This window comes from Meriones unguiculatus, chromosome 7 (assembly GCF_030254825.1).
Source record: "Meriones unguiculatus strain TT.TT164.6M chromosome 7, Bangor_MerUng_6.1, whole genome shotgun sequence".
NCBI lineage: Eukaryota > Metazoa > Chordata > Mammalia > Rodentia > Muridae > Meriones > Meriones unguiculatus.
In genome coordinates, this window is record NC_083355.1 from 44,196,510 (window position 1) to 44,472,518 (window position 276,009).

General features: G+C 50.2%; 3 protein-coding genes across 17 annotated transcripts; 2 read left to right on the plus strand and 1 right to left on the minus strand.

Moving 5' to 3' along the window:
* The first annotated feature begins 19,834 nt into the window (after positions 1-19,834).
* Rph3al (rabphilin 3A like (without C2 domains)) lies at positions 19,835-157,807 on the plus strand. Of its 14 annotated transcripts, none has more exons than XM_060387283.1 (10): positions 19,835-19,937; positions 80,561-80,669; positions 82,428-82,571; positions 84,586-84,715; positions 105,585-105,769; positions 110,468-110,554; positions 135,767-135,941; positions 153,601-153,708; positions 155,501-155,647; positions 156,836-157,807. In XM_060387283.1, the coding sequence occupies exons 2-10, from the start codon at positions 80,593-80,595 to the stop codon at positions 156,890-156,892; spliced, it is 1,110 nt and encodes a 369-aa protein (XP_060243266.1). In that variant the 5' UTR covers positions 19,835-19,937; positions 80,561-80,592; the 3' UTR covers positions 156,893-157,807. The 14 variants fall into 14 exon arrangements, with proteins under 14 accessions (XP_060243266.1, XP_060243268.1, XP_060243269.1 ...); XM_060387285.1 differs by lacking the exon at positions 19,835-19,937 and adding an exon at positions 29,801-29,926; XM_060387286.1 differs by lacking the exon at positions 19,835-19,937 and adding an exon at positions 52,853-52,990.
* A 34,040-nt stretch (positions 157,808-191,847) lies between these two features.
* Positions 191,848-218,316, plus strand: Doc2b (double C2 domain beta). Of its 2 annotated transcripts, none has more exons than XM_060387279.1 (9): positions 191,848-192,334; positions 199,921-200,000; positions 204,057-204,131; positions 205,174-205,283; positions 205,373-205,499; positions 209,343-209,545; positions 212,846-212,927; positions 213,832-213,928; positions 214,371-218,316. In XM_060387279.1, the coding sequence occupies exons 1-9, from the start codon at positions 191,983-191,985 to the stop codon at positions 214,505-214,507; spliced, it is 1,263 nt and encodes a 420-aa protein (XP_060243262.1). In that variant the 5' UTR covers positions 191,848-191,982; the 3' UTR covers positions 214,508-218,316. The 2 variants fall into 2 exon arrangements, with proteins under 2 accessions (XP_060243262.1, XP_021490911.2); XM_021635236.2 differs by having other exon boundaries at positions 191,854-192,334; positions 209,388-209,545.
* A 4,362-nt stretch (positions 218,317-222,678) lies between these two features.
* On the minus strand, positions 222,679-264,655 carry Ywhae (tyrosine 3-monooxygenase/tryptophan 5-monooxygenase activation protein epsilon). The gene is made up of 6 exons (XM_021635113.2): positions 264,450-264,655; positions 239,428-239,627; positions 235,392-235,498; positions 234,268-234,474; positions 230,593-230,729; positions 222,679-223,708 (listed from the first exon to the last, which is right to left on the minus strand). The coding sequence occupies exons 1-6, from the start codon at positions 264,511-264,513 to the stop codon at positions 223,656-223,658; spliced, it is 768 nt and encodes a 255-aa protein (XP_021490788.1). The 5' UTR covers positions 264,514-264,655; the 3' UTR covers positions 222,679-223,655.
* Positions 264,656-276,009: the final 11,354 nt, after the last annotated feature.

Consider the following 276,009-nt stretch of genomic DNA (forward strand, 5'->3'; position numbering starts at 1 on the left):
AGACCCAGTCAAACAATTGTCGCTTAGCTTCCATTGGCAGTGGGCAACGCTCAGAGAACCTTGTTTATTTGTCTCCTCTGCCTGGCCAAGTTCGTTGAGGTCAGAGCATGTGCTGTGTGTAACTGAAAGGCTGTAAGTGAATGAATGAATGAATGAATGATATAAGGAAATAGAACCCCTTGTCATCTCTCTACAAGGGACTATAACAGTATAACCCTGACTGATAGACAGAAACAAATTCAAAGTGACTTGCTCAGACTGTTAATGTTCATTAGCTATCAAGTGCTCGTTGAACCCACTGTCCCGGATCTTCATATCTGTATGCTTGTCTGTCTGTCTGTGTGCACGTGTGTGTGTGGGGGGGGTATTCAGGACCTCACACGCCCTCAGCATGCTCCCTGCCTCTGGTGCGCTCTGTGGCATCTTCCACGGGGGAGCCAGTGGATGGTGTTTTCACGATCTGTGCTGGCTTCCTTGTTTGCACTTTCTCCCTGTAGTTCCTGTTGCTGCTGTGGTCAAGAGTGAGGGCCGAGGAGGCTTTCTCTGTGAGGATCAGGTTTTGCCACTGTGGCTGGGTTGCTGCGGTAGGGTTTGGGGCTGTGTGGCTGCCTGCTGCCCACACAGCCTGAGCGCCACAGCAGGCTGCTGTTATGGGTGCCTCTCTTGGTGCCCCCGTTCCCAGGCTGCCTGTTTTCCCCAGGCTGCCTGTTTTCCCCAGGCTGTGCCCATGTTTCATCAGCACCAGCCTTAGATTTGGGGCCAAAGGAGTCCCTGATGTGAGTCTTGTGTTTCACAGGCTCCAGCTGAGCCTCTGCTGTTGGCCCCCCCCACCCGCCCCGAGACAGAGATGCTGTAGACAAGATTCATGTCCATCAGATGCTCCTCCCCCCTTGTTAGTACCCAGACCTTTCAATTCCTTAACCAAATGGCCGTGGCCTGCTTGGAGAAACCACGTGGGTTTCCCTCCTCTCTCAACCCTCCTGGGCACCTGCAGGCCAAGGGCAACATGGGTAGAACCTGGAAAAGCAGGTCAAAGGTTCCAGACTTGTGTCCTCAAGGGACCATTTCAGAGTAAGTTAGGAACAGGAAGAGGAGGGGCAGGCTGTGGGATGGCACAGAGGCCCCTCGGCTTGGAAATTTGAAACTGAAATCTGGCCTACCAGATTGGAGTGAACGTACATCTGTCAAGGTAGGCGAACGGCGCGCATTTTACTTAACACTCTGTCAATTTAATTTGTAACGTTTAGTATTCACACATACGGCGCGTGGGTCCCTATGTCTGTTCTTGCCCTGGGCTTTGCAACTGTTAGACAGGCCTGGGGCGGACGATACGTCTCTGTGGGATTGCACTTGCACAGCACACAGGGTTTCCTAAATTCAACCCCTAGCACAGAAGCGGGAGATAGAAGAGGGTAATGCTAGTGCTCATTTTGGGGGCTGGGCTGCCTGCTTGCCTATCCAGTGTGCAAAGCCCCAGTGCCCCAGTGCCCTGAAGCCCTGATGCCCTGAACATATAAACTGATCCCCAGCACTATATAAACTGGCTGGGGCAGAGCACACCGTAATTTTAGCACTTGGGAGGTAGAAGCAGGAGTTCAAAGTTGCCCTTGGCCAGCCTGGACTACAAAAGACCCTTTCTGAAAAGTAAAATAAAAAGGGAGGGACTTGAAGAGGTGGCTCAGAGGTTAAGGGTGTTAGTTCAATTCTTGGCACCTGCACCGGATGGCCAACAGCAGCCTGTAGCTCTATCTAAGGGACCCACCACCCTGTCCTGGCCACCGAGGGCAGCTGCACTGTCACGCCTTCCCACCCCCTCAACACACACACAGAGAAAAATAAAATCCTGAAGAGAAAAAATTAAACATAAGCATCAAAAGTGCCCACTCCTGTTAGAAGAGAGCGTCTGCTCGTTCTTATCTGTCCTTTTCAGCTGCACCGGCCTCTGCCAGGGCTTCCTTTCATACCTCACATACCCTTCAAAAGGAGAAAAGGTGAAGCCAAATCCTATGTCCAGATGGTGGCCACTGTCTGGAAACGTCTTATTTTTTTTCCCTCCTCCTCTTCTTCTCCTTGAGACAGGGTCTCTCTGTAGACCAGATCACAGAGATCTGCCTGCCTCTGTCTCCTGGAGATAAAACTATGCACCACTACACCAGTTTTGTAACAGTTAAGCTGCTGTGAGACAAAAAAACAACAGGGTAAACTGAGGAAAGGGGTGACAGGCAGGGCAGCATCAGGCTCACGGATACCTGCTACCTCTTCATACTCTCCCTGGTCCCTCTGGTGTCCCTACTGTTCCTGAGCACTTCTCTGTGGGGTGGGGGGTGTGCGGGCTTGAGCACGTTTCTGGGGATTGAACCCAGGGCCTCGTGCATGCTAGGCAAGCACTCTGCCAATCAGCCACATCCTGAGCCCTGCTGAGGCATCTTGCTGCAGCTTTTCCCCCTCATCCGAAGGCCTCGTTATCGGACAAGCTGTCCTTAACGGCATGTGTCTGTGTCCTTCCTGCCTGACGTCTCCCTATAGCCAGTTCCGCCACTGGACGTGTGCACGCAGGGGTTTTCCTCAGTGCTCTCTCTGTCCTCGCTAGAGCAAGGCTGCAAACCTTTAGTTCTGCCCATCTAAACCCCAAGCCCTCAAACAACAGCATACAAGTGTGCAACGAAGAGTGTGGTGGCTCACATTTGTGACCCCAGTATTTGGAAGGCTGAGTCAGGAGGATCGCTAAAAAACTGAGACTGTTTGAATTTCACCTCAATTTTTAAAAAATGGTACGACGTGCAGAGGCTTAGAGCATATAAAACCGGTATCACATCTTGTTTCAGGTATCAGGTATCACATCTGGTTTCAGGATGCAAAGAGGCAGTAAAAGTGCAAATGGCTGCAAGAAACTAGGAGCCCTCTGTTGCTTGGTTACAGTGAGACAGATGATCTTGCTCTGTAGCCCAGGCTGACCTTGAACTTTTGACCTCTCCACATTACACTCCTGGGGGCTAGCTATAGGCTTGTGTTCCTAGCAGTTCTTGCTGCTTTGTTTTGTTTTGTTTGCTTTGTTTTGAGATAGACTCTCTTGTAATTCAGGCTGACCTCGGACTTGTTTTGTAGCTGAAAACAACTCTGAACTTTTTTATCGTGTCATGTGTAGGGGTGGTTTCCTTGCATGCCTGTCTGTGCACCAGCAGGCCTAGTGCTGGTGGGGTGCTGGGGGAGGATGCCGGATCCCCTGGAACTGGAGTTACAGATCATTGTGAGCCACTGTGTGGGTGCTGGGAATGGAAGCCAGTGCTCAAGTACTGAGCCCCTCTCCAGCCTGACCATGACCTTTCGATTCTCCTGCTTTTACCTCCTGACTGCTGTCTGTAGCATCATGTTTTGCACAATTACTCCTTTTAAAAACTACATTCTTATTTATTTATGGTGTGTGTGTGAATGTGCGGACATGCGTCATGCCAGAGAACAGCTTGTGGACGTTGGTTCTCTCTCCACCGTGTGTGTCTTGGGGGACTGAATTTAGGTTGTGGGGTTTGGCAGGAAGCACTCTCACCTGCTGAGATGGCTCAGTGGCCCCCTGGCATACTCAGTTCTTGAGAAGATTTCCTCTAAGGTTTGGGAAGAAACCAAGAATGGGACAATTACAGGGAACTTTTGCCAGACTGGAAGCCTTTGTTTCTGAAGCAGGGTAATGGGTACCTTGCTAAGTTCTACCCTGTTCTTTAGACCTTTGGCAGGTCCAAAATTCATTGTGCCTTCCAACAGCAATTTGCAAGTCTAATAACAATTTGGATTTGGGTTTTTGAGACAGAATTATACTGCTTAGGTTGGGTTGAACTCACTGTGGAGCCCAGCTACATTTGAACTCATGATTTTCCTCTTGCCTCAGAGATGAGGTGTGCCACCATGCCTGGATTTTTTTTTAATTACTTCCTTGTTTATTTTTCTATGCTTAGGAGTGTTTTGCCTGCATGTGTGTCTGTAGTGCATGCCTGCCTGGTCCTGGCAGAGGCCAGAGGAGAATGTCAGGTCCCCTCCTGCATGGAGCTGCATACAGTTGTGTGATAGCCCTGCAGGTGCTGTAAGTCAAACCCAGGGCCTCTGCAAGAGCTGAGCCATCACTCCAGCCACTGGATTTTTTTTTTCAACCTATACTTCTCACTAATGTCCTCTTATGAGCCAAATTCTTCCTCTGCTCTAATCCGCATGCCCTGTTACCCAGCAACTTTGCTAAGCAACCATCTTTGGATGTAGGATCTGTGAAGGTTTATAAGAGCTAAATGCTTTAGGTGCGCCACTGATCCCGGCTGAGGCAGGAGGATTGCCAGATTCAAGGGTTTGAGATCAGTCTGAGCAATACAGCAAGAACCAGTTTCAAGGGAAATGGGGGCTGATGGTAAGGTTACTTTAAGGGCCTGAATCATACTAGGTGTCCTGTAAGAAAACCAGATTAGATACAGTCACACACAGAGGAGACAAAAGGGCAGGCAGCCATCAGCAAGCTAAGAGGAGATCTGGGAAGGAGCCAGCCTGTGCCCCTTCACCTCAGGCTTCCCGGCTAGAGAGCTCAATGCCCACACAGCTCCTGCTTAAGAAGCGCTGTCGCTCTGTCTGTTGCTCTGTCTGTGCCCTGTCTGTGGGGCTTCCCGGTGGAGGCCCCAGAAAATGAAACGGCTCCTTTGTCCTCCTCCTCCACCTTCCTTGGAACATCAGCTTTCCGTGCTGTTTCTCCACCTGAGAGCTGGCCTGCCCTGTGACCTCCTGGTGAGCAGAGAAGCTCAGCCTAGTTAATGCTGGGTATGGAACGACTCACCGTCACCTCACCTCTGCCCATTTCCAGATTTTGACATTTTCAGACCTCATCTTTGAGGATTTGGGCCTTGGCTATCCAGGAGCTGGGACTCCAGAAAGTAATGTGGATGATGAAATTTGGCAGGGCCAAGAAAGGTTCTGTTATGAAGGGCTGGGTGTGGGTTTGTGGGGAGGTGGACACAGCTCACAGGGAAAATCACCCAGCCGCCCACCCATCCCATCTAGAAGCTCTGTCTTGGTCCAGCAATGTGCAGACTGCTTAGGTCTGAGCTTGGTTTTGCTTCTTATTTGCTATGTTGTTATGAATTTAAGATTACTGGGAATTTTTATCCAGCTCAGTACCCCAACATTTTAATCTAAGGCACCCATTGCAATATGCAATTAAAGCAATAGCTAGTTGGGGCTGAGGATGGCTCAGGAAAGTGTCTGCCAACCAAGCTTCAGGATGGTCAGCACCCAATAAAAGCCTGGCTTGGAATGTCTCTGTAACCCAGGGCTGTGGGCGGGAGACAGGCAAATTCTCGGAGTTCACTGGCCAGCATGAGCTCCAGGTGGAAGAGATCAGGGAAGACACCTGGCATTGACCTCTGGCGTCACACACACATGTCCATGTACACACGTGTGTATTCACACTAACATGGACAGACACCCCACATGAACGACACACACATGTGTATGCACACACGAGCATTAATGGTAAAAGGAGCAGAAGCAGAGTTAACCAATGCTGCTTGTTGGGCAGAGACATAGACAGAAGGGTACAATCACCCCAAGTTCACATCCAGAGCCCTGGCACAAACTTTAGGTTTAGACTGAAGAAAAACCGGAGCAGAGGAAGAGAGGCTGCAAACTCTAGCAGCCCTGGCTACGGTGAGGACCGTGCTCCATCTTCTCACTTCTGCTTCTGCAAGTTTGGACATTGTAATCACTGTGGTCACCTACAGGGGCAAACTTGTCCCCAGGAGAGCACACCTGGGTGCCAGACAGCGTCATCACAGACAGCCCTCCATGGGTGGGAGGCTCCCTGCTACCGGGTAACAGGTAACTTCTGGTTTTAATGATAAAGATGTGCTTATCCGTCAGCCCTGATGCTCCTTCTAGCTAAAGTAACTGCAGGTTTAGGGCAATGACGGAATACCAGCCCTTTAGCCAACTTGTAGTTGCCTTATGGGCCAAGTGAAACACCAGTGATTTTTAGCAAAAGCAATTTCTAAGTGCCCATTCTAAAGTGAAAATGGGCAAATTATATAGCTTTTCTGTAGTTCAGTTTTCTCATCTGTGTATGTGTGTGTGTGTGTGTGTGTGAGAGAGAGAGAGAGAGAGAGAGAAAGAAAGAGAGAGAGAGAAAGAGAGAGAGAGGGAGGGAGGGAGAGGGAGAGGGAGAGGGAGGGAGAGAGAGGCCTATCAATCTCTACGTTGTTTTTTGGTTTGTTAAAAAGTTTTAAAAGCTGTATTTATTTTTATATGTATAAGTGTTTGCTTGTATGCATGTATGTACCCCACACACATACAGTGCCCTTGGAGGCCAGAAGCGTGTCAGATCCCCTGGAACTGGAGTTATAGACTATTGTAGCCATGTAAGTCCTGGGCACTAACCCAGGACCTGTGAGAGAGCAGCACCAAGTACTCTGAACCAGTGAGCCATCACCCAGCCTGTTTGTGTTTGTTTTCTTGAGCCAGAGTCTCAATTGTAGCCTTGGCTGTCCTGTCCCCCAGCTCCATCCTCCAAACCAAAGTCTTTATAACACCATCTGTCTGCCTGCAAAACATCATCACAACCGAGCTGTTTGACTGCGAGGCCTTCCTTCCAGCATCCGGCAGCTGGAAGCAATTTTGCCCTAAATCTATGTGGTGTGTGCGTGTGTGTTTTAGTGGTGGTGGTGAGGTTGGAGAAGGAGCCACTGACTATGCGGCTACAGGGAAGCCATCGCCCGTGCTTGGTGCACTTGGTGTTCCGGTGCACTGCTTGGAGCCCCTAAGCTCTGGTGGTAACTCCTTATCCATGCTCCGTAAGCAAATGCAGTAAACTCATTGGTTCCCTAAGGTGAACTATGGTGGAACTGTCCTTTAGTTTGTCCTTAGAAGGTGGAGATAGATATAGGTTTATGGCATCTGTAGAAAGAATTTTAGCAATGACTCTACCTTCTGGGCCAATTCCCAGTGACTATTTTTCACTCTTTAATTTTGTTCTCTTTCTTTCTTTTTCTTTCTTTCTTTCTTTCTTTCTTTCTTTCTTTCTTTCTTTCTTTCTTCCTTCCTTCCTTCCTTCCTTCCTTCCTTTCTTTCTTTCTTTCTTTCTTTCTTTCTTAACTTTTCTAAACGTTTTGTGAGACAAGGTGGCCCTGACTAGCCTGGACCTGTAGAGGCTGAAGACCAGACTGGCTTCGGACTCACAGAGACCTGCCTGCTTTGGCTTCCGGAGTGCTGGGACTAAAGGTTTGCTCCACCAAGCTTGGCAAAACCAACATTTTTTTTTTTAAGCAAACATTTTTGTGCCATCTGCCAAAGCTAACGCTAGTGACACTGGCCTCCAGGCCCCAGCACCATGGTGTTTTTGTGAGGACCTCACACATGCAATGACCCAGTGACGCTTTCAGTAGGGCCCGAGGTGGTAAAGTCTCTTTGTGTAACTGGGGACAATCTAAGATGATACCCGGCACCCTTTCAGTAGCCCCAGGCAAAGCCCTTGCCCTTGGGTGGGGCAGGGGTGCTGGGAGGCCTGGATGAATAGACTCTTGCCCATGCCAAACCAGCAGAGGAGGCAGGATCCGCACATTGCCCAGGTTTCCCTGGCACTGACTGGGCAGTTGTTGGAAAGTCAAGAGCCGGCCCCAGAGACTTCACACTTGGAACCCTGGTACTAGCATTTATCAGCTCTGTGACCTCAGGTAAGTGACCTCAGAAGACCCCAGCTTTGCAATGAGATGGGAGTGTAATGGCCACAGGTTCTGTGTGTAGAGTGCTCCTGAATGTCGCTGGCTGTTTCTCATGTTGCCATCTGAGCCATTTCCGGAGGCCTCCTCACACCGCAAGTCCCAGGAGGCCGGGACCTGGGCACCTGCAGTTCTGTTGGGTGTTTACATCGACTGCTCCGCCGTGTGTGGTTAAGAGGAAGCCGGGGCCTCTTTGAACTCAGCTTCCTTTAGCATGTTGCTTGCTGTACCCACTCCAGCACTACCCCCAAGGCTGCTTCCGGAACAGTAAGCTCTAACAGATTTATCTGAAATGGTTCTTATTGATTTATGCTTCTGTTCCCACAGGAAGCCTCCAAAGGAGGAAATAGAATCAGGCCCTGCTGGTGACATCTGCTATATGATGGGGTCCTGCAGGTTGTCGGTTCCCAGGCAGAGAGGGCACCCCAAGACTCCAGTTTCACAGGAAAATTCCTGGAAAGTGTTAAGAAAAGTGAAACTAAAGGCTGGGAGCTCCAAGCGCACACCCTTCATAATCTCAGCACCTGGAGGGGCAAGCAGGAGGATTGGGAGTTCAAAGTCATCTTTAGATACTTATAGAGAGTTGAATGCCAACCCAGGACACAAGAGATCCTGTTTGATAAAACCACAAACACACACACACACACACACACACACACACACACACACACACACACAGCAGACAGACACACACACAGAGAGACAGAGACAGACAGACACACACCCACACATACCAGAGATAGACAGAGACACACACACACACACACACAGACGTGGGGGTGGGAAGAATAATAGAAGAGCAGAGCCAGGCCAGACCTGGTAGCAATAGGCCTGTAATCCCAGCTATTTTAGAGGCTGAGGCAGGAGGATTACAAGATCTAGGAGCCTGCCTGGGTATTGATCCTATTTTAAGAGGCTCACAGTCATTTATTACGGGACCCGATGCCTTTGGCATATGATAAAGCACATAAAATACATAAATGGATTAACCTTGGGAGGCAGAGGCAAGTGGATCTCTGTGAGTTCAAGGCCAGCATGGCCTACATAGAGTTCTAGGCCAGCCAGGGCTACATAGAGAGATTCTGTCTCAAAACAAAACAAACAAACAAAAAAAGCAAAAAGACTATGTCTTTAAATTTTAAAAAGTTAAAAAAAAATAGTACTATTGGGGGCTAAGGCTCTGGCTCAGTGGCAGAACACCTATCTAATGTACCCAAGGCCACAGGTTCAATCTCCATGACTGAAAAAAGGAAACTAAGAAAGAACGGATACATAGCGTAAGCAGCCTCTCAAGTAGGGACTTGAGCAATCAATAGCCACTGCAGCCAAGCACTCTGGTCATCACATCACCCCCTAGAAACTTGCAGCACTATGCCTGTGGGCTGCTGTTTTCCTCCTGAGAGCACTTGTCTTCGGGCTGTCCCCTTTTGCCTTCCCTGACTGGACGATTCCTTGGCTGTCTCAGAAGCACCCAAACTTTCACCTTGGCCTGAAGATCACTCTAAAGCTTTCTCGGCGTGGTGGGAGATTGAGTCCATCTTCCTTTCCCCACTTCCCTTCAGCCTGGAGTCCATGGCTCTTTGGAACCTGCTTCCCAGCACTGATCCCCAAGAGATGAGGCTAAGATGGGGCTTTCTTTGGACCGCAAGCTCCCGAGTAATGACACAGATACTTATTACATTTATTATGAGCTTAGCCATGGTCGCTGAGCAGATTCTCAGCTCTTCTAACCTGATAATCCCGGCCTGGCCGACATCTCATCACACGCTGTGTCACCTCTTCTCAGCACCCTAGTCCTGGCACCTGTTTCTCCCTCCATGTCCGGCTGGAGACTCTTTCCCAGAGTTCCTGTCTCTGGCCAAAAGTCCTGCCTTCCTCTCCTGGTTTGGAATAGGCTGTTCAGCTCTTTATTGAACCAATCAGAAGGTGTTGAAGGGAATGTTTACAAAATATGATGCAGCCAAAGAATAATAGTACCAAAGTCCGGCCTGTCGTCAGCCCCTTGCTGGTACAGAAGTCAGCATCTGAACAATGCAAAGACAACCTTCACACGGCGCACAGAACAAGACCATGTGCTGAGCAGGTTAAACCCTGCCTTGCTCCGGTGTAGCTAGTGATGGAAAGCAGACAGGGCTAAGGGTGTAGCTCACCAGCAGAGGGTGTGCTAAGTGTGCATAAGGCCCTGGGCTTGGCTCCTAGCACTCAGGAATAAACAGAGGTCCACTAGCAAAGAGCATACCCACACTAGAGCCATTCTCCAATGAGGGAGTCCCAGCTCCCTGGACACAGGGCAGATTCTAGAATCAGGGAAAGAAAACATACAAAATGAGCCTTAAACATCCTGTAATGCAAGAAAGTAAAGATGTTTTTGAGATCCCCTCTCCAAATCCCAAACTCTCTCATTGATAAAGACGAGTCAAAGGCCCATGGGAACCAGCTAAGACTGCCTCATAATCAAAGCTGAGAGAATAGGAGCAAAAAGCAAAATGGACTTAGAGTATAACCCAAACTGCAAAATAAATGTCCATGAGACATATGTCAGTGACCAAGCGAACAAGTGGAAAGGAGACAAAGCCCCCAACAGTTTGCATGGATCCTTACCTCAAGAAGGGGGACACCCTTAATTCCAGCACAGGAACCAGAGGCAGGTAGATCTCTGAGTTTAAGGCCAGGTTGACCTAAAGGGCGAGCTCCAGGACAGCCAGGGCTACGTAAAGAAACCCCTTCTTGAAAAAGCAAATAAGTAAATAGATAAACAAACAAAAGAACAGGAAAGCACCTCTGAACTCTCACTGTGTAGGTTGGGTAGGGCTTCCTTCCAAAGAGTACTGTATAGAAAGGGTGACAGGGTGACCTTGTAGTGGAAAGCCTGACAGACATTTACTCAGCCAGCTGATCAAGGTCATCTACAGCAAAAAATCATGTCGATAATATGCACTCCTTTTTTTAAAAAAGTTTTTAAAAAGATTTTTTAAAAATTTAAAAGTTATTTGTGCATATTTGTGTGAATGTGGATTTACGCATGTGAGTGCAGTGCCCACGGAGACCAGAAGAGGGCATCAGACCTCCTGAAATTACAGGTTCCCCATGTGGAACCAAATACCCACTGTGTTAACCAGTGAGCCGCCTCTCCAGCCTGATAATGTGCACTTCTAGGGTGAAAAAGGCTCTTCTGAGTGTGTATGTCTAGTCTAATAGTGGGAAAACTATCAGGCAGATTCTAATAGAGAGACAGCCTCTGATACATCTCAACTGCTGCAGGTCATCAGAGACAATGAGTTTGAGAAATTGTCACAGCCGGGAGATGTGATGACTAAATTAACTGGTATCTTAGAAGAGATCCTGGGACAGAAAATGGACATTAGGCAGATTTCCATCAAAGGAAATCTGAATGAACTAGTTAGTTACTATATATCAGTCTATTATCACAAATGTGAACTGGGCACCATGGCCCAAGCCTGTCATCTCAGCACTCAAGGGGTGGAGGCGAAAGACCAGAAGTTCAAAGTCATCCTCAACTACATAATGAGTTCAAAGACAGCCTGAACCATATGAGACACTGTCTAAAACAAAACAATTACAGCAAAGTACCATAATGACAGGGAATTCTCAATAAGGATCTCTCCTTTCTCTCCGTCTCTGTCACTGTGTGTGTGTGTGTGTAGGCAATAGATACAGAAATTCAATGCTGTCTGATCATGTTTTTCTATACATCTAAAGCTGTTCTAAAAATAAAGGCAAGCTGGGGAGAAAAGCGCGGGACTCCAGCTGCACTGGGGTTCTTAGGTTCTCGAGGGAGGCAGGTGAGGGGTGCTCTCCTCCTCACACCTGCTCCACAGAGGGCTGGCTCCTTGCCCTGTGCCCTGTGTCAGCCTGCCGGGGGTTTCTGAGGCCAGTCGTGAGGCTCTGCGTCACCAGGGACACCTAGCGGCTCCTGCAGTCTTGGGCTACCCGGTGTGTTTCCGCCAACTTCCCTTTCTGACCGCTCCCACTTCTGGTCTACTAGACAGGGAGGTCTGAGCCCATCCCATGAGGGGATTAAAGGACTTAATCTCTCTGTGTCACCCCTCCAGTCAGGCTTGCACAGAGTAGAGACGGAAGGTCTTGCTGTGACTGTAGAAGGACGCCAGGGTGGGCGAGTCCTGTCTTCCAGCCAGGCGTCATGTGAATGAGAGCTGCAGGCCTATGTGGGAGTGCAAACTCTTCAGTTTTTAAAGACTGATTTGGTCTCATGTCATGTCTCTGTATGTTTGCATACATGTATGTCCTGTGTATACCTGGTGCCTGCAGGGGGCAGAAGAGGGCTTTTGACGCCCCAGAACTGGAGTTCCAGGAGGTTGTGAGCCTCCGTGTGGGTGCTGGGAACTCAGCTCTGGTTCCACAAATGTTCTCAGCTGCTGAGCCATCTCTCCAGTCCTTCAGTAACCTTGTGTGTTGTAGTGATTTCTGTCTCTTTTTCCTTCCTTCCTTCCTTCCTTCCTTCCTTCCTTTCCTTTCATGTTTTATAAGCAGAGCCTCATTTAGCTCAATCAGAATCTGAACTCACTATTTAACTGAGGATGGCCTTGAACCCCTCATCTTCATGTTAGGTCTCCAGATATGTGCCACCATGTCTGGCTCTGGCTCTTTCTATTTCTCCTCCTTTCGTGGAGCTACTAAGCCAGAGTCCTTGGCAACTAGCAAGGAAGGAGGCCCCTGAGCCTGGCATAGCAACTGCTCCATAGAGAATGTCCCAGGAATTGCAGAAGAATAAATCGGCAGTCACAGGCAGCGCTGTCAGGCCCAAACGAAGACACTTAGAGAGCGAGCCAGGGGGACTAGATGGATGGTTTCACCTGAGTTTTTTCAAATGTGAAAAATAGAGTTTTGTTTTACTGTCTCAGTGGTGTGTGTGTGTGTGTGTGTGTGTGTGTGTGTGTGTGTGTGTACGTGTCACAGGAAGCACATCGAAGGAGGACTATTGTTTATTGAGCCAAAAGGGTGCAGTGCCCCACGGCAAGAAGAGAATGGAGGCATAAGCACTGAATTCTGCCTGGGTGTCTCTGCTCATAGGCGCATGTCTACAACCTGACACCTGAGTATCTGTGCACAGATTGTGTATTACGTAAACCAAGGACGCAAGGAAATGCACGAAGCTCTGTAACGAGGCTGTGTTACACATACATACTCATGGCCGTCAGTTAGCAAGGGATCCCACCTGTGGGATCTGATCTGTAATTATCTGTAATCTGATATGTATCTACCCTTGTCTGTGGATTCAATAGGAAAGAGGCCCTGTCTCTGTCTCTATCTGTCTCTGTCTCTCTGTCTCTGTCTCTCTGCTGGTTCTTTCTTTTCTCTGAGCAACACTTCAAGTAGCCCAGGCTGGCCTTCAACTCTCTGTGTAGCTGAGGATGACCCTGTCCTGCTGAGCCTCCCTTGTCTGCTTCCTGAATGCTGAGATAGCAGGCGTGTGCTCCCATGCCTGATTTTGGGACTGGGGATAAACTCAGGGTCTTGTGCACTACAGGCACTGACTTACACCCTCAGCCCTGATATTTCCTGCTGGCACCTCAAGTCTCAGTGTCCAGACCAGTGGCCGCTGATTCTTATCCCCTCACATTAACGGTTGCTAGCTTTGTTCTCTACCCTGCCCGTTTTCCACGAGCCAGCACTCTCCTTGCTTTCTCTCTGTTACTCCCTCTAGCTCCTGTCTTTCCCAGTACGGGCCCATCTGCCGACTCCTTCTCATCCTTCCTGTCTCTGGCCCAGGGCTTCCTAAGAGAACTCTCCATGTCCTGCCATGCTGAGGCTTATACTTGTGTCTCTCTGTCCCTGTTCCCCCAGCACAGGGATTACAGCCATGCACCATCTCTCCCAGCTTTTATGTGGATGTTGGGATTGAACTCAGGTTCTCCTGATTATGTGGCAAGCCTTTACTGACTGAGCCATATCCCTCCCCCAATCACTTAAAAAAAACATGTGAAAATGTATGTGTGTGCATGCATGCGTGTGTCTGTGTGTGCGCGTGTTTGAGTGCTGATGCCTTCAGAGGCCAGAGGCATCAGGTCCCCTTGAAACAGGCATGACAGATGGTTATAAGCCACCTGATCTGAGTGTGGTTCCTCTGCAAGAGCAGTATGTGCACTTAATCACTGAGCCATCTCTTCAATCCCCACGGCTTCTTGTTTATTGAGAAGGGTTTTATTGTCACTCAGAACTCATGGCAGCCCTCCTCCATGCTGAGGTTACAGACATGAGCCGCCATCTTGGATCCTCGCAGCTCTTGGTGGCACCAGGGAGTCCCTTGTGTGTCTTCATCCCTATGTGCCTTCATCCCTCGTGTGTCTTCATCTTTTGTGTGTCTTCACCCGTTGTGTGTCTCCACTTTCTCATACATGGCCCTCACATGTGATCCTTCTCATGGGGTTTAGGACCTGTTAGATATTGGGGACATCTCACTGTGAAATTCTTAATTTAAGGTTTGCTAAGACATGGGCTGGAGAGAAGGCTTGGAGGTTAAGAGTACTGGCGGCTCTTTCAAAGGTCCTGAGTTCCCAGCAAAGACATGGTGGCTCACAACCATCTAAAATGAGATCTGGTGCCCTCTTCTGGCATGCAGATGTGTGTGCAGGCAGAACACCAGTCCATCTGTCTGTCTGTCTGTCTATCTGTCTATCTATCTTTTTAAGTCTGCTAAGGCTTCCTTTTTTGAGATAGGGTCTTTCTATGTGGCTCTGGCAGTGCTGGAACTCAATATGGGTACTTGCCCTGGGTACTTTGTTCTCACAGGAAGGAGGGGTGTTGATGTGGGAGGAAGGTGACCCCCCCGCCCCAGGACATATCAATGTCTGGAGGAACTTTTCATTGTCACGATTGAGTGACAAAAGTGGGTCTGTACTACCATTTAATAGGTAGTGCGTCTGAGGCAGGCTGGCCTTGAACTCACAGAGATCTGCCTCTGCTTCCCAAGACCTGGGACCAAAGGTGTGCGCCATCATCTCTGATTTCTTTTTCTTTTTCTGGTTCACTTATTTGTTTGTTTGTTTTTACAAAATAGGTCACAGTCACAGGTTCTGAATTTTATGTAAACATTTTTTTTCCAGGTCTTTTAACACAGCAGATCTGTAAATCTAAATTCCATTGTCTTTTCCAACTCTACTTGTCTCTTCCCACCAACACCTTCCCCCCCCTCCCCCACAGCAAAGGGAAGAAGGCTTTCCCCTTCTTCATCCTTTGTCTCCTCCAGACTTAAGATTTTGGAGGCATCTCCAGGAGCCCCTGTGAGATGGCCTGGCACAGCTGTTTGGTTCCTTCCGAGCACCTGCCTGTGGAGGTCACCGCTCAGATTCTACAGGCTGGAGATCCTGGCCCCAGGTGCCTCCTTGACCTGGGATCCTTCAGGGCCTAGCTGTTGTCTGCAGGTCACTCTTGGCCTTTGGGCATCTCTCATGGAGATGCAGGCCTGCCCTCTCCCACCCTGCTCTGTCCTGCCGCTTCAAACTGGCCAGCTCCTAACCTTCCCTTTCGATTATAATCTGCTGGGCTGAAAACTTGCGCTGGGGACTTGGTTCTCACTGGGAGGAAGGGTCTTGGTGTGGGAGGAAAGTGACTCTGAGGAGATTCAGCAATGTCTGGAGGCACTTTCCATTGTCACAACTGAGTGACAGAAGTGGGTGTGTACTACCATTTGAACAACCCATAATGAACCCTGAAACAAAGGAGCCCCTTGTTGAAAATGACAACATTGTGGTGGCCACATGACTCTGCTTTACCTCTATTCCTATCCTAAGCTTCAGGATGCAGGCCCATTCTCAAGAAACATTTTCTTGCTGAGCAGTGGTAGCACACATCTTCAATCCCAGCACTTGGGAGGCAAAAGCAGGCAGATCTTTGAGTTTGAGGCCAGTCTGCTCTACATTGTGAGCTCTAGGATAGCCAAGGCTAAAATGTTTTCTTCCCACGGGCTCTACTTCTCCAGGGGCATCAGTTCTGGTGATGTTCTGCCAGGGGGCACCCTGGATGGCCTGGCAGGGTCTTCTGTGTGGCCTGATGGTAAAGGGCTTGGTGCAGAGGAGCCTGCTTGCTCATACTCCTTCCCAGGGAACTCAGTCAGCAGCTCTCAGTGTCAGGAGAAACGGGGGTGGAGGTTAAAGTCCAAGGACCAGCTTGGTCTCTTAGGTTGTCTTGGCAAGAGTCCTTATTGTCTATCCATCTCATTAGGAGGTTCCTGTCAGAGCTGTGGGAGAAAGGGAGTGGAGCAGCCAGCTGACGCCAGCATCTCCTCACTTGTCTGAGTCCATTCTCATCTCTACTGTGAAAGCTCTAGGGAGGCAGAAGAGTCTCCAGTTTGTTCACCTGTGTCCCTGGTACCTCAACATAATTACTCTCTGTTGCAAAACAGTGGCATTCTGTTGACAGCCAATGAAGAGTGTGCCTTATTTAGAGCCCAGGTGGATTTGCAGCTGGCAAGGGTAAGGGCTGGGGTGTGACTCAGTTGGTAAGGTGCTTGCTTAACACAGATAGGCTCTGCATTTGACCCCGAGCACTACAGAAACTTGGTGTGGTGGCGCGGGCCTGAAATCTCAGCACTCAGAGGCAAGAGTTCAAGAAACCCACTGCTACAGATAGAGCTCGAGGCCAGCCAGGGATATAGGGTCTTTTTTGTTGTGTTCTGACAAGGTCTTTCCTGTATTGCTCATTTCATCCAGGATGACATTGGTGGCCTTGAACTTGATGATCCTTCTGCCTTGATCTGCTGAGTAGCTGGGGCTTTGGATGGACTCCAGCTAAGGATCAAAGGCAGGTGCACTCTGCTGCTGAGCTGCACTCTGACCCCATGTGCGATCCTTCCTAAGAGAAGAGTTTGCTTGGATCAAAGAGCAAAACAGGTGAGGCCATTGTGATGGCTTTGCCAAGTGGATGTGGATGAGGCGCCTCCCTTTAACACAAAGAGAAGAGCCGACAGGAATGGAAGCCAGAACCTGTGCAGCAGTGATTGGCATGTGTGGATATTCTTACATGAAGACAGGCACACAGACACACATGTAGAAGTCTGTCCTCCCTCCATCAGTGGTCACATGGGAGCCACCAGCGAGGATGAGGCCATCTCACACTGGGGCCAGACAGGACACCTGGGCTGTGACTCCTTCCTTTTCTATTTTTTTTTTTTTTTATTTTACCTCTCACGGATGCCCCCTCCTTCCTCTCCTCTGAGTTCTCCCCTTCCCTCTTCCCCTCTCCCTTTCCCCCCAGAAAAGGAGCGCTCCCCTCTCCCTATATATCAACCTTCCCCAGCACATCAAGTCACATCAGGACTGAGCACATCTTCATCCCCTGAGGCTAGGCGAGGCAGCCCTGCCAGGGGGAAGTGATCCAAAAGCAGGCAACAGAGTCCATGTTAGAAACAGTCTCCCCCTCCACTCACCAGGCACCCCATATGAAGACCAAGCCTCCCATCAGCCGCATGTGTGCAAGAGGCCTAGGTCCAGATCGTGCATGCTCCTCAGTTGATGTCTTAGTCTCTGAAAGCCCCCATGGGACTGGATTAGTTGTCTCTGTTGGTCTTCTTGTGAGGTTCCTGTCCCCTCCAGATCCTTCCATTTTCCCCCAACACTTCCACAGGACGCCCAGAGCTCTGCCCCATGCTTGGCTGGGTCCCAGCATCTGTCTTGATCTACTGCTGGCTGGAGCCTCTCAGACTACAGTCCAGTTAGGCTCCTGTCTGCAAGCATAGCAGAGTATCATTATTAGTGTCAGGGGCTGGCTCTCTACCATGGGGCGGGTCTCAGGTTGGGCCAATTATTGGTTGGACTTTCCTTCAGTATTTGTTCTCTTGATATCCCTGCACTCCTTGCAGGCAGGGCTAGTTTTGGATCACAGGTTTTGCTGGCAGGTTGTTTTCTCCTTCCTTCCACTGGTCCTGCCTGGCTAGGAGGTGGTCACTTCGGTCTTCATGTCCCCCCTGTTAGGAGTCTCAGCTAGAGTTACACCCATGTCCTCCCAGGAGCCTACCCTGTCTCAGGCCTCCAGCTTGACAAAAACATGCCTCCCTCAGTTTCCTTTTCCTAGCCCTCTCACTCACACACCCCACCCCATGTCTCCTTTCATATAAAGAGGCTCCCAGGTAATATCCAAGCAAGGACAGTTGATTGTGTAAATGTTGTTTGTATTTCTTCAGATGAGGGAATGAGATGAGAGCTGTACAAATACATGGCTTGGACTGAACCTAGAACATTTCCATCTAACTATCCCTAGGCCTAGGCCTGGAAGCTTTTAGCCTTTGTTCAATCTAATCTTCTGCAAGGCCAGACCTTGAAGGCTTCAGCTTCTAGCCTTAGGTCTGCTAACCTAGACCTAGAATGTTTTTAGCTTTTGAGACTTACTGCTGAATAAGCTCACCCTTTCTGGTTCTTTCTGAACTCTGGCTGACTGGGTTCGACTCAGCTGTTCTGAGTTGACAACTCCTCTCCAAGCTGACTGATTCAAACTGGCTTCTCTTCACTTCTCACTGAATTGCCCTGCTTGGAAAAACTGCCTCTGAACTGCACAAACTGGACTGAGCAGCACGGAACTGTACTATACTCCTGATTTCTACTCTCTTGTTACCACAAACTCGCTCTCTCTCCCTGCTGCTCCTACATAGCTTCTCTTTCCTGTCTGTTCTCGTGAGAGTTGGGTATACCCTATCTCTGACTCATTCTGTCAGTTCTTTCTCTGATTCTTTGTTTTTCTGCCCCTCAATTAGATGTCATTGAGATTAAAAGTGTGCCCTAAATCCAGCCAGGGGATTAAAAGTACTGAGGGCATGTCTGTATTCTAGCCTGATTGACCAGACCTAGGTCTTTGGATGTGATCCCTTTTGAGAACAGCCATGTTGCTGGATTAAAATTCCTTTACATGGTTATGTTACTTCTGGGGCCCCTGTGTGGGACACTTAAGAATTAAATCCTAATGAAACTGGCAAGCGTCCTCAGTCCAACCCAAGCATATGGCTGAGGTATCACGGTGCTCACTGGAAGCTTTGTGGGTTGGAGGAGGAAGCTCACTGCAGGCTGAAGCTCTGACTATAAAGCAAGGCACTGCACAATCCGATGTCAACCAGTTTCTCATGGCCCATCTTCCAAAGAAAGGCTGGTTCGCCTCAGAGACTGAGTGCTGTAGCAGGCTGTGCATGCTGCCCTGTGACTCCTGGAAGGGAGCTCGTGGGTAGGCAGGACAGCTTCCCTGAGACCTGGGGGCTGGGGAAGTGACCATGGTGGAGATGATAGTATTAACTCCCACTACTGTCCCTTCCAGCCAGCCAGCCTCGGGGCAGGAGCTTCCCGGGCATCTAATTCTCATTCTTCTCTCCCGTCTGCACGGAAAGACAAGCTCACATGTCACTGCCTGAGACAAAGTGACAATGTGCATTAAGTCAAATTAAATGAAGTAGTATGTCCAATAGCCTCCCTGCTAGTGGCTCTGGCAGCTATACCACACTTCTGTGCTACAGGAAGTTTCCCGGAAGGTCTCACAGATTCACACAAGATCACATTTCCCATAGGGAAGATCTAGAACCCAGATAAAGTCGATATGACCTGGGGACTAATCGGGGCTGCCGAGTTAATTCGGCAACCCGGAGCCCCAGGCTTTTTACTTAGCTACTGATTCCAAGGCCATCTCAGGAATTTTTTTTTTTTTTTTTTCATATAAAGGTTTAGTTTTGGGGGCTGGAGCAATGGCTCCACCCCGCTTGGATGCATAGGCACCATTCAGGCTCACAGCGACTAGAAATGAATACAGTTTGGTTCCTTTTGAACTGGGGGAGCCAAGACAAAGCGGACAAGAGCTTAGGCTCTGAGCGGCTGCTTGCTTTGCAGACTGTAGGTAGCACATCGCCTCCATCTGTGCCTCCCGGAGTCATTCATTCCACAAACACACATTGAGCTCCAGCTAGAGTTAGGCACCGCTGCAGTTTCCAGAAACCCTATCTTTTGCCTCTGGGGGTTGCTAGAAGAGGTTTGAAGCTCCTTAAAGACCTAGCTGTTCGTTATCTGGGACAAAAAAGGGCCGTCTGAAAGGGATGGAGCCTATCGGATGGCCTCAGGCCAGGGCTCTTCAGCTGGCAGGAACAGGTCCCAGGTCAGAGAGGGGCGGACCGGGGCGGGGCGCCCGCCGGGTACTTGAGGTGGCCGCCAGAGGGCAGCCAGGGAGCGCGCCCGGCCAGGGGCGAAACCCCAGGTAAGTGTGGCTCAAGTGGGGTCGCCGCCCCTCCCCCCTCGGGGCCCAGTCTCCCGGGGCCCGGCTGTGTGTGTTTGGCTCCAAGGTGGGGACCAGAGCGCGTGCCCGAGGTGGCCCGGGAGCTAGAGCGCAGATCCTGGAGATGTTGGAACCCGGGGTGGGAAGGTCCCTGAGCACGGCTGGGGCGCGGGCAGGGCCTGCCTCCGAGCTTCCCTCCCGAGCTTGCCCGCCCTCTCTCTCCGCGGCCCGAGACTCCGGGCTGCACGCGAGCTGTCCCGGGACAGCGCCGCGGTCCGCTCCGCCGCCGCGCTCTCACTCCCAGGGTTCGGCCCGCAGCCTGGGGCGCAGGGTGCACCTCGCGCGGCCCCGGGTCGGTTCCCGGCGCCCGGAGGCGCAGGGCCGGGGCGGCCGGTGGGGGAAGGGCGCGCGGGCGGCGCGGGCGGCAGGCGGCGCTGGGGCGAGCGCGCCCGCGAGCGAGTCAACAAGTGCGGAGCCCAGCGAGCGCGCACGTGCGGCGGGCGGGGCCTGCGGCGGTGGCCGGCCCCGCGGTCCCCGGCGCCCCGGCGGGTCGCGGTGGGGTGGGGTGGGCGGGATACAGGGTTTTCAGTGACTGGCGTTGGCGGGGGGGGGGGGGGCGTATCCTGGGCCCAGGACGCTCCACTCGAGCCGGCTGCCGCGTTCATGGGTGGGAATCCGAAAGCACGTGGAGCTCTGGGCGGCTGGAGGCTCTTCTCCTTGCGAGCCGGTTCTGCCTCGGAAGCCCCCTCCCCGCGGTCAGGCAGCTTTGGGGGGCGCCGTTGAGCGCTCCGGATGGCGACCCCTGCCCGCTCCCAGGAGCCTCGGGCCGTCTGTGCACCACGAGGTGGAGCAGGACGGAGCCACCCGATTGATTCCCTACTCCAGTGTCTGACACACCTTAGCGGGCGCCCTGAGTAGAGTGGGTTGCTGAAGGTGGAAATCCTGTCTCAAGTGAGATTTGAGCCGGTGGATGCAGGGGAAAAGTCGCCGTCAGTCGGTTTGTGAAGTGGGGAAGCTTTGATCCCGGCGGCAGCAGAAGGCAGGGGAGGGAAAGGGGCGTCCCTGAGGCCCCAAAGCGAGGCGAAAGCCTCTTGGAGAAGTCTGCCTTGTAGATCAGGCTCGGTCCCGCCCCCACCCGAACAGATTGCGCCCTCCATCACTGCCTCTGAGAGCCTCTTGGCTTCCATCTGAAACAAGCAGAACCGTGAGGTGAGCTGTAAGCTTTGCTCTTACTGTCACATTTTCTCCACAAGTGCCCTGCCAGCCCGTGCAGCAAGCCTTCTATCTGGCATGTCACCAGGGTGGCCCCTGACCCTGTCACTGACCCCTAAGAAATGCTTTTTCTTTCTAAGAAAGTTTCTGGATTTCTGCAGGCCTTTCGGGGCCCATCTTTCGGGGTCCCAGGCTTTCAGTCTTGGGCTTCATTCACACTGCTTTCCAATCCTGAATCTTCTCAATTCCCTACACGGGCATTCTTGTCCCTCCCTGTACTCCTTGATTCAGGTGCTGTTGCCTGAGAAAGCTTGATCCCCCTGCCTCTACTCCCACTGGTCCAGGACCCCCTTCCTGGCTATATCCTTATCCGCTCCTGCCATGGCCGTTCCCGGAGGGCAGCCTCTCTGTTCTGTCTCTGGATCCTCAGCACAGCTCACCCTGTAGGTTCAGCTTCCCCTAAATTTCTGAGAACTCTCTATGCCATGCTTGGAGCCCACTACAAACTAAATCTCCCTCTGAGAGCTGCTTATTCTTTCAGATTCCGGGCCTTCTGCTCCACTAGGCTCAGGGAGGGCTTGGTTACAGGGTGTTCCATGCAGTTTAATCCCGAGCATTCTAGGCTGTCAGCGTCTTGACCGCCTTATCTGTGCTCATTCTGTGTCCTGAGTTGGGCAGTGTATGAAGGGGTCCAGGCCGTCACTGGTTTTGTGTTCTTGAAGCGCCCACGGAGGTAGATATCAAGACTATTGTCTCCATTCTGCCCGTCAGGATGCAAAATCAGAGGGGGCAGGGACCTCTCTGAATCACACAGTTTGTGGTGGGCAGGGCTGAGGTGGAATTCAGCCAGCAGGCTCAAAGCTGTCTTTAGACACAAGGTTTGCTGGTGGTTCCGAGGTGTGTGTGGTCCACGACTCCAGCATCCCTTCAGTATCTGGGCCTGGTGTTCAGGGCATACGGGCAGCTCGGGACTCTCCTGGACCCTGGGAAAAGACCTGATAACAGGCAGATGGGTAATGGGGTCCCTGACTCCAGAGGCTGCCATCAGTCAGGGAGGCCCTGGAAACACGCTGTTTTCCCATCTGGCTTTAGAGTTGTGGAGTAGAGAGCGATGCCAGGGTGGAGCGGTGGGGTGGGGTCCTCAGCCTGCCCTTCCTGAGTTCCCTAAGTGCCCACCCCCTAAGGACGCTTTCAGTTGCCTTTTGAACCTTCAACTAAGTTTCTTTGGAAGGCTCCCTTTCCTTCTGCTGCAGGCCACTGTCATATGAAAATGAGCTCCTGCTGTGAAATCCCGTTACCATAGCAACCAGTAGTGTGAGGCCCAAGTCTCCCACTCCTAGGTCTCTGCACTGTGTGCTTGGAGGGGCCTTTTCTGTGTTTGCTGCCTGAAGAAATTAAATATTCCCCCTTCACTCTCCTTTTGTGTAGATACTAAATTCTTTTGTTTCTTCAAACCAGTGACTTGTGGTACTTGTTGGTGTCCCAGCAGGTTGTCGACAGGCAGTGGGCACACCATCACCTCAGGGGGATGACCCTGGCTTAGGTCACATTTGTGAGGGATGCCCAGGGCTCCACAGGTAAAAGCTGTGCTGCTGTCTTGGATGCTTGTCAGGAAGGAGATACAGCAGGCATTCCAGGGGTGAGCAAGCCAGCTTTCCTCAGCCGCTGTCTACAGGCCTTGTCTACAGACACCACCAAGAACAGGGCATCTCGGAGGTGTGAGGGAGACAAGGATGCTCTGGGCAGTGATCACAAGGCATTAACATAGACCAAGTGTGGGCTGGAGAGATGGCTCAGTGGTTCATATCACTGGCTGCTCTTCCAGAGGTCACCAGTTCAGTTCCCAGCACCCATATGGCAGCTCACAACTGTCTGTAAAACTCTAGCTCCAGGCTGTGGCATCCACACGCACACATGGATACAGGCAAAACATCAGTGCGCATAAAAATAAACACGTCTTTAAAAAAAAAACCTTAGAAAACAAACAAATCAAAAAAAGAAAGAGAAAAAGGAAAAAAGAAAGACCAAGTGCTCCCAGATACAGTTTTCTTAATTGATTCTGCGGTTTTAATTGATTCTGCGGTTTCCTCATTTCATTCTCTACCGAGAGAACTTAGAAGTGTTACATTTTATGTGTAAGAAACTTATGCTCCAGAGAAGTTAGATGTTTGTCAGATAGCACACAGCAAGTACATGATGGAAGTGGGCTTTAGTCCTGGAAAGTCTGTCCTCTGTGGCTAAAATCCTGTGTGCTGCTGTGTGGACAATGGAGGACTGTGATTTAAGGATGAAGGGGGGGTGGAACAGGCTGGCTTTTCTAAGATTCCGGGTGTAGAGCATTAGTTTTCAACACAGTGGACAAGAAGCTACAGTGAAAGGGAACGTTACCAGAGGTTTTAGACTGGCACTGTTAACTAACCAATCAAACCAGAAGGGACTGGAGTCCTTAGAAACTGGGGCGAATGTAGACACTAGAGCTCCGTAGCGGGTCAGCAGCCACACTCCGAGCTGTGCGTGAGTCACACAGGTGGAAATCTGAGGCGGCTACAAGTTGGTATAGTGCTACCCCAGAGGCGGAAGCTGCAGGGCCTGCTCTGCGCTGCCCGGGATGGGTTCAAGTGATCCCCCTGCCTCAGCTTCACCTGGCTTTTTTTTTTTTTTTTTAAATCTGATTGGTCACATGTTCTGTTCATGCTGTCAGAATTTATCAACCCTCCACCCCTATGACACCGAGGACCTTATGCCAATAAGTAAAGACTCAACAACTGAGCTGCGCTCTAAGCCCAGAATCCACTTGCCAGTTTTGGTGTGTCCTTCCCTGTGTCTGGTATATGTCAATAAAATGTACTAAAACAGAAAAGGGGCTGCAGTGAGGCCTACCCTAGTGTGAACAAGCTTCCACAGAAGGCCCACACCTTCGCCTCACGGACTTGACCTAGAACTTGGCTTGTGACAGTGTGAGGGTGGACTTCCGTGTGCTGGAAGGAGTTGCTTGGGGGTGAGGGGAGAGCCAGGGTTGTCTCTGCTTGTGGCTCCTGCACAGCCCTGACTCTCTGTGAGGAGCTTACTTAACTCCTTGCCTTGGGCACTGTCCCCATCCTGCTCCCAGGATGGGCCAGGGGTGAACGGGTGAGGGTACATGTGTGCACCCCGCCTAGTTACCAGGATCGGGTCTTCCTGGGTCTTACAGGAGCCCCAGCCCAGACCTCAGTCCTCAGAGCGAGCCACCAGCGAAAGAGCATTGCAAGGCCCGCACCAGCCTGCAGTGCTTCGAGAGCGCCCCTCTGTTCGCACGGCATTTCCATGCTGCTAAAAATACCCGAGTGCCTTATGTAAGACTGCAGGTACCGTGTAGACGCCTTATGTAAAAGCATTCCCAGACCCTGGACGGGCAGTCACACGTCCCCACGACCACCGTGGCACAGCTGTGAAGCTGCTGGTGGCTTTGCCTGCCCAGGAAGAGAGCTATCGTTGGCGCCCTGTCCCGTCAGCAGTGTTTATGCCTCACCCAAATGCTGGTGTGTTCTCGTCTTTGGGTGTGACTGAGCAATTGAGCTGATGCTAGGCTCTTTGAGAGTTTCCCTCCTGCTGGTGCCAAGTCACTGACTGCCAGGGCTGGTGGTTAGTGCCTTTACCCAGTAAGCCATCTTGCCAATGCTGGTTGGGTTTTTGAAGCAGGGTTTTGCTTATGTAGCCGATTTTGGCCTGGAAAGCACAATCCTGCAGCCTGGGGCTCCTAAGTGTTTCCATCACAGCCATACGTCTCTGAGGCATGCCAAGGCCCTGGGTTCAGTCCCCAGCACCTTCAGAAAAGGGGACTGAGCTGCATTTTGGAAAAGCGTATAGTTTACTGGAAGCAATAACCACGTAAGCTTGACTGCGCCCCTCCGAACAGTGGTAGTGAGCAGCCTGGGAGGACGTAGGTGTTCCCAGCACATGCCCGGGAATGCCTTGGGCTTGTCGGGGGAAGGGAGTGGACTGGTGATCAACGTAACGTGGCGCTTTTTCTAGAAATGTGCATATCGGGGCTGGAGAGATGGTTGAGCAGGGAAGAACACGTGGGGCTCTTGCAGAGGACCCAGGTACAGATCCCAGGGTCCACATGGCAGCTCGTCATCTGTAACCATATGAAGCTCCAATTTCAGAGGATCTGACGCCCTCTTCAGGCTCCCGTGGATACCAGGCACACGTACATGCAGACAAAACACTCATACGTGGAAAACAAAAATAAATAGTAAACACGGAAATGGTGTGTACCTTGACTGTAAAGCACTTGCCTAGCATAGTCAAGGTCCTGGGTTTCATCTCTAGCACACTTGTGCTGCCTGACACTGATATATGTGTACATAATAAACATGCATACAGGCATATAAATAGATATTATACATGTGAAAGAAAATAAGATCTAGTATAACAACTATCATCTGCAGGCAGTACACACGTGATTCAGATGAACATGTAGGCAAGACATATATGTGTGCACATATCTATATATGGAGAAGAATGAAAAAATGACGTGTGTGTCTGAGCCTGCAGGACTTTATGTGCAACACATATGTTCAGGAGCCCTAGGAGGCCAGAAAAGGGCCTTGGGAGCTTAGGACTGGAGTTACGGGTGCTTGTGAGCCACAAATGGGTGCTGAGACCTGATCTTTCTTCTTTCTTTCCTTCTTTCTTTCTTTCTTTCTTTCTTTCTTTCTTTCTTTCTTTCTTTCTTTCTTTGCTTTCTTTCTATCTTTGAGGCAGGTCTCATTTTTGAGACTGGCCTCAAAATTTCCATGTAGCAGAGGATCACCTTAATCTTCTACTCAGCCTTCCTCCATCCCACATACTGGAATTGTAGATTATGCAAGTGCACCACTCTGCTGGGTTTATTTGGTACTAGAGAGCGAAAGCACGGCTTCATGGATGTAGGCAAACAACTCAGCTGTGTCCAAGCTGTGTCCAGCCCCATGCTGCCCATCCCTGTATTTTTAATTAAAATAATGTAATTTTATTGAGGTTTTGTGTGTGTGTGTGTGTGTGTGTGTGTGTGATTAGAAGTCAAACCAAGCACTTTGGACACGCCAGGCCAGCATGCTACTGCTGTCTTTGAGGTATCTGTATTACAGAGTTCCTCCATTTTTAGAGCATGCCTTACCTAGGGTTTTCATTGCTGTGAAGAGACACCACGACCATGGCAGCTCTTATAAAGAAACACATTTAACTGGGGCTGCCTTTAGTTCAGAGGCTTAGTCTATTGTCATGGATGGGAGCATGGCAGCATGCAGGCAGACATGGTGCTGGGGAGATGTTCTACATCCGAATCCACAGGCAGCAGGAAGAAGGAGTGAGCCAGTAGGCCTGGCTTGAGCTTCTGAAACTTCAAATGCTACTCTTAGTGACACATTACCTCCAACAAGGACACACCTCCCCATGAGCCTAAAGGGGCCTTTTTCATTCAAACCACCACAGAGCTGAATATATTTTAATTTTTTTTTTGGTAGGGCTGGGGATTACATATGGGCTCCATGTGCTAGGCAAGTGCTATGCCACAGAGCTGGGATCCCAGCCCTGTATTCTGTTTTGTTTTGTTTTTTGTCTTTGAGACAGGGTCTCCCTATGTATGCCTGGAAGGCCCAGAACTCACTGTGTCGACCCTATCATAAGCCTTCCCTGTCCCCCATAGGAAAACCTCACTGGTTCAGGATCCTTGTCACACACTACCCTTGTGGGCATCCTTCAGTAATGCCTTCCAGCATCATCCTGGACTCCGCTGAGCCCAGCTCTGACCAGCTGCTCATCTGCCTCCCTACAGGCGTCAGCTCCACATGACGCTTGGCTATGAGTGACATGGTCCTTTCGAAAAGGATGCACACTTGTTTGAGTTATAAAAGCAATTCATGCCGGGCATGGTGGTGCACACCTCCCAGCACTCAGGAGGCAGAGGCAGGCGGAGCTCTGAGTTTGAGGCCAGCCTGGTCTACAGAGTGAGTCCAGGACAGCCAAGCCTACACAGAGAAACCCTGTCTCAAAAGAACCAAACCAAAGCAACTTATGTATACTGTGGAAAGTTTAGAAAATACAGAAAGCACAAAGAAAACAAAAGTCTGATTTGCAGCTGGCCTAGAACACCAATATTTCATGTTTAAGAATGGAGGTTTCACAAAAGCTGGGTATGATGGTATCTTAGGGTTTCTATTGCTATAAAGAGGCACCATGACTAAGGCAACTCTTACAAAGGAAAACATTTAGTGGGGGCTGGCTTACAGTTCAGAGGTTTAGTCATGGCAGGAAGCATGGCAGTGCAGAGGCAGACAGGCTGGAGAAGGAGCCAAGAGTTCTACATCTGGATCAACAGGAAGAGAGAGTGAGCTGCTGGGCCTGGTCTGCGCTTCTGAGGCCTCAAAGCCCACCCCCAGTGACACATTTCCTTCAACACCGCCACACCTACTCCAGCAAGGCCACACCTCCTAACTGTGCCACTCCCTATGGGCCAAGCGTTCAAACACAGGAGTCCGGGGAGGCCATTCCTATTCCAACCATCACATTCCACTCCCTGGCCCCCACAGGCTTGTAGCCATATCATAACGAAAAATTCATTTAGTCCAACTTCAGAAGTCCCCATAGTCTCTAACAGCCTCAAACTTGTTTGCAAGTCCAAAGTTCAAAGTCTCTTCTGAGACTCATGCAGTCTCTTAACGGTAATCCCCTGTAAAATCAAAATGAAAAGGCAGACCACATACTTCCAACACACAATAGCACAGGGTATACATTACCATTCCAAAAGGGAGGAAAGGGAACCTAGTGAGGAAATACTGGACCAAAGCAAAACTGAAAACCAGCTGGGCAAGTTCCAGACTCTGTAGCTTCATGTCTGATGTCCAATCCTTTCTGCTTTGTTGACTATAACACACTTGGGCTGGTTCCACTTCCTGTTAGCAGATTTCCTACGACTCTGGCATCTCCAACATCTTGGGGTCTCCAAGGCAATCCAGGCCTCACAGCTTCATGCAATGGCCTCTCTAGGCAGCCATGCAAAAACACAGGTGGCATGCCCAGCACTGTGGAGACTGAAGGAAAGTGGGGAGTTCAGTTCCAGCCTGTGCTTCTCAGTGAGCAGGCTGGCCTGAGATACAGCCAGAACTGTGTCAAAAACACAAAAGGGCAACAACAACAACAAATTTTAATATATTATTCATAGGAGTGTTGGCTGACATGCAACGACATTTTTCTTTTAGTTTGCTCTTTTCATTTATTATTATTTATATATTAAACAAAGACTTAAGTGGTTATGCACGAAATGTCTGTGTTCCCCAGAGTTCAGAGACCCTGTCTTAGTTAGGATTTCTATGGCTATAACAAAACACTGTGACCGAAAGCAACACGGGGAGGGAATGGATAACCTTGGCCTGCACTTCCTGGTGACAGTCCATCACTGAGGGAAGTCGAGGCAGGAGCCTGGAGGCAGGAGCTGATGCAGAGGCCATGGAGGAGTGCTGCTTACTGGCTTGCTCCATATGGCTTGCTCAGCCTGCTTTCTAAAGCACCCAGGACCACCAGCCGAGGTGGCACCACCATGGTTTGCTGGGCCCTCCCACATTCTTCATCAATCAAGAGCACGCGGTGCAAGCCGGTCTATTGGAGGTCATTTCCTCAGTGGTGGTCTTTCTTCTCAGGTGACACTAGCCAAAAACCTATCCAAGGCATGCATCTGAAATAAGGTGTGAGTGTGTTCAAAGAAGCCCCCGGAAGGATGGAGGTGCTTCGTGCGCTTACCCAGCGTTCCTGAAGCGCTGAGCCGTGGGTTCCAGCCCTTTGTAACAGAAAGAGAAAGGAAGCAGGAGGGAGGAGGGGAAATGAGGGTAGAGCTCCTCTCTGCTGGGATTAGAAGAGACAGCAGCTGGAAGCTGCATGCCTGCTGTTCCCTCACACCCTCACATACACACGGGAAGGCCCCGTGAAGACGGAGAATGTGGTCATCCACCATCCAGGAAGTGAGTCCTCACGGGAACCAGCCCCCAGAGAAACAATCGCCTGGTTTAAGCCACCCACCCGTACAGAATGTTATTACGGAAGCCCACACTCTTAGATCCATTACCCCCTTCCCAGTTTTAAAATCTCCTTAGCTTTTGGGTTTGAAAGGTCTTCCCTGACCCAAGGTCAGAAACGTATTCTCTGCTATTTTCTCCTGGTTCCTTTCAGAATCCAGCCTTCCCACTCAGTTCCGTGTTCCTCTCCAGTCTTGCCTGAATTTATTTTGCTTTAGCATGGGAGGTAAGAGGCTTCCTTGATTTTATGTCTGAAAACTTAGCTGGGCCTCCACTGTCCATGTCCACACACATTGTCTTCCAAACTCACAGGTTGCTTACAGTATTTGAGGGTTTTCGTAGCCCCAAGTTCCAGACTCTTTGCCTCATTCCTACAAACCCAGTTCCAAAGGCTTAAGAACCACACTTATCAGAGCAGCGGCCTAACTTCTGGTGCTGGTTTTCCGTTCTGGTAACTTTTCAGGCTGCTTCGACAAAATGCCAACAGAAGCATATTAAAGAAGGAAAGGCTTGTTTGGCTTATGGTTTGAGCTCACAGGAAGGGGGGCAGCAGGGGTGTGGCTGGAGGAGCGGGAAGCAGCTGGTCATGAAGCTTCTGCAGGCAGGAAACAGGAAACGGTGAATTCTGGTGCTCAGTGAGCTTTCTCTTACGCAGACCAGGACCCGAGCCTAGAGACTGATACTGCCCACAGCTAAGAAGGATCTTTCCACCTCAGTAGCCCAGTCAAGGTAATCTTTCACAGATGTGCCCAGAGGCCTGTCTTTATCATGATTCTAGAGCTACCAAGTTAACACAACTGTATAGCCTGTATAGACACACTGTTAAAAATTCAGGGTATAAAAGGCAGATGTTGAAGCTTCCTTCCACATTTTTCAGCCCCAGGTGCAGTAACCAGGGCTACTAGATCTGACGAGTCCTTTCCTCCTTCTGGCTGATGTGGAACATCAGTTTGGGGATAGTATACAGACACGCAAGTTTCCACGTTTTCTGTTTTTCCCTCAGTCTGTTCCTTTCTTTCTTCTGTCACTTTGTTTTTGGTTGTTGTTTTTGTTTTGATACAGAGTGTCCCTGTGTAGCCCAGGATGGCCTGGAACTCACTATGTAGCACAGGATGGCTCTCAGCTCTGTATCCTCCTGTGTCTCCCTACTCCTAAGTACTGGGATCATAGGCACATACTACCATGCCTTGCTTTACTGTCACATATTCTATTATGACTTTATATATGTTAATGCCTGGACATGCAAACTCTTGTTCCTAATTTCCTTGGTCATGCTTGCCTATTTATTCATTATTCTTTATGAAGTCTATAAAAATTTCATTGCATTTTCTACAAGTATCATTAAAATCCCATTTGGAAATGCATTTATGAAATAATAAATAGATAGAGCTTTCCAGTCCAAGAATAGAGTCTTTCCTTTAGTGACGTCCTCATTTCTGTCACCTCCTCTTAGAGCACCCAGGAAAGTTTCATGTTTGTTTTTTAATGGAGGTGGTGTGAATTTCTTCTTAGGTGTTCTGTGTTTTTAATAGAATTTTAAAATTATGTATTAATTTGATGTGTGAATGTGGAAATGGTTCCCTTCTTCAGTGTGGGTCCCAGGGAGGGAACTCAGGCATGGTGGCTTACTGAGCCATCTTGCCAGCCTCATGTTTGTAGGTTTCATTGCTTCTGGGCATAGAATGCTTCTTTTTCAGCTAGCCATTCAACCCTTCTTCCCTCCCTCCCTCTCTGTATCTTCTTCCCTTCCTCTCTCTCTCCCTCCTTCCCTCTCTCCCTGCCTCCCTCCTTCTCTCCCTTCCTCCCTCTCCCCCTGCCTTCTTCCCTCCCTCTCTCCCTTCCTTCTGCCCTTTCTTGTGGTGCTGGGGATGGAATGTATGGCCTCACTTTACTACTGAACCATACCCTGTCTCCTCATTTTCTTGGTGATTGAATATTATTGAAAAAATTTTAAAGTGCTTATTTCTCTTTTTCTTCTTTTCAGTTTTACTATGTCACTTAGGCTGGTCTTGAACTCAAGAACTCAAGCTATCTTTCTGCCTCAGCCTCTAAAGTTGCTGGTACCTCAGTACCCACATAGAAGTTATTAATTTTTAAATAATTGATACAAACACACACACACAAAGTGTATGGACACACATGAGCAGTTTGAACAGACTGATAAGGCAAATGTGAACATGCCTGACTTTACATTGATTTTAGACCTCTCCTTAAACAGATCTGTCCACCCTGTCCCCAGGGGACATGCTGACCGGAATGCTATTATAATCATTAACTGCTCTTTATAGCTTAACCACATAGGTTTATAGCTTTAATGCACTGTTTGATTTTGCATGCATTTGGGCTTTTGTAAGTGGAGCCGTGTGTATTCTATTTTCTTAGTAGCCGCATCGGTGTGTGTGTATACATTCTGGGACTTACTCTAGCCCTGCCTGTTGCTATAATCTCTTTTTTATGACTCCCAGTAAAATGCCCACCTTGTTCGTCCATTCCATTTGCAGGTGGTCACTGGGCTGTTCACCACTTCCTAGTCCATGGCCAGCATTCTTTCCAGGTGCATGTTGTCTCCAAGAGTGGGAGGGCAGGGTCACATACTCTTGTTCCTCAATGTCTGAAGCTCTGCGTGTTCCTCCCAGAATGCCCCCTGCCCCTCTCACGTCCTCCTGTACTCCCATCCTCCACACTTAGTTTATGCTGCTTGGCCTGAGAGCACTGATCTCTCATCATGGTTTATACTGGAAGTTCACTGCCATTATGGGGGAGGGAGGGTGCGTTGTTTATGGGTGATTTGTTTCCTTGTTTACCTTCCTGTACTTACCCCCACCCTGACCCTACCCCCTTTAGGTTCTTATTGACTCCTCAGAGATCTTCATGCATTCCCCGGGGTAGCACTGATCTGACGCCTAGTTCTGTGTTGCAAAGTCTTCTCTGGGATGTGGCTTACACCATCTTAATGGACCAGCTAAAATCCAGCGTTGGTTTCCGGCTGTGTTCTTCTGTGTGTTTGAGACCACACTGCTTCCTTCACAGGATGCCACACATACAATAATAGTGCACAAATACGTTTGTTCTGGTTTGATTTCCGTCCATCTGGTGAGCTCAGGTGGAGGGGCCTTTTAATGTATTTGTTTCTTTATTTCTGAGGAAGCTCAGGTTGGCCTTGAACTCGTGATCCTCCTTAATGCTGGGATTGCAAGTGTATGCCATCACACCTGGCTTCTTTTCCATGATTTGCCTGTTAGGAGTGGAATGGCTTGTTCTTAAGCTAGGTGCAGCTCTGTGCGTGTGCCTGTGTTTGTGTGCGCATGTGCGTGTGTGTTCGTATGTGCACAGGCACCAGAAGTTGATAGCAGACACCTTCCTTCTTTGATGTCCACCTTGGTTGTTGAGATGGGGTCTCACTGAATTTAGAACTTCCTGCTTGAGCTACGCGGGCGGCCAGCAGGCATCTGGCTTTGCCTGTTTCTGGCTCTAGGATTATGGCTGGTTGTTGGGGATGGAACTCATGTCCTCATTCCCGCACAGCCAGCTCTTTGCTCACTGAACCATCTTCCCAGCCTGCCTTGCTTTATTAGTTGAAGCATAGTCCACTCAGAAAGCCGCAGTAGCGCATTTACAAAGTGAGTCACCTATGAGGCCATCTCCCAGGTCACAGAGGGACCTTAGCCCACACGATGGTGCGTCCCTGGGCTGTCCCTGAGCTGAGTCCCAAGCTGGTGAGGTTGGCATGGAAAAGATGTTGGAGCTATGTTCTTAGAGTGGCAGCTGATGAGCCATTATGTATTTACTTATTTCTGAGATGAAGTTTTTCTTGGTAGCTCAGGTTGGCCTTGAACTGGTGATCCTCCTTAATACTGGGATTGCAAGTGTGTGCCATCACGCCTGGCTTCCTTTTCCACGATTTGCCTGCTAGGAGTGGAATTGCTGGTTCCTAGGCTAGGTGCCGCTCTGTGTAAATAATGGTCAGCCCAGAGCAGTCTCCAGGGCGCCTGTTGTAACATCAGGATCTTCTCTCTTCCCGTGGATCGTTGAGTCACAACACGTTTCTCTAGGAAGTTTGTTTCTGTACCGGTCAACCATGTCTGATTTCTGTTGTTCCCAACCAACGTTCCCTGTTGAACACAGTGTGGCCAGTTTTCAACCGGAATGGAAGACGGAGGAGTGGAACGGAAGACGGAGGAGTGGAACGGAAGACGGTGGAATGCGCCTCTCACATTGCTGAGCGCCAGCTATAAGTCAGTTGCCTAACAGCAACCCCCAGTCTTTATTCGATCCTGTTTGAGTCCCTCTGTGTGGCTTTTGTTTATTTTGTGTTTTGATGTTAGGGAGTGAACCTAGGGCCTTCTACATGCTAGGCGAGTGCTCTACCATTAAGTATATCCAGAGAGAGCTGTGTTGACTCTTTAGACAGTTGTATTCTTGGGCAATCACTTGCCAGTGAACTGGAAGGGCTGGAGAGATAGTTCAGTGGTTAGGGCACGTGTTACTCTTGCAGAGGGCCTGGGCTCCATTCCTAGCACATGGGGGCTCACAACTATCTGTAATTCCAGTCCCAGGCCACCTGACACCGTCTTCTGACCTCTGTGGATACTGTGTACACATGTGCTACACATACGTACACAGAGGAGAAACACGGAAACACACAGAATAACAGATCTAAAGAAGGGAAGTGTTAACCGGAGGCTTTGAATGGTGTGCACAGCTTAAATCCAGCCTGGAGAGGCAGAGGCGGGTGGATCTCCACACAGTGAGTTTTCAGCCAGCCAGGGCTACTAGGTGAGACTGTCCCCGATTCCAGGCCAGGTGAGTCACAACCGTCATAACTTCAATGGCAGAGAGCTATCACCCCCGTCCTTCCTCCGAGGGCACCTGCACACACGTACACACACAACTCGGACACTCAGGTAAAACAAGGTCTTTAAAAAAAAAAAGTGAACTGGAGACGTTTGCAGGCAGCCAGGAATGGCCTGGTGGAGCTGTCTTGTATGTTCGAGGCCCTGGGTTTGACCTCAGTCTCCCTCCAGCCTTCCCAAAAGTTAGCTGCAAACTGATTTAAACATCTGGTCTTGGTGTTTTGTTTTGTTTTTTTTCCTTCCTTACTTTAAATTCAGTTCCGAGTTTTAAAACAATTTTCTCCCAGTCCCCTGCGGCAAGCTAATGAAGAACACTGACTTAATTTAGAAGGAGACTTGTAGGAGTGTGTGTTATTTTCCAGACCTCATTTTTGGAACCTAGGCTCACCCATCTTTCTCCTTGATGGACAGCATATTAGGTGAGGGGGTGTTGGGGTCAGGGGTCAGAGCCAGCCGAAGCGGTTCTCCCTCACCATCGCAGGGACTGTGCGTTCAGAAGGTTCGCTGAGCTCCAAGCACCGTCTCATCTGAAAGTAAACGAGGAAATGAATTCTCTTCTAGCTTCTTTCTTTCTTTCTTTCTTTCTTTCTTTCTTTCTTTCTTTCTTTCATGTCATCAAATCACACAGATTAGTGACAGGGAACGACCCAATTTCCACAGGCTTCTGAATTGTCACAGCGCTCGCCCTTGTTAATGTCAAGGTCTGGGAGAGTATTTGATCAAGGGGAAGGGACCACGGGTGAGGCTGGGAAAGGAAAGGTCAGAAATGAATGTGAAATCATCTCCAGACCCCATGGTAAGCAGCCGGGGCTGTGTGGCAGCTCACACAGCTGGCCATGTTGTTCTGGGGTTCGTTTCCCAGTCCCTGATGACCCCTTTCAGAGCTGGTAGCTGTGGTGGCCTTTCTCCAGGCTTTCTCTTTCTGCTTCAGGGCTTCCTCATTTCTCAGAGTCCCTGACCCTCAGCTTAGGCACACAGACTTTTCTCCCCTTGTGGGGACCCTGCACGTTTGACCAGAGCCAAGCAGAAGCCAGGCCTGATGCTCAGGAAGTCTGTGCCTTCGTCCGTGTGGGTGACCATAACCACGTACCACACACCTGTGCTTCTCGTCACTCCGGAAGCTGAAGCTGCCTGGGCAGATTCCCTTCGCAGACGGTGCCTTCAAACTGTGTTCGCGAGGTGGGGAGGGCCATTGACTCCAGTGGACATCTTAGGCTTTGCTGTTGCTTGCTTGCTTGCAGTGCAGGAGGAAGGGGTGGAGGATGAAATCCAAGGCCTCACTGTGCTATGTCCAGCTTTGTTTCTTTTGTGTGTGTGTTATGTGTGTGTGTGCACGTGTGCATATAAGCTAGAATTTGACGTTAAGTCTCTTCATCAGTTGCTCTTCACCTTATTCTTTATTTTTTAAATGTTTCCTCTTATTTTTGAGATTATAGATGTAATTACATTATTTTCCCCTTCCCTTTCCTCCCTCCAGCCTCTCATAAACCCCTACTTGCTCTCTTTCAAATTCATAGCCTCCTCTTTGCAGTAATTGTTGTTACATGCATATATGTGTATGTATATGTATATGCATTTCCAAATACAACCTGCTTAGTCTGTGTGATGTTACTCCTACGTATGTTTTCCAGGCTGACCATTGGATAGTGGATAACCAGGTGGTGTGTTAGGCCCAGCAAGAGCCTAAATATACGAAGGTATAAAGAGAACCCAGGAAACTAACATCCATCGATGCAAAATTGCAAGAGGTTCATTCTGACCATTGCACAATGGGGTCACCCCTGCTGGTCAGCAAGGAGTGGCACCGGGAGACAAAGACCTTAGGTTTTTAAGACAAGGTGGGAGGAATTCTAGGGGTTGCCTTCTTGGCAGTTCATGATTGGATAAGGTATTTAACTTTTAAAATAATTGGTTGGTTCTGGGCACCCTTAGGTCTGAGCAGCCCTGTAATAAATATCTGATCTTCAAGTCAGTTTGGAATTTCCTGCCACATGAGATATAGCCACAGTTAAAGGTGGGAGAGTGATTAACTCATCCCGTGTCTGTTCTGAGGAGTCGGGGTTACAGGCTTTGGATCAAAGGTCAGGAGAAGGATTGGGGCCATTTGGCCCAGTTTCCAAACAAAGCTCATCTCACAGGCGCCAGCCACTGATTTTCTCTCCATTTAGTAGAGATCTCTGCTTGTTCTCTTCCTTATCTCTGCCCTCACAGATGGCTAATGTCAGGAACTTTTACATTCCTTGGCTCTCTGGAGAAGCACTAAGACGCTTTAATTAACATGGGCTTAAAACTTGAAAATATAAGTTATAAGGCAATTAAAGAAATATAGGTTACAAAGTTAGTCTAATTCTTTCAGGTATGCTCCTGGAAGACTGTTTCTCTCACCCTCAGCATTCCTTAGTTGCCTGAAGCTCTTTGTGGAGGGTTGAGGTCTCATGAGCTTTCCCCATCCATCCACTTTGGGTTGTCCTTGTTCAGCTCATGTTTAGGCAGTCATGTTGGTGAGACCTCCTTATGGATAAAGTTTCTAATGTTTCTAGAAGACACAGTCTCACAGCAAATTCCCTGATCCTCTACCCCCTTCTCCATACTGTTCCCTGAGCCTTAGGCGGGGGAGTGTTTTGTAGATGTAGCCACTGGTACTGGGCTCCACAACTCTGCATTTTGATTGGTTGTGGTTTTCTGTAATAGTTTCCATCTGTTGTAGAGAGAAGTTTCCTTGATAAGGGGTGAATACTACACTTATATGTGGACACTAGGATCAATGCTTAGAATGCTGTTAGGGATTATGCTGGTTTAGGAAAGTGTTGATTGTAGGTTCTTCTTCAAGATCCATGTCTTTATTAGCCCTTCATAGTTGGCTAGGTTTCCAGTACCAGGCATGATTTCTCTCTGTTGAGCAGGTCTGATATCCAATTATAGAACTGTTGCTTACCACCAAGATGTGTGTGCCACTACTGCAGCCTAAGACTTATCTTGGGTTGCTGTGGTTCATATGACTCATAACCGGGTAGGACTCTTGGTTGTTCCCTCCTTTGGAAGCTTGCACGACACCTACTTGTATTGTGAAGCTAGTTTTCAGGTACCTCTGAAACTTTTGTGTCTGAAGTCTATGGCGTCTTCAGCAATAGGGACTTACCATTCATTTCTGAGAGACAACCAACAACAGCAATAAGGAATAAGGAACATTCCTTTTTTTATAAATGTAAATAAAATAAGGTATAAGGAATCATACCATCAACAATTCATCTTTGAAAGAACTATAATACATGAAATTCTATGTATAAATGTACATATATAATTTAAATGAGATTTTCTCATCTGGGCTGACAATCTTCCCTTTAGGAGCCAAAGACCATCTAAGAAGACCGCCAGTACCAGGCATGAGAAACTGCCTTTTGAATTGTTGGTCCAAGAAACTCCGTAAATACCATATTTTTTGAGATGGAACTTGTTGGTTTTGCTGGGCTTGCTGGCCAACAACCCCCAGAAGTCCTCCTGTGTTTGCACTAACCCCAAATGGGATTACAGATTGGCTCCATCAATGGCCCCCATGGGTGCTGGGGACCCAAACCCAGGTTATCATGCTTCATGGCAAGCATTTTACAGCTGGGTTTCTTCCAGCTGCTGGGGCATCTTTTATAGGATCATTAATCTCCCTCATGAGGGTCCTGCCCTCATGGTCTGATCACTTCCTAATGCCTTAGGGGTTCCAATGCCAGTGTCATCTGATCCTAGCCTTCCCTCGGGTACCACTGAATAGGTTTCCGCTGTGAACATCTTGCTTGGCTAAAGCTGCTGCTAGTTGTGGACACGGTGGGTGAGCCAAAGTCACTTCTGTAGGCTGGGAGCCATCTGGGGAACCGTGTGAAGACAGCTTTGGGCTGAGCAGTTTATTGTGGTAGTTTGCTGACAAAGGATGTAAAGTACCTTGTTTTAACTAATGATAGCTGGTTTGCCTTTTGTTTGGGGGAGATAGGATCTTGCTGTCAGCCAGGCCGGCCTGGAATTTATAGTCCTGCTCAGCCTCCTTAGTGCTGGGATTATAGGGATATGCCACCGTGTCTGGTTAGTACTGTGATTTCTAAGTGGCTGAGACAGAGATGCCCCCAGAGAAACAGCTCTTACGATTGTGTACAGAAGTGTCTTGTAGCCTAGGCTGCCTTTAGACTCCCGCCTCGATCGTCAGGCTCTGGTGTCCAGGGGAAGTAAATCACGCTTGGTAGATCTGGAAACAATAATTTAGCAAAATGGAATAGTTGGGAATACAAAGGCTCCATATGAAATTGAAACTGCCATTGTGGACGTAAAAGTCTTCACCCAGCACACACAGTGAGGTCAAGTGGAAAGAATAGGCCGTAGGCGTCGAGGATGCAGCTGGGTGCTGATCCTGCGCTGTGCAGGCCTGATGTCCAGCGTCGAGGCCAGGGCGGTAGCCCAGTGCAAGGTCAGAGGCTTGCGCTCTGGAGTCCACGGCCTTTAGGAAGGATCACCGCGTGACACTCTCAGATGTGAGCTTTACTAACAGATGCAGAGCAGAGACCCTTAGGGTGGTGGCTTTGGCCTGGGGGACAGACGGCATGTGGAAACAAGTCAGAAGAGGCTACACAGCAGCAGAGGGCTCAGCTGGAAACAGAACCTGCCGGGTGTGGTCAAGAAAAGACATGTTTGTAAAACATGGTAGGTGGAAATCCCTGCAGGCTATTTGCAGGGGGCCGCCAGAAGGAACGGGATCCTAACCTACGTGCAAGGTCAGCAAGAGCCACCTTAGGACAGGAGTGAAGAGTCAGATGCCTCTGTGGGGGAAGGGCTGGACCCGGAGAGGGGCTAGGCCTCTGGTCTGAGGATATGGGCCAGTGGGAGCACAGCCGATGGGCTCACAGGAGGAGGGCTCTGGCTGGGGTTTTCATCCTGATTTCTGTATCCTCAGTGGCCCTCTATGAACCCCACCTTCCTCATCTGTAAACTGGGTATGGATGGTACTGACAGCAGGCATCAGAAGTGCTCTCTGTCCATGGGGATGGCTCGTGTTCATATTAGGTGTCCCCAGTTTGCCCCAGGGGTGTCCCTTTGCACCTGGAATCACTGTGAATGGGCTTCAGAACCACCATTGTCTGGTCACAACGGCGTTGCATGGCCCCAGTGCTCGCCTGGTTTCTGGGGCAGCTGAGCAAGCTGAGTCAGACTTGATGCTCAGCTTAATCATGGTGCTTCTGGAGATGGCTCTTTGGCATGGTACCTGTTTTCTTTGATCCTTGATTTTTGTTGTAGTTTGTTTGTTTGAATAACATTTAGCTCCCGATTTGCCTCCACATAAATACATCCCCCATCACACACTGACTTAGTATTAGGGAGAATGATGCCTGCCTATATCCTGAGTTTATAAGCAGAGGCAATCAGAGGTCTGCCCAAGAACAGCTGAGGGTGTGCAACCTTTCCCAGCTCCCCCGGGAGAAGAACTGCAGGGTGTGTGTGTGTGTGTGTGTGTGTTGTGTGTGTGTTGTGTGTGTGTTGTGTGTGTGTGCTGCGCGCGCACTCAAACTTTCTGCCCTGAGCTCTGTCCTCAGCCTCAGTCCTGCCATGTCCTCGTTGTATGGCTGGCACCATTCAAGACTGCTGCTGAGAATGTGTCTTTGTGTCTTGCAGTAGCAGGGTCATAGAATTCTGGGAAGCTGATCCTGTGAGCTCTGCTGGTGCGTTCTGGGAACATGGACCCTAGGCTGCTGCTTTGTGCTTCTGGGATGGTCCTGGGGGCAGTCAGCAGGGGAAGGAACTGGGCCCTCAGGTGGCAGAGGCAAACTGGGGGTGTATGTCTGTCCGGTGAATCCGTCTGTAACCCCGTGAGGCCACATAAGGGACACACAGAGGAGGTGTCCCAGGACACCCTCCTGGTCTGCAGGCTCCCCAGCACGTGCGGCCTACTCACCTCATGAAACAGCACAACAGCGCAACCACTCCAACCTGCTTGACTTCAAGCAACAGCGCGGATCTCTCAGTCCGTGAGTCAAATGAGGTTTCACTGATCGGGGCTGTTTACAGTGAGCTATGGTTGCTTTCACACTGTGAGTTGTTCTTAAAATCTAACCCATCTGTCTCTGAGCTCACTTGGAACAGGGGTCTGGAGGCAAGGAGCTAGCTCAGTTATACAGTGTACCAGGTCATTTCACCTGGGATGCTCGTATTCAGGAGCATCCCAGTGGCCAAAACAAGTCACATGGCCAAACCTGAAGTCAGGGGTCAGGGAAGAACATCTCCCACCAGACCAGCACATCGGGACATGGCTGTTTAGTATTTTTTCAGCGGTGAAAAGCTGAATGCAGTAGTCAGCCTTCTCTGGTGAGTGTCATTCATTCCCTGAGTAAATGTTTATTGGGTATCTGGAGTGTGCCAGGTTCTTTTGCTGCCAGTGAGAGAGCTGGGTCTTGGCTTCTGGAATTTAGATTTAAATAATGGGAGAACACTCTGACAGATAGGTTTGTTACCTAATGTGATAATCACTACAAAGGAAGATTACAGAGCACAGGGCTACAGGTGGCAAAGAGCCTGACCTTGTCTAGGGAAGGAGAGAGGGCTGAGCTCAACTGAGTTAAAGTTTCTTAACAAGTAGGCAGCAAAGTTGGACCTGCTGGTACACACTAGCAACTCCAAAGCTGAGGCAGGAGGATTACAAGTGCAGGGTTAGCCTGGGCTACATAGTGAGACCACAGTTCAAAATATATATATGTGATATAATAATCAATGAAAAAAATTAGTCAATAATCCTTAGGAAGTTTATGCTGGGCTGGCAAGGTGGCTCAGAGGGTAAAGTCACTTGTCACCAAGCCGGACAACCCAAGTTCAGCTCCCAGAATGCACATGGAGAAGGAGAGAACCAATTCCTGCACGTTGTCCTCTGACCTCCACATGTGTGCCGTGGTGTTCATGTGTGTATGCGCCCATGTAAATAAACAAATGTTAAGCAAAAACACAGGAAAAGTTTAACAAGCTTACTGCTAGGTATGGGGTGAAACAGAGGTGATGGAAACTGTCAATCAAGTCTTACATCCTAAAGAGCTGTCCTTCAAAAGGGGCTGGGGAGAAGGGGCTGGAGAGGTGGCTCCCTGGTCAGGGGCGCTTCCTCCTCTTCCAGGGAACCCTGGTTCTAGTCCCAGAACCCACATGGTGACTCACAACCCTGGGTAACTCTGGGTCCAGGGGCTCTGGTGCCCTCTCCTGGCCTCTGCAAGCACCAGGTCCACATGTGGTGCACAGATAGAGATGGAAGCCAAACACCCGCACACACTAAATAAATAAATAAACAAATAAAGGAGAAACGAAACATTTCAGATAAGTTATTTTTTTAAAAAATTAAAGAATTGGCCAGGCCAAGGTGGCATATGCTTTAATCTCAGCACTCACGAGGCAGAGGCAGATGCACCTCTGTGAGGTCAAAGCTATCCTGGTTGCCTGGTCTCCAGAGTGAGTTCCAGGACAGCCAGGGCTACACAGAGAAACCCTGTCTCAGAAAACAAACACAAAAACAAGAAAGAAAAGAAAAGAGAATTGAGAAAAATTGTCGTTAGATATTCTAAGAAAGTCTAAAATGAATCCTTGGGCTGTACTATAAAGGGTACTGTAGAGTGACTCAAATCCATGTGAGGAAATGAAGAGCACCTTGAAAGGCATAAATACATTTTGTTTGTAGTTCTTCTATCTGATTAATAAGACTACTGTATAAAGAAGCAATTATAAAACTGCTAATAGGCTTATGCCATAAAAAGATAATTTCTGTGACAGTAATAACTCAGAGGAGAGAGGAGGGAAGAAAATTAAGTCATGTTTCACTTAGCAAGTACAGGCTGGGAGAAGTCCAGAGCTAGGCAGCTGATCACTGTGTGGACAGCACAGAGTGTACACGAACCGAGAGGGCTCCAGCCCCTGGGTGATGCAGGTTAGGAGACCACTGTTGTGTATGTGCTCCATGAAGCAACACTGTGCAGCTCACGACCGTGTGGCACGGCAGAGCTGTTGTGTGTTATTGAGACTAAATCAGTGTTAATCCAAGCTAGGTGGTTTTAAATTAAAATGGTAATTGAACAGGATGGGGATGTCGCTCGGTGATAAAGAATTTGCCTAGCACGTGCACAGCCCTGGGTTTGATCCCTAACATATCACATCACACACACACAATCAAAACCAGTTAGGAATTAGCTTAAAATGTAATAAAAGATTAATGATTAATGGAAACTTATGCAAAAAATATCTAACACAAGGTCCAGTGGTGAAAGCACTTGCCTCCAAGCCTGACCACCTCAGTAGGAGGAGAGAAACAATTCCTGAAAGATGTCCTTGTCTGACCTCCACATGCATGCCATGGCACGCATGCTTGTCCGTGCACACATGTGCACACGTAGACAGTATACGTATACAGTACCTGTAAAGTGTCTATGAAACACCAGACGGAATAGACTCTAAGACAAAAGCTGGCTTGGGGGCGTCGGTCGGCGCTGGAGCGCTTGCCTGGGGCTCACGCTGCCAGCACCGTGGTAGGAGTGGGACGTGGGCCCCCACAGAGAGGTGTCTCAGTGGGTGGAAGTGCAGAGGCGAGGGCTTGAGTCCACTCCCCAGCACCCGTGTAAGAGCTGGGCGTAGCCACGCATGCCATGACCCCAGTGCTGGGTGGGTGGCACAGAAAGGAGGGTCTTGGGAGTCAAGGAAGAGCCTCACTTCCTTGCCCAATGGAGAGCTTGAGGCTCATCAAGAGAAGGTAAAGAACGTTAGGGAAAGATATCTGATGCCCTGCTCTTGGGCTCCCCATGTGTCTGTGTATGCACAGTGAGAGTGCACACGCACATTACACACACATTGTAACGGAAATGAATAACGACACTTAAGATGCTAAAAAGCCGATCTACTAGGAAATTATAACACTTGTAAGCATATACTTACCCATAACAACCCCAAACTTCAGAGAGTAAAATTAACAGCAATAATGGGGGAAACTAGGGGATTCAACAATGATAATTGTAGATTTCCAGATCTTTCTCTTTATTTATTTTTAATTTTTAAATTTTATTTTATCTTCGAGATAGGGTCTCACTAAGTAGGCTTCACTGGCTTGGAACTCTCTATATAGATCAGGCTGGACTCTAAATCACGGAGATCCACCTGCCTCCGCCTCCCGAGTGCTGGGATTAAAGGCCTGCACCACCACCACCTCCCAGCTCTGTTCTAATTTTTGGAACAAGGTCTTCTATGGCACAGGCCAGCCTTGAACTTGCAGTTCTCTTACCTCAACCTCCTAAATGCTGGGAAAACAGGCACGTGCTACCTAGACCCAAGTCCTTATTTGCAATGATGGATGCGTATGTAGGCTGAGGATCAGTAAGGAAATAAAAGACTTGGCATTATAAACCGATGAGGCTTAACAGGTAGAGTGCTCCGCCTGGCTCCTCACAGGTATACATGAAGCATTGTCCATGTGAGGCTGAAAAACACATCTCAGTGAATTTAAAGGAACTGAAGTCATACAGAGTATGTTCTCTAGCTATGTTGGGATGTAAGTTAGCGCACCAAATCTAAGGAAATTGGGGGATTCACAAGGATATAGAGAGTAATTTCCTCCAAATACTAAAAGAAGGACTCAAAGTGAAATTAGGAAGCGCTTGAAGGCAAAAAAGAAAAGAAAGAAGGAAGAAAGGAAGAAAATGTAACATTTTAACGCTTGCAGAGGCTGGAGAGCTGGCTCAGCAGCTGAGAGCACTGGCTGCTCTTCCAGAGGATGGGGTGCAGGTCCCAGAAGCCACTTCAGGCTCACAACTGCCCTGTAACTCCAGCTCCAGGGGACCAGATGCCTCTGGCCTCCTGGGCACCTGAACTCACAGACACATATACACATTCAAATAATTAAAAATGAAGAAATCTTTAAAGACTTACAGAATATATGGCTGTGGGTGTCTATATTTAAAAAGGCTGGGAAAAGGCCTTAGGTCAATAATCTTCGGCTATAAGAAACCAGCAAAGGAAAAGAAAACTAAACCCAAAGCAAGCAAAGGAGAGAAGTAATAAAGATTAGAACAGGAAAAAAAATGAAATAGTGAATAAAAAGGTCATGTATTGTATGACTCCATTTATATGCAGCACCCAGAATATGCAAATCCACAAGACAGAAAGTAGATCAGTCTTTTCCAGGGGCTGAGAAGAGGGATCGGAGTGACTGCTAATGCTTTCTTTCTGGGGCATTGAAAATGCTCAGAAATTCAACACTGGTGATGGCTGCACAGCCCTGTGACTGCAGAAACCCACTGAGCTGGAAGCTTTAGAAAGGGCAAGTTCTGTGGTTTTTGAATTGTATCTCAAATGGTGCTAAAAACAACAACAACAGAAATTTAACAGAGATAATTAGGTGAAAGGGATTGCATCAGGGCCCGGCAGGCCTGAGGGGAGAGCGTGCCAGTAAGGGACAGGCAGAGGCCCTGGTAGGTAGGAAAGCTTTGGTGTTATACAGCAGCAATAGGAAGCCACCCACTGGGGCGATTTCAAACCTTGGCTGCAGGCGAGGACTGGCCTTTTGAGCTCACTGTGATGGCAGCTGAGGATCTGGGGAGGCAGCAGCTGCCCAGACACAGGGAACTGCGTTTCAGAAGGTTCGGTGTTCAAGGTCACCCTGCTAGTTGGAGGCAGACCTGGCGCCCTGCCTGGTACACAGACCCCTGCTCCTCCAGGTGCCGGTCAGGATACCCCCAGGTCCTCCTCGCTCGGGGTGGCGGGAAATGCGTGCCATCTGAGGCAGGCTGCTGCGTAGCTGTGGCTGACCTGGGCCGGTAGCAAATGGTGGCGATCGAGCAGAGCCAGGGACTCACGGTCCAGGCACTGGAGCAGCCCACAAAAGCTGACGTCAGTCTGCCCATCCGGACCCTGAAGGACTGGTGGGGCATGGGTTCTGGAGGGAAGGCCGGCGCCTGCCTACTCTGTGTCTCCTGGCCGGACATACGGCTCGGTCTCCACCCGTCCTCCCAGTCCCCGCTTTTGCTGCTGGAGATCTAACCCACAGCTTCAGGCTCGCTGAGCTGTACCCTAGCCCTACTGTTCCCCTCCCCCAGTTTTCCAGGTTATTAAGGTAGAGACTTGGACTGAGGGGGCTGGGTGGTCACAGCATAAACTCAGAGCTTCTGGGGCCATCCGCCTGGATGCCAGGTTACCTTGTTTTAAAGCCCCCCCCCCCCCCGCCCTTACGTGGTAAACTCAGCATTCCCATTAGTCTGCTGTGAGGGACTAACTGCACAGGCTTCTGTCCCTTGAATTCATTTGCAGACACAGCTTTCCGTCTCTCCTCCTCCCCTTCTTAGCCCTTTACTGGGCGGGTAAGATTCTAGAATATCGAAAGTCTTACTACCTTTGCAAATTGTTAGTCACCCCCGGGAAAGAAAGGCCTGGCCTGTATCCTTCCGTAAAACTGACTGAAAAGGCCCCCAGTCAAGCCATGTCTCCTTTCTGCCTGCTGATTGAGATGCAGAGCCCTGGTGATCTCGGAATAAATAGGCTTATAACTGGGACTGAAGGGGACGGGACTGGCTGTGAAGCCCGCGTGAGGGGCACCTGCCCACACTGCCCTGCTGTGTCCTGGCTTGGCTCATCCTCCTCTTTCAGCTGGCCCACAGGCGCTGCATGCTGTGCCACCCTTTCTATGTGGGCACAGCGGTGTCAGGGGGCTGCCAGGACCAGGCCCTTCGTGCTGGGGGCCGCGTCTCTGGTCCTGAGCAGTATGATTGATCTTGGCTGGGTTTCCTCCCTTGCTGGGAGAAGCAAAGCATAGAAGTTCTCCAGTCTGCCGCCGCTCTCAGACATCAGAGGGGGACAGGGACAGTCTGAATGCAGATGTGGGCTGTGAGGGCTTTTTTCACTTAGAATCCCTGCGGCATTTATAAGGAGGCTGCGCGGCTTGCTGTATCATTATTCATGGCCTGGCGCTGTTGTCTTTCTAGAATGTTGCCTCCAATCCTAATTGCCAGCCGTGTGCACGGAGCTGGTGTCGGCCCACACAGCCACTAACCCCTGCATTTAGCTTGCTGCCGCTGAGTGGGGAGTGGGGGCAGGCTGGGTTAGAGGCACTTAATAGTTGATAAAACCTCAGCGTGGCTGGGCAGGGAGGGGCGGCTCTGAGGGCCGTTTCCCCCTTTCCAGGAGCGAGCACCTTGGTGGAGAGCCTGGCTTCGGTTCGTTGGCACCCCGTTCCTCCCAAGGCCCTACCTGTACTCTGACCCTTTCAGGCAGAGACTGTGCCTTCTGCTGTGTTGTTTTTCTCATTATCCCTCTATACCACTCTGTACTCTGTCATGGTGCATGTGGAAATTGAGGATGCCTAGAAAATGTTTCTCCACATGTCCTATATAAGAAATGTACAAATATGTGTTTATAATAAAAAGATAAAGTGGGTGCGATGTACCAGACCTATGTATGGATATAGTATGTGCGCAGACACACATTTATATCCTCTGTTTATATGAACATATGTAATTAAATAGAAGCCCATGAAAATAAGATCAGAAGGAACATAGATTAACCAAAATGTCAAAACCAGGGAGAGACTGAGACTATATATTCAGGCCCTAGAGTTTAACACATTATACTATATTTGAGTCAGACATCTAACTCTGATGGGTAATCAAGGCAGGAAGAAAATATCAGTGACGTGGCTCATGTGATCTCTAAGGAGAGAGACACCAGGCACGTTAGAGCTAAAGGGAATGTCTCACTTGGCGGTCACCCACTGGACTCTCAGTGAGGAGCAAAATGCGTATGGAAAGTGTGTGATATGCAGGTGCTGCTGTTCTCTGCCTGCACCTGCAGTGGACATCGCTAATCGATCGCTTCCGCTCTGAAACTCAGGGTGCCTTGCTTCTTTGAAGCATACTACTCCAGCAGACTTCACTACTTATTTAGAATCTACATGCTACAGGAAACCTACTTGCTCTCGCAGTGTGAGGGATGGTGGCAGTATCAGGGGACTGAGGGTGGGGAGGGTGTTCTGGGTGGAGAGCCTCCTGACCTGTATTGGGTGCTCTTTAGGATGTAGTGGGAAAGAGCTGGGAAACAAGCTTAGGGGTCACAGAGGCCTTGTCAGAATGCACAGCATCTTGATTCCCCTGCTCCCACTGGCTTGAGGAGCAACCCGCCTACATCAAGCTCTAGGCCCCCACGCTGACCATTCTTCCACTGACCCAGATTACCCCTTCAGGAGGACTTTGTACAGCTGATTCACCGAATAACTCCACCAAAACACGTTTTTGTTGTTTAAAACGTGTTTGTAGGCCTGCCTTCACCTGAGTTACGACTATTTTCCTCCTTTGAGCTTCTGTTTTCCTTTCTTTCTCCCTCTCTACTTTCCCCATCCCTTCTTTTCTTTAACAGTAAGGTCTCATGTAGCCCAGATTGGCTTTGAACTCACTCTGTAGCAAAAATGACCTTTGAACTCCTGATCCTCAAGCCTCTACTTCCCTAGTGCTGGGATCAAAGGTCTGCACCATCGCAACCATTCTCTTGAGCGTTTGTGTGCGTGCACACTCATTTATGTGTATGAATGTGGCACAGGCATGCCATGGCATGTGGAGCTCTGAGGACAGCCTGGGTCAGCCCCTGCTCTTCCACGTCATTAGAGACAGGGTCTCTGTCGTTTCCCGCTTGCTACCCCAGGGTGGTGTACCTTAGTCATCCAGTTAGTGACCTGTGAGCATCCTGGGTTCGATGTTGAGTACTGATTGCCAATATGGCAAGATTTGGGATGGCTGAGGTGGCATGCCTTCAGGCCCCTCCACCCCCACCCTGGGAGGGATTGTTTAGCGTAAGTTAGTCTCTGACCATGCTTATGAGAGATTATATACTGAAGAGCCTCATTCCCTGGGCTTGGGTCCTGGACTGCACAAAGAGAGCAAAGCTGACTGGGTATCAGCCCTCATCTTTCTCCACTTCCGGGCTGTAGATGCAATGTGACCAGCTGCCTCGAGCTCTCGCCATCTCTCCTCCACCATGATGGACTGTATCCTTTAAACTGTGAGCCAAAACAAGCCTCTCCTTTTAAAAGCTGTCTCTTGTCAGTGTCTTGCTCTTCTATTGTGATGGTAAGATACTGTGACCAAGGCAACTTAGTTGGGAGTTCACATCTGTACCTGCAAGTAGGAGGCAGGAAGAGAGCTAGTGTAGAATGGCACAGGTTTTTGAAGCCTTAAAACCCAGTGACACACCTCCTCCATTAAGGTCACACCTCCCAATCCTTCCCAACTAGTTCTACCAAAAGGGGGCAAAGGCTCCCATCTATGGGTCTCTGGGGCTGTTCTCATTCAAACCACCACAGCACTGAGATAAGTAACCAAGAAGTGGGGGCTCTTCTGTTCCTGCCTCCCACTTCCCCTTAGGAGCTCTGGAATTATAGATGATTGCACTGCTGTATCTGGCCTTTACGTGGCTTCTGGGGGAGACAAACTCAGGTCCCCAGGCTTGCGTGGTAAGTGATTTTACTTGCTGAGCCATCTTCCCGGCTTTCTCTGAAGCTTTTTAAAGTGTCACAGTCACTAAGTTAGCAACTTCCTATGTGTATTAATTATCAAATTACTTATTCTTCCCATGTGAACACTCTCTGTCATCTCTGTCTCCTTGCAAACTTTGCATGTTCATGGATGAAGCAATTTAGCATTTACTTTTTTCTTTAGAGAGTGTGGCAGCAGTGATGACAAAGCCCACGCTGGTGACTCCTGGACTGACTGTGTGAAGCCAGGAACTCTGAGGATCCTGCTGAGGGTTCTCATGTCTGCAAGGCTCCTTCTTTCTTGTGATCCTTCTGGGTGCACTTTCATAGAAGCTGAGGGATGGGCAGAGGTGGGTAACACAGTCGCAGTGTGCAGCCCAGGAGATGGGCCAGGGTCTGGGACGAGCTGCTGGAGACATAGACAGCAGGTGACAGACACCATCCAGGGACCACAGAAGCAGCACAGGGACTGGGGCTCCCTTTGGGCCCCATGGCTACAGCAGAGGAGTAAAGTTGGCCAGGGAATGGACGCTGGAGATAGGAAGGAAGGCAAGCTCTGCCGTGGTATCTCTGAGCCAGGCCTCAGAGGGATGGGCAGAGGTGGGTAACACAGTCGCAGTGTGCAGCCCAGGAGATGGGCCAGGGTCTGGGACGAGCTCACTGGAGACATAGACAGCAGGTGACAGACACCATCCAGGGACCACAGAAGCAGCACAGGGACTGGGGCTCCCTTTGGGCCCCATGGCTACAGCAGAGGAGTAAAGTTGGCCAGGGAATGGACGCTGGAGATAGGAAGGAAGGCAAGCTCTGCCGTGGTATCTCTGAGCCAGGCCTCAGAGGACAGTTAGCTTCAGGCAGACAGCTCTCCCCAGGGCTGAATCAATTTAGCATGTGTATGAGTCCTGCTGCCTTCTCAGATCTGCAGAGGTGATTTCTCTCAGAGTTCGTGATCACAAGTAAGAGCCCAGCAAAAACGGGACTGTGAGCCTGACAGCCAGGGCCCCGTAAACGAGGGTCAGGCTTGGCTGCATCCAGTGACTGACGGCGTCTTCAGGAGCATGTGCCTCCATCTGTTGACTGCTCTGAGCATCATTTCCAGACTGGCTGTTTCTGAGCGGCGGTAAGATGGCCACAGGATTTCTCATGCCAGCACCAGTGGCACCACTCTACCCACTGTTCACTTCCCGTGTCAATCTCTGCCACTCACCTCCCGTGCAGACACTATGCACACCACGATGCTCTCTGTGTTGCTCGATTCCTGACAATACTGTTACCACAGCTCACTGTCACAAAGCTGAACTTCTCAGTAACCCAGGGAAGACATACCTTGGCTTAGGCCTTTAGCCAATCACTCTCCAGGAAGTGGAGGAGGGTGGTGGATATCTTAATAGGTTCCCAGTCATGCTCACCCCTAAGGAGGAAGAAGCAGGGGCCAGTTTATCTTCTCCAGAAGGATGACGTGATTATTTAAACCTGAAGAAGGAAGCTGGACAGGCAAGATGGATATCCATCACACAGAGAAGAGATAACACACAGAGATGGCCTTTGCATTGCTAAAGGTAGAATTGTCTTCCCAGCTCAAGATGCACAGCTATCTGGACCTTTGTGCTTCAGGCTTAAGGCTCCCATGTGCTTAGCGGTGTGTGGCATTGCTGCTGTTCTGGGGTATCCAGAGTGTGGACACTAGGCCTCTTCACATCTTCCTATAAGGGGCATCCTAAGCCTTCTCATGAAGACTTCCCACCGCCCTGTACAGGAAATCCCTCACGTGGAACCTTCACATGCAGTAAGCTGCCATGTTCAGGGGAAAACAGCTTCTCTCTAATATGCTTGTGTCCCAGGATGCTGGTCCCTAGCACCACTTGGCTCTCCTTGAGTCTCTTTGGGATGCTCATCTTGGCTCAGACCTTGACCAGATGTTGGTATCATGTGCAGTCTGTGAAGAGGTCCATCTGGTGATGGTCCTGCAGGGAATGGTCAGGGCAGACAGCCTGGGTCCTGACAAAAGGAGGCACCCCTTAAAGCTTTGGAGCTCACGGCGTGTGCACAGCTGCTTCCTAGTACAGCTGCTCTGTGGCCGTTGTTTTCTGGTTGCTGGTGGTGGCCTGCCTTCTCGTACCCAGGTTGAAGAGTGTCAGGGAAACCCACAACCCCAAGGCCACAAATCCGAGACACAGCTCTGAGGGTTGGGAAGGTGGGTCAGTGTCCCAAGGGTATCCTGAGGCATGGAAACCCAGGAACCACACAGCTCTGAGAGGAGGCTTCCTCAACAGAGATGTTGCGGCTCCCAGGGGAGGGTTTCTCCAACCCCTGATGAGCTTAGGAGCCTGAGCTCAGCCCCTTCTCCAAGTGATGCAGCTCCCAAGGGAGCGGGGTGGCCCAATCCCGGATGAACTGAGCTTGGCAGCCTGGGAGCCGCTCCTTCTTCATTTCTTCTTCCTCTGATGAGTGAATCACAGCAGGCAGTAAATCTCTTAAGAGATTTCCTGAAGGGAAGAATCCAGTAGAGAAGGGACAAATCTAAGAGCAGCTGCCTCTGCTCCCAGACGGCAACAGGGAACTGGGGCAAACACAGCCTTTATATAGGAAATCTTAGGGGGCGGGGTTTTTGGGGGTGGGGGGGGAGAGATTTCCAGAGTGTGGATTGGTAGAATTTCAAGTCCTAAGCTTGGGGAGCTCAGGGATTGGTGGGCTTTCCTGTTCAGGGATTGGTGGGTTTTTGTCAGGCCTTTTCACTTCAAATTTGCATAATGTGGGATGAGTCCGCCTGAGGGGCTGGAGATGACAGTTACAGAGGTCTGGACAGAGGGGTGGTGGGCTGCCAGAGCCTCCTCAGGCAGAGGTCTGGCCACTTTTCCACCCTGAGGGGTTATAAAGTGTACAAAGTGTCCAAAATTTACAAGAGTTCACTGTGAAGGCAGCAGGCCGAAGCAGGGAAGGGCTTTCTCATGGGCAGCTCCTGCTCAGGCGTTGCTGAGGAGCTGGGGCTATTTTGTCTCCCGCCTCCACAGCCCCAGGGCGGGAAGGAGGGCCCACAGCCCTGAGGAGGGGAGCTGGCAGTGAGCCGCTTGCTACTGCGCACTGAGTTGGCCTCTAAACATGGCTCTTGGGCCTCTTAGATTCCCTGATGCTGCTGGGGGCATGGCAGTGGGGTCACGTCAGGGCCGCTTGGATTGCCCCCACCTGGGTGTCCACAGCTCGGTGGGCTTGGGGCGGCAGGTTGCCTCGGCTCCCGCCTTTCAGTGGACGAGCCTGGGGACTGGTCACCTTCCCCTTTCTGGTGCCGCACTGAGGTTTTGTTTTTCTCTTTTCATTAGTTGCTTCTCTGGTACTGCTATAACAAATACCCAAGAAGAACAACTTGGGGGGGGGCAGTATTTGAGCTCATGGTTTCAGGGAGTTTGGTGCAGCGTGATTTGGCCCAGGGATGGAGCGCCATGGCAGTGGAAGTACGTGGCAAAAGCTTGCTTGTTTGTTTTTTGTTGTTGTTGTTGTTTTGTGTTTAACCTCTTAGGCAGGGTACAGAGGAGAAAGTGACGCAGGAAAGGACGGGGCATCCCCTCTGTGCCCTGCTTCCTCTAGTGAGGCCCCTCCTCCCGCTTTGCCGCCTATAGTACCATCGTATTTCTAATCTATGGAGGGATTAATCCATCGGTAAATCAGAACCCTTGTGATCTAAGCTCTCTGAAGAAGCCTTCACAGGCACACCTGGAGGTGTGCCTTCCTAATCCTGCGTGATGGCTGGGAAGACTGTCCCGCTGTTTTCTGTGTGGGGGTGGACTCGGGCCTCTGCATACCAGGGAAAGGCTCTGCCGCGAGGCTGCATCTCAGCCCACTGCTGCGCGTTTTAACCTGCAGACTCTTCAAGTGAAGGCTTATCTGGAAGGCTGAGCTGAACCGGCTGGATTGGTTCTTTGGTTTTTACTTTTGTTTTTAAGACAAGGTCTCACTAGGCAGCCCACTCGGGGTGTGTATCGAGATGGCCTCACACTCACAGCAATCTGCCTGCTTCTGCCTCCCAGGTGCTGGGATGGAGGTGTATGCCCCACTCGTGGCCCTGTGGTCCGGTTGGAGAGCTGTCCACTCCCTTGCCAGCTTCCTCAGCATTGCTGAACCACATCACAGCCCTTGGGTTCTGTCTGACACCATGACCAAAGAGCAAGTTGGGGAGGAAAGGGTTTATTCAGCTTACATCCCACACTGGAGGAAGTCAGGGCAGGAACTCAAGCAGGGCGGGAACCTGGAGGCAGGAGCTGATGCAGAGGCCGTGGAGGGTGCTGCTTCCTGCCCCCACCTCCCCCACTGATCACTGAGAAAATGCCTTCAGCTGGATCTCGTGGCGGCATCTCCTCTGCTGAGGCTCCTTCCTCCCTGATGACTCTAGCCTGTGTCAAGTTGGCACAAGACCTGCTCCTTGAAACCCCATTTGGAAAGCTCTGGGTAACCATGTCCATTGGTCTCTCTTCTTAGCATTTGTTTTTATCTCTGTGGGGATAAGGCTGCTAAAAAACATTTTCTCCCTTTACTAGATTGTTTGTGCTATGAAAAGGTCAGTCTTGAGCTCCTTGTCATCCTCCTCCCTCAAATGCAGACACGCTGGACCACGTTCTGGCTGCAACAGGCTTGTCTCGTTGCCCTTCATGCTAAGCCAGCTGCCTTTGGGAGTCTGCCCTTCTGTAGCACTGGTCAAATTATCAGGGCCTCAGTTTTCCTTCTTACCAAGACACCACAGCCAGAGGCTCCACTCCTGGCTTTGGTGACTCTGGGAAACTCTGTGATGCTCATGGCTTGGGCCCCGCCATAACTGGTAACACTTCTGAGAAGTATCTAGAATCTAGGCCCTTTCTAACAGCAACAGACAGACAAACCCTTCATTACTGGCATGGTGACACACACTTATGATCCCCAGTACTTGGGAGGCAGAAGCAGTAGGACCCTAGGTTCCAGGCCAGCTTGGGCTATACAGAAAGATCCCATCTCAAGAAGGAAGGAGGGGGCTGGAGAGATGGCTCAGTGGTTAAGAGCACTGCCTGCTCTTCCAAAGGACCCAGGTTCAATTCCCAGCACCCACATGGCAGCTCACAACTGTCTGTAATGCCAGTTCCAAGGGATCTGACACCTTCACACAAATGGACATAAAATAAAGTTAAGTAAAAAATAAAAATATTTAAAAAAAAAAAAGAAGGGAGGAAGGGAGAAAAGAAGGAAGGGAGGAAGGAAGGAAGAAAGCGATTTGTATGTGCCCAGACTGAAAACACATCCCCTAGAGGATTTAAACCATCCCTCAAGGTCCTGCCTTGGATGGGAAACACCCTATATTTGTCCATGGGCTGCTGTCACCGTGGGACTTGGTTTCCAGTACAGTAGTGGTGTCGTGGCCTGGCCCAGCTTCCCTGCACTAGAAAGAATCCAGGCCTGGGTTTGGCTCCAGCTGGGCCTTGTAAAGCTGTTACTTATTGAGTTAAGTCAGAGTGGTTCAAATGTTGATGTGCAGCACCTGGGTCGCCCTTGACAACCACCACAGAAGGGAGGCCCTCCTTCTGCTGGGGCTCCCTGTAACCCTCTCTCCGCTGGACCCATGGCTTCCTGGTAGGTGCTGCTGGCTCTCTGTGCTCTAAGGAGCCAGGAAAGTATTGCAGTATTTTGCTGTACCTGGTTGGTGCCTGTCTGGTGCCTGCAGGGGCTTTTCCGGACTGTGCTGTGGGGAAGGGGCACCAGGCTGGGAAAGTGTTTGGTAAATGGTTCACAGAGTTGCCTGGCAGCAGAAAGGCCGTGGGTTGGAGGACAGCCAGGAGCCTCCGCCTTAGCCGCTACATTCCATCTGTACCATCCTTCCTACTCCAGGGGACACGACAGATGTGAGGGCCTGGGTGGATAGCTTCTGAGTTTTGGTGGAAAGTTGAACAGCAGGTGGCCCAAGGGCCAGGCAGAGGAGGGGGCTATGCAGCTAGCAAGTCGGACTCCTCTGTTGGATGGATGCTGTGACAAGCTGAGCTCTGTGTAGGAGAGATGGGTTACGATGTACAAGCCATCCCCAGATGTCCATGAGATGGGCCGGAACCCAAGGGTCACAGAGACAAAAATAAATATTCAAGGAAAAGCCATGTTTCTTATAATACATCTAGTGTTTGAAGTACCAGGTAGAGATGGGCTTTTTGTTTGTTTGGTTTTGTTTTTTGAGACAAGGTTTCTCTGTGTAGCCCTGGCTGTCCTAGAACTCACTATGTATTCCATGCTGGTCTCAAACGCAGAGATCCACCTGCCTCTGCCTGGCTAAGAGATGGGCTTTTAAAGCAACTTACTGATCATTAGCTACCATGGGTGTTTTGTTGTGCCTTGCTGAGATTTTAACCCAAGATCTTATATTTTAATGTGTATTAGAACCTTCCAATAGCCTGTGTATGTGGTTTTCTACTTATGCTAGAGATGGAAAGTTTCCTTTGGGAGAAAAAATATTGAATGAATACATGAGTTGATTTAAAGGAAAGTATGAAATGAAGAATAGTCTCTGAGACTCGGGAGCAGCCTTCCAGAATGCATCACAAGGACTGGGGTGGGTTGGGGAGGGGCAGGACCGGTGAGGTGGATCCAGGAGGGAAAGACAGACTGGATTCATAGGTCCAGAGATGTGGCCACAGATCTTGGTGTAGAGTCTTTTTGAATTGTGATGGATGAGACCTGTAGGGACTGGAGGGTGAATTGGACTGTATCATCAAGAGCCACCAGTCTCTGGGTGTAGACCCTTAATTCAGGAGGCACCAGGAACCATTGAAGGTGTTTAAAGAGAAGAGTGGTTCATGACTATCCTTCAAGAGTCTCATTTGTGATGGGTATCATGACTTGGAGTCAGGATGACAAGCTGGGGCTTAAGCAGAAGTATTATTATGAGGTCAAGCCAGGGCCATAGGCTCACAGCTCATCCCCCACTGACTCTGGAGAGAATCAGGTCTGAGGCAGATGAGGCCAGCCTTGGTCCATGGGTTACAAAGGATGCTAAGCATGGCTGCTGATCAGAAGCCTGTGGCTGGGGCTGTCTGGGATGCCTGTTCTGGATGTCCAGGGAGAAGGATGGGGAAGGAGGGGCCCAGTGGCAGCCCCTGGCGCCTCCAGGCCTAGCACAGAGTGTTCTGGAATGCTGTGAGGGGAGTGGGTGGAGTGAGCTGGAGGAAGCTTTTCTGTGGCTACACCAGGAAGTATGCAGTTTCCTGCCTGGGTTTGGTTGGGACAGCCCTGGCTGACAGCCCAGGTCAGGATTTCATTCAGCAGCAGGGGCCCTGCACCCTGGGTCATCTTTGTTTGTTTATCACTGTCCCATTTCTTCCTTCCATCAGTTCAGGCACCAACTCTGCTTAAAACCCCAGGCATTCAGCTTTTTCACTTGAGGGCCTTCTCCGTGCCAGGCAGCAAGGGTTGGGGCTGCCAGGGTCCAGTGATACAGTAAGTGGACCGTAGGGATCCATTGCAGACTGTCTGCCTGTGCTGGCCATTGTAGCCAGACCATGGCAAATTGTCTACCTGGGAACATAAATCATTCTGTTCCTTTGTGCAGGGCGCAGGGCTGTGAAATGCAGGTATGCTCAGTCCTGGGTGGCAACATTTTGGAGGGCTGATTTGACTGGTGCTGTAGGTAAGGTATAAGGGTGGTGTCAGCTTAAGATTGGGGCCTGCTCAGGGCTGACCGGATGGTATTTCTGGGAGTGGGTTCCTCAGGGTGGGAAAAGCTGCGATTGTTGTTGTTACTGTAGTGGTTTTTCGAAGACAGGGTTTCTCTGTGTAGCCCTGGCTGTCCTGGAACTCGCTCTATAGATCAGGTTGGCCTCAAACTCACAGATCCACCTCTGCCCAGATGGAATAATTTCAGCATCTAAAGGGACTGGCATAGATGTTTGCTCTCTGGGATGTCGCTTGGCTGCCCTCCTTGGCCTGGAGGTTGGATGAAGAGTGAGCAGAAGGTGGCATCCTCTCTTCTGTCCTCTCTTACTTCTGGGGAAGCTTGAGAATCAGGGTGACCTTGCTGTCTTCATAGCTCCCTGGAGCGCCTGCTCTGCCCAGAGTTGGTGCCAGGAGCCCTGTGACCTCAGGCTGGCACAGTCACTCTCCTGCCGACAGGATTCCTGCCTGCCCGACAGTCTAGTTCTCTGTGTCCCTTTCTGGCTCAGTGATCAGGAAGAGGCCACCAAAAGCTTCCTCCCTGGCGCCTCTGGGAGGATGGTTATCTCAGGAAAGCCAGACCACTGCCTGGTGTCTGTGAGGTTCCTCGCTTCAAGGGAGACCTCCTCCTCCTCTGCAGATCCTGGGCCTGCAGAGGGCGGGATCTCCTGGAACCCTTAGGAGCTGGCCTGGAAGTTGCTCGGTATCCCAGGCTGGCCCTGAATTTGTGATTCTCCTGTCTCTGCCTCCTGACTGCTGCGATTACAGTCTTAAGCCATCATTCCTGGCTGTCTGGTACAGTATGATTTGCACAACAACACGTGCTATATTGTTAAAACCGATTACTTTAAGAAAATACTTCCAGGGCTGGAGAGATGGCTCAGAGGTTAAGAACACTGGCTGCTCTTCCTGAGTTCAATTCCCAGCAACCACATGGTGGCTCACAAGCATCTATAGTGAGATCTGGTGTCCTCTTCTGGTGCACAGGCACACACGCAGGCAGAGCACTGTATAAATTATAAATAAATAAATAAATCTTTTTGAAAAAGAATAAAAAAGAAAAGAAAAGACTTCCAGAAATGGAGCAAGCTAAAGTGAAGTAAAACAAGTTTAAGGCGGCGATCATCTTACACTTTTCAAAGCTGGGCCAGAATCTGTGCCACCCAGCCTCTCCTCCTAAATATGTTTTGGGGAAAGGCTCATAAAGAGTTGCACAGCCTGTCATGGCACCAACATTTCGCAGAGTGGTGTTTTGCCAGTTCTGAGGCTTCTGTCCATCGGAGGACAAAAGGTGTGGGTGGACTTTGCAGACTGACAGGTAAGCTCAGTTGGGTCGTCACTAGGCATGCGCTGGCAGGGGCCTGCCCAGCAAAGGCATAGCATTCATCTCCTAGTGCCGTGGGACCGGTTTACTGACAAGCTTCCTAGGAAAGGCTTGTGCTAAAGACTGTAGGTTCTTATCCATAACGAAGGCCCCTGTCCTCATGCAAGGGCTGTAACTGTTTATGGAAAGAGGAGCCCATGACTTAGACAGGCTGAGGGCCCCCCAAAAGGAACCAGTCCCATAGAAAGGACCGCGTGTAGCATGAAGGAAAGTAGCCTACTGCTTCTCTCTAGGATGCTGACGCACAGAGACTAAAGAATAAGAAGCTGAAGACTTGGGAAAATGTTACTCTTCAGACTCTGAGAGGTGGATTCACTGCGGGCGGCCCTCCCAAACATGATGGGGCAGTGATTGGCATGTATGAGGGTGGAGGATGGCAGGGGTAGGCAGCGAGAACAGCAGTGACAGCTGCTGGACGTGGATGAGGCAGCTGGTCCTTAATCTTTTGGGGCTCAGACGGAACACATCTGGGAGTGTTTGATTGAAATGACATGTTGTTCATTTTCAAATGAAATCCTTGTTTATGCGTGCTGCTTAGAATTGATCTCCTGGCCCTGAAAACGCTAAGCAAATATGTAAGCATTGCCATGGTTTTGTTTGTTGGTTTGTTTGTTTTGTTTTGCTTTGGCAGGGGTGGGGGGCAAGCTTTCTATTGTTTGCAGGGCTGGGGCTTGAACCCTGGGTATTGTATATGCCAGGCAAGCCCGCTATTTCTGAGCTGCTTCCTTTACCCCCTTTTAGCTTTCACTTTGAGGCAGGGTATCTTGAAGCTGTCCAGGCTAGCCTTGAACTTAGTGCATAATTCATGCTGCCTTTGTCCACGAGCATTTTTTTTTTTTTTTAAGACAGGGTCTCCTTACATGGCCTTGGCTGCGCTAGAACTCACTACGTAGACCAGGCTGGCCTAGAACTCACAAAGATTGACTCACTCTGCCTCCCAAGTGCTGGGATCACAAGTGCGTGCCACCCTGCAGCTCTTACCTGCATGTGTTCTGTGCCGAATCTCTTCCTACACCCTAGTCTTCTCTCTCTTCAGTTGCTTCTGTTCTGTGTTGGCTGCTCTTGTGGTTTAGGGTGCTGTGTGCCTTTTCAGTGGGGCAGGCTTTCTATGACAGGGGCTCACGGATGCTAATCCCAACCTGAGCTGTGCGTACTGGGGCTTTGTTCACCCGGGGAGGCTGAGCCACTGCCTGCAGACCCTGGTTAAGCTGCTGCATTGGCAAGCATTTGGGGGAACACCAACCCCTGGGTCCAGTGCTGTGTCCAGCTGGGACACACAGCCATGGCTCCTCTGGAATGGTCCACGATGCCTCTGCGGAGTGACCTTTTTGCTTTGGCATTTTTCAGCCATGCATATTCCAGGTGGCCCAGGAAATTTCATAGGTGTTCTGATGAGCATGATTTTGTGGAGATTTCAGGGGGGAAAATAGGGGAACAATTTTCACAGGTGTCCTGGTTGACTCTTTGTCAAGTCAGCACAAATTAGAGTCATCTGAGAAGGGGAACCTCAGTTGAGAAATGCCACTATCTTGTTCCTGGAGGCAAGTCTGGGGCATTTCTTGGTTAATGACAGGTGTCGGAGAGCACAGGAGGCCACTATGGGTGGGACCACTTGGAGCTGGTGGTCCTGGGTGCTATAAGAAAGCAGGCTGAGCTTTCATGAGGAGAAAACCAGTCAGCAGTGTTCCTCCATGGCCTCTGTCAGTTTCTACCTCAGCCTCCCTCAATGGACCGTAGCCTGGACAGCTAAGCCAATTAGCCCTTTTATCCCCATGTGGTTTTCAGTCAGGGTCCTTATCACAGCAGTAGACACCAGTCTAAGGCAGTGGGTTATCTCAGGCTGCTTATGGGAGGCATCTGAGAGCTAAGTGTGCCACTTTGTTTTACATCAAGGTGATGAGCGGGGCCAGGGGGCTGGACTTATAGACAGCTAGAGTAATAATAAGTAGGAGAAACAGTTATATAGAGTGATGTGTGTACATTTGTGTAGCCGCATGTATGTCCGTGTGTCCACATGAATGTGATATATACATGGAGAGACAGAGCAGAGCTTGGTTGTCTGTTCCCTCGCCCCCTCTCTTCCCATTTCTCTTCTTCCCCCTCTTCCCTTCCTCTCCTCCTCCTCTCCAGGCTGGCCTCAACTCCTGCTCTGTGTGTGTGTGTGTGTGTGTGTGTGTGTGTACGCGCTTGAGTGCGGCTGTGTTCTGAAGTTGTCCAGTGAGGTTGAATCCAGGGCTCTACTCATACCAAAAAGTGCTCTGTTGCTGGGTCACATAGTTGTATTTTGAAAAATTATTTAATAAAACCCTTACAATAATTTTTAAAAAGCTGATTGCTACTGAAAGCTAATTTGTTGCTTGAGTTTAATGTTCCCCATTTGGGAAGAAGGGTTCTGCCTTAGGAGTTCACTTGCTCTTGCTTTATAAAGCACAGTTGGATGGCGGTTATTTACCAGTTGGTACAGCACAGGGTGTAGTGTTCCAAGTTGCCCTTGGCACCTTACCTCCAGGGTGGCCTGGTAGAGCTGATTTCCCCATCCCTGCACAGGAGAGGCAACTGCAGGCATGCCTCAGCCAGACACGGCAGTGTGCCTCAGCCAGACATGGCAGTGTGCCTCAGGAAGACACGGCAGTGTGGCCTCAGGAAGACACGACAGTGTGCCTCAGGAAGACACGGCAGTGTGGCCTCAGCCAGACATGGCAGTGTGGCCTCAGCCAGACACGGCAGTGTGCCTCAGCCAGACATGGCAGTGTGCCTCAGGAAGACATGGCAGTGTGCCTCAGGAAGACACGACAGTGTGCCTCAGGAAGACACGGCAGTGTGGCCTCAGCCAGACACGGCAGTGTGCCTCAGGAAGACACGGCAGTGTGCCTCAGGAAGACACGGCAGTGTGGCCTCAGGAAGACACGGCAGTGTGCCTCAGCCAGACACGACAGTGTGCCTCAGGAAGACACAGCAGTGTGGCCTCAGCCAGACATGGCAGTGTGCCTCAGGAAGACACGGCAGTGTGCCTCAGGAAGACACGGCATTGTGGCCTCAGCCAGACATGGCAGTGTGTCTCAGGAAGACACGGCAGTGTGGCCTCAGCCAGACACGGCAGTGTGCCTCAGGAAGACACGGCAGTGTGGCCTCAGCCAGACACGGCAGTGTGCCTCAGGAAGACACGGCAGTGTGCCTCAGGAAGACACGGCATTGTGGCCTCAGGAAGACACGGCAGTGTGTGGCCTCAGGAAGACACAGCAGTGTGCCTCAGCCACACACGGCAGTGTGGGCATCTCCTCCTACCTCTTCTGTCTCTCGCTGGAGGGCTGTGCCATGTCTTGTTTGTTTACCTACTGAAGGCTATCTTGGTTGTTTTCAAATTATGAGTAAAGTTTCTATATATAGGTAGATCAGTGTGGTGTGGGCGTAACTATTTATTTGTATAAACACAACAAAGTACAGTAAGACTGGGATCTTCCCGTGTTCTCCTGCCCACAGTCTCACTTTAACACTTTGAGTTGCCTGAACTGAAAGGAGTGGGAGAATAGTCACGCACACTCGATTACAGTACATTGTTATAACTGCATATTAAAACATTGTAAGATTTAGTTTTGTGTGTGTCACATTTGTGCCTATGAGGTCTAGAAGGGTGTCACATCTCCCTTCTAGAGGAGAGGGTGGTACAGGCAGTGTGAGTGCTGGGAGCTGAATTTGGGGCCTCTGGAGTCCTCTGGAAGAGCAGCACACAAACGCTCTTAACCACCGAGCTACCTCTAAAGCCTGCGGTGCGCACGTGGAGGCCGGAGGCTGACACCAGGTGTCTTCCTCAAATACGTCCCATTTCATTTACTGAGGCAGTTTCTCCATGAACTGAGGGTTCACCAGCTCTAGCTTGCCCCGGAGCTGACTCACCTCAGCCTTCTGAGAACTGGTTACCATGCCCAGTTAGCCCTTTCTGGGTTCCCAGAATCTGGGCTCCAGTCTTTACACTTGCAAGCACTCTATCTGCTCAGTCCCTTCCTCTGCCCCGAGCTGCTCTATGTGTTAGTCAGAGTTATTGTCACTCTTGCTGCCTCCCTCTGGGACTGGTGTCACTATGTGGTCCAGGCTGGCCTTGAACTCCCAAAGCTCTCCCACCTCAGCCTGCCAGGTGCTGGGAATATAGGTGCATGCTACCACACCTGGCTTGTCAGTCTCTTACTGAGCCTAATTTCTGAACTAAACTTTATTGTAGGTCGGTCTGTATAGGAGTGAGGACAGCAGGTAGAGAGTTGGACTGTGTGGATTTAGGCATCACTGGGGCTTTGTGCTGGGTTCAGCCGTCCACTTAAGGCCTGCAGACACGGTGATTACTGTTTAGTTCCATGAAAAACCGCTTTGCAGGGTGGTTGTCGCTGGGGAGCGGAGGACACCGTGAGGGAGTGGAGCCCTGAGAGGATGGGTGTTGTTAACAAGGGGACAGCCATGCCAAGGACCCATGAGAACTGCAAAGCCCTCCCTGGGCGAAGAGCAGAGGCATGGCAGACCCTTCCTTTGGGGACTGAGTGGGAGTGGGAACAGTGTTTGCAGAAAATCCCACCATGACTTTCTCCCCCAACCTCATGTTTACCACCTGAAGACTGCTCAATAGCGACTTCTACTGAGGTTAGCTAAACCTTCCTCCCGGGCCCAGCTATAGACCACAGACGCAGCCTCCTGCTCATCTGCATGCATCGGGCCTGCCTCCTCCATGCGTCTGTATGCAGTAAGCCCACCTCTCTGTTCAGCTCTCTCTATAAACCCGCTGGGCTTCCAGGGTGCAGAGTTTTCCATCAGAGGACCCAGGTCAGCCGATCCCAGCTACATGTCCAGATATGTCTGTCTGTATGTCTTCATTCCCTCACCACCCGAGTCAGGTTGGTCCCTGAAGCCATGCTAGATGGCACGTGAGAGTTCTGTTTGCTCCATCTCCTCACTTGATGTCACTTTGAGATTTGGGCTATTCAAATAGATGTGTAGTGTGATCATTGCTGCTGTGGTCCGTAACTCTAAGAAGATGTTATGATGCTCAATATCTTCCCAAGTGCTTGTTTGCTGCTCCTACAGCTTTTTATAATTAAAACATTAAATTATGGCTGGGCATGGTGGCCCATGCCTTTAATCCCTGCCCTCAGGAGGTAGAGGCAGGTCGATCTCTGAGTTCAAGGCCAGCCTGGCCTACAGAGTGAGTCCAGAACAACCAGAGTATACAGAGAAACCGTGTCTCAAAAAAAAAAAAAACAGAAGTTAAATTACTTTTATTTATTCTCGTAGAGTAAGGACTATGTGGAGGTTAGAGGACAAACTTAGGAGCTGGTTCTCACCTTTCACCATTAGGGGTCCAGAGATCCAACTCAAATTGTCAGGCTTGCCAGCCGGAACCTTTACTCACTGGGCCATCTAGCAGCCCTTCACCATTATTATTATGTGTGTGTGTGTGTGTGTGTGTGTGTGTGTGTGTGTGTGTAGTATGTATATATGTAGGTATGTATGCGCTTGTGTGTATATGTGTGCCAGGACCGGGGCAGGTGTGTCATGGTGTACAGTGTGTGGAGGTCAAAGGACAACTTTGTGGAGTCACTTCTCTCCTCCCTACATGCGTTCTGGGGAGTGAACTCAGTTCGCCAGCCTCTGTGCCATCTCAGTGCTCCTAGTCATGAAATTTCTTGGCGTTCAGATCTTTTCAGTGTTTTTACTTTGTTTTACCGGGGTGCCGAACCTCAGGGAAGCTAGCCCTGCTTGGATCTTAGGCCTGCTTTTAGCTGGGTTGTATGTTCTTACTTTAAAAAAAAAATGTATTCTGCATTTAACGTTTTAAGCATTGCTTCTAACTTAGCCAACAGTATAGAATAAAAAGATTGTGTACATGTGTGTGGTATGTGGGTTGAGAAAAGTCCCCGAAAGATACGTGATTTTTGGTTGCAAGCCTGCATTTATTTACTCTGTGGGTAATACATGTAGGTTTTTGTTTTGTGTATCTACATTTACTTACTGTGTGTGTTTGAGCATGTGTGCATGTGTGCACCCACAAGCCCTACAGCAGGTAATGTTGAGTTCAGATGCCCCCATGTTTAGGAATTTGACCTTGGAGTTCACGTTGCCACTTACCTGTGTGCCTTTGGTGAGCACCGGCCTCTCTGAGGTCAGCTCACTGCTCTGTCAAGAGAGATGCTAAGATCCCACCTCAGAGGCCGCTCTGAACTACGATGGCCATGCTTGGTTAACGTTCCTGTCTCTGAGCTCGGTAGAGAGCACTCCAGAATGGCAGGTCTTCTAGCCAATAGCAGGCTTGCCTTTGGCATCCTCTGTGATGTTCTGTGTGCCAGCTGTGTCCTCAGCTTGGAGCCCCAGCCTCTTCTGGGGCAAGTGGGTGTGTGTGCAGATGGGCTCAGCCGTGCTCCCGTGCACACCCCTCCTCAGCCTTGGGGCTCTGCTCCTGCCCTGTTGCCCTTGTCATGATCCCCCAGGGCTTGTCTGCTCACATCTGCTGGGCCGCTTCTCCCACAGGCCATGGCTTGTGGCTGCCACTTGTGTTCTTCCCAAGCTGACTGCCTGTGTGGACACCTCCTGTCCAGTATACCCAAGGCTGACCGCTCAGGGCCAAGGATTCATTGAGCAAGCTTCTGCCGGGAGTAGTGAGAAATTTAAGAGAGGCCAGATAGTGACCAGGTGGACAGAGTAGCTCTAGATGTTTCCAGCTCCTGGCACCTTTGGAGATGGGCCTGGTTTGTTGTTGTTGTTCTTTCCTGTTTTGTTTTGTTTTTTGTTTTGAGATAAGCTCCCACCGTGTGGCCTACGCTGGCTTAGAATTTGCAGCGCTGTTACCTCAGCCTCCTGAGTGCTTGAATTGTTCCTGTCTCACCATGCCCACCTGGGGATTGTTTTATTTTTTTAAACCATGTGTGTATATGTGTATGTGGGGGCAGGTGGGGCAGGTCCAAGTAAAGGCCAGAGGCATCTGATCCTCTGGAAACGGAGTTACAGGCAGTTGTGAGCCACAGGGGTGCTGGGGACTGAACTCAGGTCTTCCGAGTGGGACATGTGCTCAGCCACCGGACCAGCTCCCAGGAATTGGCTTTCCATGTGGCCTTACAGCCCTTGTCCCTTGTAGGAAGTTCACGTGGCCTGTCCCTTGGCTGGTTCCTCTTCCAGTATATCTAGAAATGAGCCTCTCTGGGAAGTTCCTAAAAGTGGAAAGGGGAGGCCTAGGAGCTGGCCACTGGGAGCTGAGTGCTCGCACGGTACTGTGGAGTCTGCAGTGGCCAGAGGGGCAGCAGGGCTGGCCTCACATCTCCAGTTTGCAAATATTTTCTCCCATTCTTGTCACCTTCTTCATACTATTGCACAAGCTTTTCACTCTGATAAAGTTCAGTCGTCTTTCTGTCATTGCTTGTGTTTTTGGTGTCACAGGTTAGGCTGTGAGTGAGGAGTAGTGGGAGGCACAGACTGGGGTGTAGGGTACACAGGCGGGGTAGGTAGGGCCAGGCACCAGGTGAGGGCGGGGTTTGATCCTAGACTGAGCAGTGTGGGCCCTCCCAAGGCTGGCTGCAGAGGCTGACAAACTGACGGAGGCCTGAAGAAGGCTTGCTTCTGGGCCTGAGGGGGACGACAGTAATGCCAACAGCAGCATTGCAGCAAGCCAGCAAAGATTCCCACTGCCTATCTGGCAGGCCTGGCGCTTTTCACCCCAGCCACGTACAAGTGGACACAGCCGACCTCTTCAGTAACACCCTTACCCTTCCATCCGCTCTGTCCTTTGGGCCACTTCCTGCCCCACTCAGGTTCTGAGAGCCCCTGGCAGAGTGTTTGAAAGGTGCTTGACAACTCCCCACCCCCGCCCCTCCAGTTTATTGCCTTTGTTAGGCACCACCTGCCGGCAGCCAAGGTCTTCCGGGGGCGGGGGCGGGGGTGGGGGTGGGGGAGGCGCCCAGCTCAAATTAAATTAGGTCATTTGTGGCAACTATGGGGCACCAAGCCATGGCTGCAGCTCACTGGGGTCTGCTCCTTTGCCTCTGTGAGAGAATAGTAGTCTTGTCATCCCCATGGGCATGTCATGAGTGCCAGCCTGTGGCAAATGCCCAGTGGGCAGGCAGCACCTGTGGCTAGCTGCTTTGCCTTCCCTCCTTGGTAGCTCAGGGTTTGTGTTGAATGTTGTACATGAGGTTGTCACATTGAGGGAGCTTCTTAAAAACCCAAGACTCCTGGCGAGGTGCCACTGGTTTTGTCTGGACCCTCCCTCGGCTCACCTCTGTACCCAGTCCTGTTCTGGGGTAGCCCCCACGGCTACGTGGGACAGTGGACACTCGGGGTGCTCACAGTGGGCATCTTTGTTTATTTGGGGTCCTAGAGAGCCCACAGAGAAGTGGACAGCTGGCTCCTCAGCAGCATGGCACTTAACCTTGGAGCTGGAACAGAGAAACGTCTGTTTGTGTTTCCAGGAACAAGAGGGGACAGCTGGCCCGCAGATAGCAGGCTAGGTCAGCTGAGGGTTGCCTTGGCGGCTGGCTTTAAGCAAACAGCCAGGGCCAGGAGCTCGGGCGGAAGAAGGATGGACAAGTACCTGGTGGGGCTGAGAACAGCAGCTTGAGAGTTAGTTTCTAGTCTGGGCTGCTCGGAGGCTGCTGGGAGAGGAGGAGGTAAGGAAGGCCACCCAGGGACCACCAAACAAGCAGCTGAAAACCAAGCCTCTACCTGGCAGGTAAGGAGAGGGGGCTTCCCTTCAGGGCCTTCTGTCTCCTGGTGAGTTTTGTCCGGTTCTTTCAATAAGCAGTACCCAGGTGGAAACTAAGATCAGATTTCCTTTGCAGAAATGAGGTTGGCCTGGGTGTTCCAGCTCCCCTCACAGTCACATACATGGAAGCAGGTTGTATTTCTGGTGACTCATGTCTGCAATCGCAGCATTCGGGAAGCTCAGGCAGGAGGATTGTACTGAGTTCCAGGCTCACACAGATTACATGGTAAGATTGGAGACAAAGAAAGACAAGGAGACAGAGAGAAAAGACAGACACAGAGACAGGCAGACACGCACACAGGGAAGATGGGGGGACAGAGAGAGGGGGAAAGAGGAGATGGATGGAGAGAGATGAGACAGGGAAGAGAGACGTAGAAACACAGGAGAGACAGTGAGAGGGGAAGGCAGAAGGGGGAGGCAGAGAGACGAGGAAGACAGAGGAGATGGAGAAAAGAGAGACAGAGACAGAGGGGGAGACACACAGAGGAGACATGAGGGGACAAAGAGGGGGAAGACAGGAGAGAGGAAGAGGGGAAGGAGAAGAGACGCACACAGGGACACACGGACGCACGGACAGGCAGCACCGATGTACCTCAGTGCTCAGTGCTCAGTCTCAAGCCAGGCTGTGGCAGCCCCCATGAGGACCTAGGCTTGCTTGTCCGGGCCGAGGCTTGCTTGCCATGACAGCTGGTTCTTATTCTGCTCACTGCTGAGCCAAATTCTAATCCCATTTCCATATTTATGTACCCTCCTTCTTGACAGTCTGGTTAAGCAAGGCTCTTATTCTGTTTACCAGGGGCTTTTAGAATCACATTTATTCACTGAGTGTGTGTGTATGTGCTTGGGCATGCCACAGTACCTGGGTCGGTGAGAGGACAAGTTGCCAAAGGCTGTCCTCTCTCTGCGTCATACGAATCCCAGTGATGAACACAGGCATCAGGTTTGGGCAGCAAGTACCCTAACTCCCAGCCCATCATGTAGGCTGTGTGTGTTATACAAAAACAGGCTCACTTGTCCTTTTATCATGAGAGAAAAAAATATAGAATTCTGGGGTTGAGAAGCATGTCACTGAACCCGACTAAAATAATGGCTTAAAAGCACAGACAGGATAAGAGAGGAAAAGTAGTTGTGTCACAGTGATCAGAATGGGTTTGAAGCTGTGTTACTGTGATCCATAAGCTGCTTTGCTGATTCATGAAGGAAAAGCTGTAGAGTGTGTGTGTGTGTGTGTGTGTGTGTGTGTGTGTGTGTATGCGCTTGTGTGTGTTTGTGTATGTTCATATAAGTGTATGCATACCCTTGGGTGTGTGTGCTTGCTGCAGAGCCCCAGAATTCATTGTCCTGTGTCTTCCTTGTTTTTCTTTTTATTTTTATTCTTCTGGTTTCTCAAGACAGGGTTTCTTTGTGTAGCCCTGGCTGTCCTGGACTCGCTTGTAGACCAGGCTGACCTTGAACTCACAGAGATCCGCCTGCCTCTGCCTCCCTGAGTGCTGGGATTTCAGGCGAGCCCCACCGCGCCCGGCTCATTTCTCTTTCTGAGGCTGGGTGTAGGCTGGCTAGCCTGTGCACCCTGGGGAGCTGCCCGTCTGCCTCCTGGCACGGCGGCTACAGCTCTCCGTGCTGCCCAGTGCCACACTCTGATTTTTATGTGTGTGCTGGAGATGTGAAGTTGGGGCCTCAAGCTCATGCAGCAGGCACCTGCGGCAGCCTCCCCACCCCCACTGCTGTCATGTAGAGGAGTGAGGAGTGAGCGCCAATTGAGATATTCTGTAGCTCTATACTGTGCTGGGAAAACCCTGATCTTATGGTTAAGACACAGCAAACGTGATGGTGACATGCCAGCCACGTGTGTGATGAGAGCTGATAGAAAATTCAGTTGTAGGTTAATGAAAAATATACTTTTCCGAATTCAGGTTCACAGATCCCTTTAGTGGCCAGGGGGTGCAATGACGAAAAGGGGGTGGTTTCATGCTCCCTCCCTCCCCCTCCCTGTCTTTTCCCACTTGTCCCCTTCTCTCCCTGAATCTGGCCTTCCTTTCCTTTAGAGATTGTGCTACTGTGTAGCCCAGGCTGGCTTCAGACTTGCCTTCTCCTGAGTGCTGGAGTGTGCATGTGTCAACTGTGTCCTCCTTGTCCCAGAAGTTGGAGCCCTTTGTTGGTCCTTGGTGCTCCAGGAAGCCAAGGGACACCGTCGAACATCTTATGCATTAGTTCACATACTCAGAGCTGCCCGCAGCACCCAGGGCCCCCACCTCCACAGCAAGATTGAGATCTGCTGTCCTACTGTATTGTTAGTTGGACTGTGTCCCTCAAAAGGATATATTGATGTCCTACCTCTCAGTGCCTCTGGATGTGGCTTTTACTTGGAAACAAGGTCATTCCAGTTGTAATTACTAGATTCAACCAGGCTGAGATCCTTCTGGAGTGAGAGCCTATCTGATTCCAACAGACTTGTAATCCCAGTACTCAGGAGGTGGAGGGAGCAGGAATGCAAGTTCTGGGCCAGCCTGAGTTACATGATAGCAAGCTCCTGCCTCAAAAAAACAAAACAAAGAGAACATGGGCTGGGAATATAGCTTAAAGGGCCCTGGGTTCAGCCCCAGAACAAATGAAAAAAATAAAATAAAATAAAAGCCAGATTGAGACCAGGCTTCTGGGGCCCAGCGCAGGCACCAGGTTCTAGCCTTAGCACTGGGGGAGGAAGAGGAGGGAGTAGAGAGAAAGAGGACCACTGTGTGAAGACAGGCAGACAGGCAGAGCCTCTTGCAGTGCGGACAGAACTCAGAGGGTTCCAACTTCAGGCTTGGGGATGCTGAGAGTTGCCAGCGGGCCCCAGGGGCCCGAGGGACTCCTGCTGCCCCCGAGGCTACACGCAGCGCTCAGCCCTACTCATAACCTGCTTTCAGACTTGCCAGGGCAGCGGCCCTGGGACACAGCTGCGGTGTGGTGCCAGCAGGAACAAGTGCCACTCTGGGGCTGAAAGGCGGCCTGCACTGGCCTGCGCCGGCCTGCACAGTTTCTCTCCTGTGCCTTCACAGGTGATTCTTGCCCAAGAGCTGTGGTTACCCTGTGATTGCCATGACTGGAGTGCTCCTACCTGGCCTGTGTCAGGCTTTTTAGAAATGACAAAAGCAAGCTGCGCCTCTGGGGACTTGTGGGCAGAGCTTGCGTCCTGAAAGGAGGGAGGAGGAGGAAAATGTCTTCACTTCTCATTTTGGGTGGAAGCTTTTCATATGGGGAAAAGAAAAGCCTTTGTTTCAAGTTAGACAAAGGCAGGTAGGAGTTTGGGGTCACTGCCCTGGGCTTCCCAGCTCCTTAAAGGAGCCAGGAATTAAATAAAAGAAGACGCCATCTATGAAGGTGTGTAATGAGGACAGGGTGGCAGGCCTGCAGGGGACCAAAAAGAGCCACCTCCACCAGGCCCCCAGCGACTGAGCTGCTCCTGGCCTGTGCACAGTCAGTAGCCACCGAGTCTGTCGGGCGGAGGGTGAGGCGGGGCTGCTTGCTGCTGCCTTGCTTGGGAGAGAGGACGATGATGGACCCTTTGCCTTATGTCTAAGTAGGGATGGCTACATCAGGTGTCCAGCATTCACTGCTCTCCGAAGGGCATAGGACGAAGGGCATGGAGCCCCACCATAGCTGCGGGGCGTAGGGAGTACGCCCGGAAGAGTCTGAGCAGTGTCCTTGAGGGCAGATGGGGAACTCTCCTCTGGTCACTGCCCTAAGTCTTCTTTGAAGGCGACTAGAGAACCAAGTTCCTGACTCTTGAAAAGCGCAAGCCCAGTCTCGGATGACTCTGCTGTTGTGACTTACCTGTCGTGTCTCCTCGTCTCTTCATATCTGTGCTTAAATGTATTCAAATCTCTACAGCCAAACAAACTGGCTGACCTGAAACTCACTATGTAGACCAGGCTGTCCATGAATCCATGGACATCTACCTGCCTCTGCTGGCCATAAAACCTTTAAGAGATCCTGTTGTTGTGTGTTCGTGTGACGGGGCACACATTCAGAAGCATTTACACGGAGGTCATAGTGTAACATTGAAGGAATCATTTCTCTCCTTTCTCCCTGTTGGGTTGGGGATTAAAATCTGGTCATCAGCCTTGGCAACAAGCACCTTAAACCACTGAGCCATTTTACCAGCCCATTAAAACCTTTCTTTAGAAGCTGGGAGCACTGGTTCACGCCTGTAATCCTGGCACTTGGGAGACCGAGCGAGGAGAATTGCCATGAGTTTGAGGCTGGCTTGTGAAGCAGCCTGGGTCACGGTGGGGGACCTTGTCTCGAGAAAGGGGGGCAGGGAAGGAAGAGAAGGCAATGTAAAGCAACAGCAACTGTCCTTCTCCATAAACTCCAAAAAGCTTACCAATTCCAAATGGCACCCTGCCGCTTTAACAGCGGCTGTTCCGTGTAGCATCATGCTTCCCTCTGCTTCTGTTTGGTTCCTCTTCTGCAGCCAACCTTGCTGTGTTGCCTTTTCCAGGTCATCTGTCATTTCTGACATTAACTGTGACCTTGTGCCTAGATGTATTATACTGATCATTCCTCAAGTGTCTGGGTCCTTTCTGGGTATCTAGTTGGTGTGAACCACCTTGCCACGAGGCCAGAGGCAGGGCAGGAGAGACCCGCTCAGAACTGGGTCCTGGCATGCCGTGAGGGTGGGCTGGGGAGCAAGTGCATGCGCGCGCGCGCACACACACACACACACACACACACACACACGGCTGGATCCACAGGAGGTGAGGTGGCTGGCTTTGTGGGCTGCCGTGTACTGGCTCTTTGAATGTGTGCCTGATGACATGGAGGACATCTCTGAAGTTGTCTTCATAGGTCCAGCAGAGACAAAGAACCCGAGGATACCAACATCACAGTAGGGTCAGTCCACATGTTGGAGAGAGAAAAGCTCCAGAATTCCCATAGAAGGGGAGGCTGCATATCTGTAGGGAGACAAGAGAAAGAAAGTGTCCCGGTGAGGGCTAATGAGATGGGTCAGTGGGTAAAGTGGATTACTGCACAAGCCAGGCAACCTTGAATCCACCCCCCGCCACACACACACACACACACACGTAATAACTTTAAAAACGTTTAAACCTGAGTCTCGGGAGATGGCTCAGTGGTTAAGTACTTGCTGTACAAGCGTGTGGACTTGAGTGCAGACTCCCCAGAATCTGCATAAATGGCAATGGGTGTGGACCCCTGTGTAATTCTAACCTCCAAAGATGCAGACGGATGATCCTCAGGACAAGTTTGGCCAGCGAGACCAGTCAGATTTGGGGACCTCTGGGTTTGAGAGATCCTGCCTCACTGAGTAAGGTTTCCTGTCCTAGGCAACAGAGGACGACTCCTGACGTCAGCCCTGGGCTTCCATGTGCACGCACAGTTCCATGCATGCCATGCACACCCACCACATACATGCATACTTCCCACACAGTGGGGTGAGGAGGGCTGGTAATGCGGCTTGGTGGGTGGAGGGGCTTGTTGCCAAGCCTGCTGACCTGAGTTCAGACACACAGGATGGAAGCCGAGAGCTGACCACCACAGGCGCTCCTCCGACCTCCGCAAGCATGACGCGGCATACATGTGCCCCCCTCAAGCACACGCGCGCACACACACACACACACACACACAATAAATAAAGGAAGAGACGTCAGCGTGGGGTGGGAGATGGGAGGCAGAGGCTGGCAGGTCTGAGTTTGAAGCCAGCCTGGTCTACAGAGTGAGTTCCAAATCAGCCAGAGCTGCATAGTGAGACCCTGTCCTAAACCAGTAGGAAATGTCCTAGGTTTTAAAGGGTGTGGGGGACGAGGCTGAGTGCTTGGAATGTGTCTGGATTCTAATGCCTAAAGCCTGATTTTTGGTTTTGTATTTTGTTTGTTTGGTTTTGGGTTTTTGTTTGTTTTATTTATTTTATTTATTTATTTATTTTTTTGGTTGGTTTGGTTTTATTTTTGGAGGTGAGGTTTCTCTGTTGACCAGGCTGGCCTCAAGCACGCAGAGATCCATTGAGGCTTCTCTGTTTAACAGCACTGGCTGTCCTGGAGCTCGTTCTGAAGACCAGGCTGCCCTCTGCCTGCCTCTGCATCCTGAGTGCTGGGCTCAAAGGCGTGCGCACCACCACCCAGCTTAAAACCTGATTTTTGAAAGGAGTGTGTTAATAGGTAAAACTCAGGAATGTTCAGGGCTAGATCATGTACACCTTTGAGCAGAACTTGGGTTGTTTGCCCTGTGGTAGTGTGGAGCCATGGAGGTTTCTGAGCACACCCTTACCTGTGCTACTGAGGAAGATCTGTCTAGTTCAACATGAAGGGTTTGAATGTGAGCCCCAGAGGCCCAGAGTCTGATTAGGAAGCATTGCTACAGTATTGTGGTGTGGGGGTGGGGGACACATCAGGAACTAGGAGGAAGAGGAAGCAGTCAGATCTGGTAGGAGACGTAATGGCAGGGCAACGTTTAGGGACATGTGTCAGACACAGGCCTTCCTGGGCTCTTACCTTGAATCCTTCAAGTCATTCCAAGATGCTTCTGAGGGAACAGTGCTTTTTGGGCTTGGGATGGGCCTTGGAGGCCACCTGTCTGAATCTCTCTTCCTCCAAGCACAGCCTGACAGGTGGGGATGTTGATGTCTGACTCACCTTATCTCACAGCTATCATGCTGTTTCCCGTATCATAGTAACAGAGGAGATGTCAAGGCCTGTTGCTAAGGATTCCTGGAATATTAATGCCTGCACGTAGCGTGAAGGGCTTTCTCACAATGCCCAAGGCTTCAACAAGCACCCAGCTCTCCCTCCCTCCCTGGCACGCCCCCTCCCCCGTCCCCTGCTCCATCATCCGCAGCCTGTGCACAGCTGTCTATCTTGGGGGTGACAGACTTGACAGCAGCAAATGTGCTCCCACTCTCCCTCCCACACCAGGGCAGACATGACTAATGGATCTCAGCACTCTTCCCATGGGGGCTGGCTGTGCTCTCTAACAACTGGTTCTCCACATGGCTCTCTGGATGCTGGCTCAGCTTTTGCACTCAGTCTCACAAAACCTACCTGCTTGGCCTCTAGCCCCCTACTCCTGCTTCTTAGGGCTCATCCTTGGGCATGTGATCAGGGAGAGGCCTCTGTCTCAGATTTTACTTCCTGCACCTAGACTTGATTTTTCCACAGGTGGAGGTGGAAAAATCAAACCTGACCTGGTAAGGGATTTGATTGGCGGTTAAGGTCAAGGTAAAAGGTTTTATTTGCCAAATGCTACTTGTAGGAGTTTCATGTTGCCACATTAATGTGCAAAGTATTCATCCCTAGGCTGTGGTTCAGCATAGTCATTTGCAGCCTTCCCTGAGCCATGAGCTGGGCAGTTCTGCTGTGTTTCGTTTAAGCATCATGAATCATTCAGTGACTCAAACTTCTCTCTTTGTGTGGCTGGTAGGAGCCCCGGCCTGCAGTGCTTGCTTTCAGCTGCCTTTCTGTTTGGGTGTCCAACCAGGGGCTGCGCTCTTCTTCCCCCCTGCCTGCCTCTTGCTTGTTTTCTTCTCACGTGTTTCTCCGGAGGTCCCTCACTTGTGATGTCATCAAGGTAGACCCTGGCCAAGCAGATCAGCTGGTCTTGGGCTCAGAGTCTGCCCGCTGCTTGCATTCTCCGAATGTGCTGGAAGGCATAGGCTTGATTGTGTCAGCTAAAAGGTCCCGAGAAGAAAGAAATCAAGGCACTGACACCCCAGGCAGAGTGAGCATGAAGAAGCTGTCTCTGCCTGGGCCCGTGCCCCCTACCAGCCCTGGTGGGGTGAGGGCTCTGTGAGTGAGTCATGCTTCTGGAAGGAAAGGTAGGATGTCACCTTTCCTTCCAGAAAGGGACACCTGGAGGTCAGTGCATTCTACCCTGGCATAGCTATGGTGGGGTAGGAGATTGGGGATCACGCAGCAGTGTTTCTGGGCTCAGAGGAACCCTGGGAACCCATGGTGGGAAAGGCTTTGCATGAGCCTTCCCTCTTGGTTTGCCTGCTTGTTTTTATGGTGCCAGAGGTAAAACAAAAGTCTTCTTCCTGTACTTCACCATTGAGCCACACCCCTGGCCGTCACTCCTTTTTATAGAACACCCTACTGGCTAGCTTTACAGTACCTGCCAAGGCCCATTCAACCTCCAAGGTGCTAACACCAGCACTGGTCCTTCCAACCCCGAGCTACGGAGACAGAAGCCTTTAAAGTAGATGCAAAGGTTTTACAGAGGGGACTTTGGGTGTGTGTGTGGTGAGTGACTGGAATTATATGCTCTTGAACCCAATTAATTGAAGATCTATAACTAATCCTTTCCCAAAAAGACCCACAGAATTGACAGTAAGCCGACAGGACCCGGCCGCCTTTAGCAGATTTTTCCCGAAGAACAGTTCTAGACACACTTTGGAGAGAGCAGGCAAGAGGCCCATGGCTCACAGCTTTGAGCGGCTGTGAATGCTACTGTAGCGAAGCTGACTCAAAACGTGTTTCCCCAAAATGCTCACTCACATCTCTTGAGAATTTATCCTAAGGAAGCCATCAGAGATGGCCATTTCTGGTGGGGTATATAAAGAAAATCAGAAGTCACCAGTGTGTCCGAAGATAATGAACTACACCTAGAATACTATATCTAGAATCATAATTTTAAGGAATTCTGGGAAGCACGGGATAATAGTAACAGGAATAAACACAGTAGACAATATGGAGCAAATTCTACTTAAAATTTGTGTAAATCCCTAGGAGAACTCGGAAGGTCCACACGCCGTTAAGACGCTGAGCACCGCCATGGTCATCAACGAGCGAGTTTGTGTGTGGTGATGGGAGGGAGCACGTCATGGCATGCACGTGGGATGGTCAGAGGACAACTTTTGGGAGTGAGTTCTCTCCATCGTGTGAATCCTAGGTATCAGACTCAGGTTGTCAGGCCTGGAGGCAGACGCCTTTACCCACTGAGCCAACCTTCTGGCTCTTGTTTTTCTGTATCAAACCATATCCATGGCGTCCGGGGCATGAAGTTCTCAATGGGCACAAGTCCCATGGGGACTTGGGCAGTCAACGGCTGGAATGGCCAGCTTTTGGCTTGGAGAGAACCTCATTTCTCAACAACCAAATAGTTGCTTTTATGGATCTTGCTCGGAGTAGGCTTGTGAGCCTTCTGTCCCCTGGGACTTTTCTCAAGAAGCTGGTGTAAACCATTTCTGTCCCTGCCTGCCTTGAGCATCCCATAGCCTCCACTGAGGTGCCCCTGAGCGTGTCTGCTCAACTTTCTTCATCCAGCACAGGATGAGAGACACCAGGAGGCAGCAGAGTCCCCACAAAGGACCCGTGGGTGCCTCAGCCCCCAGGGAGCTCCGCTGAGCTGTCAGAGCCATTCACTGCCACATGGCAGATGACCCATGGGGAATCTCAAGGAACAAACTGCCCATGGACCAGCCAGTCACAGAGCCTGCCTGTCGTGGCCCGTCTGCTCTCTGCACATCTGGTTTTCAGTTAAATGTATCTTATTTGGGAAGAGCCGTCTCTCCGTGAAACAGCTCAGTTTAGCAGATAATCCCTGCGACGGGTTCTGTGCTGAGCAACGAGAGATAGGAAGGAGAGACCACAGGGCCACAGAGCCACAGCGTGAGGGGAGAGGGGGTAGAAATGTCACTGCAAGGTCAGGCAAGGATCACTGAGCCAGTGTCCAGGGTTCAGGGGTCTGCCCCACCCCCAGCAGTCTTGACGTGGGTTCATCCAACATGCACAGCTACTGTGCACATTACATGAACTCAAACGTGCCTCTAAACTCTTGCCTGTCACAGCTCAGATGACCTTAGAGACCCTGTGTGCTCTCCTCTCCTCTCTCTGCTTAACAGAGGAAGTGACCATCTTTCTGTCCATTTGCCTGTGTTCTCTAGGCTAGTTCTACCCTTCCTCCTGAATAGGCAGGCTTACCTTCATGCTTCCTCATCGTCTATGAACTTCTGTTTTGTTCCCTCATAAATTATTAACAAACAGGCAAGGCGCACATTTAACACACTCAGTATTGTTGATGGAAGCTGTGAGGCCCCAGTTTTGTATGTGTGTGTGTGTATGTGTGCATGCTTGTACGTGTGTGTGTGTGTGTGTGTGTGTGTAGGCATCGAACCATGAGCCTGTGCATGCTAGGCAGGCTCACTACCACTGAGATACACTACTAGCCCTTGATATTTTTTCAGACAGGGTCTTTCTAATGTAGCTCAGGCTAGTCTTGAACCCTTAAGAATGCCTGAGTCATAGTCCTCCCTCAGGGAGGACCAGGCATTTTGGGTGGTGTGTATGCAGCTTGGCAGAGGAGCACTTGGGTAGAGGGGGATGGGGTGGCATGGTGAGGCTGTCATCAGCTGCCAAGTCAGGGAGCTGGCAGCCAGCGCAGCCCAGAGAGCTCTGGCACACCCAAGCTGACTCTGGCAGGCTCCTAAAATGGGCCTCCTCAGGTTGCCCTTCCTGTCCCCGATCTGTCCTGTGGCTGCTGTGTGTGAAGGATGGACAGCCGTGCTTCAGAGGTGCCAGCCACGGCCTAGGGTGGGAACGGCAGTCCCTGTTCTTGTCTCTGACCTTCATTCCGAGCCACCTCGGTGGATTTGCCATCCAGATGCCCCTGCCCAGTCAGTGCCATGACCCCACGCCTTGGAAGTGACATCCCTCCATCTCTCTTGATCTCCCCGCAGCATTTGGCTGTAGGTTTGTCTGTCTTGCAGTGATTGGCATCTTTTCACCCAGTAGACTGGGCTGGAGCTGGGGTTCAGATTGGAGAAGCCCACCCTCCATGCATTTTCCAGCAGTGACAATCAGGCACAGGGCATGCAGAGAGTCGTGTGGCCATCCATCCCCCAGGTACAAGTGAGGAAACAGGGCCGCAGGAAGATCATTGACGTGTCCTGGACGGTTGGTAAATTTGCATGAACACCGTGAACATGGCCCTTTCCCCCACCCCTTCTGCACTGCCATAAAGGCCACCCTCTGCGCTTAGGTAGGAAGTGACAGGGAAGCTGTGCTATGTGAGCGCTGGCACGGATGACAGTGTAAGGGTGCCCTGGTTTGTGGCACTAGGAAATGACTTGAAGCAAGGCTGTGCATTCATTCCCTAGAGATGCTTTGGGGGAGGGGTGCAGTTTGACGCTATGAGGAGCCTCCTCACCTTCTCCTGACTCCCTTTCATTCTCTGCCATCGTGGAGGTCAAGGTTTCAGTCCCAGGGTTCTTCCCCTTCCCCCAGCTTCTCCCGGCTCATCCTGTCACAGTTTGGAGGCTTCTGCAGGTCTTCCCAGTGCACAGCGTGCTCCTGTCTTCCAGGGTCACCCCCTTTCTCCTCTGCTTCTATAGAGTGGCCAGCAGACCATGGAGGCCACCTCGCTTCTGTGTCCAGCTATAGGGAAACTGGCTGTTGGGTTCAGGGGTTCCTGCTCTGAGCACAGCGCCCCCTGCAGGTTGGGGGCAGAGCTGGGTAGCCCGTGTAGAACCTGTCTACCTGGATCATAGCCCTTCCGTCTCTCGACACTCCCAGAAGGTTAGGAAAAACAGCGTATGAGTGGTGTGTGTTAAAATATTTACTTCGAGCAGAGTAAAGCCTTTCACACTCCGATAGCAGTGTGACCATGCTGTTCACAAGCTAACAGAAACGGAAACAAAAACAACCGCCCCACAGTACACTGGGGGCTGGGAATGGGGCACAGCTTTCAGTTTCTCAGTGGACATGGCGTTATTTTTATTCTTGATTGATTTATTTGGGGAAGCAGCACATGCTGTAGCACGCGTTCGTGTCCCGGTCAGAGGACAACCTGAAGGAGTGGATTCTCTCCTTCCACCGTGTGGGTCCTGGGGATCAAACTCAGACCATCAGGCCTGGGGATAGGCACCTTAATTCAAAGAGCCATCTCTTCAGCCTTGAACTAGTCATTTTCACACTTGCCTGTTTTTCTGGATTACGTCAGCGCCATTTGGGGGACGGTCTGGAGGTGCCTGGCTTGCCCACGGAGCCTGTGCATCTGGCTGGCTGGCAGTTCTTTCCTGAAGTGTGGACCAAGGTGGAATGTCAAGTGCAGCTGGGAAGCTTGGGTGCAGGGACGGACCTTTGGGATGGCAGTGGCTGAGGGCTGGGCTCTCCCCTGCCACTCGCTCGGCTGGAGTTAGCACTAGCTCCCACGCTGCCCCCTGGTGGCCATCATGACACGGGCCACATCGGTCTGGAGAGCAATTCTCTAAGCATGGTTCAGGGGTCCCTGAGGGTCCCCAGCACTTTTCAGAGATCCCTAAGACCAAAACTATTTTCTTTAACATAAGACTCTTTGCCTCCTTCACAACGTAGAAAATGGAAAGCATTCAGATGTGCCTTCAGAAGCTGCGCTGGAACTAGTTTTTTTTTTAAAGTGCCATCTGTTGAGTTTTGGTATGGAAAAACACACACCATTATCTGGGAAAGCTATTAGAATACTCCTCCGCTTTCCATCCATCCTACACATCCGTGAGAGCCTGGGCGCCTTCCATGTGCTGCACCGGAGCAACATTTCCAAAGGTCGAAAGGAAAAGTGAGACAAGAGCGCCCATCTGTCTTCAGTTAATCCCCAAATCAAAGCCAATTGTAAAAAGATAAAAGCAGTCCCGGTCTTCATATGAATGGCTTTGTTTTGAAAACACATGTTTTTTTCTTATAAAAATTATAAATTAGGTGAACACCTAATAGGCCTAATATCTGTGTTGGAAGTTATTAGACTTCTCAGTAAATTATCAATAGATAATAGCACATATATTTCGGAATGTTCAAGCTTGTCTTTTCATTGTATGCGTAAGGGCACATGTGGGCAAAGGGCAACTCTGGAGTTGTTTCTCTTCATCCACCTTTAGGTGGGTTCTGGGAACTGATGTTTTTATAATATCTAATGAGTTGGAATCCACATATTGTAAGCATCACCCCTATTAATTCCAGTCATCAGTGTACAAAGAAACCCTAAAGCCATTAGCTGTCACTGTCCTCTGTGCCAACTAATGAACACTAATCTCTCTATAATTCTGCTTGCTCTGCATACTTTTCTACACAGCATCATACAGTATGTGATCTATTATACAGGCCAGGCATTTTCACTTAGCATAACGTTTCCGGGGTTCAGCCATGTTAGAGCGGTCAAGAACCTCCTTTACACGGATGGTTGTTATACCTTCATCAGCCGATGGGTGTTTTAGTTGTTCCTGCTTTGGAGGCTTTTGGGAACAAGGTGGCTGAGAACATATGTCCTGTGAGGACATATGTTCTCAGTCCTCTTGTAGTTGATACCTACAACAATTGAGTTTTAATGTATTTTACCCATGTCTGTGTGTGTGCATGCAGTGCCTGTAGAGGCCAGAAGAGGGCACCAGGCCCCCATAGGCTGGAATTCAGTCTGCCATGTGGGTGCTAAGAATCAGACCTGGGTCCCCTGGAAGAGCAGGCAGTACTCTTGACTGCTGAACCCTCTCTCCAGCCTCCCCCCGCCCCCAGTATTCTTTTGTAGACTATAAAGGTGTTCTGAATTTGCAATCCAGTGGAACTGGGTGAAGTCCAAGGTCATTCTTGTACACACATCCTTGTGTCCAAGTTCATCTCTTTTTCTCTCCATCATATTCATCGCTCCCTTTAGAAGGCATAAGCAGCATCGCTGTAATCGGCAGCCTGAGTTAGCCCTCTGCCCGGAGCACACAGAAGCAGGCTAAGCTACACCACTGATGTTGAACCATCAGGCTCTAGAGAAGGTCCCTTTCTGCAGGATGACCTTTAAAACTGTGCCTGGTGGAGGTGCTGGCAGCCACCCTGTGCCTTGCCCTCTGGAGAGCTCTGTGGCTTTGGTGGGAATCCCTTAGGGAGCAGAGCCCAAGGCTGTAAGCTGCCATTCTGGTCCAGCGGAGGTAGGGAAAGTGGGGAGAATCTTGGTCATGCCTCCGTGCCATGCTATCTCTGATGTGCCTGGCCCTCAGGGGTGTCCTCAGGGCAGTGGGGCTGTGCAGATGCTCCTCAGGCCTTGCCAGCTGAGCTGAAAGTTGCTGAGGCCATGCCTTCTCCTCTCCCTTCTGATTCCCACCCTCTGATGGCATGTCTCTGGTCGTGTGACTCTGGTCACTTAGCCGTGTGATACACTCACCCCAAGAGTCTGAGCCTTTGTGAAGGAGCCTCCTCCTTGCTGGAGGAGTGCAGGTGCGGCCTCGGTGCTCAGCAGGGGCCCGGCTCCCATCAGCACCCCAGCCGTGACACACGCCTTCCTCTCCCTCTTGCCTCAGATGTGACTCCTGCCCTGGGCTGCCCTCCCAGCATGGCTGACACCATCTTCAGCAGTGGAAATGATCAGTGGGTTTGCCCCAATGACCGGCAGCTTGCTCTGCGAGCCAAGTAAGTACCTTTGTGGCCGGTGAGAGTGGCCCTTCCCTCTCCGCCTGCTGCCTTCTTCCGAGTCTTTTGCAAGGTTTGTTCCCAGGAAGAAGTTTGGAGAGAGGCAGCTGTCAGATACACACCACTCTTGGCCCGTATTTACTTATTACCCACTGTGTGGAACTAACGTATCCCCATTTCTCAGATAAGGAAAACAAGGCCCATGTCACTTGTGAATGGCTGGGTTGGGACCCTCATCTGAGTCCAGCTGGCTCCCATACCTGTGTTCTTCTACAACAATCCACAGGGACCAAGGTCTCCTCATTGGCTCTGCTCCCGTCACTGGGCCTGGCAGAGTGGGGCAGCATAGAGCATGGGCCTGTCCTCTGGATGAACAGCAGAGACCACAGCTAGCCCACAGCAGGGTTGCTGTTCTTCTGTGGCTCCCTTGTGTCCCTTTGGGGGTCTTGATTTTCCTATTAGCCCTCAGCCTAGTGGTCCTTCAGTTCTGGTTGGGCCTCCCCCACCCACACACACTGAGTGGCTGGGCCTCTAAAATTGCCCTTTTCCCAGTCTCTCAGCTCCCGGGTGGGTGCTGTCCACGGCTCTGATAGGTCGGGAATGTCCCTGCAGCTGTCAGACTGTGTTGGCGCGAGGAGCCAGCATTTCCCAACTGAGACCAAGTTTAAGAAATTGGCAGACATTATGAGCCTACGGGGGATGGAGCTGAGGCATCACAGGTGGAGAGAAGAATTAAGCTGGAACGCTTAGGAGGAGGAATGCTGTCACGGGTGACCTGTGAGCCTCTTTGCTCCACCACTGACTCGTCCACCCCATCTGGGTGCCTCAGCTGCCCTCCCCCCACCCCTGCAGGGAGAATGACTGGGGATGAGGCTGGCCCCTCTCACCATCTTCTCTGATAAAGGCCAATGAGATGCCCTCCCTATCAGGGCACATGGTGTACGAGAGCCTGCTGTCCTTTGACCCTCCAGTGCCCCCTCCAGTTCCAATCTCAGCTCTTCTCCAGCTGCTGAGAGCTAGCGCAGCCTTTCACAAGAGCCGGTGTGAGTGCCCTCCTATGTGCCTCTGAGGGACAGGGGGACAGATGCCCACCGCAGAGCTGGGAGCCAAGGCCAGGGGGCCCCCTAGGAAGCCTGAGGAGTTTTTCCAGCCCACACTCTTCTTCCCGGCACCCAGGTGCCTCTGGACGTGCCTGAACTCACTTGGTCCTTCACATTACGGCAGAGATGGGGAGAGATGAGGGATGTGAGTTACTTTAAGGACAGCGGCTGGCAGTGAGGATGGGAGCGGTGCACTAACTGAGTCCGGGACCAAGACTTCCCTTTGAGTATGACGCGACTGTTGACACAGGGAAGTAAGCGTTACGTAGGATACGGGGAAAGTTCTAAGCATAAGAAACAGCACACGCAAAGGCCCTGGCGTAGAAGGAACATTGGCCTGCAGAGAGCCTCTGACAAAAGACTAGTATGGCTTGAGTGCTCAGTGTGAGGGGTGCACAGCATAAAAGGCCGAGAGGGGGCCGGCACCACGCAGCATAGGGCCTGGCCCTCCAAGACTTGCCTGGATGGGGACCCACATTGCTTCCTAGCAGGGACAGCCAGTGAGGGATACGCAGCCGCACCTTACGGGAACTCTCCTCATGGACTCTGGACCAGGTGTCCAGGCTGTGCCTGCACTGTACTCATGGGCGCTTTGCGGGTTCTCTGCAGTACTGCTGCAGTGGGCAATCTCACCTCCATGGCACTGCTCTCTCCCAAGGCTGCAGACGGGCTGGTCTGTGCACACCTACCAGACGGAGAAGCAGAGGAGGAGCCAGTGCCTGAGCCCCGAAGAGCTGGAGGTCATCCTTCAGGTCATCCAGAGAGCAGAGCGGCTGGACATCCTGGAGCAGCAGCGGATTGGGTGAGCACAGTCGGCAGCTCCAGCAGGAAAGCAGGGCAGTGAGCAGGCAGCTGCAGGCTGCCAATCCCAGTCAGCAGGGGTTGGGAGGCCCAGCTTCTCACCCGGGCCCCCTGGAATGTAGACAGCTGTGAGCTGGGGGTTGTGTGGATTCAAGACCTCAGGCAGGAATGTGAGAAGGAGCCCAGGAGAATTTTGGATTTGGGCTCTGTGTACCTCCTGCCAGGTGCAGCTCAGCCACGGATGGACTCAAGTGGAGGCTGGCCATTGAATTATCCCATCCGAGGCCCCAGCAGGAGGCGCCCTCCAGGGTGTGCTCAGCCTGGCCTCTAATATCCGTTTTGGTGTGCCTATTGTTGTTGTTTGGTTTGGAAGAGCTGGGATAGGAGAGTGCAGCTCCACTGTGGCGCTTTGGGCAGGAACTCAGCTTGTTCTGATCTTGTTATTTTTTTCTGCTCATCTTTTTCCATTAGCTCCACGGTCATTTTTTAAAAATCAGACACAGTAGAAAGGCAGCTTTAGAAGGCGATGGTCCCATAGAAGGATGACCGCTGCGCCAGCGGCCTCTTGTATGAGTCTCAATCATGTGGACAGGTCATTATCGTGTCAGTGCAAAGAGGGCTGTCGGAAGAGCTGGGTTTTTCTTCCTTTCATCTAACCTCGCTTCTTACAGATCTCCTTCCCAAGGGCCCTAACCTTGAATGCTAATGATTGACACCCCCAACCCCTGCCACTTCCCGGGCTCCATGGCCCCCCTCCCAGCAACGGTGAGCAGGGAGTGAGTTTCAGGAGCCTCATGTAGGCTCCTCTGTGTGCTGGAAGCGCTTTTGGACGATCTTAGCCAGCAGGCTGCTGCCTCCGCCTTCCAGGGCTGCCTTAGGAAGTCTCCTCTGTGGTCTGTGCGGCCCTAACTGCTGAGCTTCGGGGTGTGGAAGGACCCAGTACTGCAGATGAATCCTTCACATGAAGGAGGCATGTCCTCTACATGAGGAAACCTGACACGGACTGACAGAGGGCTCCGGAGAGCAAATGGGTCAAGCCAGGCTAGAACTGTTTGTCCCTGAGCCCTCCAGGTCCCTAGACAGACATCAGTGTCACTGTATGGAAACCAGAGGTACTCACTGCAAGGCATGCAGACGGAAGTGGCCTCACTGGTAAGCTAACTAACCCTTGTCCCCGTTAGCATCAGCCTGTCACCTCAGGAAAGTGGGGGCCTGTGATAACGGGGACCCTGGCTCCACTTCTTGGGAGCTTCATGACTCAGCCCTCTCAAAAACAGGAAGTGTGGCTTCCTCCCCCTGGGGATGGGGGTGGCCATCGGAAGGGTTGGGGTGGCCCCACACTGTTCTTCACCCACTCACGGTTTTTGCTGAGTCATCCGATGGACACCGGAAACAGCGGCTGACAAACCAAACAGTTCCATGGAGGCTGTAGTCACACAAAATGCTGCCTCCTGCCTTTGCCTCCTGGCTTCCTCTCTTCCCGGTCCTCCTCATTATCCCAGCTTTCCACAGGAGCTTAGAAGTATGTCACTTAGATCAAATTACCTTCAAACTCTTCAGTGGCTTCAGGCTGAAACCATACTCCAGGCCATGACCCACAAATCTCCAGGCCTGCCTTAGCCCTGCCCTTCTCTGGCTTAAGGGACATTTCTTGGCACTCTGTTATCTCTCTAAGTGGCTTCCCAGGCCTCCACTGAAGTGTGCCTCTGACCCCTCACTTGTCTCTTCTTGCCCTCTCACTCTTGGCTTGTTTTCTTGTTCTGACTTTCCCCCTTTGTTGAACCTAAGTTCTAGGGGAGCCGGGACTATGTGTGTACCTGGCCTGTTTGCTACAATATTCCCAGTGCCCGGCACATCCTAGGTGCTCAGTTAGCGAGTGACAGAGAGTTGGGCAGGGGAAGGGGTGAGTTGAGGGAGCAGCAGGTAGGCCGAGCCCCCTATAGCAGCTGTGCCCAAGTGGCCTTCAGTGGAGGACAGGAAGCACGCCCCCTCTGACTGTGTGTCCCGTGCCGCAGGCGGCTGGTGGAGCGGCTGGAGACCATGCAGCGGAACGTGCTGGGCAACGGCCTCTCCCAGTGTCTGCTGTGCGGCGAGGTGCTGGGCTTCCTGGGCAGCTCCTCCGTGTTCTGCAAAGACTGCAGGAAGGTAAGCCCCGCTCTGACCTGCCATGCAGCGCCCCAGCACAGGTCAGCTTTGCCACCTGTGGCTTTGCACCCCAGTTTTCAGGACAGTGCGTCAGCATGTGTGAGTTTACGTGTAAGCTGATATAGTTTGGTTTTTTGGGGAAGAAGGGCCTGAAGGTTTTTTGGGGAAGAAGGGCCTGAAGATTGGATGGTATGGTTTCTGGAGCTAGCTCTGGCAAGGAGAGTGAGAGCCTGGGTGCGAATCCAGCTCTTCTGCCAACCATATGACCTCAGAAGAGTGGTGCAGTACCTCAGGCCTCATTCTCTCAATCTGGAAAACAGGGGCATCTATGACATATACTCCAGAGAGCTGGGACCAGATACACTGAATGCAGAGCTCAAAAGGCCTTGCCTCACACATATGCGCTCGTAAATGTTAAGCGAGCACCGTCTCCTCGGGACCACGTAGTGTGCTAAGCCCGTGCTATGCTTCCATTCTGGCAGTCCACTCTCGTGACGCCAGGGAGAATGGCCTTCACAAGACCAAATGGGCTTTCGCCTTTTCTTATACTCAACCGTGCCATATGTTAAATCATTTCACAGTGAGCCCAAGACTTTTCAATAGTCGACTTTAGTTCGTTATTTCCCAGAGAATGATGTCCCTTGCAATGCTCATTTATTTAGGACATCAGTTTTACTCATCATATGGAGCCTGTGCTATTTTTTTCTCTTCCTGGCAGAAACTCTTCTCATTATCCCCTTCTGGCCGTGACTCTGTGATGTGTAGTGACCAGCACGGGACTCCCCTCTGCTGCCTCCCTGGGTCAGGGACGCTGAGCTTTTTGGCTTCACCCTGGTTTTGCTGGAGCCCATCTTCACACAGCCTTGAGATACTTCCGCACCTCAGTCATTGTTTTAACCTTGGGGCGCTCTCTTTATATTGAATTTTATTTATTTTTAATTTTACGTGCATTGGTGTTTTCTCTGCATGTGTGTCTGTGTGAGGGCGTTGGAACCCTTGGGACTTCCAAAGAGTTGTGAGCTGCCACATGGGTGCTGGGAGTTGAACATGGGTCTCGTGGAAGAACAGATAGTGCTCTTAGCCACGGAGCCGTCTCCTCAGCTCCTAGCTTGGAGTTCATAAAGTGTAGAAGACACAGAGAAAAGAATCTTCACTCTTAAGACGGCAAAAAAATGACAAGCCATAATCAACTATAAGATGGTTTCAGAGATAACCAATATTCTGGGAAGAAATAACAGAGGATGTAAGCCTAGGGGCGGGGTGGGTGATGGTCCCTGAGAGGACTGTAGAGAGTACGTGCCGGAGCCCAAAACATGGACTTGAAACATTAAGGCTTTTACAGCCTTGCCAAGGGCATCGTCCTTGACACTCCAAAGCTAAAATGAGTAAGTGGGAAAGCCAGGATCTGGAGGCTCAGTCTTTGCCCCTTCTAGTACTCGGTGATACTAGTCTGAAGGGTATAACTGATCGTCCAAGCACAGCAGAGGTGTGCTGCTTCCTCTTTCAGCCCAAACTAGAAACTGCATAGGTGGTGGGTGTGGGAACCTGAGAATGCTTTGCTCCCAGGAATGGGGCAGGTGGGGGATGTTTGGGGACTTGTACTTTCTGCCCCTGCGGCCTTAGCCTACTTCCTCCTCCTGTCTCTGCCACACAACTCCAGGTTTGTGGGACCGTGGAAGGCAGTCCATGGCTCTACCCGACAGGGAACTTCCTGGCCTCTGCCACAGAGCAAGCTGCTGCCCCTGGTTAGCAAAGAGTTAATGCCAGATGCTCCTCAGAGAGCCATTGCCTAGGCAGAGGGGATCCCAGGGAGGCCTCAGCTGGGTGAGGGCTAGGGTGAAGACGCGGGACTTTCTTCCAGACTTACCTCCCCCACTGCCCAGTACCCTGAGATTGGGCTGGTCACCGCTAGAGGATGATCCCATGATTGTTCTTACTCTGCCAGTGGGAAGGAGACTGGGTGCTGTCCTGGCAAAGACTTGTGAGGACAAAGGGGAGAGGGGAGGTGAATATTGGCTAGATGAGGGCATGGGGAGGCTTGGGAGGGTTTTCTTCGTCTGTCCTTAGGAAACTTCAGAGGTAACCGTTCTTTATTTTATTTTAATTTTTTTGGTTTTTCAAGACAGGGTTTCTCTGTATAGGCTGTTCTGAAACTCTTGGCTTCCAACTCACAGAGATTCACCCGCCTCTGCCTTCCAAGGGCTGGGACAAAGGTGTGCACTACCACACCCATTGGCCATTCTTTAACTAGTAGAGAGGGTCCGTGTGTGCAGGCTGGCTCTAGGGGACAGACAAAAACCCTTGCTCTCATTCAGGCTGTTTTCCAGGGAGGGCAGAAAAGGGACAACAAACAAATTTTAAACAAGCAAACGTAAAATGATACCGGGAAGACTGAGGGCTTTGTACCGAGTGGAGAGAGAGGTATGTCTTTGTCTGTGAAGGGAGGCTTCTCTGAACTGAGGGGATCTGGATGGAAATATGTTCCAGGCAGTTCTGCAGGCACAAAGCCTCTGAGGAAGAACCACAGGGCTTCAGGAACTAATGAAACTCTCTGGAACAGGGGGAGCTAGGGATGAGCTTGGGCCAGGCTCCACAGAGTCTTGTAAATCCAGGTGAGGAACTAGAATTCTATTATGTGTTTAAGAGGATGACATGGAGCACTGAGCATGGCACGGAATACTGAGAAGAGGCAGCTGTGTATTTTGTGGTTGTGTATTGGGTGTTTTGCCTTTTATGTGTATGTCTGTGCACTCTGTGGGTGCAGTGCCTGCATGGGCCAGAAGAGGGCAGCAGATCCTCTGGAGCTGGAGTTACAGTTGGGAGCCACCCTGTAGATGCCCGCACTTGAACCCCGGTCCTGTGGGAAAACAGCCAGTGCTCTTAACCACTGAACCACTCCAGCTTGGTGGTGATGGCTGCCATTGGAGGAGTGAAGGGCTTAGGGACAAGGCATCATGGGGACAGAGACCCTGTACTAGCAGGGCATTGGTGTCTTCGTGTATTCTAAACAGATCCTGGATGAAGAGGCCTAGCCTGCAGGGGCCAGAGTGAGAGGCCACTTGGCCTGCCCCATTGTCAGTGTGCTGTTCCCACACCAGCCCTGGGCAGTTCCTGGGGCAACTAGCTGCCTGGGTGTGGCCACGGGGAGGGGTGCTTCTCTCTCCCTCAAAGCAGAAACAGGTGCCAGAGCTGTAGGACAGCTTGGGTTGTGTTCCCAGCGTGGCCGTCATGGAGAGGATTTGGTAAAACGTGCTTCACCTCCCTGGGCCTTCATTTCTGTAAGACAGGGTCACAAGCAGCCATCAGCACCAGGTGGGTATGGATTAGCTGGCGCAGGGACTCCCTTCAAGTCTGGCCAGTCGCCAGCACCCAGCAAAGGCAGGGGGCCCTGTCACTGACTGGGCCACCCCGGAGCTCCCTGCTCGGACTGCACACTTGCCACAGAGCCTGGCCTGACCTTCATGGAGACAGAGAGATGCCACAGAGCAGCCAGCTGGGACCAGGTGCCTGAACAACACACCTGTATCTCCCCATGGTTTGGGAACTGGCCAATCCTGGCCTGCCAGATGGGTGGCTTCCCCTGTGTCCAGGTCCTCACATGGCGCAGGCAGGAGCCCTGATGTCTCTTTCTCTACAGATATTAATCATGTCAGATATAGCCTCACACTTAGGATACATATAGTCACAAATATAGGCATAATGGGATTTGGAGTTGAGCGCTGCGATTTGGAGGGGCCCAATTCAGTCTAATTAGAGTTCATGCTATGGTTTCTGGCTTATTTAGTCTTCCTGCTTGTTGGTTTTTTTTTTTCTCTCTCTTTTTAAGGTGGAGTCTCAATAGGTAGCCCATATTCAATACATTGGCCTCAAAGTCAACCTTTCTTGCCTCTGCTTTTGGAATGCTTACCACCATGCCTAGAAGAACTGGTGCTTGCTTAAGCCTTACGTTGAGGCTGCCATCATTTGTCTTTTGTTTTCCCAAATTTATGTAACTAAATTGAGGGCTTGGATACCTCTGCAGCTCTCAGTATCAGTGTCGAGCTGGCAGGGACACCAGTTAACGTGCAGGTGGCAGTGGTTCATACATGCAGCACCCAGACACAGTCCATGCGTCACTGGGGGGGGAGGGGAAGCTAGGAGAAGGGGAGTTCTTCCCCTAGGACCTGGCTGTCAAGGCGGATGGGCAGTGCCCTCCGAGTGACACCCACTGTGTAGGGATCTGGCTTCCCAGGGCTTAGCAACCAGGAGAGCTGTCCGGAGGAGCAAGTCTCCCAAGACCGGAAGGGGTGTGCTTGGGAAGGCTGAAGAGAAAAGGTGTGGGGAGACCCCTGTCATTGGAAGTATCCAAGCCAGACCTGTGAGGGTGGGGGGAGGGGACAGATCCTCAGGCGCTCCTGGGGACACTGATGCCTCTCCGGCAAGATCCCTGACAGTGTCCAGCAGCCACAAGCTAATCCCTGACAGTGTCCAGCAGCCACAAGCTAACGAGCATGCGGGCGGGAGGCACAGCAGCCCTGGGGCTGTGGCCTTCTGTAATTGGGCCTGCACACACACTCACACATCGGCTGCCTGGCCTCATTTCCCGGGCTGTAGTAGAACCGGAGAGGGGCTGGCTGGTTAATTAAAGAGGCCTGGTGCTCCTAATTGCCTGAGACCTGAGTCAGCCAGCCTTTAGCCTAATTGAGAGGCCAGCTTCCCAGCCATGGGAGGCCGTGCCTGGCTGCAGGAAGACCATCCAAGCCCAGGACAGTCCTGTCACCGGTCTAAGGAAGCACTTGGAGCTTTTCCTGGTGTCAGCCAAATGGCTCTCACAGTGTGGGCCCAGGAGAGCCAGCCTGACACCTCGATCATGTGCACCAGTTCTGGTAGCAGGGGTTCCGAGGTCAGCCTGCATTTCTCTCCAGTCCCTTAGCAAATACTGTGGGGGCGTCACGGTTCCAGCCCATTGTGGGAGAATACTGGAGGGCAGGGCGTGGGCCACACCTGATCCCTCCTGCCACAGGCTCAGACCATTTCACTCCAGGCGGGTGTGTGTCCTGCCAGTCCGGAGAGAGCCCTAGACAGACGCCATTCCGTTCAGGGTGGGGGACTGTGGCTGCTGAGCCACAAATGGCCCCCTTCTCAGCATTCCCTCTCCCATAGGAGACCGGGGGGGGGGGGGCTGGCATCTCCGTCTCTCCCCTGGGAGTCAGCTGGGCACAATGTCCAGAGTTGCAGAGCGGACATTTGGGTAGGGATGGAGACTCAGTCCATTGAGCCATGGGTGTCACTGGCCAAGTTCCATCCAGATGACCCAAGAAGAAGGAATTGACTTGGCTCCTGTTGTCAGGATCAGAGGATTGGGCCTGACACAAGGGAGGAGCCGATGGTCCTTCCTTGTCACCCTCCTGCCTGCTGCTAGCCTGGGCAATCTGAGGACCCATAGTCCCTCCCCACACTCCCCATCACCATTTCATACCCATCCCCCAGCCCTCCTCTCTTAGTTGGCAGTTTCAGATCTGCTAGCACTTCTTTCACACTGTGCTGATTCTGAGCAGGGATCTGGTGTGCTCCCGTGAAGATTTGGAAGTCCTCCCCAGCTAGTCCTCAGAGAGCACCTCTTGCAGGTAAAGACGCCAGAGGCGGCAAAGAGTTCAGGTGCTGGCTACTCAGTCTGCTAGATTGAGCCCCAGAGGCCCAGACATCCTCAGTGCTGGCTAGAAATGCAAATTCTCAGGTTCCTTGTACCAGCTGAGCCAGAATGTGCATTCTGCCAGGTTCATTTAGCAGGATGTCTTCAAGTGTGCCTGTCGCCTTCCTCTCCTTTGTGAGGAGACTAACATTCCAAGGCGTCTGTGCGACCACACTTTGCGTCGTGGTGGGCACCTGGGGTGCTCCCACATTTCAGCTCTCGGGAACAATGTGACTGGGTAGGGGCTGTGCAGATCTCTCTCTCTCTCTCTCTCTCTCTCTCTCTCTCTCTCTCTCTCTCTCCCTGGGAGTATACAGCCAGCAGTAACACCATTCTGTGCGGTGGCCGAATGATCTACATTCCCGCTGCCAGTGTTCAAGAGTCAGGAGGTGGCCATCTTTTGCAGGGAATTGGGATAGGCTGAAAGTCCCTAATAGCTCCCATCCAGAACTCCCTTTCCAGGCCTGATCTTAAGCACCTCGGCCCCTGCTGGGGAAGGGAGAGAAAGCATGGAAACAGCCGCCAGCCACCTTGAGTGATAGCATATTCATCCTAGTTGCCTCCAAATTGGCCTCGCTGTGTCCTTTCTCCTCCTCAGCCTAATTCAATGTGGAAGACGTGTGTTTATGCCTTATTACGAAGATGGATTTTTTTTCGTTCAGCTACTGATGTTTCCTAAATTCCCAGAAAAAGTCACTTAATTCCTCTGCCCTGAGGGGCTGCTCCGGCTGCTCGCCTGTCGCCAAGGCTGTTTGGCAGGAATTGACTTGGCTCCTGATGTCAGGATCAGAGGATTGGACCAGACACCAAGCTGCATCTGGGAACATCCACCTCGCCTGGGGTTGGCAAGCCGAACATCTCCATTAAGGCGCACTTGTCTTGCTGCCTAGTGCCTGCAGCCGGGCCTTTCTTCCCCGAAATAAAAGAACTGCCACTCAGTGCAGTTCAGTCTGTTCTGGTCACACTGTCACGCCACCAGCACACCCCTGACCATATTGTGTCTCAAAAGAGGAAACAATAGTCAGGGCCTAGGTTAGGCAGGAGCACCAGGGTAAGAGACTCAGAAACAAGAGAAATTAGGAAACAAGTTCAAGTTATCTGGGGCTGGGGAGGTGGCTTGACTGGCATGTCCCAAGCTCTGGGTTCTATTCCCAGCACAGCAGAAAATTTGGCACTCATCCCAAGGTCATCTTCAGCTATATGGCAAGTTCAAGGCTAACCTGGGCTACATAAGATCCTGTCCTTAAAAAAAAAGTTCCCATAATGCCCTGGCTTCTCTTCAGATCATATATAAATCTTTCTCCTTTTACTAAAAAAAGGTTTCTAGGAATTGAGAGCTGCCTCCATGCCCCTTTGCCTGCTTTATCACCAGAGCCACCCTGGGAGCTGGCTAGCCATACTTTGCAGGCAGGGAAGCGGACACGGAGGGGAGTGGGGGATGAAGTCCTTCAGGTAGGGTCTTACTGGCCGAGCCCAGCAGGTTGTGTCTGCTCACAGGTACCTGCCATGAAAAGGCCAGGGCAAAAGGAGTAGGTGAGGGCATGTGGCCTGTCAGGTGACATCTTCACGGCCTAATATCCCAAGGTATCCTGCCGTCGCACTGTCAGCTCCTTGGCACAGCAAGTGAGCCAGGACCAGTGGCTGGACACCCGTTGTGTGGCCAGATCATCTAGGTTGGGGTTGGGGCAAAACTGAGAAGGGAAAACCTTGTGACCCCACAAAGCTGACCAGTGGGGCATGAGGAACAGGGACAGGAGGAGCATGGGCTGAGCCTTTTTCAGAGCAGAGCCTGCACCAGGCTCAGCCACCAAGGCCTAAGGGCAGGATATTTACCCATCATGAGCTTTTAACCTGAGCTCTTACACTGCCTCCCCCCCCACAGTCCAGCTTTAACCCTGTTTCTAAAACCTGAGAAGCCTACCACCGCCCTGGCCATATGCCAGTTTCTCTGGAGTCTCTTGTGAGCAGACCTGGTTTCCTGGCTTTGGATAGTCAATGAGCTAGAGGATTGTACAAGGATTGTGAGCAGACCTGGTTTCCTGGCTTTGGATAGTCAATGAGCTAGAGGATTGTACAAGGATTGGAAACCAGTACAAAGAGAAGCTTCTGATGGGTGAAAATGGTAGGAATTTCAAACTGAATACCCATAAGGCCTTATCAGGGCACAGTCATGCCATGCCCTCAGTCTGAATATTGTCCTTGGCTGCTTGACATCGAAATGGCAGAGCTGAGTAGTGACACAGCTTGCTTCCTGGCCCTCCCATTCCTAGCCCAGGGCACCTGATGGCTCCAGAGGGGAGAGAGGGGGCTAGAGATGGGAGGCTTGCCCAGCATGCCGTCCTGGCTTCATCCTCAGTACTGTAGATGTGAGAAGGGAAGAGCCAGCAGGGCGTGGCTGCGAATGTCTGTAGTTCCAGCACTTGGGAGGCAGAGGCAGGTGGATCTTTGTGAGTTCAAGGCCAGCCTCTACAGCCAAGGCTACACAGAGAAACCCTGTCTCAAAACACCAAAAAAAGAAAGGGAGGGAACTTTCTTCTCTCCTGATTATGTCATTGGTGGGATTGGGCAAGTGTTCCAGGGCTGGGTGGCTGGGGCCCAGCAGCTTACAGACTCAGTGGGGTAATCTCACTTAGCCTGAGAAACTCTTTTCCTGGATTGATTTATTGTGCAGAGTAGGGGGTGCAGGATGGAGAGCATGCTGGCTGAGTGCTGTCTGAGGTGCACTCCTGGCCATCTCTTCCTGGATTCTTAGTGCCTAGCGGCTTAGAGCAGTGCATTCTGTTTCCTATATTCTCCTGCCTCGTTTTTTCTCAGCTAGGAATGGGAAGAATCAGAGTTCCTGCCTTGGAGTGTGGCTGTGAGGGTCAGCATGGGCTAGGCATGTGATAGGCTCTTAGAGATGGCGTCTCGTGCACAGCAACTGCTGGGGAATTACAGAGAGCTTATACAGACGTAGGTAAAATCCTGCCACAGCCCTGACCCTGGCAGCCTGGGCCCAATTCCTTCCATACTCTTCTCTCACATCCAGGCGTGTATAGGTGTATGTCTACTCTGTGTGTACTAAGAGGGGAGGGAGTTCTTAAGACAAGGTCTTGCAGAGCAACCCTGGCTAGCCTGAAACCTTCTGAGTAGCTGAGGACGACCTTGAGTTTCTAATCTTCCTGCCTCCGCCTGCCCAGCAATGGCATTAACAGCCTCCACCTACCTCCACCCCAGTGCCTGGCGATATGTGTATTTTCTTGATGAGACTAAATATATTTCTCATTCTGTAATCTCCTTTGTTTATATTTTCACTTCATATCACATCAAAATCAACACCCCCACACCCAACACACATGCAAAAAAATATATACAATTCTGTTTTTAGGAACTATGTAATAATATCAACTTCATTTCACACCCTTTTCTGTAGCCCTCCCTTCCCAGGCCACTCCCAGCCTGCTGGGGCCAGGGCTCGAGTGGGGTGCACAGATGTTCGCCCCCTTGGGTGCAGACATCCCCCATCTTGTTGCCGTCATCCGCCCTTCTCCCGGGACACACAGCCCCCTGCAGCTCACTGCCCATCCATGTCTGAAATCCAGATAGCACAGTTCAGGTTTCTTTCCAGAAGGCTCCTTGGTCTTTCCATGAGGTGGGTGGGAACCCCGCTGTCCATCTGCATCTGCCCTCCTGTACCCACAACTGCTAGGCACACCTGATCACAGCCCTCTCCTCCTAGGTGACCTTGGATGAAAAGAATCACACGTTATCCTTCCCGCTCGCTCAAGGCCAGCTGTGAGAGGAAAGGTCTGGGCCAGACTGTATCATAGGCCCAGCAGTTTCCGCCTAGCTACAGCCAAGCTAGCTGGGAATCGCCTGGGATGGTGCAGCTGGGAGCTGAATGTACACCCATACCTCTGCCCCTGCCTGAGTGTTTGCTCTCCTGGGCTTTTGTTTTTCAGGACAGGGTTCCCTGTGCAGCTCTGGCTGTCCTGGACTTTGATCTATAGACCAGGCTGTCCCTGAGCTCAGAGATCCGCCTGCCTCTGCTTCCCTAGAGCTGGAATTAAAGGCATGCACCACCACTGCCCGGCTCTTCTGGACTGTCTCTTGACGTTGCTGAGAAGTCCTGAGTCCTCACAGCCCACCACTGTCCCAGGATAGGCAAAAGGCAGTGTTTAGACCATTTCCCAGATGGAGAAATGAAGGCTTGGATGTATGGCTGAGCTCAGTTCAGACTTTGGCTCCATACCTGTGATAAGAGAAGAGAGCTGAAAACATCTGGGAGACCCCTAAAAGAAGATGTATGTGCCACCTTGTAGTTGGGGTACCCCAATGGCAGAAGCAACCGCCACCGCAATGCCCCTGGCAGACTGCGGCTCCCAGCATTAGCTCCCTAAGGCTGGGGTCTGGTTTGAGTCTCCCCGAGGCCTCGCCCCTCACCGAGTGACTAAGAGCTCCTGTAGCCCATGGATGGGAAGCACACCGGCCTGCTCTGTGGTCACAGTAACCCCACTACCACCACCAGCTCCCTGAAGGCTCCTGGCTGCAGTTGCAGCTCCAGGTCTGGTGGGTAGAGCTGAGCGGGGCTCCAGCAGCAGGAAGCGCTGCTGGCCAATCTGTTTAGCGGCTCTTGCAGAGGTAATTCTGTGCATTCGCTTGTCCTCTGTTGTGGTAAATGGCAGATAATGACATTTCCAGTCCACGGTGTGGCTCCGTGCCACGCACTGCACCTCTCCGGGTGCCCTGCCAGCTGTCACACTCCGGCAGGCCTGCAATTCTTTCTCCTCTCACACCGCCCCTTCGTTTCTGAAGACTTTTCCCTATGGCTGTCAGCTGCTCACTAACCACAGCTCGGGCTGTGTGTACCCAGTCCTCCTGCACCCCGGGGGTGCCTGGGCAGCTCTGCCGATGGGAAGGGGATGGAGAGGGGAGAACTGCTTCTCCTCCTCTCCCTGTGCCCCCGGCCTCAGAGCCAGACAAGGTAGGGTACATTCAGAATGGTCTAGCTGGAGAGCCCAGACTCAATGAAAAACCAAGAAATGGGCTAACTAACTCAGTGCTAGCTTGCTTCCCTAGCATGCCAGGGGCCCTTTCTTCTGCCCCTGACTTCCTAAGAGCAAAGAACTATGGCTTTCTTAGATGCCTTGGGAGGTTGTCTAGCCCCACTCCTTTGAACTCTGTTCTCCCTTTTACCCATCTCCAACGAGAGGGACATTTCTCCCTGTGGAATCACATGGATGAACGGAGGCTGAGCAGGGTGATAAGCTGGACTTTCCAGAGACGACCTGAGGAACCACATCCAGATGCACAGAAGAGCTGGGCAGAAGTGCACACCTGTAGTCCCAGCATCGGAGGCAGAGGTAGGAGGATCTCTGTGAGTTCAAGGCCAGCCTGGTCTACAAAGCAAGTCCAAGGCTACACAGAGAAACCCTGTCTCAAACCTTTCGCCACCCCAAATGCAGACAGGAGCATAGTTGGTCCTATAGGGTATGATTGCCCAGTGCGTGGCTGTGGTAGGTTCTCCCTACCAGTCTCCAGTCACTGGCTCTTCTCGCTTCCCTGATCATTCTCTGCTCCTGCCTGCTTACATCTTACTCAGCTTGTGTTATTCTCCCTGTCTCCCTGAAGTCTTCAGTGGCTCCCTACTGCTTGTAGGATAAAGCCTGAATGCCTCCATGTGGTGTCAGGGCTTCCAGTTCCTTCCCTGGGCTGTAGCTTGTTGACTTTCCTGTCATAATTGGCACCAGCTCCACCCAGCGGGCCTGTCTCCACCTGACCCTGACTTGTCATTGTTTTCCATGGAGCTCTGGGCCTGCCATCACCAGGGTCTCTAATTAGCCATTAGTGCCTTGCCCAAAGACGGTTAGAAACTCTGGGGTGTTTGTCTAGTCTGCTAGCTTTTTCAAATGAAAACAAAACAGTTCCAAAAGGTACTTTACTGGTCTCATCCGCAGAGCTGGAGAGAGGGGGAGGGTTAATGTGATCCTTGGAGGCCAGAGGGCCCCTTGCTGTTCTAGTAGGATAAAGTAGAGCTGACAACGTGTGGGCGCCATGCTGGGGGCTGGGAGCAACCTACTGACTTTGGCCAGGGGGCTGTGGACTGGCCATTTTGACCCATAGCCACAGCAAAGCTTTGGACTCCTCACTGTGCTCTCTGTGGCCCAGCCTCTCAGTTCCAGCAGGCCTAGGCAGCTGCCTGCCTGCGCTCTGAGTCCCACCTGCCTCCTCTGGGCCCTGGGCTCAGCAATAGTGGCCCCTCCCCTGTTTACATCCTGTCTGTTTCCTCCAGACTACTACCTCCCCACTCAAGGCCCCTTCCTAACCAGCTGTCCGCTAGTGCCCAGTGAGCCTCTGGACACACGGCAGAGCTGTGTCCTATCCTGTCTGCACCTGGCTGTGCCACCCAGGCCTTTCTGCTTTCTCTTCCTGATCCTCGAGGTGCTGCTTCCCCAGGGTCTGCCGTTAGCTGGGGCTTACTGTTTTCTTTCCCTCACATAAGTGTTTATTGAACACCTAAGGCACAGGCTGGACTCTGGGAATAAGGAAGACAAAGCCTGGCCCCTCACCTCAAGTCTGTTCTGGGGATGTAGAATTGACAGTGCAGTGCACTCCCCAGTGTTGGGAGGGTGTCTAGCCTGAGGCCTCCCTGCCTCCCCTGATACGTCTGCAATGCTGTGCGTCATCCCTTGCCCTGAAGCTGTGATGGACAGCCCTTCCAAGGGATTCTAGGGACAAAGACCTCAGTACCAAAGCCGGCCGCCCATCTCCTCCTCCCTCCACCCGCCCTCATCCTGCTGCCCAGGTCTCTGAATAAACCTTGCTTGCCTTCCAACCTCCTAAACCCACGGGGATCCAGGAATCCTGCAAGGATCTGGAAATGTTCTGGAAGACAGCTGCATTCACTACTAGACCCTGAGAATGGTCTGGAAAAACAGCTTCTAAGAATGCAGAGGACAGGTTAGCTCGAAGAGTGATTGGGTCTCTGAAATCACATCTCTCCCTCCTTAAGCGCTCCATAGGCCACCTGAAGCCCCATGCATAGAGGGATTCCCACCCTGTAGGATTTTGTGTTTGGCATTTAGCTGCCCCTCCCTTGCCAGACAACTCTGTTCCAGGCTCCTGCTGAGCATCAGGCCTTAGATAGAAGTGTGGGCCGGGAGCATGGTTCAGGAAGAGCATGCTCACCTAGCATATGCAAGGCCTTGGGTTTGATTACTCAGTACTTATGTGGTCTCGGGGGAGCTGGTCACAGAGGAGACATTCCAGTAAGACATGATCAGCACTGCTCTGGAGATGGCCTCACACCTGAAAGGGGACTGGGGAAGACATCAGTGCCTCTTGCAGGAGCTCAAGGGAGGAGTCATGGAGGAGGAGACTTCTGGATATGTCTTAAGGATATGAAGATGTTTCCAGGCATGAGGCTCAACCCAAACAAAAGCCTTGGGGACAGGAGAGTAGCCACGGTAACATGAGGCTGGTGTGACAGGCTGGTGAGCTGAGAGATAGACAGGGTTAGATAAAGCAGAAGCAAACGGGGGAACCTCTCTGCCCTTCCCTCACTCTCCTCCAGCCAGGTACATCTCCCTGTGTTCATAAGTCTACTGTCTCTCTCCCCTGTGGACCTAACTGTCCCTCTGTTTAATCCAGAGCCTCAATGTCATTGTCCCTGATCTCAGGTGACATTGTTCCCCAAGTTCTAGGAATGAGGTGCTCCACCTCACATGAAGACTGTGTGAACCCTCCAAAAATAAGACTAGATGTCTCTGCTTGGGGGACCAGGCCCTAAAATATGAGGGGGGAAAAAAAAGCAACAGCAGTCCCTAAAATGAGTGGGGATCAGCTGGGCAGCAGAGTCACTGTTTGGGAGGTCCCCAGTCCAGTCAGGTCCCACAAGTTAGGGCTCCGTTCCACAAGGCTGTCCCCCCGACAGGGAGACGCTGCTCAGAAGTTCACCTCTCCTGACCAGGCCTCCAGCCACATTCCTCTCCTGGACTAGACCGACATCTCCCTGAGACTCAGAGCTCTCAGAGCTCAGGAGATGTGCTGCTTGGTTTGTTAGAGAGGACTTTACAACCCATTCAGATGAAAAGGTACGTGGGTCGAGGTGTGGAGAGGGCGAAAAGCCTCTTTTTTTTTTTTTATATCGTTATTGAACACTTTTATTACACAGTTAAAGTTATATAGCACAGTAGCTGTATCTTATGTTACTATTTCGGAATGGTCTCTGTAGGGGACCTCCCTTAGGTTCTACTGTCCTGGAACCCATCCTTCTGATTTAAATGGATGGAGACACCTGACTCAATTCTCATCTCTCTCCCCTCTGAGCTAAAGGGGCGGGGAGACAGTCCCAACCTTCTAAGCACACTTCGCTCTTTTTGGTGACCAGTCCGTTCCTGAGCCACGTCTTTTAGCATAAGAAAAGCCTTTTTCTCTCATTTCCTTTTTATCTTATTACATAGTCCAGACTGTATGCTTGCTTCAACCTCCCAGTGCTGGGATGAAGTGTGGGTGTGCCACCATGCCTAGCTTCAAAAGCTGTTCTTGAGCTGCAGCGGTGGCTCAGGGGTAGAGACCTTTGCCGTGCAAACCTGATAACCTGAGTTCCCAGAACCCACGCTAAAAGCCAGATGCAGTAGTCCACCTCTGTAATCTCGGAGCACCTTCCGTGAGATCGAGGAGCCTGTTGGTGAGAGGTGGTCTATGGCAGGCCTAGGTAACCAGGACCTGAGGCGGGGTTCGCCTCATCAGGGATCACCCTCTTGTCGTGGCCAGTGTCTGTCTGGGAAGCTTATCATCAAGGAACAATAGCTCTATCCACTTATGTTCCCTGACCCCCTAAGAACCAGTGACATTGCTTCTGAGCCTGGAAACATCCTTTTTAATGTGCAGGTGCTGGAGCTCAGGTGAGAGTCAAGATTGGGAAGGAGGCTTTACCCTTCACCTCCTAACCCCTGTGACCCTGACAAATATCCCCGCGGCTCTCTGTCAATCCCATAATCATGTTGAGCAAGCTTATGTAAGCACCCCACCCCCACTCCCTACGCACTTGCACGCGTTTTCCAGTGCTGAATCAGATCAGGGCTCTACCACTGAGCTGTACCCCCAACCCAAGCTTTAACTTTGGTATTTAGCCACCAGGGTCTCAGGGTCCCAAGCTAGTTCTGCCCTCTCCTCCGTGTGTGAACTTGGCTGAGCAGCCCAACGTCTCCTCATTCAGACCACTAAGCCTCCCTTGCAGGGTTGTTGTGAAAGTCGCTAAGATTAAATGTGATAATGATAATGTATGCTGAGCGCTGAGCACAGCGCCAGGCATGGAATACGTGCTCAATAAATCGTGGCTATTATCATGGTTAGGCAGTGTAACTCTAAGTGACCGCACGCACAGCGGGGAACAAGACTGATGTGATTCTTTTCCTCCACCACCTGGGCCTTCCCTCCGCTCACTGCTTCCAGCCGTGGAAGAGATTTGATTTGCAAAGGTAAAACTGGGTTGAAGAGCGGCTTGCCACTGCTGGTCCCCAGAAGTATCTGGGCTGAGCCTTGGTCCTCTGGTGATCAGACATGGTAGGTGTGGCTCAGTCGTAGCGGTTTCAGGTGCCTTGGTGGCAAGTCAGGTGTTGAAGAAGTGGCCTCATCAGCTCCTTCCAGCTCCAAAAGGCTTCCGGGAAGGATTTGCTGTAGCCAGGCTGTTTGGTTTAGATACAGGGCGGAGCCCTGTGGTATACATCAGGCCCAAGGAACTCTGGGAAGATCGCGTTCAGGAATCCAGGATGGCATGGTCCCATGCATATATGTTAGTTTTCTTTGGCACCCTGGGGAGAGTCGGTGTCATTATTTGTCTCACCCTCTGCTGTGAGACTCAGGCTTATCCCCTTTGATGGCTAAGTCCTCCCAGTCTCCTCACTGGGAACCATTGGGCCTCTTTTCCTTCTTGGAGGCTATGGAGCAGTGTTGTTTAAGTGTTCAGACCCCACATGGGGTCCCTGTTAGTGGATACAGGAACCTTCCATCCATATTCTTTCTCCAAGCTCTTTGACAGCTTAAAATATTATTGTTTGAAAAAGATATCCACTGTTAACTGTGCTTTTCCCAACGCACATGCCGTATCCTCTGGGCACAAGGTCCTGTAAGCCCTCTGGTAGGCGGAGCCCACGTGGTGTGGCAGACTGGTAGCCACGGTAGGGCCATGGTGGAACAGGCACACAGGGACTTAGCAGCCTCTATCCCGGGTGACTAGTTCAGGAAGCCGCCCCTCCTCCCCCAGCTGTCTCCAGCCTCCTGGAGCGGGTTCCCTGGGCCCTCTGTGACTACATGCACAAGTCTTCTCTGCCATGTGTTTCTGTGCATCTCCCTCTAGGCATGTCACACTGGCAGCTGGGTTCACACTCAAGCCAGGGTTTGTGTGTCTGTGCCCTGGGGGCTGCGCCAGGTACCACACTTCCCTGGGATCTCAGGGCTGTGCCAGGCACATTGTCCCCATCTTCGTTAGGGCTATGGTCATCCTCTCCCTGCCCCTGCCCTCCTTCCCCTGCTGCACCCTTCCCCTCCTCCCTTTGCTTTTGGGTTTTCTTTAAGACAGAGTCGCCCTGTGTAGCTCAGACTGGCCTGGAAGCCACAATCCACCTGCCTCTGTCTTCTGAGTCTTGGGATTACACACCTACATCATGGCTACTTTGGTGTTTAATTTTCATTATTTATTTAGTTATTATTTGTGTGTGGCCACACGCATGCCACAGCATGGTGTGTAAAGGTCAGAGGACAACTTTAGGAAGCCAGTTCTCTCCTTCCACTACGTTGGTCTCAGGGACTGAACCAAGGTTGTCAGGCTTGGTAGCAAGCACCTTTCCCAGCTGAGCCATTTCACTGACCCGCATAGCACTTTGTCGCGCCTCATGCTGCACATGCCTGACGCCCTCCACCAACACCTGTCATGTCGCGCTCATTTCCTGGGACCGAAAGCCGCGTGCCCTGCATCCTGTTGGGACTGCGCAGTATCAGGTCTCCTGTTGTTTGGCCCTTCCTCCCCCCGCCTAACTGGATGGCACTCCCCTCTCTGCCCAGTTCTTGTTTAAACCACTTCTGCTCTCACCGTGCTCCTCTGTCTACACCGCACACCCCTGTCCCTGCCCTCACTGTGCTCCTGCCCCCCACACTGCACACCCCGTGTTTCTCTGGCCCACTGGAAAGAAGACAGAAACTCCAGATTCAGTCTCTCCATCTGGAGGGGCACGAGGAGGGTCACTGGGACCCGAGAAGGTTAAACGGAGGGAATGCTGGGGCCCTGTCCGTGGTGCCTACCCTGCCCAAATCAGCCAGGGCCTCATCTCGGTGTCCTGGTCAGATGCGCAACCGAGTGCCACACCGGCACAGAAACCATGCATTTCCTACATGGGCCATGTGAGGGCTAATAACCGAGAGCGTCTACTGTTGCCTTTTTTAACCCTCCCCTCTGCTGGGGACACCATGGTGACTGTGAGTGGCAGGCTAAGGGAGGTGGGTTTTGAAAGCCTAGTCCTGAAAGGAGCAGGATATGATGGTGTCTTTTCATCGGGAGAGGTGGCCGGGGTTGGGGGTGGAGGGCTGGCATGGGTCTGGGGCTTGCACGTGGTCTCTGCAGTACCAATGGCTCAGATGACGGGAGCCTGCCTGGTGGATTCTTCCGGCTGAGAGGGGATGGGACTGCAAGTTCCTGAGCAGGACGTCAGGGTAGGAGGCCCTTCTACAGGCTGCTCCGCTGCCCCCTGGCTCTTTCTGTTGTAGGCCAGGCAGTGATGGCTGTGTCCTTTGGGCCCTGCTTGTGACAATATTTGAGAACGGTCAGGATAAAGGCGGGGACCTAGGTTCCTTTAGCCTTGCTGGCTACCTGGGCTATGTCCTAATGAGTGGGAAGGTGAGGCTAGGCTGTGCCCTCTCCCCTGTGAGGCTTGACCTTGTCTGTACCTCTGGATGAGGTATGGGGTTCAAGGAACCATCCCTGCCTTAACGCTGGGTAGAGAGGGTGAAGTTGGGCCCTGTCCAAATAGGCCTGTCAGCTGCAGTAGAAACCAGCGTCTGTGCCTCAGGACAAGGTTCACACTCTAGCTCGCCACGGCCAAGGTGTCCAGATCCCTTGTTCATAAGACAGGACCCTACATCCCCACTTCACAGAGACGCTCTGAGAGTCTACATAAAGCAATGGCGGGCACAGCATTGGCACCACGTCAAGTGTTTAAATGTTTATAACACACATCAGTATCTGAACTGTACGTTTTAAGTTGCTTGGCGGTGGAGCCCGGGGTCTCAGTACTGAATCTATGGCAACAAAGCTGTTCTCAGTCCCTCTGCATAACAGGGCTGGTGGCGCAGCTGTGGCCCAGCTGGTAATGTCTCAGGGATCAAGCGAGGCTGAGCCGGCAATCAGTGTCTGGCCCGACTCTTCATTTGACCTAGTTGACAAGTACGCCAGTGTCCCGCTGCCACGTCCTGTCAGCGTCACCCTGGCCCGCAGAAGTCCAGAGCTAATGAGGCAGAGAGCGAGTTTTCCCCAAAGAGTTCTGCATAGACTTCCTTTAGAGAGGGGTTCCAGGGTCGGAGGTGTCACTCGGTGCTAGAGCACTTACCACTGCAGCGTGCATAGGGTCCCGGGCTCTATCTCCAGCACAGAATGAAGGGAGTGAGGGAGGAGACAGAGTAAAGGAGAGGAATTTCTGCTCATCTTGGTGCTGGAGACTGCCACTCAGCTGTAGCCCCAGCCCTGCTGCTTATATATTTAAAATAGATTTTAAGGGCCAGCAAAATGGCTCAATGGATAAAGGCACTTGCCCTCATGTCTGATGATCCGCATTTGATTCTGAGAACCCACACAGTCGAAGGAAAGACCTGATCCCCAAAAGTTGTCCTCTGGCCTCCTCTACACTCGTGCTGGGTGGTTCTCTCTCTCTTTCTCTCTTTCTCTCTCTCTCCCTCCCCCTCTCTTCTCTCCCTCTCCCTACCTCTTCCTCTCTCTCTCTCTCGCTTGTAGAATAAAGTAGATTTTGACTTAGCATGACTTAGTTTACATTGTGCCTGATCTCTTCCCAGAAGCCCTCTGTGTAGATAGACTTCTGATGCGTTACGTACACACATACGTGTTTATGGTAGCTTGCTGACATCACTGTGCTGACTCTTTATAAGCTTTTTTTAAGCTATGTCTATCATCCTTTTTATTACCTATACAGCTTTGTCAGTGTTTTTTGCCCACTTTTTAATCTATATCATCATCATTTTTATTGTTGGCGTAGCTTTTCACAAAGCACGCTATGCTTTAGCCTTCTTTTGTGGCTTTGCTTTCAAGCACCAGGCGCAGTGTGGGTTAAGTGTATACTCGGAGGCTCACGCTCCGTATGGCCTGTGTGTGTGCTGGGACCATGTTGTGTGACTGCTTCTTGTCCCTGCTTCACTGGGGTGTGGGTGGTCCCCCATCGGTGTCCCCTGCGCTGCAGCTCCTTCGGAGAAAGTCTTCTCTGTCACCTTCAGTCCTTTGGATCTTTGGGGAGATGACTGTGACCCTTTTTGTGACATCAGAAGTGTGTGTGCTTGTGTGTGAGGACATACTTGTACCGCAGTATGTGTGTGGAGATCAGAAAACAACTTTGAGGAATTGGTTCTCTCTCCGCCATGTAGGTTTGGGGAGTAGAGCACTCAGGTCATCAGGTTCAGTGGCAAGGGCCTTTACCCTCCTAGCCACCATCATCAACCGTTCAAAAACAATTTTCTCACTTACGAACACCTCCACTTGAAAGGGTATTGACATGTCTTTTTATCCTCAGACTGCCTAAAACAACACCTGTATGTGATAGTAATCGTATAGGACGCATCAGATACGTTTCCGTAACTGTTCTAAGTGGTTTGTACCTGTAGTCCCAGCTGCTCTTGAAGCTGACATAGGAGGGATTTGGGTAAAGCCTGGGCAACCGAGCAAGATCTTATCTCCAAGAACTAAAAAGCAAACACATAGATATGTAAACGCTAGCTGTTGTTACCATCTTTAACGCAACACAGTGCGGGGGTGCTCCGGCCTCCTGCTGTAGGGTCTCAGAAGGTGATCTCACCCCTTGGGTTGATGGAAGTGCCATGAGCAAGAACCCTCAGGCAGTGAATGACAGTCCTGAGGAGCCAGGCCCCTCTCCGCCGTGTGCAGCCATTTGCTCCAGCCATGCTTCCAGATGGCTGCCCTGAGAGACGGCAGGCCTGCTCTGGAGACAGCTTCCTTTCCTTCCTGCACCCTCTAACTCCTCACTCCAAGCAGCTTCACGGTGCAGCTAGCTACACCGTGTGGAGTGGAATGGGACTGGAGCATCGGGGTGCCTAGGCTAAGGCGCCTGGGTTTTTATCTTCCCGGCGTTGAGGGCCTTTTTATTTACATATGTATTTTATTTTGTGATAGGGTCTCATGTAGCCTGAGTGGTCTTACCATGTAGTTGGAGATGGTCCTCCACTCACAATTCTCCCGCCTCGGCTTGCGAAGCGCTGGAATTACAGAAGTGTTCCGCCACCCAATTGTGCAGTGCTGGGGTGGAGCCCAAGGCTCTTGGCCCGTGGAGAAACATTGCCAGCTGAGCTCCACGCCTGCCCCTCGAAGGCCTTTCTCAGGCGCTCTGGCTCTGGGCTGTGGTCTGGAAAGGGCAGATGTGGCATTGGCTTCATGGGCATACATAAAGGGAGTGTTAAGAGGGCATCGGGGGGCACCAGATAAGCCTCAGGACAGGGATTGCTGTAGCTACAGGGTGCCCCTGAGGGTGCTCATGTGAGGGTAATATGGGCATCTCTGCTGCCCACCTTTGGCAGAGGATGTTCTATGTCATCTCTTCTGAGGCCTGCCCCGTTGGATCCGTGCTTCATCCTTTAGGAATAAGCCCCTCCCCCAGCCAGAAGTGCCCCACCCTGTCTAACCTCCCAGCATCCCCCTCATCGGCACCACTTGGCATGAGCCTCACGCATGGACCTGGCTCATGCTGCCAAGTGCGTGCGTCTCTGTATCTTGCCTCCCAGCACTTTGGCATAGTCCAAGGGAGACCCCATCTCACCTTGTTGGTTATAGAGCTAACAGGGGTTCCCGTTTGTTCCTTTGTGTATTCTGCTGATAGTCGTAACAGGCGCTGGCATGCACATACAGGTAGGGAACTGGGAATGATAGACATGGCCTCTGCCTTGTCACACAGTGTGGTGGGGGCGGTGACAGTGGCCCTTCAACCACAGCAGAGGACAGAAACAGAACCTTGGCGCAGGAGAGGAAGAGACGCGCCTGCAATGGAAGTTCCTGCTGGGCAGGCCACGGAGAAGCCTGCCTCAAACAAGTGGTGCTTCTGCTCGGGGCTGAAGGACACACAGGCCAGGGAGGAAGACTGTGAGGTCAGGTGCGTCGCGGTCAAGGCTGCAGCACGGTAAGATCCTGGGGCAGAGGCAGAGCAAGGACTGGGCTCTGGAGGAAGGCGGCCAGCGTGGCTGAAGTGCAGAGAGCAAGGCTGTAGAGCAGGAGGCAGGTAGGAACAGAGGCGGGGGGGCATCCTGAACACCCTTCCCCATGCAAAAGGGGGCGATCCTCGCCCAAATGCACAAGGAAGCCCCTTACGCTGGCAGAAGTAGGAGCAATGACATCTGCAGAGATCACTCGGCTGCATGTCATGAACTAATTGCGGCCCGGCTGCTACAGGGGGATGCTTAGCGCTGGTGTAGGCTAAGCATGGTGGTAACTGGATCACGCAGAGATAACGGAGGGGAGTTTACAGGTTCAAAAGCCATCTGGAGTTCCTGGGGAGGGATTATTGCGTGGGGGTGAGTGAGAGAGAATCAGGGAGCCTGCTGGGTTGGAGCTCTGCTAAGTGAAGTTGGGTCGTTCATTGAGAAAGGCGTGCCTGCCAAAGGACATCATCATGTCCCGGGCGAATAACCTTCCTTGGTGATCCTCGGGCACAGGTTGTCTGTTGCTGACAGGAAGGAGGTAGAGATGAGAGGAGGCGCGAAGCCCAAGGCTGCCTCCCCAAGGCACAATCTGCCGCTGGCCTGCCTGAAGCCTGTGCACTTGACTGGCCCCTTCCCTGTGTTCTCAGGGCTGAGCCACCCATCTGCAAAGGGGCCAACGGACAAGAGTGACCCAGAGCGCACAGCCCGGTGGCTCAGTGTGGTGTCGCTTCTCACCTGAGTGAGGTGTGATTTTGTTAGTGCTCAGATGTGGTTCCAGGCAGCCAGGACCCCAGAAGCTAGCGTCCCATTGTAGAAGGCAATTCTGCTCCTGGGAAGCCCATCTGGGCAGGAAGCCAATGGCTTCCCCCAGGCCCAGGCTCCCCTTGCCAGTTGGAGGGGCTGGCTTGCTCTCTTTTGCACAACCTTTCTTTCACTCATTGTTTTTAAATACTGGCTGCTTAATTTTCTGTACTGGGATCTGAAAACAAAGACAAACCTAATAAAGGGAAGTGGAAATGGCTCATTATTTTGCTGTCGATCTGCGATTTAATAGAGCAGCAATTCTGCATTCTTTGAAGTTGGGCATGTTATCTTTTGGTAGCCCTGGTCTCCAGGGAATACTTGGCTCCCCCTGCCAGCCAGGCATGCTTCAAGCCTGTTGAATGTGGCCCGGTGATGCCTGGGACTCACTGTGGCTCCCATCAGTGGGAGCTGTAGCTTGGCAGTGGGTCTGTGCACACGTGGGCGGGCGTGTTACCACCTTTCGGATTCCTACGGAAAACTCTAAAAGGCTAAGGATGGAAGGCAAACTGCAGGGAAGCCCTCACAGCCACCCTTTCTGCCTGAGGTAGGATGGGGGTGTCTTTCTCTCCACCTGGTTACCCACAGCCCTGGCTGGAACCCAGGGAGCAGGCGGCGCTGAGTTCTCCACTGTGGGGAGTGGGGAGTCCGAACCCCACTGTGTAAAGGCTGTTTTGCCCCTCTTTTCCTCCTCCTGCACCTGACTGGACCTACTGTCTTCAGCCTCACCTGTGGAGGGTGACTGCATGCCACTTCTGTCTGTGGGTGGAGGACAGACAGTTCTTATGAGCCCTTTTCCTGCTTTTTGCCCTGGACCCACAACGTGGATGCCCCGTCCATCAGATGGTTTAACAAGACCCCACTTAGGTGCCAGGGACCCCACTTAGGTGCCAGGGAGATGAGAGATGACTCAGCCAGTAAAGACCCTTGCTTCCGAGCCTGCTGACTTTGAGTTGAAGCCTCCACATGGAGGGAGGAAAGAGCTCACTACCCCTAGGACTTGCCTCTGACCTCCACACACGGTGTTAAAAATATAAAAACAAAAAGCCCACTTTCTTGACTCCCCTGCCCCCTCGTGGCTCAGCACTTCGTCAGGCCCACAGCAGTACCTGGCGCTGCCTGTCCACGTGTCCACCCACCTACGCCGTGCCTCACGTGGCATCCCACACTCGGTGGGCACGGGGCTGGGCTAAGCAAAAGTTCTGTCACTGAACGACTTCCCTGGTCTCTAATTTCACTTTACTTGATCATCCGTGGCTGCCGGCCACTATACCACGTGACACATAGCCTGCAGAGACGCTTCCAGAGCAGGCTGCGACAGGCGCCGCTAGTAAGCGCCGGGCACTGGCCGAGTGCTCATTGCATACTGCTGGTTTTTCACACGAATCTCAGCCCTCCGAGTGGTGAACAGCGAGCTTACTGTAGACATGAGAACATCTGAGGTTTGCATCAGCGTGGGCAGCCCACCCAAGGGCTACCCCGGCTTGTCCCAGCACCATGACCCAGTGACTCTGCAGGGTTCCGAGGACATCAAGTTGGTGGTTGAGTGCTGGGTGGTGTAGGAAGGAACATAGGTGACTCCAAGTAATACCAAGAGCTCCCAGCATGCAGGAGCAGAGAAAGACCCAGTCCTGGTATGGGGCACTTTGGACTGAGTATTGGTGTTACCTAAACCTATATCCTGATGCCTTCACCCAGTGGGGTACTTGGAGGTGAGGTCTTTGGAAAGTAACTAGAGTTAGAGGCAGGTGCAGGGTTGGGCCCATGTGGTGGAGCTGGGAACTTTGTCCCCTGTCTTGTGGGAATGCTCTAGGAAGCACCCATCCATTGTCCTGTCAGGCCTCCAGTACTATAGAAAGAAGCTTCTGTAGCTTCATCCAGGCTCCATGATGTTTCCATCACAGTAAACTGAGCTGACCTAGACAGGGCCTGACGCTGCACTATCCTCTCCCTCCAGGGACAGTGACCATTAGGCTACAGGAAGGCTTGCAGGGTCCCAGTGGAGGCTGCTGGGCCGAGAGAACTAAGAGCAGAACCAGACATGTCGGGATGTGTGAGTGTCCCAGCTACACCTTCATCCCCGTGGAGCCAGGTCTCTGACCAGCTACTTAGAGCTCTGGAAGGTGACCCTGTGTGGAGGTTCAGAAGCCGAGCAGTCTGCAGCACCTGAGAGCCTCTGTTGCTCCGCTTCACAGGAAACACACACACACACACACACACACACACACACACGCACCACCTCCTCCACACTTTGTGGCTGGGATCAGTGCACCTGGCAGACATAATCGCTCTATCAACAGTAGCCGTTGGTATTTCAAGAGCGTGGTCTCATCCAACAGCCTTGGGAGAGTAGAGCACTCCGCATTACAGTGTGAAGTGTGAGGACAGCAGCAGCACCTCCTGGCCTCTCTGAGGCTTACACCAGAGGTGGTGGCCGAAGGTCTGGGAGATGAGCTGCCGGTCCCTGGAGAGGCTTACTATCCCTAGCCTGCACACATCCCAAAGCCAAGGCTGGCACTTAAATAACTGCCTCTCCCTCCAAAAGGCCTGGAGAGCTGGGAGCGCCTTCAGGGAATAATGAGCTGCTCTGAGAGGACCCTCCCTTACAGCACGAACGCTGCAAAGTCAGCGCCTCCCGGGAGCCGGTAAGGAACCCCTGTGCTTCCTGGGGACCTGAGAGGGGACCTTAGAGCAGATTCCATTTTGTTTAGAAAACCAGAGAAGTGAGTTTGGATGGTGGCCAATCCGTGCCCCCAAATGAGTGTGTCACGGCGTCCCTTCTGAGTGTGCCAGCTCCCACCACTCCTGCAGAGCACAGGCTCAGCCTCCTGATCAGGCTGGTGACGCACGCTTGGGGAAGCCAAGTTGGTGACATTTCCCTCTCCGTGGAGGGATGTGTCTCTTGCTCAGTTGGCAGCCTGCAGAAAAGGCCAAACAACAGATCTGTCCTTCCCTCAGTGGAAACCCCCACCTGTAGAGACAGGAGCCTCTGTAACCCCCCAGGAAAAAGCGCCATTGTTGAATCACACACCTCTGGTAGGCTGGGAACCAACCTCAGCCCCAACAAATCCACCTCTGCCTCCCAGTGTTTATCCTGGCCTGCCCTGCCATTGCTTGTTGCTGTGTCTCTCAGGAAAGCAAAGTGTGTGTTTGGATGTTAAGATCTTAAACAACTCAGTGGAAGGAAAAACACTGGGCTCTGGGCTCTGGCTATTTATGTCTGGAAAGGAACAGCAGGAGAGCTCCAGAGTCATTGCTAACCAGTTTTCCCTTGCCACAGACCTCAGACAAGGTCTCGGGTCTTTCCATATCCTCTGAAGAGAAGGCTTCCCACCTTCTGGGGGTCCTGGAATCCTTACATGAGAAAGTGGCACCAGGCCACTGCTTAAGCTGCTGCTCTCACCGTGGCCCCTGACCTGTCAGGCACACATGGGAGTTTCCGACCTACGAGGGTGTACTTTCTTTGGGAGCGGACCATATTTCCCGCCCACGTCTGCAGGTAGCCGCAGTCTGGTGTAGGAAGGCAGTGTCTGCCCCTGCTGCTTGCCTGGATCCTCCCCAGGGATTAGGCGTTTGGGTAATTTCCAGTTCTTTGCTGCTGAACTCACTGGCACCTCGGAGATCTACTAGCTGATTTTGATGTGGTCCTCACAGAAGGGAATTATGGGATACCCAATCTGTAACATGAAGAGCCATAGATGAGGCAACTAGATAGCAAAGGCATCCAAGGATATGCTCTGGGAAGCCTTGTCCTTAGCTCAAAGCAGGAACTATCCTCTTAGAAGACGCCAGAGTATCCCTTGGGGATCACTGCTCTGGTCCTACAGCTCAGGAGAAGCAGCCAGAATACTGACACATATGTGTCCTCTCTCTTGTAGAAAGTCTGCACCAAATGCGGAATCGAGGCCTCCCCTGGCCAGAAGCGGCCCCTGTGGCTGTGTAAGATCTGCAGTGAGCAAAGAGAGGTAGGGTCCTGGAGTGGGTTGGGCTTGGGTGGGCCAGGGTGGGTGGACCAGGATGAAGCCAGCGGTGCTGAATAGGTGCTTCTCCAGAGGGCAGGTGCAGAGGGCAGGTGCTGTGGAGGACTTTCCAGGATGTCCAGGGAAGAAGGGCAGGAAAGAAAAACTTCTGGCCTGCCCATCTCTCCTGTAGAAGTGAGAGGAAACCCTGGTTTTGCGCTTTGGGGGTCCTTGGATTCCATGGGTAGCCTCCCTGGGCATGTGTACATGTGGCGTTGGGGGGCAGGGCTGCGACTGGAGCAATAGTAATTGCCCAAGTTAAATGTCTTCTGAGCATGTGCCACCACACTCAACTAGTTACATCTGTCATTCTGTCCCCCGTCACACCTGCCTGATGGGTGACACGGCCGCCCCTTGCCTGGTGGAAAAGCACTCGAGGCCAGAGAACCTGCGTTTACTGAGCTGGTGGTGAGCCGGGTGGGCTGGCGATTGAGCACAGCCATGATGCCACCACCCAACCTTTTCTGGTGCCAGTGTTCTATGGTCCAGTGTGACCCCTTTGGGGGGGAAATAAATCATTCTTGGGTGTTGAAAAGGCCCTGAGATGGTAGCAGATAGGTGGACAGAGCCTAGAATTGCCTCTCCTTACCCAAGCCTGACTTTTCCTCTCTGGCAAGATGGGAATGGAAGCAGGGCAGGCGGAGGCAGGCGCCTCATGGGGAGTGGCCAACAGGAGCAGCAGGGCAGAGGGACCCTTAGCTTTCTGAGCATGGCCTTGCTCTTTAGCAATCTTGCTTGGCACTTTATGTGTGCTTTTCCTCTGAGGGTCCATATAATGCTTTCAGTTCGGACCTCCCGTCCTTGGACATCATCGCCCAGTCCTGCCTCCGTCTGTCCATCCTCTGCACACCTAGATCCTTTGGCAGTGCCTTTCACTGGGTCCTGGGTTCCTTAGGGCAGAGCCAGGCATCCTGGATGAGTGGGGGTCATGGGAGAGCACCCCAGCCCCACCGTGTGCACGGATGCCCACTCTCCTCCAAGCATGCTCTCTCTCACAGCCTTGGGGCTGGGTCTTGCTGTTTGCACTCTCTCTCCCAAGTGAGAAACCCTCTCTCCAGCCTCACTTTTAGCAACGGGGCTGTGGCCCCCCTCACCCACTGTGGGATGCTTTAAGTTCTCACATATAGGAAAACCAGTCTCCAGCTGCCTCCACCTACTGCTGGGCGCAGAGCTCTATAGGCAGCCCATTTGGACGCTCAAAATAGTAAGTAGCTGGGCGCAGTGGCGCACACCTGTAATCCTGCACTCAGGAGGGGGCAGGAGCAGCACAGTCAGAGGCTAGCCTAGACTACCTGGCAAGATCCTGTGTGTGTGTGTGTGTGTGTGTGTGTGTGTGTGTGTGTGTGTAAAGAGTAAGTAGCTTGATCCTCTGATCTACTGAGTTATATACCTTGGTTTTGAGCACAGACAAGCTTACATGTTACTTTTAAAATATGTCCACCTGCTGTGTGTCTGGAAGGCAGGGCCTTGAAGTGTGAGCTGGCCTTTAGACCTGCCTGAAGGGCCCTTGTCCCCAAATGGTGGTGATGATGGCCCTTCAGGTTTGGGGGATGGGGGGCAGCAAGCTTATGACTGCCCCTCCATAACTGTTAGAGCTTCCCCTTCCTCGTGATCCCCTCTGTGAGCTGAGTCTCTCTAGTCTTCAAGGGACGTCTTTTAAAGATACAGGTAAGTAGCTGGGCAGTGGCGGCTCACACTTTTAATCCCAGCACTCCAGAGGCAGAGGCAGGCTGATCTCTATCAGTTGGAGGCCAGCCTGGTCTAAAGAGTGAGTTCTAGGACAGCCAGAGCAAAGTGAAACCCTTTCTCAGAGAGTGGGGAAGGGAGGGAGGGAAAGAGAGAGCATGTGCTCAGATAAGCAGGGAGAGAATCTCTCTAAATGGTGCCTGGTGAAGAACTTCCTCAGGGTGAAGTGATGATCGCAGGTAACTGGGATACTGGAGGGAAAAAAGTGGATGGAAAGAGAAGATTCCACCCTCTGGAACAGCATCACCAGTTACCCGCACATGCCTCAATAGTCCTGAGCTCTCGGACGCAGAGAGGGCCTCTGCCAGCCCCTCCTAATCTCCAGAGTGCCCCATTTCCAGAAAAGTCTGAAATAGCTTCAGATGAATTTTCTTATCTTTCCTAAGGCAAAGAATACAAGGCTGTGCATTGCCCTTGAATCTTTAGGAGCCGATAAAGCTTAGCAAGATCAAAAAGGTCCCCCTCTGTGGCTCCAGGCAGCACAGCATGGATGCTTGCTCCTTGCAGACAGGGTCATGAACAGCACATGGTTCATCGACTGTCTGTGGGTACAATGCCCACAGCCTGGAGTCTGCAGTCTGCCATGGTGGGGAGGGGGACAGGGCAACGGGTTTCCCAATGCCTTTCTTCTCTTCAAGAAATGTCTAATCATAACAAAGAGGTAGCAGCGAGAAAAGACATTTGAAGTGTCAGGATTTAGGCACCGAGCGTAGCTGATGTGGAGATTGTGATGGGAATTTGGAGCTGTGTCCTGTGCCGGAGAGCAGGTCGTGACAGGAGAACTTGGGTTGCTGATGGGCGCTCTTGTGCCGCTCTGCCCCAGCACTCTTATCTCCCTCTCCTCCTGGCTAGCTTCCATCAGCCCTGGCTGTAATTGCCAGTCATGAGTGGGTCGGATGCCGGCTGCATGTTCCAGGGTGGGCAGCTTGGTGTTGCTGTCTGCTAAGGCCTGTGAGCGGCAACGTGAATCTCGGGCCGTCGTGTTTAGAGTTTACAACCTAATGCGTCTATCCACTCGGGCATTTGGTGCATATTTATTAAGCATCCTCTGTATGCCAGGTAAGACAGCTCTTGCAGAGAGAGAGAGAGAAAAAAAAACCACAAAGGAAGGTGCACAGATGGTAATAATGTGATCCAAGGAAATGGGGAAAGAGGTGGGGGCTGTGACCCCTGCTTTTACAGGGGTCAGGGAGGGGATCACTGACAAAATATTGGAACAAAGATCTGAGGTACACTCTGTGGGTATGGAGGGGAAGCGCTGCAGAGGGTCAGGGAGATGAGTGTGCAAAGGCCCTGAGGTGGGTGTGTGCTGAGCCGGGAGACCAAGGAGACAGAAGCAGGGTCAAGGTTGAGGAGAGGAGGTCAGAGGTCAGAGGGAGGTCAAACTAGGGCAGTTTCATATGCTGTTGTAGAGACTCTGGCTGCTCTAGTCAGGAAAATTACGGGTCCTGGAGGACCTTGGTTATATCAGTGACATGTTCTGACCTTCTCCTTTAAGGGACATTCTGGCCATTGTGTTATATGAATCGTCAGCTGTGGAAGCACGGTGCTTTGTTCTCCGTTTTTAATATCACTCAGGGTACTCAAGTTATCTCCTAGTAGCTTTACAAGTTTTCATATGTGTATACACAAACCACACCCCTCTCTGTGTGTGTGTGTGTGTGTGTCTCTCTCTCTCTGTCACACACACACAGGAACTTAGAGAGAGAGATGGGGCCAGGCACTAGCTATGGTGGCAGCATAAACCTTTGATCCCAGCACTTGAGAAATAGAGGCAGGGGGATCAGAATTCAAGGCCAGACTAGGTTTAATGAATCCCTGTCTCAAAAAAATAAATAAATAAATAAATAAATAAATAAATAAATGAAGTACACTTTACTGTTTTTACTAGCAAGTAATTGGATAATTGAGGAATGCTGACACTGCATAGTAGCGTATAAAGAAGTACACACAAAATCTTACCCCGACTCTGTAGAAACAACCACTATTAACATTTTGCCATGTTACTTCCAGCCTCTTTGCTGTTTGTTTGTTTGTTTTCCCCTCTAGTCTGTTGAAACTGTGTTTTAAGTTAATTTTCTATTCTAAGTTATTGCACGATATAATCAGAAACTCTGTGGAGCTTCCCGATGGTGTGCTATCAGACAGCCCTCGATTACATGTGAGCTTGGTTTTGTCTTGTCTTTTAGTTTCAGTTTTTTTGAGACAGTATCTCAACATAGCCTTATCTTGAAACTTCCTATGTGGCTGGGCTCAAGGATGACCTGGAACCCCAATCCCTGCTGCCTCCCTCATTTAAATGGTTTCCATTTTTTCTCTAGCTAGTAACGATGTATCTCTGTCTGCATGCCTTGCAGGCTGGGATAGAACTCCCACCTGGTACATCAAAGCTAACAAGCTCAGCCATCCCAGGCCCTGCCTGCAGTGTGGATCACAGCTCACAGTGTAGATGATCACAGCTCACAGTGGCTTCCTAGGCTGAGAGATGGCTCAGGGGGCAAGAGGGGTCTACACAGCTGGGACATGGCTGTCTAGACGAGACGACTGGTAGAGAGAAGATAGAAGCCATGCTGAATATGCAGGAAAAAGTACAGGCAGAGCAGAAAGGGAGCTAAATGAAAAGCATTGTTAATGATCTATAAAGTCAACTGAACCCTAGTCATTCCTAGTCAGTGAACCTGATGGTCTCCAGAGGCAGCCACAGGGTTTGTATATAGATTTTTTTTTTTTTTTAATTTCCAAGCCAAATCTCCTGTTTGAACAGTCACTTGAGACTCTCCTGCCTCACCCTCGGAAGCACTGGGGTGGCATGTGTAACTGACTGGCTGTGTACCCCAGGCATCCTTCATGGGTCTCTGGTCCCACTGTGCCCGACAAGCAGACACACTCTGACACGTGTGCAAGATTTAAATAAACAAAGAAGAGCACAAACCGGGCCCCAGTGCACTTAACGGCACATTGGACACACTCAGGAAGGAGACAGAGGCATGCCGTCCAAGGACGTGACACAGAGTGGCAAGCTGAGGAGAACTGGCCTGTGCCATGCCAGGAATGGGATGAGACAGCGGAGGGCCTCAGCAGGCCGTGCTTTCACTCCGTGTTAGTGACCAGTTGAAGCTTTACTGTACTTGGCACTTAACATTTTTATCTGGCAGGACTGGGGAGATAGCTCAGGCGGCTGCAGACACCTGAGGACCTGAGGTCAGACCCCCAGCATGCACATACCAGCCTCAGGACCAGTGTTGGGATAAGAGGATTTCTAGAGCTCACTGGTCAGTTGGCCTGGCCGGTCAGTGAGCTCTGGGTTCAGGAAAGAAATCCCGTTTCAAAAAAATAGCTGGAGAATGATAGAGAAAGACTTGATGTCTGACCTCTTTGTACATGCATAGTCTCTCTCTCTTTCTCTTTTGTACTTGGGTATTTGGCTCACGAAAGCTTTTCAGTTATATTTTTTATTATCGCTTTATGCCCACCACTTCTTCCAACTCATCTTCAGCTCCCTTCATGTTTTCCCCTCTGTCCTTAAAAATCTTAAAGCTTTTCACTCGTGACACTGATTTTTCTTTTTAATATCTGATTTAAGCACTTTGTCAGTTTTTATACTGATACCTGTGTGTGAACAGCCAAAACGGAAAAGAGCCTTGAGGGCTAGGGGTGTAGCTCAGGTGGCCCGTAAATGCACTAGGGCTGGACAGATGGCCCATCGGTTAGGAGTATGCAGACGCTGCTCTTGCAGAGGACCCAGTTCAGCTGCCAGAACCCAGGGCGGGCATTTCACCCACCCTGTTAGTCAGCGTTCATTCATTCCAAAGGGCTTTCCTCTGAGCCAGCTAGTTCCATAGTAACTGAGACAGAGACTTAGAGATTTATTAAATAAGCACAATAACCGGGCAGTACAATTTAAACTCATTTTCCAAGCTAGTCTGGCTACTTCCCAGCCGCACTCCCCAGGTTACCTGCCAAATATTCGGCCTGTCTGGGTTGCATCTGCTCCATCAGGCCACATCTTCTCCCTTTCTCCTTCCTCCTCTTCTGCGGCCTCCTCCTCCCGGCCTAGTGGCCTCTACCTCAGACCCCAAGCCCAGGAGGAGAAGTTCCGCCTACTTCTATTCTATCCAGCAATTGGCTGTCAGCAACTTTATTAACCAATCAGAGATAATTGGGGAGCAAGGTTTACAGAACAAAGACTGGTGTGAGTGCTGGGCAGGGGGGCACACGCCTGTAATCCCAGCACTCAGGAGGTAGAGGCAGGCAGATCTCTGTGAGTTCAAGGCCAGCCTGGTCTACAAAGTGAGTCCAGGACAGCCAAGGCTACACAGAGAAACCCTGTCTCAGAAAAACAAACAAAACAAAAGACCAGTGTGAGAATGCACTCTGGACTGCAGCCAGATCTCGGGGGCCAGAATTTAGCCGGAATTTACCATGTGTGTACATAGCCTCAGAGCAGCCCCCAACCCAGCACTTTCTGTAACCCCAGCTCCTGGGGGTTCTGGCATCTCTAGCATTTGCAGGCACATGTGCCCATGTGTACCTACCTACACTCAGCACGTAGTTCAAGACAAAAGAAATCATAAGAACCTTGACATCGACTTACGGAGGGGGGGCCACAGTGGTGGGCGCCCACACTTCCAGCCACTCCAGAGGCTGAAGCAGGAGGATTGCTTAAGTCCAGAAGTGAAAGCCTTTCCTGAACGACATACCAAGACTCCACCCCAAAAACAATTTTTAAAGACATGTGTTGCTTAAGAAGCATCGTAAAACTGTTGGGACTAGCCACTACCCAAGTCAAGCCCTAGGGCGTGGCCGCACGGGCCTTTCAGTGCAGCATCCTGTGTTCATTTGCTGTGCCTGGCTGCTTTTACTCAGTCAGGATTCTGAATTGACCATGTCCATGTGCGCAGACACATGCCTACCTGTTTCTATTGCCCTGCCCTGGACCCTCCCCCTCACAGTCTCCCTTTTGTCCTCCCCCACCACCACATTGGTGGCTTCAGGTCTCTGTTCCTTTGCTGTTGGGAACTCTTGTCCCCTGACCATTCGCTTACCCTGAGAATAGAGCGGAGAGTCTCTCTTGGGCCATGATACATGCCATGTTTGACTTCTTCGTGTGATCCCCAGTTATTTTCCAGAGAAGCCAGCTGATGCTCTCGTGAGCCCTGGGCACAGGTCCCTCAGTCCTCAGCTGTCACTCTCCTCACTCCAGCCTCCAATGCAGCTACTCTTTTCCTCCAATGCAGCTGAGCTACTCTTTCCTCCCATTGCCAGTCTTCCCCTTGCCCTACAGTTTACATCATTTTCCTCATGTTACCTATTTGTTTGTTTGCCTCCAACTTTTTTTAAGGTTTTTTTATCTACTCCATAAACAATGTTCTGTCTGCATGTAGACTTGCACTCCAGAGGAGGGCACCAGGTCTCATTACAGATAGTTGTGAGCCACCATGTGGGTGTTGGGAATTGAACTCAGGACCTCTGGAGGAACAGACAGTGCTCTTAACCTCTGAGCCATCTCTCCAGCCCCGCCTCTAACTTTCAATCCTCCTGCCTCAGCCTTCTGAGTGTTGGGTTCTAAGGAGGTACCACTGCTCCCAGCCCAACTGCTATATTCCCTAGGCTCTGTTTCCCAGACCAGTCTTCATCTTTTCAAGACACTAAGTGCCTATCCTTCTCTGAAACCTGGCATGCACACCCGTGTAGTTTCCAGGTTTTCCATCCGTGACTTTAGAACAGTCCTCACCTTGCCCACTTCTGTGGTTGTTTTCCCTGACTCAAGCTCCCCCCTGCTCATTAGTCTTCAGATGCAGTGAACCCAGTAGACCATAAGTGACCTGAAAACACTAAGAAAACCTCTCGAAGTCTCCTCTGTGCTGGGAACTCCTGCCTGTGAGACTCTGCATTTCAGAGGTGGCACCTGTGACTCCTCTCTGTGGCCGTTGGAAAGGGGCCAGAACCTAACAGACAGCAGCCCCACCCTAATCATCTCCTTGGCACCCCCTGGCTCCGCTCCCCCTGTGGGAAGCTGACTGAAGGAAACCCACTCCCCAAGTGCAGTGACATTGCCAGCCTGGCTGTGTTTGGCAGGAATGGAAGATGAAGGGTGGCTCTGTGAGCCCTAGCAGCCAGGCCTGGCCTGGGTGTGACATCACACACTTAATCCCCCATCACCTGAGGTTCAGGCAGGCCTGGCTACGGCCCAAGTCCCTCTAGTGGTCCTCAGTTTCACCTCTCTCCTGCCTCCTTGGCTGTGTCATGGGGTTGGAAGAGACTGTTGAAAACTTCAAACCACGGGACTAAAGGTAGCAAACTGAAAATTCATTTGTTGTTTAGCCTTTCTTCCCCATCCATTAAAAACAAAACCCATGACTCACCCAAAGTTGTCCTGCAATCAGTGGAAAGGTTAATTAGAATCTAGAGTCCCCTGCATTCTCGAAACCATTCCCCCAGCCCCTAACAGGCAGAGGCTGAAGCCGAAGCCTTTTCATCCAAGGGGATGAGCTAAGAAGGGGTGAACACCAATTTGTAAGTCATTGAACGCTGATTAATCCAATTAGAGCACTCTTCTTTCCCCTGGCCTTTCTCTCCTGTGCTTTCACACACAAGCCTGATTAAACCCGGGAAGAGCCTGCAGCAGCCCACAACACACCGAGGCTCCCACAGTGCTTTGCATAGAAAGGTGTCTTGCACAGAAAGGTGCTTAGGAAATGCTTGGTGATCCAAGCAAGGGAAATTTGCCAAGAAAAGCCCTGGTCTAACCACTTCACAGCCCCGTCCCCAGCAATTCGCCTTTGTTCGGCTTCCCTTGTATTGTCACTTCCCTCGTATTGTCACTGGTGACCCTAAGGGGGTGACCACAGGCCCACTGAAGCTGAGGTACATCCCCTTCCCCTCACTCCCCTGTTTGTTGACTGACCAAAAAAGAAATCTGTGGATGGGGAAAGTGCCTTTTGCTTCAGCCCGCCCAGCCTGGAGGTAAGCGGTATTCCAGTGGGGTCATTTACCCTCGTCCGTCAGTCCGGGCCTCACAGCCTGAGGTGGGAGAATTGGGGGCATTCCCTCTTCCCCATCAGATTGCCTGGGGCTGGTGAGCCCAGCACCTCCGCACCTGCCTCCCTGGCTGGCAGCCTGTGTCACTGCAAGCTGCCATCTGCCTCGCCATGCTGGATGTCTCCATTGCTTGCAGTTTGGATTTTTGCTGCAAACAGCTTTGCCTGAGGGCCCCTTTCACAGGCCTGAGAGCGCAGTGAGGAGTGGGTGGCTGGTGCCGGGACAGGTGGCTGCCTGAGTACCCTACCATCTGGGCCTGGCTCGCTCTCGGCTGCTGTAGGGACATTCCTGGGGGACCTGGATGGCCACACTTCCTCGGTGTGTTGTGGTCACCTCCCACACTGCTGTCACTGCTATCTCCCGGCCTCCCACATAGGCACCAGAGGCAGCAGGAGGAGGCTCCCAACACCCACCAGGTCCCAGAGCAGTTTGCCCATCTGGACGCCCCCACCAGGAGCATCCTCGAAGCCAGGCTGAACCACTCCCACCCTCCTGTCACTTGGCTGAAGTGTCAGTCTGAGCCCCTGCGCAGGAAGTTTTACCCTGAGATGCCAACAGACCCCAAAAGGAAAGGGCTTCATTACAGCCCTCTGAGCTGACTGTACACACACATTCACAAAGCGCACAAGCAAACACACACACACACACACCAGAAAGACCAATATCAGCAATGGGTGTTGGTCACATCTAAGGAGCGAATATTTGCCTCTCACAGGAGCCCAGCAAGGGACTTAGAGGATCTTGGGTCCCCCATGACAGATGGGATAACTGAGGCTCAGAGAAAGGAGGTCACTTGCCCAAAGACCCCCAATGAGTGAGTAATGGAGGCAGGAGTTGAAGCTAGACATGCCTTCTTCCAAAATGCATTCCGACAAGACTTCTAGCCAATCACTCATTTAGTCACGTGACACCCTGGTGGTTTATTGTGTGCCTGGCGATATTTCTGGCCCTTAGAAAACGGTAACCAGCAAAGCATCCGCACGTCCCTTTCCTGTACTCTCATTCTAGCGGGACAGCGCAGGTGAGAAGCTGCATGAGCAAGCATGAGCAAGCCAGGAAACAGGAAGGCTGTCTTAGTCAGGGTTGCTATTGCTGTGCTGAAACACCATGAGCAAAGCGAGTTGGGGAAGAATGGCTTATTTGGCTAATCCTTCCACATCACCGTACAAAGAAAGTCAAAACAGGAACTGAGACAGGCCAGGACCCTGGAGGCAGGAGTTGATGCAGAGACCACGAGGGAGCACTGCTTCCCGGCTTGCTCCCCATGGCTTGCTCAGCCTGCTCTCTTACAGATCTCAGGGGGATGGCACCACCCACAGTGGGCTGGGCCCTCCCCCATCAGTCACTGAGAGAGTGCCCTACAGGCTTGCCTATGGTCCAATCTGATGGAGGCATTTTCTCCGTTGAGATTCCCTTCCCTCTGATGACTCCAGCTTGTGTCAAGTTGACATAAAAACCAGCTGGCACAAATGACATAATCTCGTGGGTACCGGAATAGAAAGATAAAAGAAGGTGGAGGGGCCAGGACAAAGCAGGAAGGAGGTTGCATCGATAAAGAGGATGGCACTATGTCATGCCCGTTAGAAATCCCCAGTGTTGGCAAGAATGTGGGGAACCTGGACTAGACCACTGGGCACTGCTGGCAAAGTACAAAACAGTGGGTGCTGGAGAGGAGAGTGTGGTAGACTCTCAAGATGTTTATGGAGAATTACCCCATCATCTAGCATTTCTAGAGGGTGGATGTTGATATCCAGTTATCTAGGTGCTGATATATCTCGGTATTTCACCTAAAGAGTTAAAAGCTAGGCCTCCAGAGCTAACACACACACACACACACACACACACACACACGGCAGCAGGGTTCACGGTGTCTGAAGGTGGACACCAGCCAAGTGCCCACCAGCCAAGTGGCTAAGTGAAATGGATCACATCACTTGTTTTATGTGGCCTCCAAAAGGAATGAAATTGTGGCACAGCCTACAGCATGGATGAACCTTGAGGTTATGATGCCGGGTGACAGAAACCCAGTCACACCAGGACAGACACTGTGGGCCGCTACCTAAGAAGGGGAGCCAGAGCTGGCAATTCCAGGGAGGCAGAAATGGCAGTGGTGGTTGCCGGTGTGCCATGGGTGCAAAGCTTCCGTTTGGGGGGGTGAGAAGGAGTTGTGTGGGTGGAGGGCAGACACACAGCAGTGTGTGTGCATTTAATGATGCTGAGCTGTAAGCCTAAAAATGGTTACAGATGTATTTTGTTTTGTTTTGTTCTTTTTGCTTTGTTTTGTTTTTGTTTTTGAGACAGGGTTTCTCTGTGTAGCCTTGTCTGTCCTGGACTCCCTTTGTAGACCAGGCTGGCCTCGAACTCACGGAGCTCTGCCTGCCTCTGCCTCCCCAAGCACTGGGGAGGCTAAGTATAGAGCTATACAACTATAACTGAATACAACTATAGCTGTGACTGAATGACCTGCAATGGCAACTTACAAGAGGGAACAGGTTTATTTTGTCTCACAGTTTTCAGGTGCGCAGTCTGTCGTGGCGGGGAAGGCATGGCGCTAGACTGTGAGGAGGTGGGTCACATGGTGTCAGGAAGCAGAGAGAAGAAACTGGTGGTGCCCAGTATTTGTATCACTTTCATCCCTGGACTGTGGGGTGGAACCATCTACAGTCAGGGCTGGTCTCCCCAACATGGACACATCCGGATCTGTGTCTCCTAGGTGACTCCAAATCCAGGCAAGGTGACAGTGAAGGCGAACTCTATTGGGTCCTTTGCAGAAGGCTGGATTCCAGCATAGAGGCAGCTGTGATGGGGAGGCTGGTGGCCATCAGAACAACAAAGCAGAAACCCTCTAATGTCCATTATGTCCATAGAACTACAGCTCCCTACCATGTGGTGCTAGGCTCCCTGAGGCAAGTACAGGTACATGGTCCCCAAAGTCTCAGGAAGTCGGCATGAACCTGTCTGGAGGTGGGTCGCCAGCCCACGAGTCAGAGTTTAGTCGTGTCATTTACTGGATGCTTCAAGTTACTAGCCACCCTTAGGAATGTGCTTAGGAGTTGGCAGTATCTATGTGGACTACAGCCAGGTCCAGGGTACCTGTGTCCCCAAATGCCAGCTGCTGTGGCTCCATCCTGATGCTGCTTTCCATCTGGCCCCTCCCACCCTGCCTGTCAGGCCTGTGTGCTCATGCTTTGGCTCTGTCCTACATGTCCCTCTAGGGAGTGTCTGGATTTGGTCTCTCTCTCGCACTAATTTGAATAAAATTTGATCCAAGCTTCTAGCTTGTTTTTCTGATGCCAAACGACACTGGCTGGCACATTTGTGCCTCTCCCCCTGGCTAGCCGTCTCACAGACGGGGACTAAGGAACCAAGGATAGACCCCTGCTTTAGGGAGTGTTTACTGAGCGCCTAGGCGGTGCCCAGCCCTAGGGTGGCATGCCATTTCCTTTCCTAAAGAAACAGCTTAAGATATACATGCCACAGGGCTGCCAGAGAATCCTGCTGGCACGGGGAAGCAGACAGGACAGCCTTTGCTGGAACCTTCCTGCAGAGTTGACACAAGGCTCAGAGGAGGCATTACTGTCCCCATTTTACAGCTAAGTGGAGGGTCTGGCCCTTTGGTGACAGTCTGTGGTGGCACCACCAGAACCAGAGAACTGTGTGGTCCTGGGACGCCCAGGGATGCTTTCCCGTCCAGGGGCTGCTTCCATCCAGTGATACTTGGTCTTCTGATGAGCTTCTAAGCGCTTATTTGAAGATGATCCATGGAAGATGCTGTATGTGGAATAAGCTTTGCACGCATGTTTGATGTCACCGGTGCACACCTAAGGATAACATAAAATCCCCCAAACCCAACAAAATGAGAAGCTTGAATTAGTGATTCAGAGAAATAGCTCTGAGACCTCCCAGAAAACGGGATTTTTAGAAGAAGAAGAAATAACCAAACAGAATGAGGGAACAATGAGTCAGAAAGGTAGAGGGGCCCCGGGGCCTAAGAATGAAAGGTTTTCCCAAGAGAAACAAAGCAGATTGAAAATGAAGCAGTCGCAAAACACGCCACTGAGAATACGTCCTGCACTGAAGACCCCCGCAGCCCCCACCTGAGAGCTCTGCCATTCAGGGGCCGGTGGTATCACTGTGGCTGGGGCTGTGTTTAAACACTGGCATATTTGTTGTTCTGGGAATTGAATCAAAATTGAGACGCTCCTCCGAGAAGACCTGGCTTGCTATAATTGGCCTGTGCAATTTTCTGCTCACAGCCTCTATTCATTTCCTGTGTGCAGCCCACTCCATCTGAGGCCAGAGCTCCGCTTCCCCGCCAAACACCACCTGAGCATGCTCCCCCGAGAGCTGTGGCAGAAATGGGAGGGGAGGCCACTGTGGGGTCTCAGAGGGATTTCGTGCTGCTTATGAATTCAGGGGAAGGGGACGTGTTTGCAAAGTGCTGACAATCCAGTGGTATAGAAGGCGCAGAGAGCCTTTTCTCCCTGTGGATTTGCTGAGCTAGCAGAACAGCCAGGTTGGAGGGTGGGGGCAGCGCTCCGGACCAGAGGGTCCTTGTGTGTGTGTTGCAGGGTGCTTATGAGGACCTTTCCACACCCCAGATAGCATGGGACATACAGGGTTGGAGGGATAATCCTGAGGGTGGGCTTCAAGGCTGCAGAAAGGAGTTGGGGCTAGATCAGGGCCAGCAAGCCTACCCCTGATGCAGGAGCATAGCCTGTCCATCAGAACCCTCTGGTTCCACTGGCTGTGACACTGGCAAGCTTCCCTTGTTTATTATGGTGGGGTAATTGTTACAGAGCTGCTTCATGGAAGTCAGAGCATTCCCTCTAGTTCTGAAATAATCCAGCCATGCTGTTTGAATTACCAAAAAAAAAAAAACTTCACAGTATTTCTCTCTCTCTCTCTCTCTCTCTCTCTCTCTCTCTCTCTCTCTCTCTCTCTCCAGTTTCCCAAGCTGGCCTGGTTGCTCAAAGCCCACTTGAGTTGAAGAGGAGGCTTGCTCGGCCCCTGGGAATTCAGGGCTCCACTGTGCTGAGCTCAGCTTCCTGCCCTCAGGGCTCAGAGGACAGGGCATCTTGAGGGTGCTCTCTGCCTTAGTTTCCAGTGTCCTGGTGAGGTCAGGGCTCTGCATGGCAGGCATGGAGTGTAGGGAGCCCCCAGTGGGGAGAGCCACCTACCCGGGAGACCCAGGGGCAGGAGAGCCTGCATTCCAGATGGCTGCAGGCTCCCCTGGGGTTCAGGGTAGGCAGAAGCATATTCTTCCTGACTAGCCAACACACATACATGCACACACATGCAAACACAGTGCATTTTAAACTATTATCCTGACACTGATGGTATTGCTGAATGGAAGGGATGGCTCAGTGGTCCAGCCCTTGCCTGACAGGCCTCAGACACAGGACTTCATCCCCAGCACCACCGAAGAAAAGAAAAAAAAAAAGTGTTATTCTTCAAAATGCAAATGTGCTAATTGCCCCGGGAGGGGTCTCAGCCTCTCCTTAACACCTCAGGCGGATGAGAGCTGAGAGCTGTCTGGGTAGGGAGGGAAGCAGCTAGGGAGAGGTAGCTCTGCCTGTGGCCCTGGTTCTCCCACACCCCACCTCGGATAGACTCCAGCGGGTGCCTAACACGGAGGGCCCTGTGCAGCGAGGAAGGCTCACTGTGGGGTGGGAGGGCAGCCTGTCCCCAAAAACACTGGTGTTTGTCCCCCGAGCTCAGTCTGAACCCACAAGAGGTGGCTGATAAAGGCCATCTGAAGAATACCCACTGCTCCCCCTCTAGAGGCGAGGAGGCGAGCGGCAAGGCACAGTGGCTAACTCCACTCTGCCAACAAACCAACAAAAAGGCTGCAGCACAGAGCAGCTTAGAGGAGGAGGGCGGGTGACTGCCTCCTGGCAAGCATGAGGACCCGTGTGAAACAACAGGCGCGATGGCCTGTAAGGAGAGACAGAGAGACAGGCGGCCCCCAGGGGCTCACTGGCCAGCCAGGGAGGGACTGTCTCCAGAAAGAGGGTGGCCAGGGCCGGAAAGATGGCGCAGCAGGGGCAGGCACTCACTGCCAAATCTCACCATTCAAATTCGAGTCCTGACACCCACGTGGTATAGGGAGAGAACTGACTCCTCAAATTGTCGTCTGACCTCTGTACGTGTGCTGGAGGTAGGAGAGAAAGAGACAGGTACAGAAAGGATAAGAAAATTGTGGGCACACGCCCTTAATCCCAGCATTAGGGAGATCAGCCAGGGCTATATCTGACACCTTGTCTTTTTGTGTGTGTGAGAATTTTTTTTTTTTTTTTTTTTAGACAGGGTCTCACTCACTGTGTAGTTCTGGCTGTTCTAGAACTTACTATGTAGACCAGGCTGGTCCCGAACTCATGAGATCAGCCTGCCTCTGCTTCCCCAGTGCTGAGATTAAAGGCATGCACCTTTATGCCCAGTGAGACCTTGTCTTAAAGAAAAAAAGCTAAGAAAATTAAGTATGCTAAAATGACAAACATGCCTAGTTTTAATTTTGTTGATTGTCATAGATAAAAAGATTGATTGACTTACTGATTGACTTAAATTATATATGTATAACTTTTTGAATATTCAAAGTAATCCTGTTTCATCACTTACATTATAATAGGAAAAAAACTCCTTCATCGTCATGAAAAATGGGCTTTTATTTGTAGCCTTTTGGTTTTCACTGCTAGAGCTTTGGATCCTATTATTACCCAATTCTTTTACAGCTACTGTTTAAACATAATTTCTTTTATATTATTATATTTTGTAGCTCTGTTTCTGTCAGCAGTTTAAACTCAATCTGGCCTTTACCCCCTTGGGCGCTGAATTTTCTATTACCACAGTCCCTCGCCTGCCTCTGGCTCTTAAACCTTTTATTTTAATCCCTCTGGGTCAGCTGAGCTACCACACCTTTGAGCAGTGTTTTTCTCTTGCTGGTTGGTCCACAGCTCCTGCTATGATCAGAATCGCAGCCCTGCTGAATGAGCAAATAGAGAGGGCTCCATCTTGACCCTAAGAAGGGCAGATGCCAGCCTCTTCCACACTCTGGTTTCTTGGTTACAAATGTGGCCGCCAGGCCATGTGACCTGCTTTACACTCTTGCTCAGAGCAGGAAAAGCCCCAAGCAAGATCTGGCAAGACGGCTAGGCCAGTAAAGGTGCTTGCCGCTAAATCTGATGGCCTGAGTTCAACCCCTGGAACCCAGAGCATAGGAGGAAGGACTGACTCCTGCCCGCTGTCCTCTGAGCTCCAGAGTGCTGTGGCTCATTCCCAAACATACAAGATAAATAATAAAAGGTGTGGCTTTAGTTTAATTAAAAAAAAGAAAAAGAAAAACCTGAGGGGCTGGAAAAATAGTTCAGTGCTTAAAAGCACTTGGGTACTTTTATGGAGGACCTGAGTTCAGTTCCCAGCACCTACATCAGGCTGGAGCAAGCCTAAAGGCTTATGGGACAGCTGTTGGAACTGTGGAGCTGAGTGGACTTGACCTGGTTTGAGCAACAGAGCATTTCTCACAAAACTGCTCACATCGTGGCTGGGACAGGAAGGGGCTGCAGACCCACAAGGCCCCACTCTTAAAGATCTCCCACCTCCCAATGGCACCATGGACGGGGGACTAAGCCCTGAGTACACGTGTCTTTAAGATGACAAATCCAAATGAGAGCATGCCCGGCCTGACACTCTGGTCTGTCATGGCACCTTTATTGTTTCTTTTCTCTTTTTTGTTTGTTTGTTGCTGTTGTTTTGATACTCAGCAGTTAGGTCTCATCCACACTGATGCCCGAGGATGTTTACACGTGCTTGCAAGGACGTGGGTGCCCTGTAGAGCGTGCTCAGCGTGTCCTGGACTCAGTGAGTTTCTTGGAGAGATGCACACAGGAACAGCATGGGCCATGCCTTGGTCTGTCAGCGTGTGGAGCTTCCATTTTTGTGGCAAATCTCTCTGGGCCTGGGTTGCTTCCAGAGGCCTGATCCTTGGGTTCACTTGTGAATGGTCATGGCACGTTCTGGCACAACATTTTGTTGATGGCACAGTGTCCCTTCATTTTCTTGCCATGTTCTTTGCAGAAACCAGTCTGCAAGGCCCACCCAACTGAAAAAAAAAAAAAAAAAGGGAAAGTGCTAGGGATTGTGGGAGAGAATACTACTTTGCCAGTACAACTTCTGGGCCACTGAGTTGGGGGAAGGGGCCAGGTTCACCATGGCTTTGCTTTTTAAAGATTCATTTATTTTTATTTGTGTGTCTGTTGTGTGTGCCTGTGTGAGTTTATGTAAGCCATGTGTGTGCAGGAGCCCAAGGGAGCCAGAGCGTGTCGGATCCCCTGGAACTGGAGTTACAGGCAGTTGTGAACCACCTGAGAATCAAACTTGGGTCCCCTGCAAGAGCAGCACTTGCTCCTAACTTCTGAGCCGTCTCTCCAGCCTCTCCCCATGGCTTTTCGTAGCCAGCTTGTCCCCACAGAAACGTAGCCACGGGATACTGTCCAGCGGCCTCCCAGAAGAGCATGGCTTCACCAGCCGTGGGGTGCCTGGGCCTTGTTCCTTCCTGCCCCCTGCCTCAGCTTTGCTCACCTTCATCTCTGTGCTTCCCACCATCAAAATCCCGGCTCTGGCAGCTGGATGGGAGCAATGAGCCGGGGGGGGGGGCATGTCTTCTCCTGTCTTGCTCCACTTACAGAAACATTTCAGTTTCTGCATTCCTCCCCTCTCCTGTGCTCTTCGCTTCTCTCCCTGAAGCCACATCGAGATTCGGTATTCCAGCCAGACACTCCAGCTCCGCACATGCGGACCCGCCATGCAACCCAGGGATTAAATAGCGCCAACATTCAATTACAGACCGGCTCTGTTTTCACTTTAATCAGAGGAATGCATGTGGTTTAGAAGAAAAAAGAATCAAATTGTTTGGCCAAGTGTCAGCCAGCAGAGGCAGCCGCAGGCCAGGCCTCCCTCAGCCCACGGCGTTCGCGCGCTGGGCCTCATCATGCTCCTTGTGACTCATCAACACAAGATGCCCGCTATTGACTCATGCTGTTGGAGGTGAGGAGCTGCCGGCCTTGTCTGCTCTGCTTCCTCTCTCCCCTCCTAATTTATGATCATTTTAATATCTGATAGCCCTGTAATTACATCTGTAACTCTGTGTGATATCGCTGCCCCCATTTCCATAGCATTGCACCCCAGCCCCAGAGCTGTGGAGGCTTCTATCCCTCCTCCCCAGTGCTCACACCCCCCTGCTTTTCCAGATCTTACCTTTACTGGCAGGTTGAGATTTTATTATTTAACTGTCATTAATTCTTCCAAGCTCAATGATTTGTACCCAGGTCCTAATTTACAGAGGTAGCTGAGTGATACCGTGCAAAGATGGGTTTATTACTCACAGATTGTGAAAGATGGGACCACCATGTTGCATAGGCCACAGGAGCCGAGGGAAGACACGGGCCACCATGGTTTGGCTAGTTGGAGTATTTCCAGCAGACTTTGGGCCTTTTCATGGGGTTCTTGTCCAGCACTGGGGTGGAGGAGATAGAGCAGTGGAAATGTAGATTGGTGCGATAGACCTCTTCTCGTCCTGAAGGGGGCTCTGGGTGGTTCCTGCTGCCTCAGAGACAGGCAGGTACAGAGGTGGTCCTAGTATAACAAGTTCTGTGACCTGACTGGAGAGAGGGAAGGCTTTCTGTCTCTGAAAAGTTCTAGATAAACGTGATTTCCCACTAGTGAAATAAGAGCTCATCTGCAGAAGGGAAGAGAAACATCTACAAAGATTTGCAGGCAAAAAAAGAGAGAGAGAGAGAGAGCTTAGTATGTTCAAAGGAGAGAAAACAGCTGGGTTTAGCTGCAAGGCATGGGGCGTGGCAGGAGGCAGGGCTGTGGGCTTCTGGTGGCCATGTTGTCTGGTAACTCCTGGGGAACCAGAACTCACTCACTCTCTCACTGTCTGTCTCTGTGGTGTCTCTCTCTGTGCATGTATGTATGTATGTATGTACATACATATATGTATGCATGCATGTGTATGCTCAAGATGCATTAGGGAAGGCTGTCTCTTCTCTACCATAGCAGGTAGACCTTACATGACCACAGTGTAAAAAGGACCATATTGTCACAGGCCAGTTCCTGTTGCTTTCGGGGCTGGGTCAGCCTACAGCTTGTAGAGCAGCAGAACATTCTCCTTGAGGACAAGAGTCTATGCTTTGTTTGTTGTGCTTTATCTGTTTGTTCTGTTGGCCACTCAAATAGTTGATTCCTCACTAGGGTTAGGGATGGCTCCGACACAGCCCTGCCCCTAGTCAAAAGAACAGAGCTACGCATGAAGGTGCACACCTTTAATCCCCACCCCACACTCAGGAGGAGAGGCAGGCTTATATCTCTTGAGTTTGAGGCCAGCCTAGTCTCCATAGCAAGTTCCTGGCCAGCCAAAGCCACACAGTGAAATCCTCTCTCAAGAGAGACAGGCAGACAGACAGACACAGACACTTGGCAGGGGGAACAGGCAGGCAAACAGTAGACAAGCAGGAACTCCAGCCCAATGATGGCTTGTCCCAGTGGTACTCGATGACCTTGGAAGCATGGCAAAAGGGCCGTGACTCTGCAAGTTCTGGCATGGAAGAATTCCCAGGGGGATATGGATGCCCTATGGGAGACCCGGCTGCAGGGACTGCCAGGAAGAGCATGTGGAAACAGCCCTTCCCCTCTGTGCGGTGAGGGGCAGAGAGAATGGGCAAGCCAGTGAAGTCAGTGAAGATTCGAACAGACAGTGAGATACACCAGGAACACTGGAGTCATAACCGAGGTCAGACCGGCAAAGGGCTGGGCAGTGGGCAGACTGGGGTCTTCAGCCTCCCTTTCTCCATCCTTGTCCACTGTCCCCTTCCTTCTGCCAGAGCCTGGGCAATTACCACCTGCTCCTGCCACAGCCATTTAGGAACCTCCAGTGATTAGCGGTTGTTATTGTGGTAATTAAAACTCCCCGGGAACAGCTTGGCTAATATCCATCAGTATCTGCGGGCAGGTTGGCCCCTGTGAGCTGAAATGGTAATGAAACCCTCGAAACCCAGCACAGAGCAGTGCTGCCGGGGAGCGTTAAATGCGGCCAGACGTGCGGCCAGACGTGCCCGAGCACCATGGCAGCCGTGTGGGTCTTTTCTCATTAAATGGCACTTTCAAGGCTGGCTGCTCTGCTGGTCTTATCACAGCAAACCACACATGGGGAGCAGAGTGGAGCCGCACATCAACACTTAGCTTCTCCAGCGCAGAGTGCTCTCCCGTCTGTGGGCCTAGCGCGGCGTGGGGGTGAGACTCCGAGGAGGGCTTGTCCCCTCCCTTGGGGAGGGGCCTGGGCAATGATGGGCCTGGATGTGCTGGGCAGACGTCATACGATTGGAAGCCATTGTTGTGCAGGTTGTAGAGGGGGGAGGACAGTGAGGCCGGAGAAGGCCAGGCTGTGTATGGACAGGCATGGATGGGATTGCCGATCAGAGCTTGGCCCAGCGGCATCTCCACCGCTTGCCTCACCAGGCCTGCTCAGCCACGTAGAAGGTGATTTTCAAAACATGTGCACAGGCACACTTCTGTGCTGAGCGACACACCCGTGCTCCGGGGGAGGGGCCTCAGGAAGTGCCTCTCCCCAGCCATTCTGTGTGGCAGGGTATGCTATGGGACCATCCACCTGGGTGACAGTGACAACATGGTTGGGAATCGGCCCAGAATCCTTCAGAAATGACATTCCATTGGCTAGCCTCAAACCTGAGCCCTGGGGAGACACGAGCCTGGCTGGCTGGAGGGTTGTGTACGTGGAGTGTAAATGCTGAGGTAAAGTTGATAAGGTTTGGTAAAAGTTTAGGCGATTGAATACCCCCCCCCAAAAAAAAAGGTAGACTCCTGACAGCTGTGCACTGCTCAGCCTGGTACTTTAGATCCTGTGTCCTTCGCCGTCTTCATGAAGCGATGGGCTGAGAGTAATTTGACAAGGAGGAGGGGTGGGGACAGGTAGTTGCCGTAGATGGCAGGGCTGAAGTATGGGTTCTGCAGCTGTGCCACGCCTGGGGGCAGCAGGAAGGGCACCTTCAGGGAGGTGCCTGGGGCTTGCTCTCCACTAACATTGTTAGGTGTTTCCTCTAACCCCTCTTTGAATCCAAAACAGTAAGTCCATTTGGTCAACAATAAGAAGCCAAGGCTACACCAAGAAGCCCTGTCTCGAAAAACCAAAAAAAAAAAAAAAAAAAGGAAGGAAAGAGAGAGAGAGAGAGGAAAGAGAGGAAGGAAGGAAGAAAGGAAGGAAGGAAGGAAGGAAGGAAGGAAGGAAGGAAGGAAGGAAGGAAGGAAGGAAGGAAGGAAGGAAGGGAAAGAAAGAGAAAGAAAGAGAAAGAAAGAAAAAGAAACCACCAGGCCAGTTCCTAGACTGGGGACATGGTACAGTGACAAAGCACTTTCCTGCCATGCCAGAACCCTTCCTCAGGAAGGGGACTGCCCGGCCCTGTGAGTTGGGCTATGTTCCGGAAGAGTACTCACAGTCATCAATTCCATCGTTTAACCATTGTTTGCTGAGCGTCTATCTACTCAGTATGGAGATGTGTAGATGTGTGTCAGGAGCTTGAAGGAACAGTGGTGAGCAGACAGCCATGGCTCTCCTTCCCGGATGAGAGAGCCTGGTGAGGGAGACTGTTGCAAATTAAGGGGTGCGGGTGACCCAAGTGTCTATGGACAGATAAGCATTTGCTGTACGGAATGCCATGGAACACACCCAGTAGGACCATCTCCAGCCTCGGGCAGGCGCTGCAGCATGTGTGAACCCTGACAACTGCGCTACGTGAAGTGAGCCAGGGCCGAAAGCTAGCTTCTAGACGCTACCACTGACACGCGGTGGCTGAACCGAGCAAACTCGGGGAGAGAAAGTAAAGGGCGGCTGCCAGGCCTGAAAGACAGAGAGGAACAGGAGGGCGACTGTGTCGTCCACCCTGCAGCACCTCCATTGGGTGACTTCGGGACCCGGCCATGCCTCTCCCACGGAAACTGATTCAGGGGCCTGACCTGAGGTCCTGGCCCTGTATGTTTCTGTGCCATCTCATCTCAATGTGTGTGCGCAGCCGTAGCCAACAACTCTGTGAGGAGTGTGTTGTAAAGAGACCTAGCCTGCTCCCAAGAGTAAAAGAGTGGGACAGTTCCAGTGTCTTCCGCAGGGGCTGGATTCATTAGGCTGAACCTGAACACGGCTGACTTGATTCGGGAGTGCGGGGCAGGGGGTGGGGGGAACGCTGCATGTTGGCGGAAACCATTTCTTAACATAGAGCAGTTGTCATGACGCATGGTGGGGAAAGGGCCAGCCTGGATGCGTGAGCCCTGTCTGTGCTGACTTTGGGCAAGTAGCCGAACTTGTTGAGGTCTCGATTTTTCCATCTGGAAAACGGGGCATCAACCCCAAAGCTTCCTCAAGGAACTGTTGGCACCGTATGTTCTGGGAAGTGGGAAGGAGACTTCTCACTCTTACGCTTTGTAGATTTTAGACCAGTGTGTCTGCTATTATCTTAGTCTGTTGTCTGTTATGATAACAAAATGCCTGAGATAATTGATGAAGGATAGAGGTTTCTTTGGTTCCTTCCCAGGCACTGGAAATTCCTGGAGCACCGTGCCCATGTCTGGGGTGGGCCTCCATGCTGTGTCATGCGGCCAGACTTGTTTTTACATTTTTATTTAGTGTGGATATAGAGGAACGAGGACAGCCTGTATGAGTCTGTTCTCTCCTTCCTCTGCGGGACAGGTCCTCAGGCCATCCCACCCAGCCCCTCCCTCCTTCTACAAAGATTTATTTGTTTGAATTTGATGTGCATGAATGCTTGCCAGTATGTGTGTATGCATAGCACGTACAGACAGGACCCCGCGAAGTTCAGAAGGGAGCACCACACGCCCTGGAACTGGAGTTACCGCGTGGGTGCTGTGCCTGACCCGGGTCCTCTGGAAGAGAAGCCAGTGCTCCTAACTGTGTGGAGAGCGGTGGCGGATTCTAAGCAGGGAGCGTGCACGTTGAGGGCTCAGAGGCATCCCACCACGACATCTTGGTTATCCTCGCAAATGTACATGATCTGGGTTAGTTGCTCCCTCAAGCTCTGCCTCTCCCTTTCCCTGCCCTCTCCCAGCTTTCATTATAATAGGCCACAGTTTAAACATGGCACCATGGACATTTAGGGAGCCGGAAGCCACACACTGTCTTCACAGTCAGCCAGTGCTGGGATTAGGTTCTTCATTTTAAATAAAAATCTGGCCCATAGAGGATAATGCTGTCCATGCTTGTCACGGAGGGTGACAATGTTGATGGCAACCATGGCATCTATGGGGCGGCTGCCCCGAACCTAGAGCAAGGATTTGAGGTTTTAAGTCCACTCGTGGGTCTGATCCTCCTGGCCACGCCATGAGACAGCACCATCCCAGATCTGCCTGGTGGTGGGGAAATGAGGGTCCAGGAGATCTGTGTGTCCTCATCACACATCTGGGTGATGTCCTTAGGACTGACTGTGTCTGCATGGAATCCACCAAGCCTGGCTTTTCTCTGGGAAGGTGACCCCAGCCCTCCCTCACCCCCGCGCTCCTTACTGAATACCCAGAGCACATTCCCTTCATAAAAAGGAGATCATGCAGCGATTGGCTGACTCTGAAGTAGGCATCAAGGCTTTGGGGCTTATCTCAGTTGCTGCTCTGAATTCTAATCTGAGGCTCTTGGAGATTCCAGTTTTTTCCTCGTCTGTGCAGAAGCCCTCAAGGGAAAGCTTCCAGATACCGTGATATGGCCTAGCCTGGCTGTCCTGTAAGCCCTGTGCAACCCTTCCCGGAGCTCTAGGAGGAAGGCACCTGCTGGGCATAGTGCTGGCCACTCCCAGCCTGGGAGGAATTAACTTGCTGCACCAATGGAAGGAGCAAAGCTCAGAGGCTTATACTCACCAAAGCTACGTGGCCAGTGCACACGGAAGCTGCGGTTGATGCTGCCTTGATCAAGCAGCAACTTGATTCGTTTGAATCCTCCTGCCGTGGATTCCTCCCACGGAGAGCAAGAAAGGGGGCCAGGGTGTCCGTCCTGGAGATGACAGGGCTCAGAGGGATTCCTAGAGGGTTTCGTGGCTGCCATTCCTATTCTGGACAAGAGCGGATACCCTCAACTTCTAGGGATCCACCCAGCTTTTTTGGGTACCCTTCCCAGCCAGCGCTGGGGTGACCTCTTTGCTCCTTCCCACAATCAGATCTACTCCAAGGGGAAGAGATGGAATCCATCTCTTTCCCCCTCCCCACCTACCAGTTCTGAGAGACCCTGATGGCTGTGTGGGATAGAGGGGTCCCGTGGGAGGCAAGGAAGCAGGAGAAGACATGGGGGGCAGCCACACCAAGCTGAGACACTGGCACACTGGGCCTCCCTGCTGAAGGACACTGATGTGAGCCAGAGGGGTACTGTGTAGGAACTGGATGGGAGTAATGAGGTGCCAGGGACATTCTCCCTGAGAAGCCTGGGCCTGTGCATAGGATCATGGGAAGCTTCAAGACTGGCAGGCACTGGATAAGAGCTATTAGCAGCTGCCTGAGACTGCCTGACTCCATCTTGTTCAGCCCCACCCTCAGACCCCATAGATAGAGGTGAGGCGGCTGGCAGCGGCAGCCCAGCCTGGCGAATGGGGCAGGAACTGTAGCATTTCCTGCTCACGCACATCTGTGTGCTAGAGGTAAGGAAGGAGACTTGAGCTGGGCAAGAGGTAGCTAGGCAGGCTCTTGGATTCTGGTGAGTGTTAGGACAGACCTGGTATCGGTGGGTGGGTGGGTGGGTGAGTGATGTTCATAGCGTTCCTTACATGCTCTTAGGTGTTACCTTGCTGTGATCACACTGTGCAAAGAGAAGCAAGAGAATGTGGGGTCGATTTTAAAATAGGTGTGGGATGAGCTGGGCATGGCAGTTCACACAAGCCCTATGGAGCTTGTGAAGTGGAAGCAAGAGAATGGGTTGCTCCAGACCATGGATGGACCAACAGGACGATGGATGGATGGATGGATGGATGGATCGATGGATGGATGGATGGGTGGGTGGGTGAGTGGATGGGTGAGTGGATGGATGAATGGATGGGTGAGTGGATGGGTGGATGCGTGGATGGATGGGTGGGTGGGTAGATGGATGGATGGATGGTCCATAGGACTTAATGCAATGTGTCCATTCTGTGTCCACCCTAACCCATTGGCTCAAGAGACTGAGAGGAATTCTCGTCTGTACTCTTTCCTGGATCTCACTTTCTTGTCCCATCCCATCACTGGCAGGCAGGATCAGTAGGCCTGTGTGGAGAGTGCCACCAGGGAGGGAAGGCCGTTCAACGTCCTGTCCTCTAAGCACACGTCTCTCCTTCACAGGTCTGGAAGAGGTCAGGGGCCTGGTTCTACAAAGGGCTCCCCAAGTACATCTTGCCCCTCAAGACTCCTGGCCGGGCTGATGACCCTCACTTCCGACCTCTGCCTGTGGAGCCCACAGAACCACGGCCTCAGAGTGCTGAAGCCAGCCGCGTCTACACATGGGCCCGAGGGAGAGGTAAGAACCCGGTGCCCTCCGTGGGGCTCCAGCAGTCCTCATCCCCAACCTGTTCCTAAATAGAGCATCCCTGGCCTCAGAGTGCCTAACCACTCAGTCTGCAGAGACACAGCCAGGGGGTCTTTTGGGAATGGCTTTCCCAGTGGGGCAAGAAAACCACAAGTGAGCTGGCAGGGGTATTGGGGTCATCTCTCTCAAGCAGGCCTGTGGCACCTCTTTACCTGACCTCCTTTATTTCTTGGGGAAGGGAGCCCCAAGGTGACTCTTGGTATCTGTGGTGACTATCCAGAGGTGGTTGAGTCCTGCTGTGCTGGTGCCATAGAGGGCTCTATGCAGTCCTGGTGTTTCCGGTTTTCTTTGCAGAGTTCCTTGTCTCACAGAAGCAGCGGGAGGTTCTCATGGGATGCTCAGTAGCAGCATCTTAGAGCCACATCGTCTGAGGCCCAGGGTGCAGCACTAGAGCTGGGCAGGCCCTTCCCTCTTGGGTCTGGCTTCTGCCCTGCAGTGGCCACACTTCACGGGGCCAGAGGGGTGAGGGGTCACCTGCTGGTGGCTTGTCTCAGAAGTGGCCTCAAGATCACAGGCTGGCAGTGGCTTTGGGAGATGAACCTACGATCTTCGTGTCATGTGGACTGGTTTTTCCTTATCAAAAGGGCAACATGTGTTTGTGACAGAAAAGTAAAGGTCACCAAGTGGCGGGCCCCAGGAGGTGAACTCCTGTGAGTCACCCTTGCAAACAGCCGTGTTAGGTGCACATCCTTCTTGGGTAATTTTCATCCTTGTGTCATTTGGCACTTTCACAGCTGTCCCTCCTCACAGCTGTCCCTCCCTCCATCCTGATGCCTGCAGCTCTCCCTGGCATGACTCAGACCCATGTCTAGCTCCCCTGACATTAAAGAAAAGTGTGTGAGGGTGCAGGGCTGAATGCAGGTGAAGACCAGGAGTGTGGAGTCCATGTATGTAGGGGGACCGAGGGGAGCAGTCCGGTTGAGCACTGCCTCACCAGGATGTCATAGCTACCGGGGCCTGAGGAAGTGGCCATCTTCTATCCTGTCCCTCTCCCTGTGTACAGTCTTGTCCCATTGTCTAAAGATAAAGATGTGACCTCAGAAACGGAAGCAAATGGACAAGCAGGTTCAGACTGTTGCTCTGAGTGGCTGTGAAGAGGCCTGAGGCCTGTGTGAGTAGCTGGGACCCAAGAGCCCACTGTAGGGGTCCTCACTACCCACCTGCTCTCAATCAGTGCATACATGTGTGTACACATACATACACACATCATTCAGTGCACACATACACACACACATCATTCATACACATTCACAGGCACACATGCTCACACATATTCACATGCATGTAGATTGGCATGTATGCTCACACATGCTCACCAGCAGACACACCTGTACCCTGGGCACAGCAGCACTCGAGGCACCTCCTCAGCTGTGGAGACACAGGTGGGCTTTTGCTCATACAGGCGAGGCAGTCAGAACCCCCACACACTTGGAACCAGTCAACAGGCAGCCTAGAGACTCTTCAGGAGCTGGCTCACCCTCTGAGGTGGTGAGGTGCAGAGCCCTCAGGCTGCTATGCCAGGCCTGTTGAAGCCCTGTGGTCCCCGAGTGACCTGATGCATGAGGCTCGTGGGCAGCGGGGCAGGGAGAGATAGCTGCTGGTGATCGCATCGATTTCCACACTGAGAGGCCACTGGTGTGTGTGCTGCTGGGGTGGACAGGGCTGAGGCAGAGGAGGACCTAGGAAGGAGGGACAGCAGAGTCACATCAGGGCAGAAACCATGCTACAGGGCTGGCTGGGAAAGCTCAGAGAACCCAGTAGTGTGTGCTCGTCAGCTGCTGTGGCTGGTTGCTGGGCAGCTCCATGCCTTCTCACGTCAGTCCCTGCTTTCTGCCCGAGAGCAGTCCCCTGGCCATGTCCTCACAGGCCACAGCCCTGACCACTTTACCTGTGTGAGACTAGACCAGCTGGTGTGTGGGAGCCGTCTTGGGCTATGGACTGAGATGAGGGACTTCCAATCCCCTCTGTATCTTCATGATTAGCTCACGTAGCCTCAAGGTGAGGTCCTGGCAGCCTATGGACAGGCCTCTGTCACACCTGCCTCAAGGAATCCTGATTGCTGGCAGAGGCGGCTGTTCTGGCTCCTGTGTTCTGGCTGCTGGACTCTCAGCAGGGAGCAGATGGCCCATACCAGGTGGCCATGAGAGTGTAGTCTCCATCTGTCCAGTCCTCTGATGACTGGATCCCCATGGTGCTTTCCAGATCCCTCACCCTAGCCCACCATCAGTTGCCCAGGGTCTTGGCAGCTAGCTGGCTGTGTTCACAGCTGTGGCCATGGCCAAGGGCAAGCGAGTGCCCATAGCTCTCCCAGCACCACAACTGGGCTGAGCTCAGGAGTCAGAGTAGCCATCATTGTGAGTACTATTCCTACAACCCTGAAGAGTCCTTCGTCAGGGCCACATCTGTCATCAGCAGACCAGTGCCTTGGCACATAGCACTAGGCATTTCCTGGAAGAGATGCTCCATTGACATGGGAGCAAGGGAGTGAGCCCTGCCCCTGCTTCTGACACTGCGGAGGAGGCTGTGGCAAGGGGCTCCATGACATCACAGGTGCCTGTGGTCCATGGGCTGCTAGGTAGACCCAAGAGATGCTGGGAGGCTGCTAAAACCATGCCCTCGCAAGGCAGCTGGCTTTCTGGCTCCAGGCCTTCAGGGACTCCAGGCCTCCTGCCCACAGCTCCTCCTACAGGCATGGAGCTGAGGCTAACACCATCTCTCAACCTCTATCTGTGACCCTCTTCCCCACCCTTGTTCCATCCCCCCACCCCAAGCCTTGGGCTCCAGCACCCACGCTTTCCACCCTCTCCTGCTCACATGCCAGCCCTCCCTCGTTTCCTTTCTGTGCCCTGTAAGCAATAGGTATAGATTCTGAATGAATTCTTTTGTTTATGACTGTGCACATGTCTACATGTATGCTGTGTGTGTGTGCACACACCACAAAGGCTCTGGGTCCCTTGGTGAGGTGCTTCTCTCCTTCCATCTTTATGTGGCTCCAGAGACTCAACCGCAGCCAGCAGGCGTGTGCAGCAAGCACACTGAGGCATCTCACTGGCCCCAAGCTATGAACTTTTCAATGTGTCCACAGGGATCTAGGAGTTAATTGATGTTTTCCAGATAGACGCCTTCCCATCCTCCTCCACGTTTTCCTTTATTAATTTTTAATACTATAAGAATACAAGTTAAATAATTCAGCAAGGAATGAAAACCAGTAACCTCTTCTATTGGCCCTTACACCGTAGCCCTTGACCAAACACCCACTGAATTTAGGCATTTAAACTTGCTATGCAACAGATAAACAAAACAGGCTGTTGCCGGTAGATCTGTTGCTGTTTGAATCTCATGGGTTTGTTTGTATGTTTGTTTGTTTTGAGACAGTCTCTCTATGTAGCCCTGGTTGGCCTGGAACGCTTCGTTAGACCAGGTTAGCCTTGAGGTCACAGAGATTTGACTGCCTGTGTCGAATGACAGGATCAAAGGTGTATGCCATCATGCCAGGCCTGTTAGGAGAGTGTCACAGGCTCCTTCCAGGCCATTGGGCCTAGACTGCATTTAATGGCCGAATAAAATCCCATAAACACTGTGTCAGGTTTTCACTGTTCTCTGTTGATGGACTTTGATGTTGTTTCTACATTTTTGCCTTGAAAGAGCTTTAAACCTGAACCCTGTGAACTGAAGCTTTCTTGTCTCGGTTGGGCCATATAACGACCTAGTCATATCTAGTCGCGTACGCTGCGGCTGTCAGGCCGTACATCTTTGCTGCCTGTGATACTGTTGGGGGCTGTAACTGCGGCCAGTCTACAGGGAGGAGAAACAGCATTCATCATTCCTATGTCCACATCTGCGGAGGTTTTCTTAGGTCTATTATTTATTGATTTTAATTCAGATGTCCTGTTTTCCAAGTTGTTGAAGCCGGGCACTGTGCTGCATGCTTTCCTTACGCCACAGGCGCCTCTGCGCCAGCAGCTGCTAGGCAGTGGTTCTCAATCTGTGGCTTGGGACCACTGAGGGGCTAAATGACCTTTCTACAAGGGTCGCCTAAGACCATTGGAAAACACAGACGCTTACATTATGATTCATAACAGTAGCAAAAATACAGTTATGAAGTAGCAATGAAAATGATTTTATGGTGGGGGTCCCCGCAACATGAGGAACTGTATGTATTAAGGGGCCAAAGCTGGGAACCGCTGTGCTGGGAGGACCGGACAAGGCTGGTCTCGGCTTCATCTGCACTCCTTGTGTGTTCCAGACTAGCCTGGGCTACAGAGTGAGCCCCTGTCTCAAAGGGGTAGCCAAAGGAAATCTTCTTAACTGAATCTCTGTCATCCAGTCTTATCTGATTGTTTGGCTTGGCCTTGCTGCCCGCTGCATTTTGTTTTTCAGGGGCACGGAAAAAGCCAGGCCCTTGAGTGAACCAGGCAAGTGTTCTGCCGCTCACTGTGCTCCCGCCATCATTAGGTGGTTTTGTTTTAGGTTTATTTTATGTACCTGTTTCTCTTGCCTGCATGTGTATTTGTGTACCATGAGTGTGCCTGGCGCCTACAGAGGTAAGAGCAGATGTCGGATCTCCTGGAACTGGAGTTACCAACAGTTGTGAGTCGCCTTGTAGGTGCTGGAAACTGAACCCAAGTCCTTGACAAGAGCAGCCAGTGCTCTCAACCACTGAACCACCTCTCTGGCCCCTTAATAGTTTTTAATTAACACAGTAAAGCAAGAAATCAAAAGCATGTCTTAATATTAGAAAAGAACAAAAGGCATCTATCTCTTTACCGTTGATGTGTTCACCAAGAACTCAGCCAAATCTAACCTAAACACACGAGCATGAATAAGGACATCTAGAAACTGACAAAACTTAAGCGAACTCAATTCAGGTGGGCGGTGTTGGCACACACCTTTAATCCTAGCACTCAGGATGCAAAGACAAGCAGATCCCTGAGTTCAAGGCCAGCCTGATCTACAGAGCAAGTTCCAGGACAGTCAGGGCTTTTGAAATCCTGTCTGGAAAAACTAAAAAGAAAAGTCAATTTAAAAAATCAATAGCTTTAATCTGTACTGACTAATTAGAGGCGGAAGTGAGAAAACCTATTTGTAATTGCAACAACAAAAAAAATTATTTCATGCCTGGAAGGAAACTTTAAATGGAAATTATAGGGACCAGCATGAAGGTAATGAAAGTCTTATTGTATTGGTATGCTTGGGCTGCTGCAACAAGATACCAAGACAGGCGGCTTAAGCTACAGAAATTGATTTCTTCCGGGTCTGGCTGGCAGAGAAAGATCAAGGTGCTGACAAGACTCTCCCCTGCGGTGCTGTGGGTAGCCTCCTGGTCCAGGGTGTGCGTGTGAGGACAGCGAGGTGGAAAGCGCTCTGCTCAGGAGGTCACTGAATCAGGGCCCCAGCTCGGGCTTCATTTAACTCTTCCAGATTCCTGCAGTCTAGAGCTGCAACGTGCCTTAAGGTCGGGGGTACAAGCATTTGACCCACAACACTTTATCAAAGGATGAAAGAGAAGTCCTGAGCAGAAAAGCAGGTAAAAACCTCAGTCCTGCTGGGGGTGGTGTCACTTTTAATTCTAGTGTTTGGGAGGCGGAGGAAGCCGCTGTGAGCTCAAGGCCAGCATAGTCTACATAGCAGGTTCCAAACCAGCCAGGGCTACATAGTGAGACCCTGTCTCAAAATAAACAAAAACAAAAACAAAACAAAACAAACAAAAAAAACCCTCAATACTTTCATTTTTGTAGTTATATATTGGAGGATCTGCCTGATTTCCTGTGTGAGTATGTGTGTGTGTGTAGGCAGACAGACAGAATGAAAGAATGAATATGAATGTGTATGTGTGTACACATGTGTACATGGATGTATGAATGTGTACATGGATGGACCTGGAAGACTTCTGAATGAAGAAAGCCAGGGTCAAAGGCTATATACTGTATGATCTCCTTCATGGGAAATATCTAGGCTAGGCAAATCCACAGACAGAGGCTGTACGTGCCCGGGGGTGGGAAGAACAGGGGGTGGGGGGGCTGCCGGTGAGGACCGTGTATGGGGACACTCTGAGGCTGAGTAGCGGTTGCGGTTGCCCGGTGTTATGACTGTACTGAAAACCACTGCATTGTGCTCCTTCTAGAGCGTGAACTTTACAGGATGTGAATTATGTCTCAATCGTAAAGCTTGTGAGGAACTGAGAGTGGCTATTACAGAATACGCAAATAGATGGATGGACGGGAATTGGAGCAGAGTAGGTCCAAGAATGTACGGAAGCCTAACAGAGATCTTTCAACTCAGTGGGAAATGGTTTAATAACCTGAGCCAGTGTGACTCCACCTTCCTGTGCTCCCAGGAGCACATCACAGAGTAAAGCAACTGGCCAGAGTGGGTGACCTGTGCCTCTACTCCTAGCTACTCAGGAAGCTGGGGCCGGAGGACCATTTGACCAACGTGGGCACCACAGTGAGACCCTGTCTCCAAACCAGTCAGTCAGTGGAAGTATTAGCGATGGAGTTGCTGTGGCCCTGCTCCATGTGTGACAGCTGGAGGACAGGTGGGCTGAACTCCCCAGTTTGCTCCATTCTTCCCTCGGGGGCTTGGGGACTGATCTGAGGCCAGGATGCCAGTTAGTGACCCCAGGGAGGCTCATCCACAGTGAGACACGGGTGCCCACCCCAGGAGGCTGCAAGGAACAGCATGGCCTAGGGCAGCCCGGAGTTGGGTGAGGCCAGCCTCGTGTGGCACCTGGTTTCGAGCGTGAAGCCAGTGCTGGGGGCTCAGGGTTCATTGTCCTTTAGCAGGGCCACCCCTCTTCCCACCCACCTCTCTGTCCCCTTCGAGATGGCAGACATCAGAAAGGCCAGGGCTGGCACACCTGCGCCTGCCTCAGGCTCCCTGAAGCCCAGAGGCTGGTGTGTGCCCTCTCGAGGGAGGGCAGCGCCCATCCCCGGAGTGCTCTGCCACCTCCTCCCCCTACCCTGGTCCCCCTAAGCTGGGCATCTCTTCCTGGGTGATACACCAGCTGCCTTCGAGATCTGCCCCGGAAAGCACTTCAGGGTCTTGGATTTGTTTCATTTGGGTAATTTCAAGAAAAAAATTAGGGTTTGACACCACTTCACCGGCTACTAGGGTTTAAGCAGTGTTTTCAAGATCCTGAACTGAAGCCGGAGGGCTCTGCCGACCTGTGGAAGCAAGCACTGGGGTTCCATTTGGGGTGGGTGCTTGGGCTCAGCTGCTCTGCAGAGGTTCACCAGAGTGGCCCTTACTGAGTTACCCTCCCGGCTGACCTAGCCTCCCCAACAGGCCAGCACCTCCTACAGAAGCTGAGCCTCTGGGGCTGCACTGGCCTGGACCAAAGCACCCCGTGATTCATGGTCATTATCTCATTTGGAGCTCAGGGCAGCTGCAGATGGGGAAATTGACTGCTCATGATGGATGAGGAGGGAAAGCTGCACAAGGTCACGTAGGCTGCCGTAGGATGCCGGCTGCTCTGAGGGCCACGGACCCAGGCGCTTCCCCATGAGCGTGGCCCATAGTGAACACATGTGGGGGCTTTGCCTTGTCTGATGGTTCAGAGGAGTTTTCAAGTCAGAGAGTTGCTGTCAAGCTGCTGAAGGGGGCGGGGGGGGGGGGAGTCCTGTGGCAAAGGAGGGGTGGGTGGAGCTACTCTGCCTGTCCGTACCCTTGGCCACTCCCTCTGCCTGCTGGGCAGCTTGCATCAGGCTGAGTCTGCATGCCCTGAGCTTCTGCACCTGCTTCTACCTCGTCCACACTCTTAGGACCTGCACCCGCCATCAGGAAGGAAGCAACTGGTCCCTTACTTCCGCCCAGAGCATCTTTTTAGCATCCAGCCACGGTCAGACATAATGGATGTGGCCTAGTCAGTGTCTTCCAATTAATTACCATCCATCCACAGTAGTGAGGATTTTCTATCTGACAGGGTAGGGAGTTCCTTGTCAGTAAGGTCATTCACATGGAGGCTGGGCCTTACAGTGGGGCATCTTCCTCGTCAGAGCCTGGGGGAAAGCTAACTGTGGGCGACAGGTGTGGTTTTGTTACGCCCCCATGTTTGCACCATTCTTGGGGTGGGAGGTGACTGTGGCCTGAGGCTGGGAAAGCCACACGTCCCGTGCAGACATTGAACCCGCGACCCCTGTCTCGTTAGCTCGGAGCGGCAGCCGACTGAGCTAATAAGCGGGTTCTGTAGCCACTGGTTTCCCGTCGCATATGCTGCTTCCTGACTTCTTAACGCAGCAAGCTATTTATACCAGCCGATCCATTCATTCTTAATGAGCCTCGGTTGTGGATTGTAAAATGTTTTATTTTCAGACAGGATTGCTCACTGCCCAGAGCCAGCTGTTGCTATGCCTCCTTCCTTCCCTTCTCTGTTCTTGAGAAATTAGATTTTGGAAGCTCCTTAAGACTCAAACCTCATCTCAAGCTCGAACACACACATGGACAAGCGCGCACACACACGTGCACACAAGTACATACTTCCTCTGTTGACTCTGAACTGTGCATTTTTGCCATATTAGCTGGCCCCGGTACCTGAGCCCCTACAGCATTCAGAGTATCTAGGAGGGTATGCTGGGTGCTGGAGCTCCGGCTGGCTATCAGATAAAAGCAGAACAGGAGGGTATCCATGTTAGGGGCTAGGGTGCCCCCGTCCTTGGGGGCTGAGACTCTGCCTGTATTATAGGTCACAACCTAGTGAAGCAGGTGACCCTGGCTGGCTGGCTGGCTGGCTGGCTGGCTGCTTAAAATTCACTGTCAATTTTTTTTAACTGGAGAGAATTCTGACTTTAAAAAAAAAATGGAGTTCTGGCTTCTCTTTTAAAAATCAGAAGGGCTGCCAATCCCGCCCTCTCAGACACGGCAACAGCTTCCCCTCCCACTGATGGAGCACGCATTGTGGGCCACGGTCCTCAGCCTTCTGTGTTGTCTCTGACCGTCTTTCAGGGTTGCTGAACATGATCACTGGGTGCAGCTCAACGACTGAATGCTTACCTCGCATGCACCAGGCCCTGGCTTCCATGCCACCCCACAAAAGAAAAGAAAAATAGACCCTTCTTCTGGGGTCCATGTCCATGTGCAAAGAAAGGAAGTAGAGGCACAACTGTGAGAGGCACTTGTTGCAAGAGATTTGCACAGATTTCCTGGGCCTTCTCGCGCCGGCCTCCTAGCGCGCTGAGGTGGAAGGCAGGAGCCTGGCTGTGTCACGTACGTGAGTGCCCACGCCTAATTCTGACACATGGCCTTTGCCCACAGTGGCTCTGTGCCTGCTGTAGAGGAGACCGCAGAGCCACCTCCCTGGCCTCCCAGCAGCCTGAAGACACAGCTCCTGGGGCCTGTGCGCTCCTGGGAAAGAAAGCCTCGGTTGTGCAATGCTGCTTTCCCATGAGGATGATGGGAGAGGGGCTGGAACAGTGTCTCTTTTCTCCCAGTCTTCTTGGGGTTCAAGGAGCCTTCCAAGAGATCCTGACAGCCTAACAGAGGAATTTGAGCAGGCAGTAGAGCACTGTGCACATTGTTCTGGGAGGCCACTACACAGCCAAGAGCAGTCTCTTCCTGTCATTCCACACTATTGCCACGCCCCTGTCTCTATCTCTCTCCCTGCCCATACTGCCTCCAAAGCCTGTCAGATTGCCCAGCGCCACCTTGCACAGTGTTAAGAGCTGGCTGGCAGGTCCCACTACCAGTATCACCTTCTGTCCTTCTTTGCCATGCCCCATCTTTGTTAATTTTTTTCCTTGCAGGGGCTTCATGCCCCTAGGGTGCTGCAGAAGATACCTGGGATTTTTTTTTTTTTAATATGAAGATAGTAGAAGCTACCAACCATACATACAAGGACACAGAGACTAAGAACCAAGTAGAAAGAGGATGGAGAGCCGGTGTGAGCTCTCTGACAAGGCCCTCTTGGTCCCACAAGGCACCTCCAAGTTGCTGAGTCTGGTCTTCATAGTATGGTGCTGCCACTTGGCTTAGGAAAATACGTGAAAGAAAGTCATAGTTTGTCTCAGCTGGGGGAGGACTTGGGCCTCGGAGGCTCAGGAAGACCCTTTGGGCTTAGGACCATTAGGCTTTGCCCTGTACAGACAGGAGGGGCAGGGGTCAGCTGTGGAATTCAGCGGCTCCAGTTGCAGCTGCTATGGGGTCAGGGTTCACTTATGGTGTGAGTCTGGGAGGGAGTCTGTCCATCTGGAATGTCATGAGCTGATTCCCCACTCTTTCCAGGGGCACCACAGAGAAGAGAGCCCACAAGGGCAGAGGCAGCCTGTCCTGCCCTCGTCGCCCCCAGAATAGGGCCAGGCCCTTTCCTGCTTACAAAAGGGGACACGGGATACCGAGTCCTAATAGCCTGTGGGGTAGTCTCGGCGTAGAGGGGGAGAAAAATGCCTGAGGTGGTCTAGAAACTGCACCTCCTAGAGCTCTGAGATCCAGAGGCTGCCATTCTTGAGTGGCCATGGCTGTGGCCCTGCTTTAAAAGGAAAGCCCATGTAAATGGCCTCATCTTGCCTCTTAGCCCTCAGTTACAGCACTCTCACACAGGAGCCCTAAGCAGGGAAGAGTCCGCACTCTGGACCTCCTGCTTCCGGCAGCAGCCCCCTGCCTGTCCCAGTGTCTGTGGCTGGCTTAGAAATTGATTTCCTAGAGCAGAAGGCCTCATTAGCCACACCACGAAGGTTAGGGGCATGGCTGTCGCCTCTAATTTGCCCAAACCCAATGACAGACTCAGCAGATTAGCCAATTCCAGATGCAAGGTGAGGTCTTGAGGTGCTTTGCCCTTGTGGAAGCTGTGTCTGGCAAGCGCAGCCCCGGGGCACAGAGCTTCCCCTGGGGCCCGCTGGGCTGAGCTCTGTGCACACAGTGAGTGCAGCGTGGCCATCTGCAGCCCCCCACCTGCCTGGCTGGCTAAGCCTACAACTTAATTCCGCCTTTGGGAAACCCCGCCTGGGGCGACAGTGCTGACTTGCTGTCCAAGGCCCCCCTCCTGCATTGCCTGTCCATGCCAGGGCAAGGCGGGCATTGCAGACGGCCCCCAGCTGACTCCCCCCTCCTCTCAGGAGCATGGCAGAGAAGCGAGCCCACAAGAGAACTGATTGTCCCTGGAGCAGCCATGAGAATCAGGCAGGGCAGGCAGCGCATCCTCTTGACAGTCTCTGAACACAGACACCCTGGGTCTGCGGCTCCTCTAGAAGAAACTATGGCAGAGAAACATGGAGGGATTATAGACAGAAACAGAGGCCCAAGGGAGCTTCCAACATGGAGACCAGAAGAAGGAGAGAGAGACAATACACAAAGACAAGGGCCAGAGGCTTTAACAGGTGCACCCCTGCGATCCCAGCTCTTAGGAAACTGAGGCAGGAAGGTTTTGGATAGCCTGGGTCACATCCCAATGCAGATTTCTTATCCTTATTATATTTATTGGGGGTGGGGGTCAGAACAACCTGTAGGAGTGGGTCCTCTTCTTCCATCGTGTACCTCCTGAGGCTCAAAGGCAGTCCATCAGGTCGGTAACAAATGCCTTTAAGCTACTGAGCCATCCTACCAGCCCCGACAAGACCATTTTCAAAACAAAACACCCACGAAAAAGGCACAAGTCAGGAGGAAACAACAGCCCAGGCCACCTGCCAGCCAAGGAGGCAGGAGAGATGTGGTTCCTGGGTTTGTGTTTGCCAGAAACCAGAGTAGTCACTAGAGCCCCAACAGTACAGAACATACCCAAACCAGCTCATTCCCTTGTCCTCAGAGCCCTCAGACAGCGCTCCCTGATCCCCCAACAAGCCCATTGCCTAGCTTGGCTTTTCCTAGATTCTGTCTGGAGTGCCTGACACACCCCAGGATGAGTTTCGTATCTGCATAGGAACTTTGTAAATCCCTCTTCTTCCACGAAGCCTTCTCTGACTTCTCTCTCAGAACACTGTCTCTCCCACACTGTCATACCCTACCCTGTTCTGTATATCACATTCTCTCTTTCTCTCTCAGAGAGCAGTCCTTGACAACCGTCCTTCTCCTATCCAGAGCTCCTCATTCCAAGCCAGGGACCGCAGAGCTTTCACCCCGGCGACCCCATCTCTCTTCATCTGTGGATTCGTCTTCATTAGCTGGTGCCTCCTATCTGTCTGTGAGCCCGAAGGAGAAAGAGAATTAAAATAGATGTGAATGGCTAAGCCTGCACTGGGACCCCTCCTAGCCCTAGATCTGCCTTACCATCAGCCCTGTGCTTCCCTGGTGCCTCTTCCTGCCCGGGCTTATCCTCGGAGCATCTAGGGGCAACCTTGAAGGGGTGCCAGGGAAGGAAAGCACCCCAGCACCTCACCTCGATCTCCATGGGGGCCTGTGGCTGTCCCTGGCTACACAATAGGTCAGGTTGGAAGCATACCATGACTCCTGGTTCCTGGGGAGGAAGGACAGGCAGACACCAAGCCTTTTCCTGGCTGCTGGTGGGCCACCCCTGGGAGGACAGGTTCCCCAGCCTGGGGCCATCTTTCTTCCTGGCTGGAGCCCTGGGGACAAACTAGAGGAAGAGCCCACTGCTCCCCCACCCCAAGAGCAGCATGGCACCAGAACAGGGACCGCCCCGCCCCACCTATTCCCGAGTGTACGGCCACCCTGGCAAGGCCAACTGCAGCTGTGCTATGCCAGCCTGGTGGCCCAGCAAGGCTCACTGGGGGTTCCTATGCCCTCCCCAAGGCCTGATTATCCTTCCTTTACGTTAAAAATATTTTTTGTTGTTTTTAGTATGCAAAAATTTCCACCATCTGCCGCTTCTTGGCAGGATGTTGGAAATATCTCCCTATTTCCCTAACTCTCACAGCTTCTGGAGGCTTTGGACTCCTCGGAACAGAGCAGCAAGGTCTCCAAAGCTCACAGCCTGCTGCCATCTTTGCTCTGGGCAGGTGGAAGTGGTGTGGCCCAGGATGGGGAAGATGGTTTTCCCAACCTTTTAATCAGGGCGGGACATCAGCAACTTGTCCACTATTGGACCGACCTCACACTGGGTCTAAGACTTAGACCCAGGGAGCTGCTGCGCAGTCTCTCGGTTTTTGCCAGGAATCTTGAAGAGGTGCTGGGGTCGCTGGGGAGAGGTGATGGCTGAGCAGAGCCTGGAGACAGATCCCTGTCCCCTGAGCTGTCCCAGCCAGGTGTCTCGACAGGATGGCAGCTGCCACATGTGTCCTATGAGGCATCCAAGGGAGATTTTCCAAAAAGCGAGAGTTCCCCCTCACACCCCACCCCACCTCATGTACCAAAACTCAAGAGTTTCCATGGTGACAGGCAAATTGCAGATCCATCCAAGACTGAGCTAGAGGGGAAAAAAATAATAAAACTGCCCATCCCCAGAGAAGCAGGCCTGGCTAGCTCTAAGCTGCCCTATCCACTGGTGAGGATGAGGGCCCAGCATGATGGGAAAATCTCCAGCAAGTGGACTGGCAAAGCAGGTGGCCGTGAAGGAACCAAAAGGGAGGCTCCCCTTCCTACCTTGTGGTGGAGCCCTGTGAGTGTGGGCAAGGGTACCTCTTCTCCCACAGGCTCTCAGGGCAGGGCTTCCCAGGGTTTTCCTACCTCCTGTCTGAAAGCCAAAGCATGGGCAGAATACAAGCACACACACACACACACACACACACACACACACACACACACACCGCCGACCTATCCTAGATGTGGCCCTCAGATACTCCTAGAATCGTGTGGAGGATAGAAGAGCTGAGGTATGAGCTGACAGCTTTCTGTAGACCCAGAGGGAAAGCAGCATTGGTGCCCTGGTAGCAAATTACCCCAGGTTTAGGGCTTACAGGGACAGGAGAAAGAAAAGGCTGCTTCCCTGACCACTGGAGAAGCTGTGGCTACTGGAGTGAAGTGCTTGTGAGGCTTGGGTAATGTGCAGCATCCTCCCCGTGTCTTTCCCCAGTGAGCCTAAGTGACCACCCACTGGCCAGCACTGCCATCTTTTGTTTTGTGAGAGCAGATTGAAAATGGGATTTGAGTCTTGAGCACAAAGATATGATGATGGCTGTGGCCTCACTTAAAACCCTTAGGCATGGGGCTGGGAAGATGGCTCAGACAGCAAAGTGCTTGCTGCACAAGCCTGAGGACCCGAGTTCTCCGGGCACCATGTGAGAAGCTGACGCCCTGGTGCACACCTGCAAACCTGGCCCTGGGAAGGTGGAGACCGGCTGGGGCTTGCTGGCCCGGGAGTCTTGCTGAATTGATAAGCCGATGAGTCTCAGAAGAGCTGAGAGATGAAGACACCCAATACCAACCACGTGCTTCTGTGTATGTGCATGCATGCTTGATGTCCAAGCCTGGCCCAGCTTAAAACCCTGGGTGAGACCAGACAAAGGCCAGTGTCTGAAGGAAATGAGTAGTTGGTGGCTGGTCCCTGCTCTATGATCCCATTGTGAAATCAGTTGTCACCGGAGCCTGTTACCCCTTTTCCATGGCTCCCTTTGGGCTCTGCCACAGGAGGCAAAGAACAAGTCAGATGAGAGTAACTAGGGGAAGCCTCCAGGATTTGTGCTGTTCCTGTGATTTCCTTTAACCCTTATACAGCGCAGGCGCCCTCCCCAGTCAAGGGCTGCGCTGTTTTGAAGAGACTCTAACAGCTTGAGCCTGCTCCCCATCCCCCTCTTGGAGCACCTACAATAGATGACAGAGTGCAAAGGATGACAGCATAACCAACTCCTGGGACAGCCAACCCCGCCGGGCCCGCCCTCGGCACTAAGCGTCAGGCGGGTCACTGCATTTCAGAGCCATGCACCAAGCCTGGTCCCTAGATCAGCCAGAGGAAGATGGAATAGCCCAGGTCAGAAAGCACTGGAAGATTATGCACGAAAGTCTCTGCCAGAGAGATGGAGAGTCCAAGGTGGAGGTTGGTCACCAACTCCTCACAGGGACTGTCCTACCCCCGTTAGCATTAGCTAACTGCCGTCCTGTGTTCCTTTATTTCTCCAAAGTGTGTGTGGGGGGGGGAGCATGGGAAGCTACTTGCTCCAAGCAGCCCTACTTCCTCCCCATCAACTTGAACTTCCTGGGGACCCATGGGGTTAGTGTTTCGTCAGCCTGGCAATGAGTCAAAACAACATAAGTGTTTGTAGCGCTGATGCCCGTGGGGTCCGGTCTCTGTGGATTGTATTCAGTCTAGACCTGACAAGGAGCTAAAAAATATCAGGTTCTTACCTACAATTCTCATGAGCCGTGAAGGGCACATGAACCCACCCCCATCCCTCTTCATCCCCTTCTTGGTTCTGTGTCATAGGGGACCAAATCAGAAGTCTTAGCAGTGGGCATTTGAGAGAAAGCGAGAGAGAAAAGGGTAAGGGACTGAAGCAGGGGAAGAGAAGCCAGGGACAGTCACATTTCATCACTCAGTGACGGGACATCACACCAGCCTACTCTTGGGGGCGGGAGGTGGGCTCCCGGCCGTGCCGAGGGAGAACAACAGAAACTTCCACCGGAGGAGACTGTCACAGTCATCCTCATGGGATGCAGAAAGGTCTTGGGTGAAGGAAGTGCAGTGAGGATGGTGAGGAGACAACAAATTCAGCATCTACCGAAGGGGGCTGACGAGGTAACTCAGTTGCTGGGTGCTTACCTGACACACACCAAGACCTGGGTATGGGCCCCAGCATCATAACGCTAGGCATGGTGCAGGCTGGAGAGATGGCTCATGTTAAGTGCTCTTGGTGGTCACAACCTCCTCTAACTCCAGCCTCAGGGAGCTGCAATGCCTCTGACTTGCATTCACATGCATATACCTGCGCTAATGTATACTCATTCATTCATACACACACGCACACACCAAGAAATAAAAATAAATCTTCAAACAAAAATCTAGGCATGATGGTACATACTCAGATTCCCAGCATGCAAGTGGAGGAGGCAGGTGAATCAAAAATTCAAAGTCATCCTTGGCTACATAGCAATTGAAGGCCATCCTGTCAAAAAAAAAAAAAAAAATCCATTTTGGTGGTAAAACTGGCAGGACATGAAGACCAAAGCAAGGCCAGCACTACGCGATTATCAGACCTTCATGAAGCATCTCCTGTGTGCCGGCTGCTTGGCTTTGAGCAGCCAAGAGCTGAGACCTTTATAAGGGTGAGGTGTTCCGCCGGCTTCACCTGTGGCTACCCATTTGTGTGACCTGAGTCCCCCAGCCGGGAGGCAGCATAACTGAGACACAAAGACTTTTCGAAAGGTTCTGGATCTGACCTTCCCCTAACGGACCAGCCCTTCCTCTGGTGTGGCTCACTGCAATCTCAGGAGACGGAGCACAGCTCCAGAAAGAGTTCAGAGGCGCAGGTGGACCCTCACAGACATGGGGGGGGGGGGTGGCTCTGACCTCACCTCCTCACAGCTGCAAAGCTCCAGAAAGAGTTCAGAGGCGCAGGTGGACCCTCACAGACATTGGGGGGGGGTTACCTCACCTCCTCACAGCTGCAGAGTTGGGAAGATGCCACACTGAGCCCAGTGCAGAGCTCAGCCCACCCCCTCCCTAACCCACACTCTGCACTTCAAAGGGAAGCACACAGGCTGAAGCTCTGACCCTGTGACCTGCCCCGAGTCAGTCACCTGTGAGAGCGCTGTTACCTTTGATCCCACACCTACTTATCGTCTTTATCATCACTTAGTTACACGCTGTGGAAATTAATGAAGAGAGTCAGAAAAGAGGCCAGAGCTGTTTCATTAAAACCAAGATATAAAAGTCTTGAAGAAGCAAGTTGCCTTTTTTTTTAATCTATTGAATTAGGCGTGGGCAGGACAACTGCAAAAAGCAGAAGGAAGATACGGAAAAATCGAGGAAGATTCTGTTCTCAGCTCAGCTTGCCAGGGTCTCTAAGCTGCAGTGAGAAGAACTTGAGCCAGAGTCACAGGCCAGGTACAGATTGGGCCACACGGCCGTTCTCAGAAACACACCCTGCTTCAGAAGGTTGGCACGCGGATGTGCGTCCCTGCTTAAAATTAAAATAGAATGTCTGAAGGATGAATATATCCTGTATTATGACACCCACGGCTGATGAACGAGCCAAATATGGTGTTGAGTGCAGAAAAGAGGGTGTTCGCCGAGCCCTCGCTCCTCGTGGTTCATGACACCCCACTGTGCCTGGCTGATGAGGACCCAGGCTGGCTCCCTGCTGGCTTCCTGATGAGAGCTAAGTGTTAGGAACAGCCAGCCCTCCAGGGCTGGAGCCCATCTTCACCAACATGAGCACACGCCCCAGTCTCCTGCCTTACGCCTGCGGTTGCTGCCTGAGGGTCAGATGTGCTAAGTTTCTTTACAAAACCATGGCCTTGGTGTTCAGTGTGGCCAGGCGGAGGCCTCAGAGTCCCTGTGCCTACATCAAAGGTGGTCCTCTACTCCTACCAAACAAAGGGATCCAGCCCACAGGGAGGCCATGATGCGTGAAGATGGCTGGCGGAGGGGCGAGCCTTCCCTGACAGTGCTGGGGGGGGGGGTGTACATCCTCCTTAGCTGCTGGGAAGGAGCTCCTGCTCTGGAGAACACCATCATTATTCTAGGCCCCTTTATGGTGGCAGGGGTGCCCTTGCCCACTCTGTCCAAGCAGTAGAAAATAATCATGACTTCTGTTCTTGTCTGTTCCAGTGGTTTCTAGTGACAGTGACTCGGATCTCAGCTCCTCCAGCCAGGAGGACAGACCCATGCCCACTGGGGTCAAGGGCACAAAAGGTGACAAGCCTAAAGGGGACTCAGGTAAGTGTAGAGAGCCAGCAGTTGGTTTCCAGAGCCTGAGGTGCTGGGTGGCTTTTTTGTTTCTTTGGTGGCAGGTTCCCAACTGGTATCTGGAAAGTGTTCCTAGGAACCAAAGAGGCCAGGCTCATCTATATATAAGGGATAAGGAAGAAGGGCAAGACAGATGAGAGGCGGGGCCAGCAGGGCTGCGCCCTCTGCACTCTTCCTAGGAAGCGCCCTGGGCAGCATTGCTCATTGTGAACCACAAGGGGATATGGCAGTTAGGTACAGCTCCCTGAACCACTGGCCTTCTGTCGTGCAACTGCAGTGGGGTCCCAGGATGTGCCATCGCCTCCTGACTGGCACTGCCTTCTCTTTACCACAAACGAGGTGGCTCAGGCCATCTCCAAAGTCTCTTCTCACGTTGAGCCCGTTTTGTGCCTCCTGACACTTGGGTTACCTGGGCAATGAGGTAGGAGCAGAGAGGGGAATGAAAACAGAAGGCCTTTCGTCTCTTGAAGCACAAGAATGGCCTTCTGAAAAGAGCACTAGCCTCCTTCCTCTGTGTCCTCCTGGGTCAGTACTAGGACCTTCAAAGGAACTTTCAGGGAGGCTGATCTTAGAGCGTAAAGAGTGAGCCCTGTAATATCTGCCCCAGACTAGAATGAAATGCCTTAAGGAGCTGTCCTGGAGCTGAGACCATGACCTCAGACCCAAGCTGACATGGCAGGAATCCTTGTTGGGAATGAAAGTCTGGGCAAAGCCAGAAGTGGCAAATGCCTAGCACACGTACTACCACCTCTCCATCCAGTGCCATGGCAGACATTACTAGTTGATTATGGTGCTCTTCCCCACAGAGCCCTGATGTGCCTTCAGAATCTTCCTTAATAGTTTCCCAAATGGTCAGTCTGGGAGATGAGGCAAGGAAACTAGTCCTGGACTTGGCACCAGCATCCCCAGAGGCTCCATTAGGAAAATGTACAAATTGCCTGCCAGCCTTGGTCTCAGGACAGGCTTCCCACTCCCCACTACATGACGGCTCCCGTCCCTCCCCTCCACGCCAACTCTCAGCTGTGAGCAGGACTTGGAAGAAATACCACAGGCGCCCTTGGCTGGGCAGGGCCATCGTGAATAAGGAGTAGGTTTACACGCATCTCATCTGTTCTTCCCGACAGTTAGTCCTTTGGAGGCCACAGTACATGTGTGAAGGGATAGGATAACTTACAGGAGTCGGTTTTCTCCTTCTGCCATGTGGGTCTAGGGATCAAACCCCAAGTGTCAGGCCTGTAAGCAAGCACCTTTTTTTTTGTTTGTTTGTTTGTTTTTGTTTTTAATCCATGGAGCCATTTCTCCAGCCCCCTTACGCTTTCTCGGAAGCTACAGCGCATTACCCTCTCTGTTTCCCATCTCCCTCAAGTCTCTCCATTCCAGCTTCATCACTCACACCCAAAACCACAAATATACACACGTATGATTTAAAAGTCTTTGCTAGTAAAGGCAGCAAGCACTTCGTGCTACCCCCTCCCTCCAGCTGCGTTATCAGACAGAGACTTGCCTTTTCCCATCCCTCACTCTGTGAAGGGGGGCAAACCTAGTCATTGCCAACTTTCCTGTCAGTAATCTGTTACTTAGGGAAAGAGCCCATTCTCTTGCTCTCATGTGTCTTGTAGAGGTCTGGCTAGAACAGGCAGACATGTGGGTGAGGATCCCTGGGCATATTTACTACCCATAATTCCAGATAAGGTTGGGCCGGCTCCTTGCTAGGCCGAGCTCAGTACGTGTCCATTCCCGTCCACGCCTGGTGTCGTTGCAGGGGGCAGCATGGAGTCACCCGGGTTGGGGCCTGCCTGCCCACCCAGCCATCTTTCGGGCAGCCAGAGCAGCCTGGCCAGCGAGAGTGGGGCAGGTGCTGCCGACCCGCCGGGAGGCACCCCACCACGGCTTGAGCCCAGGGTCCCCGGTGAGTACTGCTTCCAGCAGCATCTTCATGCCCACCTCCCGTCCCTAGTGGCTGGTGACATTTTAAATTCTTCATGTTTGCTGAGCTCTGTGCCAGGCAGTGGGGGACAAAGGTCGGCCAGACCCGTCTCTGCCAGGCTTGACCAGAGGGACTCAGAGTGGTACCACCTTCTGCTCCTGGGTCACTTGTCTGTCCTCTCCTGCTCCTAACAGCTGCAAGGAGTCCTCATTGGGCCCAGCCTGAGTGGGGTCTGTTTCATCCTCCAGAAATCTACTCCATGACTAAGCAAGCCAATGCCAGTCTGAATCCTGGGAGGGAGATTTGAGGCTCTGTGGAGCACATCATTTCCAAGGTGGATTTCCGGGATCCTTGATGGACCAATGTAATAGATATAGAAAATGCTCACCCTGCCTTGTGCTCACTAGCTCAGCATGAGAGCATCATGGCATGGGGGAGGGGGGCCAGGGGGGGAGGAAGTTCTCATTCTCAAACCAGAGAAGATACAATATCCTTCAAAGACCAGCCCCAGCTAGGCTCCAGAATCCTGTCTGGAAGCCCGCAGGCACATCTATGAGACAGCATCTGCTGTGCCCCTCAGTCTCCCTCAAATAGCCTGTGTACACCCCAACCACCCCATTCCCTGTTCCATGGTTCCCCCCAAACCACATGTCTCTGGGAAGGACACAGCAGTAGGCAGGTCTTGGGAGTGGACCCGACTCTCTCTCTCCAGCCTCAGGATGCATTCTAGTCCCAGCACTGACAAGCTCAGCCATGTGAGCTTGGGAATACAGCTAGACATAGGCCATGAGGCCTCTGCAGTCGGCCCCACTGAAGCATCCCTCACAGGGAGCCATCTGCCCTGCCCAATGACCAGAGTGTAGGCAGGGAGTGTCTCCTCATGGGTCCAAGGCACCCTGAGGTCACTGTGTTGAAGACAGCCTGCATTTGGACAGACAAACTGAAGCCCAGGGGACAGAGCAGAGGCTTGTGAGCACAAGGCACAGTGGAACAGTGCTGGCTGCTATCTGGGTGTCCTCAGCCCCAGGCCAACCCTAGACCCTCCAGATGCTCAGGCAGCCAAGGGTGCAGTATCACCTCTCAGTCCATTTCATCCGAAAGCTGGACTGTCACTGGGAAGGAAACCACGTCCACTCACTATTCTGTGGTCTTTTTCTCTTACTTCCAAAGGAAAAAGACATACACGCGCAACTCCCCGCTACTGACGTGGATGTCTGGCATCCCTAGGCTGAGGCAGAGTCTCCAGAAGAAGATTAAGAGCAAAGATGGACAGGGTGCCCGGCTCCTCTCTGAAGGCTCTTGAGGCCTCACAAGCACCCTGCTGGCCTTGACCAACTCAACAAACCAGTATTTGGGGACCAAGTATGCTTGCCCCCACCCAGTAGTGCCTTGCTTCCCCTGGGCAGAAAGTCTCTTATCTGCCACTTCACTCAGCCCCCCCCTTATTTATTGCCCCCCACCTGTCCCATTCATTCCCATGTTTTGATTTGCTTGGGTCTTGGGCTGGGCTGGAAGGGCCTTCCTGTATGCACTGAAGTTTTGGTGGGGCCACACGGGGCTTTCTTTGTACCAATGGTGGGAACTCTAACCCTGAGTATGACCCTGAAGAGCTGAACACCTCCTAGCTTGAGCCTGAAGCACCCACGCCTTTCCCCTCCTTCACTGATGGAGGCCTAAGCATGGCCCTGTCTACCCCAGGCTAGCCTGGGAGCTGGGTTTAACCAGCCCTGACAATTCCCTGAAGCCCCTGTTGGCCTACAGGTTTTTGCTCCACCCAGGCTCCCAGCTCCCCTAAGACATTTGAAACACTTTTCGCTCTTCAGTGGAAAACGAGGCTCCCACCCTCCCTCATGCTCACTGGCCCAGCCTGGGAGCTTCGAATTCTCAAACCAGAGAAGGCATGAAAAATACTCAAAATACAGATGCTTTGGGAAACCCTCTCCCTTGGTGAGGTGCTATGGGTCCATGCCCTTCCTCCCTCTTAGTCTAGTTCATCCTCCCCCACCACCATCCCTTCATCCATGGAGGGCTTTCTCCCCAAGGCCATTAGCCTTTGCCATTGCTGCTGGCAGAGGACAAACTCACCATTTCCCTGTGATATGTAATACTTCAGCATTAAAATAATAAACGTGAAAACGTTCACGGAGCCACTCTTGATCCAAAGACCACAACCGCCACATCCAACTTGTGTTAGGATAGCAGTGGATGGATTAAAACAAGTAGTGCCGATTCACTGAAACCCTTCTACAGCCTGGACCCTCTAGATCAGTGTCTCAGTGCCGCGCCTAACACTAACGCAAGCCCATTTATGCAAAAACTAATCGAAGTGGGTTCAACGGGGCCGTACAGAACTGTTTCCTAAAGAGACATTGACTCTGGCCACATGCTCATGGCCTGGGAACATGCATCATTTCTCTGTCCCACTCGACACAGAATTTAAAAAGTGGATTAGCAGGGTGCGGTGGTGCATGCCTTCTCTGGTGAACCGAAGATGGATGCTGGCATCGGGGAACCCCCAGATAACAACTCTATACTCACTCTCCACAGTCCGTAAACCCCATCCTTGCACACAGAGCAGCCAGCCAGCCTTTTCCCACACCGTAGGAACAGGGAAAGGCACCCAGAGCCTAGCTGAACACCTCAGAGCGTCCAGCTCAGGGGAGGAGGAACTTAGATCCTCTGAAGACACTAGAAACAAGAAAATGCGGGTTCTAGGACCCAGAGGCAGGACACTACTTCAGTATTAGCCCTAGTGCTGCCAAAAATGAAAAATTAATGATAATTCTACCTTTTAGAAAAGATGTTAATTTTCTTCTAAATTAAAAAAATAATAGCACGGGGCTGGGAAAAGGATTTGCTCAGTGCTCCAGAAGCATGGGAACCCCAGTTTGATCCCCAGAACCTGTGTGGCATAGCTGGGCATGATGGCATGCCTGCCTTTGTAAACCCAGTGCAGGGGAGGCAGAGGCAGGCAGAGCCCTAGGGCTTGCTAGCACCTGCCAGCCTAGCCTGCTTATCAAATTCCAAGCCAAATAAGAGACCCTGCCTCAAAAAGGAATGGAAGAAGAGAAGGAGATACCCTCCCAGGAAGCAAAACACAGAAAAGCAGAGGTACAAGAGCGCAGGGGCCGGAGCCCAGCTAGCTGGCGGGAGCCTAGGTCTGTCCCCAGCTCAGCAGCAACCTGGGCACGGTGGTGCACGCCTATAATCCCGCCACTCAGGAAGCAGAGGCGGGAGGAGACAGCCACGCCCATCCTTAGCTACAGGGCGAGACCAGCCTGGGCTACCTGAGACTTTTTCTCACAGGGGTACACGGTAGGGATAAAATGGACTAACAGAAATCTCCAGCAATGTAGAACTTCCAAACCAAAAAACAGGGAGGAGCGTGGGCATTGAAGCTGGAGGGCCAGCTCATCGGTTCGGAGCACTTGCAGCTTAAACAAGACCCGAAGACCCAAGTTTGGTTCCCAGCACCCTTGTCCAGCAGCTCCATGGGATCCAATGCCCTCTTCTGGCCTCTGTGAACCCCCTCATGTAACATGGCATGCACACATAAAAATAAATCAGAAAAAGGAAAATCGCATAGGAGAGATGTGATGAGAGGGGGTGTGAGCAGTCCCTAATCAGGCACAGGGTTGGGGGAATGGGGCAGGGAGCCTTGGCCGCCGCTGCCCGGCACGGTGACTGCAGAAGAGTCCACACGCTTCAGTGGGCCAGAAGCAGTGTTTTCATCACTGGGAAATGGTGAGGGGGCTGAAGAGATGGCTCAGCACCCTCTTGCTCTTCCAGAAAACCTGGTGCCATTCCCAGTACCCATGTTGGAGGGTTCACAACTGTTTGTAACTCCAGCTCCAGGGGATCCAATTCCACAGTGCCTGCATTCGAGCATGTGCACACGCACACACACACACAAACTCCCCCATCTCAAGAAAAATAAGGGCTGGAGAGATGGCTCGGCCAGTTAAAAGCACTTGCTGAAGACTTGGGCTCAATCCCTAGCACCCACATGGTGACTCTCTGTTACTTTACATCTTTATCATGATTCTCAAGTTCCAGGAGATCGGATGTCCTCTCCTGACTTCCGTGGGCACTTTGTGTGCATGGGGCACAGGCACACAGGCAAAACACCGTATGTCTAAAAAAAATTATTTTTCAGACAAGGCCTCACTATGTAGCCCTGGCTGTCCTGGAACTCTCTTATTGTAGACCAGGCTGACCTCAAACTCACAGAGATTCTCCTGCCTGAGCCTCCCCAGCACTGGGATTAAAAGTGTATGCCACCACATCTAGCCTAAAAAAAAAAAATTAAAGAAAAATGGATAAAGGGTAAAAGGCAGACATATTAAATCTAGTTTAAACATTGCACGTTATAAACCAGTGTTGAAATATCACAGTATGCCACAAATACATACAATTCTCATGTTTTCATGTATCTGTTAAAAAATAAATTTTAAAACTCAAATGGGAAGCTGAGGCTTTAGCTCAGCGATAGAGCACCTGCATATCATGCATGGTGCCCCAGCTTTCAGCCTCAGCACTGTACAATTACCTGATTTATTGATGTAATCATCATTTCTCTTACTGCTGTGACGAAAAAGACCACAGATGCTAACTTACGAGAGCAAAGATGGTTTCCAGGGGTTTCAGTCCATGATAGCAGGAAGGCATGCAAGCAGCCTAGAAGCAGGGACCCAGCTGTAAAACTCAGGGACACAGACAGACACACGCCGCATGCACACACAGAAGGCAGAAGGAGCACAAAGGGGGAGAGATGAGGGAAAATAATGGAGAGTATTATCAAAGTAACCCTGTGCATATATGAAACCATGAAAGGATAACTTTTTAAAATGTAAAGCCTTGTGAATGCTGAGAGGAAGTGGTTTCTGGTCTCCACATACCCAGCCTGATGTCTTCCAGGTGCGGAGGGGAAGGTGTTTTCAGGCATGAGTGTTCTCAAGTGTTTTCACCTCTCATGCACTCTTCGCCACTACAGGATGCTTTCCAACCAGACCAGAGAGAAAACCAGAAAAGAGCATACAGAGGATGCGGGGAGAGGCAGGGGATCCCTGGAGGACACAGGAGAGAGGCAGGATACAGGGGGCACAGGACAGGGGACACAGGAGAGAGGCAGGGAATCCCTGGAGGACACAGGGGACACAGGGGAGAGGCAGGACACAGGGGAGAGGCAGAACACAGGGGGCACAGGACAGGGGACACAGGACAGAGGCAGGGAATCCCTGGAGGACACAGGGGACACAGGGGAGAGGCAGGACACAGGGGAGAGGCAGAACACAGGGGGCACAGGACAGGGGACACAGGACAGAGGCAGGGAATCCCTGGAGGACAGGGGACACAGGAGCAAGGCGGGAATCCCCAGGTCATTGTGGAGTCATGCAATTCTACTGGATTGGAACATGAGGACAGAGGAGAAAGGCAGGAATAAAAAGAGTATGCAAGTAGGGGGGGGTTCTATGCTAAAGTATGACATACATACATAAGCTGGAAAACCAAAAATTAAAACTAGTAGACACAAAGACGAAGACGCAAGGGAGCTAAAGTCCCCAAGGTCGCCCTAAGAGGACTTGGGATGGACAGGGGTGGCCGTCCATTCACCAAGCATCAAAGGACACCGGAAGCACTGGAGTCGCCTTTATGCCGAGCGTGTATGGGGGGATGTATGCTGGGGTGTGTGATGGGATGGGGCCTACGCCATAGCACACCTGTGGGGGTCAGAGGACACTGCATCTGCATGGCCAGGCTCACACACAATGCCATCTTGCTGACCCCTGGAGTCTTTCGGTGGAAATCGTTCACACAGAACACCTAATAAGCCCGGGGAGGGTGGCTGGCGGCAGAGAGAGCTCTCCATCCATAGCAGGGCTGAGGAGCTGAGGAGCTGCCGCACAGAGAGAACCAGGCACCAGCTGCACTGCAGCCTCCTCTGCGGACCTCCTAGACTTAGTCAGGACTGCTCAGCGATGGTGCAGAAGCCGCCCGCATTCAGAGAGACCGTCATGCTAATTCTGCCAGTCTCACAAAGACAGACGCCCTAAAGCCCCATAAAAACATGCATAATACCAGGAAAAGCCAATCGTCTAAGGCAGTGGTTCTGGGTCGCAACCCCTTTGGAGGGCGGGGGTTGCCTACGGCCATCTGCATGGCGGATCTTTCCACTATGACTCATAACAGCAGCACCATTGGAGGAGTTAAGAAGTAGCGACAGAAATGACTTTATGATTGGAGGTCACCACAGCAGGGGCTGTGTCAAAGGATCCCAGCGTTAGGAAGGTCGAGAGCTGCTGGTCTAAGTGAACAGAAGAGACGGATGGGAAGAAGGAAGAAAGGGGTAGATAAGTTCAGCATGCAGCATGCATGTGTGGGCCCAGGGGGCTAACAGCCAGCGCGGCGGGGCAAGAGGACCCAAGTTCAATTTCCAGCACCTACGTCAGGAAGCTTACAACCGCCTACAACTCCACCTCCAGGAGGGCCTGACCACCTACAGCACTGGATTCACATTCTGTAAATTAAAACTAAAACAACATGTACAGCCAGGCACGGTGGCACACACCTGGAATCCCAGCACTCAGGAGGCAGAGGCAGGCTGTCTGCCTCTGTGAGTTCAAGGCCAGCCTGGTCTATAAAGCCAGTCCAGGACAGCCAAGGCTACACAGAGAAACCCAGTCTCCAAAACAAAAAGAAAAAATCATATACTTGTAGCAACATTTTTAGAAAAATATTTTAAAGCACTCCATCTTCAGTAGAAACACAGGAGGGGGCTGTTTTCATTGATTTTTACACGCATGAGTGTCCGGCCCCACATGTATCTGTGCCCCGCATGCATGAAGTACCTATGGCTGCTAGAAGGCGGCATCAGGTCTGGGACCGGAAGCCGTGAGTCACACGTGGGTGCTAGACTCAAGCCCAGGTCCTCAAAAACTTTGAGGGTGTGGCTGCTGCTGTTGCTTTGTTTTGTTTTAGTTTTCCACACTAGTTAACTCCACATGGTCCAATTCCCCTGTAATGATGGTGGTGGCAGTAAGCGGCAGCAGCTGGCCATGAGGGGACACCCAGGCCCACGGCCTGTCCTGTAGCAGGTTGTGGTGTTCAGAAGAATGGGCGGGCCACACACACTTCCCCCTAGGAGACGTTCAGCTTAGGACAGGCTTGTCGGAACAGAACCGTCCTAGACCTGGGAGCCCCTGCATCTACTCCCCAGCCTGTAGGTGGCTGTCCCCCACGCCCACCTTAAGCTACAGGGCCCTTTCCCATGCCTCTAAGGAGGAAAGCCCTCCCCAGCCTAGCACACACTCCCCACCCAGGCCCACCTCCCCAGAGCCCCCCGACCCCTGCAGCAATTAAGGCAAACTGCAAACGTGTTCTTGCAGAGAGCTCATCTCCAGTCAATCCTGAACAGTTTGGCTTTGAGGCTGAGAGTGCAGACCCCTCTACAAGGTCAGGGCTGCTCCTGAGGCCAGGGTCCTCTAAGCTGCCACGGAACCAATAAATCATTTCTTTGCAGAATGCATGCAGGGTCTCATTCAGATGCCATTCAAGTTCAATGCATGGTGCTACCACACAAGGGATGTCCCTGCTCTGCCCTTTGGAGCTTTGGAACAGCGAGGCTCACCACACTGGTCTGGCCATCGGCTCACCCAGCAGACTGTTCAGGCTGGGAGCCCTTCCTGGCATCTCGGCCTTAGAGGCTGTCAGCAGACCTCTTTCCCCGGGTAGGCACCAACAAATGGCTACCCCCTCCTCATAGGGCACCGACAACTTGGGGAACCCATGAGTTTACTGGGCTTCCTTACTAGGCACAGGTGATCCCGGAGCACTTGCCCAGAACTACAGAAATGGAGTCCCCAACTTCAGTTACCTCTACCTGCTCCCTTGAGCCTCCTGAGATCAGGAGGTCACAGGCATTAGGGCAGAACCACATACAGCTGGCTAGGAAACCTCAGATGAAGATCCAATGACCCTTCCTCCTCCCTCCCAGTAGGGAGCATCAAGAGTCAACAGGCCCCATCTGCAGGGGGTAGTCACAGCTGCCCTGATGGAGATGGTGGCTGGTGCGCTCACTCTCCCACAGAGGCTGGGGGAGGGGAAATGAAGAGGTGATTTTCACTCTCCCAGGGCGGGAGACCACCCTGTTGGGACCTCACTTTGAAGCCCACTGAACCCCTGAAGCAGTCTACCTGCCTTTTCAGTCCCACCCTCCCTAGGGAGTGTGGCACAGACCATGTGGAGATGAGCCGGGCCAGCCAAGAAAGCATACCTTCCTCACAGGCCCAGGAGAGCGCCTGGCTTGGCCAGCTCCTTAGCATCCTTCCAAGGCGGTACAGCCCTAGCACAAAGAACACCTACAGCAGCATTCCCAGCTGGCTCAGCACATTTGAGACATTTCCATCCCCCCAAAATGGGGGCTGGTGTCCTCCCCTAATGTGAACACATACAGTTTCTGACATTGTATCTGCAGGTTCTCAGGAGCCTGCACTGTCTTGGGTCAGCCCCTCACGTGAATGTGAGGGCAAGGTGCAGCCAGCTGAGGCTGCAGGGCTTGGAGCAGTGGAGACCGGCACCAAGGACTCCAGGCAGTGCCCTCCCTCCCCACCTCCTCTCACCCGGCCTCCTCCCAGACTGGCTTTGTTTGCTGACAACAAACAGCTCTCAATTCCACGGAGCCAAGGCCACAGAGACATGAATCATTTTGCTTCGAGGGGAAGGCAGTGACCATCGTGGCCACCATTTGTTGAGTTGGACAGCCGCTACCAGCTTTAGGGAGTCATCAGCCAGCCAGGAGTCACTGTGCCCATTGCACAGTGAAGGAAAGTAAGAGACCTCAAGACAGCCTGCAGATGCGCCAACATGAACCGATGCCCAGGACAGGGCTCTGTGGATGAGGCTGCAGTGGGGACCCGGGATCAGGGAAAACAACCAGGATGCTGGGAGCAGAAAAACAGCGTGGCTGTGTACACAGCACCTGTGGGGACTTTCAGGTGGAAGGGGAGGAGGCCAACCCTTTGTTCCATTGGAGAATTTTCTACTGCTGATGTGACAAATGCAAGGAAAGCCCAGTCCCTGCACAGACTTCACCCACCTGCTGCCCATGGCGCGGTATGGATGAGTGTGCCCCGTGCTAACATCTGTCTTTGTTCATTCGGTTGAACCTAATGAAGCAGCCATTTCTCCCCTTCATATCTGGGCTCAGAGAAACAGCGGGTTTGGCTTAGACAGCTTCCAGGAGCTTCTGTCAATCAAGCATCCCCTCCAGGCTTTAGCGGTCTCAAATATGTGCACTTAACAACAGTCCAAAGGTGTGACCAGGACACGGGGGTGACCCTTGAACTCCAGGATGGCCCCACAGACCCTAGCTCACCTCATAAGCCCCCACAGGCACTTCATTCTCCCATGGGCACTCACTTACTTGCTGTGTGTGTGTGTGTGTGTGTGTGTGTGTGTGTGTGTGTTAAAATTTACATATTCTTTGCCATTTTAACACTCTCAGGAATTCATTCACAGCACTACACAACCCTCACCAGCAGTCAGTGTTAAACCTTTGTCGTCCCCCAAAACTGGAGCTCTGTGCCCATTAGGCAGTAGCTCCCCACGCTTCCGCACTGCCCGCAGTGCCAACCGCCATCTCTCCTCTCTGATTTCTGACTATGCTGGGTGCCCCAGTATAGGGAACCACTCGATGCAAGGTCCTTCCCTGTTGTGGCGCGTGTCATTTCAGAGCTCAGACAGCGGTGAGTGATACCCACCGCATGATCCACCATGAGGCACCGACCCACTCAGCTCCCTATGGCCATTTGACTCACTTCCATCTTTCGGCTTTTGGGAATAAGCTCCTGGGAACTCAGGGCTCCGGGTGTGTTCAAGCCCCACCCCCACCTGCTCCAGAGCTCCTGTAATGGTGGTGCTGGCGGTTGTCACGGAGACAATTAGAAGGAGCAAGTCACATACACAGCCGTTAGGAGAGTGTTTCCCCCGAAACTTCACAAGCCAGGCCTCTCAGCCCATTCCCTACAGCCGGCTGGGGGAGGGGATGGGGGCGCAGGTTTGCCTCGGGTGCCCCTCACTTGCTTGCCTGGCTCAAAGATAAACAGGCTGAAGAGTCTCTCTTTCGGGAGACTCTGTCACCCACCAGGTTACACGCAGCTCACGGGTCCTTTCAGACTCAGCCAAGAAGTTCCAGACAGGTGCGCTCAGGCTGGTGCTACTCTGCCCATTGTCCAACAGGATCTGGCTGTTCCTGTTCTACTTCCACATCACATCTCGATACACAAACGTGAGGCCAAGGGTTCGAGGCCACAGCAAGTAGCACTTGTAACAGAGAAGGGAGAAGAAATGTGCCTCCTCATTGGGAAGAAGTCTAAAGCCTGGTGGAGCAAGGGAGGTTGCCTCTGAAGAATTTACTGACACGGGCACCTGTAGCCTCTCCTTCCTCGTTAGTGACGATGAAGGAAGGAGGAACCTATTCTCTTCACCAGTTAGACTCTTGACTATCCATGACCTTAACAAGTACCCAACCTTATCCATGTAAAAACCACCATTCAAAAAAAATAAATAAATAAACCTGACACAAACATTCCTTTGACCTATTTTTTTTTAATACACTCAAAGTAATTTACCCAAAATCTAGAGAATATGGAATGCTTTTTCCTTAGCCCATTGATTTCACCACAACTGGAAAGTGAAAACAAAGCAGGTTCCCAGAGCATAAGGAGGCAGAAATAAAAGCAGGCAGCAAGGAGGGAAGGAATCTAGAAAAATCAAAATTGGAGAGACCGTGCAGAAATAGCAGGCATTAAGACTCAGCAGAGCCCTCATCTCCAGGCTGATCCCCGTCCCTGCCTCCAGCCTGTGTCTCCTGGAAAACTCTGATGCCAAGGCAAAGGGCCCTGCCTGACTTCTCCTGACTGTTGCAGTGCAGGACTGGAACCCATGGCCTCAGGTACATTCAGGCAAGCCCCACCCACAACCCCCACAGCCAGCACTCCTGCCCCCTCTTTCCTGGCTCCTCCATCAGCCTGGGATCCTCCAGAGCCCGGCGTCTCCCCCAAGACCAGCAAAGAGCCCTGCACATGCCTTGGGAACTTGTGAGAGCCTGGCTAGGGAAGGGGTGTCTGTGGAGGGGGGTTACAGGGTCAGAGCTGTGTTGTCTACCCACAGCCCAGCTAAGGGAGACCCTAGTCCTGAGAGTTCGTTCGCATCTGAGTCAGGACATGCATATCTCAGCTCTTGAGAGCTGTAAGAGGGAGCCTCCAGAGCCATGCCAGTTCCAGACAAACAGCCAAAGCCCCTCAGGGATGCCTGCACCTGAGGAGGCTTTCCTCCACAAAAACAGAACTTCGCCTCCCTAGCTCACCAACAGCCTTCATGTGGAGTTCAGACACTCCCTTCCTTGAACTCAGGGCAAGCCCGTAACTCTTTACAACAGCTCAAGAAACAGGAAGCTGAGCCAGCCTTTCGTTCCCCACAGAACATGCAGGTGCCTGCCCTCAACTGTTCCATCCAGCGGGAGTACCCTCGCCTGTGACCTTTCCAGGTGCACTGCACTGGGCGTCTGCCTCTCCACTCTTTCTCCCTGGGAAATGACCAGTTCCTTCTCTTCGGTTTGTCCTGCTCTTGGCGTACGAGCGGCAGCATCAGCCTCCACCTTGGTTCTCAAGGGAGCATTCTCCTTTGTGCTGTAGAAGACGCAGGCCCACGCCTCTGCTCTCCCTATTCCCAGCAGAGGTGGGGCTGGCTGGGGGCTCCCAGAGTGCTAGTCACGGTGGAAGAGGGCCGCTCGCTAGGAAGCGGCCCTCAGAGGGCCACCATCGGTCTCTGCTATTTGCAGTTAGGTAAACAGTCTTAAGTAGCTTCTCCAGTCAGGGAGGAGAGACCCCAAAAACTGCCACAGGAATGCCTGCAGTCAGCTGGAGGGTTGCTGAGTTCCTGACGTAAACAGAGAACTGAACATCCAGGAAAGACAGATTCCAAGCAGCAGAGAAAGGGAAGGTTAGCAGCTTCAGCCAAGGGGATGGGAGGAGCCTAAGGCTGAGACCCTGTGAAAGACAGGCTGGCTTGGATATTTTATAAAAGCCCTGGGCCCTCCCCTTCCCTTTATTGGTCCTGTTGAGAAACCTACCCACCCCCATGCCTTTTCTAAAATTCTTCTGGGAACAAAAGGGAGCCTCGTTTTCTTTCCTGGTTTATGTCCCTGTAAGTCTCCATGATTTTTGGATATAAATTCAGGAGTAAAATTAGTACATCAAAGCTGGGTGTGGTGGCGCACGCCTTTGATCCCAGCACTTGGGAGGCAGAGGCACTCGGATCTCTCAGAGTTCCAGACCACCGTGGTCTACTTAGTGAATTCAAGGACAACAAGGACTATATCGAGAAACCCTGTCTCGATAAACAAGCAAAACAAACAAATTTAGTATGTAATATCAGTCTATGGTTTTTTAAAATTATTATTTACTTAGATACACGGTCTCAATTTGTAACCCAAGCTGTCCTGGGGCTTGCAATACTTCTGCCTCTGCTTCTTCAGTGCTGGGATTCCAGCTGGCTTTCTTGGGGTTACCATCATGGGGTCACTCCATGCGCCACTTTGCATGACTCCAGCACAGGCTCAAGGTCCACTTTTCCTCTAACACAGGGAGGGTGCTGTCCTCCTAGTCTCCTCACTAGACCCTAGCGCCAGCCCACAGCACCAGGAACAGGTAACCACCAGGAAGTCTAGGCAGATGGCTGGCATCCTGCTGGCCCCGTGCTGGCTACACAGGCACACTGCTGCCTGGGCCATCCCTCAGGACCCTGCACTGCTACCCTGCTACCATCTAGAAGTGCTAAATAATTTTGAAGAAGGGACCCTGGGCTCTGCCAATGATACAGTGGGTCCTGGCAGGCACAGTAAAATTGCAAATCTATGAAGAAGGCACCAGCAATGGCCACAGCCCACGGGGCCCCTGACGGCGCATCTGCCTTTTCCAAATCTCACCTGTGAGATGAGAGTGAGGAAGCCGACAGTTTGGGGTTGTGCTCTCCAGAGCCCCTGAGGTGAGGAGGGATCGTGGGAAGCTCAGAAGGTGTGTTGGGGTGTGTTCCAGCCCTGTTGCCAACACTGGCTCCCCCTTAATTCATCCTCTGTGCATGATGGGCTTTGGCCTGTGCCACCTAACGTGGTGGCACCTCAGGATAGCGGATGCTCAGCCCACACAGAAAGTCCTTTCTGACCCTGCCCCGCCCTCCGACTCACCTTGAAGCAGGTCAGGAGATCTCATTGAGAGGGCCATCCAGATCCCTGCAGGAAAGAAGCGAAGGATTCTGAGGAGAGGTGCCCCCTGGGCCCCCACAGTGCACGCAGCATCTGTACCCTGACACTTTTATTTACTGTCCCCCCTTGGGAGTGTGTCCTCATGTCCTTAGGCAGGCTCCTGAGTCACGTGAAACGTACATGTATGAGCTATGCTTTTCTCTTGTTGAGCTGTTTTTCGGTGGGGGGCACAGCCAATGAACTAAGGCAGACAGGAGAAGGAAATATTCTGCCCATAAAAAACAAGCATCAAGCAGGCAGGAAGCTGAGCCCAGGCTGGAAAGCGACCTGGCTGGCTCCTGTATCCCACAATGCCTCAGCTCTCCCCAGCATCAGGTGACTAGACAGAAGGCCCACCTGTTGGAGAGGTGCCCCAGCTGGAAATACAGTGGAAAGGGCCTTCAATGGAGGACAGCACACATGAAAAGCTGCATACATACACACACACATGCTCATACATACAGCATACACATATGTGTATACAAACATGTATACATGTTAGGACATATTAACCCAGGAAAATTCAACTGTTTGCAAAACTGTTTGCAAAAACCAGCAGTCAAATTGCTCCTCTGAGTGCTAGCCAGAGCACCATCCATAGGGATGGAGACAGAGGGCAAGCAGCTTTGCAAAAAGAAGGACCCATCAGGTCTAAGGCAGAGACCCCTGCAATACTGAATCCTGGACACTGCTGCACGGAGAGGCAGGGAGGTTCCATTTCCTCTTCTGCAGCTGGCAGAGCTTTGCCAATGGTCAGGCCCCAAGGTGCATACACCAGCCCCACCCAAGGGCTGCCTTCTGCAGATAGCAAAGCCTTGTCTCCGTCTCAGACACACACATTCTCTCTTTCTCTCTCTCTCTCTTTCTCTCTCTCTCTCTCACACACACACTTGTGAGCACCTAAGGAGAGGAGAGTGGCAGGTAGAGACATAGGTGTAGGCGGAAGTTCTGGGAGCCCTGGAGCCCTGCAGCCCCATGTGCACACCCAAGCGGCCACATCTTCAGGAAGCAGGTGAAGCAGGTGGGCTCTGGGCCTTTGATGCAGTCCCCGGGATGGCTGCAGCTTCTTCTGCCAATTACTGGGGAAATTCGGTATGTTCACCCCTGCCTCTGGGCAGAGGCTCTTGGGGGACATTTGAAGCCTGACCGTACCTGCTGAGCAGCTGACACAGGAAGGCTCCATCTCTCCCTCCCTCCCTCCCCTCCAGCTGCTCCACCGTTCTTCTCTGTTCACTTTCTAAGGCTGAGGATGGGAAGGGCTGAAAGTGAAAGCTGTTGGCCTGTCCCAGGACGAAAGCCTGGCAAATCAGTCCCTTATATCCGCTGCCTGGACTACACTTTTAGTCTACGCTGGAGCAGTCCTGTGCTCCTTAGGGATCACATCTTTCTCTTCCTCCTTAAAGGTATAAGGCAGGTCTTAAGCCCCTGGTTAGGGGTCAAGAAGTAGGGATTGAAGCCAGGCATGGTGGCACACACCTTTGATCCCGGCACTTAGGGAGGCAGAGGCAGGCAGATCGCTATGAGTTTGAGGCCAGCCTGGTCTAGAGAGTGAGCCCAGGACAGCCAAGGCTACACAGAAACCCTGTCTCAATAAACCAAAAGGAAAAGAAAAGAAAAAAGAAGTAGGGATTGAAGGGTAGAGGTCAGGAAGAGATGGGTTAAGATTTAAGAGCACTGGCTGCTCTTCCAGAGAACCCAGGTTCAATTCCCCGCACCCACGTGATGCGTCACAACCATCTGTAACTCAAATTCCAAACGGATCCAGTGCCTTCTTCTGGCCTCTGTGGACACACACACACACACACACACACACACAGGCAAAATGCCCATACACGTAAGACAGACAGACAGATCTTTTTTAAAAGAAAGATGGGTGGATGGATGGCTAGGTGGATGAATGTGGATGGACGGATGGAGTACAAGTGACCAAGAGAGTGGACAGATGAAGGGATGGACTGATGAAGCTTTGAGAAGAGGAATGAAGAAAGCCTGGTGGATATTTTATGCAAACCACTGCACTGATAGACACCTGAGAGAATGGACAGGAGCGGTGCTGTCCCGTTGGAAGGATGGGTGGATGCATGGACAGATGGGTAGACCAGTAGGAATACGCTCACATTCAGGCTGAGCTGCCTAGCTGCTCTCGGAGAGCCACTGGCTGCCTACACTTCCCACAAACTCTGGGTCCCTCGGCTCACCCAATTCAAAACAGCCAAAAGTCCCCCAAGAAAGAGCTGACCTTGAGCTCCACACAGCACTGAAGACTTGGTTGCTTGGGCCAGGCCTCCCCAAAGCAGCCCTGACCACAGCAGGGTTAACAGACCTGTCCTGAAACTGCCCACACACTCCCCCACAAGAGCCAACCCAGCCTGGTTTCTCTCTGACCTGGGAGGAAGCCGAGAGGCCTCCACAGTGCTGTGGAAGGTGTGAGGGGCCAGGACAGTGTGCTCTAGCTTCAAGCCCATCTATCCCTCCCATCATTCCTCTTGATAATGAGTAGCCCTGACTGATTTCACAGGTGAGAATTAATTTGTTTACTTCACATATGAGCCAGCCAACCCTAGACATAATTACAGATCTAGACACAAATTCATTCAACAGACACATATTCAAATCAGTTACCCAAACAAGCCCCGGCTGCTCCCTCCTCCCTGAGTGCTCTTCAGGCAAGCGCTCTGTGGCCTCCAGTTTCCTGTTAAACAAAGGGAGAAGCCACAGGGTCTCCTGGCCCTGCATGTCAGGGGCTTCGGAGTATCTCAGCCCAGGCTTGGGGTGAAAGCTGTCTGATCCCCCAGGGGTGAGAACAGAGGAAAACCACTTCTCCCAGCCTTGCTCCCAGATTGCCGTGGATCTGAGTGCTGGGACCCAACCTGGAGGGAAATCAACCAGACTTTGTGTGTTCGTGTATGTGTGTTCGTGCACACAGTGTGCCACATGCTATATCTGCATGCATGTGTGAAGGCCATTGCTGTTCACTTTTTGTTTGTTTGTTATAGGGTTTCTCTGTGTAGCCCTTGGCTGTCCTGGAACTCACTTTGTAGACCAGGCTCGAACTCACATTGATCTGCCTGCCTCTGCCTCTTGAGTGCTGGGATTACAGGCGTGCGCCACTTTATTTTTTGAGACGGGGTCTCTCACTAAGCCTGGAACTCACCAGCTGGCTGGCCTGCTGGCTAGCTGGCGAACCCCAAGCATCCTCCTGTCTCTGCCCTTTAGCGCTGGGATTACAAGCATGTGCCACTACACCCAACTATTAAATGTGTTCTAGTGTTCAGCCCAAGTCCCCATACTTGCACGGCAGCACACTGCCAAATAAATGAGCCTTCTCTCCAGTCCTAGCAGCTAGACTTGTTTTTTAAGATTTATGATTTATTGACACGTGTGTGCACACACACATACATACACACACACACACACACATGCCCACATGTGAAAGCCACCTATTCTTTCGAGGCAGAGTCTCACTGTAAAGCTGGGCCTCTCATTTCTTGAGTAGGCTGGAAGCCAGGAAGTCCCAGTGATCCTCCGGTCTCCACCCTGCTCAGAGATGCCTGCCTGTTTACGTGGGTCCTCACAAGTACACAGCACCACACTGGCTAGCCTCCCCAGCCTCCACCCGAGTGGCTCCTTAGCATGCCTAGCTTATGCCAGAGGAGCGTGGGTTTCCAAGGAGGCTGGAAGAAGGCGTGAGAGCCCCTGGGCCTGGAGTTAAAGGCAGTCGTGAGCCACCCAATGTGGGTGCTAGGAACAGAAGTCTGCTCTTCTAGAAGAGCAGTAGGTGCTGGAGGGCCTTCCTCCAGCCCCTAGGAAAACACTGTGAAAAGCTAAATGTAAAAGAGCCTGAGAGCACATTTCCATGTGGCCACAAAAGACAGCAGAAGGAACAGCCTTTAAGGAAAATGCAGAGATGAGGTGGAGCGGAACCCCCAAGTGAAGCCACACTAGGAGGCTGAAGGGTAAATGTGTCATGGGCACACGTTTGCCTGTCCTCACCTCACACTAACCATGCTTCTACAGGACCCAGTGACTTTTGGACATGGATGTGAGGAAGAGGAGGCTGAGTCTCTGTGACTCAGAAGTGTGTATCTCACTGGACCTGTGTCCTCCCTAACAGATTTCACTCAGCGAGGCCTCAGAGCCACGAGTGGTGCAAGGAGCCCCAACAGTGTGAAGAAACCTTAATGCCATCTGCGAGTGTTAGCGATGAGAACTTTGGTGACATCTGCACGAACTGAGACCGTGGGCAGCGACCTACCATCCTCCTGCTCCCGCTCAGGAGTTGCCATGGAGGCTGGGTTTTCCACGTTAAACCAGGAAAGCTCCAAGGCAAACTGAGGAGAGTCAATGGCCATAACGAACTGGCGTGCGCGTCTCACAAATCTGGGAGGCCGGCCCTGGGCTGGAGCTCATCCAGTAGCACTGGAAGGCAAACCTTACCCATCCTACACAGATGAGGAAACTGAGGCTTGGGGGAGTTAGGCAACGGAACAGCACAGACAATGGAAGGTAGAATGAGGATCTGAGGCCAGAGCCTAAACTCTGAAGCTTCATGACGTCTGCCACTGAGATAAAACACCTGAGCTTAACAACGTAAAAGGAAAAAAGGCAGGGTGGGGAGATGGTTTAGCTGGCTTGCACGCATGGGGGCCTGAGTTTCATCCCCCAAACCCACATAGTTTAAAAAAAGTTAGCTGGACAGTACTTGAGGATTGACACCCTAGTGATATCCTCTGCCTTTCACAGGCAGACAGACAGACACACAGACACACAAACACACATACACGTAGGAAAGGTTTATTCTGCCTCACAATTTCAGAGCTTTCAGGCAATGGTGGTTTGGCCCCATCATTCTGGGCCCACGGTGGAGTGCGTTAGTCAGGGTTCTCTGGAAGAACAGAACCTGTGGAATGAGTGTGTGTGTGTGTGTGTTCACATATAAACACACAGAAGGGGATTTATTGAATGGCTTACAGGCTGTTGCCAGGTTATCCAGCAACGGCTGTCTACCAACGGAAGGTGCAGGAATCCGTGAGGCTGGGCATCTCAGCTGGTCTTCAGTAGATGCCTGAATCCAGAGCAATAGGCTGTGATGCCAGGGAAGGAGTGGGCTATTGAGAGCAAGAGCAAGCAGGCAGAGAGAGAGCAGCTTCCCTCTTCCCCTTCCTCCACATAGACTGTCAGCAGGTATGGGCCCTGATCAAAAGTGGCTCTTCCCACCTCAGAGATCCAGGTTGGGAGTGGGGCTTCAAACGTCATACTATTTAAGTAAGAAAACCCCCTCACAGGCTGCCCAGCCATTTGAGTTTTAGTTCATTCCAGATGCAGTCCAGTTGACAACCGGGACTGACCATCACGTGGTGGTGCAGCTGCTCAGGTCACAGTGACTGGGGAGTGAAAAGCAGGGAGGTGCCAGGATCGCAGCGTCCCTTCAGGAAACCTGGTAGCAATGCTGTTACCTAGGAACCAAAGCTTCAACACCCGAGCCTTTGGGGGGACACTTAACAGCCAAACCATGATCCCATCTCCTAATGATTCTAAACTTGTCAAACCTGAGGTCAGCCTCCTCAGCCTTCTCAGTTCACTGTTCCGATGTCTTCGCTAGAGTCCTCTGGCATTCTGGAGCCTTCTCCCCACTCCTGCCAGGGGCTTTGCTTTCCTTGGATCAATCTCCCCCACATCCAGCTGTAGCTCCCAGCAGCCCATTGCTGCCCCTGCCTCCAACAAGTCCATCAGAGAGTGCCGTAGACCTCCGCAGCACACCTGCCTCTGGACTAAACAGAAACAAAAACGCACACTGGCCTCTGTCCTCCGCCCCTTCTCACGTGTCCTCTCCTCCCTCCACGCACCTGCCTGCAGCATCGACTATTTCCCCACGCCGCCTAAAGATTTCAAAAAGCTAAGGGTGGCCCGGCAACAGTGTCCGAGAAGGGAAGTAACAGGTTGATAAATGAGTCCGGGGGAAAGGGATTTTCCTTACACCCCGCTTGACTCAGGAAGTAGGCCCTGTAGAGGCAGAGCTGAAACCCAGAAAAAGAGAACCGCAGGCCTTGAGCCCGCCGGTGCGCAGTCTCCAGGCAGGAACGGCGGTGTGAGGTGAGGCCAGGCTGGATGCGCAGCTGGCCCCCAAAAGACACGTTCTCCCCAGAAGTCCCAGGCCACCAGCTAAGGGACGAGGCTGGGAGGCAGGGACAAGAAGGTGCGGCCTAGTCAGGGCGGCTTCCCAGGAAGTAACTTAACCTCCCGGAGCTCAGGTTTCCAGAAAGAAAAAGGTGGGGGCGACATAAAGTAACCCGTGGACACGCGCTCAGGGTGGAGACTCACACTCACGCGCTCAGCGTGGCGGCCCGTGGACGCCGGTGGACAGGCACTAAGGATGGAGATCCGCAGACACGCGCTCAGGGTGGCGGCCCGCGCACACGCGCTCAGCGTGGCACGCAGGAACGGCGGCCGCTCCTGGCCTGCCCAGCCTCGTCACCCTCTCGTCTGGGCCTGCTCCCATAAGCAGAGGGACGCAGAGCCGCTGGGACGTGGCGAGGCTGCAGCAGGGAGTGAGGGGCAGGAGAGCGAGAACAGGAATGGGAACAGGGATGGGATCATCTGGGACACTACGCCTGGCTGGAAGGGCCAGCTCTCAGTCATGGGAAACACCCCTCCCTTTGGGGGAGCTCCCTTTGGGGAGCCTCTCCCCAGCCACTGCACCTAAGCATGCTCTATCTGCTAAGGCTTTCAAGTAGCTGAAAGTAATTATTCCCCTCGCCTGTCTGGGTTTTGTTTGGTTTTATGATTCCTTTCTAAAAAACTATTTATGTGGCACATGCTTTTAGTCCCAGCTCTCAGGGAGGCAGAGGCAGGTGGATTTCTGTGAGTGAGGCCAGCCTAGTCTACAAAGTGAGTCCAGCATAGCCAAGGCTACACAGAGAAACCCTCAAAAAACAAACAAACAAAAACGACAGAACTATCTATTTGTACGTGTGCACCTGTGTGTGTGTGTGTGTGTGTGTGTTCACATACCATGATGGGAGTCAGAGGACAACTTGCAGGAGCCTGTTCCCTCCTCGCACCACATGGGATCTGAGGAGCAAACTGAGATCAGGTTTGGCAGCAATACCCTTTGCCTGCTGAGCCATCTCATGGGCCCCTATGATTGCTTTTTAGTTAGTTTTATAAAACTCTTCTTTCTTTCTGTGCTGGGATTGAGCTCAAGGCCTCGAATGCATTTGGCTCTGAGCGGCACCCCAAGCCTTCACAGAAGCTTTCAAGGATGAGCAAGGAGCATTGTTTTCCCAGTTAATGTGTGGCTTGTAAATTTTATGTTTTTTTTTTTCCCATGGTGCTTTGGAAAGGGGACTTCTTTGCACACAGACACACACACACACACACACACACACATTAAATAGCCCCAGAGAGCTGGAGCCCCAGCAAGCTCCTAAATGGATCTACCAAGAGGCCAGGCCCAGGGGGCCTGCCTCCCCGGCAGAAGCCAGCACCCCTGGGGAGGCCGGGACACAGGCCCCACCAGGTCATTGCTCTGTGCTTGCAGCAAGGCGGCAAGCTGCAAGCTGCACCCAGCTCTGGTCTTAGCTCTTGCTGCTTAGAGGCCTTTGATTCTTTCACTTCCCAGCAGTTGGCTGGCTTCCCAGAGCTGGAGTGGCCTTGAAGTTGACTGCTGGGTAAGAAAAAGAGCTTTGCTCACTTTTGTCATTGACTCAGTCCACAGTCGGAGCCAGCAGCATGGAGACGTCAAACATCCAAGGAAGGCTTCCTCAACTGGATTGTGTAGGCAAATGCAGGCATGAAAATGAGGGTCCAAACAGAAAGGAGAAGGAAAACAAATCCCGAGGTACCCCAACGAGGCTCAAACTTGAGGATTCCACAGGACAGCAAACTGCAGAGGTGAGGTCCCAGCCATGCTCAGCTTACCTTGGCAACTAAGGGCTGGCGACATGGCACAGTGGGTAAAGGCTCTTGCCACCGAGTCTAATGAGCTGAATTTGGTCCCCAAACCCAGAACCCACATGGTTGAAAAGATTCCTAAAAGTTGTCCTCTGACTTTCACATGTTCCCAGCCACATGCGTGCACACACAAACACACACCATAAATAAATTTTTAAAAACTATCCTGCCAACCAAGGATATAAAAATAGCCACTGGGTGTGGTAGTACAGACCTATAATCTCAGCATTTGAGAAGTCAGACAGGAAGATCCTGAGTTCAAAGCCAGCCTGGGCTGTATAGTGAGAGTTTGTCTTAACATATATATTGTTAAGATATATATTGTCTTAACATATATATTGTTAAGACAAACTCTCACTATACAGTCATAACCGTGTATAAAATCAACCTCATTTCAGGAAAAAAGGATCAATTTGGGAAAACAGCTGTCTTTGTCTCTAATCTGCTCCACTTTCTCTGCTTCTCCTGGTGTACCTAGGTTGGGTAAGAAGGCACTTCATCAAAGCCTGTCATTGTGGCCCATGACCCCTGGGTAGGGCATGCCTTGGGAACCAGACACCAGAATTCATGTTCCAGGTCTAGTGTATCCCACTGCCCAGTCTGGGCAAGGTCCTTGTCCACACACGGCCTGTCTTTGAACCTACTCTTGCTGGAACGGAACGCTGCAGTTGTCTCTGTGCCTCAGTTTCCCCATCCCGGCAGCGGCAGTAGTCCCTATACCCAGCTCTTGGAGTCTAGAGCGGACTGTGTGTGCTCACTCCATGCCTGCGGTTGTGCGTTAGCTGGGCCCTGCAGCCTTCTGCAGCTCTGTGGAGCTCAGAGTCCGCCGGCAGGGGTGATCCTGGGATGAAAGCCTGCGGGCCAGCTGAAGAGCTTCTGGATCCCATTTCTGAGAGTGTGGAACCAGCCAGTAACAAAATCATGCCACGCTCTGTTTCTGAAGGCCCGAAGCATGCACCTGAGCGGAAGACCGAACCCTGAGGCCCAGCCCGGCAGGTGGAAGGCACCCTTCATGGAGAGACTGTCAGAGCGTCACCAGTGACCCCCACCGCCTACTTAACACCAGCTCACACATACATCAAAGAACACACAAACCTAAGCATGCACATGCACGCGTGTGCATGCACACCCCTACACACCTCACTCTGCAGAACAAAGAACCTCTCAACAGCAACTCTGACTACTTGAGTGTTTATAGAACAACGTGTGTATGGCTGAGTGTGTGCCTGTGCGGGCACACCTGTGCGGATGGACATCTATATGTCCATGTGCACCTATGTTACATGTGTGCCCATGATGTTGCGTACAGGCATGTGTGTTTGTATGCATTCACATGGATGAGAGCATTTGCAGGTGTATTTGCGACTATGAGAATCTAGTCTGGTATGTCTCTCACCCGATCACACTTTCTTTGCTTATTTCCTTCTCTGCTACGGAGAAAGGCGAGTGAGCTGAGCGTGGCGGCACATATGTGAGGCTGAGCAGAGAGGATCAGAAGTTCAAAGCCAGACTAGGCCACATGTAAAACTCCATGCCAGCTTGGGCTATAATGATAGGTCTCAGAAATAAAATGAAAGGGCCAAGCAGAGTGGCACACACACTTAGAAGGCCAAGGCAAGAGGGCAGCTGTGAGTTCAAAGCCAGTCTGAGCTGCATAGCAAGTACCAGGCTAATCAGGGACACAGAACAAGGCCCTGGGGGCAGAATGGAGAGAAAAAAACTCAGATGAAGAAGAAGAAGAAGAAGAAGAAGAAGAAGAAGAAGAAGAAGAAGAAGAAGAAGAAGAAGAAGAAGAAGAAGCAAAGGAGATGAGCCTGGGTCAGCCAAGCTTGTGTGTCATGCAGGTTTGGTCCATGTTCCAACCCTGCCACTTCCTGTTCCTGGGTCTGGAGCAGGCCACACATCTATTTGAGCCCATTTGTCATGTGTGTGGGATCACAGCTTTGGCAGGGCCCCCACTCCAGCAGTGAACTAACTCCCTGTCTGGGGCTGGCCTGGGGCTCAGCCTGTGTCTCTGGGAAGGTGCCTTCAGCAGCTTTCCCTCCTCTGTGCCTCATCTTGGTCTCCAAAGTGCACTTTCTCCAAGTTGTCACGAGGACTAACTGAGGTAACAGATTGTCCCCCCGGAGCACGGGTTGGTACCTACCAGGCCTTCCTGAGGGACAGGAATCAGATCTGTCCAAACAGCACTTGAAACAAAAGGGAGAAAATGAAATGCATCTGGCCGCCGTGGGAGAGAGATGGAGGTTCTAAAACTGGATTGTGCTGATGGGTGCACAGCCACTTCCCCGACATCGTCCAGTTGCGAGCTTGGTTCCTGGTGCATAAATTATAGCTCAGTCGGGCAGCCTTTAAAGGACCGTTTAGAGATGGCTGAAGACACAATGTGCAGAGGAATACGCACAGAATCAATGCCACTTATGCAAAGTTTTAAACTCTGCAAAACAGATTTACATGTTAAAAATACACAACTCAGCCTGGCAAAGTGGTGCATGCCTGTAATCCCAGCACTCACGGAGGTGGAGGGAGGTGGATCTCTGTGAGTCCAAGACAGCCAAGGTTATAAAAAAAAACACAAACAAACAACAACAACAACAAAACCACAACTCGGCCTGGCATGGTCTGTGTGAGCTCCATTATTGGGCCTGTCTCCTGGAGTGGAGCTCCAAGAACTGAAAAGTTTTCATCTGTAATACTTTATTGTATTTATATTTGTATTTATTTATGTTTAAGCCAACATTCACTTTCTCTCTCTCCACTACCCCTCGCCAATCCACGAACCGTGTGTGTGTGTGTGTGTGTGTGTGTGTGTGTGTGTGTGTGTGCGTGTGATGTGTACACTTGTGTGGGTGGATGTCTACAGAGGCCAGAAGAGGGCATCAGACCTCCCGAGGCTGAGGTCCAGGTCATTGTGAGCCACCTGGAGTGGATGCTGTGACCTGAACCTCGGTCCCAACTGCTCTTCATCTCCATCTTGTTTTTTTTTTTTTTTTTTCAGGCAGAAGGAGAGATGGTTCTGGAGATGACTGAGGCTCAGCCACTGAAAGGACACGCTGCTCTTGTAGAAGGCTTGAGTTTGGTTCCCAGCGCCCACGTCAGGTGGCTCACAACTGTCTGTCACTCACTCCAGCTCCAGGAGATCCGATGCCCTTCTGACCTCCGAGGGCACCTGCACGCACTGCGCATATCGCCAGCATAGCCATGTAATTAAAAATAAAATCAATCTAACCTTAAAAAAACACTAGGGATGCTAGGCAGAGCTATCACACAGGTCAGAGTATGATGTGAGGGACTCGTCCGGGGGTCTCCTCTCATGCCTCGGGGGGCTCGTGCCACTGATGTGTGCTGTGCTGGGGGGACACAGGGCGGTATGTACGCTAAGCATACATTCTACACTGAGCTAGGCCCTCAGCGCCACACCCACAAGCTTTTTATGTTTAAAGGACAACAGCAGCTCTCTAAGAAGGATGAAAATCCTGATTTTGGTGGGTAGGATTTTTAGTTTATTATGCTACTCTATGTACTCCTGTGGGTCAAAATTCAAAATAATTCAAACAAGATAATTGCTTTCTGAGATAGGATTAAGGTTCCAGATGGAATCTGCCACCTTTGGGAGATTTATATGTTTTTAAACGTTTTATTGTGAAGTAAATGTCTGGGTTGAAAAGGAAGGTAACGGGCAAGGCGCCCTGGCTAGGCCTTCCCTCCTCTACCATTGTGGTCCTGGAGCTACCCTGGCTCTCCAGTGCCTGGGACAGCCTGCCCCTCAGGCTCTCAGGTGACGGGGAGCTCCAGGCAGATGCTGCAAAGGGGCCTCAGACAGCCTCCCTGATTTCCCAGGCTGTCCACGTCTCTCCTGATGGATGACCCTTCCTTCTGCCTCCTCCTCCTCCCTCTAAATGCTGCTGTCTCCAAGGCCACCCGCTAGAGCGGGAGCAAGCTGGTGCGGGCAGGGAGGAGCAGGGCTAGGCAGAGGCTGGTGGGCCTCTGCAGGCCTCTCGTCCCAGACGCCCAGCCTGGATTGGCTGCTTCCTATCACTGTGAGTTCAGAGCCCATCAGCTGGGAGACAGCCAGCACCAAGTCCCTGTCCCCAAGAAGCTTGCCAACATCAAGCAATAAGCAGGAGGGCACACAGCTGCTTCCTATGGCTGTTGCAGGCATCTCTGGGAGCTGGTCTTGAGCTGAGACCTACAAAATGAGAATGGCCACCTTGAGGTGACTTGCTGGATGGAAGTCACAGGGATGGGGAATCTGGTGATACAAAGGCCTGGGCTTCAGTTTATGGGCTGAGTCAGGCAGGAGATGGGGGTTAGGAAAAACTAAACAGTATTAGATTCTTTCCAAGGACTAAATGTTCTCTGGTTCTGTCAGAGGTGGCTAGCAGAACCAGGGGACCAAGGGAACAACCCCCAAAAGGCCCCTCTGTGGCCTCAGTGGGACGGACTTCAAGCCCCAGCCAGATGTAGCCAGAAGCAGCATTGCGGTAGGGTCTGGCGGCCGCTGGTGCAGCAGTGAGAGAAGAGGCTGAAATGAAGACATCCTGAGGCCGGGTCTGCAGCGTCATGCTGACCATCAAAAGCGCCCAGGCGCTGCATAGAGCGCCAGTGGCAGCTGAGCTGCAGGGAGCAGCATCGGAGCAAAGCCTCCAAGAGAAGTGGGGACAGAGGACAGCGCAGGTCTGGGTTGGGTGAAAAGAAGAAGGTGATGAAGCCCAGTTCATCTCGGATCTGTATGCAGAGGGGAGGGCAGGCCTAAGGGCGGCCCTTGGCGGATCCCAGCCTCGCCTTGGACAGCCCCTAGGAGCCTAGGAGGGGAGCTGGATCTGTACCTTGTGGGAGGACCCTGGGTGACACAGCATGAGGCAGCCTTCTGTGGCCAGCATCCTCTCCATCAGCTGCCTGCAAGACTCCCTGCCTCAGAGGATACAGACTAAGGGAGTGACATATTGAATCATTGTTTTTCAGATGGTACAATTTTTTTTTTCATTGTGGGATCTTTCCTATCAATGTAGCTTCTATATCAGCCTACAGAGAGCTACTTCTTTATTTTTTTTTCTTTTTATTTATTTGTTGAGGGGGTCCATTTGAGCTGCAGCAAGCATGCAATGGTTAGAGGACAACCTGGGTAAGCCAGTTCTTTCCTTCTGCTTCCCCGTTTTAAAGGGTGTGTGATGTTCCGTTCACACGGGTGAATGATGCTGTTTCAGTCAGCCCATGCTGACTTTCAACTTGTGACAGTCGTCTATCGATGCCGCATACCCACTGTCAGCAGCAGGAATGAACTAACTCTAGTTAGAAGGACAAATCAAACATGTGGGAAACCCGTCAGCGTCGCTCAGACAAGCTAAAATTTAAGTCTGAAGCTACAAGTGTTTAGGACGACCTGGCATGCCAGGAAGTGAAAGGCTGGTGGGAATGGGAGTGGTTGTAACCGATTTGGAAAGCAATTTGACAACATGTGGTCAAACTAAAGACGCACCACCCTGAGCTGGCAAGATGGTGCAGTGGGTAGAGGTGGTTGGCAAGCAAGCCTGATGACCCGAGTTCAATTCCTGAAACCTACATGGTGGATGAACCAGATCCACATGCCATGGTGTACATACTCGCTCTCTTTCTCTCTCTCTCTCCTGTCTCTCACAAACACACACCATGCTATATGCACTCTAAATAAATACACAAATAATTTATTACAAAGCCACACAACAATTGAGCTTAATAATCCTCTATTTGGAAAAATTCTAAAGAAATATTCTTTTTTTTTTAAGATTTATTTATTATGTATACATTGTTCTGTCTGCATGTACACCTGCAGGCCAGAAGAGGGCACCAGATCTCATTATAGATGGTTGTGAAACACCATGTGGTTGCTGGGAATTGAACTCAGGACCTCTGAGCCATCTCTCCAGCCCAGAAATATGGAACTAAGAAACAGAGCTGGAGGTGTTCGGCATGCTCCCGGGCCTGCGTTGGTTCCCCAGAACCACAGGAAGGAAAGGAAAGGAAACAAACAGGAAGCAGCATTACAGTGTTTTGATGACAGGGAAGCATAGTGAGCAGCCTGACTGTTCAAAAACACAAGAAAGAAGAATATTTACCTCGTGGAATGTTATGCAGTGGCGAAAGCACTGTAGCTATATACATCAGCTGGAATGAGTCTTAGGAAAAAGGATAAAATAGTAAAGTAATTTGAGGCTGGGTGTGGTAGCACAGGCCTTCAGTCCCAGCACTCAGCAGGCAGGAGCGGTGGACCTCTGTGGGCGAAAGGCCATCCTGGTCTACATAAAAGTTCTTGCTAAATAACCAGGGCTATACAGTGAAATCATGTCAACAAATAGAAAGAAAGACGAAAGGAGCAGGGAAGGAAGAAAGGGAGGGAGGGAGGGAGGGAGGGAGGGAGGGAGGGAAGGAGGGAGGAAGGAAGGAAGGAAGGAAGGAAGGAAGGAAGGAAGGAAGGAAGGAAGGAGGGAAGGAAGGAAGGAAAGGTGCCAGTGAGATGGCGCAGTGGATAAAGGCGCTTGCTGCCGAGCCTGACAGCTCAGTCCCTAGAACCCACATGGCAGAGGGAGAGAACCAACCCCTGCATGTAGTCTCTCACTTCCGCATATGTGCCTAGGTACACGTGCCCACACACACACATCAATAACTAAATGTGAAACTAAGTAAACTGGAGGCCAGGCATGGCAGCGCGTGGCTGTCGTAATGTGCATCACACTGGTAAATCGCCAGGTTTCTGAGCTCACTGAGAGGTGGGCTCTGGAAACAGGGTTGCCCAACTCCACTTCAGGATGTGTCAAAGCATCCTTCGGTGTCTGGATGTGGGCTGCCCCTATCCCGGTGATAGAGATAGAGGGGGCAGGAAAAGCAGCCCAGCAGGGAGCACCTGTCCTTACAGCCGAAGGGATGCCATTTCCAACCCTGTTCTGTCGGCTGTGCACATGCCTGGGAGAGAAGCCAAAAACCTTCAGCTGCCTCAACTTCCAGGCTGGTTTCTGCCGGATGCCAGGAGCGCCAGGTGTGATGATGTCATCTCCGTGGCTGAGACAGATATTTTACTTGGCTACCTCACCTGCGTCACTGTCCTCTGCCTGGGGTGGGTGTTGGTGAGGGCTCCAGGGAGGGCCTTAACGGGTCATCGGAAATTGGTCTCTGCTGGATGTTTGAGTGCTCAATCAGATGTTTTCTGAACTACACACTGCATATTGTTTATTCTTTTATTTTGGCTGTATACTTAGTATTACTCATTTTTCAAAACCAAAAATACGGCTATTATAGATTATTCTGCAAACTGTGAGACATATCTGTAGTGCCAAAACTCAGAGGCCAATGCAAGAGGATCAGTAAGCGCCAGCCAGGGTCCTAGCTGCTTTCTGTTTCCGTGATAAATGCCATAACCAAAAGCAACCTGAGGGGAAAAGGCTTTTTCTAGCACAATGGCCCAGTCACTGTCCATCACTGAGAAAAGCCAAGGCACCAACCCAAGCAGGAGCAGAGGCAGAAGCCACGGAGGGGCACTGCCTACGGGCTTGCTCAGCTTGATTTCTTATACAGCCCAGGACCACCTGTCCAGGAATGGCACCACCTACAGGAGGCGTGGCTCCCACATCAATCATCAACCAAGAAAATGCCCCCACCGACTCGCCTATGGGTCCAGCCTCTGTCGAAATTTCTCAGTTGAGATTCCCTCTTCCCTGATATGTCTGGGTTTGTGTCAAGCGGACAAAACAACCAACAGAGCCAGCCTGTTTTTTCCTCAGAAAACAAAAAAGAGACCAGCCTGGCCTACAGAGTGAGTTCCAGGTTAGCCAAGGCTACACAGAGAAACCCAGTCTTGAAAACAAACAACAAAGCTGCTGTAGTGTTAGGCAGTTGTAATGCCAGCGATAGAGAGGTAGAAACAGGCCCCGGGGCTCACTGGCCAATCAGCCCAGCCTAATTGGCAAGCCCTGCATGCCAGGGAGAAACTGTCTCAAATAAAACAGGCAGACGATTCCTGCAGAGGAGCACCAAAGGTTGACTACTAGTCTCTCCACACTCATGCATGCACACACATATATGCACACACCGGAAATGTGGCATGAGGACATGCACGGTGAGATAGCATTTATAGAAAGTTCTGAAACACACAGACGATAACAAATATTTATTTATTTATATAATAAACATACAAAGTAAATGTGTAAAGGGATAGAATCAAATTCAAGACAGTCCTTGCCTTGGGAGAAAGTGATGAAATGAGGAAGAATATTATACCCAGATTCCAAATACATTTATAATTTTTTTTAAGTATTAAGATAGAGCTAAGAAAGCTTATCATTTTAATCACCTCAGTGGGTTGCTGGGGGTGAAACCCAGGGCCTTCTGAATAGCAGGCCCACCCTCTGACACGGCCCTTGCCCCACCTTCCATTTTGATATAAGTGTGCCTTTTAGCAGCATTAACCAGGTTCGCAGGTTGGGGGGCTGTCATTGCTGTTTCTGAAACTGTTTTCTTCTGCACGTTAGAGCTGCATACCACCTAACAATAACTCCGTGTGGTGGCTGGGACGAAATGGCCCCCACAGACTCAGGCAGTGGCATTGTTGGAGTTGTGGCCTTTGGGGAGTAGGTGTGGCCTTTGGGGAGTCGGTTGTTGGAGGAAGTGTCTCAGGGGGTGGCCTTCGAGCTTTCAGAAGCTCAGGCCAAGCCCACTGTCACGCTCCCTGCTGCCTTTGGATCCAGACGTAGAACTCTCTCCCAGCACCATGTCTGCCTGCCTGCCTGCTGCCATGCTTCCCGCCATGACGGTAATGGACTAAACCTCTGAGTGCTAAGTCAGCCCCAATTAAATGTTGTCCTTGTAAGAGTTATCATGGGGCTGGAGAGATGGCTCAGGGGTTAAGAGTATTGTCTGCTCTTCCAGAGGTCCTGAGTTCAATTCCCAGCACCCACATGGTGGCTCACAACCACCTACACTGGGATCTGATGCCCTCTTCTGGCCTGCAGGTGTACATGCAGATAGAGCACTCACATATGTCAAGTAAATCTTTAAAAATAAATAAATAAAAGAGCTGCCATGGTCATGGCATCTACTCACAGCAATAAAACCCCAGCTAAGACATTTCCCATTCTGTTTCTATAAGCTTTTTTTTTTTTTTTAAGAAATGCTCTCATAGCTCAGGCTGGCCTCCAGCTCTATATGTAGCCAAAGACGGCCTTGAACTTCCTGGTCCCCCTACCCCACTTCTCTAAGTGCTGGGATTACTGGCATGAGCCAGCACACCCAGTACAGTTGTAGCTGTTAAAGACAGGGTCTTTCTGTGAACCCCTGGGCTCAAGCAATTCCCCAGCCTCAGCCTCCAGGGTACCTGAGACAACAGAAATGTGCCAGCACACTAGGCCCCTATGTTTAGTTTTCCAGGGAACTGGGATGATTCATTTTAAAGGTGGCTGATGGGTGCAAACATTATTTACTTTAGATTCCAGGCATTTTTGTATGAGGGAAACATTCTCTAAATTTAAGAAGTGAAGCGAGCTATAATTGAAAGTTACTGCTTGCATTGTTAATACTTTTGAATTGCATCATTAATCTGAAGCCATTTGCCTCGGGTTTTGAAATTATTAGTTTGAGTTTCTTCTGGCCCTCCCCCACCTAGTGCTGGAGACGCAAAGGAAAGCCTCACACGTTGTAGGCAAGCACTGCCCTCGGCCCGTGTGCCTGTCTTCTAGCCCACTTACAACGCTGCAGTGGTCACTCCCCTGTGGCACACCCCTTGAACCAAAGCCCTGAACCGTAGAAGCCTCTAACCTGGAAGTGAGGACTCATGGGTCCTGTGCCAGCTGAAGCCTCAGGCCACACCTTCCTATCCCCCCATGGGTCATTTCTGGGGTTACCAAGGACATAACACTGTGCCTTGTGGGACAGCTGGTCTCCTGTAAAGATGGTCTGACTTCAGACCCTCTCTCCTGCAGGTGAGCCTGCCTCTGTCCAGCCTGGCAGCCTAGAGTCTGGCCAGTGCAGAACGCAGTTCTGAGAAATACAGAGGGACAGGGCCTAGTCCTTCCCCACCTCCAATGTGCAGGGTCAGGTATCAAGAGTTTGTGAGTCCCAGGTTTGCCTTGTTGAACACGGAGCCTGGCCCTCCATCTCTCCAGGCCCCAAGTCCTGAGAAGTGAGGTGAGGGGCTTCAGGACTCATACCTACAGGTGTTGTAGGAGGCAGTGCAGACAAAGCCCCTCTTTGGGCTATTTAGCCCATTACCAAAGAACCAGGGCCTTTGACATCTGCAAAACCTCATTAGGTAAGTGCTAACTGGTCCCTTCTGCTAAGCCTAGCCCTCGCAAATGTACTGTGACGAGGGTGATGTGCTTCTGAGAATGCACATGATAAATTATCAGGAAGCTGCATTTTAATATCACTTAGCACCTCGTTTGCCCTGCAGCAGACTGTGTGGCAAACACTGAAGATAACTGGTTTGGGCTGGCACTCAGGCCACAATGTATGCAGAGGTACAAAGAAGGCAGGTGTTCCCCGAGTGCCTGGCTCCCATGCCTCCTGACTTACCCAGCATCGTCCAGAAGCTAAAGAAAATTGGGGCTTCTTTTCATAGTCAGCCCCCTGCAGACCCCCTGCACAGGACTATTGTGGGGAGGCACTGGGTAAACATTTGTTGAAATGTGGAGTCATGAATAAATGAATGGACAAGAAACCCTGGAAGGTGCCTTTCCACCAGCCAGCAACAGTGTTGGGGGTGGCTCTACCAGCTTCTCCTTAAAATCTCCCAATAATACAAAGAAGGCTCTATCAGCAAAACCTAGTAAGTGCTCTTCAAAAACCAGAGAAAGAAGGACAAGCTGGGGTGGGGCTGTGGGGCAGGTATGCAGAACCAAAAATGGCCTTTCCTCCACCAGATACATGTATACTGGCTAGGGATGCCAATCAAGGATGTCCAGCCAACAGTTGAGTAGAGGCCATTTCCTCGAAAATGCATCCCAGCACCAGAGAGGCAGAAAGGCAGGCAGATCTCTGAGTTCAAGGCCAGCCAGGTCTACAGAGCAAGTTCCAGGACAACCAGGGTTACCCAGAGAAGCCCTGTCTCAAAAAGCCAATAGAGAAAGAGAGGGGCAGGGGAGAAAGAAAAGGAAACAAATGAAAAAAAAAAAAAAAAGCATATCGCCTACTAAAAGAAAAGGGTTTTACTGTTCATTCTAGACCAAGAACAAGACCCCACACACCATCCCCACAACCCCTGTTAGGCACTCATTTCCTCAGGGGAGAGCTGCTGAGCACTGGGAGGTGCTGTAGATGGTGTATGTGACTGGTGTGAACCTTGTCAGGGCTCAGCGACCTGCAGCTTGAGCATCGAAGTATCAATCCATTAGCACCTCCTAAGCCAGCGATTCTCAGCCTTTGCTGTTTGTAAAAATAATCTAGAGGTGCTTTTTAGACACATCTGGAACTGCACACACCTATTCTGGGTCAGTGGGTGTGAGGTGGGGCCCTGGAACCTGCATTATTCACAGACCTTTATCAAGGTGGGACAGACAGCCTGGCCATTCTTTGTGAGGTCTATTTTATTTGTAGAGGGCCTTTAAGAGGGTGGGGGGGCAGGCTGTGCTCACTAAATGTTGCGAGAGGGGGCGAGGGCAGTTCTGCTGCGGAGCTGCCCACCCCAGCAACATGACTGATTAGGCTTGATGGGTCCAGCTGCTTAGAGATCCCTATCCCCTGCCAAGACCATTGATTCCTCGACAGGTTTCCTGTCCTCACCTGGTCCTGGCCACAGACAGAGCAGCTGACTTCATTCACTAACAGGGAAACTGAGGCTGGCACGTAGCATAAGGTGATGTTTGCACGGAGACACAGCAGGAGCACCGACTGCCTGCTAGGCAGTGCGCTGGGCATTTTCTGTCTAGATTGTCTTTATTGCTCAGACTGAAGCTACTTGCGCAACGTCAGACCTAGCCACAGGGAGGAAGACTGGAGCTTTTAACTCCAAGTCTGTCTCAGTCCTAACTGAGGCCTTTCCAGAAACTGGACCTCTCTCCAGATGACAGCACTTCCACGCCTCCCCCTTCCTGGGTCCCATCCCATGTCAGCAGGGCTCACGGATGCTCAAATTCACTCAGAATGGGCCTCCATCCTGCCAGCGGCAGGAGCCTGGCCCACACACCGCTTCTCTGGGGGTATGGTAGGGTTCCCTAGTTCCGTGCTCTTTCCCCCTTCTTCTAGCTGTTTCTTAAGAGCTAGCTCCTACGGCACCAAAACTGTGGGCTGCTCTCCCAGAAAGCCACTTTACAAAAGGTCAAGAAGCCAGGAAGAACTGGTGGCCCCTCTTCCATCCCATGCTCCTCCAGGAGCCCTCGGGTCAGACTGAAAGAACACAAGGTCAGGATTCTGCATATCCAGGCTCCTGTGTCCAGTCCTACTTGCTGGATGCCTGACCATCTGAAGCCTGTGTGCTTCAGACGGATGACCTCTTCTCCTCCCTCACTGAAGGGCTTGTGGAGACTGTCTGCTGCTGTCTTCTGATACCCACATCACCCATAATCAGTTTATGATGCAGCAGCCACCTCTGGCACGGGAAAAGTCACAATGTGTGTGTAAGGACTAAGCCCTTCCGTCAGCTTAGAGAGAGAGCCTGCTGAGTCCAGGTGCCTCTACCCCTCCTTAGACTTTGCTCTCAAGAAAGCTGAGCAGGCTCTCTGAGCACCCAGGCTGCCAGGCCAGTCCATCCCCTGTAATCCCTGAGGCTTGGCCCTCTGCCCCACCCCCTCTCCATCTGGCTGCCCCCATCCTAGAAGCCTCCTGAGGATTCTGAAGAACAAGGCTACCTGTGCAGACAGCTCTACTCTGAGCTGCTCCAGCTCTGTAAGGGGGAGAAAGGAGAATGGAAACGGGGGGGGGGGTATCATTTGAGAAGGAGTCTTTCTGTACAACCCTGGCTGGTCTAGAACCCCTGCATGAAACAGGCTGCCCTCAAATGTGCTAATCCTCCTGCCTGTTTCCTGAGTGCTGGAGTTAGCCTTTGCCACCATACCCAGCCTTCTGTTAGGTCTTAATTGCAGTTCTCCAAAACCAGCATTCTCTCTGGACTCCTCTCTGTGCCTGGGCCTGGGCCTGGACTGTAGAAAGGGAGCAAGAATCCCTGGCTCCGTGCTGGGCAGTAAAAGAATCAGCGGCATGATGGCAGAGTAGGACATGGTTTCCAAAGACAGGTGGTGATCACTCAAGCACAAAAGCCAGGCTCATGGGAGCAGGCTGTAATCCAGGACTCAAGAGCAGAAGCAGGAGGATCAGAAGTTAAAGGTCAGCCTGGGCCAGGGCGAGGCCAAGAGCAACATGAGCAAATTGGTGAGACCTTGCCTCCAAATAAGAAATACAAAGAGGTCTAGATGCAGATTCAAGACCAACCTCAGACAGAACGAGTTCAAGGCCTACTGGGCAACTCGGCAAAACCCTTTCTCAAAAAAAAAAAAAAATCTTCCGAGGGCTGAGGGTATGGCTCAGTACAGTGTGCCTAGCATGTGTACGGACAGGAAGAAAAGAAAAATGAAAAGAGGGGAAGAAACCGCATAATCATCTCCATTCTTAACAACGAAGGAAGACGACAAAGCCAGCCTTGCGAAGCCCCTCAGGCCTGTCACCTTCAAGGCTAATGAGGTCTCACGACACTGCCGGGAAACTGGAATTATTCCCATTTCACAAATAAGGAAGCTGATGATCCCACCAGAACGACACTACCAAGAGCAGCGGTTCTCAGCCTTCCTAATGCTGTGACCTCAAGGTATTGTGACCCCAACCAGAAAATCACTGCCATTGCTTCTTCATAAACGTAACTGTGTACTGTTATAAATTGTAATGTCGGTGTCTGTGTTTTCCCACGGTCTTAGGCGACCCTGTGAAAGCTGGACACACACACACACACACACACACACCATAGGTCACGACCCACGGGTTGAGAATCTTTGCCATGGACGGATCCAGCCAAAAAAACGACAAGCTTCTCCCACAGGTCAGTGAGAACCAGAGTAAACAGGATTCCATGCGCGCCAGGCTTAGCGGAGACACCTGCGCCAGCAGCAGCCTGTCCCCAGCACAGCTGTTCCCAGGAAGCCAGCAGTTCAGTTGCCTAGCCACGGGAGGAGCCGTGGGCAGGGGGTGTGAGCCAGGCGGCACCTTGCCCTCACACCCAGACTCAGCCATCACCCCAGGAGGCCTCCTCTGCCCTGGCCTGCTTCCCCCTTCCCATCCTGACGGTGCCCTGGCCCCAGTCCTCACCCAGCATGACCCTGCGGGTCTTTCACACCAAAATGCGGACCCGGGTCAGGCAGGTCATAGAAGCTCCTGCTTGCATGTGACCTGGGAGGAAGTGAGCAGACTGTCCCCGCGTTGTCCCGGGACAGCACAGAGTGCGCGAGTGGTGCCAAGATGTCAACAGCCTGTTCCTGATTTCCTGGGGGGATAATCTTGCGGCCTGCCCACCTGCGCCTGCACAGGTTTTTGAGGAGTTCACGTCCATATCCCCCAACGGCCTCTGTGGCTGTGGGTTCCGTTAGTGGATCTCGGGCCCCAGAGCCTGTGCCCCGCGCACCCTTGAGAACATGTGTTTCTGGCGTGCATGTGGCGGCTAGGGAGGTGCGGCCGCTGCGTGCCTGTAGCCTGTGGCCGGGAACCGCTCTCACCTGAGCATCTCCACACTCATCTGTGTGGTGTGTTTGCGGGGCACCTGCGCATGTCCCTCACGGGCCGGCACGGGGGGGAGGGGGCACGAGCGACACGCGGGGCCCTGCGCGCCTCCCGCGTGTGTGCGCGCCGCGCCGTGTGAGCGCGGGTGAGCGGTCGCCTCCCGCCCGCCCGCCGCCCGCGCGCGCAGCCCGCACACTCACCACCCGGCCGCCGCCGGGTGACGCGGGCTGGGCCCGCCCCCCGCTGCCGGCCCCGCGCTCGCTCGCTCGCTCGCGCCGGCCGCCGCCGAGCAGGCAGCCGCCGCGCCGGGGCCGTCCGGGGGGCCGCGCCGGCGACGCCCCGCGGGAGCCGCGGAGCCGCCCCGGGCCGGGGTCGCGCCGCGGGCGGCGGCGCCGCCTGCATGACCCTCCGGCGGCGAGGGGAGAAGGCGACCATCAGCATCCAGGAGCATATGGCGATCGACGTGTGCCCCGGGCCCATCCGGCCCATCAAGCGGATCTCCGACTACTTCCCCCGCTTCCCGCGCGGCCTGCCCCCCGGCGCCGCGCCCCGCGCCCCCGCCGCGCCCGCGCCCCCGCCCGCCGCCGCCGCCGCCGCGCGCCCCCGCAGCCCCTCCGACGGCGCCCGCGACGAGGACGTGGACCAGCTCTTCGGAGCCCACGGCTCCAGCCCCGGCCCCGGCCCCGCGCGGCCGCCCGCCAAGCCCCCCGAGGACGAGCCGGACGCCGACGGCTACGAGTCGGACGACTGCAGTAAGTTTCCCGGCCGCCGAGCGCCCCCTCCCCGCGCCCGGGCCCCCGCGGGGCGAGCGCCGCCGCGCGCGAGGGCCGCGAAGTTTGGGGGCGTCCTCCGGGGGCGCCCCGCACCCCTCCCCGGCCCGGGGGACCCCAGCGCGGGCGGCGGTTCCCGGCAAGGGCGGAGCTGCGCCCCGGAGAGACACCAGTTGCTGCGGGCCGCGCGGTGGCTCCGGCCCCAGAGCCCTCCGCGGGCGCTCAGGGGCGGCCACCGGGAGAGCTGGGGACCCCGCGGCGGCCCTCGCGGCGCCGCAGCTTTGCTGTACACGGGCCGAGGAGCAGGACCGCGGAGCCGCTTGTCCTTTGGAAAAACCTTGGCGGTTCCTCCTCCCGCGTCCGCGGACCCAGCCTCGGCGCTGCCCTGGCTGTGGACCTTCGCCCACCTGTTACCCGGCTTCCTCCGGACAGGAGGGTCCCCAGCCTGCCCCCCACCCCGTACTCAACCCCAGGGAGACAGCAGACACAGGGTCTCCAGAGCCAGACCAGGTACTCCTGGTGTCCTGTGTGGTCCCCGAGGGTGCCTGACCCAGCCCACCAGGGACTATCCGGGAAGCCAAGGAGGGAGGAGGTCACAGCTCCTATCCCAAGGGTTTACTGGGGGCTCTGGCTGGGGGTCACTGCATGGAAGGGCCCGGCCCAGTTGGGACTCTAGTTCACTAAGAAATAAAGAGCCAGCCTTAAAACCTAGTCTTGGGTGTCATGGGACCCTGCAGTGTCAGAAGCCCCATGCCAGCTCCCCCAAGGCAAAAGCAGCATTGGTGGCTGTGTCTTGTCCGGTCGTTCCCCAGGGCCTCTGGGCTGGGCCTGGCTTTTCCCCAGCATAGCATGTGCCTCTGGAAGCTGAGGATGGGAGTTCACAGTGCCACCCTGGGAACAGACTCCTCATTTCACTTCTGGGGCCCCTCAGTATAGGTGGATCAGGCCTGGGCAGGGAACACTGCCTTCTGCTGTGCATTCCAGGCCTGGACCCTCTCACGCAGGGCATGAAGGCTGGGGAGCAGGCCTATCTCTGTGCTGTCCTACAGGCTGGGGGAAACTAGGTGGGCAGAATTTATTAAAGTCTGAGAGCTGTGCCCTGGATTTACTCCCTGCCAGTTCCTGGCACTCTGTGCAAGGATCCAGGCTGGCTGGCCCCTAGGGAGGCCCTAAGTAGGACCCAGTTGGCCCCCTGGGCAATCCAGAGCCAGCCTGGGAAGGATGGGAAGCAGCTTCGTTCTCAGCATTCTGCCTGCAGCCAAGGGAGTAAGCAGGTGGACAGAGCTTGTGCCTGAGCTGCAGGACACCCCCAGGTGCCATGGCAGCCCAGGGGGACAACATATGGCCAAGAGGGAAGAAACGTAGTCATCATGCCTCTCCCGAGACCCACCAGAAAGAATAAAACAGGCCTGAAGCCTCACCTCCGACAGCCAGCTCTTGGGGGTTTTCAGAACACTGTTTCCGCAGCTGGAAGTGAGGCAAAGGGAACTGTGCCGAGTCCCTGGGCTCAGGCCACAGGTGTCCTAGCTGGAGACAGGCTCATGTGAGTTAGGTCCTAGACAGAACATTCTCAGCTGAAACTGGGCGCTGGCCACACCCAGATCACTGGGACACACTAACCAGCTGTGAAAAAGAGGTCTGGAGGTTGCAGAGCTGCGGAAGTGGGTGTGAGGCTGAGCCAGGCATCTCGCTGGGGCTCTCATGGGTGAGAAAACCCAGGCAGGACCACCCTGTACCTGGTAGCCGAGGCCATGCACCCCCTGAGCTCTGACAACCAGATCCCTTGGAATAAGCTTAAGTGATTCAAGCCAGATGGTTCGTTATGGCTTTAGCCAGGGTTATGCTATTTGCTGCTCTAATTATTGGATTATCTACTCGGACAAAAAGAAATGAGGGCGGTTGCTCTGTTGTCCAAGCAGAAGGTAAAAACAGCCTGTTTGCTTAGCCCTGTTCTCCTCTTTAAAGCCCCTCCCTTGCTGGTTAGCTCAAACTGTGCAAGTCTGGGCACCTGAACACACACACACACACCCCTCATTCCCTGCTGAGCTTACAAGGACACTGAAGAAGACACAGCATCACCATAGGCCCCTATTCCCAGGTGTCCCAAGCTCCCTGCTCCCCAGCTGCAGAGGAAACCCAGACCCCAAAGCTGCAATGACTAAGAGGCTTTGGGCTGCGAGTACCATGAAATCAATTCCAAGTAGCTCACACCAGCAGAGCAGCAAAGGCCGTGCTGCAGACGCCAGGGCAACCTGGAGCAGCATCCCCGGTTCTCTGTCAGTCCTTCCACTCAGCCAGCCCTTTCCCTCTTGGGCCAAAAACCAGGGCAGATTTTTCTGTTTCCAAGGGCATATGGATGAGGACCATCAGATGAGAGCCTAGTCACAGTGATGCCCGTCCCCATCGGTCCCCATCGGCTAAGCGGGACCCTCATGATCCAGGGTGGCTGCTCTGGGTCCAGGCCTTGCATGTAACAATAAGGTCCTAGATTTGATTTTTTTTAAATTATTATTTTTTTCTATTCTCATGTCTAGGATCCAGAAAATCTCTTCTAGAAGTTCCCAGGAGGCTTGTCCTTTTGTCTCATTGGCTAGAATCATATCACGTGTCCATGTTCCCGAATGACTCACTCGATTAGGTTAGGACAGGAACCCACGGAGGTCTGGAGCAAGGGTGAAGTGGGGAAGAGTTGTTGGTTCTTCCTAGAAGGTTCTTCTGGGCATGGGCAGATCCCAGTTACTGATGTATGTGGCCTCTTCACCCAGAACTTCTTTGGACCTCAGCCATGTCCTGCCCAGACACATCCAGCAGTACAATGCCAGCTGTGTGCCAGCTGTGTGTCAGGCACTGTACAGGGGGCCAAGTGCAACCCCTGGGCCACAACCTCTGGTCTTGGGATGCCAGAAACCCAGCAAGAGTACCAGCAGTGAGGGACAGGGGAGCAGACATACATAGAGGCCTCTGCTGTGGGGATGGGGATGGGGAAAGAAAGCTAGCAGAGTGAAAGGGGGCATGGAGGGCATCCAAGGAACCAAAACATCAGAAACAGACAGTGGGGGCATGATGGGACCAGGAGTCTGAGACAAAGGGAAGAGACTGGTCAGGTCATCATGATCACACAGAAAGGTTAACATGCCAAACCAAAGAGGTCAAATCTTGTCTTGGATGCGATGAACTTTTGAACAGCTTGAAGGGAGAGAATAAAGGAGATGTGGATTGTCTTAGCTCTAGGTTCTATGGAGTAGAGATAGACCATTTATTCCTCTGCATCCTCCCTGGCAGTGCCTACCTAGTTCAGCGCCTCAGTTTCTCCACCTATGAAAACCAGGCTATAAACCAGAGCAGATTCCTCATTCCCAGGGGCATATGGGTAAAGGAACATCAGATGTAAAAGCTTTCAAGTCAGGCTTGATAATTTTCTAGGGTTTCTTGGTAATCAAAAATATTTATTGTGTTTTTAATTGTGTCTGTGTGATTGGGGGGTGCCCGTGTGTCACAGCACACATTAGAGGTCAGAAGACAGCTTTGTGGAGTTGGTTCTATCTTCCACTTTTACGTGTACCCTAGGGATTGAACTCAGGTCATTAGGCTCGCAAAGCAAGTGCTTCCACCCACCGCGCTGTCTCCTCAGCCCCGGTGAAACTATTTTAGATGCTGACATATTTCTTCCAAATACAAAACAAAAAGGACTGATTTCTGATTCTTGGGGGTGAGCATGTCAAGCGAGTTCAAGTGCTGACCAAGGTCATGGCCAGCTGCCTGTCTGCACTGGCCCTGTCGGGGAACGCTCGGCCTTGGGGGAAGCAACAGGGCCCTGTGCTTGTTTCCCTGTGAATTAGCCCCATTAAAGCGCTATAATTATCAGCAAGCCGGTGACAACTCTCAGAGGCCCATTAGTGACCAACCTTCATCATTTTTCCAAAGATGTAAACTTTCATCAGGGCACGAGAGCTGAGTGGCTCTGAGGGCAGGGCCCTCAAGATCCCAGGGCTCACAGAGAAGCACTCTCTCGTCTTTTGGGCCCTGCTGCCGCCACCGCTGCCCCCCTGCTCAGGGCCTTCGGATTAGCAATGAGGCCCCATCCTTGTCCCTGCCCCAGTGCTGAGGCTGGGACCCGGGGCACTGGTCATGTGAGGTAAAGGCTCTACCGCTGAGCCATGGCCCCAGACCACCCTGCCTTTTCCTTTTCTTTTTCTATCTTTCTAGCTGCATCCTTGGGACTTGAGTTACACAAAATGGGGAAGAAAAACTCTCAGGAAGTGGTTAGGCTTTAAGGCAGGAGCTCCAGCTCTGTGCTCCCACCCCCCTCTGAGCCTCATTTCTATGACTGGAAAAGGCAAATTTGGGATCGTGTGTTTCCTAAGACAACTCTTCTACAAATGTGACTGAGCTCCTAGTGACAAGATAAAATTTCTTCTAGGACTTCAGTGGCCACCGAACACTCACCAGTCCTTTCTGGACACACGCTGGGCACACTGTTGCTTCCCAGGTGGTGGTGACAGGCGTTAGCATCCCAAGAGGTGGCTTTCCAAGTCCCCTGCCTTATCTTCTGGGGTGGGAACACCAGCAGATGTCACACAGTGTGTGCTCTTACCTGTGGCATCACACCAAACCCCTCCTCCCAGGAAGTAACTGGGCAGCGAAGCTGCTGAGCGGCTCTGCCGTGAGCACGGACCATCAGTTGCTTGCTGGTCCCCCGGGTGCCCGAGGCAGTGGCCTGCCCTCCCAGGGCAAGGTCTTCAGGGAGCAGGGAGCCTTAACTTGGCATCGTGCAAACTGACCATCATGCAAAGCCATCATCTCTGCACAGTGATGTTGCAGAAGCCAAGCTGATGGCTGCAGTAAAGGAGATGGTGATTTGAGTATCCTCTCCTGCAGCATCCTCATCTGCAGCATCCTCTCCCGAAGCATCCTCACCTGCTCACCTGTTGGAAGGGAGAGAGGATGCTGCAGGCACAGGGCCCAGTGTGGTCATCACTAAAGCACATATTTTCTGCTAGGGGAAGGAAGATACTTGCAGCTCACCCCAGACCTAGCAACTCAGTCTGAACACAGTTCTAACAAGTACTACCTGGTTTGTGGGAGAAAAAGCTGTCTGTGCTCCCAGAGGCAGGAGTGAAGGAAGGAGGCAGGAGTGAAGGGAGGAGGCAAGAAAGTGAGGTACCATCCAGGAACCCCAGTGTAGCAATCACTTCACACTTTTCTGTCTGACTGTGACCATGACCCACAGCAGAATCATTGTGGTCATAACAGAAGAGCCTAAGTGACCACTTATAAATCATGTTTCCAAAGTCAGGGAGAAGGCGATCCAATTTAGGGCAGTTCCTTCTAGGAAGCCCTTAGAGGGGCAAACCCATCAAAGCATGTCTGCTGGTCCCAAACTCCCCTGATAATGCCCACATGCCAGGAGGTGGTTACAGTTGTCTCCAGGCAGGTGAGGAAACGGAGGTGTCTGAAGTCACACAAAGATGTGCTGAACTGGGATTTGAACCTGTGGAGTACCACAGCAGATGTTATCCTCCACACAAAAAACTGCTGTGTAGAAAGACAAAAACGTCACCCTGTTGGGATGTTGGGTACCCAACACGTTTCCACATGTCTCTCAGAACAAAGAGCGCAGCCCGGCTGTCATGATGTGGCCTTGCCTTTGTTAGTAAAGGCAGGCACAACCCGAATACATGTTCACTTAGAATCCAGCCAGGAGTCCAGGGCAGAACCCTGATGAGGACTGAGTCCCAGATGCCTTTGGTTGTGATGTGTCCTCCAAGCTCCTCGCACCACTGGCCACACATCATCTGTCAATTCCTCCTGTCTCAGGTGAGGCACTGCTTCCTCCAGGACCCCTCCCCTGATGACCCAGTTCATACCGAGGCCCAAAGTCCCCCCTGAAGCTCTCAGGGCTCTCGGCTCAGCAGACAAATGTGTGACCTAACCAGCAGCTGGGAGCAGCAGCACAGGGCTTTGGCGATATCAAAGAATGTGTGTCTTGCTGCGTGGGGACTTCAGAGGTCTCCCTGGCTCAGACCCTGGCTCTCTTGCTGGGAACCCTCGGGACATGGCAGGCCACAGCTGTAGCAAGTGACTTCTCCTAGGGCGGCAGCAGCGTGAGGACCCAGCTGGCCTGTCACTGCCCACTTGAGCTCTCCGAGGGCCAGGGAGACTATGGAGCTGCCATGTCACTTGTCACCTGGGGGCTCAATCTGCAGTCAGCCACTTAGGCTGGTCAGGTCCCGCAGCCTCTTGGAGCCCGTCCTCTGCCTTCTCACACCACTGTGTGCTGTTGTCTGTGGCGAGGGAACTGAGGCAGAGGCACCCACGCTGTATGGTCCACAAAAGCACTGAGACAGAACAGACAGTGCTTAGCACGGCTTGAGAGCTCCTTCCTGGGCCACCTCCCTGGTTGTGGTCATGTTGTGGACCTTAGGTATTCCAGCCAGAATCTCTGAGCCTCCTCATCTCACAGGGACAGGACATTGTCCCTCCCAGGGCTGAGTGTTTTCAGTAGGAGAAATGGGTAAAGAGGTTGCCATATCATAGCTGCTCAGCTGTCACAGTACTAGCCACTGAGCTGGATACAGTAGCATTCTTCATTGGTAACTTTTCTTTCTGGGAATTGAACCCAAGGCCTCTACTACTAGGCTAGATCCCCAGTCCAGAAGTTAGTGAATGGCACATGTGAGGACATACTTGCCCTGTGGTCCCTTTTAACTCTTAAACCTTCCCGTTGCCTGGAAGGAGCGGCTGTGCTATTAACACATGTAGACTTTCGGTCTGTCTTTGGGAAACTCGACATGCTTGCTTTATTCTGCAGTGCTGTGGGTAAAACTGAAGGTCCAGCCGGGGCTAGGCCTTCTGACTGCCCCTTTGCTTTATTCTCGGGATTTGTGGATTGGCCTGGAGATGGTGAATTTGAACCTGTGCCTCCACCCTAAGCCAGCCACCAGTGTGCCTCAGCACTGCATCTGCCACTTCCTTTTTTTTTTTTTCCAGACATAATTTCTGTGTGTAGCTCTGTCTATCCTAGAACTTGTTTTATAGACCAGGCTGGCTTTGAACTCTCAGAGATCCACCTGCCTTTGCGTCCCAAGTGCTGGGATTAAAAGCAGGCACCACCAAATAAATCTGTTCATATTGAAAACAATGTGATACACCAGAGCCATGGTGGCGCACACCTTTGATCCCAGCACTCAAGAGGCAGCAGCAGGCAGACCTCTGTGAGTTCAAGGCCAGCCTGGTCTGCAGAGTGAGTTCCAGGAAGCCAGGGCTACAAAAAGAAATCCTGTCTCAAAAAGGAAAGAAAGAAGAAAACAATGTGACTGTTGGGCCAGTGAGGTAATTCAGCAGCCAAGTCTGAAGACCTGACTTAAAGCTCCTTAACCCACGTGGTAGCAGGAGAAAACTGACCCCTCAAGTCCTCCAGCCCCGGTGCGTCACATGGTTTTCAGTCTTAACAGATCTGTTTATATCCTGCACATGCATGCACATGTCCAAATAAATGCGTGGAACAGGGATAATAACATGGCCATTGAAGCCACGCAGCCTGTGTGACCGCCCTCCTCCTCCCGCAGCCGCCCTGGGAACGCTGGACTTCAGTCTGCTCTATGACCAGGAGAACAACGCGCTGCACTGTACCATCAGTAAGGCCAAGGTAGGCCCTGCGCCAGCCGCAGCCCGGGGTTCAGGACGGACCCCGGTGCTGCCTGTCCTTCCTGTGCAGACTTCCCTGGTCCCCGCTATGTGGAGTGCAGCTGTCCACTCCCTGTGCAGTAAGGCTGTGTAGTTTGAGAATGGGAAAGGGTGGGATTGCAGAAAGCCAGGCAGCTCTAGGAGTCTGGAAGGGATCCCTGAGTAAGGGGGAAAGTAGGGAGCCTATCTTGCAGTGGGGGGAGGGAAGGGGATTAGATGTCACTGTTTCTGGGTCTCCCCGTGCCAAAGCTTCAGCCCCAAGGTTCCCTGGAGCCCCTAAGCAGCTCCTGTGCTGAAAGCCACAGGAGCCACTGAAGGAAGCCAGGCTCCAGACAGGGTGACGGCCATTGGGTCTGAGCCCCAGAGCCCTCTGGGCTTTGCTGTGGGGAGTCTCGGACACCTGTAGACCCATCAGGCCCTATCTCCTGTGCTCCTCTGTGGCTCTGCTTTTGAACCTGTGCCTGTTCTGTGAGCTCAACCATACTGTTCTCTTCATACTGCTCCCTCTGGGAGGAAGGTGCCAAAGTTGATGTTTTCCCGAAAGGTAAGAGCCACGTGGCCAGTAGAGACCCTTGTAGGGCTGTGGAAGGGCCTGGGCCAGCCCAGCACATGTGGAGTGACTTCCAGTGTTGCAGGCCTCGCCCTCGCTCAGCATTCTTCACCTGCAGCATCTCCTCTCCAGCACACCCTGCCGAGGGGCTGACCTTGGCTCTGTGCCTAGGGGGACACCCATGCCATCCGTCTACCCAGCCTGGTTGTAGGCTGCCATGGGCAGTGTGAGAGCCTTCTACATTGGGCTCAGGGTCTAGGCTCGGTACTTGAAGGTCTAGCCAATCCATCCTGCATCCCTGCTCACTCCTCTGACATGTTTAAGCCCGTGATTTCCTAGGGAACAGAGCTACGCACCTGGTGACCCCAGCCTGGCAAGGTAGACACAGGCTGCAGGGCCAGGCACAGCCCATCCTTGCCCTCCTCCTGGCTTAGCAGAGCTTGTCCTTGCTTGGGAACCAGCTGTCGGGCCACTGTGGTTGAGCCCAGCTTTTCCTCCCCATCTCAGAGCCTGGGGTTCCTGCTGCCTTCTCCCTGCTCCAGGTGTGTGTGTGTGTGTGTGTGTGTGTGTGTGTGTGTGTGTGTGTGTATACGTGTATATGTATGTGTATGTGTGTATCTCTGTGACTATGTACACAGAGAAGGGGACCAGAGGCCCTTGAACCATGGTGGCCCTGGTCTCTGTAAATGGCTACACAAAGGAGAACACACTCCTGGAAATACTGAGTCCCCAGAGGGAAGCCACGGAGTGTAAACTGAAGCCGGGTTCACACTCAGAGCCTCTTAGAGATTCATGGTCTCTGGATTCCCAGACTGCACTCTCGCTTGGTGTCTTAGTTAATTTTCTGTTGCTGCTATAAAACCCTGACCAAAAGCCCTTGAGAAAGGGCTTGATTTATCTTCCAGCTTGTAGTTCATCATCCAGGGAGGTCAGGGCAAGTACCTGGAGGCAGGAGCTGATGGAGAGGCCATTAAGGAGAACTGCTTGCTGGCTGGCTCTCCATGGCCTGCTCAGCCTGCTCTCTTTACATGCCCAGGACCATCAGCCCAGGGTGAGTGAGTGAGTGAGTGAGTTAGGCCCTCCCACATCGAACAGCAGTCAAGAAAATGCATCACCATCTTGCCCACAGGCCAATTTAGTTGGGGGGCAGTTTCTCAAATAATGGTACTCTTTTCTCAGATGACTCTAGCTTGCATCAGGTAGGATGTGTCTCAGTTCGGTATCTGTAAACAGGGCTCCCCACGCTGTGTGGCCGCTGAACTACGTAGGAGTAAAACGCTTGGCCCTGGCATTTTATCTAACACTGACCTGCAGGATAGTGCCCAGTGGGACACATTACACACAGGTGGATTTAGGGCATCCATCTCCAAGCAGTGCCCAGGAAAACCCCAGCAGAGCCACCATGCTGGGAGACCAACATCACTTCTTAACTGTGCTAAAATATACAGGTGGGTCCTGGCATGATGGTTCAGTGGTTGAGAGCATGTCTGCTCTTCCAAAGGACCCAAGTTCAATTCCAGGGGATAAGACACCCTCACCAGACATACGTGCAGGGCAAACACCAATACACATTAAATAAAAATAAGTAATTTTAAAAAAAAATCACATACACGAAACTCGGCCGCAAAATACTGAGCCTACTCCATCCATCCCAGAGCTTTTTCAGCTTGCCAGCTGAAACTTCTTGCTCCTGAAACAGCTGTCTGTCTGTCTCCCCTTGCCTTTCCTTGTAGCGGCAAAGTCATGCAGTTTCTGTTCATCTCACCAGCTTCAGCTTTCACTACCCAAAAGGCTCCAGTCCCCAGTGTCTAGCGAACAGTAGCCTCTGGGGCAGCAGGGGTTGGTGTGGGGAGTCTATTCTCTATAGGCCAGGCCCTTCCTGTCCCCTCAGTGCTGGCACCACTGCCCCATGCAGCATCCCCTGCCCATCTCTGAGACTGTGGCATCTGCTTTTTATCTCCGGGAAACACGATAGGCTGATGGGATCTGTCTGAGACGAGCCCTGGCCTCCCTCTGGCTGAGCACAGCCTCCTGCCCCCCTCTCTTTCAGTCGGCTCCTGGGGGCCGTAACGCCGGTCTGCAGCCATGCTGCAGGGCAGACTCCAGATCGGGCAGGGAGGCTGCTGAGCTAGAGACTCACCATATGAACCCAGCCTCTGACTGAGCACACCAGATCTTAGACCAGTGTGTGCAGAGGCAGAAGGGTGTGAAAGTAACACGACTAGGGATCCAAAGGGCAGAGCAGGCCTGATTCCCATCCTCGTGTGGCAGCTGCCTTCTACCCCAGCCAGCCTTTATGGTTGCCCCGAGCCTCAGAAGTAGGACTTGAGTCTCTCTAGTTAAATCTCCCACCTCAAAGATAAACTGTGGAAAAGAGAAACCAGTGAACACATTGTAAACTTGACACACAAATGTGCAGGAATCATAGAAATAGAACAGGGCCCTCGGCTGCCCCCTGTTCAGGCTAGGCCACCAGATTCCCCCAGGACAGCTGCCATTTTACTCCCGGGGCTGAGGAGCTGGCAGGGGATGCTGGGCATGAACAGCCGCCATTACCAAGGCACACGCACTGCCTTTCGGTCAAGTCCCAGCAGCTCTGGGCCTAGGTTAAATCCCTACTCCAGCTACTTCTCTGATATCTTCTGAGGGGTGGGCAGGGGAGGGAAGTCCCACCCACCAGCCCTGTGTCTTCATTCCTCCTTGCTGGCTCAGACTGAGGGAACAGTTAACTCTATATGTGGTAAAGCGCCCCCTCCGCTAACTAGGAAGTTCCCAGGCTGAGCTCTGACTCCCAAACCTGGGGCTGTGTGGGTGCCCACCTGAACGCTCCTCCAAGCCCGTAAAGCTGGACCTGGAATAAAGGTCTGGGGCCCCTGGGCAAGAGCCACGCCTCACCCGTCTAGAATGTAGGCCAGTGCACCTCTGCTGCCTCTCCAGCTCCTCGTGGGCCTTCAACACCGAAAGGAGTGTACACAACCCCCAGGTTAGCTGAGGCTCTGAGGGCTCCGCTCCTGAGCTGTACAGTCCTGGGCTGGCAAGAACTGAAATCAGAGTTAGCGAGGGGTGCCCTCTTGTGGAAGGCTCCTCCATGGCAGGCAGCCTGTGACTCCTGGGGACACCGGCAGTCTCAGCTGGCCTCCCAGACTTGAAACAAAGCACTTTCCCAGCCACCACCAGGAATGTAGGGTGAGCATAAAGCCAGTCTTGGGGGTCAGAGACGGAAGACCCAGCAAGGTGTGGTGTCTGGAAAGTGAGAAGAGGCCTCCCCAAGTGCAGAATGAGGTGTGCCTTCTGGATTCAGCTGTCAAGAAGGTGGACCGTGAAAGGACCTCACAGCCAGAGTGCAGGGGGAGGAAGCTTGCCCCAGCACTGATTGGCCCTCGAGACTCCCATCTTCAGGGAAATTGGAAGTGTCGGGGCTCTGTGTGTCCTCACTCTCATTTCACACCCTCTCTGATCTCTGTTCAGGGCCTGAAGCCGATGGACCACAACGGACTGGCTGATCCCTACGTCAAACTACACCTGCTGCCTGGAGCCAGCAAGGTGAGGGTTACTGGTCCAGGGATGGCACTGGCTTGGCACTCTGGAACCATGAGCCCATTACTGATCTGCTAAGCGGGCCCCAGGAAGTGCCCGGGTTACATTTCCTACAAAGCCATTTAGCCTGAGGCTCGTGTTATACAGGGGAAGAAGACTCCAGGTTCAGATGTGATAGCGCACTCCTCTAACAGCAGCGCCCGGGACACAGAGGCAGGCAGATCCCTGGGTTAAGCACAGGCTGGCCACAGATGCGCCTGCCTGCCTGCAGGGCCTGTCAGAGCCCTCAGTGCGTTGATGGGTCATTCTGTGGCTTCAGGAAGGGGACTGAAAGTAAATGCATTAGCCTGGTTTACTTGACCACAGAACCCCCGTTTCCCATTCCCCTGCTGGGTGACCCAGCAGGCAGATAAAAGCACAGAGGCACTGTTCACCCACAAGGAAGCACGGATTCCAGGCAGAATGAAGACCTGAGTGAGGGCCCCCGAGGTGACCCAGGAAGGAGGTCCATTTCCACAGCTGGCTTTGGGCACACGGCCAGTCTCGATAAGAGTCTCCTGAAAGAGTGGGGAGGGGACACAGGGCAGCAGGCTTTGTTTAGGCCGATGCCTGCTAAGTTCCCAGCGGGACTGAGCCACACAGCAGCTTCCCACCCCCTGCAGGGCCCATAGCCATCCCCTCTATCCTGCTGCTGTCACCAGGGCCTGGTCGTCAGCTAGAGGGTTGCATGGACTGGACCAGCAGTCAAGACCAGCAGGGCTGCGTCCATCCTGGAGACAGTCCTTCCCTCTCCTTTCCCAGCTGAGCTCCCAGCTAGGCTAGCCCTGTCTTTCCTGGCTCCTTTTTTTTTTTTTTGCTGTGACCAGAGGCCCCTCACATGCCTCCAATCAACTTGCTGCTTTTCAGTCAGCTAACAGTGTCAGTTTCGCCTTCTGCCTCAGGTCCCCTCCACTGGGTCAAGTGCCTCCATGAATGGAGGGGTCAGGCTGGCCAGCCTTGAGGCCACACTTTCTCAGGACCAAAATGACAGCACTCTGTCTTCCTCCAGGCAAATAAGCTCAGAACAAAAACCCTTCGGAACACTCTGAACCCCACGTGGAACGAGACCCTCACTTATTACGGGATCACGGATGAGGACATGATCCGAAAGACTCTGAGGTGGGTGAGGGCTCCTGTGCCTACACCCCAGCTGGGGGCACCCTACCACTTGTGAATGCCCATTGACTGTGGAAGCCAATCGCCCCCAGGATCTCCGTGTGTGACGAGGACAAATTCCGCCACAATGAGTTCATCGGGGAGACTCGTGTGCCCCTGAAGAAGCTCAAACCTAACCACACCAAGACCTTCAGCATCTGCCTGGAGAAGCAGCTGCCGGTGAGTGGAGGAAGGCTCAGTACCCCGGCCAAGCCGGAGTTTACTGAGCGTCTACTACGTGCCAATACTATGTTCCAGGCTCAGTTGCAGGGAGATGGAGGGACTCGCTGCCTGTTGATGGCATAGGAATGGGGCTCTTCACGGAGCAGAGAGCACAGTGGAGGGGGCAGGTCTGGAAGGGGACATCACAGAAGTGGCAGAGGATGAGTTCACCTTTCACAGGTGCCGAGGTACCAATTCCAGCAGTGCTGGGGCCTACGTCTAAGACCTTGTGTGGATAAGCAAGCGCTTTCCCACTAACCCTCTCCCCAGCCCATTTAAAATTTTACTTTCTCAACTTTCAAAATTTTCCTGTGTACGTGAGGTAGTATGTATGTGTGTGTGCTGTGTGCGTGTATAATCCATGTGAGGTACGCGTGTGTGTATGTGTGTGTATATGTGTCCGTGTGTAGTCTGTGTATGTATGTGTTTATGTATGTATGTATGCATGTGTATGTGTGCACGTGCATGTGTATAGTCTGTCTGTGTTTGTACATGTATGTATTGTGTATGTATATGTACATATATATGTGTCTGTGTGTGTGTGTGTGTCCGTGTGTGTGTGTGTAGTCTGTGAGTGTGTGTAGTCTGTGAGTGTGTGTGTAGTCTGTGTGTGTGTGTAGTCTGTGTGTGTGTGTAGTCTGTGAGTGTGTGTAGTCTGTGAGTGTGTGTGCAGTGGAAAAGATATGTGAATGTCATCAACATGGAATATCTTCCTCAATTGCTCTCGGCCTCATATTTTGAGACAGGGTTTCCCACTGAACCCAGTGCTCACTAACTAACTAGTCTGGCGGGCTAGGGAGCTGAAGTTCTCCTGTCTCCCTCCCCTCGTGCTAGGGTTACAGATTTGTGTCCCTATGCCTGGCTTTCCCTTGGGGCTGGGATCCAAACTCAAACCAGCCACAGCAGGTACTTGACTGACTGAACCATCCCCCCCCCACTTTAATTTTCATATGAAACAGTCTTGCTAAGTTCCCCAGACCGGCCTTGAACTTACTCTGTAGCCCAGATTGACAGTAAACTCTTTTTTGTTTTTGGGGTTGTCTTTTATATTTGAGACAGGGTTTCTCTGTGTAGCCCTGGCTGTCCTGGAACTCACTCTGTAGGCCAGGCTGGCCTTGAACTCGGAGATCTATCTGCTTCTGAGGTAAAAGGCACACACTGCCAATGCCTGGCTGACAGTGAACTCTTGATCCTCCTGTCTCAGCGTCCTCAGTAGCTAAGAGTACATGTCTGTGCCACAGGGCAGGGCATGGTGATGGTTTAACAGGCCAGAAGGACCAGAAGCAGAAAGAGGAGGGAGGTGAGGGCTGGCGCCAAGGACCAGATAGATGGGGGCTGGTGGAGGCCAGAGGCCTGCTGCCAGGGCAGGTCCAGGTCTGGCCTGGGTGCATGGAGGGAGTACGCAGTCATTCACTAAGGGTAACTCAATTGGAACGGGTTAGGCCAGAAGTGCTGTGAGATGCCCAGAGGAGACAGCACATAATTCTTTCCTAGACATCGTAACAAATCTGGCCCCCGGTCGCCTTCAGCAGCCAGCCCTCCCAGAGTCCTGGTGTCTGCTGCTTAGGATCACTGTCCTGCTTGCCTCATCTCTGCCGTGCCTGCTCATAGGGGCATCGCTCCTTTGGCAGTTTATAGGGGCAGAGGGTCAGGGAGCCCAGTGCGCGGGCCGAGAGAGAAAAGCTGAGCTCTCGAGCTCACAATGTTGAGGGCATGGCTCTCTCCCCAAAGCCCAAGCCAAGGGGAGGAAGCTCAGCATTTAATTCGTGTATGCCAGGCCTGGCAGGGTCTGCAGCACCCAGTGGCTGAGACACTGCTCTTGTGCATGGCTTTCTCAGACTGTGTTGTCACGTCATACTCTCTCCACTCAGGTGCATGTGTCGTGGGTGAAACCTTTGCTGCTGTGGTATTAGTCACTTGCCAGAGGTGAGCCAAATTTCTCCAAATGGCCTACACCTCTCAGGAAGGCACTGCCCGCTCCCACGGTGCTGTGCCCGTGCGTTCTGGCCTCAGATATAACAAGACTCCATGTGCACATGGATGCATAAATGCGTATGGGGTGTTCGTCACACATGCACTGTGTGTGTACATGTGTACATGAATGTGGAAGCGTGAGTATGTGTTGTGAATGTTCCAGAGCCATTTCTTTGGCATTGCTGAGTGCCCCCCAACTTGAATTGGCTCTGTTGCTCATTGGCTAGCCTCATAGTGACCACAGGGGTGACATTTGGTTTAAGGATGTATTACGGTTTGGTGGTTTTAGAGTGTATACTCTATATTACCTGTTCTAAGTAAATACCTGGCTCAATGTTTGTCATATGAAATAGTCCACAGCATGGCAGTGTCGTCTGCAGACATCTCTGCTCACGCAGGGCCTAGAGTCACACAGCTGCAGTGTTGGTCATAGCTGCCTGAACGTTGGGTTGAGAAGGATGCCAAGGCTGCATCTGAGTTCAGGGTGAATGCTGGGACCGATTAGCCGTGTCTGCTCTGGGCACGGAGTTTGGAGGAGGCCTGGGGGCACAGGCCTCCCTTCACCTCACAGCATTCTCATCTTCAGGAAGGCCTCCACATGGCCACATGGGGACTCAGGTCAGGCCTAAGCAGGCACAGCTTCGAGCAAAGGCTGAGCCTATGAAAGGGGAGCCTGGCAGATCCTGAGGGGACCCTCAGGGGACATGGGCTTCCCACGGGCGCCTCCGGATGACTTTATGGAGGATGGGAAATGGAGAAGACTCCAGCTGTCGGACATGGAGGGAAGGGATGTGGAGGCCTAGAGTTAAAGTCTCACCCCGAGCTTGGGGGTGGGGAGGCTAGGCATCTTCCCACCAGGCTCCTGGCTGCCTTGGGACTCAAAAGGTAGCAAAGCTCTGTCGTTTAGGGTCTTGTGGATCATGGCAGGAGGAGCCTGAAAACTATCTGGGAGAGGGTGGAGCTGAGAAAGACCTGGGGGAGGGCAGGGGGCCGCAGACCTCCTACCTGGGTGTCAGGCTCTGTAGACCAGGCCATCTCTGTCACTGCCACTCACTTCTTTTCTTCTTCTTCTTCTTCTTTTATTTTTATGTTTCATGAGTGCTCTGTCTGCATGAGATCTCACTATAGATGGTTGTGAGCCACCGTATGGTTGCTGGGACTTCAACTCAGGACCTCTGGAAGAGGTCTTAACCTCTGAGCCATCTCTCCAGCCCCAACTGCCACTCGCTGCTGAAGGCAAAAGCAGCTTTGGGAGAGATGACCATGGAGGGGCCAGGCTGTGTTCCAGAAAAAATTATACTTAAGGACACAGAAGTTGCCCGTCTGCCTTCCCTTACTCCCCCTCCCTCCCTTCCATCCTTCCTTTCCTTCTTTCTTTCCTTCCTTCCTTCCTTTCTTCTCCCCTTCCCTCCTTCCCTACCTCCCTCCCACTCCCTCTCTCTCTTCCTTCCTTCTTTCTTTCCTTCCTTTGCTCCTTCTCGCCTTCCTTTTTTCTCCCTCCCTCCCTCCCTCCTTCCCTCCTTTTCTTCTCTTTCCCTCCTTTTTTCTGTCCCTTCCTCCCTACTTCCTCCTTCCTTCTTTTTCTCCTTCTCTCTTTCCCTCCTTTCTTTTTTCCTCCCTCCCTTCCTCCCTCCCTCACTCCCTCCCTCCCTCCTTCCTTCCTTTCCAAGCTAGAGACAGACACAAGGACCTGACTTGTGTCCCACCAAGCCGCACCCCAGCCTGCTGGGTTCCGTAGACCTTTGTATGTCCAAGCCTAGCTGAGCAGGGCAGGTGGACACCAGGGGAGTGGGATTACGGATGGTCTCACCCTCACCGTCTGCTTAGCCGAGAAGGTGGAAGCAGACAAGGACGGCAGCCCCTCTCCTGCAGGTGGACAAGGCGGAGGACAAGTCCCTGGAGGAACGAGGCCGCATCCTCATCTCGCTCAAGTACAGCTCGCAGAGGCAGGGCCTGCTGGTGGGCATCGTGCGCTGTGCACACCTGGCTGCCATGGATGCCAACGGCTACTCAGACCCCTACGTGAAAACGTGAGTGTGTGGCCAGGCCTGTGCCTGACACCCCTGCTCACCTGGAAGAGCCAGGCTCCTACGTGGCTGGAGCTGGAGCCCAGTGTGACGGGCGCTGAGGGGTCTTTGTGCACCAGGGTGTTTTCTTCTGTGACTCTGGGGTGAAGTGCAGCCATCCCATTTCATAGATGGGGAAACTGAAGCCTGCAGAAGGGTCACCCACTGGGAGAGAGAATAGCTATCTTTTTTTGGTGATGGGAGACATGGACACGGGTACTCCAGGCTGCTTTTGCATAGCCAAGAGCAAGTTACTTGAATTTCAGACCCTGCTGCCTCTGCCTCCTGATCGCTGAAGCCAAAAGTATGAACCATCACACATGTGATGCTGGAGGACCCTGGGGTCCGGCGATGCAACGTCTAGTGACCAGGCTCACAAGCAAGTTGGAGGAGGAGGCAGGGTCGGTTGCCCAGGGCCAGAGGGCTGGCAAGGACCTCTGCCAAGTCTTCCTTGTGTGTGTGCCCACCCCTGTATCTCCCCTCCCTACCAATGACAGTGCAGCAATGGACAGACATTGGCTCGGGGTTGTGCCGGTGGCCTGTGTCCCAAAAGAGTATCCCTGGCTGGGTTAGGCTGCTGGCAGAGTTCCAGGAGGCAGGGAGAAGCGGGCAGCCTTTTGGAGAAGAAGAGGGCGAGGGCCACAGAGCCACCATCAGGCCACCATCAGTGCTTGCCGCGCTCCTGGGAGGAGCCCTGGGAAAGAATCCCGCTTGACTCACATCCCCCTGTAACTTCTGTTCCGGGGGGCTCTAATGCCCCCTTCTGGTCTCAGGGGCACACTGTGCACATACATGCATGCAGGTGTTCACACACACACACAGAAGCTTCCTTCTGAGCACGTGCAGACTTTGCCCTGTCGTTATTCCCTAAGCAGCAGGCTAAGGCCGTGTGTGCAGCCTTTGCAGTAGCTCGGGTGACTCAGAACTGCAGCAGGCTGTGGGGGGCTCTGCAGACGCCAGCTCATTTTATGTAAGGACTTGGGCATCTCCAGATGTGCACCAGAGCCCATCCTCCACAGGCACTGAGGGCCACTGCGTTTCTTCAGCAATGCAGAGCGTCCCCGAGTGGAGTCAGTGGAGACAGGACTGGAGGGTCAGCGGGGTGTCGCCTCCACCTGTCACACGACATCTCTTTTCAGATGAAAATGAGATGCGGAACCAACACGGTGTGTTCAGTGCCAGTGAAGGTGGTGAACTCCAGCGTCAGGTCATGTGAGAGGAGGTGACCTGGAACCCAGGGTCTCCCTTGGTGCTGACTTGCAGACAAACTGGCTGGAGCCCTAGAAGGATGCTCTTAACTGCTCGGGGCTCCTCCCTGACACTGGGACCATGTTAACATGTTGCTGGTCCTCTGAGGAAGGGTAGGAAAAGGCCACAGAGGTGAAGTTTCTTCCTTTCCTTTGGGAGGTCAGGGGTTGAAGCAGGATTTCACTATGTACCCGAGGCAGTCCATGAACTTGTAATTTTCCTGCCTCAGCCTCCCAAGAACTGGAACTGTAGGCATGTGCCGCCAAATCCAACCCTCAGTTGGTTGGATCTGAGGGTCTAGGTCCGTGGATACAGCCAACCAGCTGTTTTGCCTATATCCCAGAAGTTTCTTGGCTCCAGCCATCCTCTCTGGCCAATCATCTGTCCCAGTAGTGACACCTTCTTCAAATTTCACATCAAGCATCAGACGGCTGCTGCCTTGGGTTGGACTTCTCCTGCACTGAATGATTTGACCAAGGTTCACCCACACAGTATATGCCCTGGAGACACCATCTTTGATATGGCTGCATAGCTTCCAGCATATACATAAAACATGAGTTTGTTGTTAATCAGTTTACCAGCTGAAGGGCAAGCAGGGAATTTTAATTTTGGATGATGGCGTGAAGAGTCCATTAACAGGTAATTAGTAAGGAAGGCATGGTAGTGCTCATAGCATCTTAGTGCTTTGGAGGCAGAGGCAGAGGATGGAGAGGTGAAGACCAGCCTGGTACATTCTGAGTACCAGAAAAGCCAAGCTGTAGAACGAGACCATATCACAAATACAAAGAGAAAACCAGAAGTGTCAGTACACACCTTCGTTACTCTCCTTGCCACCGCCGCTGGGACAGCCTTATGCTTGTCATTATACCAACGACAGGACCACAGCTTGCATCTGTAGTCCTACACTTAGGAAGTAGAGGGAGGATCAGGAGCTCAGGGTTATCCTAAACAAACTAGCAGACTGAAAAAAAATGTGTGCATGCGCAAGTCAGAGGACAGCTTGTAAGAGTCCTTTCTCTCTCTCCACCGTGTGTGCTCTGGGAGCACTGAACTCACGAACTCACACGGGCAGGCTTGGGCAGCGAGTGTGAAGCCCCAGCAACCTGCTGGGCCTCCAGGAAGGACTTTAAACAACAGCACTCAGTTTTTCCAAGGGCAAAGTCTGGCAACAACCACGCAAGAAGCTTGGCCCTGACCAGCATGCCTTTATGTTAAATCTCCAGGAAATCCGTTGTTTACTGTGTTGAGGCCCCAGTGTCACCCACTGAGCGGAAACAGGGCATTTGTCACCGAGCTGTCTGTGCATTGACAGGGTGGAGGTTTGGAGCGCCTCCTGCATCCCCGGCCTGCGAATGACCTCCTACTCATGAAGAAAGGAGACTGAGCGAGTCATTCCACCTCTCTGGGCCAACGAGGGAAGGGCACGAGCTCCGCCATGCCACTGGTGGAGTCACCCCTGATAACTGGCAAAAGAGAACCTTCCTCAAGGCTCTAACAAAGGAGCGATGCTCGCCCAGCTCAGGGGATATACTGAAAAAGCAAATTTTACATACACTTGAGAAGAATGAGTTTTATGGTGTGTGAATTCTTAGTGAATTTAATGTGTGCGTGCGTAAGCAAGCTCTGAGCTCTTGGGCCTGGAGCTGAGATCAGTCTGTAGAGCATTTGCCTGGCATGCATGAGATCCTGGGTTCAGCGCCAACGGCTACAATGTTCCCCTTGCCTCTTCCTCCCCGCCAAAAAAAGACAATTCCCAAACAAGAGACAAACTGGCTTTCCTGCGGGAGGCAAGAGCTTTGTAAAGGCCAGTTTCCAGAGAGAAGGGGGACACGGGTGTGCTTGGACAACCATACAGCTACCTCAGTGCTGCCCACAGGCTGGCAGGCTGGGAGCTCCAGGGTTGGGTCAGAGGAGCCCAGGAATGCGTCCCCAGGGAAGTGCCCAGAGCACCTGAGCTACACCGTCTGCAGCTCACAGCTCTCCCCAGCCCCCGATTGTCCCCAATTATCATTCCAGATACCTGAAGCCGGATGTAGACAAGAAATCCAAGCATAAGACGGCAGTGAAGAAGAAAACGCTAAACCCAGAGTTCAATGAGGTAGGGCCATGGGCTGCCAGGCTTCTGAAGAGCTTTGGGCCTCCCCTGGGGCAAGTGGAGGGACCTGGTTTTTAAAGGGGCACCATGGTAACTGGGAAACGATAAGCGAGGGTGGGCAGCATCAGCCATGGTTGGTAAAGCTCCACCAGACTGCTCAGCAATGGGGACGCTCATGGGACTAAGGAACCTTCTAGAAGGTTGATGCTGCTAGAGGTAGGAGTAAAAGGAGAGAGTGGTGAGCAGCTCCTGAGTTCCCTTCTAGATGACAGAGTTGGGAAGGACACCCTAGGCAGGCCATGAGGGTTCAAGACACCCCAGCAGGTGTGGCAGGATGGCCGTGAATACAGTGAGAGCAATACCATAAACTTACTAAAATACTACAGGTTTTGGTTTTTGTTTTTGTTTTTTGCAATTTCTGTTTGTAACTCAATTGCACAGTTCGCAAGTTGAACGTTGTAGGTGAGAAGGTCATGGCACAGTGCCTAAAAGAAGACTCAGCTGCTGGGGTGCTGACAGGACAGGACGAGTGGGTGCCCAGGTCCTCAGACCAGAGGGTCAGACACGGACCTGGGGGTCTTCCAGTGAGGAAGGCGGGAGAAAGTGCATCTCAGGCCTGACTCGGCCACGGACTCACAGGCAGAGGGGACAGCCCGGAGGACAGGGGGAAGGATGACGGAGACTCGACAGGACAGTTAACTGCAGCCAGGTCTCCGCAGCATCTGCGGGCAGCTTCAGGGACAGAACGGAAGGTGGGCAGAGGGAGGGGCCTGCTTAGACTCCCATCAGGCAGAAGCGAGCGGGTGAGTGGCGTGACCCACACACTGAGCACTTCCACCCTTCAGTACCTCCCAGACCACTCTCAGCCAGGCGGCCTTGACTCCTAACACCCTCTTCTGGCCAGCAGGAGTTCTGTTACGAGATCAAGCATGGAGACCTGGCCAAGAAGACCCTGGAGGTCACTGTCTGGGACTATGACATTGGAAAATCCAATGATTTCATTGGTAAGGAATCCAAAGGGAATGCCATTTCGGTGTGTGCCTGTCCTTGGTGGATACGAGTCCAAGAACCACTTATCTCTAGTGACAGGTCCCCAGACATTCTCCTGTGCTCTTGTGACAGGAGACAGGCCCAGAGAGGGAAGCAGGCCTGGGAAGCACCCGGGGCTAGACTCAGAGCCCATGTGACCATAGTTTCTGATAGGCGTGACGTTGGTGCATAGTGGGCCGTATTAGCCCTTCCTTCCCTTTTCTGTCCCTAATATGTGCCATGGAACCCTGCCCCGTGCTGTTCAGTCCCTGGCAGAGGAAGAACATGGCATCAAACACTGAGTCGGGTGGGCAGGGTGTGCTGGAAGCCAGGCACTGTCCACACACAGCTGGGCAGGAGGGCGGCCCCGACAGTGGGGTCACTGAATGCCCTCTGCCCCTCTGGCCTCTTCCACAGGTGGAGTGGTTCTGGGCATCAATGCCAAGGGTGAGCGCCTGAAGCACTGGTTTGACTGCCTGAAGAACAAGGACAAGAGGATTGAGCGTTGGCACACGCTCACGAACGAGCTCCCGGGGGCTGTGCTCAGCGACTGACTGTCCCATCTGCTGCCCACCCAGCCCACACAAGTCCAGCCCTGAGCTTTGTCAGCTGCCATCAAGGGCTATGGCCTCACAATGGGCAAGATCCAGGTTGTCTACTCGGACAAAGCCACTGCAGCCCCTGCTTGGAGGCCCCGGAGCACCCAGGCCCCCTCAGAAGACACACATTAAACTTGTTCAGGCCCCCTGGTGGCCAGGAGGGCTGGAGCTGGGCCCTCAGCTCCACCCGGAGGAAGGGCTATCCAGGGTGAGGACCTGTTGGAGATGAGGGGTGGAACACTTGCTGCAAGCACAGAAATGGGGGTGCTTTGGCTGTCTGGTGACCACAGGGGAAGGACTATGGGAAGGCAGAGCCCAGGACTCCAGGACGGAAAATGTGGCCAACCAGAGCTTCCAACTTGCTCGTGCCTGGCACTGATGGGCAGACAGAAAGAGGTGAGGCCCCAGGGCAGGGGTCCCTGTGTAGCAGAGGATCTGAGTGTACACATTGGGTGTACCAGGACCAGCTGGTTGTCTGCAAGGGCTGTGGGTGCTGCTGCCTGCTGAAGAGTGAAGGAGGGAAGGCAGCCTGAGGGATCATGGCTCAGCACAGCCTGGAAAAGCCAGCTGTGGCTAAGCCAGAACCAAATACAGACACAGGAGGCCTGAAAGGGGGTCCAGAAGTCAGGGCCAGGGAACCATGAGGGCCTGCATTAGGTTTTTAGGCAGGAGCTGGGCTTGGGGATGTGTGCAAACATTATAGGGAAACCCAGCTCGACTGTGGAAACCCAAGCTCTCCTGTTTGATCTTGCTCCCAAGGAGCAATGCGTACTGTTCCCGTTGCCAGCTTAAATCTCTAGTCAGCTTCAGGGGAAAGAGAAAGAGATCCTGATCCTACTAGCATGGAAAGAGGCAAGCATTCCTCCCGCCTGTCCATCTCTCCCTTCCTCATCCCCTCAGGCTAGTGTTCGATCCCTCACAGATACCCATGCCCCCCTGGCCCTATCAAGACAGTGGCTTGCCTTCAGGAAGAGCAGTGGAAGACAGCCTTGTCTGAGGGAAAGCCCGGGGTGGAGGTGGGGGTCTGCCTTCTGGGTCTGGTCTCACTTTCTAGGAAAGGGTGGTACACATCAGTCTTGAAGGCCCCAAATGTCTCCTGCCAGCTGAGGTTCTAGGAACACAGGAGGAATGGAGAACCATGGATTTCCACCTTATCTCAGACCAGTTTTGTTCAATCCATCACCAGGTGGCAAGACACAGGGGTCCTGAGAGGGAAGGTGCCCTAAAGCCAGCACCTCCTACAGCCAAAGTCAGGCTCCAGGGACCCAGAGATTGAGATTGAGTCACCCAATCTCACCAGCCCTTCCTAGTTGGCAAGGAATAGGTCTGTGGCCCTGAACAGCACCCAGCCACCTCTTGCCTGTAGAGACTGGATTCTCCTCTTGAAAAGGCTTTGCCTCTGTTGTTGAGGTGGCACGTTCTTACAGAATCTTCACCATCCTGTGTGGTGGATGGCTTGGTCAACCCATTTTGCAAATGAAATGGTCACAGAGAAGTTGATAAACTTCCAGGGCCACCAAGCTGGGAGGGCCTGAAGCAAGGCAACCCCAAGCAAGGCCTCTGTCTGAGGCGGAGAATGAAAGATGGGGGACTTCCCCCATCTTTCCCTCTGGACTGACTGGGGCTTGGTGAAGTCAGTTACAGAGGAATCTTGCTACTGTCGGCCACCTCACCCCCTAGCTGGCTTTGATATCCTTTAAGGTTTGCCAAAAGGCCACAGGCAAGCCCGGAACCTCGGCTGCCCTCCCCCGAGGTAAAGTGACTTGGACAGGCTGATGTTTTCCTCACACAGTTAGAAACGCTAGCAGGTGTTTTCAGGCACCTGATTGAGCTCTGAGTAACTTCTTTGCCCTTTGAGGTGGCTTGTTCAGGGAGGAGCCCGGCTGCCCTCCTGAAGAGAAAGACGTGTTTATTAGACAAGAGATGACTGAGGCTTAAGCAGAAGAGCAGAGCTCAGGTGGGACAAGAATCCTGGATCCCTCTGTTGCCCTAAGCAGTAAAGTGGCTTGGGTCTCAGTGATGATCCTCGCCAACCCCAGGGACAGGGAGGGTGGGAGGCAAGATTTCTAGCCAGTTGGCTCGCGTGTAAGGTGAGTGCCCAGGCAGGAGCGCACTGAAAAGTGAAGGAACTTTCCCGGGACCCCGGAGCGTTTGTAGATCCCCAGCACATTACAACTCTGCTACGGGAAATGCCCTTTGCAAAGTTACAGAATCAGCTCAGCCTTTCACCCCAAACGGGTGTCCATCAACGATGCAAAGAGGAAATCTGATACCAAAAACAAAGGTCATTCCAAAGTGTCAGTACCCAGGGCGTCTCCAGACGGCCCCTCAGCCGCCTCGCGCCCTGGTCTCCGCCCCGCCCGCTGCCACCGTTAGCCGATCCCCGAAAGGGTCCGTCTTCCAATCCTGAGGCGGCGACCTCCTGACCTCTAGTGGCAAGAGCGAGGAGCTGCACTTCCGCGGCCCGCCTGCCGCCGAGCCCGGGCCACGCATGTCCTGCCCTTCGTCCTGGTCCCGCCACGTGAACCTGATGCATGGACTCCCGCTGTCGCCGACTCGCGCGGACTCGTGCACTGCTTACGGTTTTGCCACCATGTGACGGCTGCGGACTATGTCCTCAAACTGCAGCGTCAAGACACAATTTTTGTAATTTCGTCTGACCTTCCCGAAGGTGTCCTTTTAAAGTCTTCTTTGTTAATATTTATAACGATATGTAAGTCAAAGTACATGGGAACATCGCACCGAGTTCGCAGGCGCTTGGGAGACTCCTTTGAAAAATCAGGAGCGAGCGAGCGAGCGAGCGAGCGGGAACCAGGGCTTACGTGTCGCACTTACCCTGGTTTTTTTGAAATGATCGCACTTGTAAACCAGTCTAGCGTCCAACTTGTGGTAAGCCTCCTGCCTCTCATCTACTCACCAAGAGCCCATTTGAAACAGGCTTGCAAGTTACATATGAGGAAACTGAGGCTCAGAAGGTTGACTATGTGAGGCTGATCAGAAACACTTGCCACAAGCCTCAAGGACCTGAGTGTGATCCCTGGAACACATCCCCCTCCTCCCCCCAAAAAAATGTTGTCTGGTGTGGCCCGCACTCGGGAAGCAGAGGCAGATGGAGCTGAGTTCAAAGTCAGCCTGGTCTACACGCCCAGTTCCAGGACACACTGGGCTACATAGTGAGGGGCATGTCCCAAAATCAAGAGGCAGGGGCAGGCAGACCTCTGTGAATTCGGGGCCAGCCTGGTTTACAGAGCTGGTTCCAGGACAGCCAGGGCTACACAAACCTTGTCTTGAAAAACAAAACAATCAGGATATGAAGGGCAGTGATGGCCAAGGCCTTTAGTCCCAGCACTGAAGAGGCAGAGGCACACAGATGTCTGTGATTTCCAGGCCAGCCTAAAGAGTTAGTTCCAGGATAGTCAAGGTTACACAGACTGTCTCAAAATACAGAAATGAAAAGATCAGGAAATGATGTGACAAATTAATAATCCCAGCAACTCCTGGGGCCATACAGGAAGTGGAGACGGGAATTGCCCAGAGCCTTCCTGCCAAGGAACCTGGAATAAACAATTGAGAAACAAGCGTGGCATCACGGTGTAAGGTGTGAACAATTACCCTCTGACCTCTACACACCTGAGCCGGCTTGCATGCTTAACTGCTCAATATTCCTTCCCTCTTTATCTTTCCCTTCTCCTCCCTCTCCCTCACTTATATATACACAATTTTTTAAAATAATAAACAAGAAGTTAAAATGTTTGTGCAAATCACACAGGTTTCTCGAGATGCTGCAGTGTGGCTGATTAGCGCTAATGCTAGGAACTGGGAAGATCACGTGACCTCCACAGATGGCCTTGCCGTTAGAGGGCCCTGGGGATGGAATCCTTTAGGTCATGCTCCAGGTGCAAGGGACAGGCATGACCTCATGGAACAGGGGCAGGGCTGCTATGGCTGGGGAACCAAGGAATGAGGGCAGAGTACCACAGGGGAAGCTGTGTACTTCACAGACGCTGGCCAGGCACAGCTTCATGTCTGCAGTGGACATGAAGCTAAAGACCTGCCAATCGAATCTTATCCCAAAGAACCAGGCTTCACTGACCATTTTCTTTTCCCGACTCATCCCCTGTCGATTTGCCTCAAGTGCTTGTAGACCTAACTTCCCAAAAACTTCCCTGTGCAATGCTTTCACTGTGCCCCATAGGTTTTAGCACGCTGGGCTTTTGTTTTCTTTCAATTTTAGCAATCTTGTGACTCATCATTTAAGTCAGTTTGTGTAGTATATGCTACAGTCTTTGTTGGTTTCTAGCTTTATTCTCCCACACAGGTAGGTATAGAATACAAAACAATTCATATATGGTAGGAGGTTGCTCAGCTGGTGAAGAGCTAGCTTTGCAGACAAGGATTTGAATGCCAGAACCCGTTTTCAAAAAGCGCTCCCCCCCCCCCGCAATAGTCTCTCACAGGAGGGGGAGCTGGAGATAGTTCTGGGATTGAGAACTGGCTGCTGCTTCATAGGATTCGGGTTTGTGTCCCAACTGGCAGCTCACGTGTCTGCAGCTCCAGTTCCAAGTGATGTCCTCTTCAGGCACTGAATGCATGTGGCATATAGACATACATACACGCAGGCAAAACACCCATACCCACACTTTTTTTTTTAAAGAATAGGACTGCTGGGCACAGTGGAATAAACCTTTAATCCCAAGGAGGCAGAAGTTCAAGGCCAGCCTGGTCTACATATCAAGTTCCAGACCAGTTAAAGCTACATAGCAAGACCCTGACTCAAAACAAAATGACAAAACTAAGCTCCAAAACAGAGAGCCTAGTGGTTAAGAGCACCGGCTGCTCCTCCAGATGGCTGCGTTCCCAGCACCCAGCTGGAGGCTCACAGCCTGTCACCCCAGTTGCAGGAATCCAAGAGGCTTCTGGTCTGTGGGCACTACACAAAGGTGCAGACACACTCAAGACAAAACAGCAGTACACGTTAAATACTTCAGACATAGTTGCATCTCTTACTGAACCCAAATTCCACAGAATACTATTCAACCAAGTGCTCACACATTAAGTGGACTTGACCGCTGCAGCCTAGACCTAGACAATGGAACGGTCCCTGCAGGGTGAAGGCCCCTTCACAGCCTTCCCTGCTTTCTAAAAACCCAAACCTGCCTCCTCCTGACTTACCTCTTGGAGTAAAGGCTGGTCTTTGGCTCCTGATCCTTACTTCAACTTCCTGAGGTGCTGGGCAGGTTTCTTTGTTTTGATTATCAAATTTGCCTGGGAGTGCCACCCAGCAGGATGGCGTACACCTGTAATGCCGGCACTCAGGAGGCAGAGGCAGGGGGATCTCCGGGAGTTCCAGGCCAGCCTGGTCTACAGAGTGAGTCCAGGACAGCCAAGGCTACACTGAGAAGCCGTCTCGAAAAACCAGTTGCTTGGAAATGCTCATGAAAGGGCTGGAGAGAGGCAGCGGTGTGTTCTTTTTGTCAGGACAGGGCTTCTCGGTCTTGCTCCTACGGACCTGATTTCTGCAACCACACAGTAGCTCACAACCGGCTAACTCATTCAAGGGGTCGATTGGGTTCTTCAGGCCTCGGTGAGGAACAGGTACATAACTGCTGCACATATATACATGCAGGAAAAACACCCACATGCACAAAATTCTTAAAAAACACTTTGGCCAGTCCTGATGGTGCACACCTCTAATCCCAGCACTTGAGACTGAGGCCGACAGATCTGGGCTACAGAGGGGGTTCCATCTGTAGCCAGGGCCACAGGTAAAAACCCTGTCTGGCAGGGAGCAGGTCCAAGGCTCATGCCTCATGCCGGCACATGAAAGTCTGCGCACTCTGGATAAGGCAACTTGACTGGACAATGGCATCTGTACGGCAGGCTTGGGGAAGCTCCCTCGGTGCAGTGCTGCCCAGCAAGCGCACTGTAGGCGGTGCTGAGTTTGTTCTCAGCACCGCCTACAGCGTGGCGGCACACACCTGTCCTCCCAGCACACTGCCATGGAGGTGGAGGGTCCAAGTCAGCCTTGGCTGAATTCCCAGACCAGCCTGAGTAACATGAGACCCAAACTAACGAAACAGAATTAGACATTACTTCATGCTAACATGCTGCTTAAGAGGACTACCTCAGTATCAGGTTCTTGGGGCTAGGGGAGGATGTCCTGGTTTTAAATTGTTTTTGCTTTTTTGAGACAGGGTTTCTCTGTGTAGCCCTGACTGTCCTGGAACTCATTCAATAGACCAGGCTAGCCTCAAAATCGGGAGATTCACCTTCCTCTGCCTTCTGCCCCTGCTGGGATTAGGGACCACCACCACACCCCACTTGGGTTTGTTTTCAAGGTTTACTATTTTCAAAAACTCCTGAAGGCATATACCCCATGTTTGCTGGTGCTTGTGGAGCCAAGTATGAGATCCGCTGGAACTGGAGTCACAGGCAATGGTAAGTGACCTGGTATGATTCCTGGGACCTGAACTGCAGTGCATGCTCTGAACCACTTGGCCATTTCCCCAGCCCTGTCTCCATTGTTTAACTGGATCAAGTTCAGCAAAATAGGTAGACATTAGCGTTTAGTGCAGTGACACTGTAGACACCTGCATTCCCCAAGAGGCTTTTAAAAACCCGTCACAGGATTTTATGACTTTGGTTCTGGCCTTAAACAAGTCTGGAAACCTTATGTTGCATAGAAAGCAACCCATCATCTGAAACCCCTTTATGAGAGAGGACAACAACCTTCCAGCATTTGATGAGAAAGGGACTCCCAGCATTCCAACTGCTGTGGCGTGCCAGAGATCACATGCATGCCTGTAATGCTAGCAATCTGGGAGGCTGAGGCAGAACGGCACCTTCAACTGCTGTGGCGTGCCAGAGATCACACGCACGCCTGTAATGCTAGCAATCTGGGAGGCTGAGGCAGAACGGCACCTTCAACTGCTGTGGCGTGCCAGAGACCACACGCACGCCTGTAATGCTAGCAATCTGGGAGGCTGAGGCAGAACGGCACCTTCCAGTTAGCTAGCCTGCGGGACTCTGCTCATCACAGTCCTCTCCTTAAAGAGCTAAACCCGTCACCCACTGAATACTGCCTACACCAGATCACAAATTATAAAAGCAGTGTGTCGTTTTTAGGAAAAGTAAACCGTGGTTGTTTTCTAATTGATAGTATTCTTTCACAGGCTGGAGAGATGGCTTAGCAGAGCACTGGCTGCTCTTCCAGAGGTCCTGAGTTCAATTGCCAGCAACCACATGGTGGCTCACAACCATCCTATATATAATGAGATCTGATGCCCTCTTTTTCTGGCCTGCAGGTACACAAGCAGATAACAGCACTCATATACATAAATAACTTTTTTAAAAAGAGAAAAAAGGGGTGGTGGCATATATCTGTAATCCCAACACTCAGGGAGGCAGAGGCAGCCAGATCTCTATGAGTCCAAGGCCAGCCTGGTCTACAAAGTGAGCCCAGGATAGCCATGGGAGAAAGCCTGTTGCAGAAGGGAGGACAAACTATTCTTTCAACCCCAGCACTGCAAAAGGTATGTTTTCTGACACAGATCTCGTACAAATGCACCATGCTACCCACACAAACACTTCAGCATTCATTACTATTTACTGAAGCACCTTTAGAGCAGCAAAGCCAAATCTTTTGAGTTCTCAGGAACTCGGGCGTTTACCGATGTTAAAGAAGACAGAGGTATCTACATAAACCGCCTCTGAAGAAACTATGTACATGTTGTAAGTGTGTCTGGTAAGGGGCAATACTGACAAGGAGTTCATCCAATTACTGTTATTGTCACTGACTTTTGCAGTGAGAATTGTCATTTTACTTTTGAACAAAGATTATTTCAACACATTAAACCAAGTCTAGGTGTAGACCTTATACAGTAGAAAATGATCCATAGTTACACCTCTGTTAAATATGATTGTTGTACTTTAATGATAAATTTAAACATAAATATTGTGTTGCTAACTGGTTTGAAAGACAGGACAAATAATCTACTGGCTTGGTTGTTCAACACCAGATTACAAGCAATTTCCCCGACCCCCAAATACACATCATTGAGAAACAAACGACTTATAGAAGATAAAATTGGGTATATTTTCACATTCAGACAAACAATACTGTCAAATATGTTTGGACTAGAGATTTTATTTTAGAAGTATAAAGGATGGAGGCGTAATGTATTTGGCATTTTTAATTTAGGTTTGTTTTATTTAAGTTTAATGTTAATTCCATGCTGTGTTTCAGTAAGAACAATACAGATCTGTATCTGTGGCTCCAGTCAGATATCCAGTAGTACAAATTAGCTTCAAGTTACACATACTGAACAAAAGAGGTTGAGCGAGCGAAGGAGGAGGAGGGGAAGAAGGAGGCCAAGGAGCAAGGGAGGAGGAACAGAGTTGAACACGCATGCAGGCTTCCATACCACCTTCAATGCTAACCTGCTTCAGAGGGGGAGGAGTCGGCAAGAATGAGCAGCCACGGATTGTTGAACTGTTACCAGCACCATGCTTTTCAGCAGCACTTCAGCAGAGCTCCAAACACATTATACAGCAAAACCATTACAACAAACTCCCCCAAACACCTCAAGCTAACACCCAATTAAGTTCAAACATTGGTATAAAATTCAATTTAAACAATTAAAAAAGGAAAAATGACAGCACATATGCCTCTATTGTGTGATTAATCTTTCTTAGATGCATCACTTAGAAGTCTAATGGCTTTCAAATGTCATTTCCATTTCTAATGATGATCTTGCCACATGTGGCCGGAGACAATACAGTAATGCTGAAAAAGCCTCTATGCAGTCCCGTTAGTGTCGTAAAGAACCTAAAAGCTGGGACCAGTAAAATCCACAGAAATTCACTCTTGCCTTAAGAACTTCTGAAAACTGTTTGTTTGTTTGTTTGTTTGTTTGTTTTTAAAAAAGGGGGGAGGGGGAAAAAAGAAAAAGAAAGAAAAACAACAGGGCAGGAACCTAAATTCTGAGACCAAATGTGAAAGTCAAATTTGGTGGTTCTCAGTGACAATGGGGAACTTCCAAGGGAAGGGGTAGGTAGGGTGGGGTGGTCAGAGATGGTTTCTCTTGTTGGCTTTTATTAGGTCTCACTGATTTTCATCTTCCACATCCTGCAGCGCTTCTTTATTCTGCTCTTCACCTGTTAAGGAACAAGACACCATTACTTCACACTGACTGCCACATGCTCTAATCATGGCTGACACGCCAAGCTAAGGTTCCTAGTTTTCACTACAACTGTTAGCAAACACAAGCAGGCAAAGGTCTTCTAACCCTCACAGGCCAGGGGCTTAACCTGAGAGCTGCCAACCACAGCCCTCAACCAGTCAAGTGTTAGAGGACGAGAAAATCAACATTTTTAAAGGCTCAGGAATCCAATGTCTGTTAAACAAGCTCTTCAAGAGTACACAGCAGATACTCTCAAAATGACCCTCAGGCCTCGTGTGTTTCTTGGATCAAATACTCTTTCTCAATAACCTCACCTCTTGAAGAACCAAGTGTTTTGCTTTGTTGATTGGGGGGTGGGGTGGGGAATGGGGAGGTTTTATCAGCAAGGGCACGAAAGCTCCACAGAAGTTCTATGGTATTTGGAAAGGAGGTACTACCACTGCACATGTGTTTCTTTGTATGGTGGCCAGACAGGCCAAACAGCAGTCTGTCCTTCAGCGTGAAACACACGGTCACTGAGGTTATTACAAAGGGCATTTGGGCCAGCACTCATGCCATTTCTCTTTACTCTTTGAATATAACAATTAGCCTGTTGAATTTCAACTGCACTATTACATGCAAGAGAAAGCCAAGTCTATTCACTGGAGAGTTATCTGCCTATTTATAAGCACAATCGAGACAGCCATAGAAAGGAAATATGCGAAGCTTCTGCTAAAAAAATTGAACAGGTAAACATATTCTGTAGTACATTGTAATTTGGCAAATTACTACTTTGAATAAAAAAACCTCAATTAACAGAGGGTAGGGGGTATAGCATGTACTTAGCATGCATAAGGCTCTATGTTCACTCTTCAGTAATACACAAATAGAACACACATAACAAAACTCAGTTAAGTGCTAGAGAACCAATTTTTAAAATGCTATGAAATCACTGAAGAAACAAACAAAAGCAGTCAAACACCAGACACAGCGTAGATGGCAAGCTTCCCATTCATAATGCTTACACATGTAGCATCTATTCTGAGGGCAGCTTTTAAACTGTCTGAAGCATCTATCTCAACAGCGACCACTCTGGCGTTTCTTGTGGTGAGGCAGTCTGACACTGATCAACATGTCACGGTAAGGCCAGGCCTTTATCACAGCACTAAGGATTCAAGGACAACCTGAACTACACAGTAAGACCCTGTTCTCAAAATAAAAGTTGCTTAGAGCATGTGGGGGGTTTACCTTGTAAGATAGAAAAGACATGCAAAGGCAAACATAACCACCTCCTGGAAAGACCAGAGGGAGGCCCACCCTGCAGAGCTATGCACCCACACTCAGGAGCTTGCGTGTTCAGTCTCATTTGTAACAGGAGCACAGTGGCAAGTGTACTAACAGACCAAAAAGGAACACAAACAAGCAACTGGCAGACATGGCAAGAGTCCCAGCCACTCAGACACAAGACATGAAAGTCACTGCATCATATAAGCCACACCCAACTAGACAAGGCAGGTAGCAGGCCACTGCTGTCTCCAGACTTAGCACCTGAGAAAGCAAACAGGTGAGTCTGAAAGGACAGGTGGTAACAGGCAGGCATGATTAGTGAGAACCAAACTAAAAGCAGAGCCCCCTGCACCACAACAATGACTTACAAAGTGTTTTAAGGGAAAGAAGTGGGTTTTCCTTTAGGAATCTACAGTCAAGAAGAGAGGGAGGGAGAATAATCAGGTAAGAGCACATTACAGGATAAACAAACCAGAAAAGGACAAAAGAGACCTCCAGGAGTCAGCTCTGAACTTTCTATAAGAAACAAGCTGTCCAATTTTTCCTTTACTCCTAAGAAATGCTTTGGAGTACAAACGGGGGAGAGGTTCACAAACGTTTTTTGGCCACTTGAGGAGGAGCAGGCGGAGTGTACACATCTCTATGAAACCTTACAGAAACGACCTGAATATCGCAGTTAACAGCAGCTGGGAAGTGGTGGCGCACCCCTTCAGACCCAGCACTAAAAGAAGAAAATGTAAGAAAACAAAACAAACAAGCAAACCCCATGACCACAGGGAACAGTGTGGCAGCATAATCGTGACAGAGAATCTCAGTCCTAAACACACATAGTAAATGAGAATAATTTTTTAAAAGAATATCTTCCTGCTGGAGAGATGACTCAGCGGTTAAAAACACTGGCTGTTCTTAACAGAGGACATGGGCTCAGTTCTCAGCACCCATGTGGTGAGCTCACAGCCACCTGTAACTCAAGTTTGAAGTGATCTGACACCCTCTTTTGGCCTCTGCAGGCATGTAGTACACATACATTCATGCAGGCAAAACACACATAAAAGAAAAATGAAACAAGCAAACTATGTTCCAATAAATTAAACCAGTAACTAAAATAATGTGCTAGAAAAAAAAAATATATATATATATATATGTAGGTAAGTGAAACAGATTCCTGTCTCCTCAGAAGTTCCCAATTCAAACATTTAATAACACTTTTTTCATGACCAGCAGTAAAATAAATCTCAAACTTAAACTACATGCTAGAAAATTGCTAATTTCTTGACAGCACTGTTTCCACAAGTACACACGTGTACACACACACACACGGCTGAAGAATTCAACCTGTAGAGATGTTAAGTGCTGGCCACACAGGCACAAGAATAAAAAGTCTGAGGCCATGTAAGAAGGCCCTGTGGGTGGCATGTTTTGGATCTCAGTGCTGAAATGCATAGAAGCTGATCTCTGCAGATGCTGGGGAGGCACCAGAGACAATCAGTAAAGCCAGAGCAATGAGACACTGACACTGAGACAGACAGACAGACAGACACACACACACACACACACACACACACAGAATGGAAGCACCAAGGTACCTAAGAACATACAGCACTGGAAGCTATCTGCTCTGTGGCTTCCATACATACCACAAAAAATTCCCGGGCCCCTCAAGACTTGCAGAACTTTACAGGGTGTAGTAAGACTCTTTGGAGCTGCCTGCAATCCCAGCACTCAGAGAAGCAGAGGCACAGCTTAGTCTACAGAGCAAGTTCAGGATAGCCAAGGCTACCTAAAGAAACCCTGTCTCAAAAAAAAACCAAACCAAAACACCAAGAAGACTCTTCATCATGCTTTCAATCCATAGAACCCCAGTAAAGGTGCAAAGAACAACATGAATTAGGTGTGGTTGGCAAACACCACCAATCCCAGTAATTAGGAGGCAGAGGCAGGTAGATCTGAGTTTGAGACCAGCCTGGTCTACACAGAGGAGCTAGGAGCCCCTACCACCAAAAACGGTGGAAAGAAACAGACTTCATGTGTAAGCACTCATACTTGGGTGTACACACATATACAAAACAAAATGAAGTTTAAGATTAAATCTGAATAAATTATATTTTATTCATTTTTTGGGGGGGGGTTGCGATAGGGTTTCACTATGTAGCACTGGGTGGCCTGGAGCTGACTTAGTAGACCAAGATTGGCTTCCAACTTAGAGATTTGCCCGTCCCATGTATTGAGTGCTGGGATTAAAGGCAAGTGGCTACTTTACTTTTGATACTGGTTTGTCATCAATAACGAGCTACAGAATTATAAAGTACAAATGTTGCAATCTTCACAACCTAGCAACTTATTATTACAAGGAAGATCAGGTGGACCTCTACCAACTGAAATTCTTAAAAAGCATTTTAGAGACTGGCAAGATGGCTCAGTGGGCAAGAGTTCTTGTGGTAAAAGCAAAATGACCCAATTCCAAATTTCCAACACTCACATAAAGGCTGGGCATGACTGCAAATGGCTGTAACCCCAGGGATTCGATGAAGAGATGTACAAAGAGTGGGAGCTCAATGGACAGCCAGCCTAACTAGATTCATGAAGCCTTGTCGCAATTCGAAGTAGTAAAAAGAGATATAAGGCCTCTGGCATGTGCCACAGGCATGGGTACACACACAGCCACACACATGCCTAACTAGTAAAATAATAAACTATTTTCCCTTTTTATTTCCATATTTTGTTTCTGAGACAGGATTTCTCAATGTAGTCCTGGCTGTACTGGGACTTGCTCTGTAGATCCACCACACCTAGTTTAAAATAGCATTACCATCCAGTCATACTTTTAAAATGGACATAGCTGCTCATCCAGAGATCCTGAGTGCAGTTCCCAGCAACCACATGGTGGCTCCCAACCATCTATACTGGGATCTGATGCCCTCTTCTGGCGGGCAGGTGGACATGCAGAGAGAGCACTCATGTACATAAATAAACTCTAATGTCCCCAGAGATCTGAAAGTCACAGAGAGCAATACCACTTTATCAAGCTCTCCTATCTTCCCTTTATTCCCTCAAAAGACAGAGCTATAGCGGGATGTGGTGGTGCACACCTTTAATCCTGGCGCTTAGACTGGCAGAGGTAGGTGGAGCTCTATGAGGCCAGCCTGGTTTGCAAAGTCAAGGACAGCCAAGGCTACACAGGGAAAAACAAACAAGACAGAGCTACTAGGCCTCTCTAGGCTGTGGAGCACTGTGCAAAGTGCAGCTGCGTATAGTCACTCTGCAAAGTTATTGTTAAAATACAACATAAGAACTTTAGGTCATGGTCATCAATTCTCCTTAAGGCTGACAGAGGCTGTGTAAAGTGCTATGTAGAAAAGTATGAAGCTTGTATCTTGTATCTCATTACAACCCTCTTATGATAGATAAATACTTCATCTAGTGAGCTTTTAGAACAGCACAGGACTAAACAGAGGAACCCTGCTCAATCAACAAGTAAACAATAAACTCACAAACTTTGGTTCAGCAGTTGAGGAGTGCTTGCTTGCTGCTCTTTCAGAGGACATAAGTTATATCTCCATTGTCCATATAGTAGCAGTTTTAAGAGACCTAATGACCTCTTCTGGCTTCCCTGGACACTGAACATGCATGAGGTGTTCATGCATGCATGCTAGCAAAACACTCCTCATTAGAAAAAAAGGGGGACTGGAGAGGTGGCTCATAGGTTAAGGGCACTGGCTGTTCTTCCAAAAGTGGTGAGTTCAATTCCCAGGAACCACATGGTGGCTCACAACCATCTATAATGAGATATTTGGTGCCCTCTTCTGTCACTGTATAAAAGATAGATATCAATAGATAAATAGATAGATTTTTTTTTTTAAATCAGTATATCTTGGGGCTAGAGAGATGGCTCACAAGTTAAGAACACTAGTTGCTCTTCCCAGAACCCACCTGTACAGATAAGCTCACATCTTTAACTCTAGTTCTAGGGGATATGACAACCTCTTCTGACCTCTGAAGGCACCAGGTACACATGTAGTACACAAACATATATGTGGGCAAGACATCCATACACATACTAGTTTTAAAAAGGAATCTTATTTTAAAAAACTAACAAACATTGTTTCCAATCCCCTACACACCAACTGTGTACAATTACCTCATACTAGACCAACCCCAGATAAAACTGATCTTTGGAGAATAAAGTATAGCTAGCTAAGTGTTAAAACATGTGTTTAACATGCACAAGGGTCTGGATTCTACCCTACCCTATACACACACATACTTAACTTTAAGTCAACAAATGCAACAAGCTTCAACTTTTACATTTACAGTTAAAATTTATATACACATCTCTCAAACAGCAATTACTTCTGTAAAAAGTTAACTGCAAATGAAAATCCAAGACCAGACAATACCAGAACTCATGAGCCTAAGGAGAGATAATTTTATTTCTTGTAGAATCCTAGAGGAAAATTGTTGCTTATTAGGGAAAAAGATTTCTACACATGGACCAGAGTACGGGCAGAGATGAAGTACGTACCTGGCATGCACAGGTCTGGGGTTTGAATAGAGACCTCTACGTAAAAAAGAGGTCTCATTAATGTCTACTAACGCCATGTAAACAACCTCTGCTACCCACACGCAAGTAAATTTCAGGAATATAAAAGAAAATGATGGGGGCTGGAGAGATGGCTCAATGATTAAGAACACTTGCCTGCACTTTCAAAGGTTCAATTCCCAGCACCCACAACAAAAAACAAAACAAAACAAAAAAACTCACAAACATCTGTAACTCCAGTTCTAAGGGATCCACTGACACTTTCTGGCCTCAGAGGACATTCATGCAGTACACAGACAGACAGCCAAAACACTCAAAACACATATGGGTTTATTCAGTTAACCTAGAATACAATGCTGGGCAATATTTATCCCCTCCTAAACCTCCAAGCCCTCATAGTTTCCTAACATTTAGATTTTACCCATTATACTTGCTTTTTGAGGAATCTTAGCTCCTCACTCTCCCTTTCTCCTCCCTCTCATTTCCTGCCCTCTGGCTCCTCCCCTCTTTCCTGTCCTTTGGCTCCTCCCATTGCTCAACATTGTGGCTAGTTGCTTTATTTTGGCCTGTTTACACAAAGTTGAAACAGGATGCTTAGAATAAGTATCACAATGCAATATCTGAATTGAAACGGGGGGGGGGGGGGGAACGACCAGAATTTGCATGAACAAGGGGAAGGTGGATACATTTCAAAAGAACATTCTACCAACACACATAAAATAAAACAATGAAAATTTAAAGAAAAAATATAATGAAATAAAAAGGAAAAACATTTTCTGTCATTTTAGTGATTAAAGCAGTATGAGTACTAACAAATATTAAAGGCAAAACTTCTTGGAATATTAGCATAAGAGTTCTATGCGTGTATGAAATTGTCAAATAGGCCTTTCATTTTCTGACGAAGGACAATATGGCACTCAGGCACCATTTCCTGTATACATAATAGACTTTACTGCAGACAGACTATGACTCTGAATCACAGACTACAATTAAGGAACACTGAAGAGCTCTTAGAAAAGGCAGCCCCAAAAGGGAAATGTGGGCTTGCTCACCGTCGCCCTGCATGTCTGAGGTCCACAGCGTCAGGTTATCACGGAGCAGCTGCATGATGAGTGTAGAGTCTTTATAGCTTTCTTCACTCAGCGTGTCCAGTTCTGCGATTGCGTCATCAAAAGCTGCTTTTGCCAACCTGCAATAAATGCATTGTCAGTAATCAATTAACAACCAAGATGTACAACCAAAATAGCAACAATGGTGTATCTCTCAGTTACTCCAGTGACCTGATATAAAGATACCGGAGACAACTGCACAAAGTATGTGAGTGCCTGTAATTTTTGTCCAGCTTGCTTCTAATTTAAAAAATTCATTTCTATAATTTTGTATGAATGCACTTGTTACAGTTGCCTCTCTCCCTCCAACACACATATCTCAAGGACCAAACTCAGGCTATCAGGCTGATGACAAGCATCCCTTATCTACCAAGGCTGATCTTAAAATCCCAACCCTAGCCAAGAGTGGTACCACTCCTGTGCTCAGGAAAACAGAGGCATGATCTAGTCCCATGCTGGCTGGAAAGACACAGGAGACTGTATCCCCAAACAATTCTATAAACTGTCTCACCGTCTCAAGCAGTGTGATTACAGCCATGAATCACCTCTCCCAGATAACATTTTTTTTTTTCTTTTTTCCTCTCAAGACAGGGTTTCTCTGTGTAGCCATGGCTGTCCCAGACTTGCTTTGTAGACCAGGCTAGGCTCAAACTCACAGAGATTCACCTGCTTCTGCCTACCCAAGCGCTGGGGTTCGGGCATGTGTCCACACACTTTTAAAAATAATTTTTTATTATATGTATGCATGTTTATATGTACAAGAGTGTAGGTGTCTGGTAGAGTTGAGGCATCAAATCCTCTGGAGCTGGAGCCATGAGCAGTTGGGAGCTCCTTAACATGAGTGCTGAAAATAAATTCAGTCTCTCTTGAAAGCACATACTTTAACACTGAGCCATCTATCTAGCCCCAAAGCACTAATTCTTAATATGATTTATACAGACTATTACAAATAGGCTAGACTGTGAAGACGATCCATATACTCAACCCTAAATATCCACCAAAATACACGATAATGTCCTGAGTTCTAAAAGTTTTAATGAAAATCTTGGATGTACGATGGTTTAAATCAATAGATTTTAACAGAGAAAATAAAAGGCCTATAGAGCCACACCTTGATCAGTGAGCTACATCCTCAGCCCCATTTGCTACATTTTAAAAGAAATGAAATCTACACTTGGCAAAGGCATAGAGAGGCATCAAGCTACAGCTATATATGGGTAAATTGGGGAACACAGTGAAGGACTCAGCCAGTAACAGAATAACAGCTACAGCTTCTTCTGTAAAAATGTACGGAAATCTTACCCTTGTCATTCAGGTAAGGAACAAGAAAGACCTCAGTTTTGTCCTCTGACACCAGTATAACACATATGGTTACAGTTTTTATTTTACACTTTTTATTTCACATTATGTGTGTGAGCATGTGCATGCCATGTAGGCCTCTGTTACAAGCATTTTCATCTGCTGAATCATCGCCCTGATATACATAAAAAAAAAATCTGAGGTACAAAGTGAGAAAGAAGCCAGGCACAGTAATACACGGCTGTAATCCCAGCACTCTGGGAGGCAGAGGCAGAAGGATCATTTTGAGTTCGAGGACACCTGGTCTACAAATAATAGTTCAGGACAGCTAAGGCTACACAGGGAAACCCTGCCTTAAAAAAACCAAAACCAAACAAACCAAAAATAAAAAAATAAAGTGTGGGGCGGGGCAAAGTGAGAAAAACAGCCCATGCACTTTCCCACTTCTATCCTCCCCCCTCAACCAGGTGTGTACCTAAAAACATTGACATAAACACAAACACGTATATACACAAAAAAATTAAAGCACACGGAGGCTTTGAATTCAATTTCCCACAATGACAAATGTGAGGGAGGGGATGTCAGGGGGTAAGGTGGTTAAGGGGGTAAACAATCCATATCCCAATGCCCATTACAAAAAAGTGAAAGGAAGCTGGGTGGTGGTAGTACATGCCTTTAACCCTGGCACCTGGGAGGCAGAGGCAGGTGTATCAAGGCCAGCCCAGTGATCAAAGTGAGTCTAGGACAGCCAAGGCTTCACAGAGAAACCCTATCTTGACGAAAAAAAATGAAAGGTTCAAATATCCTTAGATAAGACAAAAGTGGCATGTACCTACAATGGATAAAATACAGAAAGGGAGACACACACAGACACACACATACACATACACACAGACACACAGACACACAGACACACACACAGACACACACACACACACAACATGAAGGGTTTTTGGTTCAGTGTCTCATTTGGCCCTGGCTTTGAATGCCTTGTTGTCCTGCCTATACTGTTGGATGCTGGAATCAAAGGGATGCACCTTGACATCCAGCTTTTGGAAAAGATTTCACTATAACCCAGGCTGACCTCAAGTTGCACTCATCCTCCTGCCTCAGTCTCCTAAGGACTAGATTACAGACATAAGTCACCACCACTGGACTGGTCAGAAGACCTACAGATACTGTTACCAAGAAAGTACAATAAACAAAAAAGGATAAATACAATTCTACTTATAAGATGCCAAGTACAAGTACAAGCAAATTCAGACATAGTAAAACTGGTTAGGAGAAACTAACCAGGAGTTACTGCTAAAGCGTAGTCTGGGTGGAGCAATGAACATATTTTGAAATAACTAGTGCTGATGGTTAAAAGACATTGTAAGCATATTAAATTCCATTTAATCATATACCAGAAAATGGTTACAATGAATTCCTTGTATGCAATTTTACCAGTAACACAGTCCTTAATGTGTATTCGTGATTTAAAAAAACAGGAATAAGTTGAGATAAAAATAGTAGAAAAGGAGGTTCAGCTAAGTATTCACTGTCCTTCCAGAGGATCCAAGTTCATTTCCCAGCACTCACAATGGGCTCACAACTAGTGATGCCTCATCTGACTTCTAGGGCTCATTCTTGTAAACAGAGAATCAATTCCTTCAAGTTGTCCACTGGCCTTCCTCTGCCATGCCATGGGCACATATACACATACACACACATGGGCAGGGGTTGGAGAGAGAGAGATAATTTAAAATTGAAAATGAATGTGTGACAATAGTTTCAAACACCAAGGAGACTGAAAATCAATTGTTCATATTAAACAGAAGAGATTTCTTTTTTTTGGGGGGGGTGGGGGGAGTATGATCACCAAGAGTATTAAAAGCATTCCCAGGGAGGTAAGGTGGTACATAGGGTGGTAAACGTCTATAATCCATTCAAGGTAAGGCTAAATATCTAGCACCAAGACCCTGTCTCAAACAAAGCAAGCAGACTCCAAAGACTAAATGAATGCTCACCCATAAAAACAAGTCTAACCAGGCAGTGGTGTGGCACGCCTTTGATCCCAGCACTTAGGAGGCAAAGGCAGGCACATCACTGTGAGCTCCAGGCCAGCCTGGGCTACACAGCAAGTTCCAGGCCAGGCAAGGCTACACAGAGAAACCCTGTCTCAAAAAAACCAAAAAAAAATAAAAAATAAACAAAAAAATAAAAATAAAAATAAATAAAGTTGAGAATCCTATGACAGCCGACAACCTATAAGAAAACAGAAGGCAGCTCCTCTGGAGCCTTTGTGCTCCACACTGGGAACGCTTATCCATGACTTACCTGCAGGCACGGTCAGGGGAATTAAGAATTTCATAGTAGAATACGGAAAAGTTGAGAGCAAGACCTAAACGAATGGGGTGCGTTGGAGGAAGTTCTGTCATCGCAATGTCACTAGCAGCTTTGTAAGCCACAAGGCTGTTTTCTGCTGCCTCCTTCCTGTCATTTCCTGTGGCAAACTCAGCCAGATACCTGTGGTAGTCCCCTTTCCTATAACACAAGAGCAAACAAAACCACAATTAGAATACTTACAGCATGACACTTTCTCTAGCATGTAGTATATGACAAAATACAGTTAACGATTAAGATATGTAATGATAGAAACTTTACAAACTTCTGCATCCATTAGCTCATCTCTTCTTTCCTTAAGGATCTCCTATAGCGAACTCCCATAGAAAATAATTAAAGGAGAAATAGATCACCTGACCAATACAGAAGTCTTTCAGAAGAACTGAACACACTCCCTCATTACAAACCACATTCGCTGCCATCACGGCAGCTCCAGAACACCTGGAGCCCTGAGCTCACTGACCCTCGGCTATTCCTGAGCCTTGTAATTTTTCTACACAAAGTTAAGATTATACTGTGAATATTCGAAACCATAGCTAAGAGAAAAAAAATCTACAAAAGTAAAAAAAACCCAGACAGGGTGTGGCAACATATAATCCTAGCACTTAGGAAGCTGGCAGAGAATCACTCCAAATCTGAGACCAAGCTGATCTAGAAAGTTCCAGGTCAACCAGAGCTACACAGATAGATCTCTTCTCAAAATAAGCTGGGTATGATGGCATACACCTTAATCCCAGTCAGGAAGCAGAGGCACCCAGGTCTCTAAATTCTGGGCTAGCACGGTCTACCATTAGTGAGTTCTAGGACAGACAATAAGGGGAAGAGGTGTACAAGCAAAAGCTAGGTTATTTTGTACAACAGTCTGACAATCTTTAAATGTAACAATATTAATTCTTCATTAGCAATGTATTTGCAACTATGTTAAAACTTTAAGTTCTGATAACTAACCCTCCAAGATTCAACTATTTTAAATAAAAGTTGAAAACCTACATTTAAAAAGTTATGGTTCTATGGCCAACTTTTAAATCTTACATTTTCCCTTCTAGTATAGAACCTACATTTTATAATAGAAAACCTTGGACTCGCCAGTGTTAGCTGCTGGAATGAGGTGTTTGTCCAGTACATCCAGAATGTCACAACAGATTAACTTGAGCTCAGTTTCAACCTAAGGGAGGGAAAACATCAAATTAAGTTTGGTAATTCAAAAATCTTAATATATTCTACCTAAATCTTAACTGAAGAGCTTAGTCTTAAACAGAGTATGTATATCTCCAAATTCTTCCCTCAAATGTTGACAAAAAAACTTTTAAAAGTAGGCAAAGTCTCTTCCTTCTTAAAGCACGCATGCACGCGTGCACACAGTTTAATTTTTTTAAATTATTTACTTTTTATTATTTATGCAGAGTTCTGCTTACATGTACACCTGCATGACACAATAGGGCACCAGATCTCATTACAGATGGTTGTGAGCCACCATGTGGTTGCTTGAACTGGGGACCTTGGATGAGCAGTCAGCCCTCTTAACCTCTGAGCCATCTCTCCAGCCCCAGAGTTTACTTTAAGAATCACCACAAACACTGACTCAAAGTGCTAGGCACTGAAACCTGGGCCACACCTTCTAGTGGTAGCCCACATAAAAGGATAAGGAAGAAAGATCTCACTAGCAAGTTCATCTAACCTGAACCTCCCCTCCCTGATGTTAGAAATAAAAACTGGCAGCTCTTTAGGACCCTGCAGAAGATTCCAGCACCAGACTGGGACTTCTGAGACATCTAGTCTCATGAACTGAACAACCAGAACCTTAGCCATTCTGTCAGGAGACAGCTATCACTGGACTACTCGGGCCACAGCCTGTAAGCCACCCTAATATGCACTCATTTATTCATTCACTCAGTCATTTGCCCAAAGGCCATCAACAGGAGGGTAGACTGGGATATAGCTTTACCTTGCCTAGAATCAGTCAATTCCCAGCACCACAATATGTAACAAGAGGAAGGTGATAAGAACCAAAGCAGGGGCTGGAGAGATGGCTCAGAGGTTAAGAGCCTTGGCTGCAACTCCAGAGGTCCTGAGTTCAATTCCCAGCAACCACATGGTGGCTCACAAACACCAATGAGATCTGGTGCCCTCTTCCAGCGTACAGGTATACATGCAGGCTTAACACTGTATACATAATAAATCTTATAACAAAACAAAAAAAGAACCAAAGCAGTTCCAAGACAAAAGAACAAAACTTACTCAGTTTGTCTCCAGTACTAATATGTCCCAACAATCACTCACTCTATTGCAGAAATGGAGAACTAGTTACAACAGCAAAAGAATCTATAGGCCAAAGTAAATATCAACATGTATCTCTGTTGGTTTGTAATGTCTAAAGGACACGGCAGTCTTGAACCCGTGTTAGGTTTTGACTTAAAGTTAGGTGAGAATGTAAAGAATTTGTGACATGGCCATAAGAATATTCCAGGTTGCTATTTCTTAAGAAGGGAATTTGGAATGCCAACAACTGTGAGAAGGAGCACCTATGACCTTCCTCAATTTCTACAGGGGAGTAGACTTTTTTCTTAAAAACAAGTGACATTGTGCCTTATATAATCTTTATGTAAGATTCTGGCCTGTGCAGCAGGCTCCTCTGCTGAACCAAAAGTTCCTAACTCTGTTATCAAAAGCGCTGTAATAGAGCCAGGCTGCCTGGAGGACTTGGTTCCAATATTAGTCAGGAGAAGCAATTTGCCAAGCTCTCACAGACATCATATGGCTTTCTGTTTTTTATTAACTCAAAAACACTTAAAAAAAAAATTCCTTAGCTCAGTGAGACTGTCTTCACCTCGCTTTTCACACTGAGAACAAGTCACCGTTAAATTCTCTTAGCTACTTACTAGCTACAACTATTACAAAGCTCTCCTTGAAAACTTATACTCGGCTCTGACATCACTGTGTACCTCCATGCCCTTCTCCCTTGTCCACAAAATACAGTTTACCTCTCCAGTTACCTGATACATCACCACGGTAGAAACCAACCACCAATCTAATCTTCCTCACCCGCCTATGATTCAACCGTCCCAACTCTCTGCCCTATCCCAGACAGTCCACCCTGGGCCTTTTCTTCCTTCTAGTTCCTTATTCCTGCCGAGAGGGTCATCAAGACTTCAGACTCTCAACTCTCAAGTGGCCAGTTACTCCCCTTGTTTCCTCACCCACATGCTACAGACTGAACCATAATTCTTCTTAACTTCCCCATGCCTGAGGGCACCAAATTGTCTGTCAATCCATGTTCTTTATTCCAAGATATCTGAAGGTAATGACAATCCCAACTTACCTCCATAAGACCTCTGGCATGTTCCTCAAGCCAGCTATATCTCCAGTTTTATCACCTACAAATTAGGAAAATAGCTACCTTTCCAGGGTTTTTATTTACTTTTTAATATTCCTAGGATTAAGCCCAGAGCCTTAAACATGCTGGGCAGGAATGCTACCACTCAACTAGTAGGCTCCTGTGTGTGTGTGTGTGTGTGTGTGTATAAGCTTTCAAACCATCTGAAATAACTTCACAACATCCTTCTTTTGAGAGTGCTGACAGTCCCACTGGTTTCTACTGTTAGAAACAACAACCAGAATGAGTCTCCCTAAAGACAGTAACTCCGTTTCGTCAGTATTTACACCCAATTATTTAGTAAACAGAGGCCTACAAATATTTATTCGATAGGCCTATACGGGGGCTGGGAGATGGTTCAGTGGGTAGGGGTATTTACCGCCAAAGCTGACAGCCTGAGTGCAAGCCCTGAGACTCACATAGTGTAAGAAGGCCGACTCACACGACTGTCCTTATTTACACAAGTGCACCAGCACCCCATGCGCACAATAAAAACGGAAGTTGTTCATGTGTTCACTACAAGAAGTCGACGAAGTGCTTTATAATAACCATAGAAAAAGCATTTGTTCTTGTGTGTTACGTTCAAAACTTAATACCTGTGTTGTACACATAGCTCAGTGGCAGTGTGTGCCCTAAGCCCAATCCCACTGTGCCTCCCAGTGGGATACAACCCTCTCTGTAATTGTAAAACAGTTCCTTGCTTTTATCCTAAAATACTCTACAGACTATTATTTCTAAACAAGATTAAGTGAAAAGCTAAAAACACAAAATACTTTTACATATATACTTATACAGTTTACACTAGGTGGTGATCTAAAATACCCATATATTTAACACAAGTTATAGCAATAGACCTGAGATTTAGCCAGATACTCAAAAGAAACAGATATGTTTTCTCTAACAGATATTTAATATACACAAAAGCAACAATTTAGGCCTTTCAGGTAAAAATTAAAATTACTTCTGTCACAAATGTTACTATTGTGGACAGTACTCTGGTTTGGGTAAATAAATGTCTTTTTATTCCCAGCTCAAGATATAAACAGTTTCCAGCTGCACACAATGGCGCACAACTGTAATCCCAGCACTCTCGGAGACAGAGACAGTGGATCTCTGTGAGTTCGAGGCTAGCATGATCTACAAGCAAGTCCAGGTCAGCCAAGGTTACAGAGAAATCCTGTCTCAAAAAGACAGGGGGCGAGGAGGGAGGTAAGCTGTTTTGCTATCAGACATGTACCTTGTCACTGCCACCCAAAATGCCCAATCGGAGATTCAGGATCCACTTCAATTCAGGACAGAAGCCTCCCTCTATAACTGTGAGCAAAAATAAACCTTTTGTCTATGTAATAATCAGTTCTATCAGGGATACAGAAATTAATGGTACCAAACTACAAACTAATACAATGTCACCTATATGTGATAAACAATCTTCCTTAAAAAAAACATGGTATCAAGCTGGGTATGGTGGTACAATGCCTTTAACCCAAGCACTTAAGGCTGGCACTGGTCTTCTTCCAGAGAACCCAGGTTCAACTGTGAGCACCACCGGCAGCTTACAATTGCCTCTAACTCTATTTGCAGAGGATATGACACCCTCTCCTGGCCTTCAAGGGTACCTCTCAGGCACACACGGTACAGTCAGGTAAGGCAAATGCCCACACATATTCAAAAAACAAAATCACAGTATCAAATCAAATCAAATCAAATGGTAGCAATCTCACCATTTGCCGGTACTCCCGAATCATCTTTAGTTTGTCCTCTCCTCCCTTGTTTTCTTCCTTCTGTTCAATGCTGCTGATTATTCTCCAGGATGCTCTTCTGGCTCCAATCACATTTTTATATGCAACAGATAAAAGGTTTCGTTCTTCAACTGTCAGCTCCACATCCATCCCTGCTACTTTCTTCATTGATTCCACCATTTCTATGCAGGAAATGGTAAAGGGAGACTAGATTTAACAAGTTTTGTTGACCCCTCCCTTTCGCGGTTATCTTCCCCATCCCCCTGAAAGCTACTAGAAAATAGGTAATTGGGGGTGGGGAATGGATGTGGAAATCCAGAGGGAAGAGTGCGTGCCTGTACACAAAAGCCCTGGGTTTAATCTAGAGCATACATCCTTTCTAGAAATACGCTGTTTAACAAAAATAATTTTATAATCACCAAAACAAATAAGTCAAGTGGGGAGAGAGGTTTGCTGGACTGCACACATGCCTATAATCTCAGAAGGCTAAGCCATCAATGAGTTAGACGTCAGGGGACCTACTCTAAAATAAAATAAGCTATACAAGAGCTGAGCCACTAAGGGAGGAAGACGCAGGTACATCTTTGTGAGTTCAAGGATAGCCTGGTTCACAAAGCAAGTCCAGGACAGTCAAGGCTACACAGATAAACCCTGCCTTGAAAACAAAAAATAAAATAAAAAATAAAATAAGCTATGAACGGCGGCTTCTGCCTGAAATCCTAGCACCAGGAAGCTGAGACAGAGGACAACGGGGGGGGGGGGGGGGGGGGGTGCAGCGCAGCCGCACTGAGATGACCCACCATGAAGCAACTCCTTTGCTGGGATAACTTTTGGTAGTTATCATTTGTTACCACTAGATGGCAAGCAAAGAAAGAGGGCCAGATCATCTGAGATATTCCAAGGGGGGAAAAATAAACAACCTAACAGTTTATAAATAACAGAAAAAAACCAAAAATGTAATAAATGCTGAGTATAATAAAGAAAAAGGGGAAAAATGGTTTTACAAATGTCTTAATGAAAATGGGTGCAGCGGTCCACACCTGTAATCTCAGCACTCAGACGCAGAAGCAGAGGCAGGCAGATCACTGTGAATTCTAGGCCACCATGGTCTACCAAGAGTCCAGGACAGCTAAGGCTACACAGAGAAACCCTGTCTAGAAAAAACCTACATGGATGGATGGATAAGTAGACCTTTAGATCTGCTGACTGAGAATCCCTGGTGATAAGAGCCAAGAAGCATCCTAGGTATATAATACTCTGAGTAAGGATACATTAGCCAAGAGTATCACACAATGAATTAAATTAAGCTACATTAAGCCAAATGCAATAGTTCATGCTATAATTGTAATCCCTATACTAGGAATGGTAGTTAGAACCTGTCTCACAAAAATTAGTTTCCAAATTAGCAACCTGAGTTTTGTTTCAAAATCCACCCTTTTACAGTTGCTGAAATGACTAACACCAGGCCACTCACATACAAGATAAGCACTCAACTATTAAGCTACACCCCCCCCCAACTTTCCATTGTGGTGCTGGTCTGCATCTCTGTAAGGGCTAATGATTTTAGACTTCTGTTCCATGTTTCTATTAGTTGTTTAGACTGCCCTCTTTGGAGGGATGAACTGTACTCAGATACTTGATGGAGCCACCCTTTTTCTTTTTCCTGAAACAGGGTTTCTCTGTGTAGTCTTGGATGTCCTGAACTCACTTTGTAAATAAACCAGGCTGGCCTGGAACTCAGAGATCCCCCTATTTCTGTGTCCAAGTGTTGGGATTACAGGCATGAAATACCATGCCCAAATGAGTCATCTAATTTTTAATAATTTCTTAAGTGACAAATTTGAGTCATTTATTTTTAAAATCCCAAGAAATTTAAGCCCTTCCTCTTTAAATTTTTCTATTCCTTTACACAACAGAATCAGAGAAAGTATCAGCATGAGCCCAGGACCTAACCTTCTCCAAATGTATGCCTATGTAATGAAGGCACACTTTGTGCCAGAGGCTAGAAGGCAGTGGTGGCAACAGATTCCTTGGAACGAGCCTTCAATCTGCAAGCTGTGAGTGGCCCTGTGGTGGTTGAGAAAAAACTTCCAGCTTCTCTGGAAGAACAGCCTCTTAACCACTGAGCCATTCCTTCAGGCCCTCGATGAGACAACTTGATAGTGAGTGGCTGGCTCAAAATCACTACTGCATAAAAACTGAAACAATCTCCAGACATCAACAAGCATGTTGAATCAAACACACTAATCTGCTGTGTTCCGGGTCATTTTTTCACTGTATGGTGATACTCTAGTTAGGTGTCCACTACACTGAACAACCATTTGAAAACTTTTAGATTACTACCGACAACCAAATGTTGTTCACCTTCACTTAATTTATCCAATCCCATACATACCTTTTGTTTTCTGTACCAGGGACAGAGGCTAGGGCCTCGTATAATCTACCCCCGAGCTAATAATCAATCATCTCCTGTGCTCACTCTGAATCTTTTTTTTTGGGGGGGTGTCTCCTAATGCATCCACTTAAAATACCTTATATTATCAGTCTGCCCCCCGCACCCTGGCCACCCATTTGGTTTTTCAAGGCAGGTTTCTCTACAGGTTTCTTCCTAGCCTGGCCTCAAACTCAGAAATTCTCCTGCCTCTGCATATTGGGATTAAAAGCATGTGCCACCACTGCCTGGCTACAATCAGTCTTAGATTTTCCAACACCTACAGTGTTGGATTGTGCCTTCAATCCAAGTAGTCAAGAGACTATGGCAGGAAAATTGCACAGTTCAAGGTCAGTCTGGGCTACAGTGTGAAGCCCTTCCCCCCCCTTGGGGGAGGAGAGAATGGACAAAGCTGAGAGACAGTCACATCTTTAAATTTCAGGCCAGCCTGGGTCAAAATAGTTCCAGGCCAGCCAGGTTTACACAGTGAGACCATTTTTATTGTTCTGTTGCTTTTCAGACAGGGTTTCTCAGTATAGCCGTGACTGTGCTTGAACTCAAGAGATCTGCCTGTCTCTGCCTCTCTAGGGTCCATAAATACCACCCAGCTGAGACCATTTTTATTAATTAATTAATTCAAGATTTGAATCTTGGGCATGGTGGCTGTAATCCCAGCACTTAAAAGAGGCAGAAACATGAGATCAGGAATTCAAGCTCATCCTCCTCTAATGTTAACCAGGGCAAATGAGAGCCTGTCTCAAAAAAACTAAAATAACAGGAAATTAAAAAGATGTAAGGAAGCTGGGCCCAGTGTTGCATGCCTGTAATCCCAGCACTCCGGGAGGCAAAGGCAGGAAGATCTCTGTGAGTTGGAGACCAGCCTGGTCCACAAAATGAGTCCAGGGTAGCCAAGGCTACACAGAGAAACCCCCGTCTCAAAAATAAATAAATAAATAAATAAATAAATAAATAAATAAATAATGAAGATGTAAGCAACTAGGGCTGATATTGGTACAGCATGGGGCTGGAGAGATGGCAGCCCACAACTATCTGTAATGCCAATTCCAAGGGATCTGACACCTTCATATTAATGCATGTAAAATAAAATTAAATAAATTATTTAAAAAAAAAAGAAATATGGTACAGCATGCATTTAGAGTACACATGAGACCCTGGGCTGAGAGGCAGGAGAGACCAATTAGCAATTAAAGAGCGCCCACTGCTCTTGCAGGGAACGGGATAATATCCAGCATGTATGCCAGGCAAATCACCTCTAAAGCCAGCTCTGAGGAGACACGAGTCTTTCCCTTCTTCATGGCACCTGCACTAGGTACTCATATCCACACACATAACACTTTGAATAATAAAATAAAAATTTTAAAGACCCTGGGCTTTGAAAAATCCTAAGCTTAACTCCCCAAGCTTAAGAAAAAACTTGAGGGCTAAAGAAATTAAAAACTTACCCGTCCAGCACCCTCTTCTGGCTTGCAAGGGCACTGGGCACACATCAGAGTACACATACATGCATGCAAAACAATTATTTAAAACACACACAAACATTTTTGAGACAGGGTCTCAAATACACATCCCTCTGCCTGTGCTGGATGGAATTAAAGTTTATGTACCACTATGACCAGCTTAAAAAAAATTTAAAGAGATCCAAAATGCTTCATCTCATGCACCCTGATGCACTTCCTTAACAGCCCAGTAAATTTAATTCTACCAACTATACCCTACCTGGATTAACAATCTTTAACCTTACAAAGGAAATGTGAAATACCTAAATGATACAATTATATATTATGACACTGACAAGCTACCCACAGTCTAATTCTATAGTTCCTAATAAAATGGAAGCTCATGTGGTCAATATTCATAAGGCAGATAAAACTTCTCCCAAATGAAAAAAAAAAAAAATGTTCAGTAACTATTTCATGAAACTGAAGCCAAGAGCAATCTGACTAAAGTCAGAGCAAAACCAAAACACAAACCCTGAGTGCAAGGCTAGCCAAGGTTACAAGAGATAGTATATATCCGTGTGACCAAGACAGAGACACAGACACAGACTGTCAGACTGAGAATGAGAATCACCCCCACAAACAGCAGTTCACTAGAAGAAAATAGCATGAAGATGTAAAAAAAAAAAAAAAAAGTGCATCATTTTCTCTAGATGGTTTAGCAAGTTAAGATGCTTGCTGCAAGGCCTGACAAACTGAGTTCAATCCATGAAAACACACAGCAAAGAGAACAGACTCCCAAGTTGTCTTCTGACCTGTACACACAGTGTACGTACATATGTATACACACACACAAATATATGTACTTTACAAAAATTTTAAGAGAACCAATTAAACCACATTTTAAAAGGCCGTCAAATCAGGCATCACTAAAAAGGGCAAATACAAACCAGGCACCAGGAGTGGTAGTGTGCCTTTAATCTCAACACTCAGGCAGACCTCTGAGTTCAAGGTTAGCCTCGTCTACAGAGCAAGTTCCAAGACATCCAGGGTTGTGCAGCGAAGTCTCAAACCCCAAAACCAAATCACAACAAAACAAAACAAAAACCCAAAGCAGAGATAGAACATTAATTAGGACTTTAAATCAATTTTTGATTGGTTTATGGGTTTTTTTTTTGGTTTTTTGTTTGTTTGTTTGTTTGTTTTTTATAGACCAGGCTGGTCTCATAGCAATCTCTCTGCCTCTGCCTCCTTGAGTGCTGGGATTTAGAGGGCAGTACTGCCAATGCCCAGCATTTTTAAAATTTCCATGGTTAATGGTAAACAACAACAAATAAAATCTACCTGAAACAGGCACTTACATGCTTTTGACAAAAAGTGCTGTTACTCACCCAGACCTATCAGGTATATCTACAATCATGATGATAGCTGGCAAGATGGTTCATTGGGTAAAAGACAATTGCCACAAGTGCCTGGCAACCTGAGTTTGATCCCTAGAAGCTGTGGCAAAGGTGGCAGAAGCCGAGAACTGACTCTACAAAGTTGTCCTCACACATCTTCACAAATACCTGCACAAAAACATCCAGACCCCATCCATGCTTGAAGGCATGCACATAAAAAAAAAACATTAAAACCAGGATGAAAGCCTGACTTTGGCCATCATTTTGTAGTCTCCTTCACTTGAAAAAAGGCAAGGGATAAGTACCTTGGAAAACACACAGCAACACCTCAATCCTCCGAACCAAATGAGAGCACTCTGGAGCAGGAGCAGACTGAGCCCCTCAATGGTGACAGAGGTAGGGACTGCTCCCGACCACCTTGCTCATCACAGCCAAGACAAAGCTCCACCAGGCCACACCCTAACCAGGTTATACTAGCTCCTTACCCTAATACTTCCTCTATTTAAACTCTTATCAGTATCCAAAGATGGACTTGGAAGTCAGTGGACACTCCATGTTCCTTTCCCAAAATGAATCTGAATAAATCTCATTTTGCCTGGTACACTGGGGATGGGCGGGTGCCAAAACCTAGCCTGCTGCAGCTGCCAGACCTGGACTTCTGTCCAGATACATAGAGAAGTTCAACTATTGACTGTATGAATGAGGCATGTTTGTGCAAAATAAGGCATTTACACAATGTAGACCTTCAAGACGAGTAATTAGAAGAAATTGTTTGCTGAGAGTGCCACATGACCTCAGCATTCAAGTGGAGTCTTCTACTCTTAGGAAGTTAAAGCATTTCTATAGAAAGTTACTGTAAGTACCCAGGTATTGGGTTGCTTTCAAATAATTCTATAAAATTTAGACAAAACAACAAGAAATGAATACAATGATCAAAATGAGAACTATAACTAAATATAATAAACTCATCAATTTATTTAATAACAGTATTCGGCTTTATGGAGTTTTATGCTGTTTTTGCAATAAGATCTTATGTTGCATAGGCTGGCTTCCAAACTCCTGATCCTTCCTGCCTCCACCTCCTAAATGCTAGGATATAGATAGCTATCTGTGCACCACCACAGCCAGCTTGAATTTTAAACAAGCCAGTCTTCTAAGTGTAGAGATTATGCTGTTAACATCTAGGAACAGAGGTAAGACAATTCTTCTTCTTTTTTTAAAATTAAAAAAAAATCTTTTTTTACTTATTTCCTATACAATGTTCTGTCTGCATGTACACCTGCAGGCCAGAAGAGGGCACCAGATCTCTTTACAGATGGTTGTGAGCCACCATGTGGTTGCTGGGAATTGACCTCAGGACCTCTGGAAGAGCAGCCAGTGCTCTTAACCTCTGAGCCATCTCTCCAGCCCCAAGACAACCCTTTTTCACCTGTACCTTTAATTGACCTCAGGACCTCTGGAAGAGCAGCCAGTGCTCTTAACCTCTGAGCCATCTCTCCAGCCCCAAGACAACCCTTTTTCACCTGTACCTCCTACACTGCACCGACAAATACTCTGAGGCAACACACATACACCATAAAACAGAAAAGAAATCCAAGGGCTGGGGAGGTGGCTCAGCAGTTAAAAGTACTGTCTGTTCTTCTGGAAGACCAGAGTTCAATTTCTGGTATTCATACAGCAGCTCATACCAGGCACGGACCTGGGGCAGAAATACACACGCAGGCAAAACATCCATACACATAAAATAAAATAGTAATAAAATGTAAAAAGAAATGCAACCTGAAACAGCTGTGTTAGCAGACACCTGCCATCCCACCTCTCCATTGCTGGCAGAGAGATTAGCAGACGTTCAAGGCCATCAGACACTATGTATCAAAGTTGGAGACCAATCCAGGCTACACAAGACTCCCTCTAAAAAACAACTTAGACTTTTTATTTTTTAATAGTCTCACACCGCTGTTACCCACTGCTGTTAAAGTTGGCTTAAAAACTCTATGCAAGCTCACGCTGCCTCAAAATCACAGCAATCCCTCCTGCCCTGGCCTCTCAAATGCTAAGGTTCTAGGAATGAATCACCATGCCTAGTTAAACCTGAGCATTTGAAACTATCTGTGTAAATGTATGCAGTGTATGCACTCACATGAGGCCAAGAAGGATGTTGTCAGGTGCCCTGCTCTACCACTCTGCCTTATTCTCTTCAGACCGGTCTCTCACTCAAGAACTCCTCTTAGGTCAACAGACTTCAGCAATCCTCTGGACGAGTGGTTCTCAGCCTGTAACTTGAGTGAGACTCCTGGGGGGAGTTTGTGTGTCAAGAAACCCTTTAACGGGGACTGGAGAGATGGCTCAGAGTTTAAGAGAACTGGCTGTACTTCCAAAGGTCCTGAGTTCAATTCCCTGCAACCACATGGTGGCTCATAACCATCTAAAGTGAGGTCTGGTGCCCTCTTCTGGCCTGCAGGCATACATACACATGCAGGTCAAATACTGTATAAATAAGTAAAATATTTTAAAAAAAGAAACCCTTTAACAAGAGTCACCTAAGACCACTGGAAAACACAATTATTTATATCACAATTCATAACAGTAACAAAATTACAGTTATGAAGTAGCAACAAGAACAATTTTATGGTTGGGGGTCACCACAACATGAGGAACTATATTAAAGAGTTGCAGCATTAGGAAGGTTGCTAAAGTGTTAGCAGGTCTCAGAGGATTAAATTGACTTATAGGTGCTTTTTAGACATTAAATCTCTGCCAAACTTGAGAATTCCTAGTTTTCTAATGTTGTGTGATTTTTCTGTTTCTTTTCTTTCTTTTTTTTTAAAGACAGGGTTTTTCTGTTTAGCCCTGTCTTTCCTGGAACTCTCTGTAGACCAGGCTGGCCTCAGAGATCCACCTGTCTCTGTGTCCTGAGGGCTGGAATTAAAGGCATGTGCCCCACCACCTAGTGACAACTTTCAGTTTTATCATAAACAATTCTAATGTTTAAACTTGCTCAACAATCTGTCCTGCCACTCTTAAAAAGCCGAATTCAGGCATGTGTGCGTGCACCTTTGATCCTAGCACTAGGAAGGCAGAAGCAGGCAGATCTGAGTTGGAGGCTATCCTAGACTAGTTTACATAGTGATTTCTGGACAGTCAGAGCTACAGTCCAGTGCTACAGAGAGATCTAATCTCAAGAAACAAAACAAAAAGGATACTCATGTGAGTACCCTTTCAAATCACTCATGAGACAACAACAGTAGTATCCCTCTGAAATCCCAGAATCAGGAAAGCTGCCAAGGTGAGGCTTGCCTAGGATAAAGAAAAACCCAGTCTCAAAATAAACAACAAAGGTTTTAGTTAGAGACACAACCCTCTGGAGTTTCACTTTTGGCTCTTACAAAAGACAGGCGGACGCACCTACCACACACAGAGTGGCTCACCACAACCCCTCTAACTACAGTTCCAGGGTGTCAAAAACCCCTTTCTGGCACCAACACATATGTAGTGCAATAAACCCCAGCAGGCACACATATACATGTAAGTAAGCAAAAAGCAATAGAATCAGACAGAGTGGCACACGCTTTTAACCCCAGCACTAAGGAGGCAGAACTCTCTCTGAGTTCGAGACCAGCCTGGTCTACAAAGTGAGTCCAGGTGTTTGTTTTTTTTTTTGGGGGGAGGGGACAGAAAACAATAAAAAGGCAAGGTTAGTACATATGGGAGGTGGGAAGATGACCAGGAATTTAGTCATCCTTGGCTAGCCACATAGCAAGTTTAAGGCCAACCTGAAACTATCTTCAAAAAATGAAGTCAGAGACAAAAAGATGACTCAAGCAGTGGGCGGAGACTCCACAGGTACACAACCACAGCCAGTGTGCTAAGCACTGGCAAGACGCCTGAGAGAAGCAGCCCCTGGACGTACGTAGAAGGATGTGTTGTACACTCTGTCCCAGTCTTCTAATGCAGACCATGCTCCGGTCCAGTGCACAACCTCTTTATAAGAAACTCTGATTTGACAACATCCTCATTCCCTTCTTTTCAACTTCTGCGACTCCATTTTACTTCCCAGAATTGCCTCAACTCATTTGCAGCTATGTGATGGGTGGGTGACCACCTTGAACTTCGATCCTCTTGAGTACATGAGGACCTCTGTCCTGGAGACTGAAGCCAGTCTCGCGCATGCCAAGCAAGCACTCTACCATCTGGCCTATAGCTCTAGCCCTGCCATTTTTGTTTTCAGTCACATTTCCTTCCTAACTAAACTACTATAGCTGACATACATGGTGCTGTACCTGTAAGCCCAACACTTGAGATTGTGGGTGCAGGTGGATCTGTTCAATGTCACCCTCAGCTATAGTGGGAGTTTGATGCCAGCTTGAGCTACATGAAATCCTATCTTAAAAAAAGACTAGGATGAGGCTCAAAGGTTTAGAGCACAGATTATTCTTGCAGAGTTCCATTGTCAACACCAACATCAGACAACTCACAACTGCCTATGAGGAATCCAATACCCCTCTGAGCTGCATATAAATAAATTAAAAAAAAAAAAAACAAAAAACCACTTTGTTGGTAAAGCAGTGACTCCCATAAGCTGTCCTCTGATCTCTACAAGCACACTATGGCACAAGAGTAGACACAAGACACAGACACACACACACCATTTTAATAAATACAAAGTAGACTGTAAATTCCTAGTTTTATATAAAATTATCATTTATAAGGAAAAGTTAATGCCCACTGACCAAAAAGTGCAGGATAAAGTCATGTTTAGTAGTTCATGCCTATAACTCCAGCATTTGGGAGACTAAGGCAGAAAGTGTCTTGAGTTCAAAGCCAGCCTGTGCTACTCCACAAATTTCAGAACAGCTTGGACTGTAGAATGGACCCTATATCAAAAAAAGTAGAATGGATTTTTTAAAAACTGAAAAACATTCAAGGCCAGATGTAATGAGAACTCTGGTTTCCTCAAAAACCCAGTTAATGTTATGTGAACGTTTTTGTTTTAATCCAGGTACGGGATGCAGCACTGCTTTGATTGTCCACAGCTGCTAACTACAATTTCCCTCATGCTCTTGTGCAGGGACGTGGTTTTGGAACTTTTCAGAGGGGATAAATGCCAGAGGCCTGAGAGGAGGCCAGGGGCACCTGAAGAGAGGGTGCTGTCCTGCTGTTGTTGTTGCTGTCAGCTGGTTGCAGTTTGTCAAGTAGTCGAGCTCATAGAGTTGAAAGAAACTGAATATCCTGACAGTGGAGGTCAAACTTGTCCCAAGGAACCCAAGGTCCCTAATCATCAGGACGTAGTCTAAAGAGAGCTATGGGCTCTCTGACCTTCTTTCTTGCCTACCTAGTCTCGGGGGTTGGAAGGGATTGGGGTAACAAGGGTGGTTAAAAAAAAGAAAACAGAAAATAAACCTACAAGCCAGTCTGGTCTACAGAATGAGTCCAGGACAGCCAGGGCTATACAGAGAAACCCTGTCTCAAAAACAAAAAGAAAAAAAAAATTGAAAAAACAGCCAGCAATGGTGGCATGCACCCTTAATCCCAGGACTTGGGAAGCAAAGGCAAGCAAATCAATCTCTTGAGTCTGAGGCCAGCCAGGTCTAAGAGCCTGGTTTCAGGACAGCCAAAGCTACAGGGAAACCCTGTCTTGAAAATCAAAACATAATATAAAAACTTGAAAAACAAAACTGAGGGCTGGGCTTGGTGGTGCATGCCTTTAATACCGGTACTAAGAAGGCAAAAACAGGTGGCTCTCAACCAAGGCTATAGATCGAGAACCTGTCTCAAACAAAAACTACTACAAGGAATGTGTTTAGAAGGGTAGGAAGGAATTTAGTAACTATCAGCTAATTGAAAGATGACACAGGAAGGATGGTGGGCACCAATCAGCTACAGTGTACAAAATGAAAATAGCTGGTTCTAAAGACCAAGTTCCAGAGGCTAAAAGCAGCTGGGTGTGGTGGGACACAGCTGAAACCGCTCTAAGCCTAGCAAAAGGAGTAAAAGAACTTGAGTCCAGCTTGTGCTCCAGGAGACCCTGTCTCAAAAGGAAGATGATCACCTGGCTATTCTCCAAAATGTACAAAAAAGTCACCTGGTGGCATATCCAAAGAGAAAAAGATACATTTACATGCAGACCAAATCCCAAAGTTTAACTATAGTAATTTAGCCAAGTATCTGAGAAACAATTATCTATTCCAATAATAGTTCTAGAACCCAGGAAGGTTTTCTTTAGAGTAAAACAAAGTATTCTTAAATTATATTCTTATTCTTGGTAGACTAGAGATAGATCAATGGTTAAGAAGCACTTCCTAGAGGATGGAGAGATGGCTCAGTGGTTAAGAGCACACTCTGCTCTTCCAAAGGACCAGGATTCATTCCCAGCACCCACACAGCAGCTCACAATTGTCTGGCGCCAATTCTGACACTTTCACACTAAAAGGCATAAAAAAAAAATAAATTTAAAAAGAAAGCATTTCCTTCACCTCCAGAAGTCTGTTCCCAGGCCCCATATCAGGGAGCTCACAAGTGCCAGTAATTCTAGCTCCAGGAGATTAAACTCCACCCCTCTTCTGGCGTGGTGTACACCCACACAAGTTTAAATTACTGATAATCTAGTCAAAAACATAGTCAAATTTTTTAATTTGTTTGTTTTTTGTTTTTCAAGGCAGGGTTTCTCTGTATAGCTGTGGCTGTCCTGGACTCACTCTGTAGACCAGGATGGCCTCAACTTCAGGCGATCTATTTTCCTCTACCTCCCTGAGTGCCACAGGCACATGTCACTACAACTGGTAATTTTTTTAATTTTTCTAATGTGTTCACACAAAAATACAAACTGCTGAACACTGTTAGGAAAACAACTTTGTATGCACATAGCATCCATTTTGGTAAGCTTTTTTCATTTGCTAATCTTTCTTGACCTATTAGTTGGTACTCTTTTAACTAGCTGCCAAATATTTCCTCATCTATATACTAAATCATACAAAAGTAAAATAGCTAAAAACTATCACTAATGACCAACAATTCTTCTAGGTCTTAGATTAATGGATGGTGCATACCTTTAATCCTAATGTTCAGGCACAGGCAGAAGGATCTCTGTGAGTTCAAAGTCTACAGAGCAAGTCCTGGACAGCAAGGAGCATTAGAGAAACCTGTCTCTTAAAAAAAAAAAATCGGGAGAAAGTATTTATGTAATGTGTGATATAAAAGGATAAAATATAAGACAAAACAGACTAAGAAAAATGTTGGTAGCATTCTGAAATCGGGTAGATCAGGGTCATTAAGAAAAAAGGCAATGGCAGTGATGCTACAGGCAGGCGGATCTCTGTGGAAACAGCCAGGGCTACATAGAGAAACCCTTTCTCAAGAAGGAAGGGAGGGAGGGAGGGAGGGAGGGAGGGAGGGAGGGAGGGAGGGAGGGAGGGAGGGAGGGGTCCCAGAGGCATGGAAACCATGTGAACAACATGAGTTATCAGTCACAAGGAAATGATTCCATAGCCTGTTCATCTGTTCACATCTCAAAACTACATGCCAAGGTCATCTACAAGGGCTGCAGAGGTCACTCAGCAGTTAAGAGCAGTTTTTGCAGAAGACCTAGGTTCAGTTCCCAGCACTCACATGGCAGCTCACAGACATTCCCTAATTTCAAGGGGTCCTGATGCGCAATCTTCTGGCCTCCAAAGATACTAGGGTACAAGTGATGCACATACTTACATGTGAACAAATACATACACAGATTTTTTGAAAAGAATATAAACTGTCATGCATGTAGCTATGAGAATCAATGACATATGTATTCTTTGAGGTGGTATCTTATATAACTCAGGTTAGCCTTAAATTCTGCTATCTAGCTCTTGCCTCCACCTACACAGGCATGCCTGGTGCCCAAGGAGTTCCAAAGAGGACACAGGATCCCCTGAAACTGAAGTTATAGTGAGTGCTGGAAATCAATCCTGGGTCCTCTGCAAGAGCCACTTCTCCAGCCCACTTGTTTATTTTTGAGTCAGGTTGCTGTGTAGCCTGGAATTCTATATGCAGCTAAAGATGACACTGATTCCTGACCCTCTGCCTTCATCTCCTGATTCGGCTTCTATAAAGCCAACTAACTCTGACAAACGTCCTTAGTAAGCACAAGTACCAGGATTACCAGATGAAAAATCGACCCAGGCTAGCTACACAGTGAGACCCATGACCCCCAGCCCCTTAGATAAACAATTGATTCAAATAGATACCAATGCAAAACTTCATCCGGGCATAGTGTAGAGCAGAGATAGCTTGATGACCTTAGTTTGATTTCTACAACCCATATGAAAGTAGAAAAAACTTCCACAAGCTGTACCAAGTTCCACATGTACAATCATTGTACAATCATGTATGAATTACAATCATTGTAATTCATACATATGTATGCCTCATAAACTCACAAAAGAGCTTTAAAACAATGTTTTTAATTTTTAAATTACTTTTAACTTGTTTTGTTTTTGACAGGGTTTCTGTGAGGCCCAGACTGTCCTAGAACTTACTCTGTAAACCAGGCTGACCTGAACTCAAAGATTTGCCTGCCTCTGCCTCCCAAAGGCATCAACCAGCTCCATCTTTTTTTTCTTTTTTTTTAATGTTATTTTAGGGTTTCTCCTGTGTAGCCTTGGCTGTCCTGAAACCAGCTCTATAGACAAGACTGTCTGCCTCCCTAGTGCTGGGGTTAAAGGATCGATTAACTAGCCTTCCACCACCCAGCTTGTTTTTAAAAAACAAAAAAAGCTCACTAAATCCTATGGCTCAGCAATTGGGCCAAGGTGATTGGTTAAAGAACCCCAGGGGTTCACTGGTTCCTGCCTCCCCAGAGAGGCAATTACAAGTATGCTGGAATGGCAAGCTATAGACTTTTTAACCAAGTGCTCAGGCTTAAACCAAGTGTCTGTGATGGCCATGACAAGCGGCAGACCAAGGAATCTTCCCCAGGGCCCCAAAGCAATTTCCACACTATAAAATTAAAAACTAAGAATAGAGCTTCAATAAGAGATCAGCAGTTCAAGGACATCTAGGCTAAGAAGCAAGTTCAAGGTTAGCCTGAGTGAGCTACAGGAGACTTTGTCTTGAACAGCGAAGGGGGAAAAGAAACAGTCTTGGTTTTGACTGATGTTTACAATACTGCACAAACATCAAGTGTGAAGTAGAAGGAATAATTTAGAGTAAGACTAAATACTAGTAATGTTGTCCTCATTTAAATTTTTTTTTTTTTTTAGATTTTTATACCTATTTACTTTATGAGTGTGTGTCTCCTGAGTGTATGTTATGTGCTCCCAATGCATGCAAGTCTGTGGAGACAAGACAAGAATGTCAGACTCCCTAGAACTGAAGTTCCAGGCAGCTGCGAGTTGCTACATGGGTGCTGGGAACCAAGACTGGAACCCCTGCAAAGAGCAACAAGCATTCTTAACAGCTGAACCATGTTTCCAGCCCTTCATTTATATATTTATCTGGAAAATGAGTGGTACCTGCTTTGCAGGGCTATTTCTCTTCCTTGAGGTAGGGTCTCACTATGCAGGCCCAATAGGCCTGGAAAACTTGCTAATTATTTAGACCAGGTTGCCCTCTGACTCAAGAGATCCCCCAGTCTCTGCTTCCAAAGTGTTTTGATTAAAGGCATGTACCACCAGCCTGACTATTTTGAGGCATGAAAGAATAGCATTTAAGAGTGGTAGTTAAGAAACAGTGGAGTAATTTTAAAGATGACGGTAGTCAACAGCTGTCTCTTGAGAGGGTTTATGACAGAATCTGGCTATGTAGTTCAATTAATTCAGGATCCTCCAGCCTACATAAGTGCAAGGTAGGACTACAGCACTAGCTGAAAATGGTTGTCTGTCTGTTTTGTTCTGAGTCAGTTTCATGCAGCCCAGGCTGGCCTGCCTCTAACCCACTATGCAGTAAAGGATTAGCTCCAGCCTCTGAGTGCTGGGACTACAGGTATGTGTGCTGCCATGCCCATTTAAGGTGTCACAGCGAATCAACTAGGCAAACACTACCAAGAGAGCTCTGCCCTTTTAATAAGTTTTTTTTAGTAGGATGGCATCTGGTATCACTACTAACCACAAGAACCAACAAGGAACACACTACCCTGCCCTTGCACTACCCTATTACCTTGCACAGAGCATAGAGACCACCTCAATAAGTCAGTCATTTAGAGTCTAATGTAATCCTGGCTGTCCTGGACCCAGAGGTCTGCCATCAGCTTCAAACTGACTATTTACCCATACTAAACTAACCCTTACAATCAGGCACCCTGGGCCACAGGGGAAAAAAAGTAAAAGATGTGAGTTCCAGAACCAATATAAGAGAGAACCACAAGGCGTCCCCTGACCTCTATACTGTGATAAACATAAATGTATGTTTATGATATCTCCACAAAAATAAATGTAATTTTAAAGGGTAAATTTCAAAGTCATAAACCAGGGATGTTACCTTGACTGGTTGTGAGCCAAACCTTAGAGTGTTTGCCTAACACTTATGGACCTGGTTTCAATCTTCAATACAGAAGGAAGTGAGGAAAAGGAAGAAAAGATAAGAAACATCATAGTAATTATGTTTTCTACATAAAATCTGGTGCGGTTTTTTTTTTTTTTGTTCATTTTTAAATTATTTTTATTCTGTGTTCACTTGTGTTTTGCCTGCATGTATGTCTGTGTGAGGGTGTCAGAACCCCCCAAACTAGAGCTTCAGACAGGTGTGAGCTGCCAGGTGGGTGCTGAGAATTGAACCCAAGCCTACTAGAAAAGCAGCCAGTGCTGAGCCATCTTCTACAGCTCCCAAATCTGGTAGTTTTGACAGCACAGTTCTAAAGTATCAGCAAATCTACAAATGCATGTGGGCAAAGTTCTGAACTTAGGACGCTGTTGCCAAGTCTCAAGTATTATTTAGAACCAGTTCAAGAGACAAAATAAAAGCAAACCTATTTGGCCCTAACACTGTCATATTGATTAGCTGGGAGCTAGCTCTACTGTTAGCAACTATCCTATCTTGCCTTTTCCCATTCCCACTTACAGAAACAGCTTCAAGAGTTTTAACTTTCTTTTGATCTTATTTTCTACCAAATGGGAAATTTGAAGAAAACCAAAGTTCTCAGGACATGAATCTACAATCATCTGTGTTAAGAGCAACAAAGCTTAGGGAAATTTTAAGTGAGAAAACTAATCTGGGTATGGTGGCATATGTCTGGAAATAAGACCCATGTCTCAAAATAAAAATTAGGGCAGACATGGTAGAGAGCATAGCAGACAGATGGATCTCTCAGCCACAGGCCGGCCTGCAGAAACCCTGTCTTAAAAAGAAATTAGCTGGGTATGGTGGAGCAAACATGTAACATTCTGCTACTTGAGTGTCACAAGTCTGAAACCAGGCAGGCCCGCAAAGCAAGTTATAGGCTAGCCAAGGATAGAAACCCTGTCATCACCAAAATTAAAATAAAAATAGGCACTGGGAAGACAAGTTAGTCTATCAAGGGCCCGCAGTACAAGCGTGAAGACTTGAGATCTCCAAAACTTACATAAAAAAATAAAATAAATAAAAAATTTAATTTTTAAAAACCCACAAGAAAACTGATACTGTCAAATGACAAGTTCATCCCAACTATTCCAGCACAACCATAAATTCATCGTTCTTTTTTCATGACATCTAGATTTCAGGATAAATTTAAGACTGCTTTTTCACAATTTGCTTCTATTTAGTGAGGTTAAACAAGCCCCTGGTACTATTCCTATAGGCCTGGTTAAGCCTCAGCATTTATTTACAGAATGGGCTCATTCCATAAGGTATGTGGGGAACTCTACCCAACAATTTGAATATAACAGTACTTAACTGTAGCAAACTGGCCACAGAAGCAGTAACTTCACTGTAGTGCTTCAGGTAGAATCCATACCCTGTGATGAATTCTATTTTGCAGCTATCTGGCCTATTGGGAATACTAATTACACACCCACCACTGCCTCTCCAAAAATGTTCAATACTTGTTATTTAAGGACATTTATATAGATAGACCCACCCACCCACTCCCAAAAAAGGAAGGAAAAACACTTTAAAAGTAGGCTCTCAGCTCAGCGATGATGGTTCTTTGCCTTTGATCCCAACACTCAGAAGGCAGAGGCTAAGTGGAACCAGCATAGTCTATAGAGTGAGTCCAGGACAGCCAAGGCTACACATAGAAGCCCTGTCTCGAAAAACCAAAAGAAATGTTTTTTGTTTGTTTAGTTTAGTTTTTAACATTTTAAATGATGTACTACTATGGGGGATATATAACAAGGAGGACGGAGGTCTATGTAAGCCCTGGTTTGTCTGGAACTTACTATAGATCGAGCTGGCCTCAACTAGTGGAGTTCCTCCTGCCTCTGCCACAGAAGTGCTGGGATTAAAAGCCTGTTCCACCATTCCCAGCCTCAGGAATTTTAACTGGGCTTTTAAAAAAGATAGGAATCTTGCTTGGTACAGCCTACCAGGAGGCTGAGATAAGGAGGGCAAGTTTGAGCATAGGTTGAGCAACAGTGAACCTCTTTCTCGAGGGGAAAAAAAGAGGGTAGCTCTTCAGTGACCCGCACAGTACCAAGAGGGAAGAGGAAGGGAAGGAAAGAGGAATGTCATGGACCTTGAATATGAGCAAGCCACACGAATCATTCATTATGCCTTGAGATGAAATTTCGATACAAAGACCAGATTTCTCTAGAAAAATGCTAAGATACTTTATCTTCATAAACACGCTTTAGAGAAGTCATAAAGATACTACTACCTAGCCTCCTGGTATGCTGCTGCTTCCTGCACTCAAGAGGAGAATCACCAATTCAAGGCTAGCCTGGGTTATATAGCAATACCCATTCGTAAAAAAAAAAAAAAAAAAAAAAAAGGTATTACATGGCTCAGAAATTAAGAGCACTCGCTGTTCTTTTTTTTTTTTTAATAGTTACTTATTCATTTATTATTTATACAGTATTGTGCCTGCACACCAGAAGAGGGCACCAGATTTCATTATAGATGGCTATGAGGTACCATATCATTGCTGGGAATTGAACTCAGGGCCTTTGGAAGAATAGTTGATGACCTTAACCTCTGAGCCATCTCTCCAGCCAGCACTTAATGGAAGTCCAGACTTGAGCTCACAGGACATAGTGGCTAATAACTATCTGTAACTCCAGCTTAGAGGATCTGACCCCCTCTTTTGACCTTCCAAGGTATCAGATAGTCACACTGTGCACAAAGGAAACAATCCTTTAAAAAAAAAAGGTATTTCAAAACTATTAAATGTGTCTGCAATGCGTGCACAGAGTACCTCCTTACCCAGTTACATATAGATCTTAGGGCTGAGGAGAGCTGAATGTTGGGACTACAGACTTGCTCCACCCCCAAGTGATGTACTACCCCAAATTTTTCTGTTAAAATGGAGGTAACATTCTATTTGTCAATATTGTTATATGAAGTAAAAATTCTTGTGAAAATGCCTTCAATATTTAAAGCTCTAGATGTTGTATTCCTCTTTTATACAGCCTGACTCTACTTTGTATACAAACAAGTACTTTTGAAATACAAGACTACTACATTTCAATATCAGCCTTACAGTCCTTTAAAAAAAATTTCAGGCAGGGCAGTGGTGACACACACCTTTAATCCCAACACTTGTGAGGCAGAGGCAGAGATCTTTGTCAGTTCAAGGCCAGCCTGGTTTACAGAGCAAGTTCCAGGACAGCCAGGGCTACACAGAGAAACCCTGTCTAAAAAATTAACCTCCCAATAGTTTCAGCTCACATCAGAGTACTCAAAAACAACTTATAAAATTAGAAACATTAATTTGGTAAACTAAAATTTCACTCAGTACAGCAGATTCCAGTTGAGAAATATTTAATACTTTTGGGCTGGAGAGATGGCTCAGAGGTTAAAAGAGTAGTGACTGCTCTTCCAGAGGACCTGAGTTCAATTCCCAGCAACCACATGCTGGCTCACAACCAACTATAGTAAGATTTGGTGCCCTCGTTTGGCATGCAAGTGTACATGCAGACACATTATATAAATAATAAATAAATTTTAAAAATAAATATTTAATACTTTCTAGAGATCGGAATGTAGCTCAAAGGTCCAGCACTTGGGCCCTGGGCTCCCCAAGACCAAAGAGCAATAAATACTTATTCTCTTGACCAAGCTACCAAAACAATTAGAAAAGGTCTGCCTGCTTTCCTGTGCTTTTGTTGTTATTCCCCAGCGCCTTGCCTGTATTCAGCTGACATGCAATCACTTAGTTAACATACTAAGCCCTGATTCTACTTTAAGACAGTCTGGATTAACTGCAAAGATTTACATCCTCCTGCCTCAAACTCCTACTGGGATTAGTCATGAGCCCTAGTGTCATGCTTCATAACTTTTTTAATGAAAGGTTTTGTAAAGAGGCTGGAAGAGTGGCTCGGTTAAGAGCATTTGTTCTTGAGGACACGAGGTTTGACTCCCAGCATACACATGGTCACGGCTTACAAGTAAGTCCAGTTCCAGGGGATTCAATATCCTCTTCTGACTGCTGCAGGCATCAGGCACGCATGCAGTACAATACATAACCAAAGGCAAAACATTCACACAGAAATAAAAGAAGTTCTTTAAAAAAGTGAAAAGAGGACCTGTGAGAGAGGTCAGGAAAAGACACCTGCCATTAGGCTTGACTACCTGAGTTCAATCTCTTAAGACCTTCATGGTGAAAGGAACAATCTTTCACTGATTGGTTTTTGACCTCCACCCGTTGGCCACAGCACATGCTAACCCACACAACACATATAACACAGCCAGGCATAGTAGCACCACCTTTAATCCCAGCACTGAGGCAGGTCGATCTCTGTAAATTCAAGGCCAGCCTGGTCTACAAAGTGAGTTCCACAACAGTCAGAACTAAATACTGAGACCCAATTAAAAAAAAAAAAAAAACAACAACAACAAAAACCACCATAAACCCAAATGCAATTTAAAATGAACAGAATGCTTAGAGAACATCCACAGTAAAAAATCACCTCAAGTAACAGTAATTTATCAATTCTTGATACCCAGATTGTGTAAGACAAGATGTTTTGCTATGCAAATCTAAAGCACAGAAAGAGCAACTCTATTTTGGAGGGGAGGAGGTGAGAACAGTGTCATTTAACCTGAAATTCACTACCTGAAGCTAAAGCTGCCTGCCCTTAAACCCTACATTCTCCTGTCTTCTCCTTCAGAGCACTGGGGTTTCAGTGTGTACCACCCACCTTGTGAAGAACATGTCTTGTAAACAAAGGCAGGGGTAGGGACATGACTGTGACACATTTAATCCCAGGAACTTGGAAGGTACAACAGTGAGAACCTGTCTCAGAATGAATGAACGAACGAACGAAATAACAATTATATGTTCTCCATCCTTCCCTAACAAGCACAGTATGTTCTTAAAAAAATAAGGCTTTGGTCTTTTAAATGGCTCTCAAGTCAGTGACTCAGAACAGATGCATTTTTGATGTTTCGGTATCCAAAGTGACCCAAGTGACCATGAAAGGGGTTAAAAACTCAACAAATTACACCCCACGGAATAAATTCTTTTTCTTTCTTTTGTTTTTATAAAATATTTTTTATTTGTTATGTATATGGGTGTTTTTGGCTGCATGTATGTCTCTGTACCAGGCATCTGCCTGGTGCCAGGGGAGGCCATGGGATGCCCTGGAACTTGGGAGTTGCAGGTGGTTGTTAGCTGTCATGTGGGTGCTGGGAATTGAACCCAAGAACCCTGGAAGAACAGCCAGTGCTCTTTAACCACTGAGCCATCTCTCCAGGGAGCTCCCCCCCCCTTTTTTTAGGAGTCTATGTAACTCTGTCTTAGAACTCAAAGATCTGCCTCCTGAGTGCTGGGACTGAAGGTATGTACCACCCCACCTGAATAATTTTATCTTTTTCAAACAAGGTTTCATAGCTCAGGCTAGCCTAGACTCTCAGATCCTCCTGCCTTGTCTCCTCTAAGTACAGTTTAAAGGAGTATGACACCATATTAGGCCCTACTAAGCCAATCTGGGTAGGATGAACATTAGCCAAGGACAAAAACAGAACTATCACACAAAATATCACACAGAATATCACACATATGTTGACCACTCTGGTCTTGGAAAAATTAGGAAAACACGTTTTTTGGACAGGCCAAACTCGGCTGCTTGAGAGGATAAGGTGGGAGTATGGCAATGGCAAGTTCAAGGCCACCCTATGACACTTAGTAAGACCCTATCCAAACAAAGCTGGATATGGTTCCATGGTAGATCACTTGACCAGTATGCACAAGACTTTCCGTACAATCCCCAGCAATGACACCCCATAGCTTTTCTACACTGTTTTAAATGTATGAAAGTTATTAATTTGCTTGACTGTGATAACTTGATTAAACTTCACAAAAACTATTTCTTAGACTACTGACTTGTTAAAAGATTACTAAACTAATCTGGGGGTAGTGGCATACTCCCCAGCAATTGTGAGGCAGAGGCAGAAGGATGTCTTGAGTTCAAGGCCAGCCTGATCTATATATTAGTTCTAGGACAGGCAGGGCTCTTGAGAAAGAGAGATTACTAAACTTAATTAAAGTGAATAGGGACAGAGGCAAGCGGCCAGCCTGGTCTACATAGCAAGTCCACAAGGCTACACAGAGAAACCCTGTCTCAAAATACAATGCAAAAAATTAATAAATACATAAAAAATTAAGTCTTAGCCTCAAGCCTTAGTATTTCCTGTATCACCCCCATTTGGTTCTGTTCTTAAAACACAGCTTCTCACCTCTTCCAAGACCATTAAACAATCTATATAAATTGATTTCTATTCCCTAAGGGGAAGAGAAAAAGATGCTTCAGGCACTAGGTTCCATACTGCATGCAAAATAAGATAAACCTAAGACAGTAGCAAGAAGGAAGGTCAGTTAAAAGGCCAACACTTACACAATTCCAAAGCATTCTTTTACCATACCTGGCATTTTATTTAGTGATTACTACTATAAAACTATTTCTGGTTCCACTAACAAAACTGAATTACCACTCAGTAAGGGAGTGATCACACTTCCTTTGGCTGCCTTCCTCCTCTCCCTTTCTGATTCCCTTACTTATGCCCAATCACAGGAGTGCTTCCTATTCCCTTCCCCTCCCTCCTTTACAGAATGAAAGAGGGCATACGTCACCACGTGGCTTACCCAGTCTTCTGCTCACTAAGCAACAATGCCAGGCTTTGGTCAAAACCCTCAGCACTCAAACCCCAAGCATGTTTTAAAGTTGATTTGCCCCTTTACTTGGGAGCTACAGTCACATAAGCTTGCAAATCCTTTTTTAAATGATTTTCAGAAACAGACCGAAAAGCTTCCCACATACCATTTTTAAAAGGGGGGTTATAACATTTATAAAGACAAATCCCTACAAAACAGCCTTCAAATTTAATTCCATGTTTCCTCTCAAGGACACTAGATTAATGGGGAAACTTCTTTTCAGAGGGGGAAACCTCCAATACAATCAAACTATTCCGATGATAAACATACTAAAATAAAGACAAGGTTGACCTTGAGCTCCATTTCTACTTTTCCCATCCCACCTCCTCCTGCTCCCAACAGGAGCCCAGCTTAGTGCAAAAAGCAACTTCAATCTGTAAGACAAAATTCAGTTCAATATCGTTCCTAAATTGGAAGTTTTGAGGCCTGTTCTACTTTCCAAACGCTGGGACAGTAATTTCTGACAAGACGCTAGGACTAGTTCAAAAGCTGCCACAGAACCAAACTGGCATTCAAGGAAAAGAGTGACCTAACTTTTGAAAAACAAGTGGCTTAACTAATTTGGAAAAAAATCTGAGGGACAATTAATTCCAAACATGTCTTCTCCCAACCTACCCAACCCTGCAAACATTAAAATCGCAGGAATGCCTTTATCCCAGCACTCAGAGGTAGACAGGTGGATCTCTTGAGTTCGAGGCCAGTCTGGTCTACATTGTGAGTTTCAGGATAGTCAGGGCTACATAGTGAGACCCTGTCTCAAAAAAGCAAAGAAATAAATAATTCGCAGGAACCATATAATCGACTTTTTACTTTTTAAATACTAGTTTGGGACATGGGGGGGGAGATGAGGAAAAGAGGGTGGGATTGGAAGAGGAAGAGGGAGGAGGCTACAGCTGGGATACAAAGTGAATAAACCGTAATTAATAAAATAAAATTTAAAAATAAATACTAGTTTGATGAAATATTGCCTAACTCAATTATCTAGCTATAAAATTAGGGGACAGTAGGGCTATATAAGCAACCGACCAGACAAACACAATGGGTATTTCAATGAAATTCTCAAGAGACTAAATTCAAATGAGCTGGGGTTGTAACTGAGTGAGGGCACTGACCTACCATGTACAAGGGCTTGAGTTCCATCACTTGGGGGTGTTAAATGAACAAATGTTAACCATAAAAACGTGTGCTGTAAAACCTTTTATTTAAGATGGATACAACAGGGCTGGGTGTGGTGCAGTGAGCATTTGCCTTGCACACTTGCAAGCCTGGGTTCGAGCCCTAGTCATAAAACAGAAAAAAAAGAAAACTTATGACCTCCTCCATTCCTAATTTAATCTCCAAGCCTCAGCGAGTGCTCAAAATGGGTAAGGCTCCCCAAGCCAGGCAAGAACATGCATTCCAAACTCGGGTTGTCGGCCAAAAGTGTTACTAACCATTATTTGAATTAACTAACTTTCAACAGGTCTTTTCCATGTGTCATAATGCTAAACGTGAATGGCAAAATCATTTTTACGAATGGGTACACTGAGGCACCGGCACTGCGACGGCCAATCAGTACTAAAGAGTCCTGGAAAGCCCGATCTCCTCTATTCTATTTTATCCAGAAGAACTCGGTGCTTGTGAAGGTTGGGGGGGGGGGGGAGGCAAAAATAAAAAAACAGAAAACGCAGGAACTTTGGGATGTCCTGGGTAAGAACAAACGGAGCATGAGTGAGGTTCTGCACCTCCCCGGAAGAAGGCGAGGCCGAAGAGCCCCCAAACCCTTCAACTCCAAGGTGTGCCGGCCTACGCCAAGAAATCCAGTCGCAGCATCTCAGCCTGCCTCCGCCGGGGACGAGCTGCGGTGATTTCCACACACTCCACCCTCCCGGAGACTGCTCCCCACCACCGGCCCGGAGACGCTGCCGAGGCTGAGGCTTCTCCTTTGTGAGGCTCCACAGCCGCCGCCCCACACTGGGCCTCCGGGGAAGAGCCACCGCCCCCACCCGCCATGTTTCCCTGAAAGGCGCCCGCGCTACAGCTCCCGGATTCCGCCCTCTCCCGAGCGGCCGCCGCTGCTTCTCACCCCACCCCACCCAATTCTCCTCCGCGCCCCGCCGCGATCCCGAAGGCTCCCGTGGGGACGGCGCGCCGGGACGCGGCACCCGCCATCGCCTCCCCCTCCCCCGCCCGGGGACTCGCCCTCCCCCTCCAGCCGCCATTTTACAACCACCTCCTCCACCCTCCACCCCGGCCTGCTGGCTGGCGAGCGTCTGCGGGCTAAGGACACCGGAGGGGTCAGACTCCCGCGCCCGGAGGCGCCCCCCGCCCCGGGCGCCCGCGGGCCAGCTCCTGCCTCCCGACCCACGTCCCCAGCCAGGCTCCGAGGCGATGCCGCCATTTTGTCTCCGGTTCCCGGCCTCTGTGGGCGGCGGCGGAGGGTCCGAGACTTCCAGCCCCCCGACACCCCCCCAACTCACCGTCGTATCGCTCGGCCTGCTCTGCCAGCTTCGCCTGGTACACCAGATCCTCCCGATCATCCATAGCGGCAGCGGCTCCGGCAGGGTCTGCGCGACGGATGGAAGCGGATAGCGTCTCCGACTCTCTCAGCTTCTCGCTCCGCGTCCGAGCAGTAAAAATGGCGGCGCCTCAATCCGGGACTTCCGCCTGCGCACGCGGACAACTGCTCAGCTCTATGGCAACCGCTCCCTGGCAACTGGGCGCGGGGGGCGGGCCCGAGAGTTCGGCGCCAGAAAAGGCTGGAACTGCTCGACAGACGCCCCTCCTCCGTCGGCTCGGCGGGCGGCCCGGCGGTGAGGCGGGAACTGCGACTCCGACGGAGAGCGGCCCCGGAGAGCCTGGAAGTCTCAGCTGGAGGCGAGGTCGGCCCAGACTGCGGTAGGGGAGTGAACCAGAAGCCTGTGCGGCGACCGCGGGCCGGGGTCGGCCTGTGGGAAGACAGCGAGAGGACTGATGGGTTCTTGCAACGGCAGGCCTTCCCCACTGAGAGCAACCTGCACTGTGCCTTCTTGTTTTTCTCATCCTTTCGCCCTTTTCAAGTCCTTTTTTTTTTTAGCCCCTACTTAAAGATTGACAGCTCAAGAAGGGAGAGCTCGAGTTTTCAAGCATCATCTTCTCTCTTGCTCACACATCATTAGCATTTTCTTCTCCCCTTCAGCCGTATTTTATCTCCTTGGACCTTCAAAGATAGGAATTTTGTTTAAAAGTCTCTGGTTTAGCCTCTGGTGTTGGTTCACGCCTTTAATCCCGGCACTAAGGAGGCAGAGGCAGGCGGATCCACAAAGCAAATTCCAGGTCAGCCAGGGCTACATTGTGAGACCCCCAGCGCAAAAAAAGGAAAAGGGTCAGGGTAGCCAATCTAGGCTAGTTAGAGAAACCCTGACTCAAGGGGAGAAGAAAAGTGGCAAAGTGGCATGCCTACTTTGCGGTACAAATTGCACCAGAGGTGGAATAAGGGCAAATTAGCATTGACGAGCTAGAAATAAATAATCCTCAAAGGGAATTGCTTCATTTGCAATGGCCATGCCTGTTCTGCTTCCCAATGGATTGTCAACATCTTATACTCAATATCTGCTGCTGGGCCATGGAGGAAATGGGCCTCAAAGTAAATGTGGACTAAAAAGGTTGGAATCAAATTATTGTAGGCCTGGGGTCACAAGCCAAGAGGCTTGCATCTTAGTCCATGAATGGAATAAAATTGTTCCGTTTTGTTCAAGTGCTGGGGACTGACCCCAGGGCCTCCAAGCATATGCACTGAGTTATAGCCGTAGCCGGGTAAGCTATGTTTTCATGATGCTGAATGGAAAGTGCCATCACCGTAATTATACTTAAGTATTGCATATTTGCTGAAGTGGTGATTCACACCTATAATTCCAGCACTGTGAAAGCAGAGGCAGAAGGGTTGCCAGAGGTTCCAGGCCAGCCTGGACTAGAATACCCTACCCCAAAACACACAGAGAGAAAGAAAACATTGCATAGCAGTACTGAACAAGAACGATAAATAATCATATTATAAAAGGTAGTAGTCTCTGGACCGAGAGGAAGGGACGAATAGAAATAGCATCACAGAAAAACCACAAGACTTTGTAGCTGACCAGCTGTGGGAAATTTAAAAAATTTGACTTCCCTTCTTCTTACCGTGCCAAAGGAAGGAAGAGCAGGACCAGTAACATAAAAGAAATACAGACCTGAATATGGTAACTCCTACAATCTCAGCACTGAGCAGCTGAGGCAGGAGGATTGCCATGAGCTTGAAGCCAGCTTTTTTTTACATCATTTCAGTTCCAGGTCATCCAGGGCAAGAGTGTAAGAGTAAGTCTAAACACAAACAGAAGGCCAGGGTGGAGGTGCACTTAGGAGGCAGAGGAAGTTGGATCTCTGAGCTCCAGGCCAACCTCCTCTACAGAGCAAGTTTCAGGACAGCAGGGGCTACATTGTCTCAAAAAATACACACACACACACACACACACACACAAAATGATAAGAGAGAGAAAAAAAAAACAAAAACGGAATCTAGGAAGAGTTGCTGACTGTAAGACACAGAGAAAAGCAAGAGCTCTATTTAGCATATGACTGAGCTTCGCCAGGGTTCTGCGGGTAGAGTAACAAGCCTGAGGCTGAGAGAGGGAACTGAGAAGCCTGGCTGGCGGTGCGTGTAGCCCAGCTCTGACACACCGGGCACCCTCAGCTGCACATCAAATGCAAACCGGCCCTGGCTATTGCAGAGAAGCATTTCCACAGAAATCAAGATATTTCCCTATATTTTATATCTTAGGCATCTGAATTTCATTTGCTGTAATCATGTTTTGGTTTGTTTTTTTAGATTTATGTACTATAATTATGTACATTGGGGTTTTACCTATATGTAGGTCTGTATATCATGTGTGTCTGGTGCCCTGGGAGAGCAGAAGAGGGCTTCCTTGGATCCTCAGGAACTGGAGTTAACAGATGGTTGTGAGCCACCATGTGTGTGCTGTGAACTGAATCCGGGTTCTCTGCAAGAGCAATCAGAGCTCTTAACTGCAGAGACATCTCTCCATTACCTGTAAGTAGCTTTTTGGTTTTTTGGTTTTTTTAAGGCAGAGTTTTTCTGTGTAGCATTGGCTATCCTAGAACTTACTCTATAGACCAGGCTGGCCTTGAACTCACAGAGATCCACCTGCCTCTGAGTGCTGGGATTAAAGGCATGCACCACCACAGCCCAACCCCTGTAACTAGTTTTTAAAAGTCAGATGGAAAAAGCAACTGATATTCTACAAACTCTCCCACTCCGAGGCGGCTCTGACTGTATGTTACCCACTTCTGACCCCAAGGCTGCTGGAGACTTCACAACTATTGAAAATCCTTAGGGCGACCACTGCAGTAGGTTACATCTCTAAGTGTGTAACCCGGACTCACTTAATAGGCACAGAGGCTGTGGCTGTAGCTTAGTTGGTAGAGTTCTTGCCTAGAGTGTGTGGGGTAGTTTTAGGTCAACTTGACACAAACTATAGTCGCCTGAGAGAAGGGAACCTCAGTTAAGAAAATGCCTCCTTAAGATCTAGCTGCAGGCAAGCCTGTAGGGCATTTTCTTAATGATTGATGGGGGAGGGTCCAGCCCATTGTGGGTATTACCATCCCTGGGCTGGAGGTTCTGGGTTCTATAAGACAACAGAGAGCAAACCAGTCAGCAGCACCCTTCATGGCCTTTGCATTAGGTCCCGCTTCCAGATTCCCGCCTTGTCTGAGTTCCTTTGATGATGAACTGTGATGTGAAAGCATAAACTGAATAAACCCTTACTTCCTCAAGTCTCTTTGGTCATGGTGTTTAATCACTGCAATAGTAATCCTTGCTAAGACACCTAGTTTACACAAAACCCTGGGCTACATCTACCACCGCATAGGTAACCATGGTTAATCCCAACGCTTAGGTGTGTGAGGCCAGCCTGGTGTATATGGCCAGGTCCAGGCCAGTAAAGGCTATACAGTGAGACCCAGTCTCAAAACAAAAACAAAAAAAATCACCCACGGTAGTACAGGCTGTGATCCCATACTCTGGAAGTAGAGGTAGAAAGATAAAAGGTTCTGGATCATCTTCAATATATAATATATATATATATATAAGTCTAAGTCTGAGTTCAACCTAGGCAACATGAGACCTTGTCTCAAAAAAAAAAAAAAAAGTGAGGGCTGGTGAAATGGCTCAGCAATGGAGGTGTGCTTGCTATCAAAAATCAAGATCTCTCATGGGAGAGAACCAGCTCACAAAATCTGCCCTCTGATCTCCACATGCACACCAAAACACACACCTGTGCACACATACAAACAAATGTAGTAACGGTGGGGGTGTTTTTTTATACAGGGTTTCTCTATGGAGCCCTGGCTGTCCTGGAACTTGCTCTGTAGAGAAGGCTAGCCCCAAATTCATAGAGATCCTCCTGCCCCTGGTTCCCAAGTGCTAGGATTAAAGGTGTGTGCCACCACCAACCAGCTGACTTCCACTCTTGCGCTTCAGCCTTTGTACACATACACATGTACTAGAAAGATAAATAACTATAACAAATATATTTCTAAAAATCAGGAGAGAGTGCTGGAGTGAGAGCACAGTCAAGTGCCTCATTAGCATGAGGACCCTAATCCAATCTCTCAGAACCCATATGGCCAGCCAGCAAGATCTAGGCTGATGAGAGACTGTGATTCAAAAAAACTCCATGGCACCTAAGGGAAGACAACTGAGGTTGTCCACACACAGGCATGCACGCGCACTTTCCCCACCCTTGTTACATAGCAAAGGACGATAAACTCTTGATCTACCAGATTATAGGTGTGCATCAACCACCATGCCCCAATTTATAAGAGGGGCCACTGCTGAGATCCCAACGCCTGGCCTGTGGAATGGATAGCAAACAGACCTGTGTAGCAAGAGCAGTGGCCCATAACAAAAAAATTGCAGGCACTTGAACAATTGGTACAAGAGCAGCTAGAAGCTCAACATATACAAGAGTCTACCAGACCATGGGATTAAGCCATGTTGTAATCAGGAAAATGGAGGATGATAGCGGATTTAAGAGCAGTCAATAGAGTAATTCAACCAGTGGGTCCTCTGCAGCCTGCACTTCCTTTATCTTCTTTGTTACCTAGATCATGGCCAATAATAATCGTTGATTTGGAAGATTGCTTTTTCACAATACCCTCGAATGATCAGTATAGGGAAAGGTTTGCTTTCTCAGTACCTACTCTGAACAATAGTGATCCAATAAAAAGATACCACTGAAAGGTACTTCCACAGGAATGTTAAATACTCTAACTTTATGTCAATGTTTTGTTCGACAACCATTAGAAATAATTTGTAGGCAATTTCCTCAATCTATCATATATCATTACATGGATGATATTTTGTTGGCAGATACTTTGATGCAGATACTTTAGAGAAAATGTTTAAGGAAACACAAAGAATTCTTCCATGCTGGGGGTTACAGATTGCTCCAGGAAAAAACAAAAAATACAAAGAGGAGTTATAAAATCAATCTACAAAAAATTCAACCACAAAAGGTACAAATCCTTTGGAGCCAATTGCAAACTCTTAAAGATTTTCAAAAATTAATGGAGGACATTAATTGGCTGAGGGCTACAATTGGGTCGAGAACTCATGAGTTAAGTATTTGTTTCAAACATTACAAGGAGATTCAGATTTAAACAGTGCAAGATTTCTAAGAGCTAAAGCAGAAAGAGTTAATTCTTGTAGAACAAAGACTGCAAGATGCATATGTGGCTTGAATTGATCCTACACTTGACTGCGTTTTGTCATTTTGCCTTCAACTTATACTCCTATTGGGCTCATTATGCAAAAAGAAGATAGTATTATGGAGTGGACTTTCTTAGCACATAAACAAAGTAAAAAATTGAAGACATATATAGAAAATATTTCTGAATTAATTATATAAGGTAGACTAAGACTATGTCAGTTGTCAGGGACAGACCCAGCCAAAAGTGTGGTACCTCTCACTAATGCTGAGATCATGTCGGTGTGGGTGATCAGTGAAGACTGGCAAAGAGCTTGGAGTAACTACTTGGGAGAAATTAATAATAAATATCCCAAAAGCAGATGTATTCAGTTTATAAAAATAATTGGATTTTTCCACATATTGTAAAAGGAACACCAATTCCAGAAGCACCAACATTCTATACTGATGCAAACAAGATGGGGATGACAGGTTATCATCAGACAAAATAAGTGCATATACCTCAGTTCAAAAATCAGAACTTTATGCAATCCTTATGGTATTATTAGATTTTCCTGAATCTCTTAATGTAATGTAATCTCTTACTGATTCTTTATATGCAGAAAGAGTTGTTTTGCATGTAGAGACTGCTGAATTTGTTCCTGATAACTTAGAAGTAACCTCGTTATTTATGCAATTGCAACAGGCTATCAGAAGTACAAACTATCCATTATACATTGCTCATATTTGGTCTCACAAGTTTTGCCAGGTCCATTGGCACAAGGAAATGAGGAAATTGACCCAATTACTAATGGGGAATGTGTTAGAAGCCTCCAAATTTCATGAGAAATATGTTAACGAGAAAGTTTTAAAGAAAAAAAAATTCTATCACTTGACAACAAGCCAAGGAAATAATAGAAAAAAAGTCCTACGTGTTCTCTATACAGTCAAATTCCTTTACCTGCTGGTAGTAACTCCAGAGGTTCCAAACAAAATGGAATCTGGCAGATGGATGTTTTTCACTTTGCAGAATTTGAAAAACAAAGGTATATACACCATATCATTGACACATATGCAGGGTTTCAGTGGACAACTGCTTTAAGTTCTAAAAAGACTAATTTTGTAATTACACACTTACTAGAAATAGTGGCAATTATAGGGACTCCTGCACAAATTAAGACTGATTATGCTCCCAAATATGTACCTAATAAAATGAAACAATCCTTTGCATATTACAATACAAGCACAGTAAGGGCGTTCCACACAATCCTACAGGACCTTAAAAGAGATGCTTATTAAACAACAGAGTAAAAACCCTAAACTCTAAATTTTCTTAATGTTGGTGAAAAAGGAACAACTGCAGCTGAGAGACACTGGCTATAGAAAAAAACTGAAGAACTAGGACAACCAATATGCCATAAGGATGTGGTAACATAAGAATGGACACCTGAAATAATTTTGAAATGGGGATGTGGTTATGCTTATGTATCAACAGGAATGACAAAATATGGTTACCAGCAAAACTTAGAAAGATTAGATCTGACCAGGGAAAGTCTCTTATCACCTGAGACATGACTGTCCTCACAAAGCAAATAGCCCAGGTGATTCACTCTCAACCAACTGCCTCAATTACTGCTTTTTCCAAAATTTGCATGCATATTATCTTCAAAAGGGCTAGCCCAAAGGACAGACAACACAGAGAGTAGACAGAAAGCACAGAAAATGGACAGGAAAAGATACAGTTAGCTTTCCTGAGACTTGGCCAATATCCCAAAAGATATCTTTGACTACATGACTTCCCTACTCCCAAAAGGTGAGGAAGATGTTTATTGTTATTTGATGTGTTATTTTACTTTGGTATGAATTAATGTATATTGATAGAAATTTTAAGTATTTTGTATTGTATGTTGATAGAAATTTAAGGTTACTTTGCATAGTTCTATATTAATAGAAATTTAAGGTTATTTAGTATAACTTTGGAAAATTAAAAGATATTTTATGTAATTATTGTATATTGATGGAAATTTAATGTTTGACTATTGTTTGATGTCAGGGTTTAGTTTCATAGTTCCCATAATTCTTATTGTGTGTAGATTGTTAATGTTAAAGGAGAAATCAATTTTTTTGAAAAACAGAAAGGGGGATATGAAATGGAAGTTTCTGGTTTCTTTGAAGACTCAGTTTTGTCATGTGATGCTCTGCTGTAGGTTGGCTTGGGAGAGGGCATGTGATGATTTGCTGTGAGCTCTCTCGTGCAAGGGGGTGACTTTGGCCAGCTGGGAATATCTGTAGGTGGACTCTGAGGAGAGGAGAGATATAGAGGCCCACACACAGTGAGGCGTGGCTTTGTGGAGGGACATCAGCTGTGCTGATCTTCATGCTTCCACACTTGACTTTGCAGAGAGAAACATTCTCTCTCGAGGCAATCCAACTGAGTCTTGCGGCTTTTGCTGGCTTCTCCCGATCTTCTGAATTGTGTTGCTTCTTGGTGTTGGCCTTTGGGCTGGACTGCTGGTATCCTGACGACTGAGTTTGGTAATCCCCTAAAGATCCATCCACCCAAATCAGCAAGAAGCAGATGAAAGAGGTAGACAGCCCTTTCCCTACTAATCTGTTTAAGGGGTGGGGAGGTAAAGGTGCTTAAGAACCCTGAATGAAGTTGGTTTGGTGAAAATCTAAGCCTGTAAGTTTTTAGCAGTGCTGGGGGCTGAACGTAGGTCTTCATGCATGTCAGGCAAGCATTCTTTCAACTGAGCTGCCTCTCCAGCTCCAGTGATAACTGAGGTGAAGTCTGTGCCCTCCCCTGAGTTACCCTTCAGCTCCTGAAGCGGTGGCTTCAGCTGTGCTTTGCCCTGGGTAACTCCAGCTTACAAAGCAATACTTGGCTCTGCAGGTGCAGAGGCATTGTGACTTATGTGGCTAACCTGCCCAGCACCCTAAAAGTTAAAAGGTGGGGCAACCACAACCCTGTGGTTTAAACCCACACCTTTAAACCCAGCACTAGAGAGGCAGGGGAAGGTGGATCTCTTAGACCAGCCTGGTTTACAGAGCTGGTTCCAGGACAGCCAGGGCTACACAGAGAAACCCTGTCTTGAAAAAACAAAAGAAAAAAGGAAGTACCACTTTTTTTTTTTAAGATTTATTTATTTTATGTATATGAGTGTTCTATCTGCATTTACACCTGCCAGAAGAGGGAATCAGTTCACATTATAGATGGTTGTGAGCCACCATGTGGTTGCTGAGAATTGAACTCATGACCTTTAGGAAGAGCAGACAGTGCTCTTAACCACTGAGCCATCTCTCCAGGCCCAGAAGTACCACTTATAAACCTATCAAAGTTGTAAACATAAGAGCACTTGGGTGGTAAAGTAACTTTTATTCTGCTGATGAACCTAGGCCTGGTCCTGGGAGCTTCTGGCCTCTATACAATCTAATCTAAGCCTCGGGTGTTTTCATCCTCAGACTTACTGCTGAATAAGCTCACCCTTTCTTGTTCTTCCTAAACTCTTGTTGGCCGGTTCAACTCAGCTCACTGACTCAAACTCCTCTCCCAGATGACTGATTCAAGCTGGAGTCTCTCAGTCTTTCACTAAATTGCTCTGCTTGGCCAAACTAACTCCAACAATCTGTTCTAACCTTCTGGCTCCTTCTCATTCTCTGGCTTGTTCTGTTTTCACCTGTCTAGCTTGTTCTCTCTCCAACCTCTCTCTGTAAAACTGCCTCCTCTCAGCCAGGCATGGTGTTGCACACCTGTAATCACAGCACTCAGGGAGGCAGATACAGGCAGATCTCTTGAGTTCGAGGCCAGCCTGGTCTACAAAGCAAATCCAGGACAGCAAAGACTACACAGAGAAACCCTGTCTCAAACAACCCAAAAACCTACCTCCTTTCTCCCTCATTCTTTGTGTTCTCCCTTAAGTAGCTTCCCTTTCCACTGTCTTCTCCTGGGAGTTGGGCATATCCTATTCTGTTAAATCTTTCTGTGATTCATTACTTTGTCTGCCACCCAATCAGACATCACTTTCAAATAAGGGTGCTTCCTTCTACAAACTAACTTTACCTCTATTGTTTGGGATTAAAGGTGTGTACCTACCACCACACCTGGACCTAAGCTTTTCTTTACCTGAAACTTGCTCTGTTCCAGGCTGAGCTTGAAATCAGTTCTGCTTGGACCTGTCTCCTGGATTAAAGGCATGTCTGTATTCCAGCTGGATCACACAGACCTAGAAGGTCTTTGGATGTAATCTCTTGCCAGAGCAGCCATATTCTAAATTAAATTCCTCTACACTTGAGCACATTAAAGCCAAAACCAAAATATTGGGAATATAGTTTACTAGTGTATGAGCACTTGCATACATAAGAGGGCGTCAGTTCCGTTCACAGCACCACAAGAACAAATAAGTAAATAATAGAAACCTGGTCAGAAAAAGTAGGCCTAAGAACTTCTCAAATACCCCCAACCAAGTCAGAGTGTAACACCCCCAGCTGGACCCCATACACAGGAGTATCTAACACGGTGATGTCCATGTCCAGGGCCCTGTCACCTGACTACTCTGTGTCCCAAGACACTGGCAAGTGGAAAATTGAGGACCATCCTAGAGGCTTTAGCTCAGCCTCCTCTCCACTGCTCACAGCTTACTCCTTTTGGTCTCTTTCTCCACCCAACCTCTGTGGCCTCTATGTGCTACACTCAGTTCTGCAGCCACCTTCAGCCTGAGCACTGGGCTTGCCCTCACGTGCCCTGGTGGCTCTTCACGCTCCTCATTACCTTTTTATAAGGTTCTCTCCCTCCCTCTCTCTGTCTCCCCTCTTCTTTCTCTGTATCTGTCTGTGTGTGTCTCTCTCTGCATGTGTGTATGTGTGCACATATCTGTAACTTTTGAGAGCTCTATCCTTCTACCACTAGGATTCTGGGGCTTAAACTCAGGTCATTGGGCTTGGCAGCAAGTGTCCTTACACACTGAGTTATCTTCTTACCCCACTGCCCCCCACCCCCTCCGTTTCTCTCACAGAATCTTGGAATGTAGCCCCTGGCTAGTCTGGCACTCACAGCCTGCCCCTGCCTCCCTAGTGTTATGAATAAAGGTGTGTGCTACCATCCATTTTGCTTTTTGAGACAGACTGTCTTTCTGGGACCTGGAACTCTGCAAATAGCCTAGGATGGCTGGCCAATAAACCCCAGGGCTCTGAATGTCTTCACTCTGGTGCTGGGATTACAGGCACACTCTGCTACAACTGAAGTTTATATGTGAGTTCCGGGGACTGAACACGTAGTATCTACTCAGCCTCTTTAATAAAAATAAACATTTCATTAGCACGTTAATTTTATAGAATGGCACTGTGGCATTTTCATGCACGTACACAAAGTACTTTGGTCATATTCACTTCTATTACCCTCTTGTCCCCCTTACAGCCCTTCCTCTTCACAAGCAGTTCCTTTCGTGTGTGTGTGTGTGTGTGTGTGTGTGTGTGTGTGTGTGTGTGTGTATGCTTAATCAGCACTGCTTACAGGAGCATGGGCACCGTATGAGTGTCTACAGAAGAAAATGTCATTGTCAGTGCAGTATAGTTTTATATCAACTTGACACAAGCTAAATCATCTGACAGGAGGCAACCTCAATTAAGAAATTCCTCGGCAGGATGATGGTGGTCCACTTTTAATGCCAGCACTTAGGAAGCAGAGGCAGGCAGGTCTCTGAGTTCTAGACCAGCCTGATCTACAGAGTGAGTTCCAGGACAGCCAGGACTACACAGAGAACCCTGTCTTGAAAAAACAACCAACCAACCAACCAATTCCTCTGTAAGTTCAGGTTATGGCAAGCCTGTAGGGCATTTTCTTAATTCATGATGGATGTGGGAGGGCCCAGCCCATGGTGGGCGCTGCCATCCCTCGGCTAGTGGTCCCAGGGTCTATAAGAAAGCAGGCCACGACAAGCAAGTGGGCAGCATCCCTTCATGGCCTCTGCACCACCTCCTGCCGCTAGGGTTCCGGTCTGAGTTCCTGTCCTGACCTTCTTTGATGAACAGTGAGATGGAAGTGTAAGCCAAATAAACTCTTTCCTCCCCAAATTGCTTTTTGGTTTTTCACCCCAGCAAGAGAAACTCTAAGACACTGCGTCTACATCCTTGGGAGGGGTGCAGCCAGTTACTTCATCTTAACCACTACAGTGACTTCCGAGTTGTGACAAGCGCACGTGCATGTTTGTACATGTCTGTGAAAGCCAGAAATCAACAATGTCACATCCCATTCCTCAGGAGCCACCCGCCTTGTTGAACTCACTCTGTAGAAGCCTGGACTCATGGAGTCCTGGAGTCCTGG

What these genes read in the sequence shown, in the direction of transcription:
- Doc2b (XM_060387279.1), top strand. Translation starts at nt 191,983, where the DNA reads ATGACCCTCCGGCGGCGAGGGGAGAAGGCGACCATCAGCATCCAGGAG. An exon ending in GTACCATCAGTAAGGCCAAG is followed by an intron (nt 200,001 to 204,056) that starts GTAGGCCCTGCG and finishes ATCTCTGTTCAG; the next exon opens with GGCCTGAAGCCGATGGACCA. An exon ending in TAAACCCAGAGTTCAATGAG is followed by an intron (nt 212,928 to 213,831) that starts GTAGGGCCATGG and finishes TCTGGCCAGCAG; the next exon opens with GAGTTCTGTTACGAGATCAA.
- Ywhae (XM_021635113.2), bottom strand. Translation starts at nt 264,513, where the DNA reads ATGGATGATCGGGAGGATCTGGTGTACCAGGCGAAGCTGGCAGAGCAG. An exon ending in GCAGGCCGAGCGATACGACG is followed by an intron (nt 239,628 to 264,449) that starts GTGAGTTGGGGG and finishes TTTCCTGCATAG; the next exon opens with AAATGGTGGAATCAATGAAG. An exon ending in CTCAGACATGCAGGGCGACG is followed by an intron (nt 223,709 to 230,592) that starts GTGAGCAAGCCC and finishes GTTCCTTAACAG; the next exon opens with GTGAAGAGCAGAATAAAGAA.
- Rph3al (XM_060387280.1), top strand. Translation starts at nt 54,031, where the DNA reads ATGTTGATGTGCAGCACCTGGGTCGCCCTTGACAACCACCACAGAAGG. An exon ending in GCGGTCAAGGCTGCAGCACG is followed by an intron (nt 105,770 to 110,467) that starts GTAAGATCCTGG and finishes TCTCTCTTGTAG; the next exon opens with AAAGTCTGCACCAAATGCGG. An exon ending in CAAGCCTAAAGGGGACTCAG is followed by an intron (nt 153,709 to 155,500) that starts GTAAGTGTAGAG and finishes GTGTCGTTGCAG; the next exon opens with GGGGCAGCATGGAGTCACCC.